The sequence below is a fragment of the Leiobunum rupestre genome, chromosome 1 (assembly GCF_980474605.1).
Source record: "Leiobunum rupestre chromosome 1, qqLeiRupe1.1.hap1, whole genome shotgun sequence".
Classification (NCBI taxonomy): Eukaryota; Metazoa; Arthropoda; class Arachnida; order Opiliones; family Sclerosomatidae; genus Leiobunum; species Leiobunum rupestre.
The window spans coordinates 66901621-67189978 of record NC_143384.1 but is presented as its reverse complement, the minus strand read 5'-3'; the positions used below and the strand labels follow the sequence as shown (position 1 = coordinate 67189978).

Below are 288358 nucleotides of genomic sequence, written 5' to 3'. Positions count from 1 at the left end.
CAATGTATCACTATTAATGTTTTGTAGTAGGTTAACTGATATTAGACGTTTTATATCGATAAAAAGTTAAAAACATTAAAAACCCTTTATTTTTCCGATTTGCTTAAAATTTTCCTCAATTCGGAAACTTTTCCGCATTTTATTTTCCCGGAAAATTAACAACACTAATATAATATTTTAATAAAATCATTTGATTTATTTTAAATTTGACTTAATCAGACATTGTTTACTTTCATTTTATGGTATTTATCATAACTTCAGAGTCGCGGGTTAAATTATCCTGTTCTGAAGTACAAGGGAAAACATTTCGTGTTTTGTACTTACAAAGATAATCTAATAGTAGTGTTCTTGGTAAGCCAAAGCGGGAATATTTCCTTAAAGAGCTTATTTACCTGACCAAAACGGAAAAGAATAATAATTAAACCGCGAGCCGCTCTTTAAAACGAGATGGTAATACACCTTGGGGAGTGTTTTATTTGGAACTACTTTAAAAGTTCCCTGGAAGAGAGTGTAGCGCCGATAGCCCACAGCAACCTCGGATGCTGCCGAATTAAAAGGAAAGAGGAACTGGTCCACGGAAATATTTTAATTAAATTCACTTTGTCCCCATGGCTGTAATCAGCCCCGGATGAACTTTCTCTCTCTATACTCCTCTTTTTAATTGGCCCGATTGTTGAGTAAGCTGAGGCTTAGACTGATGAGGTGCGTGTATAATTTAAAGAATGGGACAGTGAGAGTTTGCCTGTAAGCGCTCACATTGGCGCATCCTAATTTTAATTTATAACCAAATATGAATTTGCTTTATTCCAACTACCGAGATTATAAAAGTTGTCCGGTAGACAGCATTCCCTTATTCACGGTATTCAATTCAATTTTGTTTCTTTCATTTTACCTGTACTGAAAATTCTGCACGTTCACTCAAACCAAACGCTCAAAGGTGGATAATAGAAATGGTAAGTTTGCTATTTGGCCACGCTTTTTAACCAAACATAAGTCGTATAAATTAGACATAAATTTTAGAATCACTAGATCGATATTTGGAAACCGTTGTGATATTTATAACTAGATGAAACTAAATTACCATTTATCTTGGTTTTTCATTTGGAGATTCGTCAAACATTCAATATATGACCAACATCACTGCCTTTCATTTTAAATGTTCATGGTTATATTCAAACAATAGCATAAATATATTTATTTGTTCGATGATCAGCTCAATCCCAGACATGAGGCGGCCTTTGTTCATATGATATAGGTAAGGCGAAGCAACCATTAAACGATTTTGTTCGGCAGCTTTCTGAAATTTCGCAATTGTTATATCCAAGAATAAATGTTTGTCATAAAATATTACCGAGTATTAAATACAAAAATAAGTGAAAATATTATTAGTAAAATAGATCTAATAACTGGTCGAGGTTACCGGTAACAGTAAGTTTAGGAGCGGTCTGCTCGCGTGGCAGGAAGAGCTTGCATTAATGGCTCTAAAAGGCACTAGATGCTATGTTGTATAGCATTTCTCAGCCATATAATATTGATAGGATGCTAAGCCATGTAGCATTAGCAGTATGGTTGGTCACGTAGCATTGGCAAAATGTAACGACATATAAAATTAGTTGGATGCCATGTAATGTATATTGACCAAATGCTAAGCCATATAGCGTTGGTAGGATTATATATCATGTAGCATTAGAAAAATGCTACGCCATATAGCGTTGGTAGGATTATATATCATGTAGCATTAAAAAATGCTACGCCATATGTCAAAAGTTACAATAAAATACATTTAAGAATTGCAATTAAGTTTTTCTTTGCTATTATTGTATATTTGGTCAAGCTAGTTAATAAAGAATACTTGTTTTAAATAAGGGCGTAAACAATAATTAGAAATCATTCAGTTAATCATGAAAGATTACATTCTAGAGTGAAAACAAAGAATTAAAGTTGTACTTATTTTCTACAATCCCTTTCTAGAAAACAATCATTTCAATTGGTTTTATGCTCGTGCCTTTTGGATTTTGAACTTTCTTACTATTCGAAAATTCAAAAGTGGCGTTTTATAAACCGGTATAACGAAATACAGCAAAATGTTAGTATATACCAAATAATTTTATATTGTAACTGAAAACAATATTTGTCTTGTCAGTTACAAATCATAAACCTCATATTTCAATGAAAACCCAACGAAAATAACAATAAAGTTTAAACGAAAACGCTCGGAAACGAGTTTTGGTTTATTCTCTTTTCGAAAACTGATCAGGAAACCTATTTCGTACTTATTCAATTTCTGTTACTTTAATATCAGTGAAGCCGAAATATACTCTTTCTCTATGGCGGGTTTGCAGCTCAGCGAAATAATCTTCGATCGGCGGCTCGCAATGCTTACATGCCCGTCATCCTATAAGTCTTCCTAAGCAATTCGTGTCTCTGTAGAACATCTGCCAGATTCCCCGCTAGAAAATTAATAACCTTTCACCCTTCAAAATTTTGGCTTCTTCGAGAGAGCCGCGGTATATATATATATATATATATATATATATATATATATATATATACGAAATATTCGTTGTGCCTTATGAATCTTCTCCCTCCACCAACATAGGCGTTATATTTATAAAATAGACTCACATGAGCGAATGGTTTCTGCTCGAAGGAGAAGCGAATAGCCAAACTCCAAAACAAATCGATCGATTGCTCCAGTAAATGAACCTGCTTCCAAAATACGATATCGGAAGTAAGTGGTTGGCAAACGCTTCAGCTTTCGTCTAAATAGGCTATTGCAGAAAATGATTGAATTAACAAAGCGGCCAGAGTAAGGTCTGTGGATCGATGTGAACGCTGTGATATGGAAGTCAGAAAGTAAATTTTTATTTCCGATTTAACATCGAATGACCTGAGCAATATTTATCTAATTCTTAGTATTTAAATCTAGAGAAAGATGTTTTGGAACCCGGTCCCGATAATAATTCATAGACTTTTGAGAAAAAATTTAATTGTGCTAGATCGAAGTTTAGGAAATAAATTTTTAAGATTTCTTTCGTTCTTTAATTTAATAATGATTAATGATTAAATATGATTTTGCAAAAAAATGTTTTTGTGAACTGATTTATGCTAATTGTGAGCGAACACACAATGTAGAAATATTGAACAATAAATTGTTTAATCCGGAATGATTTTTAAAGATGCTTGATATGTCACCCAAAATAAAACGTATCACAGGTCAATGTTCAAAAATCAAGTTATAGAATTTCCACAAACTAAAATTTGAGTAGCTTATGGCCTCAAATATTTTACAACACTGCAAGTTCAAAGTACTCAATTTACGCTAAGCTAGAGCTTAGTAATCTGTTTGTCGTTAATACATTTCGAATCAATTGAGATTTTTCCTTATATTTAAAATTGCGTGACCTGTCAAAATATTTCAGATCACGGATCAAATATTGAAATTCTCGTTTAATCATGAATTATTGAATTTTATGGTTTTCTACCTAAAATATTTTATACAAATTTGTTAAAAAGTATGACTTTCTTTGAAAACATAATAGCAATTTAAATTATTTCTTATGTTCTGCAATGAAATCACCCGTCAAGATAAGATTTTAATTTTGTGATAAAGCTTAACTGCATGAAAGGAAAACGATTTGTCCAAAAATTGCTTGTCCAGCTTTTAACGCGAATACTATGAATATGTAAATGAAACGGAAACGCGAAATGAATTTATAAATACCTGACTCTTTATTTTATACGGAATATTAAACGCTAGTTTTCAATACAATATTTTATCTCATCATCATGATAGAAAATGATAGGAGAAATTCAGAATAGAATTTGGGCTAAGTAAATCTACGCTTTTCTGATGAAGATAATTGGAGGAGATTATTTGGTTATTCAAAGCATTGTGTTAAAGAAACAGATATTTTCGAAGACGTAACAGAAATGTGTTGACAAATAATTAGTCCCAGACAATTTCATATAGCCGACTGAAATACCGATTTGAACCAATTGCACCTACACAAAACCATCCAAATCGAACAATTTTACCAATTTAGATTACGGTGTAGTGTAAACACAGTATAATTTGTAATATTATAATTTCATTAATTGTAAAATGTACTCTTTTTGCCATTAATTTACATATAATCACTTAACTATGTTCGTTAGTGACATTGTAAAAGCTTATACCTTTTTCAGACGATGCGTAGAAAACAACGTTTAGATTGCATTTAGTAAAGCAAAGTTAAAGTTTCACACAGAAATTCATTTGCGAAACAAACTTGAGTTATAAATAATAAATAATAATAATAATCAGCTAGGCTAATACCCAAGGCACCACCTTAGGCCTAAGTCATCATGCGACTTTTGAAGCCATTGTTTCGGGTGGCCGGGTTACAATGCGTAGGAGGGTGGTGGCAAGCCCTGCATGCCACGCTATCAAGCCAACAGCTCCCTACACTAACTATTACCGTTAACCTCAACAAGTTTTTGTGGAAGGGGAAACTAAACCCGGTTGAATAAGCATCGTTTGGAAAAGGTATTAGAAGTGTCTACATGCTCATGCAAATGGCCTGATGGTTAACTCACACGCGAATTGTACGTTTTTCGGTACCTGAAAAGGTTCAAACCTGAACAGCGAGTACTTCAATAGGGCTACGTGATCTAAACACGATTTTTAACGAGTCCCATTTTCACGCAAAAGTAGTATTAATAAATATTGTCTAGTTATAATCGTAGGAATGCTAGGCCTAAATCATAGTAGAGAGAGAGTGAGTGTGTCTTATACACGGCAGATAAAAAATTTGGAAAGCTATATATCTCTTAAGGCTTGGATCTAAGCCAATGCTAACTTTTAGGCTTTTGCGAGTTCACGAGAGAGACAAACAAGAGTGAGTCTATCCAAACTTTAATCCTTTAGCAACAACCAAAGTCCACCATACTTTGGTCGATTCTAGCATTTAGCCCGCAGTGGAGGAGGGAAGAAGGAACCTTTCAAATTATTTGGCGAGAAGTTTTATCGTTCTTCCGAGGGCTCTCAATGATCAATTGATTTCGAATTCCAGCCAGCGGTCGAAATACCCGCTTTTCAGTAGAGCTTTAGAAGGAACAGAGCCCGAGCCGCCACCCGTAAGGCTTTTGCGGGGGCTTATCATCCGCCCAGCAGCGAAGAAGGTTTTTGGGTGGCCTGTTTACCTTGACGATTTTACAGGGCAAACTTTCTCGGGGCGCCTAGCTTTATCATTTATTTATGACTGGAAGTTTTATACTGATAAGGTTTATGGCCTCGGATTCCGTATATATATAGTACGGTATACGTACCTTTAAAAGTTACAGCTCGCGCGGGGCCTTACGCACCAAATCTAGCTCAACCTTTATATCATCCGGCCTCCTTCCTATTCAATAGATTTCGCTAAGTGAAGGTTTTCTTCATACGTTTTTTGAAAGAAAGTATACCCGCTAGTTTATTCGACAAAGAGCTTATGTATATTTTATTTCTTATTTTATTTATGCATTCTGTTTTAAAAAATATATTATCATGACATTTCGATTAACGATATTTAGGTGCTCAATGATATAACGTACCCAATATTTAAAACGATATGTTAAAAATAAAAAAGTTTTAAAATTGTAAAGCTCAACGTGATATTTGAGCATGGATTAATACTTATAATTTTCATGGTTTCATTCAACAATGAATGAATGTAGATTCTTAAATTGAGGTATTAATTTATGATTTGATTCCTGATTTATTAATTTAAAAATCGGTGTTTCAACAATTATGATATAATTATTGGAATAATCGTTGCAATCATGATATAATCATTGGAATAATCGCTGCAATCATGATATAATCATTGGAATAATCATTTCAATCATGATATAATCATTGGAATAATCATTTCAATCATGATATAATCATTGGAATAAACACCGCAATCATGATATAATTATTGGAGTAATCATTTCAATCATGATAAATCATTGGAATAATCATTTCAATCATGATAAATCATTGGAATAATCATTTCAATCATGATATAATCATTGGAATAATCATTTCAATCATGATATAATCATTGGAATAATCATTTCAATCATGATATATTCATTGGTTTAATCATTTCAATCATGATATGATTATTGGATTAATCATTTCAAACATGAAATAATCATTGGAATATTTATTTCAATTATGATATAATCATTGGAATATTTATTTCAATTATGATATAATCATTGGAATATTCATTTCAATTATGATATAATCATTGGAATACTCATTTCAATCATTGGAATATTCATTTCAATTATGATATAATAAATGGAATAATTATTCAATCGCAATATTATCATTTCAATTATGATATAATAAATGGAATAATTATTCAATCGCAATATTATCATTTTAATACTAGTTTTAATTTATGAAAATAATTCGATTTTTTAATTTGAAATTACGATAAAATGTGACTTCGAACAAGATTTTCACTTTGAATAATATTTTTTTTTGGGTTTAACCGATTTCAAACAGCATAATTGACATCCTCGGAGTAGAACTTTTAAAAACCGATGATATCATTATAATAAAAACTCTAAGTCATATTTCACATAATTTCAAATAACTATTACCAAATAGCACGGTTTGAAAAAATATAGCTAAAACATAAAACATTTTTTTTGTTCCCATGTGGTTAAATTTCAAATATGGGTTTAAACATACCAATTCTCTACAAACCAAAACTTTAACTTGACTTTATAAAATTCCAAAATACTGAGCATAGATACAGTTTTTATTTTACGTTAAAAGCAGGGTTGAATAAAGGTATGGTCTAACCTTGCCAAGTTTTTCAAATAGATTTGAAAACGCTTTCAATAAATGGTCATATATCGTCACCTCATATATATTGTTATATTTTCTGGAAACACGAGACTTACGAGTGTGAAAAATGTAGACGCTTTTCGGTGCGACCAAGGTCCCAACAACTGAGGCAACTGGGAACGAGAGCGTGGAGCTCTGGAGCCTTTGTCCGAGAGACAATGGCGAAAGCGCTAAGCAAAGTGTATGTGACGGAAAAGCTCTCGCCAAGAGATAGAATACTTATAAGAGGAGAGTTTTCGGAGGCCTTCCGAATGGGTGAACGCGCCCGATATACACAAGAGACAGCGCCAAAGCTTTCCCTTATAAGTCGAAGAAGCGCTTCTCTTTCAGATCTCAGACTAGCTTTAAAAATGGCCGGCTCCCTCGATGGTTTATTTCCGTGCGCGTTTAGGAATGCAGTAGCGAATAATCTCTCCGCGGGACTGGCCTCTTTCGCCCATCTTCGGTGGCATTGGGATGCTGAACCCGGAGAAGATATGGCCGCGTTTATACGAACACGTCGACCCAACAGGGACGGCCTAGGCTCCGTCGCTTCTTTGAAGTTCGTTCTCGGGAGACACAAGTCTTCTCTCTCTCCTCCAGATTTGTTTTGATGAGTCACGCTAGAGAAACATTGATATCTGTCACAGTTTCTTCCCTTTCATTTGCTCCGTGTCATTCTGTTTTCGAAATGGCTATTATATCCAACTTCCAGAAATGTTTTTTTTTGGTTATTTATTACATTCTGAATTAGTTTTTTTTTAATTCTACTGGACTTGTTTTTTTATACACAATTAAGTTTTTATTATTTAAATAATTTGTGATGATATGTGTCCATTTTAATTGGTTTTAAAATTAGTTTAGTTATCAGTTTCAATAACAGAAAGCCTTTTTGGGGATTTATTAAATTCTGAATTAGTTTTTTTGGGGGATTTATTACATTCTGAATTAGTTTTATTTGGGGGATTTATTACATTCTGAATTAGTTTTTTTGGGGGATTTATTACATTCTGAATTAGTTTTTTGGGGGGATTTATTACATTCTGAATACGTTTTTTTGGGGGATTTATTACATTCTGAATTAGTTTTTTGAGGGATTTATTACATTCTGAATTAGTTTTTTTGGGGGATTTATTACATTATGAATTAGTTATATTTAGGGGGATTTATTACATTCTGAATTAGTTTTATTTGGGGGATTTATTACATTCTGAATTAGTTTTATTTGGGGGATTTATTACATTCTGTATTAGTTTTTTTGGGGGATTTATTACATTATGAATTAGTTTTTTTGGGGGGATTTATTACATTCTGAATTAGTTTTTTTTTTTAAATTCTACTGGACTTGTTTTTTTTATACACAATTAAGTTTTTATTATTTAAATCATTTGTGAAGATATGTGTCCATTTTAATTTGTTTAAAAATTAGTTTAGTTATTAGTTTCAATAACAGAAAGGCTTTTTTGGGGATTTATTAAATTCTGAATTAGTTTTTTTGGGGGATTTATTACATTCTGAATTAGTTTTTTGGGGGATTTATTACATTCTGAATTATTTTTTTTAAATTCTACGGGACTTGTTTTTTTATACACAATTAAGTTTTTATTATTTAAATCATTTGTGAAGATATGTGTCCATTTTAATTTGTTTTAAAATTAGTTTAGTTATTAGTTTCAATAACAGAAAGACTTTTTGGGGATTTATTAAATTCTGAATTAGTTTTTTTGGGGGATTTATTACATTCTGAATTAGTTTTTTTGGGGGATTTATTAAATTCTGAATTAGTTTTTTTGGGGGATTTATTAAATTCTGAATTAGTTTTTTTGGGGGATTTATTACATTCTGAATTAGTGTTTTTGGGGGATTTATTAAATTCTGAATTAGTTTTTTTGGGGGATTTATTAAATTCTGAATTAGTTTTTTTGGGGGATTTATTAAATTCTGAATTAGTTTTTTTGGGGGATTTATTACATTCTGAATTAGTTTTTTTGGGGGATTTATTAAATTCTGAATAAGTTTTTTTGGGGGATTTATTAAATTCTGAATTAGTTTTTTTGGGGGATTTATTACATTCTGAATTAGTAATTTTTGAAGGATTTATTACATTCTGAATTAGTCTTTTTTAAATTCTACTGGACTTGTTTTTTATACACAATTAAGTTTTTATTATTTAAATCATTTGTGAAGATATGTGTCCATTTTAATTTGTTTTAAAATTAGTTTAGTTATTAGTTTCAATAACAGAAAGGCTTTTTTGGGGATTTATTAAATTCTGAATTAGTTTTTTTGGGATTTATTACATTCTGTATTAGTTTTTTTGGGGGATTTATTACATTCTGAATTAGTTTTTTTTTGAAGGATTTATTACATTCTGAATTAGTTTTTTTGGGGGATTTATTACATTCTGAATTAGTTTTTTTTGAAGGATTTATTACATTCTGTATTAGTTTTTTTGGGGGATTTATTACATTCTGAATTAGTTTTTTTTGAAGGATTTAATACATTCTGAATTAGTTTTTTTTGGGGGATTTATTACATTCTGAATTAGTTTTTTTGGGGAGGGACATTTTTGAACGTAGTAGCATAATAATCAGCTAGGCTAATACCCAAGGCACCACCATAGGCCTAGGTCATCAAGCGACTTTTAAAGCCATTATTTCCGGTGGCCGGGTTATAATGAGTAGGAGGGTGTTGGCAAGCCCGATATGCCACGCTCCCTACACTAAATATTACCGTTAACCTCTACAAGTTTTTATGGTTTATACTAAATGGGATAACATGTCTTTGGCCGATATTTTAAAATGAAAATACGTAAAAGTCCAAATTCAAATGCACTTTCGGAAAAACACAAAGTTTATCATTTTGGAGAATTGCTTTACTCAGTTGCAAGTTAAGAAAGGCAAAATATCTAGTAAAATTGTCGGAAAGACACTAGCATAAATTTGCGGTTAATCAGCGGCGGGAATTTCGAATTTGGCCTGTTTACGGTTGAGTTTCTAAGTATACCTGCGCCCGTTATATAATTAAAAAAAAATCAAATCAGCTTAGGCCTAAGTCATCAAAAGACTTTTAAAGCTATTAATTCAGGTGGCCGGGTAACAATGCGCGGAGGGTGGTGGCAAGCCCTTCAACAGCTGCCCCCACTAACTATTACCGTTAACATCAACAAGTTTTTATGGGAGGGGAAACTGAAGAGCTCGGGGAAAACCCCTTTAGCCAGTGGGGATAGAATTTGCAAACTCAACGCGGAAGGAGTTGTTCCAAGTTTTCACCCACTGCTACAAGCTAGGATTGAACCCGGCTCCTCTTGCTTCGAAGCGAAAGTGCTAACCACTCCGCCACCCCACAATATTGCCCAATTATGTCTCCCAACCAAGCAGCGCTACCAGTGACGGACGCTTGACTTTTCCTGGTAGGATTAAGCTCCATTTAAGCGGTGAAGATCGATTCACGAATTACTTACAGGGAAACATTTAAATGTTATTTATTTTATTTAATTATTTTAAGCGATGAAAAACTAATAACAACAGTTCAATTCGGGAACAATTTTACATAAAAAGACGGAATATTTTAAGAAAATTTGAAACTCTTGGCGCCATCTGGCGAAAATAAACCTCTAATGGCGTTACCCCTTGTGAACTGATTTTCCTTCTTGTCAAATGTGTATCCTCCTTGTTATAAAAGGGATTTGTTCTTTAACAAAGAGTAATTAAATATTAATTCATTATTTATTTATCGGTTTAGTAAATAAGTATTCTGTAGAGAAATTGCAAATTCTCATGATTATTATCACTGAAGTAAATCGTATTACGTATAATTTATTTTAAATTCAACAATACTGTATTTCGTCCTTGACCATATTACAAATAACGAAAATCAATAAGGGGGTTTTTAAAGCGTCACTAAATGTTACTTCACGGAATCTAAATTATCAATTATTTTAAGGCACACTAGCAATATCCCCGTATTTGGCTTTCCGTTGCTACGCAACGCGTTTGGAAATTTTTAATGTTTAGGCTTAGCAACTGTTTTCGGTTTAGTCGCAAGCCAGATTCCCTACGCGGTAATGATGAGCTGCAACTAGGGCGAAACCGTTCTACCGTTGTAAATTATGGCTATTTAAATTCCATTTTAATTGGTTTTAGTCTTGATCTATTTGGTCCGTGTTTCGCGTTTTAATTTTATTCCCGAAGACCTATTTTGTAAGTTATATCATTACTTTAAATTTGTTAGGGTTAATGTTTTTGGCCCCCTTTTTATTATGGACATTTCTTCCTGTTCGCATATTTTAACTTAATTATAGGTGGTTTTAATTTATCCACTTATTATCTCATTAATGATGGTAAGATTAATTATCTAGAGGTTAATAAATAGGGTTATTTTTCAAATAAATTTAATATTTTTAAAGTTCATTTGGTTATAGACCTATTTCAAAGTGACAGTAGTTTTACATTGTGAAGTATAGCAGGCTTATTTACCGGCTTTTATACCCTAAAATGGTGGCATATTTTCACACGCAAAATTAATTTTAAGATCTCCAAATTACAATTCAGGGGAGGGGGTGAGTATTTGCCACGTTATCAACGTAATCCAAATGTGACTATACCTTTCGTAAATTGTGAACAGCCTCTTCAAAAGCAACTGCATTTTTATTTGAAAACTGAAAAAAAATCGTCATTATTTATATTACAAATCGAATTTATGATACGTTTTTGGATATTTGACACTTGAGAAAAGCTGTAGATTTTTCAGTGGACGACAAAGTATTTTTTAAAAGAGTGACAAAGTTTATTTCCAGAAGCTTTCGGGAGCACAAAATATTTAAGAGACTAAGATATAAAAATAAATACTGTTGTTCAGTGCCAAATTGAAAAATTATCCTTCTTGAAACAAAGACAAGGAATTTGCAGCAGTAAAGATTTTTTCTAAGTTACAAAAATTATTCTCTTCAAATGGTTTAAAAAATAGGGCATTAAAATTCAATTTAAAACACGATTATTCTTAACACTAGTACTGATTGAAAATCTATATTATTTCTGATGTTAAGAAAGCCACGTTATTAGTGCCAGTAAAATTGAAGAGGCGAATTGTATTTAATTGTAAAGTAGGCTATAACCTGCTTAGCCTATACACCTGATTAATAACCTCACTTGATGGTATAGCGTTGAAATAATTGATATTATCCAATCTAATAAATATTTAAAGCAAGTGTCGGCTCTAGGTGAAGTAGTTTTTTTTTCAACAGATGTCGCTAGCGTCGAAATCAAAACAAGATGCTGAAGCTACATTTTGACTCCAAAGGCGGGACATAAAAGTATGCTTCGCGTTGATTGGCTCGTTCGTAAATTTGTCAATAACTTCAATTATAGTAATTGTTTACAATATATTTTATATGGGATATATAATTTAGGTTAAAGCTCACTAAGGAGAGTAAAAGTGGTCTAAATATAATGATCTATAATGGCTCTCTGACGACGTTATTGTTTCGCTATTTTGAATTTAAGCTTCCGTTCCCATTAATAGATGACTCCACGCTCTCCACGAAAGTCATTTTTTGGAGATTCAGATAGATTCATGGCCATCACTAATAACAGGGGCCTTTTCATAATACAGGTGGCAATGATAGAGCCGACAGTTGCTTTAAATTACTTATACAATTAACGTATTCCATTCATTTACAATACCGCAAATCACAAAGTACCGCATTCATTACCGTTAATAAATATAAGCTATTATGATATTTTTTCTACCATAGACCTAAGGAAAAATAAAACGCCTTTTCTCATTTCTAAGCACGTAACCCGCATCGTAATATCATTTAATTAAAGGTATATTATCCGTGACAATATATGACAGAACAGTAGCATACGGCGGGATAAAAAAAAATCCCCAGAGCTGTAGCGTAAACATGGTTAATCCAAGAAAGGAATTACCAAGAAGAAATCGGAAATCTTCTTTAGCATCGCGTGACGACGAAATGCTTTGTTTCCGTGACTACGACTGTTAAACCAAGCAAAATTTGACGAAGGAAATCTTCAAGGCAAGAAATGGTCTTTTATTTCTTGTTCCCCCTCTTGTCCTCCCCCCTCCCACGTTCCTCTTGTAGACCACAAGTACGTGGCCGTAAAAATATGCGAGTTCATTATATTTGGTGGCGAAAAGGAGCCTCGGCGAAGAATGTTGGCAGTGCGATCAGGCTTTCCACGAGCTTCTAAACAAAATACTTTTTTTCGCTCTCGCTTGGAACTCATAGACGACCTATTTTTACCTCGTAAAGGAGGGGTAGAAAAACTTTTTTTTCTCAATGAAGGCGGTATAGGCTCGAGTGGGAGTCTGCAACCAGAATTTAGCTCTATCCATTTAACAACGGCAATGTAGCGTCTCGATGTGGGTCCTGGTGCTCCAGCTTGTGTACCCTTACGGAGGAGAATCGAGTCCTTCGTTTAAAAACCCCGCAATAATGGAAGACCGATTGTTTATATACGGGAGAGCACCTTACCAGAGTCTATTGCAAAATCTATCGCGGTTATTTGAAGAGGATTCTCCGCAGAAACGGAAAGTTTCTTAAGATAACTTTGCTCCTATTTCTTTATACGTTTAGACGCTATCCAAAATCTATATATTCAGAGGAACGATACGCAACGGAGTGAACTTGAACGAGCTGACGCGTGTGCCTTTCATCGCCTAGAAATGAAGCCAAAATTTAAGTAGAGTCTACGATTTATCTACATTAAATGTAGTGGCTCTTTTAAAACCGTCTTTTCAAGGTTTGCAAGATTTCTTTTCAGTCAAGGCCTATCTTGTTTATTTATACGTAATTAGTGCGGCGTATATATAAGGATGTTTTTTTAAACGGAGCGATATTTAAAGAGGATCAGATTCTGTAAGGACGAAATGAATGGTTCTTTAAGGAGATCCGATTATTTTAGGAGGATAGTGCTTTTGGTTTTGAGCCACTTGCTCAAGTACCCTAAGTTTGACTTCTTTATAATAAGTAGTGAAAAAAACAGTTTGGCGAACCTTGATGTATTGGATATGAATTTGAGACCTTTGGCTTGTTTGAAAGAGCAATTGCTAGTTCTTACAGTAGTTTTTTCTCGTAGGTTCTCCTATTTCCCCTTGAAATCCAAACATGTTGACGTTAACGGTAATAGTAGATCACGTACTTTAGTATACCTAAATGGACGGGTTATCCAGCTATAAATTCGGAGCGAGAAGAGTTTGTTAGTGGGGCGAAAACAAGTTGGCAGTCTCTTAAATCTAGGCGGTTCAAGGTCATCGCCTATGCTATTTGATTTTGACTGTGATCCCCCACGGGAATATCGTCATTGAACTAAGAGAATAGCATTGGTGAAGCTACAGGCATAACCCGTCCCTTTAGATATAATAAAGTCCGTGAGTAGATTTAGGGGGTTGTTGGCTCACGTGACATGAAGGGTTTTCCACTTACCTCATACGCATTATAACCTGGCTACCTTATTTAAAAGCGTTAAAAGTCGCTAGATAAGAAATAAGCTGGGTTCGCTTATTATTGGGGCTGTGCGAGTATTCGAACATCGAGTACACGGCCTTTTTTGAGGTCGGGTACTCGAACTCGACCTCGAATAAGTATTTGGAGAATACTCATCGATTACCGAGTACCAAGAAATTGCATATTCCGCTACCCGATTACTCGAATAAGATGCTCTCTAAACTCGTCGAGTATTTGGTTTTTCTATCCTCGTTGCTTCAAAGTTCAAAGAGGGGTTTTTACAACTTTTTGAGGGGCAATAAACGGTACCTACAATGTTGTGGAAACTGTGGTTCATTTAAATTAAAGAAATATTTTTCAGTTTTGAAAGTTAATATACTCCTTATAAATTTAATTTAATAGTTACTTGAATAAAACCAGCTCCTAATCAAGTACTCGATAACCCGACTCGTTAAAAATATTACTGGAGGGTTTTTTAGTTACTAGCCTCGAATAAGATAAAGTTTCCCCTTAATCAAGTACTCGATTACCGACTCGATTGCCCAAAAACACTAATCGCACAGCCCTACTTACTATATAATCAAATTATAAAAAGTAACTTTGAAAATATTTAAATTTGGATCCAACTGAAATCCAGACACATCCATTCTTCGTCCAATAATATTGATCAATTGAAATAGATTTGAAATTTATGTATTGTAATTCTAATCAGATATAACATTTTTTATTGGTTATTTTCGATTAAAATTGAATTTGTATCTGCCCAATTTTGAAAATAATTTTGGAACCAAATTTGACCCACTATTTTAGCAATGAAAAAATGTGTTTAAACACTTGGTACAAACGACATTCTAAAGTCCTGGCATAAGAGTTACGCAACCTTTAAAGCAAGTGTCGGCTCTAGGTGAAGTAGTTCTTTTTTCCACAGATGTCGCTAGCGTCGAAATCAAAACAAGATGCTGAAGCTACATTTTGACTCAAAAGGCGGGACATAAAAGTATGCTTCGCGTTGATTGGCTCGTTTGTAAATTTGTCAATAACTTCGATTATAGCAAAAGTGATATAAGACCCAAAAGTGTGTCAACTCTACCTTTGCGCCCGTTAAAATATTTACTGAGAGCTAGTCTCACAATAGACCACATAACCTACTAGTTGGAATAGTACTAGCAATTTTATATTTAGTCTATGGTCTGGCGCGATTTTATCTCTTCGATTTATGCTCCCGTAGACATACGTTCTAAAACGCCTCACTTGGCGGCGCTGAAGTGGAGGAAATTTCAAATTTTGATTACGTACTTTCAACCCCCTCTCCCACTCCCTCTTTTTACTTAGCGACAAGCTCTCATTAAACATTATACCGTATTGACACACTTTTGGGTCTTATGTCGCTTTTGATTATAGTAATTGTTTACAATATATTTTATATGGGATATATAATTTACGTTAAAGCTCACTAAGCAGAGTAAAAGTGGTGTAAATAAAATACGGTATAATGGCTCTCTGACGACGTTATTGTTTCGCTATTTTGAATTTTAGCTTCCGTTCCCATTAATAGATGGCTCCACGCTCTCCACGAAAGTCATTTTTTTCGAAGATTCGGATAGATTCATGGCCATCTCTAATAACAGGGGCCTTTTCATAATTCCGGTGCCAATGATAGAGCCGACAGTTGCTTTAATCCTTCGATTAAAGTTGTCAGCCGCTTTGAGATTTGGCTCTCGTATAGCTTTTTAAATAAATTGCTTCGAAAGTGAAAACTTTATGCTGATCCCTTTGAGGCAACGAACTATAATGAATTTGGGCCAAATTTCCGCCTTGGTGAAAATTTTTAAAAAGGTGAAATGAAGTTATAAAATAGAGAAGGAAAGATAACTAGCGAATGCGCTTTTCCACATTTTTGCTTTGTACAATATCCGTTCTGAAAAAAAACAAACTTTAAACGAAAAGCTGCTTAAAGAAACTTTTGGACACGCTACGAAGTCGATAAGGGAAAATACCTAAAAAATAACATATTTGCGACAAAAGAGAAGCCTCGCTGGAAATTGAGTATCTTATGGTAGACCTTCTTTTGGAAATTGAGTATCTTATCCACTAGAAAACCTATTTTACTTTCCAATACTCTTAAGAAGCTTACATATACTATCTCTTGAATTACGCAGACAATTGGAAATCTATCCAAAACTTGTCAGTCTCAGACGTTAGTAAAAAAAATGCTGTCATGATGATAGAAAATTATTATTTAAAAATTTCAAATCGTGGTATCATGAGTTCTTGAACGAAATTTGGTATAATGAGATCTTAAAAGAAAATTGTAAAACAAATGATTATTCAAAATTTGAAAATCGTGATATAATGAGTTCTCGAAAGAAATTTGCAAAAAAATATATTCCAAATTTTAAAATTTTCTTATAATGAGTTCTTTAAAAAATCAATATTTTAAAGTAATTTAAAAAGTAATTGAATTTACAAAATGTTAAATTGGGTAAAATTCGACCAAATTGACTTTTTACATTTCATAGTTTTTTGTAAATTATGCATGACTGTAAAGTGTTCAGTAATTTAATAGACGAAAAAGGTTTAAAATTAAACTTAATTATATTAGAAGCATATAATGTCTTACGAAAAAAAAATTAATTTACTAAAGTAATGCGCTTGAAATTTATTCATGAATAGTCTCGAAAAAATAATAGTGTGGATTTTCTACTATTCTACGACGGCTTAATAATATATAAATACCCTACCCAATCTGATTATATGTATTATTTAAAAAGATATAAATTAGTCTCTTGAATGTTATTAGTAAGTTCTAAAAAGATATTAGATAAAATGGGTCTTAACCCTTTTATTACAACATAATTTTTCATAGGAAAATATATTTTTTTTAATTTTCTCTAATGAGAAAATTTTTATTTCATTCTAATTTTAGCAAATCAAGATCTTTTTTTTTATAAAAAGGGAAATTTAATACAATGTAGACGAATTAATGAAGTAATTTTCCACTACGATTATCAGGATAAATTTCCCTTTTTTAACTTCAAACGTATTATATAGAAAGCGGAAAAGTTTCCTTTTCTCGTCGCTAGGTGGCGCGTAGGACGAAGATAAGAAAACGCCGCTAGGGTTGCAATTAGAGAAATCTCGCGAAAAGTAAGACACGAGATCGGAGATGCATTTGTTACGAGCGAAAGCCCAGAGCCCTTTCAGAACTTAGTTTTTCTTAAATCCTTTTTTCACTCTTTCGGGAGCCCGTCTTTGAAATTGGGTGATAAAAATAATGTGTCGTGAAGAAGAAAAAACACTAGCCCGCCTTACACAACTACCCATTGTTGCGTCTATGAAGTTTCTGACGTGAACCGTTTGTCATAAACACTGTTGGTTGCTTTCGCTTTTGCCTCCCGTCGTGTTCATTCTGCGCGGGAGCCCGTCCTAAGTCGCCCTCATTGACACTTGCCAACATTCGCTTAAATGTTTTACAATTTTCGCCGGGAAATACCACGAGATCTTTTTATCTTTCGAATAAAACGACCTTTATTCTTGGCAAGTTTTTGATAATAAAGATTTCGCTTAAGTTGGAATTTTATTTTAAAATTAGACGTACTAAAACAAGCGAATATATTTTTTAATATGCACTTGTAGGCTGCTCGACATATAAGGGAGCGTCCATAAATTACGCGAGGCGTTTAGTGGAGGGAGGGGGTCGAGCTGAATCTCAGCCAATCTCATGTGGAGGAGAGGGCGGTTTCGGCAAATATCACGTAATTTTTTCCCCCAAGAAACAGTGTGAAATTGCGATAAAACGGGGTTAACTTAAGTAAAACATGTTTCTCCACTAAAATATGGCTAAATCCTACACAATAACACCTTTGCGAATCGTTTTCTGCGCCGGGAGGATGATATTGAAACTACTACGATATGCGCTCATGCGCCAATTATATTCGCGTCGGTTCCGCGTTTAACCTTGAAGGGAATCCCCTTTAATCATTAGTCTAAAATAGTAGTCTTAACTTATCTTAAATATAAATAATTAAGCAAATTGTGTTTTTTTTTAATAAATCCAACGCAATCAAACACAGATTAACGTATTTACACTAAAAATACGCATTTTGAAAAATCTCACGTGATATTAGGAGGGAGGGAGGGGGTCGAGCCAAATCTCACGACATCTCACCAAGGGTGGAGGGGGTCGAAATATCGACAAAATTGTCTCACGTAATTAATGGACGCTCCCTAAGTGAGTATACTTAGGTAAGGTGTAAAGGGCTGAATCTCTGCGAACAAGTAGTTTTAAGGGGGAAGAATATAGTAAAATCCTCTTTTTCGTTCAAGCTGAACGTTTCTGTTTTAACAATTACATAATTGAATTATATTTTGCTTATTAGGCTGAACCTTCCTCTAGTGCTGAAAATAATTTTTATAATTCTAATATTAATAGTTAACGAGATATAAGGTCCTAACTAAAGGGTAGTTTAGGCGCTTGCCCAACTTGTATAGCCCCGGGGGTCCGAATTAAAACGTCATAGCTTAACTACTTTTAAATTTAAAATTGTAAAAATTATTTTAGTCATTAAACAAGAGGCTGTTTTACACATAAACATTAATTTTATAAGTTAAAATACAAAATTAAAAGAGTTCAGCTTGAAATAGCGTGAAAGTAGACAATGGCCACTGCAGTCTCCCCCCTTAAGGTCTCAAAAAGGTGCGCAAAGTGGGAACCCTATCTGAAATAAAATCCTTAATACGCGATTGGCTTGGAAAACCATTAATTTCTAGATGTTGATTTGGTTTCGTGTGTTTTAAATGAGTAATATGATACCTGGTCCTTGTTGTTGAACGCCACATGTTCTACGACTAGTATTAGAAGGTTAAGCTTAGCTAGAAAAGGCGTAAGGCTAAGCAGTCTGTGTGAAATAAAGCTAATTCTAAATTCCTTAACGTTAGTCCTACGCGTTTTTCAGAACGGGCTTAAGCCATCTATTGTTTCTCTAAATAAATTTGGCATCGCTTCACAGTGGTTTGGTTTTTAACAGCTGTTTCTAACACGCACTTTAAAACCTCACCACACAAACAGTGTTAAATAGTTTCTAGACGCGCTTTAATCGCGAGCTCTTGGCGATTCTATTTTTATCAATTTAATTTTATTGACGTCATAAGAGAAAGGAACTAAATGATCCTGCTTTCCAGAAAGAAAAGAGTTTAAAGCGATCCATAAATCCGAAAAACCATTTAAGGATTATGCTCAGTGTGAACGGTAGTTAGTGCCAGAGAGCGGCTTATCGCAGGTTCTGCTTCAGGGTTTATTTTCACTAACTTTTGCATTAGCAGGAGAACGAACCGAGCCCGAGTTTATCGTTACTAATTGGACCTCATTAGGGGCCAACGTTAAAGAAGAAAGTCGATAACATTTGGCGCTCTATTATACAGCGGAGGTACAACCGGCAACTCGTTCAACAAAATACTAAAAATTTTAAACTAGCCACTGTTTTAGAGAATTTGGTAGTCACTAGCGGACTTCCATGCTGTATCAAGAATTGCTTATTATTTTTTAGTGTTGTTAATTTTCCGAAAAAAAAATGCGGAAAATTTTCGAGATAAGTTTCCGGAAAATTTTTCGAATTGCGGAAAATTTTCCGCAAATCGGAAAAATAAAAATTGGAAACATAAATTACCTTTTAAGGGTTTTAATGTTTTAACTTTGTATCGATATAAAATGTCTAATATCAGTAAACATACTACAAAACATTAATATCGTTACATTGTTAATCAGTTTAAACTAGTCTAGAGGTTTAGTTTTACTTTCAGATTTGAAAAAATGAGGCGAAAATACCGCTTTTTTTCAATTTGCAATATTAGACTAATCATGGAATGAAAACTTTTTTTTTGGAAAAATACGGAAAAAAAGGCCTCGGTCATTTTCCGGAAATTTTTCCGACTTACAACACTATTATTTTTTACGGAAAATCTGTGGCGATCTTACTGGTCATATTTCTAAAAATGCTTTTTTTTAAACATAAGTACATTTTACAATTGCAAACTTGACGCCTGAAGAGGGGTTTCGACCCGAAAGCTAGCGTTTATATAAAATTTTAACATAATAATAAAAATGTTTTGAACCATGAAGTATACGTCGTGTTTCACTTTATAATTGTAGTATAGAATTTATACCATGGTTAAGAAATTAATTACTTATGAAAAGTACATTTTTATTAACTTGAGAAAAATTTAAATCATTCAATGGACCATCAAAATTGCTAAATTTTCTACTTAAATTGATCTTTTCTGTGGGCTTTATTTGACCCGATATTTAGATAATCTTTCATATTTCGTGTAATATTTCTTTTTAGTTTTGATTGGATTTAATTTAAAATAATACTTACCAAACCTCATTCTCATGTGCATAATACAATGCTACTAGGAAGGCTATGAACTGCGTATCCAAACTTAATTTTTGGTCAATAACTTTTCATACCGAAACCAAAATTTTCATACTGAAATCCCAGTTTTCAAACCGGGACCCCAATTTTCATACCTAAACAACATTTTTCATACCGGAACCCTAATTTACTTACCTGAACCTCGAATTTACCTTACATAATTTGCGAACATCCCCTTACAAAGATAAAATTGGATGGTTTTTATATTTTAGTTGCGCTTGTACTTTGAAAAATCTCTAAATGGTAGAACGGACTAAATTATATTAAAGCCTTGCTTTTCCGTGAATTCCAACAGAAATTAATATTCGGCTACGGTAATCTTTTATTTTAGTTTTTAGTTCTTGACCAAATAATATTGGCTGGTACTCTTTATATATGAGGGGTACCAACTTTTTATCTCTGAAATTAGCTAGTTCCCTAAATTTTTCTAAAAATAAATCTGGCTATTTGAAAAAGCAATTTTTATTTTTAATACGTAGATTTTCTTAATATCCTCTTTTATTCTCAGCAAATTAAACCTTCTCTTTGGGATGGCTCTCTTTCTAAAGGAACGTCGTGTTTGCCATTAGCGCTTTATTTGCCAGGCTCGTCTACTCGTAAAATCGATGATGTCAAAAATGGAAGAAATTAAGATGGCCTTCGAGGGCTAAAAGAAAAAGTATATATGATCGCGAGTGTCAAATTTTTGTCGATGGATCATTTCTGGAAGGGTTTGGAAGAGGACCGGGTCACCATCGATCCGCGGATGGCCCTCGCCTCCCAACCAGGAGATAGAAGGGACAGGTGTTACCATCTCGGCCATTCTCGCAGTTCGAAAAGTTTACCCCAATGACGAACGACCTTCTTACTAAAATTTCAGATCTTAAGAGGACCGATGTACGCGTAAAAAGGGAGGCATGTAGATTCGCGCCGAGCTCTAGCCACTTCTTAATAACTCAATTTTCGATTTTCCATCGCAACCCGAGGCGTGCTCGGAGACTCTGACGCGTTTACTTTACCCTTAAACCCTTTTCGAGTTTGCTCGAGCACTCACGCGCAGCCAGCTACTTTCACCCTGTCCAAAGACTTCTCTTTTTTCTGTCAGAAACCCGATTTTCGAATCTTGCATAATTTGACACCTTACAATCCCCCGTGCCATATAATGGTGTCTCTTAAACGGCTTAAAAGAGAGTGGCCTCATTTCACGGTAATATTATTTTCTTCTGCAAAACAAAGAGATTCTTCATTTCAAATAGCGCGTGACCGTAAAAGATTTAAAGTAGGATTTCAGGTAAACCATGTTCCCGTTATATTCTTTGTTTCTGTGCAATATTCCATTACCAAAAGGTAGGGTGACAGAGTGGTTAGCACTTGCGCCTCGCAGCAAGAGGAGCCGGGTTCGATCTAAGCTTGTGGCACTGGGTGAAAACTCGGAACATCTCCTTCCGCGTTGAGCTTGTAAGTTCTCTCCCCACTGGATTAAGGGGTTTGCCCCGAGTTCTTTGGTTTCCCCTTCCATAAAAGCTTGTTGAGGTTACCGGTAATAGTTAGTGTAGGAAGCTGTTGGCTCGCGTGGCACCCTCCTACGCATTATAACCGGCCACCTGAATTAATGTCTTTAAAAGTCGTTTGATGAATTGGGCCTAAGGTGGTGCCTTGGGTATTAGCCTAGCTGATTATTATTATATGTAGAAGAGCTCGTTCAATTGCGCCTCCAAAAATAAATTAATGCGTGCACAATCAATTTTAGCCTTATACAAATAAAACCAACATAAACCCGTGACTATTTTATTCAGCGCCTCGCGCATGCGTGAAGGGGATGAAAAGAATGAGAGACATTTATTGAAGCGCCTATTAGAACAAAAAAAAACAATTCTTAAAATATCTTTATTCTTATGGACCATACTATACTCCGTTTCTGAATACGAGGATTAATAAGCAACTAAATCAGTTTTCTAACAATTTAGCAAATTGTCATGTTCACATGGAAAGCGCATCCCTATGTTGTCCACCAAATTGATCAAATTATATTTATTATCAAACACATATTTATAGCTAGACATTCCATTAGTTTATCGATTTCAGCGTATTGGAGCTCAAACAGAGACCAAAAGTCTCGCCAACCAATATTCTAGAGTTGGTTTCGGTGGCTTGTGAATTTGGTGGACAATGGCTGGTTTACTAAAGTCATATTTGATTGGCAATGTATTGCTAATTATTGATCTACGAATACCCAAATGGGATAACCTATTTATTCAATTATCCGTGAATTACGAAATACTATGTCTTCTTTTAAATCCTTATTTCCTACTATTCTCAGATTATAATCGTAATACCCCTATCCATCCTTTCAAAATATATGCTCCACAATAGTATTTATGCTTCATTGTTAACCTTAACCAAGGCTTTGTAAAACCGATTGATTGAATTGAAGCACTGTGGCTCTAAAACTGGCATGAAATGGTTATGGCAAATTGCGAACGACTTGAAATGTAGATTGTCATAAAGCATTCCAAGCCAAAGAGTTCGGTCCGCCTAGAGGCGTTTTAATATGATCTGTTGTTTCGGATGATTATGATAAACTTAATGGAGCTCATAGATCCGGACACGTAGGCGCCATGATAGCTTCTCTGCAAAACATATTTGAAGGCACACTATCTCCTCTAAAGCGTTCGATTTGCATTAATCAATAGCCCTAAATGACCTTCTATACAATCAATAATGCGCTATGAATAGTCCCCTATTTACCGATTTACAAATAAAGTTTATTTTAGTTCTCTCGCCTAATCGAAATATTGTAAATACGATTTAAGTAACGCATTGATAATCGCGAAATGACGGCCTTTCCAATGTTCAACATAAAGAACGTGGATAATAGTCTAAAATATCTAAATGTACCGTTTTTATTGCCATTTTCTAGCACCATTCTGGTGAAGTTGAATTTTCACGCAGATACATTAGAATTTATTTTCTGAGCTTCAACTGCAATCATGTTTCAATCAAATTTGACAAACTGTGTAATTTTATGTAGTTAACCCCTCTCTAAATGCTAAGCTACTGCCTGATTGAAATAACGATCTACAGATTTTTAAATATTCTGTACTTAAAATTACATGTTTCTAATATTAATTTGATTTTTGCTCAACCTATGAATCATAATTGGTAATGTCCAATATTTTGCAATTTATAAAACACCTATTCATACCACATTATCAAGGGCTGATCACTCTAATTATAGGTGCACAAGCTTGTAGTTTTGATTGTACTAAAGGAATTCGTTACAGATTACAGATATGGCTTTAATAATAAGGCTGTAAATACGTTTCATATGCCTGAAAGCGGTGTACAGATTTGAAGGAAGTGGTTAGATACTTACACTTTATACTCCTTATTTAAAAGAGTCAGTGGAATAAATTATGCCCAATGAAAGGTTTTGTATGGTATTGTTTTAGATTTGTGTAATCTGAGCAAACACTTTAGTAAATTTAAATAGACGATATTGTTTCTTCTGATCGAGAGCTGATCACTTCCCGAAATCGGGTATTGTTTTAGATTTGTGTAATCTGAGCAAACACTTTAGTAAATTTAAATAGACGATATTGTTTCTTCTGATCGAGAGCTGATCACTTCCCGAAATCGGGTATTGTTTTAGATTTGTGTAATCTGAGCAAACACTTTAGTAAATTTAAATAGACGATATTGTTTCTTCTGATCGAGAGCTGATCACTTCCCGAAATCGGGTATTGTTTTAGATTTGTGTAATCTGAGCAAACACTTTAGTAAATTTAAATAGACGATATTGTTTCTTCTGATCGAGAGCTGATCACTTCCCGAATTCGGATATTGTTTTAGATTTGTGTAATCTGAGCAAACACTTTAGTAAATTTAACTAGACGATATTGTTTCTTCTGATCGAGAGCTGATCACTTCCCGAAATCGGGTATTGTTTTAGATTTGTGTAATCTGAGCAAACACTTTAGTAAATTTAACTAGACGATATTGTTTCTTCTGATCGAGAGCTGATCACTTCCCGAAATCGGGTATTGTTTTAGATTTGTGTAATCTGAGCAAACACTTTAGTAAATTTAACTAGACGATATTGTTTCTTCTGATCGAGAGCTGATCACTTCCCGAAATCGGGTATTGTTTTAGATTTGTGTAATCTGAGCAAACACTTTAGTAAATTTAAATAGACGATATTGTATCTTCTGATCGAGAGCTGATCACTTCCCGAAATCGGGTATTGTTTTAGATTTGTGTAATCTGAGAAAACACTTTAGTAAATTTAACTAGACGATATTGTTTCTTCTGATCGAGAGCTGATCACTTCCCGAAATCGGGTATTGTTTTAGATTTGTGTAATCTGAGCAAACACTTTAGTAAATTTAAATAGACGATATTGTTTCTTCTGATCGAGAGCTGATCACTTCCCGAAATCGGGTATTGTTTTAGATTTGTGTAATCTGAGCAAACACTTTAGTAAATTTAAATAGACGATATTGTTTCTTCTGATCGAGAGCTGATCACTTCCCGAAATCGGGTATTGTTTTAGATTTGTGTAATCTGAGCATACACTTTAGTAAATTTAAATAGACGATATTGTTTCTTCTGATCGAGAGCTGATCACTTCCCGAAATCGGGTATTGTTTTAGATTTGTGTAATCTGAGCAAACACTTTAGTAAATTTAACTAGACGATATTGTTTCTTCTGATCGAGAGCTGATCACTTCCCGAAATCGGGTATTGTTTTAGATTTGTGTAATCTGAGCAAACACTTTAGTAAATTTAACTAGACGATATTGTTTCTTCTGATCGAGAGCTGATCACTTCCCGAAATCGGGTATTGTTTTAGATTTGTGTAATCTGAGCAAACACTTTAGTAAATTTAAATAGACGATATTGTTTCTTCTGATCGAGAGCTGATCACTTCCCGAAATCGGGTATTGTTTTAGATTTGTGTAATCTGAGCAAACACTTTAGTAAATTTAACTAGACGATATTGTTTCTTCTGATCGAGAGCTGATCACTTCCCGAAATCGGGTATTGTTTTAGATTTGTGTAATCTGAGCAAACACTTTAGTAAATTTAAATAGACGATATTGTTTCTTCTGATCGAGAGCTGATCACTTCCCGAAATCGGGTATTGTTTTAGATTTGTGTAATCTGAGCAAACACTTTAGTAAATTTAAATAGACGATATTGTTTCTTCTGATCGAGAGCTGATCACTTCCCGAAATCGGGTATTGTTTTAGATTTGTGTAATCTGAGCATACACTTTAGTAAATTTAAATAGACGATATTGTTTCTTCTGATCGAGAGCTGATCACTTCCCGAAATCGGGTATTGTTTTAGATTTGTGTAATCTGAGCAAACACTTTAGTAAATTTAAATAGACGATATTGTTTCTTCTGATCGAGAGCTGATCACTTCCCGAAATCGGGTATGGTTTTAGATTTGTGTAATCTGAGCAAACACTTTAGTAAATTTAAATAGACGATATTGTTTCTTCTGATCGAGAGCTGATCACTTCCCGAAATCGGGTATTGTTTTAGATTTGTGTAATCTGAGCAAACACTTTAGTAAATTTAAATAGACGATATTGTTTCTTCTGATCGAGAGCTGATCACTTCCCGAAATCAGGTATTGTTTTAGATTTGTGTAATCTGAGCAAACACTTTAGTAAATTTAAATAGACGATATTGTTTCTTCTGATCGAGAGCTGATCACTTCCCGAAATCGGGTATTGTTTTAGATTTGTGTAATCTGAGCAAACACTTTAGTAAATTTAAATAGACGATATTGTTTCTTCTGATCGAGAGCTGATCACTTCCCGAATTCGGGTATTGTTTTAGATTTGTGTAATCTGAGCAAACACTTTAGTAAATTTAACTAGACGATATTGTTTCTTCTGATCGAGAGCTGATCACTTCCCGAAATCGGGTATTGTTTTAGATTTGTGTAATCTGAGCAAACACTTTAGTAAATTTAACTAGACGATATTGTTTCTTCTGATCGAGAGCTGATCACTTCCCGAAATCGGGTATTGTTTTAGATTTGTGTAATCTGAGCAAACACTTTAGTAAATTTAAATAGACGATATTGTTTCTTCTGATCGAGAGCTGATCACTTCCCGAAATCGGGTATTGTTTTAGATTTGTGTAATCTGAGCAAACACTTTAGTAAATTTAACTAGACGATATTGTTTCTTCTGATCGAGAGCTGATCACTTCCCGAAATCGGGTATTGTTTTAGATTTGTGTAATCTGAGCAAACACTTTAGTAAATTTAAATAGACGATATTGTTTCTTCTGATCGAGAGCTGATCACTTCCCGAAATAGGGTATTGTTTTAGATTTGTGTAATCTGAGCAAAACACTTTAGTAAATTTAACTAGACGATATTGTTTCTTCTGATCGAGAGCTGATCACTTCCCGAAATCGGGTATTGTTTTAGATTTGTGTAATCTGAGCAAACACTTTAGTAAATTTAACTAGACGATATTGTTTCTTCTGATCGAGAGCTGATCACTTCCCGAAATCGGGTATTGTTTTAGATTTGTGTAATCTGAGCAAACACTTTAGTAAATTTAAATAGACGATATTGTTTCTTCTGATCGAGAGCTGATCACTTCCCGAAATCGGGTATTGTTTTAGATTTGTGTAATCTGAGCAAACACTTTAGTAAATTTAAATAGACGATATTGTTTCTTCTGATCGAGAGCTGATCACTTCCCGAAATCGGGTATTGTTTTAGATTTGTGTAATCTGAGCAAACACTTTAGTAAATTTAAATAGACGATATTGTTTCTTCTGATCGAGAGCTGATCACTTCCCGAAATCGGGTATTGTTTTAGATTTGTGTAATCTGAGCAGACACTTTAGTAAATTTAACTAGACGATATTATTTCTTCTGATCGAGAGCTGATCACTTCCCGAAATCGGGTATTGTTTTAGATTTGTGTAATCTGAGCAAACACTTTAGTAAATTTAACTAGACGATATTGTTTCTTCTGATCGAGAGCTGATCACTTCCCGAAATCGGGTATTGTTTTAGATTTGTGTAATCTGAGCAAACACTTTATTAAATTTAAATAGACGATATTGTTTCTTCTGATCGTGAGCTGATCACTTCCCGAAATCGGGTATTGTTTTAGATTTGTGTAATCTGAGCAAACACTTTAGTAAATTTAACTAGACGATATTGTTTCTTCTGATCGAGAGCTGATAACTTCCCGAAATCGGGTATTGTTTTAGATTTGTGTAATCTGAGCAAACACTTTAGTAAATTTAAATAGACGATATTGTTTCTTCTGATCGAGAGCTGATCACTTCCCGAAATCGGGTATTGTTTTAGATTTGTGTAATCTGAGCAAACACTTTAGTAAATTTAACTAGACGATATTGTTTCTTCTGATCGAGAGCTGATCACTTCCCGAAATCGGGTATTGTTTTAGATTTGTGTAATCTGAGCAAACACTTTAGTAAATTTAAATAGACGATATTGTTTCTTCTGATCGAGAGCTGATCACTTCCCGAAATCGGGTATTGTTTTAGATTTGTGTAATCTGAGCAAACACTTTAGTAAATTTAAATAGACGATATTGTTTCTTCTGATCGAGAGCTGATCACTTCCCGAAATCGGGTATTGTTTTAGATTTGTGTAATCTGAGCATACACTTTAGTAAATTTAAATAGACGATATTGTTTCTTCTGATCGAGAGCTGATCACTTCCCGAAATCGGGTATTGTTTTAGATTTGTGTAATCTGAGCAAACACTTTAGTAAATTTAAATAGACGATATTGTTTCTTCTGATCGAGAGCTGATCACTTCCCGAAATCGGGTATTGTTTTAGATTTGTGTAATCTGAGCAAACACTTTAGTAAATTTATCTAGACGATATTGTTTCTTCTGATCGAGAGCTGATCACTTCCCGAAATCGGGTATTGTTTTAGATTTGTGTAATCTGAGCGAACACTTTAGTAAATTTAAATAGACGATATTGTTTCTTCTGATCGAGAGCTGATCACTTCCCGAAATCGGGTATTGTTTTAGATTTGTGTAATCTGAGCAAACACTTTAGTAAATTTAACTAGACGATATTGTTTCTTCTGATCGAGAGCTGATCACTTCCCGAAATCGGGTATTGTTTTAGATTTGTGTAATCTGAGCAAACACTTTAGTAAATTTAAATAGACGATATTGTTTCTTCTGATCGAGAGCTGATCACTTCCCGAAATCGGGTATTGTTTTAGATTTGTGTAATCTGAGCAAACACTTTAGTAAATTTAAATAGACGATATTGTTTCTTCTGATCGAGAGCTGATCACTTCCCGAAATCGGGTATTGTTTTAGATTTGTGTAATCTGAGCATACACTTTAGTAAATTTAAATAGACGATATTGTTTCTTCTGATCGAGAGCTGATCACTTCCCGAAATCGGGTATTGTTTTAGATTTGTGTAATCTGAGCAAACACTTTAGTAAATTTAAATAGACGATATTGTTTCTTCTGATCGAGAGCTGATCACTTCCCGAAATCGGGTATTGTTTTAGATTTGTGTAATCTGAGCAAACACTTTAGTAAATTTAAATAGACGATATTGTTTCTTCTGATCGAGAGCTGATCACTTCCCGAAATCGGGTATTGTTTTAGATTTGTGTAATCTGAGCAAACACTTTAGTAAATTTAAATAGACGATATTGTTTCTTCTGATCGAGAGCTGATCACTTCCCGAAATCGGGTATTGTTTTAGATTTGTGTAATCTGAGCATACACTTTAGTAAATTTAAATAGACGATATTGTTTCTTCTGATCGAGAGCTGATCACTTCCCGAAATCGGGTATTGTTTTAGATTTGTGTAATCTGAGCAAACACTTTAGTAAATTTAAATAGACGATATTGTTTCTTCTGATCGAGAGCTGATCACTTCCCGAAATCGGGTATTGTTTTAGATTTGTGTAATCTGAGCAAACACTTTAGTAAATTTAACTAGACGATATTGTTTCTTCTGATCGAGAGCTGATCACTTCCCGAAATCGGTGTACAAGAGCTTTGATTGTACTTAATTGGTTACGTATGGGATTAAATAGTGAGAGCTACCAAAGGCCTGTTACAGCGTTGCCAGATTTTTCTGACCAAATTATTGTACAAAGGATAAAAAACTATAGTACAACAATGGAAATTATGGTACCAATATGAAATAGTATTAATTAGTTTAAATATAAAGCGTTTGTTGCAAAACATGCTAATAACTGTTCTCGTTGTTCGTTTCTTTGTGGAGAGTGGATGTAGTCAGCTAGACCATAGAAATCGGAATAACTAAATAGAACGATTTTTGAAATTTTTCCGCGCGCGACGATTAGAAAATCCGATTTCTATGGTATTGACTATCAAGTGATCTGGCAACACTTGAACGTGGGCATAATATTTCGTCGCCCGAAAACAAAAATTACGTAACTTTAACTATACCAAGTTTGGTTTTTGTTTTCAGGCGACGACTTTATGTATATAGTTATTAGTTAATAAGAAATTCTTATTATTCTAGTAGTATAAATAATGTAAATATAAAAATAGTACCATTATAGTACAAAAGGTTGGAAATATGGTACATTTTGGTACTGTATAGTACGCTCTCAAAATAATAGTACCATTTATAATATAATGCAAAATTATGATATTTGTACCATAATTATAGTACGTATGGCAACGCTGGCCTGTTATCGGTGCACAGGTTTTTAGGAGGGAAGCCACTCGTTTCAGATTCGTCTTAAGTTCTGAACCTGTATTGAAATAATTGTTGAGTCTGTGAATAATATCAAAAATGATCTTTTTCCACTCTTGGGAAGGTTGGTGACAGGCACTCACGCTACTTCTAATCTCTAGAATTCCTACACATTAGCAAAAAAGATGAGAACCACAGCTGGTCTAAGGAATGAAAAGATATGAAACGCAAATTAATAAGCAACAAAAAATGCTTTATTTAAATAAGAAATGCCTTACTTTCGCAGATAGGCCTTTAAGGAACAAACCTTTGAGAACTTTTGTGTGGTTGGGAACTATGCAAAAAATAACAAAGATTGATGCTGTTTATTCTTATCCACAACTACAAGCAGAGATCGTCAATATATGTAGCCTTCATTTTGAATGATATCAGTTAAATAAAAATAATTTGGTTATTTTATATTCGAGTTCTTACGCGAAAGTTTTAAACTATAGCTCTAATATGTTGAAAAAAAAAATAAATGTAAATCCAATCTTTAGAAACTTTTTGGATGCGATCCTCTCCAAAATGTAATTTACCTCTCAGCAATGAGAGCTTTTCCTTAATCGTGATCCGCTGCTTTTCAGTAAATTTATTTTAAAACGAAACTAATTAAAATCTAAGTATAAATCATAAAGTAACCTGAAGCTTGCTTCGGCGATACGAAATTTCAGATTTTTTCCATTACAGTTAAGGTTTCATATTCTTGAGTTTTCTTTTAAGTAGGGTTGTTTTTATGATTTTATTGCTCCATATCAAGAATTTGTGTAAACGCTTTCGTATTATTAGTGCCAAAATAGTTGTTTAAAAACCGCAAATGGATTAAATCATGAGAGAAAAAAGATATTTTTTGAAATTTAAACACTGGAAACTGATTAGATTTTTAAACCAAAATGCTAAATATACTATCGCTGTACGTGAATCCATAGGCTTATACTATTGTTACATAAGTATGACACTTCCTATTCTTTATATGCAAACGTTTTACTGAGAGCTATTCACAATACAGACTGCAATACGGGCTTTGTTGCCGTTCTGCTTCCGCTTGCTAACGCGTCACACGCAGGGCCCCCAGAGGTCCTATAATTCCTATAGAATCCTAAATATTCAAAAATATCCTATAATATCCTATATTTTTTTGCAAAATCCCCAAAAAGTCCCATAAAATCCTATAATTTTGAAATTTTGCCCATTTCAATTCGCGTCACTCACAATGTCAGTGAAATTGCTAGATTTAGCTATAGGATAAATTCCTATACCAAGTCATTTTAGTCTATACTTTTGTTATTGTTAACATGGTTAGCTACTAGTATATTTTTTTGATAAAATGGTTAAAAAGTTTCAATTTTTTAAGTGAAAAAAAAAAGAAATATTTCACTAAGTATAGATTTTGTTTTTAAATGCATAAAGTTAGTAAATAAAATAGCATATATAGTCCTATAAAATCCTATAATTTTGATAAATAGAGCTATAAAGTCCTATATTTTTAGAAATATAATCCTATTTTTCCTATAAAAAATTGAAGATTTGAGGGGGGGGGGTACCTGCACACGTAGCCTTTGGCAGTGCCTCGCTAGGAGGAGATTTTCTTCTTGTGATGACGTCACTCCGTTACTAGCTCTCAGGAAAATATTCCCAAAACTTATGGTGATACCAATGCTTAATTTATATAAAGGGGGATTAAAAAACTACACGGAAATTCGATCGTGTGTTTATAAAATTAAGAAGCATCTTAACTACAGTTTTAAGGAATTGATGGGTTAAACGGCTTAAGCTTTAAATACATTTTAAAGAATTTCCTTCCAAAATCGCCTTTCGGATTGCTTTTAAATAGACGGTGTAAGACAAATATATCGGTGCGTGTGCCGCGTATTACACATTCTGTACACATACATATATGAACTACTCCGTGAGACGGTAATGGAGGTCGAGGGAAAGGCGCTTTCAGGCGTAATCTAATCCTATTCAAACCTCTTATAAAGAGGCGCGGTGGCATTAGCTTAATGTAAACGGCGAGCGAGCAGCTGCTCACGTCCCTGTTTGGTTCCGGGGTAGCTTTCAGCCACCGAGAGCCGCTTTCAGCCTTCTTTTGTATGGACACGCGGTAGGCGCCTGTCGCGCGGCTTTTCCGCTACGGCACCCTAATATAAAAACCAATTTTTGTAAAGTTTAATTTATCAAAGAAGAAAACTAGTTTTAAGTCGAACCTCGTACCATCACTTCTTCTTCGGCGATATTAAAGGTATTATCCGGTTATGGTGGCTTCTGGGGAAATGACTCGGAAGATGATGCTAGCGGATAATGAGAACGCGCCACCGATGCTCGTGTCTTGAAATTCAAGTCAATTATCGGTTGCCTTGGCCCCAGAAAAATTAAATTTCAAATTTATTTTCTCTTTCTCTCTCTTTCTGTGTTTCTGGCTTTGATATCCATCTGAAGAAACCTTTAATGCAGTTTTTGTTACCAGAAATAAATGGCAAAACGTTATCTGTTGGCCTATTCCCACACAATAATTTCTAAATATAACACAACGCAGACTCTCAGGAAATAGAAGAAGAAAACTTGTAGCTGAGTATAAAAGTAGATTTATTAGTACCTAATACCTAATTTAATGGAAGTGTAATACGTTCACAATTCAGCACAACGGCATGCTAGTTCATCAGTTAATAAACAGTGGTTCTATTACTGTGGATGAAATAAGAAAAATTCTACTTCGAATTGCTTAGCTTTCTGTACATTTAATTTTCATTTTAACCCGTTAATAAATTTTCGTTAATTTGTTATAAAAATTTCCAAATTACTAATATAACCACCAAATTGAAAAAAAAATGCTGAAATAAAGTTAACGATGTTTATTTTAGATGTTTTTTTACACAAGGGGCAATTTGCCTACCAAGTTCTTAGTTCACAGGGCCTACGAAGTTCTTAAAACGGTACTGGTTATTGCAGTGACATTTTTCCCTTCCTCATATCTGATTTTTTCATTTCTGATTAGTAGCCCAGTCATTCTTAATACGATGCTCTCAGTGTGTTATCTTAAGCATCCTTCTCTTTCCGTTCCCGGTTTAGTTACGGGCGTTTTACACGTTTACACATTGCTAAGGGCCACCCACGTCCACTTAACTCGAGGCTGAAAGAAATCAACACTTACAAGTCTATGAAATGAACACATACTATATCAGCTCATCTTTTTTCAATAACCAATTTTTTTTAATACAAAATGCCAAACTACAGCCCGGAATTGAGCAACACATAATGTCTTTGTCCGTAAATAATTGGTTCGAATTGAAGGTCATTTTAATAAACAGTCCTGTGATTAGCTAGACATTTACAGTTTTCAAAGCTTGCGAAGTAATTATTTACACAACTCACAGGGACTCACGGAGAAGGAATGATAATTACCCTGAAGTGAATAATTATTCCTTTCAGGTTCATTATTTTTTCCAGACAATCCACAATGCTTCACACAAAATTATAATTTACTAAGAAAATTCGTTAAGTGAAATAAATTGTTTAACTACCAAAATGAGAATGTCGAAAGCGCCGCGTTATGACATTAAAATATTTAAAAGCGTAAACCTACTCACACTCGGGATTTTCACTAGAGGAATCATGTTATGGAATCAATAAATGAATTACGTTCCTAGGGAAATGTTCTTGATTAAATTATTCAATGGATTATTCCATCCCGTAAATTTACGTTATAACAATAAATGAACTATATATATTTCATATTATAAATGAAAATTATTAAATGAATTAGGTATATTTCATACTATAAATGAATATTATATATTAAATTAACAAGGTATATTTTCTACTGTAAATTAATATTAAAAATTAAATTAACAAGGTATATTTGCTACTGTAAATTAATATTAAAAATTAAATTAACAAGGTATATTTCCTACTGTAAATTAATATTAAAAATTAAATTAACAAGGTATATTTCCTACGGTAAATTAATATTAAAAATTAAATTAACAAGGTATATTTCATACGGTAAATTAATATTAAAAATTAAATTAACAAGGTATATTTCCTACTGTAAATTAATATTATAAATTAAATTAACTAGGTATATTTCATACTGTAAATAAATATAAATAAAATTAACAAGGTAAATTTCATTTTGTAAATTAATATTATATAATTAATTAACAGGGTATATTTCATACTAAAAATGAATTTAATAAATTAAATTAACTAGGTATAGTTCATACTGTAAATGAATATTTTAAATTAAATGAACAAGGCGTATTTCATATTGTAAATGAATATTTTAAATTAAACTAACTAGGTATATTTCATACTGTAAATTAATATTATATATTAAATTAACTAGGTATATTTGATATTGTAAATTAATAATATAAATTAAATTAACAAGGTATATTTCATATTGTAAATGATAATTTTAAATTAAATTAACAAGATTTAATTTATACTATAAATTAATATTATAAATTAATTTAACTAGGTATATTACATACTATATATTAATATTAAAAATTAAATTAACAAGGTATATTTCCTACTGTAAATTAATATTATAAATTAAATTAACTAGGTATATTTCATACTGTAAATGAGTATTTTAAATTCAATTAACTAGGTAGGCATATATTTCATACTGTAAATAAATATAAATAAAATTAACAAGGTAAATTTCATTTTGTAAATGAATATTATATAATTAATTAACCAGGTATATTTCATACTAAAAATGAATTAAATAAATTAAATTAACTAGGTATAGTTCATACTGCAAATGAATATTTTAAATTAAATGAACAAGGAATATTTCATATTGTAAATGAATATTATAAATTAAATGAACAAGGCATATTTCATATTGTAAATGAATATTATAAATTAAATGAACAAGGCATATTTCATATTGTAAATTAATATTTTAAAATAAATGAACAAGGCATATTTCAGATTGTAAATGAATATTTTAAATTAAACTATCTAGGTATATTTCATACTGTAAATTAATATTATATATTAAATTAACTAGGTATATTTGATATTGTCAATTAATAATATAAATTAAATTAACTAGGTATGTTTCATATTGTAAGTGATTATTTTAAATTAAATTAACAAGATTTAATTTATACTATAAATTTATATTATAAATTAATTTAACTAGTTATATTTCATACTATATATTAATATTATAAATTAAATTAACAAGGTATATTTAACACTGTAAATTAATATTATAAATTAAATTAACAAGGTATAATTCAAACTGTAAATTAATATTATTATTTAAATTAACAAGGTTTATTTCATATTTAAATAACTTTTATAAAATAAAACTACGTAGGTATATTTCACATTTAAATAACTATTGTAAAATAAAACTAAGTAGTTATATTTAAATATTAAAATTATTGTTATATTATCAGTTATAATTTTTATTCAAGTTAGGTTGTTTTGCAACCAGCAAATCGCGTGAAAGGTCAACCATCAAAACACTTTAAGCGAATACAATATTCAACGCACGTTTCTATACGACCAGCGCTAGAGATAAAGTCCGAAATAGAAGTGAAAAGGCACAAATAGCACGCAACAGGCGTTATTGTCCCGCGAATAATCTCAAAGGGAATTTGACGCTTCCGAATTACGACTAATTCGTAAAGACGAACAAGACTGTGAAGACAGCGTTTATTAATTATCAGAATGCGACTTACAACTCCGTAAGTCGCTCGTTAGGTCTGCCCTTGTTAGACAATAACTGACATCATTAGTTTAATTCAATTTCAAAGCATAGGAATTCTATGTAATTACGAGAAGTATTCAAAGCTATAGGCTCCAAACGAAACGACAAAACCCATTTGTGATAAACTCAATGAAGAAGACACCTCCAAGACGTTGGATTACGTTTTAAGACGTGTTAACGCACTGAGGTGTTTTGTCACCAGAGTAAGAGTAGTAGCAAGATCCGGCTCGTGCACTTCAATCACGTCGAAAGACGTCATTTTTAGGGAACCAATGGGAGACCAGGCTGGTTTTTTTTTAAAAAGAAAAAATCATTTTTGAAGATATTTAAGTTTCTAATTAGCAGAATTTTGATAACAATCTTCAAATTTAATTTTTCTGTCATGGTTTTTGTCATTGAAATTTCTTTGGCCAGTTGTTTATATAAAATTATATATTTCAGAATGCTCCAAGCAAATCTTAAAAGCATTCTTAAAAGTTCTTAAAATTTATCGACTAAAGATTTGAAAACTATTTTAGATATATCGAAGGTTTTAAATAAATAGGCTTATTTTTTGGTTTTTTTATTATACTAATATTGATTTTATAGGTTAATTTGAAATCGATTTAAAAACATATTTTCGAAAAAAAAAAATAATAACTCGCCTACTCGTATCAAAAACATTTTATAGAAATTTTGTATTTCTACTTTCTGATAACTTGTAAAGATTAATATACATATATATTGTATCAAAGTTTTTATAAAATTGAGCAATTCTCCCATTTTAATTCCATTATTAACAATATAAAATCACATTATCCTCAGAACTTGGTAGATGCGTAAGAAATTCTAGAGATATATCTTAGAAACCTTTAGAAATATCTTTTTCAATGGGTTTTGTAGTACCCAATTTATTCCAAAAAAACATTTTTCCCTAAAGCTTTCCTAAACAAATCCTTGAGAAAGCCTGAAGACTTTTTCTGTACGAGGAAGATATTGCGAATACATTAAAATATCTATTGACGCATGAACACGAGATTGAAATAACATGTTCCACCATACAGATCGATATATATAATAAATTGACAATTGCGCAATGAAAGATGTCTTACATACTTCATAAATTATTTTTTATACGATTTTACATAATTCATATCATAGTTTTATTTACTTTCTGACGTAAGTGATGTTTTATTAAACGGTAACGATAATATTTTAAAGAAACCGGCTATACGAGTGGGGTGGCGGAGTGGTTAGCACTCTCGCCTCGCAGCAATGGGAGTCGGGTTCGATCCCAACTTAAGGCACTGGGTGGAAACTCGGAACCACTTCTTCCGCGTTGAGTTTGCAAGTTCTCTCCCCATTGGTTTAAGGGGTTTCCCCCCGAGTTTTTCAGTAATCCTTCCATAAAAATTTGTGCAGGTTAACTTTAATAGTTAGTGTAGGGAGCTGTTGGCTCACGGGGCATGAAGGGCTTGCCACCACCCTCCTACGCATCGTAACACGGCCACCTGAATTAATGGCTTTAAAAGTCGCTTGATGACTTAGGCCTAAGGTGGTTCCTCGGGTATTAGCCAAGCTGCTTATTATTATTATTTATTATAGCTGTCTTTCGATAAAGTGAATAGAAGTCGAATTAGCTTGAATGATGAAAAGGCTCGTTCTTTCCTGTAATCCTTGAAAGTGGTACTTTCATTTCTGGTTAAAAATAGACATCGTCGGTCGGTAAATGTAAAACACCCGTAAAAGAGAGAAAGAGAAAGTGCATTGCTGACGTGTGCTTTGTGTGTACCTATTTGATTCTGTAGCATTAGTTTCCATGACTACCGCCTTTCTCTAGACAAGAGTCATCGATTTTCTGTTTAGTAGCTTCTTAAACTGCTTATGTCCATATTTCTTTCTAAATTTTAAACACGCGCGGGTCTTCGTAAAAGGGCGAATCTCTTCGCTTCGGCAAACCATCCTTTTGCATACACCGTCTCGCTATAAAGTACAAGTGGGACTGCTTAGATTTTAAGGCCGGACTAGTGAAGGGCCCAAAGGCGGAGAGCTCGGGAAAGAGCTTGATATGTTTTCCTCTCAAAAGAGATCGATACCGAATACGGGGCAATATTCCAGAGTCTACGAACTAAATGTTTCATTAGACAATGGCCAGCGGGTTATTGCAAATCTATCAGAAAGTGCGTTAGAATGGGCCAAGCCATCGAAAGCATTGAGGGTTTGACTTATTATTTAATAGCGTTTCTAAGGCTTGGAAATGGCCAATTTCTTTGATTACTTTACGTTATTTAGTCAAATTGTCTGTATTTCATATTATTTATAAGTGAGGATTCATTTGAAATCAAAACTGTTATCGTGGCACATTTCTGTACTTTTGTCGCCATTTTGGCCACCATTTATTTTAGTACTGTATGAAGTTAAATTGTATCTATCTACTAATATTTATTTAAGACAAGCAAATCATTGTTTTAAGGGCCCCGAAAATGATCTTAACAATCATAACCCATGCATGTATTAAAATTATATTATATTGATTACAGAAATTTTATATTAAAAATGATCTTTTCTTGATAAATTATTAAGAAAAGGTAATTAAGATTTCTAGATTAAAATGAAAGGTATTTTCTTTAGAAATAATTAAAGCCAGTAAGTAGCATTTAAATTCTTGAAGTTTTTATTGAATTGTTAAAGGATTTAGTACAACATACAAATTAATGGGCCTTTTTCGAACACATTACACATCAGCTTTAATCAGAGATCCATCTAATTTTCAACACATTAACAATCAGCTTTAATCAAAAATCCAACTAATTTTGAACATATTAGCCATTAGCTTTAATCCGAAATCCAACTAATTTTGAACATATTACCCATCAGCTCTAATCCGAAATATAACTTATTTCAACATATTACCCATCAGCTTTAATCAAAAATCCAACTAATTTTGAACATATTAGCCATTAGCTTTAATCCAAAATCCAACTAATTTTGAACATATTACCCATCAGCTCTAATCCGAAATATAACTTATTTCAACATATTACCCATCAGCTTTAATCAAAAATCCAACTAATTTTGAACATATTAGCCATTAGCTTTAATCCGAAATCCAACTAATTTTGAACATATTACCCATCAGCTCTAATCCGAAATATAACTTATTTCAACATATTACCCATCAGCTTTAATCAAAAATCCAACTAGTTTTCAACATATTACCCATCAGCTTTAAACCGAAATCCAACTTATTTCGAACATTACCCATCAGCTCTAATCCGAAATACAACTAACATAATGATGGAACTTTACTCTTGGAATCTTTTGTAAGTTATAAATTTGAAAATTAGTACGAAAAACGATATAGACGGAAAAGAAGAACAATTTTAAGTAGCTTAATATAAGCGGATTATTTATAAGTGGTTCAATGTAACCTGTGACGTAAAAAAAGATTGGACCTATATTTCTACAGTGGCCGGCTTGTCACGAGATTGCAATTTCAGGTCATCCTCAGCCGAAGATAGAAGGCTCCAAAGTGCCGATCCCTTTTGTTTCGCGCTGCCGAAGAAGAAACGCTGCTTTCTAAGGAGCGGGTAGTTAGAGGAGGAACTGGTACTTGTTGTGATCGTGGCGAAATGTCGTTCCATCAAAAGTTTGCAGAAGGGTCAATAAAGCCGTCCATTGGTCATAAATCACGTTGGCTTAATTCAAAGAAGTACTTCGAGCCCAAGTGCGCCGTCTTCATCGACGACGTGGTCGCGAGTCACGTCATCTATTTTATTCGACCTCACTCGCCCTAAATTCGGTAGCAAAGCCTTGGAACTCCACCGTATGTGTGGGCGAATATTAAATTAGGTCATCTTCATTGCTACTGATAGAATGGCCAGTGACGAAGAAAAGAGACTAATGGTCTTTCGGGTCAATTTCGGCTTTTATTTGCTCCGCGTTCCGCATCAAATTGACACTTTTTGTAAAGGATACCCATCAGATACGCGTAGAAGGACAGGACATAAATTATTTCATGTTTAGATTCTAAAATTCTCAGTTAGTCCTTTCGAACTAAAATTAAAACTTGCGAAAAACGGTAAACAGATTAAATTATAATATTAAAGCAACTTTCAGCTCTATCAGTGCCACCTGTATTATGATAAGGCCGTTATTATTAGAGACGGCAAAGATTCAATCCGATTCTTCGAAGAAAAGACCTTACTGGAGAGTGTGGTGCCATCTATTAATGGTCAAGGAAGCTAAAATTCAAAATAGCGAAACAATAACGTCGTCAGAGAATCATTTAAATTTGTTATTAATAGACAATTTATACTTCAGATAATGGACTTTAACCTAAATTATATATCTCATATAAAATTTATTGTAAAATACTACTATTATTTACGTTATTGTCAAATTAACAAAGGAGCCAATCAACGCGAGGGATACCTTTATTACCCTCCTTATGGGTTAAAATGTAACTTAAGTATCTTGTTTAAATTTCGACGCCGGGCGACACTTGCTTTAAACTGTTCAACATAACGATATTCTTCAGCATGGCCAAAAATGTATATAATTATATTAAGGAGGACGAGAAGAGGCCCGCAGTGTTGCCAATTTTTGAAAGTCGAAATTTCCATTGCTGGATAGTAAATTTCCCACGAATTCCCACAAACCTTTTTATCTCCGCCCCCAACGAAAACCCAACGGAAAACATGCCATAATTTTCAAACGTTTTGGAAAATGAACTTTTTTAAATTTAATTTTATTGAAATTACAATTTTTAAACATTTTGGTTACTAGGCCTTTGCATTATTTGATTGTAGTATTAGGAGGTGCTTACGTTACATAATTTATAAAATCCCTAGATTCACGAATATACACTGCTCTAGATAATTTTGAGCTTTCTATTGATAGTAAAATTTAAAAAAACATCGGATAAAAAAATTACTTTTTCCAACTGAGTCCAAATTGACCCCTAAATTCCCCACAATCTGGCAACACTGGAAGTGGGGAAATAAAACGTCACCTTCGTATGCTTCAATCCATGATTTCAGATATCAAAATTTATGTGATTTAGGGTAAATAGTGTACCCTAATTTGTTAACGAAAAACAAACAACTTTTTTCGGAATTTCCAAAAAATTAAGATCTATCATTATTGAAAAAATATAATAAGCCTTTCTTTAAAGTCATTACACTTGCTGAACTTGTTTTAATGAATCGCTTTCGTCACGAGATACGTAGGAGTTCAGTTCAGTTTTAAAGGTTAGATCTATATAAAAAGGGCAACTCGTTGAATTTTAAAATATCCAGACGAGCGTGGAACTTTTTAAAAAGTTGAATAAGACATAAATAGAGTTTAAGCTAGCGTCTATTGGCTATCATAGTGAAACGTCACTTCTACGGCACTAGTGACGCGCCCGATACATCTAAACAAGAAGGCCAATGTTACTTCATAGAAAGGCCTATTGAAAGTTTGATCGATAGTGCCACTTTTGATTATGGTATATATATTTTTTTCCGTAAATGTTATATAAATAGTTCCCTAAATGTTTTATAAATAAGTAATGATATGAACATGTCAAAAACCGTTATCGACTAAAGTAACAGTCGGTTGTGAACATAAAATGCATAACTTTTTAATCTATTGTTGACAGAATTACTGCCAGGTTAGTTCGATTGCTATAAATAAATAGTCAAAGACTAGGATTGTTTTACTTTTGAAAGCGTTTCAATTGTTAGACTGGCTTCGAATGCTTTGCTATCAATAATTGCATTACAATATCAGAAAGTACATAAAACAAAGAAAGTGTAAAATCAAGTTTATTTCAAAATGGATGAGGATACATATGAAATCAAAAGGTATAATACTTTCGAAACTCAAACAATACAATTCGAGATTAAAGGAACTTATTTTTCTCTATTCAAAATTTGTTTCGCCTTTTAACCAATTATTTTGATTTCGGAAGGGGAAACGGCCGAAATTTTGGAGGAGAAAACCTCGAGGCTACAATGAAATATTTGGAATGAAATACCTTTTTGTTCCCGGTTCCTAAGCCTTTGTCTGGCCCAGGCAGTAACAATTCTGGGATAATTTCTACCCTTGGTCACGTTTTGATTTATGTAGTTCATGATGAAACAGACTTCGAAGTTATCTATTTAGGCTCAAGGAATAAGGAAATTTATGTGAATAGATAGGTGACGTCACGCCTCGAAAACGGAACGGGGGAATTAGTGGGAGTGTAAACGTAGCTTTATCGTGTTCAATCTTCACTTCTATAAGTTCCTCGTAGACGTTTTTTTAGGAGTGCCTTAACCTATATATTAGAATTTTATTAAAGGAGACTCTAAGTTCAACCATAAGCCTATAACCTCAAATTTTGAAACGCGCATAGCGCCCTTTGTACCACCACTGGACGGGTGAAAAAGAAGAAATCAGGCGATAGTATCGGCACCTGGTAGAGATACATTGAAGCTTCTTCCTTCCCCCTTTCTCTCTCTACTCACCTCACTCTTACCAAAGCAGCTGGCATCATGCATTGCGGGACGCGTTACGTTTCTCTTTTCCGCCACCGGGTGGATTTAGCGCTGTACTTTCGCCAGTCGTTTGCTTGAACCAACACTGCCTTTCGATTCATACTAAGGGTTGATAGGCTTATGGTTCAACTTGATTGTAAAAAACCTTCAACAATCTCAAGATGGAATCGCTTAACCTCAATTGTAACAGCCTCGATGAGGAATCGCTTAACCTCAATTGTAACAACCTCGAGATGGAATTCCTTTACCTCAATTGTAACAACCTCGAGATGGAATTCCTTTACCTCAATTGTAACAACCTCGAGATGGAATCGCTTTACCTCAATTGTAACAACCTCGAGATGGAATCGCTTAACTTTTATTGTAACAAGCTCAAGATGGAATCGCTTACCCTCAATTGTAACAACCTCGAGATGGAATCGCTTAACTTTTATTGTAACAAGCTCAAGATGGAATCGCTTAACCTCAATTGTCACAACCTCGAGATGGAATCGCTTAACCTCAATTGTCACAACCTCGAGATGGAATCGCTTAACTTTTATTGTAACAAGCTCAAGATGGAATCGCTTAACCTCAATTGTAACAGCCTCGATGAGGAATCGCTTAACCTCAATTGTAACAACCTCGAGATGGAATTCCTTTAACTCAATTGTAACAACCTCGAGATGGAATTCCTTTACCTCAATTGTAACAACCTCGAGATGGAATCGCTTTACCTCAATTGTAACAACCTCGAGATGGAATCGCTTAACTTTTATTGTAACAAGCTCAAGATGGAATCGCTTACCCTCAATTGTAACAACCTCGAGATGGAATCGCTTAACTTTTATTGTAACAAGCTCAAGATGGAATCGCTTAACCTCAATTGTCACAACCTCGAGATGGAATCGCTTAACTTTTATTGTAACAAGCTCAAGATGGAATCGCTTACCCTCAATTGTAACAACCTCGAGATGGAATCGCTTTACCTCAATTGTAACAACCTCGATATGGAATCGCTTAACTTTTATTGTAACAAGCTCAAGATGGAATCGCTTACCCTCAATTGTAACAACCTCGAGATGGAATTCCTTTACCTCAATTGTAACAACCTCGAGATGGAATCGCTTTACCTCAATTGTAACAACCTCGAGATGGAATCGCTTAACTTTTATTGTAACAAGCTCAAGATGGAATCGCTTACCCTCAATTGTAACAACCTCGAGATGGAATCGCTTAACTTTTATTGTAACAAGCTCAAGATGGAATCGCTTAACCTCAATTGTCACAACCTCGAGATGGAATCGCTTAACTTTTATTGTAACAAGCTCAAGATGGAATCGCTTACCCTCAATTGTAACAACCTCGAGATGGAATCGCTTTACCTCAATTGTCACAACCTCGACATGGAATCGCTTTACTTTTATTGTAACAAGCTCAAGATGGAATCGCTTACCCTCAATTGTAACAACCTCGAGATGGAATCGCTTTACCTCAATTGTAACAACCTCGATATGGAATCGCTTAACTTTTATTGTAACAAGCTCAAGATGGAATCGCTTACCCTCAATTGTAACAACCTCGAGATGGAATCGCTTAACTTTTATTGTAACAACCTCAAGATGGAATCGCTTAACCTCAATTGTCACAACCTCGAGATGGAATCGCTTAACTTTTATTGTAACAAGCTCAAGATGGAATCGCTTACCCTCAATTGTAACAACCTCAAGATGGAATCGCTTTACCCCAATTGTAACAACCTCAAGATGGAATCGCTTAACCCCAATTGTAACAACCTCGAGATGGAATCGCTTTACCCCAATTGTAACAACCTCAAGATGGAATCGCTTTACCCCAATTGTAACAACCTCAAGATGGAATCGCTTTACCCCAATTGTAACAACCTCAAGATGGAATCGCTTAACCCCAATTGTAACAACCTCGAGATGGAATCGCTTTACCCCAATTGTAACAATCTCGAGATGGAATAGAGCCAATAAAAATTGGGTTGTCATACTTATATCAATTCTAATTACTTTATTTACGATAACAGTAATTTATTTTTTAAGAATATTTTTATTGGAATTTGTCAATCCAGTATATTTGGTTGAAATGGAACCACTGATTGAAATGCCTCAGCTGAATAATCGTTTTGCTAGATCGTTTCGAGTCAAGCTAGCGCGTACCAGACGGAATATCCAGCTCATTCGCGAAGAAGCCTTAGAAATTATTGAGCGCTGGGGGGAACTAGATGATTGAACAGTTGAAAGGAAGTCGTCTTCTCCTTTATACAATATTAGATCCCGTCGGTATGAGGCACGAAATGAAATTTCAGTCGATTTCAGGTGCAGGTGCGTTGGAAGCCACTGAAATAAAATCGAAATTCGGCTCTCTAGATGGCTCTACGAGGTATATGAAAGAAATGATTGCTTTTACAAGTTTTAGGTCTGTCTCAATTGAAGTCAAACACTGAAGAGCGACGCTTCGCTCGTCGTTTGGCGACCGACAAACCATTTCGGCGGGGGTGCTAGTAATGGGAACTACGTCTATGGGTCTACTTGAGCCGAGGTCACCATATATTTTCCACTTCGGGATTCTTAGGCTGCTTTTTTCTCGATCTTCCGTTTCATTCGAGAGAGCAATCTAGAGCCGCTCGCCTCGAAAGATGAGAAAGAGAGAAAACTAAAAGATCATATTTTTTGACGAGTGCTGTTGATCGGAGGGTTCCCTCAGATTGTGTCACTCAAAACCCTCTTAACAACCTTGAAAAGCATTCCAGACAACACCCCGACATATCCTTAACGTCGAGTCTTTTTCTAATTTCTGCTTAAACCACATAATGAATTTCTTTTTGGCCTACTTAAGATGTCGTACGGATTTCGAAGAAGGAAACGCCATCTAGCTATCAAAAATTAACCGAGTTATACTGAATTGTCATAAATATAAATGTAAGATTGGCTTTTGTGAATTTAAAACTTTCATAATTGCTTAGATTTTGTTGAAAGTAATCTACTAAAATTTCAAGCAATTTTTGACTGATCCTTCAATATCAAATTAGATAGAAGGGTAGTTTTGATTAAATATTTTGATTCAAATCCTCACGTTAATGTACTTTTTCTAAAAAAAAATTGTATTTCAGAGTCTTAAAGGCATTATAAGTCGCTAGATGACTTGGGCCTAAGGTGGTGCCTTGGGTATTAGCCTAGCTGATTATTATTATTATTAATATAAATTTTATAATTTTAAATCCATAACTTTTTAATTTTAAATAATAAGTCAGCGATCTACAGAATTGTTTAAAAACTTAAAGGTTTATTTTCTTGTAGATTAACCTTTTCGATTATGTGACTCGAATATACCTTCGTGCTCCCCAAACCCGGTTATTCTAGAGCTCCACCTTCAAAATTCTAACGATTACTTTCAATAACTTTATCTGAGGGGTATATTTCGGAGGATAGTGGTTGAATATTGTGTAGGGGGGCTATGGCAAGTCCTTCGTGCTACAGGAGCCAACAGATCCCTACACTAACTCTAACGCTTAACCTATTTAAACATATTTCAAATTAATGTATTCTGTATTTCCTTTTGACAGTTACTGAAAACGTATTGCATTAGAATTCGAACGAATTTCCACTTAATGTTTAGTCTAGTGTTGTTAATTTTCCGGTAAATGAAATGCAGAAAAATTTCCAGAAATTCCGGAAAATTTAAACATCAATTACTTTTTAAGGGTTTTTAATGTTTTTATCTTTTTATCGATATACAATGTCTAATAACAGTAAACATACTACAAAACATTAATAGTGCTACATTGTTTATCAGTTTAAAGCTGGTCTAAAGGTTTAGTTTTACTTTTAGAATCAAAAAAAGAGAGGAAAATTCCGCTTTATTTAAATTTGCAAACGATATTAGACTAATCATGGAATGAAAACTTTTTATTCTTTTCGGAAAAATACGGAAAGTTTTCCGGAAATAGGCCTTGGTAATTTTTTTGAAAACTTTCCGGCTTACAACACTAGTTTATTTGATCTCCACTTGAATTAGAACAACAAACGAGGCCTTAAAGTAATTTCATAGCATAGTAAATCTTATATGTTTCAGTAGCCTCCTTTTATAAATTAGATAATTACTTTGATTTTTGGATACTAATCCAATATTAATTTAATAAATTTCTAGCTGCGCTACTGATGGGAAAACTGCATATTGTATATTGAAGTGGCAATCCATTTGAGTTCATTTCAAAGCGAATGAGCTGGAGTGCAATGAACCTGCGCATTAAATGATTCATAGGAGGAACTCCCTTTTACTTAACACGAAAATGATCGGCAGTCACGACACACTAAACTAGATTCATGTCGAATTTGTACTGCTCGTATTTTTACACGCGTGTTCTTCGAGATTTGTTCTATAGATAGATTTACAATTTTTAAGGGGCAGAGACAACTTTAAAGGGGTAAAATTCATCCGAGGTAACGTGGTGATGGCATTATTTGTTAGTAGATGGCGCTCTGGAAGCAACATTACGTCATTATTTTGATTTTCAACGATTGGTTGAAAGTTTTCAGTTTTTAGTGGAGAACGGTTTTGTGGAGATTTAAAATACAAAATTATCTTCCCTGATTGGATAGTTTAAAATTGTATTTTAGTGCCATCTATTTTAACTATTGTTAAAATTAATTGTTAATTTAAATTACAAAATTATATATTTTTAATAAGAATTTAAAGTAATAATTTAGTAATTAATAAATAACTTTTTAAAAAAAGTTTATTTTTCATAAACTTTATAGTGTCGCCATCTACCTCAAACATTATTAAATAGGAAGGTACCTCGGGTGGATTTCACCCCTTTTTGCATATTTCCCTGTAGGCAATATGTGAATGCGTCTATATGGCTCTAGTCTTATGGAGCCCGCATTGATTTATAATAATCGTTCCATGAAATCATGGCTTAGCGCCATCGGTATTTCAAAACATAATTCCGACTAAAAATTATGGATTTTCGATCCTCAGCTAACCAAATTGAAACTTAACTGAAGACAGAAAACCAAATTTCAATCGTAAAGAAGAAATTAAAATTCAGATAATAATTAATGATAAATTTTAATCCTAAAAATAATAAATTATAAATTTTAATCCTACAAATAATAAATTCATAAATTTTAATCCTAAAAATAATAAATGATAAATTTTAATCCTAAAAATAATAAATGATAAATTTTCATCCTAAAAATAATAAATGATAAATTATAATCCTAAAAATAATAAATGATACATTTCATCCTAAAAATAATAAATGATAAATTTTAATCCTAAAATAATAAATGATAAATTTTAATCCTAAAAATAATAAATGATAAATTTTAATCCTAAAAATAATAAATGATAAACTTTAATCCTAAAAATAATAAATGATAAATTTTAATCCTAAAAATAACAAATGATAAATTTTAATCCTAAAAATAAAATACGAAATTTTAACCGCAATAATAATATACGAAATTTAAACCCAAAAAATTAATATACGAAATTTAAATCCGAAAAATTAATATACAAAATTTATATCCCAAAAATTAATATACGATGTTTAAATCCCAAAAAATAATATACGATATTTAAATCCAAAAAATTAATATAAGAAATTTAAATCCAAAAAAATAATATACGAAATTTTAATCCAAAAATATACGAAACTTTAATCCAAAAATAGTATCCGAAATTTTAACCCAAAAATATACGAACCTTTAATCCAAACAATAAAATATGAAATTTTTACTTAAAAAGTAATATACGAAATTTAAATACAAAATTATAATACAAAATTTTAATCGCCAAGAACAAATCCAAAAAAATATCAATGAAAAAAATATTATCATGAAGAAATATCCTGAAAATTTAAATCATTATGAAAATATGAATATTTTAATAATGAAGAATATATTAGGAAATGCTTATCGGAAATATACATAATAGTTTAAATCAAAAAGAATGTTTAAAAAATTAAATTATAAATATTATTTTGTGAAAAGTTTTATCATGAAGAATATAACTGAAACTTTTGTGAATTTTTTTTCCGCAAGAATACTTGTGAACATTTTTATCCGAAATAAAATAGTAAACATTTTTATCCGAAATAAAATAGTGAACATATTTAACGGCAAGAATTGTTGTGAAAATATATATCCGAGAGAATAAATCAGAAAATATTTATTCGCAAAACGTTGTGAACATAATTATCCGCAAGAATAGTTGTGAACATATTTATCCGCAATAATGTATATGATATTTGAAATCATAAAGAATTTATCTTGAAGATTTTTTTCAATTCAGAAGAATATACAGTATATAAAAAATATTATCCAAGAATAAACTATTTATTCTCGATAACCTCACATAAATTGTCTAAATATAAATTTGGCAGTACGGCTTAGTTTATTCATAAAGAACAAGAATAGATTCATTTGGCTTTCGATTGGACCTCACACAAGCGTGATAGAAATCGTAGCCGTGACCATTTTGGAACTCACGAGACGGCATTGATGTTATCAGGGTCGACGCGGTAATATCGACTACTTCCTTACGTCGACCAAATATTGACCATCAATAAGTCAGCCGAAAATGTCATTCCTCGGATCGATTAAGCCTCGCCCAGAGGTAAAACATTCGCTCCCTATTAAACGCAAATTTTTTATTAACCGTTTCATTCGGGGAATGGATTCGAACATATCGACAGCATCAAATGGCGAAGACTTTTTAATGACGCCCGATAAAAGCGTAAATGAATATACAGGTCATCGATCTTTGGTGCAGAGCCAGAAATCTTTACTGGGTTTCGAGAGATAATGGTTTTCAATTATTTTTTACGGCAGTTTTATATTCTGCCAGTAGCGAGTGAGTTCTTTATTGTACCATCGAATCGTTTTCCTATCTAACGAGGCGACTTTGAAAACCATCAACTGTTATTTTTGAGCACCCCCAGGATCCCGAAATCCCAACGATTTGTCTGCTCGTGACTGTCTTCCCTGTCTCTCAGAGTCAAGTTCGGCCATCCGCGCAACTTCCTAACTTAGTCGTTGTCTTCCACGGACGCGTTTCCTTCACGCGTAAAAAACACGGCACGGAATTTCGAAAGGATTCCAGTACCATCAGTCTTTCTCTGTTCTCTTTCTAACCATTCTTCCAACGTATATATATATATATATATATATACCTTGGTTTTAATCAATTTCTTTCTCTCTTTGAAATCGACTGAGTGAAGAGACAAAAATGTTTAGCCTCTGCTTTTTCCCATTCATCTTTCCATAAGGCGTCAAAGCGATCGTCCGATCCCTTTGTTTCGCAGTCGCGCAGACAAAAAAACTATACTTTTGTTTTCTCGATGGAAAAACCTGGGTTCCTTTTAGCATTAGCGGGTGCCTCGAATCCCGGCCGGTCGATACCTCGTTCGCCAGCAAAGACAAACGCCGACTGATTAAGCGTCATTGTTCTCTCTTTCTTCATTCTCGTTTAGAAAAACTATTTTAAACGTTGGAAAATGCGAAAAGAAACAGATGTTATCCCAGAGGAAGAAAATATGCTATACGACCCTCTATAAAACCCTTTGTCTCCTACTAAAATATTTTTAAACTTAGGTTTTATTAAATAATATAAAACGTTTTTAATTAAAAAATATTCTTTATCATACAGGGTGTTTAAAATTGTTATGCAAAAAATGTGAAGGAGTTGTAGGGGGTGAGTTGAGAAGTATGCCTGTTTTTTCCCATTTTCCTACGATGAGTTTAAGGAGCGCCAGAGAGCTTCGAAGTGTAACCTACTAGCCCCCGGAAGTAAGCTGCAACAAGCACAGGGATGCGCCGGTTTGGGTACTTTTCCTGGTAGAGACGTTGGTCAGCCAAAGCATTGCCATCCGCTAGTCCATACATGAAATGAATATTCGCCAGTTCTTCGGAAGTGAACTCCATTGTTGCAGTTTTAAAGAGATGAGAAATTGCGGTCCATGACGACTTTATATACTGTTTAAATTTACTTTTTTTGTTTTAACTGGTCAAAAACATTTTCGGTTGCCATGGCAAATCAAATGGGTAGTGCAACGGCTCCTTTGGTGAAATTTCAGATCTCATATAGGTCTACATTACGACCGACTTTGAACAAAATCGGCAATAAACACCTCGGGTACTCTCCTTGTCAGTGCAATCTTGTAGCTAAAAGAGTTACTATATTGAGTTGGGAAAAATCATCCTTAGTCGATTTAAAAATAAAAACTTTAAAGAAAGGCAATCAAACGCTAGCCGTAAGGTTTTTAGAGTCAAGACTTATAACTGCTAAGTAAACTTTCCATAAAGATATATAGAATTAAAAACTTTCTTTAATCTCATTAGTTATCTCTAATTCTCTCTCAATATAACTTCCTTATTCCATTCTTTCCGACAAGATTAAGAGAAACGACTGTTCTTACACGACGTGGGCACACGACACTAAAATTGTCGTAAAGAACCATATCTCTCCTTCCACCTCACTAACAAAGCTCCGCCTACTAAAATAAGCCCCTCCCAATGTAGTTTCATTCTCGACCACACAGCAGCGCTGGCTCCGAGATTATTTTTTATTTTTAAATGTTTGACATAACTTTTTCTAGCCAAAGATTCCACCTTGAAAGGGCTTATTTGACTACATAGAGGTATCATAAACTTATGCTATTGACGATAACACTGTTTAAGTGGTCGTATTACATTTACAGGTAATTTTTTAATAAAAAAGTCAACAATAGATTAACACTAAACTGGACTTTCGATCAGGTGAAAAATGGGGTCAACATTATATTTCCCAGACGTGCGTTATTAGAGTTATAGGTTCAAGAGGAGAATAATATAATTTAGCAGTCTATGACAATGGCGACCACGCCTTATTGCATTGCTTGGAACAGGCGATAATTACCGAAATGGGCAATCCCAGGAAAATATAAAAAAATCAATAACAGTAGAAGTAAATAATATTTATGTTAAAACAAAAGTATCCATTAACATACAATGCTGGCAATGTTTTATCCTCAAAACACGTTTAAAAATTAAAAATAGTGCAGCGCAAAATACATATATATTAATACTAAATACCACTACAAAGTTCAATTTTTACGTTTTACACGCGTTTAAAACTAAATACCACTACAAAGTTCAATTTTCACGTTTGACACGCGTTTAAAACTAAATACCACAACAAATTTCAATTTTCACTTTTAACACGCGTTTAAAACTAAATACCACTACAAAGTTCAATTTTCACGTTTTACACGCGTTTAAAACTAAATACCACAACAAATTTCAATTTTCACTTTTAACACGCGTTTAAAACTAAATACCACTACAAAGTTCAATTTCCACGTTTAACACGCGTTTAAAACTAAATACCACTTCAAAGTTCAATTTTCACGTTTGACACGCGTTTACAACTAAATACCACTACAAAGTTCAATTTTCACGTTTGACACGCGTTTAAAACTAAATACCACTACAAAGTTCAATTTTCATGTTTTACACGCGTTTAAAACTAAATACCACTATAAAGTTCAATTTTCATGTTTTACGCGCGTTTAAAACTAAATACCACTATAAAGTTCAATTTTCATGTTTTACGCGCGTTTAAAACTAAATACCACTACAAAGTTCAATTTTCACGTTTTACACGCGTTTAGAACTAAATACCACTAAATTTTAACATTTTACACGCGTTAAAGATTCAGCTGTGATTAGGTATCTTGAGCCTCAGAAGATACTATAAGTATACTTATCTTGTAAGATATACACTATTAACTTCTGGTAATACCATAACGAGAAGAGCATTAAATTGGTTCTGGCATAAAGCTAAGCGCAATTCGTTTGGGTGAAATATAACAATTTTGAAAATTATATTGATGCTTGTCATAAATACTACTTGGCTCCGAGGTCTTCAATATCTTAGGACGAAAATTTCGTAACATCCAACATGAATTGATAAATAAGTGATTCAAACGGCAAACTTCATTTTATAGATTGAAAAAATTACAAAAAGGTAGAAAATTTCATCATAAAAAGGGGACAAAAAAGCATAACCTTAGAAGAATTTAAGCAAATTACAAAACTTATGTTTTAACAATTTAGGTCGGTATTGTATGGTTAATAATTAAAAATTTGTCACCTCTAGTACATGAGTTATAATGTTTTCAGGAATCACAGGGTGATGCTCTTAAATTCTCTGTTAACACTAAAGCATTGTTGTTCCACTAAACATCAATTGCTTTGACACCTAATCGGCCACTTTAAATTATAAATAACTATAGAAAAATTACTTTAAAATTTCAGATTAACTATAGAAAAATTACATTTAAATTTCAGAATAACTATAGAAAAATAACATTGACATTTCAGAATAACTAAAGAAAAATTTATAATAATAAAATAATTACATTAAAATTTATGAATATTTACATTATAATTTCAGAATAATTACATTAAAATTTATGAATATTTACATTATAATTTCAGAATAATTACATTAAAATTTTTGGAATACGTTTATCAACATTTTAGATTAACTAACATAAAATAACATTAAAGTTTCAGAAAAGCTATATAAAATTTTAAGAATAAAATTTTCAGAAAAGCTATATAAATTTTTCAGAATAAAATTTTCAGAAAAGCTATATAAAATTTTCAGAATAAAATTTTCCGAATAATTAAATTTAAATTTCAGAATAATTTTTCAGAATATTTACATTAAAATTTCAGAATAAATTTTTCCGAATAATTACATTTAAATTTCAGAATAAATTTTTCAGAATATTTACATTTAAATTTCAGAATAAATTTTTCAGAATATTTACATTTAAATTTCAGAATAAATTTTTCTGAATATTTACATTTAAATTTCAGAATACACTTTTCAGAATATTTACATTTAAATTTCAACATGACAATAACTTGATTTGCCTTTCACAAACTACTGAGTTCACCAATTCTTATATTTGTCCAGACGCGTTTTAAAGCTACCGACTCCGACCTACCGTCACTTCATTCCACGTTTGACAATACGATTTCCACCAAGTGGACAACCTTTGACAGCTCCTCCAACATTTCAAGACGTGCTTAGAATAATTGCTTACATCAGAATATTAATATTAAGATGAATTTCCTTTACTCTAATTGAAGTGGAGGGAGTTAAACGTGCAGTAAAAGTGAGTCCCTACTAATGCATTTTATATTCCGGTGTTATTTTTACATCTCCGGACAAGTCATTTGTCAACTGCATACAAGATCTGAAAGAACGGAACCCTAAAATACAGTGGTGATAAAGTTGGTTTTGACTAAATTACCAGACCTCGCTATAATGGATATTTGATGTCCTTCATAAACAGAGCTAGTTTCTCCCGTCGACCGCATTTTTTCCCGGAGGTTGAAAAATTAGGGCCCAAAAGGACGTCTAGCTTTATTAAAATTTTAATGGATGACTTTATTCCTCTTTTTGGCGCTTAGTGGCTGGACCCTGAAAATAATAATGCCTAGAAAACCGTATCGGATAAAAAGTCTTTTACAAGCTTCTAATAAAGTTTATGGAGATAGAACCATATGTGCTTGTGGCATTGGGTGAAAACATGGAACCACTCCTGCGTGGAGTTAAAAACTTGTTGAGGTTATCAGTAATAGTTAGGGTAGGGAGCGGTTGGTTCGCGTGACATGAAGAGCTTTCCACCATCCTCCAGGCCTTTGTAACCAGCTAACTATATTAAAGGCTTTAAATGACCTAGCCTATTAGCCTAGCTTATGTTTATTATTTCCATAGAAAATCTTTACCATGTGAGGTTCTTCACATGGAACATACAATAAGTGAACTCATTTTTTGTTATAATCATTGCGCTGTTGAAAAGGTTACCATGAAAACGAAATCACGCGATCACAAGGCACGAGCTAAACTACATAAATATGCCAAAAACAGTTACGCTCGAGGAATTCTAGCCTTTTTCATAAACCACGTCACTAATTTCCGTTTCAGATTAGCAAAGTTGATGACGCGTTCTTCGTCACAAAGTTGGAAGTGACGTAACTTAGGTCATATCTTGTGAATTAGGTTTCAATGAAGAAAAAGCATATGGCATACTTACATTATGTTACGTTAGATAGAACTAATGAATTCGGGATTTTTCTCCACGAGTTCGTTGATGCCGACCTTAAAATAGTTTATTTTTATAATTTTATGTTAATACACGTAGTTATTTTTAATTTAACCGTTTTTAAAGAATTAACTCGATAGTTACCAAATAATCATTAAATAATATTATATTAATATTTTATTATTAACGGTAATAGTTAGTGTAGGGAGCTGTTGGCTCGATAGCGTGGCATGCAGGGCTTTCCACCACCCTCCTACGCATTGTAACCCGGCCACCTGAATTAAAAGCTTCAAAAAGTCGCTTGATGACTTAGGTCTAAGTTGGTGCCTTGGGTATTAGCCTAGCTCATTATTTTTTATTTTAGAGGTAACCTTGATACACGACTTGAAGGATTGGTTGATTTTTTAACCAATCATCGCGTTTATTGATAGCGAAGACGAATGTTTATAATCAAGTTAATTGTAAACATTCTACTAACGTGATCAATCAACTACTGTTCATTGGATTGTATAACGGTAATAGTAAGTTTAGGAAGTGGTTTATCTCACCAGACTAAGGTTATGGAACTCTCAATGAAAAGCATATTTAATAGCTAGACATTATCTGAATTCAAATAACCTGAAGATAATAGTGAGTTTGGGGAGCTGTTGGGGAGCGTGGCATGAAGGGCTTGAACCCACACAGAAAAAACAACGCTTAGCTTTTAAACACATTTCTCACATTTAAACATGTTTTTTTCCTAAACGGGAAAAAATGATGTTCAAATCCTAAACTTCTTTGTGTTGTTAAAAGAAACGCCAAAATTTTAAACACTTCTTACGCGTTGCGGCGCCTTAGGAAGTGTTTATTTCGCAAACGTTATCGGGAAGTAAACGTTTTTCTAAACACACTGTATAGGTTTTAAACTAAACGTTTAGGCGGAACCGTTTCGTATTTACGTGCCAGCTAAGTCTCGTCAGGCGCCATTTTACTTCAACCGAGATTGGCAGAAGAGACTGTTGGTGAACTTTGAAGCTCTACTTTATGGTTAGTATAAATCTTGTTATTTAATCATATTATAAGATGGTTAATTAACAATTCCCACGAACGTCATAAGTTAAATGTGTAATGAGAATAAATTCTTAAGCCTTGTCCTTCTGTCATTACACCTCTCTAACGCCATGTGAGTTAAATTAGAGCTTCCAATTAAATTTTTTTAACTGGCTTTTTAAAATTTACACCATAATATAATATTCAGGAATTGTTTCCTTAGGCCATTTTTTAAAAGATCTCAGTAAGGTTTCTCTATGACAGTGGAATATAATCAAGATTGAATATTACAAATTTTTAATAGTCAATATACAAATGTATGTCTTCATGAAACAAGTTACTATATTCAGCTGAAATGTAAATGGATGAGAAGTTACCAATAAATTTAATTAAAAAGTAACTCAATCAGTCTGTGTACACCTCTCAAACATTATCATGTGAGTGAAATTAGTACAAATAAAAAAAAAATCAAAATTTGAGCTTTCAATTTCACTTTCTGACACATTTACAATATTTATTATAAAAAATTAAACTTGCTGTTCTACATTGCCTTAGCCTTGACCGTCAAATTAATTTATTTAAATTTAGAGATAAAATAGGGTCAACGGAAATTTATAAACACCTTCAAAGTGTGATATTATTTTGTTAAATTGAAATATTTTAAATCAAACAAGTTATAAAAGTGTGATATTATTTTGTTGAATTGAAATATTTTTAATCAAACTAAGTGTCTAAGAAATTGCAAGTGGTAATGAAAGCTAAACGCATTAAAAGTAGTGCTCCGCAACATCCTGAGCTGCATACATCAACGGAGCACTAATACCTTAAAATAAAACAAAAATAATTAAATTTATTTTGTAATCTAAACACATAAAACTTAACATATTTAAATCTTCAACATCTTTTAAAAAGGTAATCATTTATACAATTTCAACACCACGATTTTAAACATGTTTTTAGCCTAAACGTAAGGGGTTCTTAACACGTTTAAAACTACAACATATTGACTTTAAACAAGTTGATAACCTATACACTTAAGTTACTAAACATGTTTATTTATTTAACAGTGTTGGCTTAAACATGTTTAGGTTTCAGATGTGTTTAAAAAAGCGTTGCATTTTGGCGTTTAGGAAAACGTTTAGATTCGAAACGTCGTTTTTTCTGTGCACCCTCCTACGCATTGTAACCCGACCACCTGGCTTAATGGCTTTAAAAGTCGCTGGATGACTTAGGGTGGTGTCTAATAATAATTATTATTATTATGGAAAATAACTCGTATAGATAGTGTGTCAAGAAACCTGAGAACCTATTTTACCGTATTCTTTTTATTAAATTTTTGTTTTCCCAATCTTGTGAAGACACACTTCCCCTACGTCATAACGTCGTCTTTTGCGTCATTTTATTTCTCACCCTTCCAAGCTTAAAGGGAGTAGAACCCTCCTTGTTGGGTAGGGTGCGCCATAGCTTCTCTCTTTTCTCGCTCATGGCGCTAGTCTAGAACGATAGCAGAAACACCCAATTCTTCTATTAGAGGTAGCGTGCCAGCTCTGAAGAGGTTTTCTCACTTGAAACCTTTATTGTTTCATATTTAGTGTTTATTTTTGAAATTCACCCTTAATTAACATATAAACAACAATATCCGAGCTATAAATTAATTATTTTCATTATAGTTTGGATATTTATTCAAATATAATGTCTTAATAATGAGGTACGTGGTTTTAGATTCGCGAAAGGCGTTCTAGAAGATATGAGAAATTAAAGCACTACCAAAGCGGGGATACTTTTAGTGGAATAATTCCTCAAAAACCACTGTATTTCACACTACGTATAACTCGTGGTTAGAAAAATAAGGGGAGGGAATTATGTATTGCCCCAAATTCCTGAAAAGGTTATACTCCCTTTAAGGGAATACGACGTTATGACGTAGATGAAGTGAGTCTTAAGATCATAAGGGAAACGACAATTTCCCCTCATGACTCTCGGAATTGACGTATTGGAATGATAGTCTCATTTTTCTGAAATATTCTCACTAATACCGCTGTTTCTAATAATACTACTAGCCTAAGTGCGGATTATTGATTTGGGTCGTTAACATACGCCTCTGCACTCGATTTAACGGGAGGGGAACCTTTATAGCTCTATTTCGTAGTTTGGGGTGATTAGAAGCTATACACCTGATCTACCAAAGCCTCCAATCCGTTTAAGAATTCTGCTTTGATTTTGAGGGAAAATAATGTACTTGATTTTCACTTCAAAATTTTCATTATTCTGACTTTCACACGGCGTGAAGAAAATGGTGGATATAAATTAAATCCCAATTTTATACAAAATTGGGTAGATTCCAGTTAAATTTGGATCGATATTTGTATCTGATATATTTTATTCAAGTAAAATTCTACTTTATTCCGATTAGATAAAAAGCATTTGATCCAAACAGAATTGGATTGAAACTGGATGGTTCTTGATTCCACTAAAACAAAAACTTAGATATAGACGAACAGAATATCAACTAAAATATAAAGGCATGTTCAATGATTAAATTTCCAAGAAATCTTCCAGATGTTTCCGAATGTGTTAAACAATAGACCATCTTAGATTGCGTTCGGATTGTATGACGCCAAATGATGATGTGTATAAAAGTGTTGAGCCAAATCTGTAAAAAAGCACGAGTGTGGTATTGCCCTCAAATTTCCTTCTCTATTTTTAGACCCGAGATTCGAAATGAACCTTTAAGCGTTTCGGACATTAGGAAAAATAATAACCCAAACACGACGACGTTAACGACGAACAAGAAAGCTTTTGAAGGAATATTTGTTCCTCTCAATTGATTATTAGAAAACAATACGCGATTGCCAAGTTGGCGTTTTTAAATTTTCCAAGCCCATTTAGCTCTGATTCAACAGAAATTCTGTTTTTGTTTATCTTCTGGATAATTTGCAAAATGAGCGTCGCATTTTTAGTAGTGGATATTTTTTAATTATATCAATACGGTAGAGCTTAAAATAGCTGGAGTTTGAAGGGGATTAAATCCATTTTTAGTTTCCATTTCATTAAAAAAATAACTTTAAAAATGTTGTAATGAATTTTTATCTGCCTCAAAAGATATATTTTGCCTCAAATTAAATTACTTTATGCAACTAGTTATATCTACACGGAGAAATTATTAGTTCTTCTACACTAGTATTCAGTTTAGAGAAACAATAGTCCTTTAAGAGTCGTTTTATTTATAAAAATACACTTTGCTTTATGTCACAAGCTTAAGATAACCACCCTGTGATTATGTCAAGCTAAAATATTTTTCTATTAGCTGTTATTCGTTCTCAATCACTGCAGCTCACTAACTACTTAATCGTTTTACATAAATCATATAAAAAGGTTATCCTCTGGTTTATTTTTCAGTTGACTAACCAACTCAGATCGTGTATTTTCAATTTGCTCCGTGAAAAAGTAAAAAGGGGACTTTAGATTTAAATCAATACTTTTTACGTTCGATGCCGTCAATTTCTGTCACCATGTCAAAAATTTTGAAACGTGTCATTTTTTTTATTTTATATCAAACATTTTCAAGATTAAGGAAACTTTATTTTCAATTTGGAAATTGATCTTTGTTAGACGCAAATATCACACTTCAATCTACATAAATTGATAGATTAACAACAGCGATGTTAAGTTGTTAGATTTACCTTACTTCATTTTATAAATATATTTTAAAATCATGGAAGTTTCGTTTTATTAAAATATTTTTATATGCAAATTTCAAATTAAATTTATTGTTCAAACTATGTGAATCAATAATGTTAGTAGGACTGTTATTTTTTCAAGAGCTTTGTTAAATGAAATTATTCTGAGACTTTTTCTTTGGCTAATTTCCAAAAACCTTGATGACGCGCAAAACAGTGGGACCGAAGACGCAATATAAAATGCTTTATATTAAACACAACCTCGAAAAGAAATGAGATTTACCGAGTAATTTGGTGCCTACTTTTATATGGTGCCTCACATTTTCAGCCATCTTACAAAATGGCCGAAATCACGTTTCGAGCAGCTTTTAGCTTTCCTAAAAACCACTTATTAATTTTTAATTACAATTAATTTAGGAATATTTTAATCACACATTACAGAAAACTTAAATAAATATTCCAGAATTTATCCCGCAAAATCACTTTGGACATTCATTTAGGGAAAACATTTTTACCAACCTAAATCTATATTTCTATTACAAGGAAATAAGTTTGGATAACTTCAATTGTTTTTATTGTATAATACATTTTTCTAACGTTTTACCTTAAAGTTACTTTACTATTAAGTTCAGATATTTCAAGTTCATTTTCAGCGCCAAGATTAGATGGTTGCAAAGCATGTTTTTTTGTCTAAGACATAAGTCTACAGAAATGTCAAAATATGAAGCCATTTCTTTTCAGTAATTCTCAATTATTACTCCTATTGCCTTTCCGTCACGCCTATTTTGCGAGTGCAGGAAGTTCTATTAATGATAAATGGCCACGAAGCTTACTTTATGACTAATAAATAACTACCTAAAAGCCACTCTCTAAACTCGAACCAAATTTCAAAATGGCATTAGCTATTCTGTTTATTCCGCTTCAAAAAAATACCTGGCGAGAAAGTTTTAAAAGCTCAAGTCTTCGAAAAATTAAACGAATGAAGCTTCAAGTTCTGTTTATTAAAATCGAGCTTGAAAGGAATTTATCAATATTAAATGAATGCAATTAAATCAATTTTTTAAATTTATAAAACTTTTATGCCATTTTAATTAAAACCCCGATTGGGAAACCGAATTGGAATTCCTAATAAAAAATAACTTTTCTTTCTTCCACGGAATTTAAATTAGCCACTAGCACGATTTCACAGAAAATTTGTAACTTAAATGTATTTAATACAATCGCGCTTTTGAAATGGAAACAAATATTTAATTAAATCCACTCTCGGGAAAGTTTTTTCAATAAACAAATAACTTTAAAAATGTTGTAATTATTTTTTTCTCTACCTCAAATAAATTGCCATATGCAACTAGTTATATTTACCAGGAGAGTTTCCCGATCCTCGTTTCTTTTAAATTCAATGCTTTTTCCAGATTTTCATTCTCTGGAAAAAAAAGAGGTTAAAACAGAGAAGAAAACGGCTTAGGCATCATTCTTCGAAATACTCTGGCAAACTGTTGTCACTAGCTAAATCGGCCGATTGACGACTTAAAAGTTAGTCTTTACTTGGGTTCTCCATTCCCAACGGAAGTTGAGCTGACAATCTCTTTGTAACAAATCGGAAAAAATAAATCCCGTTTTCCGTTCAAGAAATATTTTCTGTTACGAAGCCTACCATTTCTTTTTTATTATATGTACATTAACTAAAATAACTCACCACGACATATAATATGTTAGATCAATCTTATCAGCTTCATTTGGCCAACCAAAAAGCTTAGGAATAATATTTCGTTTAAAGTTTATTTTAGGTCCTTGCTTTAAATTTGTAATGACAATGGAGACGGAGACCTGTTACTAAATTAGTAATAGTAAATTAATTACCAGATAATTTAGCTGCTAAAAATGTGGATAAAAGATAAAATTCACAGTATTTTTAATACTAAGGTAAAGTTGATTAAGCTATCTCTACGTTCTGCTCGAATTTTCCCAAATTCATCCGTTAATATTGTTCATATGTATATTGGGAAAATATAAGAGGAAAATGCTTTTATATTATAATAAGGAACCCACCCTACCCGAGTGGACATTTTATTAAAAATCTAATACTGTTATTTGCTTTAGATTACTCAATTGAAGTTATGTATGATTCATTTTAATTACGGATACATGATACATTTCTGATGGTCTACTCAAATTATTATATAATAATTTCGAACGAAAAAAAAAATATTATATTTGTGACATATTCTAAAATCGATTGATTACATTATCACTATATGGAGGGGTGGCGGAGTGGTTAGCGCTTTCGCCTCGCAGCAAGAGGAGCCGAGTTAGATCCCAGCTTGTGGTACAGTGTGCAAAACTCGGAACTACTCCTTCTGCGTAAAGTTTGCAAGTTCTCTGGCCACGGGTTAAAGGGGTTTCCACCGAGTTCTTCAGTTTACCCTTTCCATAACAATTTGTAGAGGTTAACAGTAATAGCTAGTGTAGGGAGATGTTGGCTCGCGTGGCATGAAGGGCTTGCCACCACCCTCCTACGCATTGTAACCCTTCCACCTGATTAATGCATTATAAGTCGTTTGATGACTCGGGCCTAAGGTGGTGCCTCGGGTATTAGCCTAGCAATTCCCCAAAAGACTATTTTCTTTAAGAATTTATTTATGTCACGAAGGCTTGTCTTTTTCCATTTAAGTGAACGTTTTTTCCTTGGTAAATATTATTTCGGACCATCTTTTTTTTGGTCATCGTCGAGGTACTTCGCGACCGTTCCTTCGAAGAAACAATTCAATTAGTCAGCCGAGAAGTTAGCGGGGTCCTAGTGGGGCGCATCTTGGGCAGCGACCCTAATAATTCCTGTCGGAATGAAATAATAACTTTCCTTTATTAGGCGAGGTGGCAAACAGAAGAAGCGGAAACCTTCGTAAGCCAGTGGCGCCGCAACTGCAGAAGGACTTAGTTTGTGGTGGTCGTTTTTATTTCGATTCGTGGAGAGGCCGGCGCGAATAAGACGCGAGGCCGTGAAAACGGCGGCCGTTATATTTTATCAAATCAGAGACACCTGGATGACCCGGGCTGGGCCCAAGTGAGCATCGCAGTCAATACGATGGACGGGGAAATGGGGAAAACATATACTATCTATCAGCCGTCCGCTCATACCACGATTCGCTTCATAAGCTGGCTATATAGAGCAGCCGAATATAGACTGTTCCGTTAATGGCATGATGGGACAAAGTGCCCCTTTCTCTTTAAAGACGGGAAGTTCTTCGCTTGGCCCCGAAAATTCTCAGAATAAATGGTTTAGCGGAGGACGTTTTCCCCAAAGAGTTATGTTTCGCGTGAAATCAACTGTAGTTATAAATAGGGAAACCAAAAATATGTATATCGAAAAATACTTTTATTTTATTTTTTTCAAAATACGTGGCCCTAAAAACAATCGATCTTATCTCGAAGCAAAAGTGGAAAATGCGTGACTTAGCCACTAACAAGTTGACTACCCGAGGTGGTTACCACCGATTTTGCTGAAACTCGGGGGTTAGGTAGACGTTATGGCTGTATGAAAATTGCCAAAGGGAAAAGTTGCAATGGCCTTTAGTTTTCCTATGGCAACCGAAAATGTTCTTGACCTCTCCATTTAAAAAAGCATGGGGATATCTCGGTTACCCAAATTTTATTAAAATGTAACCAAAATTGATCAATTTTAGCCAAAATCCTTGATCAATTTTACCCAAAATAAGTCATGTTCATCTTTTTGAGTAAGTTTTGAAAATTTAATTTTTTAATTTTTTTTTAAGTGAAACAGAGAAAATCCCATACTTATTTAAATGGAGATTTTTTTGTTTTGAGAGACCAAAAACATTTTCGTTTGCTATGGGAAAACTAACACCCATTGCCACTTTTCCCTTTGGAAATTTTCATACTAACATAAGGTCTACCTAACCCACAAATTTCAACAAAATCTGTTGTAAGTCAAAGATTTTGTTGGTAACGTTTTTAATTTAATTTAATCAAGATTTTTAAATAATTTTTAATTTCCATTAATTTTCATTATCATAATGATAAAAGTTGCCATTCGTAAATGCCATTATACCGTGATTTCAGTATCACGTGGCACGACGCCACCTGTGCTTTTTCCCATATAGAAAAAATCCCGCACAAAATGGCGGCCATAACCAAAGCTACGAACTGAAACTACTCTATACAAATACAGATTTAGTGGGTGATATACACTAATGTGTAACGGAGGATTACTTAAGAGACAAATATGACAAGATTTGGTACTTTCAAGTCAAACCTTAGTGAATTTCTAAAAGGTATTTTTAGAGCCGATAGATGTCGGTACGATTATTGAAACTCTCATATATTATTAATTACATCCATGATTCCGTAATCAAAGTTAAAATATTTGTTGATTACTGTTATTCGTTCCAAATCACTCGCTTCGTAATTGTCGTACAAAAATAATATTAAATGTTTATCCAATGGTTGATTTTTCTGTTGTCCAACCAGCCCAGATCGTGTGTCTATCATTTGCCATGTACAAAAAAATTAACTTAATATATTAATCAATGCTTTTTCAATACCGTCAATTTCTGTCAACATACCAAAATGCTTTATACTTGTATTTCTTTTACAATTTCATGCGCTTAATTTAATACATTCGGCTTCATTTTATTACTGAATGACGGAATTTGTGACCTGATTTTTCAAAGTGGTTTCAGAAATTATGACACAAGAGGAACGTTAAAGTCACTACATAATTGATGGACAGTTCGAAATCCACAAGACAGTTTTTAAAATTCGGAATAAATTAAAAGTTTAAACCTCAGATTTCAGCGTCAATTGGCAGTTTAAGGGTAAAGGTCATTTGCCGAAATTATAATTTTAATAAGAAAATCATTAAAAGAGTCACTCAAATAATATTTGAACTTTAATGTGACAGTAGTTCGTTGATGTACCTAAAATAGCGATTCAATATCTATGGCTTAAAATTGAAAACTGTTCTCGAAAATAATTTAGTTTTTATAAGCTCTCACTTAGTTCGAAATAGTTTGTGGCATGTTTTCGTGCTTCGACCGATTAAAGGAAAGCAGTTGTTTCGCAAACTTTAAAACAGCTGTTTTAGACTGCCGTTTTTTTTTAAGAAACTAAATTTTGTTCCAAAAAGAGCTTATTGCTTTAGTTGCTACAAAGATCGCGAGCGCGTTATGTCTCCGCGAATCGATTTCCTGTTCTAAACACGCCTTCCCTTCCCTCCCTGGTCCCGTTCGGAGCCGGGGCCCACAGCCATGTGTGTCTACCTCGCCAACCTTTCCCATACCATGCCACTCTTTTTCCTTCGCACACTCTTCCGGCGATTTTCGGTTGAAGTTCACTCGCTCGACGCAACTCCGTGACGGAATCGACGAACTTTCGTGGATGCTTCGACTCCGCGCAGTGACGAAGAGCTCGAAACGGGTTAGTGGGGAATCTTCGCGGATTGGCAACGAGCGCCTACCTTTACTCTACCTGCAATTCTATCCCCTCTCTCTCTCTCTCTCTCTCTCTCCCTGGTTCTCTTTGCAGCATCTATCCAGTTTCCATAGTAACCCGCAGAAAGGTGGTGTTCGGAGAAAGAGAAAAGTTTGGCGTCCCGAGTCCCTCATTCTCCTTATTCTTCCAGTATACCGGTAAAAACCCATTTCATCACCTATATATATATAAACATATATATATATATATATATATATATATATATATATATATATATATATATATATATATATATATATATATATATATATATATATATATACCTGAGCTGTAGGGAAATACAAACCATTAGATTTGAACTTTCATTCTCTCTCATTTTGTATGTCGAATAATGCAAAACTAGAAAAAATGAAATGAGGCCATTTGGCTACCTTCATCTCATCGTTCCAGAATTGTCCTTCAACACCGAAGAATTTCTCTCTTAATCCATTTAAGTCCGAACCAACTTTTTCTGCTGTTTTAAAATTCCCTTTTCGTTTCGTCGTTAAAATTTCAAAGATCAGTCCTTTCGGCCATCTACTTGGTACTCCTTTTCTTATTAATGCAACGTACATTGAGGTGACCGAATGACCTAGATTTTTCCAACGTTGCGCGCTGTTGGTTCTTTTTTAAATTAAAATTATACTACTGTTAATTTAAGCTTCAGTGGAAAAAGATCAAAGATGCAACTAAGGGAACATTTTTCAACTGGAAATATTAATTTTATATAGAAATCTTTAAACCCTTATATTGGTAACATAGTCCAAATATTTGGAATAATTAATATTTAAATTGCTTGTTCTTAGTTTCAATAATTCAAATAGTATTTGCCCTTGTTCGAACTATTTTAAGCCTTTTCGGATATTTAAAATGTATGGGGGAATATTACTAAATTAGTAAGAATTATATGTGGTAGCTTTTCCCTTGTATGAGGTATCTGGCTCGCTCGTTTGCGTTGATGAGGCAGCCGCTCATTGCCTCAACTGCATAAGTGTCTGCTTGTACCCATAGACAGTTCACTTCTCACTTCCGTGAGAGATATGTAAAGGGTTAGGGTCAGAACACCCGTAGCGGAAATAGGACGACCCCTTTTCCGGCGACCAAACGTCGTTATCTGTTATTTAGTAAAGTTCTTTTACTAAGGCTTAGGACACAACTTGTTTAAAGGGGGAAAGGCGTTAAGATAACAACGTGGCATAAACTACAGCTTGCAAAAAAGTGGAAAAATTTCGCATGATTTAGTTTAATGAAAGCCCGACTGAGCTATCGTATAGCGCCAAAGGTACTAGCTTCAGTGCCATAGTGCAGTTCGACCAGGTTTTCCCCATAACTGTTCCCTTTAAATAGTAGAATTTTAACACAAATGCATTTACATATGCAACGGAACCAAATCTAGTGTTATACGGTTTTACCGTTTCTATAAATCAATATCATTGTCTCCTAGTATGCTCGTTACACGGTGTCTCAATGGTTTCTTAAATCTTACATATCTAGAGGCGATTGAAACACACATGAATTATGTTTTTGCTTTGCCTTCTCACGAAGTTGGAAATCTAGAACATGGTGCCCACGGATGACCTCAACATAATAATTATCCCTCTTGACTTTATTTTGTATACATTTGACATTATGATTTAGTACTAAGCTTTGATTAAAAACATTTCTTCGGCAGCAAAAGAGGGGTACTTGTATGGCACATTCCTTAGACATTTCATTTTGGTTAGCTTTATTGTACTATTTATGAATTTAACCGGCCATAAAAGCAACCAAGTAATGCTATTCAACCAAACAAAAACCAGTATTTAGTGATTAGTCCACAAGCAGACCTTAAACGCATCTGCCGTCAATTAACGATGGTGAAAAACCACAACATTTAAATAGTTCAAACATTAAACAACAAAGAAGCTATTCAACAAAACCAGAACCAGTATGTAATGAATATTCCACAAGCAGACCTTAAACGTTAAACGCATTCTTGATCTGCCGTAAATTAACGAAAAACCGCAACATTTAAATGGTTCAAACATTAAACAACAAAGAAGCGTCAGTTAAACCCGTCCGTTGTCGACCGACCGTCAAGTTGGCAACAATTAATGGGCTTAATAGGAGGTCCACGAAAGATTGATTTCCAAAAACGCGGATGAGAGATCAGCGGCGTCAAAGAGTAGGCAACAAGTTAAAAATTTGCATAGAACAAGAAGAAAAAAAAACTTTTAAAAAATTGCATAATTTGGGAAAGTGTAAGCCGTAACGATAATGAATACTTTACGGCCCAGCTATGGCGAAATTTTTTAAAATTCCGCGCTGAAAGCTTTAAATACTCGATGAAAATTGCAAGCCGATTCCTGATCTGATGAGCGAGACAAACTTTGTCGGATGAGAGAACGCGTTGTTTGCGCGAGGCGGTCCTGTTCTGACGGTCCATTTATAACGGGTTGGCCAAGGCGTTAATTTATCGCGGAAAGAGATTGTTCGCTGCGAACGCTACACGATAATCGCTGTCTTCCAGTATTTGAAAATTCCCTTTATTATGTCGGCGTTTGCCGGGCCGCCACAAATGATGAATGGCCGATCGATGGTCGCCACTAGCCAGGAACTAGCTGCTGACGACTACCTCCCAGAAGTATAGATTAAACTAGCTTCGTTGAAGAAAGCGGCAATCCGCTATTAGCCGCGCTGCGAGATATCGCTGACCTGTTGCCCATCTCACCCTCAACACGAGCAATAGCCTAAATGTTTCTATACTTTGAATTTTTTTTCATCTTTAATCCTTTTATTCAATAGAAAATTGTTACGCGAATCTTCGTTTTAGGTGGGGGAAAATGTAATTAGATTTTACAATCCAATGGAATTATCTGTATTCTTTTACATTTAGTCTATGTACGGATCGGTATATATCATAACATAAACCTATCATAAGGTCCCCCGCAACCAAAGGTCTTGGCCAAATTTTTGATGGTCTCATACCAGTTATTAAGAGGTAGGTATTCCAAATCTGCACCTCCTAGTGCCTACGTCGTCAACTATGCATTTCTGAAATAAATTTCCGCGAAATGCATTATGAATGCGCACAAGCCGTTCGCGACCTTATTTAAACATAGAACCCTAGTGATACCAATGTATTTCAAAATCGACATCCACAAGTCGGAATTTTTGCTATATCAAACATTTCCCCGAGCATTTCCCTTTTTAAGTTAAAAATATTTTTTAATTTTGTTTATCAGCTTTCAGATACAGTTAATAATTAGATTTCAGACACAGTTGATAATCAGATTTCAGGTAGAGATGATAATCAGATTTCAGATACCGTTGATTATCAGCTTTCAGATACCGTTGATAAGGAGATTTCAGATATAGTTAATAATTAGATTTCAGACACAGATGATGATCAGATTTCAGATACCGTTGATTATCAGCTTTCAGATACCCTGGATAATAAGCTTTCAGATACCGTTCATAAGGAAATTTCAGATACAGTTAATAATTATATTTAGGACACAGTTGGTAATCAGATTTCAGCCACAGTTGATAAGCAGATTTCAGATACAGATGATAATCAGATTTCAGATACAGTTAATAATAAGCTTTCAGATACAGTTGATAGTCAAATTTCAGATTCCGTTTATTTTCAGCTTTTAGATACAGTTGATAATCTGATTTCAGGTACAGTTGGTAATATGATTGCAGGTACAGTTCATATAAAATTTCACTGAAAATAAGGTAATTAAATTGATCTGGAAAAACCCACGATAGTTTAATACAACTATTTCTTGGGGAGGGGGGCTAGGTGGTGCTAATATAGCTTCTGCTTTAGGATTTTAAGATAACTGCTCACTGGTTAATGCTGTCTGCTTAAAGCCATGCTTTCTTTCCGGGAGCAGACGACATTCAAGACGAAAATAATTACGTTGAGGAAGCTAATATATCTAATGGTTAACTATCCGTTCATATTTTAGTTTGTCCGAATGATCGAGCCTTAAAAGTATTTAAGCAAAATTATACTTATTTGTCTGTACTCGAAAGATATACAAATTTGACCAATCGAGGGTTAATAGAATCATGTCTGGGACATCTTGTCTGTTGGAGCTCTCACCCGATCAATACTAAAGGCATAATATTTTATGTCGGTTATATAACCGAAACGGTTTCCAAACAGAGTTGTAAATGTGGTAATTAGAAAGTTGACGTAGGTTGCGGTATAAAATCAATCAATCACATCACAGTATTACAAAAATTAACTAGTCTGGCGTGAAATGATAATTGCCTTTTTTGATTTAACCGATGGGTAATTGAATTATGAGCTAAGGCCATGATTAGCTTAAGGAACTGAAAGGTGTTGGTCCATTTGATCGAAAAATATGTGATCGACAGTCGATCATTATACGTTGCAACTGATCGAAATTCCATTTGATCGAATCCCATTTGTCATTTGTTTCATAAGATCGAACCTTCAAATGATCGAATACTATTTGATCGAATTCAAAAGTATTTATAGTACCCGTTGGTATGTTTTTATGTTACCGAATGTCAATATGAAGTGCAGAAGGAATAATGATGGAATAATTCATTGCTTAAGTGCAGAAGGAATAATTCATTGCTTTAACTGTATTAAGCCACAAAGATGAAGAGATTTTTACTTTATACACTATATGATGGAATTTCTTATGACATCGATGATAACGGCCCCACGTTTTTGATATATATAAATAGGGTCAGGTTAGGTTAGGTTATGTTAATGTACGCGCGCCGTAGGCGCGTATGCACCGTTGCCTTTTCGATTTATTTAAAAAACTGGTAGTTTTACCCTACAGTAGCTTTCGATCAAATTTCGTTCGATCAAATGCCATTCAATCGAATGCCATTCGATCAAATGCCATTCGATCAAATGCAATTCGATCAAATGGAAATTCGATCAAATGGGACCCGTTCGATCATTTGGGAATCGATCAAATAGACTCAAACCAACTGAAAATATGTAGAACGTGTTTTAAAGTTAGTTCTACCACGGGCATAAAAAGCTGTTAAGCCGGCTTTTTCGTTCAAAAATAAGAATTAAAGCAAGCAGCAACTCCTAAATACCCATTGAATGGTTTTCCGTTTAAAATCAAAAACCCACCCGTAAAGAATAGCCTTGTTTCGTAGCCACAGCGCTAATAAGTTTAATTTAACACCCGGCCAAGCAGCTCCAGCGATTTATAATTTAGAAAAAAATTACTGTAACTCTTTTAAAAAAATATTTTATTTAATAAAATATCTGTAGATAAGCATAATGCAGGTGTGAACCTTTTCATAATTTAATTTATTCGTGTCCAATCGAGGATATGTTTATCATAATTTACGATTAAACTTCTACGCTAAGCCTTAGTCTTAACGCGGTGAACGTGTTGGAAAGACTAGGACGCTGAACTGCAAATATACGGCAGTAATATAGTCCCCGTTGGTAAGCTTAGCAAATTTCAACCAATCGAACCAAATACACCGAGTTGCAAGAGCTGCTGAAAATGGAATTTATAGTAGCTTCGCGGTACTATACTAGAGCCGTTACTGTCTTTAAATAACGGGTTGATTTTTTATTTTATTTACTTTTATTATCTATATTATATTTTAAACAATAATTGGATAATACCACTTTGCCTTATCACTTAGTTCGAGCAGAAAGTCTAACAAGTAATATTATAAAGTTTTTCTTTTAGAATTTTCTAAGTTTGAAGAAAACAGGTCGGGGGCGATTCTTCATTTCAGTCGGGTTCAATGTCTACTCGAATAAATTAGATAGAGAGGAGAGCCCTCGTAAAAGAGGCAAAGATAAGAAATGAAAGAACAGCGCCAGCCTGAGCGATAAGTAGAAAAAAAATCAATAATCGTTTATCAAGGAAAAGACGCGAAAGCAATTTTTCGACCTCTTACGTTCGGAGGACTATTTCTTATCTTAATACGCGCTGCAGCGGCGGCGGCGACGAATTTGGTTAGATGGCGGAAATGGACTTCTTTCGGAGACAAACTGGCGGCGGGGGCTGCCCACGCTCCGATAGGGCACCTGCCCACCCTCCGATAGGGCACCCGCCCACCCTCCAGCACACGCCGAAAGAGGCGGTTCTCGATCGTACTCCATTTTCGCTCTTTACCAATATGAAGAAATGTTTAAAGAGTAGAAAACGAAAGAAAAAGCAACGGCAGACCATAACTCAGATTCCCATTTCTGGAACCATCTTTCTCCGTCTCCCCATTTCTGACTCTCTCTTAAGCAAATTGCCGAACGAAGTGGAATTGAAATTCGCGTAGTCAGCGACGTCTAGTGACGTAAATTGCAACGTCGTGTCGTCCCGCATGGGTCTTGTTTTCTAATACGTATTGCCGTGGTTTCAAATCGACAAGTGCTATAAGGTTAAAGCGTTCTTGCTCGTATAAAATCCCCTTCCTAGGGAAAGTATGACGCCAATTTCTTATCGGAAATGTCGCGCCGGAAGAAATGAATCGGAGCTATAGCCGCCGAAAATGGAGACCGTTTTTTTATGCCAGTCCGCTTTGATGTAATCTGAAAGCCATCCATTGTACGTTAATATGCCATAAGCACCGAGCAATTACTCATTCGCGAAGATAGCGATCATGACGGGCTCTCTTCTTCCGATGGAAGGTCGCTCTTCAGCGATAAAGAATTTCGGGACAAATGACTCTGCACCTTCTGATGGAATTCGAATAAATGGAACTTGCTTTGAGGGACATTTTATCAGTGCATTTTCAGTTTTTATTAATGTTCTTTTTGGCTAAAAATAATTAATTAAAAATAGTGAGTAAGGTGTAAAAAGATCTAGGTTGAAATTCCTAATAGAAATTTAATTTAAAATATATTTGTTATTACGTTTAAAATGGTCAGTGAAAACTTAAGATTTTTGTTAGAAGTGCCAACGGCTTACTAAATGAAATGAGAATAAATAAATGATATCGTAAAACAGTTGTACGCAAAAATGTATCTACTTATGGAGAATGGAAATGTTGACTATTTCTAGAAAGGTTCGCAACGTAATCTCCTTCACAAAAAAATTAAAACGACCCTCATTGGTTCCCTAAAACTGTCATCTTCCGATAGTACACTCTGGTGACAATTTTCTCAACCCCCCCCCCCCTTGCCCACTCATGCTGAGCTGGAAATCAGACCAGGATAGTGGTTTTCTAAAAGTATAAAGAAATATATTTTTGTTGTGGGTTGAAGCCTGAAACACGAAAATCGAACTGTCATTTGATATTTGCTCGGCATTTAGTTCACTGATAAAGAGAGCGGTAATGCTGTTTCTACGCACGAAGACTATTGACTAAACTCTACTCGTGAAAACTTACAACATTTTTTCATATAGTTTACCAATTTTTGAAGCTTTAAAATGATTATTTCAAATTAACTCTACATTGGTGGTAGAGCAATGACAGTGACACTTCCTAAATGTGAATCGACCACCCTGAATCCGAGTGTAATAAACATTCAGAGTGCTCTATATGTGAGCAGACCGTTTGCGCAAAATGAGCGAGTTCAGATACAGTAGAAGGGTTAAATTACCCTTCGAAAACGTGTTCAGATAAATTGTATGACGTCTACACTTCGCTACAAGTTCCTCTACACGATTTCTAGCGCTGGCTTAAATTGTCTAATACACTTTGCGCCGATCGTTAGTGAAGTTAATAGTTTACCGTTAAATGTAAATAGGTTTTTAGAAGATATCGTTAAATGACTTTAAATTATTTTTATCTAAGAAGGGAAATCGTTTTTAAATCCGATTATTCTTTCGGAGAACTAGCGCCCTTTCATTTCAAGGTATCGTTTTGCTATTTACAATCGAATCTCTATTAGGCACTTTGAAAAAAAAAGCAAATTTAAAATACTATTTAGGTAACTTCCGAATGAACTCTAACTGAAATATATTGAGACGGGGAATCGACGGCGCCCCAATTTCCATCCGCTGGTTAATTACGTTTCACAGAGCGAGAGATACGGATAGAGCGGGGTACATTGGGCCATTTCGGAGTCAAGCATTTACTCTCGAACTAATCTCATTTACAGAACTGCGTGCGCTTAAAGCCCACCTCTAGTTTCTTGCACTTAAAGAGGCGATTCCTGGCTCGTTTCGGCCGATCGGTAATGATATTATCCCGGAGTTGTTTCATCGATGGCTCTTCTAGATAAACAAGCGAATGTAAGCCATCTCTGCGAGAGGATGGATGCGCTACGGAGAACATGGGCGCGAAGAGACCTCGGCGCTTCTTAGAAGGAACATCATAGCGTCGATTGGTGTCGCCTCATTCGGTATTTGCCTATCAGATGCCTATTAGCGTAACCCTAACGAAAATTTACTCGAAGACTCGTAAAGCAGGGTCTATCTCCGTATTAGTTTTGGCCACTATCGAGCCGGTTGTCTTTTTTTTTTTTGGTCTCTTTCTCCTCCCCGTTGGTTTTATTGAGAAACTGAGGTAAACTGAGATTCGAACAAGAGCAACAAATAAAAGTGGCCGATGGCTGCGCCCCCTCCCGGGCTTTTAGCCGACAAGCTCCCCCATTAAGACCACTTCTTCCCTATTTGCGGATATACGCACTAACTTACCTCCTCCTCTTTTTATCCAATAAAGCGGAGTACACTCTCGAAACGAAGACGACCCGAAAAAATCTACGTTCCAGGGAGCGTTTTGCTTCCAGAAGAGAAAACTTTCTCCTGCCTGCCAGATCACGCTAGTTTTCCGAGTGTTAGACGGAGGCTCGTCGTTTAGCGAAGGCTACAAAAATAAATTTCGCGACTTGGCTTTGTCTCGTTTAGATTACAAATGGCTTAATTTAACGGTCGTATTTTACGGTTAAGACTAGAGTGAGGGTTATAATATAGATTGTAAATCTTAAGCGTTGTTTTCATTTTGGCGGAGATAACGGGTCGTTTTAGAAGCGAATGGAATCAATTCGTCGAAAGGGCCGACCGATAAGACAAAGAGGTATTCTTTTATGGCGAAAATCCTTTTAAGAATTTCTCAGTACTTAAAAATCTACATCTTAAAAATTTTACTACTTCATTTTAAAGTACCGTAATTGTTGGTTTTTAGTTTATTATGGAAGGTTATTTTGAGATGTTCTGTTATACTTAACATCGTATAAGATGTTCCTTAATAGATCTCATATTATTAGCCAAATTTCAATATGAAGTCCTCGTTATTTATGTCGTACTTGGTCAGTTCTAGCAGTGTTCTAGATTTAACAATGATTTACGAGATTGCAAACCAAACATTTCAAAATTATCTCGTGGTTGTGAAATATTGTTTGGTCAGCTCTTACAATCTGGGAAATTTCAACCCATAAATTTGGAAAGGCTTGTGTTGTGACCTAGAATATATCCGGTTCAATCTGAAATCAGTATTCTCCGGCTTCGTTCAGCCTGTGGAAGAAAATGAATGTAAATCGGTCAAGAAGTTGTTGAATAAATCGTTGACAAGCAAAATGTATTCGAAATTTGGCCAAGTAAGCACCAACGACGTTTGCTTTAAGTCGGTGACATTTTGAGGTCAGATTCGTCTCTTTGAAAGAAAATTGGTTGTTTAATTTCAATAGTTAATTTTATAAAATAAAAAGTGCTCTTACCCAATGTGTTAAAATGTTGCTCCTACGTCACAAGACACGGCTTCATTAGTATATTGTTGTTCGCACGAGCAATTTGCACGCGCGCTAGAAAACCTATATTTCTCACGAGTGTATAGCGCGTGCTCGTAGACTTTTAAAATTAAGAGACTGTGACGTATAAGAGCTACATTGTAACAAGAAGGCCAATTTTCTTTATAAAAGCTAGGAGCAACAAACACGAGGAAAACTCAGCTATAGCCATTAAACACGCTAACGCAAGGTTGTGTACAAATTTCATTGGACGAGCCTTTACGCTGATCGTATTAAGGAAAGCGGGAAGACAATTTCCGAATTTCCCCCTTCCGACGGCAGCAGGCGCTAAAGCGTATAACCAATGGAAACTGTACACAAGAAAATGCACGACTTTTGACGGGTTGCGTTCTCCTTGTGTGGGTTGCTGTGTTTGTTGCTCCTGGATAAAAGTAACTATTTCAACGACTTTTGAATTATTTTTTTTAAATTACTTAATACGTTCTTTGACATTTTGTCGAGTACGTTACCAAGGTAACCCACGCGAAGAAATATAGAAAAGAAACGCGCTATTTTCCAGCTCCTAGTAACTGATATCAGCTCGATTAAAGCTGACATCGCAAAGAAGTTCCGTATTTTTCTACATACCAAGTACTCGCAACCAAACAAGGTGTACTCGATACGGGGATCGCGAGCGGCCAATCAGAATACTTGGGCGCTCTTTCTTTTTGTTGACCCAGATGGATGCTCCATTCTCTACCCGCCAACCATGGATATGTCCATCGAGGAGGGATATTGGCGTAATAGTTCGCCGATATCTTCGTCCTTTGGGTTGTTGGCTCGGCCCTCTTCGCTGTCGCGGCCGTAAAAACTTCTTCGAGCGAAATAAGCGGGAATTGGACCAAGGGTCAATATCTTATTTTGATTTGATTCTACCAGACTGCAGCTTGATTGATTTCGGCGACCGGCAAGCTCTCTATTGATGAAATGGACTGGTTTTTCTCAGGCTTCTCCACGGGACTCCCGCGCAAAGAGACCTTTTCGCTAATGGAATTGTGATAGACATTAGACGTTTGTTAAGCGTATATACATGACCCAAGCGCAATTTTATCGAAATTCCGTTATATCGTACCAGTTGACTTAAAACGAAAATACTAACTGGGTTTTGAAGATCCATAAACTTCATTGTTTAAATCCATGTTTTAAGAATCCAGAAAATTGACTGTTAATTTTAAAATTGTTTATCTTTAAAAGTGACGAATTTCCGTAATATCATACAACTTGACTTTAAACGTAAATACTAACTGTATTTTAAGATTCATCGAAACTTTATGGTTTAAAGCTGAGGTTTTTAGAATCCAGATATTGACTGTGAATTTTTTTTAAATGAGCCTTAAACTGTGATGAAACCTTGCTGGCGGTCAATTTTTAAACTAATCAAATTACTTAATTCTTCAAAAACAGACATTTGCGCTCAACGTTATTGATTATGTTAATTTTATATAATTTCATTATTTAGTTTTGTTTAAACCCTTAAAATAAACTTCGATTAAATGGAATGGGACACATCGTAAATACAAGAACTCAACACTGACTTATCCACTGATATTAGTTAAACAAGAATTGTAAGTCAGAAAATTTTCCGTGGAAAAATTTAAGAAAAATTACCAAGGCCTTTTATCCGGAAAATTTTCCGCAATATAAAAAAAAGAATAAAATTATTTCTGTTCCATGATTAGCCGGATATGGTTCGCAAATTAAAATTTCCCGGTATTTTCACCTCATTGGTTCGAATCAAAAAGTAAAACTAAACCCTCTAAACTAGGCTAGAATAAAAACCCTTAAAACGTATGGTATTTTTCAATTTTCATTTTTCCGAATTTAATTTAAATTAACAACAACAACTCTAACCAAAACCAAGATAATCTTAATATATTAAGGAAATTGAATTTCATACCTTAATATGAAAAAAATGTGCTAAAGCTTGTAGCCCTTTGAATCTCCGTAACGTAGAAGTCCCGCTTTCCACAAAGCATACTATCCGTTACGAAGCGAAGGTTGGTGGTAGGAATAATGGGGACGCTTGCGGAAATTCTGTGATCGTCTCACTTAAGTTAATATGCCAGTTTGGAATATCTCAAAATATCGCAGAATAAAATTTGAAATCTCCAAACAAATAAATTCGTGAATACATATCAATATGGATCTAAATATTTGAAAGATTCCACGAAAACCTATGTACGTTCATCTAACTGTATAGTGATACGCTTTTAATGTAGAAACTTCCCAAAATAAATAACTAGATTTTAGGAATAATTTTGGCTAAATAGTGGCCAAATATGCCTGTACAGATTCTATTGATCTAAAGAGTGAATTTTTCTTCAGTCTATTTCCGATCGTTGGTTCTAGAGGCCTTATATCAAGGCATCGTTAATTGAATCTGTCCGGTCGGAGATGAGAGCGCATGCAGCACCGCCCCGAGTCTGTACACACACAGACACACACTCGCGACGGGCTGGAGACTCAGTCAATAAGAATTCTCCAGGGAGTCCTATAGAAGTCATCAGCGCGATTCAGCGCCTCCCAGTGGATCGCTTTTCAAAAGATGTTGGCCGGTCTGCAAAATTTAATTGTGCGTTCTCCTCCCATAATCAACTACCAACCGCAATCATATTAATTTCCATTCATTCTAAGGTTATTTAAATAAACGATTTCACGAAAACGAATAAACGCTTTTCTGAAGCGTTTCTGATAAAAGCAAATTTCACAAATTTTATAAAAATATTTAACGCGGTTTTTGGTCGTTGAGACGATAGAACCAGACTTCGCAATGACACAATTCTGACTTTATTTTGCCGATTGAAAAGACATACTTATGGATTTTGTTCCTTCTTTAAAGCAAGTGTCGGCTCGACGTCAAGTGGCTCTAATTTTCAACAGATTTTGTTATCGTCGTAATCAAAACAAGTTAGTTAAGCTACATTTTTACACAAAAGGCGGGTACTTTTAGGTACCTCTCGCGTTGATTGGATCGTATGTAAATTGGTCAATGACAGTAATTTTAAACAATATTTTATACATATGATATATAGTTTAGGTTTAGGCCCACTAAATAAAGTATAAGTTGTCTAAATATAATATTCTTCAATTTATATTTTATTTATCATTTGGCTATATTGAATTTTAGCTTCCGTTCCCATTAATAGATGGCTCCACGCTCTCCACAAAAGTCTTTTTTTTTTTAAGATTCGGATAGATTCATGGCCATCTCTAATAACAGGGGCCTTTTCATAAAACAGGTGGCAATGATAGAGCCGACAGTTGCTTTAATGTTCTTAAAGGGAATATAAAAGTCAAACTTCCTTCAAAACTCAATCTTGCACGTAGTAGAAAATCCCGCTGCGGGCGTATAACTCCCTACGATATTTCAATAAAACTCGCAGCAGGATGGCCAATTGAAATTTTCCCCTAGGTTAGAGACTGTCGCTCCAAGAGTTAGTATTGACGGAAGGACGACCTTCTATGCTAAGGGTATACTCATTTTGAAGAATCCTCAGATGAAAGTATATTAAGATATTCATGATTTTGGTCACATTTCAAAATTTTAGCATTTCGTCCAAGTAGATTTAGGAAAATTTTCAAAATAAGTTAATTTTTCAAATAATGGAATATTATTATATTAAGTAAGTGAGTCAGTTTGATTTTACACTTTTATTGACAAAATAGGCTTGTCATTTTCAGAACGATGAGAGCCAACCAGTGGGATAACATTTGGATATTAGAAGGCCTGAGGTGGTGCCTTGAGTATTAGCTTAGCTGATTATTACTATTATTACAAAAGTAGAAAGACTAACTACTAATATAAGCGGCACTTCGGTCGATAGTTCTTCCAGTCAATAGACAACTAAAAATTTAAATTCAAAAATATTCTGAAAGGAATGACATAATGGCCTTTTCTGTACTATATGAAGCAGGCTAACCTTTCTTTTACAAAATAGCCGAGAATTGCCCTTCATAATCTCATTCTGCTACTGGCTATCCTAGTGTTAGGGATAAGGTAATTTTATTGTTTCTTTTACAATCGTATTTATGGGAGCCCGCCATAGTTGAAATCAGGAATCCATACTTCTTCTTGGAATGCTTATCCTGTCGTTACTCTGATGGCTTAAGCCCCGCCTACGAGGGAAAAAAATCTCCTTTGCGCGCTCCCCTCTCACGTTGTGGTTTGTTAAGTTAACATAGTGACGTCAAAAAACCGTCAGCCACATCGAGACGAAAATCTGCGGCCATAATCATTCCAAGTAGAGGTATGGATTCCGGTCGAAATATATGCGGAGGTGATTTGGGGAAAAGTACAGTTATGCTTCATGCAACATGGCTTTGATTACCTTTTCTATACAAAATAATGCTATATGGTATAAGTTAAGAAAATTGGCGAGTAAAAGAGTGTATACTTTAACTAATTTCAAGTCGGTTTATTATTTTCAAAAATCAAGGAACCTAATTCTACCTCATGCAACTCAACTACTAAATGTTTATTATCCATTTTAAGTACTATAGGGAACTACTATGAAAGTTATGACCTTTACGCAAAAATTTATATTCAATTACTATACTGAAGATGGTGGTACGAGCCACTGAGCATGTGTCGTGCGCCGTTATTAAATCTAAGCGGAGAAGCACCTTAGTGTTGTGTAGCGCCATCTGCTGCATTGTCAGAGTAAAATCTTTCCTAATTGCCGTGATTTTAAAACTTTATTAGCCACCATAGAAAGTTCTTATACCCAAGGCACCAACTTGGGCCTAAGTCATCAAGCTATTTTTTAAGCCATTAGTTCAGGTAGCCGGGTTACAATGTGTAGGAGGGTAGTGTCAAGCCTTTTATACCATGCAAGCCAACAGCTCCGTACACTTACTATTACCGTTAACCTCAACAAGTTCTTATCATTGAGTTGTGAATAAATAGAGGTACAACTAAATATGGCTGGCGCGGGACCAATTTCGTTCAATAACGAGACTTTATCAACTTTATCGTTCTACCGTGGTGGCATCTGTCTCTAGTGGTGGCAACTATATTGCAATTGAATTTTTTCGCGAATCTGATGCGAAATTGAAATGTACGATTACTCGTAACAAACAAACCTTTGAAGTTGTTTAAAAATAATTTTATTCTGTCAACACGATCCTTTTTAACTCAAGTTACCGTGAGTTAGCTAATAATTATTTATTTTTAGCCATATAACTTTACAAAATATAGATGGCGCTACCGCCTAATTATAAAGATGAATTTCATACAGTCTTATCAGAACACGTCCCGCGTAACCATAGCAACCGAAATCGTAATTTTAGCAGTATTATTCTTATGGAAGGGGAATCTTCGGGAGAAAACTCCTTAAACCAGCGGGAAGCAAACCAGCAAACTCAACCACAATTTGGGATCGAACCTCACCCCTCTTACTGCGAGATGAACGTGCTAACCACTACCCCACCGCACAGTATAGTTTCCTAATACTATTAACCAAACAGTAAAGTCGATTAAGCATGAAAAATAGCAATTTCTAAAGTTCTGCCAAACCGCAAAAATGAACTTATACGTCTGTGTTCGTTCTCCTTATTTAATGTCAGCCGTGAAGTACCCGGTACCTTTAATAACCCAACTGTAAATATAGTTCGAAGGGTAATCTCAATTTATCTTTATTCTGCTTGGCTTTTATCTCGGCCATCTATGAAGATAACTAGCTCTGACTGGAGTTCTATCTCTCTTGCTCCACCTCATTCTGTTCCGCGTTGGAGCGAACAATGTCTTTGCCGCTTATGCAAATGATCGATCCTGCCCGATAAGCGGCAAGCTCTTCTCGAAGGGCGCAACCATCGTGGGTTGAATTCCGGTTTACCCGAAGACAGTAGCGGCCCAGTTCAGACCGGTACCCGCGCTCGACTCAACGCGAGAGCGATATAACGGTGAACGAGCGAGTCCTGGCGCTTCTTCAAGTCATTAATTTTCAATCCCGGTCTTAAGACTCTTATGCTAGGTTGACAATCTTTTCCCTATTATATCACTCTATATACTGGTTAATTCTTAACAGGATTAACGTCCAAAAATCCTCGCTGAGAATTTGCGTTAAGCCTTTGTCCGAGATCCAGTACTCGCAAAATAAAGTGGTATACGAGGAATCTAGTAACGCTAAGTTGAACTTTGCCTGGCGAGTCAGTCCTCGCGTTGATAATGAGTTTAACTCCCTATAAGTTGCTTATTCGAGTGACGCGATAGACTAGAGCCGAGTTGATTTTGATATAAGCATACAGATTAATTTTCGGGTAATGTGATACGTCTAAACGGGTTAACTGAGAATAGGCCACGATCTACGTATAATATATGGGCTTTAGATACTCTAGAATATTTGGAGATAATTTTTAGAAATATCGAGAGCGCGTTTTGTTCTTGTTATTAGTCCGTGCCTCGAGAGGGGGAAAGAGAAGGGGAGTAATCTAATCAAGGCTTTTGGCCAAGCGACGACTAATTGATATATCGCGCTGGAAGAAACAATATTGAAACAAGATAAGATCCTCGGTATTAGCGCGAAAGCCAGTCTCGGCGCAGTGGTCGGAAAAAAAGAAGAGACCAGAGGATGGTTCTTTACGGGTTATCGCAAGATTGATTACGCGGGAGAAAGAATGCATTTCTCAGGAAGTCGAAAAAGACAGTAAATAAGTTGGCTTACTCGCTAATTAGCTACTTGTAGAAAGGACATTTTTCTTTCTAACTCTGATAAAGGTTGAGGCTTAAGTGCTGTTAAAAAGGCTTATTTTTAAAGAAAGTCCTGCAAAATACCTTTAACTAAAATAAAACTACGGTAAATATATTTAAATTTGAAAACAGAGTTGATTTGCATAACACCCTCCAAAACAAGAGAGATGTATAAAATATATATATGTGTACGAAACTATGCCATAAACATCTAGATAATATGATTTTAAGATATATTTATGGGTGCTTTTATGGCACAATCACACGCGAACTTAGGACATTTTTGACGTTCAGTAAATTACAATTTTACTGTCAAAACTAATATTTAAATAATAAAAAAATAATCAGCTAGGCTAATACCCAAGCACGGATCGAACCAAGCCTTGGCCTTAGCTAAGGCTCTGCCAATTAGAAGTCCCTCTAACACATGCATATCTACTTAATTTAAATAGTAAAATTTTATTTACTTTGTGTTTTATGCTTTCTTCAACCAAATGCGTTTTTATTCGATAAATAAAATAACCCTAGTCGAGCTCTAAATAAAATTATATGTTGTTTTGTATTCTTTTAATGTATTTTAAGAATTATTTCTTTCTTACACGTGATTTTGCGACCCTATCTTCAGACTCGTTGTCAAGCCGAACATTTTAATACCCAGAGCCTCGGCCTCGGTCAGAGGGAGTTTTCGGACCTTTGTTCGATCTTTGTACCCAAGGCAAGTTCAAACGATAAAATTGGCCTTAAAATATAATTTATACAACCGCTATTTAGCTGATTTTTTACCTTTTTTAAAATCTTAACATTTAGTTTAAAAGATTCATAAACATCATTGAGATTGGCAAATAATCCACAATTTTCAAGTTATTTGTGAATTTCTAATTGAACACCGTTTGCCCAATATAAAGATTTATTGTTGCTGGAGAAAATTCACACATTTTCTTGAAATTCTTCCGTTATTAAAGTTTCCATGGCAAACACGAAATTAGTGCGCCTAATTACGCATAAATGGCGGTATTCACTATCACGAGCTGAATTCCAGGAATATCACGTTACTGGAAATTGTGTTAGATTAGTGCATGGCACCGCTACCGAGTGGCGCTACTTTAAAATTGTTTAGCGTCACTGTGCAGAAAGGATACAGTAGGAAAATTTCCGAATGTCCTACTTAAAGGTATTATTCTACTTATGTTATAATTTATTAGTTCTTAAGTAATAAATAATAGGTCAGTACACAGTTTAAATCGGTTCTATATAGTTTAAATGTCAGTTTTGAGCATAATTAAGATCGATTAGCTCTAGTGTGAACTGGGCTTTAGTTTAGCTAGGTCACGTTGGTTCCGTTAAAAAGTAACACTAACAAAGCCAGCCCCTCATTTCCGTTGACACATGTTCGTTAAAATCGTTTGTTCAACCATTCCTCTCTGAGTTCTTGAAGTGCAAACAACTTCGTTTGAATAAAAGGGTTAATTAATTGTAATATATTTCTCATTAACTATTAAACTTAATTTTATGTAATTAAGTATTTAATTAGTTTATAAAAAATGACAAATTTATTTTAAGTATTGATTGAATATTTGTTGTTTAAATTTTAGATTCTTATTTATAATAATCAAATATTTACTAATAGTATAATAATAATCTAATATTTGAACAATAATATGCTATTGGTGTGGCGGAGTGGTTAGCACTTTCACCTCGCAGCAAGAGAAACTGGGTTTGATCACCAGCTTGTGGCACTGAGTGAAAACTCGGAACAACTCCTACTGCGTTGAGTTTGCAAGTTCTTTCATTCAAATGTTTGAGGTTAACGGTAAATGTAAGTGTAAGGAGCTGTGGGCTCGCGTGGCATGCAGGGCTTGCCACCACCCTCCTACGCATTGTAACCCGGGCACTTGTATTAATGGCTTTAACAGTCGCTGGATGGCTTAGGCCTAAGGTGGTGCCTTGGGTATTAGTATAGCTGATTATTTTTTAATATTATATTAATCTTATATTTTAGTAGTATTATAACAATCTAATATTTTAGTAATATTATAATAATCTAAAATTTAAATAGTATTATAATTATCTAATATTTAAATAGTATTATACTAATAATCTTATATTTAAATAATACTAGAATAATAATCTAATATTTTAATAATTTACTAATATTTTGATAGTATTTTAATAGAAAGAAAAATTAAGAAAGAAGGACTATCCTATGGTTAGAAAGAAAAATTAAGAAAGAAGGACTATCCTATGGTTAGAAAGAAAAATTAAGAAAGAAGGACTATCCTATGGTTAGAAAAAAAAATTAAGAAAGAAGGACTATCCTATGGTTAGAAAAAAAATTAAGAAAGAAGGACTATGCTATGGTTAGAAAAAAAATTAAGAAAGAAGGACTATCCTATGGTTAGAAAGTAAAATTAAGAAAGAAGGACTATCCTATGGTTAGAAAAACATTTAAGAAAGAAGGAATATCCTATGGTTAGAATGAAAATTAAGAAAGAAGGACTATCCAATGGTTAGAAAGAAAAATTAAGAAAGAAAGACTATACTATGGTTAAAAAGAAAAATTAAGAAAGAAATACTATACTATGGTTAGAAAGAAAATTTAAGAAAGAAAGACTATCCTATGGTTAGAAAGAAAAATTAAGAAAGAAAGACTATCCTATGGTTAGAATTACTCGCTCTGGGAAATGAAAAGAAATAAATTAAAATCTCGAAACGCACTTCTGGTCATATTGGGACTGTCTAACAAGAAGTCTCTGGCAAATAAGGGCGTCTTTCCATTATTTTTGCGGCAGAGAGTATAGCTTTTATAGTCGGGTTTTGCCGACCGACCTGGCGTATGAATAAAGGATGTTTGGGATTGGAGCGACAACTCGACGCCCCATTATCGATCATTCCTTGGAATGGAAATCCCCACGCTCAGTCTCAGCTTCAGCCTCAGCCTCAGCCTCGAGCGAGTCTGGACGGATGCTGTACATTTATGAGAAATATCCCGAGGGTTCCTCCGGAGATAAAAGACAGACGACAATTTGAGGAAGACAGCGTGGAAAGGAAAAATTATAGCCAGATTCATCCATTTTCTTTTTCTTAGATCTCACTCAGAAAATTTCACAGACAAATAGAAAGATATATTTTATATTTTCTGTAGTCCTTTTGTTTGGAAAATCTCCTACAAGAGCGATTTGGGGTGTTATACGTTTATATAATTCGGGGATAAAGTGAAGTTTCATAATTTCCAGAATGTATTACTATTTCTAAAATGGGAAAATTACAATGTTCAGACCATTTTTTAGCGCTGCTGACAATCCTTATCAGGATCGAAGACTAAGCGCCTTTTGCCTAAAAAAATTAAATCATTGGTTTACTAAAAATGACGCCCGCGACGTTCGTCCATTCATGCGAGGTTTAAATAATTCATAATGTCTGTGGATAGTCAAAGCATTGTCATTTAGAAATAAAACAATTTGGATGATCTTAATTATTTTTATGTGTCATTAAATTTTATGTTTTTTAACATAATTTTGAAAATTAACCACCCTTTTTTAAAGTTTAAAAATTAAGAAAATTCTCTAAGCAATGTTTTTTAAATTTCTTCGTAAATTGTTTTGCTAGAATATTTATTTCCTTTTTATGGTGAAAATATTGAATTTCTAGCTTCTGAAATAATTCTGAAATACGTGTCAGATTTATAAAAAAAATAATTTCCAATAATAAATTTCAAACAATTATAGCCTTTTTACATATGATTACCGGGAAATAATATAAATTAAAATTTGTTACCATAGCTTAAAGCAAGTGTCGGCTATAGGTGAAGTAGTTCTTTTTTCCACAGATGTCGCTAGCGTCGAAATCAAAACAAGATGCTGAAGCTACATTTTGACTCAAAAGGCGGGACATAAAAGTATGCTTCGCGTTGATTGGCTCGTTCGTAAATTTGTCAATAACTTCAATTATATTAATTGTTTACAATATACTTTATATGGGATATATAATTTAGGTTAAAGCTCACTAAGCAGAGTAAAAGTGGTCTAAATATAATACTCTATAATGGCTCTCTGACGACGTTATTGTTTCGCTATTTTGAATTTTAGCTTCCGTTCCCATTAATAGATGGCTCCACGCTCTCCACGAAAGTCATTTTTTTTTAAGATTCGGATAGATTCATGGCCATCTCTAATAACAGGGGCCTTTTCATAATACAGGTGGCAATGATAGAGCCGACAGTTGCTTTAAATCTAATCATTAAATGAAGTTTTGGAATCACGCATGATATTTTAAAAACATTTATTTTTATTCTTTAAAGTTTTCGCTAGCTCTCGGGTACGAGATCCTTGTACGCTTGACAAGTACAAAATACATGTTTTTAAAATATCACGAAGTACCAGTCGTGATTCCAAGACTTTATTTAATTATTATCGAAAAAGTTTGTAAAAGTGACACGCTTTTATGGCCATTAAACAAACTAATTAATAACTATTCTAGCGCTCAAAACCACTTAACCAAATTTTGGAATACCCGAGGTTATATGCACTTTAATCAAATATGGTGGCACAAATGTATCTTTTATTTCAATTTTTTTTTCCTGAGAAGCAAAACTGTTGAATTCGTATATACTGACAACCTATGTACGTATGGCGATAGATTTAAAGATAAAGGATGACTGATCACCCGCGAAACTCTGCGGTGGAATCTGACCATTGAGCTCCATTCAGTCTACTCGGCGCTTCATCTCGTCGAAGAAATTGCGTTTGAGTCTGTAATGGGGCACCGGCAGCCAACAGAGCCACGCAGCTGTTGTTGGAAAGGGCTTCTTTCCCCAATGATGTTGCAGATTCAATTACACCGTGGCGAGGACAGGAACGTGCTCATAATGCAGTGTGGATCCAATTGACGAGTTATTATAAGGAACCGCGCTTTTGCCATCTTATCGGCCGTAGCCTGGACGCCAAGTCTACCCTTTTATCCCGATCAAAAGACCCCATTGCCTTTTGAGACCTTTTCCGATCATCGATTCAACCTTTGCCATCTCTATTTCGCAATTTACTTCACTATATTTTTATACCGACACCATGGAAACCATGGAAATATTACAACGCTATTAGTAGTAACACACTATTGATAAGTACGACAGGTTTCATTCTCCCAAGAGGTTTTTAATTTAATCTTTTTGAGCAATAACAACGTTAATCATAAAATAGTAACGTTAAGCCTAGTAAAAGGATTTTTTTTCGTGACCAAACTTGAAACCATGGCGACGTCTGTGGTAAATATAAGAAATATAATTTAAAAATTAATTGAATACTATTTATAGTCGCGTATCTTGTTACCGATTTGATTTATAATTCAAATTCCCACAATTATGTTTCGATATGAGAGTTATGTTCTAGAATATCTTTTATTGGCCTTTGGAAAAATACCAAATTCAAGTCATCATTAAAAATATTTTTATTCTAATGTAATTTGCGTGACATGTTAATGTCATTTAGAAACAGCTGACATAACAATTTTAGATGCGATAAAAGGAAAACTCAAAGATATATATACCCTTTTCAGCAGCCTTTAAAATCATTGTTTTTTTGTAAAATTGATTAGTTGTGTACTATTTAAATAACAAATTCTAAAAAGTCAAAAACCAACGTTTCAATGATATATCCGACAAAGTTACGAGTTTTTCCGATTACGCAATAGAGCTGCGACAGATTTTCAATGACCGAAATCGATCAGTGTTTTACTTAAATATTAGTATGTTGCTTATGACGTTATTGGTTAATAATTTGGCATACGAAAATTTCGTCAGTTAATTACTTAACATTTATTGTTTAATAAATTAGTTTATCGAATATGTAGTCGTGTACTGAACTAATATACGGTGCAAGTTAAGAGCACAATTAGGTTTCAATTTGGCTTTCGAATATTAGCTCCAACAGAAGATTATCAATATACGGAAAAACGTATCATTATTTGAAATAATGTGCAGTTGCACCAAGGGCGCAAAATTTGGAGAGCTATTTTTTAATATCAACTTAGCATGGGACTCAGACAAACCGGTAGAGGGCGACTGTTTTTGTTTTTGCCTCTCGGTATCTGGGAAAGTTCAAAGGTCAATAAAGAAATATAAAAGCAAATTATTTTGCTTCTTGAATTGATGGTTGAGTTACTAGTATTTTTGGCTCATACCATTTTTAAGACACTTGAAATAAATTTAGTTTGGTTTCTAATTCTTAGTATTTTCAATGCCTGTCAGGAATTTAAGCAGACCACATTTACTTTCGACTATCGACATAGGTAGTTTTATTTAGTTGTAGCTTAAGAACTGTCAATAGCTGGGTATTCGTTCTCAACATATCATCAAGTAAGATTTGATCAAATTAAGATTAAAAAATTGATAATAAATATTATCAAATATTATATATATATTTCAATAAAATACTACTATTTAAATCAAATACTACTATTTAAATCAAATACTACTATTTAAATCAAATACTACTATTTAAATCAAATACTACTATTTAAATCAAATACTATTATTTAACTAAAATACTACTATTTAAATCAAATACTACTATTTAAATCAAATAATACTATTTAAATCAAATACTACTATTTAAATCAAATACTATTATTTAAATCAAATACTATTATTTAATTCAAATACTACTATTTAAATCAAATACTACTATTTATATCAAATACTACTATTTAAATCAAATACTACTATTTATATCAAATACTACTATTTAAATCAAATACTACTATTTATATCAAATACTACTATTTAAATCAAATACTACTATTTATATCAAATACTACTATTTAAATCAAATACTACTATTTATATCAAATACTACTATTTAAATCAAATACCATTTCTTTTAATTAAATGTTGATCAAATTTCCAAAATTTGATCAACTATTTTCGTTAGCAGAGATGATTTTGATGTGTTTCCCCCTGATCACTTCGTTATCACCTTTCCATAAAAACTTGATGAGATTAACGGTAACAGTAGAGTGTAGGGAGCTGTTGGCTCGCCTGGAATGAAGTGTTTGTTACCACCTTTGTACGATAATTAACCCATCAATCGATAATTGGCTTTTTAAGTCCCTAGTTGACTTAATCCTGTCAGGGTCTTTGGGTATTAGCTTAAATGATTACTATTATTGATAAGGTTTATTCTTATGGTTAGAGTAATTCGGGATTTTGTTGATTTTATCTCCAATAAAAACCAATTCAGCTCAAAACGATTCCAAGAATTGTTTGGTATATTTACAATTATTGTTTTCTTTCAGGAAGCGTTTTTACTTTAGTGAAATACAAATCCCCACGTACACAATCCAAAACAACGATCTCAGATTTCTTTCGTAGCAATTTCTTGACATTCGTTGAACTATATAGAGAAACTAAAATTTTACTTTTGGGGCAAATAGCGCCACTTCCGTGTACTCACTCCATCGTTCGGCGCCGCATGAAGCCTGGGAAAAATGAAAGTGCAATGACACGAGGTCGTTCAAACGACCGAAAAAAAATGCAAAATTTGTCAGAATCGGAAGAGAGAGGGCAGTGTCGGGCGAGCCAACTATTCTGTCACTCTCACAATGCAACAAGAGTCGCGGGCGGCTCGTATTCCTGTTTTGCTTTCGCCGCGCGCGAATATATAAATAAAAAGAGACTGCGCTCCAACCCTTTCTAAGCCTTTTATCCTTAGTAGGCACTCTCCGCCTAAGAATAAAATCTCCCTACTTTTCCTTACCACCACCCACCGCTTGGTGGCGCCGTCTTCGCTTTTCCATTGGGTAAGTTTTCCCTCAAACACGCCATTCGATATATTTGCTGGTCGAACCCGGAAGGGGGTGCACTATGCCATCGTAATGCCGTATAGGATCGACCCCGAGAAAAGAAATGAACGCGAATAAAAAAGAAAGAAATGGAGAAAGATTCAACGTCTTCTTTTGGCCGAGCGAAAGACAAAATTTCCGGCTAGATTTAGATGTCGACCCCTTCTCCCGTTTCTCATTTTTTTATCACTATTTTTGGTCTTCGCGAGTCCCGCTGAAATCCTGTAAATCCTTTCTCTCGGTGGCGTTGATTTGAGTGTTTTCGAATGGGACACGCGCTTTTTAAAATACGGCTCGTCTAAAAATACGTGATCGCATTTTTCATTTCGGGTTTCTTTATCGCGATACTCTCCGATCTAATGCCCTTCACTGATCTCTATAGAATAGGATTGGCGTGGTATGCTCTATAGTGGTCTTACACCGACGACTATAAAAAAGTCGGACGTCGTGATTCCAATATGAAATTCAACATTCCCGTCAGTATCGATTTCCACAGAAACTTTAATTCTACCAAATCCGTTTTCACGGTTCACGATTTTTTAAACCACATTCTGAATATAATTGTAACGACAGTCTTACACGTGCGTGCAAATTTTTTAAATTGACTGTTTGTATTTGAACAATGCTCCACTGAAATCGTGTTGACTTGGGAAGGAATCAGCTGCGATACAGTCTAGAAATACCTTATTTTATTGAATAAAATTACTTGAATGTAATTAAATTGGAAGGTCACTTCAGTATTTGCTTTGGAATTGGAAAACGTAAACAAACATAAAATAAAGAAGTACTTCACCATTTTATTTAGTCAAAGGTAGCCTAGAAGGCTTAGTGCTGATATTTACTTTATCAATTTATTTTTATTTTCAAAATTTTACTGTATCTACCGCCCTCCACAACCATGCTGCGAAAGCAACATTATAATTGCATAACATTAAGTTTGGAAATTATTGTTTTAACTTAAAAAACCCTTACGGATATTGTATCGAGGTAGTCCCATTTTGTGATATATGCCACTTTGGTCAGTAGAGTACAAAATTGGAAAGAGTGATAAAATACGCTAATAGGTAGAATAGTCTAAGCCGAAAAATGACAAAAAAGCTAAACCCTGAACAAATTTGAAGAAATTAAAAAACTTCGAGCGAACATTAAGACGCGAATCTCCGACAAAATATATCATCGAGTAACAAACTCAATAAAACTTTTAAGCTTTACTAAATTGGCATGTTATTTTGTGACTAGTGCCAAATTGGTTGGTAGATCGTGAACTTAGCAGGGCTTTTTAAAACATATTGATTAACAAATAATAATCATATTGAGACTTTTAATTCCTCAGGTGGCGGGGTTCTATTTCGTAAGAGGTTGGTTGGCCACTCAAGCCAACAGCTGCTCCCAACACTCACACTTGTCAATAGTAACGTTTACCTCAACATCTTACGATTTTGCTTAGAAGATTGCAAAGCTGGCAGCTAGGAGCAACAAACACAAGGAGAACGCAGCTAGCCTTTAAACACGCTAACGCGGTGTTTTGTGTACGAATTTCATTGGACGAGCGTTTACGCTGAACGTTTTACGGGCGGGGGGGGGGGGGCAATTTCCGAGTCTCCCCCTTCCGACGGCAGCAGGTGCTAAAGCGTTTAGCCAATGAAAACTGTACACAAGAAAATCCACGACTTTGTACGGGTAGGGTGCTGCGTTTGTTGCTCCTAGCTGGCAGTCATTTCACGAACGGCGTAGAATTGGTTCAAAAGCAAAGTAGGATAACTTACGGATTGCTAACAGTGTAGGTATATGCGAACATGTATTAGGCGTTTCAATAAATGTCGCTCTCATTTTCTTTCCTCCCCTAGGCGCATGCGCGAATCACTAAATAAAAGACTCGCGCCTTCTATGTTAGTTTTATTTGTACGGTTTAAATTGATAGTGAGCGCATTTTTTCTTTCAGTAGGCGCGTGCGAAATTGAACGAGCCCTTCTATATCGAAACATTAAGCAGCGCGTGCTTTAATATATAACGCTTTTAGAAGCTTGACCTGCCTCTCTGGATTACTACTTCTAGGCAAATCGCTGAACCGGTTTTATTTAACCGTCTATTAGGTGTTGAGGGATCAAAAACAAAATGCAAGTTTTGTTACGGAAGCCTTGCTCACAACGCTTCGCAAAATTCATCGCGCAAATACGGAAGAAAAATGAAAAGTACTTATACAGCAGAAAATAACTTTAAAAAAATAATACAATGAAAACTACTGTTTCAAACTTCCGACTATCGTTAAATTTAGGCGGCGCGGCGTATTTTTCCGTTAGCTTAATTTGGCCACATTGGCAGCGTAAAAATGGATCTTTTTCGCGAGTTGTTTCCAGCGCTTCCTTCCGCTTCTTTAAGCGAGGTCAATAAATGGTTTGCGATGGACGTGAGCTTTTATTTTGAACCATCCTTAATCTCGTAAAGATAAAATGGCAGACACTGACACGCTGGTGTTTCCTTTCTTTTTGCGCCCTTCCGTTCAGCGAGAAGCAACGCGTAATTGCTCTTTCATGCAAATGCGCTGGAACATCAGTAGGATTTGCTTTTTTTGGGGAAGTGCCGCGGAGAACGTTTTTCCGAAACATTTTTGAACCTTCGACTAATAGACCTGTCAAAAGCGGACCGAAATGGGCTTATGCCAAACTAGCTTTCGTGACAAAAACGATCTCTTAGACGATGTGAGGTCAACTGGAACCACGAATTGATGTGCCGTGAAAACACTTAAAACGATTCACATTATGGGTGCTATTTCTACGGTTTTGCTTAAAACGTAATCTCACAGTTTATAAACAGCCTGGATGATGATGAAAGTTGAAACAATGGTATCCCTGTCGTCGTTAAACTGGGGAGAATGGATTTGAAGATTTCCAAGATGACGTTTTTAAACTTAATCTCTATAGGCATTATCTATAAAAACAATAATAATAATTTTTTTTTTTTTTGAGATACACAAACATCGGTGTCGACCCGAGGCCTTAGACACCAGCACACACACAATAACTGATTAATCAGGGTGAGATACGTGTAACGGCCACGCCAACGGGGGGATACATGGGTACAGGGGTGGGGACACCCGTGGCGGAAGTATCCCGACCACCCGTTGGGGGATTGGTAGTCGTCCTCACACGGCCTTCCACAAACTCTGCCTCCCGGACGCCTGGGATTACAGGAGTGAGCCACTACTCCCGGCACAATAATAATAATAAATTGGCTTTTTATTGGATATCTAGACTCAGTTCAACAACTGCTTTATATATACACAGAACACTTGTAACATATTTTTAGTTCCAAAGTTCAAAAATAAATTTATACATTAGTTTGAGCTACAAATTCACGAAGTTGCTTAAAGTTGAAATGTTTTCAAGAAATTTTGGGGAACGACCATTCCATAGAGTTATTCCTCGACATTTAACACTGGCATTACGAAAATGATTTTGGCTAAGAATTGGTACTTGAAAACACATTTCACTATGCCGAGTACTGAATCGATGAAAATTTTTAACTGGATGGAATAGCCGCTGAAGATAGCTCGGTGCAAGATGTCCAAACTTGTGGTCTCATTATCCTTTCGCACTTTTGATTCTGAAAAATTTACTTCTCTACTATCTACATAACTTTCCCGTTCTCCATCTTAACTACTTGTACTTATTAATAGTCGAGTTTTCAAATTTTCCACCTTCTTATAGCATAAGTGCCATTTTATCTTTCTTCAAAAATCCTTGTCTAGTCTTTAAACTTTTCTCGTCCGGTGGGGGCCACAAGGTACGCTATTCTCTGATACTTCCCGTCAAATAAAGCGTTTCCAGATATTTTCATAATGGACTGACCTCGTGGGCAGATGAGCAAAATCCCACAGGGCAGCGATCAGATTTTGCTTTTGGGACATAGGGCGATTATACCGTGGTAGGGTTGAGTGGGTGCAATGGAAATGTGATCGACCTTCTGGGAGTTCAGCAATGATACGCTAGCAGCTCCTAGGCTCAACTTGACGAAATGTGGTCTTAAATGGGTACAATTCCCTCTTGACTAAAACACTGCCAACTATGATTATAATTTTGATTGATCTAGATAATTTTCAAGATAATAAGAAATAACTCTTATTGTTTTAACATTTAATAAGAATAAAATATAAAAGAAACCAAAGATTTATTTTATGAGAAAGATTAAACGTACGTGAGAAAATTAAATAATTTTTTCCCGGAATAGAAACTGGTGCCACCTCCGATGATATTTGAAGGCATTCTCCCACAAGCGTTCGCGCAGGAAATGTACGGCTCCAACGCCTTACTATTAATAATACCGCGTTCCCCTTTATATTTGACAGGGTTCTCCATTTTTCTTGAATATTTATATTAGCGCGATTTAAGAACACACTATTAGTGGAATTTCGCAGCGTTCCAAATTATATTCGTTAGCTTTATTCTTCAGTTGATGATTTTTATGCACTCACAAAGAGAGGACCCGAGATTATGTGTAAATTCGTGGGATAAGTAGAACCTTTATGTGACTTGAAATTAACCAAAATTAAAAGTTCCAACGGACTTAAGTTTAACTATGGCAACCCAAAATGTCTTTGATTACTTAAAACTTCTTTTCCCTATGGAAATTAACATGCAGAAATCGCTGATTTTTAATGTGCCACTTTTGAAATTTTTTTAAATACTAAAAAAGTAAATTATGTTAAAAAAATGTACATTTGGTAAATTCAAGCTATTTTGGGTAAATATGTGTAAATTTGATGAAAAATATCTAAATTGGGTAAATTTAGGTTATTTTGGGTAAATATGTGTAAATTTGATGAAAAATATGTAAATTGGGTAAATTTAGGTTATTTTGGGTAAATATGTGTAAATTTGATGAAAAATATGTAAATTGGGTAAATTCAAGTAAATTTGGCTTATATTATTTAAAAGGGGTAAATGCATGTACATTTCGGTCAATCTTAGTAAAATGTTTAAATTAGGTAAATGCAAGTAAAATTGACTAAAATATGGTTATGAAAGTAAAATTGACTAAAATATGGTTATGAAAGTTAAATTGACTAAAATATGGTTATGAAAGTAAAATTGGTAAATGCTATTAAATTCAATAAATTTTGTAAACTCAAGTAAAGAAGCTTAATTCAGGTAACCGCCATTAAATTGGCAAAATTTTAAATAATATAACCCAAATGTATTTACGCAGTTTGCTTATTTTTCCCCAAATGTACACGCATTTACCCAAATTAAACTGAAATTATTTAATATTATTTTTTTAATTTAATTTATTTCTTTATATTTTAAAAATTTTCAAAGGGGGGACCATTAAAATCGGCGATTTCTGCATGTTAATTTCCATAAAGAAAAGTAGGTTTTAAGTAATCAAAAACATTTTGGGTTGTCATGGCAAAACTAAAGCCAGTCGACACTTTTCTTTTTGGGAAATTTCAAGTTACATAAAGGTCCCCCGAATTTAAACCAAATCAGTGAAATTACCTCCTTGTCAATTAACTCTCTGAACGATATTTTTCACATTTAATTCCATTTTCTGTAACTCATTAATAGTCTTTTATATAAATGAACCCAATAATTACTTATCACAGCACTGAAATTATTTGTCGGATTTCACTCCAAATCAAAGTGAAAGGGTATTTGATAAATAGCAAAATGTAAAGATACAGTTAAGATGAAACTAAAACAATGCAATAGATCCCTTCCCATTTGAGAACTGAGAAGATTCTATTGCATGACTAATGCCGTTTGAGGTCGATATTAAAATACCCACAGTCCTACCAGATGGCGCACAGTACTTCAGAGACCCCGAATTTTTGAATAAATTCCAAGAAAGATAATGGGAAAATGTTTTTATATATTACTTTGTACGATTCACTGTAATATAAGAACGGAATCACTTTGAACCCTGCCGGTGAAATTAGCTTCCGTTTAGGTACATCAAAAAACCGCTGACTAACAGATTACTCAATTTGGACTGTTTCAGTTTCTTAGCTATATTCAAACTCTCTACACAGACGAACAAAAGAGTGAAAAAAATGGTTTTCGGCCCTGTTCAGAAGGGTATTTCTCAAAAACGTGCAAGAGTAATCTGGAACTTGAATCCAAAATTTCAAGAACATTGCCCCTTATTTTAATTCCATTTTCTTAAAATTAATTGTGTGGCGAACATAGTCTGTAACGTTGAAATTTTAGAAAAATCTAAAAATTTCGAATTCTTAAAAATTCTTCTTTTTTAATTTTTTTTCTCGAATTTTCTTAAGTTTAACTTTTGTTTATTGATTTAACATACAACTTCGTTTAATATAGTGCTAAATATAGATTTTATGGGTAATAAATCAATGTTTAATCCCATCGCCAAAACGCTTAAAGTTAAGCCATCTAGTATAAATAAAAGCATTAAAATTGAACCTCTCAGAGCATCGGTCTTAATGTTTGTTTGCTTACATGCAATTTTGCCAACTTAATCCTAACTTTTACAAAATCGTCTGCGCCATGAACAAACCTAGTAAATTCCAATTATTTTTAAATTTGATGAAATAAAGTTTTTATTTTGATTTACTTCTTTTGGTAATGTAAGTACTAACTGTTATATCGTATCGCGCAATTTAATTGTCATTCTACTGGAATTTACTACTAACTCGAAAATTTCAAATTTGGCGTTTACAAAGTTTTGCTACGAGAGGGCCGAAATCTTTCTATAAATTTTTCTTAAAACATTTTTCTCTGAAAAAATCGTCAAAACAGTTCACACACTAGACCATATTTTTCCCAACTGACCACAATTAATGGACGCCGTTGTTTACGTCACAAACAGTACGTTTTAAATTTAAAATAAGCGGATTAATAATAATAATTAGCTAGGCTAATTCCCAATGCACCGTCTTAGGCCTAAGTCATCTAACGACTTTTGGTGCCTCGAAACAGGTGGCTGGGTTACAATGCGCACCACGAGCCAACTGCTGCCCACACTAACTATTACCGTTAATCTCTAGTGCCAAAATATTTACAGTTAAGACTACCATCAGTCAATTTTTGATAAAAAATATCTGAAATGAGAATATAATAAGAGACGGTTCTCAATTTGGTTTTGGGAAAGCTTGTGCAGACATCGTGGAAGGAAATTATCGCGCGAACAGTATCGGAAGGGATTCTTTACATTTACTGCCCGGCTCTAGTATATTTTTACGTCTGTTCCTTTGAATAAAACAAAAAGCGGATATTTCCCGACGCGCAGTGCCTGCGCTCGTAGACCCGAAATGTAAACGAAAATACTAAAGCTGGAGCTAAGCCTTTCTCAATCTACCTCTTCTCCTGGTCGGATCCGAGTTCCCCTATCTGCCGCCTCATCTTTGTCATCCCCTCTCTCCGCTACCCAATTTCTAGGCATGGCCTTGTAGAGTCGTGATCTCGAGGTGCGGCGCAACAGGCGCTCCCAGCTACAGAAGCTTCGTCGCGCCGACACCCCTGCTTGCAGCTGCAGTTACATATCGATTGCGCTCCGTCCAAATAAAGAGTCCGCGGTCAGGGAACGTTCGCAAAGGATCTCCATCCTAGAGCGTCTCCATCCTAGAGCGTCTCGATCTAAGGAGATAAAGAATTAGCTCTTGATCAAAATGTTATTGTAAATTAAAAAAATTGTTTCGTTTGGTTTATGAAATTATTTTGAAAAAAATTATTGAAAACTTTTTTATTAAAAAATAATCCTTTAAAGTAAGGGGATTTAATTGAAATTTTATTTTTGTCTAAATAAAATATAATATTAAATTTATTTTATTTTAAATATTTTATTTTAAATACATATTTAATTTTATTTTAAATATTTTATTTTAAAAATTTCATTTAAATAATAATTAATTTCATTTCATTTTAAATATTTTATTTTAAAAATTTCATTTAAATAATAATTAATTTCATTTCATTTTAAATATTTTATTTTAAAAATTTCATTTAAATAATAATTAATTTCATTTCATTTTAAATAAATAACTAATTTCATTTCATTTGAAATTAATAATTAATTTAATTTCATTTTGTTTTAATATAATATATTATTTAATTTTATTTTATTTTAATATAATATATTAGTTTATTTTATTTTAATATAATATAATATATTAGTTTATTTTATTTTAATATAATATATTAGTTTATTTTATTTTAATATAATATATTAGTTTATTTTATTTTAATATAATATATTATTTGATTTTATTTTATAATTTTATTTAATTTTAATTGAATATTTCATTTTATTTAAATTTATTTTTCTTTGTTTTAATATTACATTACATTACATATAACATTACATGACATTACATTATATTATACTAATTTTATATTTTATTAAATACGTGTGAAAATTCTCAATAAATAAATACAAAATTTAAACTTTCTAATTGTATAACGGCGATCTGCGCTTTGTTTTACAATACCAAAATAATCGTTTAAAATTTAGAAATGAAATTTACCAAAAGAGTCGATTAGAGTACGTTAGGATTGACTTTTTCACCGACTATTAATTGCTATGTTCATATTTAAATTTGTGATCTTTGAAACATAATATTTGTTATATTTAAAACATAAAATTTGTTATATTTAAAACATAAAATTTGTTATATTTAAAACATAAAATTTGTTATATTTAAAACATAATATTTGTTATAATTAAAAATTAATATTTGTTATATTTAAAAATTAATATTTGTTATATTTAAAAATTAATATTTGTTATATTTAAAAATTAATATTTGTTATATTTAAAACGTAATTTTCTAATATTTTAAAACGTAATTTTCTAATATTTTAAACCTCATCTTTGTGATATTTTAAACCTCATCTTTGTGATATTTTAAACCTCATCTTTGTGATATTTTAAACATTATTTTTCTGATCTTTGAAACAATCATTGTGATGTTTAAAACAATTTTTCTAATCTTGAAAACCATAATTTTGATAATCTTTCAAACATAATCTTTACGATCTTCAAATTATTAACTTTGTTATCTTTAAAACCATCTCTTTGATCTTTAAAACATTTATAAGCAATAGATAACACAATGCGTACAATATTTTATGGAAACATATAAAACCAAAACGATAAACATAATTTACACATCATATCGGTATTACATTTAAATAACAATTCCGAAAGTTTTTCTCGAATAAAGAACAGCGGCAAATACTTCAGGGATATATTTGGGTCGGGATGAAAGTCAAGCAACAATAAAGGGTGGGAAAAAAGGAGAAGTGGCCGAGATTGCGATTGGAAAAAGGCAAAACTTTGTTTTCGGTCGGTTGATGCTATCCTGCTAAATATTTACCAGCGAGGGATTCCATAAAATGAGCCATCTGCGTTAGATGCCTCTCGGCAGGGGTTTCCATTTCGAAGACGTCGTGAATGAAGTTCCGTATGGAAAGAGAGTGGAATGCCTGAGCAGTCGATGCCCCTGAGCGACCATCTTCCCCGTAAAACCAACAGAAACCGCGAATGTTTCTTTTATCGCGTTGCAACTCATTTTTAGTGAAACTTCAAGGACGGTGAAATGAGTTCAAATAAAATTAACTTTCCAAGGGTACTCCCTGACTTCCGTAAACAAACATTGATAGCATCAGTGAGAGTGGAGCTGGAGCCAAAGATGATAATATATTTATCATTTAACCATTCGAAGGTCACCATATCAGTCGTAAGTGGAAGTATTATTTATTATGTCTCCGTACGAGGTGCTTGTCTTTCAACGGCGAGATGAGGACTGCGCTACGGAGTTTTTTTCGTTAAATCATACTTTTAAGAAACAAGTATAATTGATTTGTCTGTTTACGTTGCTCTATTTATGTAAATTATTACGCGCAAACGTATGAAATTTTACTTCAATGGTAAGCTAACGATGTCGTAAAGGGCTGACGTCACAACTCAAGATTGCTGACGATAGACAATTTTATTTTCTCAAATTCGGTTCTAGAAGCGCCAATTCAGTGGTTTGTTCGCGCACTGTCAATTCATATCACCTAAGCCTTTGCGAGCTTCGTATTTCGTCTTATAAGTTTGGTAGTCATTTCAATACACACTTCAATAACACTTATTCAGCGATTTACTTGGAAGTATTATTATATTGAGTCTGTACGCGTTAAGCTTAATCGATTCTTTTTTGCGCGTACAAGAAAAAATATGTTAGACCTAACCGAAATGTGTTGCGTCTACGCGAAAAATATGTTAGACCTAACCGAAATGTTTTGCGTCTACGCGAAAAAATATATTAGGCCTAACCGAGACTTTATTGCGTCTACGCGAAAAAATATGTTAGACCTAACCGAAATGTTTTGCGTCTACGCGAAAAAATATATTAGGTCTAACCGAGACTTTATTGCGTCTACGCAAAAAAAGATTTTAGGCCTAGCCGAATTTTTTTGCGTCTACGCGAACAAAAAGTAAGGCCTAACCGAAAGGTTTTTTGAGTCTACGCGAAAAATATGTTAAGTCTAACCGAAAGGTTTTTTGAGTCTACGCGAAAAATATGTTAAGTCTAACCGATAATTTATTACGTCTACTCGAAAAAATATGTTAGACCTAACGGAGAATTTTTTGCGTCTACATTAAAAAATATTTTAGACCAAAGGATATTTGGTGTTGACGTGAAAAAAAATATGTTAGGCCTAACAGAGACTCTGGCGTCTACGCGAAAAAATTTATATATAACCAAAACATTTTTGAATTTTGAAAAATTAAAACAACCAATTAGGAAAAAATTACTTCAATATAAAATGAATGTCCAATCTAGTTGACATGGTTTGAGTATGGAAGTATCGATTGTAGTGGGCTTCTGGTAAAATAAATATTTCATTAAGTGGTGCCCCTTTCACTACGTAGGGGCAAATTATACGAGATGGTCTTTTATTGAAAGGCCTATTAATTTTGTACAGATTACTATTTTCTAGATAATTTCGCAATTAAAGCATCTTCTCTTAAAAAATTCGAGACTTTTTAGTAAGTCTTCAACTCTCGACGTCACAAATTATATAGCGCCTTTGATCTGTCGTTTATCTATTAAAAACAAACTTGTCTCTTTGAAAGTTCCATTAGCTAATTAGATAATTAGTTTTATATTCTCAAACTTCTATCAATAAAATCAAGTAGAGCTTAAATGGTTTATCTTGTTTGTTTCGATGTTTTAAGTGATCCTGACAGATCTTGAGTGACAATATTAATTAGTAGCGTACAAAAGAACCAATCAACGCAAGGAAAAAGGAATTTAAAATTTTGGGCAAATAAATGCTTTAAATTGGCGACCATTTAATTGATTGGAATCAAGATTGCTATTTCATGCATTATTTATAAACGATAATGTATGTGTTCCTACTTTCATAGAATGGTTATTTAATATTTATAGAATAAAATGATTTGAATATTTATAGAATAAAATGATTTGAATATTTATAGAATAAAATGATCTTAATATTTATAGAATAAAATTATTTTAATATTTCAGGAATAAAATTATTTTAATATTTCTAGAATAAAATGATCTGAATATTTATAGAATAAAATGATCTTAATATTTATAGAATAAAATGATCTGAATATTTATAGAATAAAATGATCTTAATATTTATAGAATAAAATGATCTGAATATTTATAGAATAAAATGATCTGAATATTTATAGAATAAAATGATCTTAATATTTCTAGAATAAAATGATCTTAATATTTCTAGAATAAAATGATCTTAATATTTATAGAATAAAATGATCTTAATATTTCTAGAATAAAATGATCTTAATATTTATAGAATAAAATGATCTTAATATTTATAGAATAAAATGATCTTAATATTTATAGAATAAAATTATTTTAATATTTCAGGAATAAAATTATTTTAATATTTCTAGAATAAAATGATCTGAATATTTCTAGAATAAAATGATCTTAATATTTATAGAATAAAATGATCTTAATATTTATAGAATAAAATGATCTGAATATTTATAGAATAAAATGATCTTAATATTTATAGAATAAAATGATCTGAATATTTATAGAATAAAATGACCTTAATATTTATAGAATAAAATGATCTTAATATTTCTAGAATAAAATGATCTTAATATTTCTAGAATAAAATGATCTTAATATTTCTAGAATAAAATGATCTTAATATTTCTAGAATAAAATGATCTAAATATTTATAGAATAAAATTATTTTAATATTTATAGAATAAAATGATCTTAATATTTATAGAATAAAATTATTTTAATATTTATAGAATAAAATGATCTTAATATTTATAGAATAAAATGATCTTAATATTTATAGAATAAAATGATCTTAATATTTCTAGAATAAAATGTCCTTAATATTTATAGAATAAAATGATCTTAATATTTATAGAATAAAATGATCTTAATATTTATAGAATAAAATGATTTGAATATTTATAGAATAAAATGATCTTAATATTTATAGAATAAAATTATTTTAATACTTCAGGAATAAAATTATTTTAATACTTCAGGAATAAAATTATTTTAATATTTCTAGAATAAAATGATCTGAATATTTATAGAATAAAATGATCTTAATATTTATAGAATAAAATGATCTGAATATTTATAGAATAAAATGATCTGAATATTTATAGAATAAAATGATCTTAATATTTCTAGAATAAAATGATCTTAATATTTCTAGAATAAAATGATCTTAATATTTCTAGAATAAAATTATTTTAATATTTATAGAATAAAATGATCTTAATATTTATAGAATAAAATGATCTTAATATTTCTAGAATAAAATGATCTTAATATTTATAGAATAAAATTATTTTAATATTTCAGGAATAAAATTATTTTAATATTTCTAGAATAAAATGATCTGAATATTTATAGAATAAAATGATCTTAATATTTATAGAATAAAATGATCTTAATATTTATAGAATAAAATGATCTGAATATTTATAGAATAAAATGATCTTAATATTTATAGAATAAAATGATCTGAATATTTATGGAATAAAATGACCTTAATATTTATAGAATAAAATGATCTTAATATTTCTAGAATAAAATGATCTTAATATTTCTAGAATAAAATGATCTTAATATTTCTAGAATAAAATGATCTTAATATTTCTAGAATAAAATGATCTTAATATTTATAGAATAAAATTATTTTAATATTTATAGAATAAAATGATCTTAATATTTATAGAATAAAATTATTTTAATATTTATAGAATAAAATGATCTTAATATTTATAGAATAAAATGATCTTAATATTTATAGAATAAAATGATCTTAATATTTCTAGAATAAAATGTTCTTAATATTTATAGAATAAAATGATCTTAATATTTATAGAATAAAATGATCTTAATATTTATAGAATAAAATGATTTGAATATTTATAGAATAAAATGATCTTAATATTTATAGAATAAAATTATTTTAATACTTCAGGAATAAAATTATTTTAATATTTCTAGAATAAAATGATCTGAATATTTATAGAATAAAATGATCTTAATATTTATAGAATAAAATGATCTGAATATTTATAGAATAAAATGATCTTAATATTTATAGAATAAAATGATCTTAATATTTATAGAATAAAATGATCTTAATATTTCTAGAATAAAATGATCTGAATATTTATAGAATAAAATGATCTTAATATTTATAGAATAAAATGATCTGAATATTTATAGAATAAAATGATCTTAATATTTATAGAATAAAATGATCTTAATATTTATAGAATAAAATGATCTTAATATTTCTAGAATAAAATGATTTTAATATTTCTAGAATAAAATGATCTTAAAATTTAAAGAATAAAATGATCTTAATAATTATAGAATAAAATGATCCTAATACTTATAGAATAAAATGATTTTAATATTTATAGAATAAAATGATCTTAAAATTTATAGAATAAAATGATCTTAATAATTATAGAATAAAATGATCTTAATACTTATAGAATAAAATGATTTTAATATTTATAAAATAAAATTAGCTTATTATTTACAGAATAAAATTAGATTAATATTGATAATTCGTATTCTGTAACCAATTTAGTCAATCGATTTAATTTAAATTAAATTATAGCAAATTAATTTTACCTAATCCTTTGACAAATGATGGTTTCAAGCAATCTGTAACTTTTAGGCGTACAAGTATTATCTGTACCTTATCTGCCCAGCCTTCCACAAACCATAGCTTCGTAACAATAATGCAATATCTTGTAAAAGGCCGGTAAAAATCCTCATAAAGAGCGAATGGGCGTTTAGCTTAAATGTTTTTTTAATTAGCCCGTTTATTTAAAAATATTGAAAGAAAACTAATTGTAGTGTAAGAGCTACAATGTATAACTCAGTTTTAATTTATCAAATTGCAAAGAAACAGAAAGAATTTTTTTCTAATTAATCTTTTTGCGTTCGAGAGTTTCCTGTTCAGTAAATTTGCTCTTTTTAAGAATTTCAAGAATCTCGAGAAATAAATCTTCATTTCAAAATGGCAAATAAAGTCGTAAAAGGGAGATGAAGATGTTTATCCGAGAGTCTGTCAGTGCGTGTCGTCGCCATAGAAACGCCTAATTGGGCGACTTCCAAAATTGAACGAGACAGGACTGGTTCCATTTCGAAAGATTCGCCATTGAGAATTTTTTATAACTAATCTTTCACCTATCGTTAAGTTGTCGATAATTAGGGCTAAAGAAAACCAGGAATTCCGCCAGTAAATTTTGTATTTTAACAAACTAAATAGAACTAAGAGAATATAAATCAGACCAATAAAACTTTAAATTTTAAATCGAAATACTATATACATTTAGAGTTCCACGTTATTTACTTCAAATTCAATGATACTTTATTGGCATAAAAGATAAAGTTCCTTTTAATATAAATAAATCGTGGTACTACTTCAAAAGGGGCTTTCGTGCCCTTGCGAAAATGGTTGATAAAATTTAGATTAAATAATTTTATCAAAAATAGAACCGATCAAATAGAAACCTCTATTGATAGTGAGCAAACATAGAGCGCTTCGCGATGGGCCGAGACTTCTTTTAACAAATAGACGACACTATAACCGTGTTCACACTAGACACTTTGGAACCGTTTTTAAACGGTTTCGAAAGATAATATTGAATATTTTCATTGTTATCTGTATTAATAGCCATACGATAAATACTTTAGAAAGCAAAATTTTACAAATTAATCGTTCGAAACCGTTTTAAAACGGTTCCAAAGTGCCGAGTGTGAACGTAGCTTAAGTTCCGTCCACTTTTGACCGCTGCTACTGGCCAAACTATAGGAGCTAGGAAAAAATGGCAATAGACAATTTTGCTCCTTTGATCAAGCCCAACAACATGTTTCAATTTGAAAAAAAAATCGGTCGAAAGCCAAATCCCATAGAAGAAGTGCGATGTCCTTTTATTAATTTCTAAAAAAAAATTTTCAAATAAAAATTGAAAGAAATCAATACCCGAAATTCAAGATTTCATCTATTTAGGATCCATCTTGGATCAGATTATGATCAAAGCTTGATCTACTGAAATATTTGTGAAAATCAATAATGTATCTTTGATCAACTGAAATATTTGTCAAAATTAATAATGTAACTTTGATCAGTCTTTTAGCCGTCTTTGATCTTCCGTTGATCAAACTTTAATCGTTTTGGAATATAATTAAAAACAGGTGAAATTATATTACTTGTTTAAAAATTTTATTCTTCTATACATCCGAAGTTTACATTTCTATTTAAGTTTATATTAACAACAATTAAAAGTGGAAAAATAACTCAATAATGTTTTTAATTTTTCAATAAAAGTTTCCGAACCATTTAAAGCTTATACTTACAGCTCTTTCGACAATAATTAAAGAATTTAAATAATGATAAAATATAAAACTAATCTACTTAATTATTACTGTGTCATTTAATTTGGATGCATACATTGACTTTTTCCTTAAAAAAAACAGCTAGTACATATATTTCTAATGAAATTTTGATATCAGTTGCAGTAAAATGTATCAAATCTTGATCAAGTAGAATTTTATCAAGTACAATTTTATCAAACATTCATCAACTGGTATTTGATCGCATTAAATTATATCATATTATGATTAAATGACATTTGATCAAGTAAGATTTGGTAAAATTAGGATCAAAGATTGTTCAAAACTTTTTCATAAAATTATAATTTGACCAAATTTACCACACTTTACATGTGATTACACAAGTCACTTTGACTGATAGGTCTCGTAAGTGTAAAATATCATAAAACTAACGTATAATTTCGAAGGAATGAAATAAAAGTGTCCAACGCGAGACCTTTAAAACCGACATCATAAACGTGACAACAAAGACTAAACCTTTTTAAAAATAGCTTAGTTAAAATGACGACGTTAGTAAGTTTAAGACTTTGTTCGTTAGTCTTAAGTTGAGTTTTCAACTAGAATTCTACTGGGTTTAAATTGACTTAAATTTGAGTTTACTCTTTAAGGTGTTTGACCTTTTAACTGTTATCCAAAGTTAGAGGTTAATAGTATTAGTTAGTGTAGGGAGCTGTTTGCGTCCGTGGCATGAATTGCTCTCCTACGCGGCATTTAAAATAGCTTGCGGACTTGGACATATGATATTGCCTTGGGTATTAATCTAAACATTTTAAACTCAAAAATAAGTGGAGAAAACCAAAATACCTGTTCCATGAAAATGTTGGTCTAAGAAGCGTGATTTCCATGTTTTTATAAAATGCTACTTCACTGAGAAAGATTTTAAAAACGAAGATAAAAACCTTTCTGACTTATTTCCGTGATAAGAAGAGATGGACAATTTATTCGGTAGATTTATTTATAATAACAGGTTAACGTAAAAATATATAATATTTATTGCCAGTACTATATAACCAGGACAGTATTCAGTTCAACAAAGAATATGAAGCACCCAGTATTGCCGGATTAAGGATTAGGCCTGTGGGCCCCACCAACATAATGAAATCAATGGATTTTTCACTGATTCGGTTTAAGAGAAAAACATCAATATTTTCGTGACAAACTCCGCTTCGGGACACGTGAATTTTGCGTTTTTATGCTTCCCTTATATAGGCCCCCACCAAAATCTGCCTAGGGCCCCACCTTCAGTAAATACGGTACTGTCACCCGGTTTGTCCCGTGATTCCCCAATGAAGAGGAGGATATCATGAAAACAAAAGCCATTTCTTTTTTGACTTACTAAATAAATTTTTAATTTCACTAATATAAATTATCACACTTCTGTCTCCGAACGGTCCCTTTCGACAAACGATCAAATTAAATATAGAGGATAAACTGACGTCGAGTAAAGCCACGTTCACACGTACCCCCGGAAACGATTCACCTCGTTTCAATCTCGCTGCGGTTCGTAACGTTAAGAAATCGATACGTTCAGACGTTCGATTTCCAGTGATCTCTGAAGAAAATTGGGCATGCCAAGTATAGCCATACAATTAGGAGTACGTCTGCTTACGCATTTGAGTAACGTTTTAAAACATTCTAAATAAAAATGAATGCATCCAGAAGAAATTTGATGTATTTGTTTCACAAATAGCCAAAATGTTTAAAGAATATTTCTTCTAAAAAAATCTTAAACAATTTTATCAGGCACAAAAAATCAACGATTGTCGATTTTATTAAAAAAGCTCATGCTTTACAAAAACCAGCTAGTAGACGTCAAGAATCGCTACCAAACTTTTCGACAATAGTAACTGTTCACACGACGACATCCTTCCGTTCCGGGACTACTTGCAACGTGTCAGAGGGTAGGTGTGAATGCGGCTCTAGTGATTTAATAAAACCGCTGCTAAAGACGTACGCTTTCGTGCTGTAATAATTTGAAATTACGCAACCGGGTTCGTGCGAGTGAATATTACATATCGTTCTTAACCATCTGCGGATATGGATCGGCATTTAAGTTAAGAACACTTGTGAGGAATTATGTCAGCTTAAATGGATGTATTGGACTCGTTCTTCAGTTCAAAGCGAAGCCGGAAACTGACCGCGACATTTTTTGTCCTTTCGAGGTGAACTCTTTATTTATATGGCGCCCCCTAGCTTTCATCTTATCGATCTCTACCGAATGCTTCTCCGCAACAGCTCGGCTGTTTTATTTTTTGAGTCTCCCTTCAACAAGTACTAAAAAAGAGAGAAGGCCGTAAAATCGATTTAACAGCGCCCTCTGTGTTTCCTCCCGAAAGTCAAACCTCGGACGCAAGCCCGCTGAAAACTCCCAGAATTACTTTCTTTCCTTCTTTACTAAGTTTTCTTTCAAAGTGCCGCTGATGCGCAACTAGTGTTGCCACAGCGTCCACGGACCATTTCTATGAAACCTTCCGTTACACTTCTTGATTTAGCGGTTGCGGAGTACTTCAGCTATTAGACCAGCAATTTCGGCTTTTCTTTTTGCAATAATACTCCACCTTGAGTATTTTTCTTTGTAACTCGACAATATATGCCGGTAGAAACTAACTTTGACGTTTAATACTTTAAAATATTATTCACTAGCTGGGAAGCCCGTCCTTCGGCCGGGCCCCAGCTAGAACTAAAATCCCGTGGAGACTGAGTCATGGCACAAACAAAACTCTATCCCACCCCCAGCGCAGCAACTAAATCGACTGAGGCAGAAAAATATTGGTTGTATAGGTGTATGTAGGTTGCAGGATTCACGGCACCTTTCCAGCGGCAAAAATACATAGATTTCGACTCGCTTTTTAACATTATTTAATTAATTAACTTAACCCAAATTGGAAATCGATGAAAATAGCGCGACTCGCTGCCTTTGAGCCATAAGAATAACTGTGAGAAATTTGGAGGCCCTATGTTGAACGGTTCGGACGTCTATAGCGAAACAGACGCAAGACAGACAGACAGACAGACAGACATACAGAAGACACTCAGGAATATAGTATAGAGACAGACAGACAGACAGACAGACAGACAGACACTCAGGAATATAGTATAGAGACAGACAGACAGACAGAAGACTCTCAGGAATATAGTATAGACTAGCTGGGTAGCCCGTCCTTCGGCCGGGCCCCAGCTAGAACTAAAATCCCGTGAAGACTCTTTTGGCCGGGCCCCAGCTAGAACTAAAATCTCGTGAAGACCGAGTCATAAACAAAACCCTATTTCCTCCCCCCCCCCCCCCCCCCCAGTCTCCATTCTCCAAGTGTGACGATGAAGCAGCCGCGAAATTGACTGAGGTAGAAAAATATTGGTTGTATAGGTGTATGTAGGCTGCAGGATTCACGGCACCTTTCCAGGGGCAAAAATACACTATTTTCGACTCGCTTTTTAACATTATTTCATTAATTAACTTAACCCAAATTGGAAATCTATGAAAATAGCACGACTCGCTGCCTTTGAGCCATAAGAATAGCTGTGAGAACTTTCGATGTCCTAGGTTGAACGGCTCGGACGCCTATAGAGAAACAGACGCAAGACAGACAGACAGACAGACAGAAGACACTTAGGAATATATTATAGATATCGCGAATTTTATTTTTGAAATACGTTATCTCAGCCATTTTGGAAAATGGCCTTCAGAACCTTTTTTTTTAATTATTTTTACGGGCTAGTGTCATTTAAAGGGTCTGCAGAATTTAATAAGAATATTTTTTAAATAAAATGAAATGCATTTTTCGTAAACATCCTAAGTAAGTTAAATTTATTTTACTTAATTTTTAATTTTATTCGTAAACGTCAATATATCTTTCTATAAATTCCTAGCTAAACAGGGCAAACACTTTCTCAAAGACAACATAGCGCTACTTCGATAGGACTTGCAAACTTATTTATTCTTTGCTCTTAAAAATTCTGCTTATGTTCATTCCTATTTGTTTGGTATTTTCTAAAGCGTCACCCATAAATTCGATTTCCAATAAATAGCCAAGGTAACCTACGTGAAGATAGTATATTTTGAAATATATCCATGAGATATAGTGGATTAACTATTTTTAATGGTTTGTATAAGACTATAACCATTAAATATGTAGGATTTTGATCAAATATCAACTACTCATCTAGACAACAAGAGATAATCCTTTTTTGAGCCACCCTGGTTCATTAAATATCGGGTCAAACTTTCTACCTTTCTATACCCAAAAGTAAATAACGAAAGAAGTAGTATTTTATAGAATGGTCTTACAATCCTTCACTAAATCCGAAACTCTCCTAAAATTGTATGTCCTTATCTTGCCAACCGATACAAAATACAAGGAACCTCTGACAATGATTTTGAGGTGTTGTGAGAAGACTTTCCAAGTATTCGGAAACAATTTCTTGACGATGTAGTGGTAAGACCAAGCCTAACCAACGTAACGAAGGCTCGTGTTACCGGTAAACAGAAGGACGGTGAATGCAGTGCCAGTAGAAACTGGAGTATACTTGAGTTCGTTGGCTGTCGTTGACACTTCTCGTTAATAAAATATACTGTCGTCGTCGGATGGCACTCGAATTGTTTTACGAGAAAAGGCAATTTATCGTAGCCGAAGTAATAACAACACCTGCCACTTAATTTCAACCAAATTGCTTTTCCGGTATCAAACATTAATTCAGAGTGTTACCTATTTTGCTTAGAAGCAGCTAGATTTTTGGAAATGTCATTAAATTTAACACACATTTTCTGTTTTTCCAATTGCCTTAGCGTGTTTCTCAAATTGATAACCAAACTTTCGAGTTAAATAGATTTTGATCTCTCAGAACTTTACTAGTAATATTTTTAAAAATGGAATACAGAATACGCTAAAATGGAATTCGATTTGAAGCAAATTTTATTTGAATCGATTATTCAATAAATTGTAAAAACTATTTTAGGTAAAAGTCCCATTTCAAACAACAAATTGAAAGATAGTGTAATTTAAAATTTTAAAGTTATCAGTTGTGATAAATTACTGAATTAAGAAAAGTATCAGTATTTTCAGAAATGGAAATAATAAAAACAATTTCTAAGGTATTTCTATAATATGTTCTAACTATAAAAAGGGAGTTTACAATTCAGTACATTACGTAACTATACATAAAATGACCACATCCTCTAAGTTTACAATTCAGTAGGCATGTTGCAGCCTACTTCCAGGGGCTAGTAGGCCACACTTTGAAGCTCTCTGGCGCTCTTTTAACTCATCGTAGGAAAATGGGGAAAAAACAGGCATATACTTCTCAACTCACCCCTACTCCTTCTTTAAATGTTTGCATAACCTTTTGAAACAGCCTATGTACATAAAATGACCAATTAAATACTTTATTGGGAAAATTAGATATAAAGTCATTGATGGTTAGGAACAGGACCACATTGTTTGAGACCAACATTTTTGTAATTTTTAAACATGATAATTTGATTTAAAGGTTAAATTACAAAAAATGATGTTAAATACATTCATTTAACCTTACCTTCCATCTAATTGAATGAATTTGCGATACTATTTGCACCGTTATCCGATAACACCTTTCTTTGTCAAAATTAATGTAAATAATTTCTGTAAGCTTTGGTTTCCCTAAAGGCGGGCCGTTCTTCGAAGTATAATAGCACGTCTCTTTTTCATCATTTAATCTCATCTTTTTGAGTCTCTTTTTTTAATTCAAATATTTGAGCGGGATTTAACAAAAAGGCCTTAATTTTCGTTTAAGGTTCTTCGTTCCTAATAGCGGGCAAAGTCTTTGCTTTACCCAAGCGTGTAATTACCAAGTAGCTTGGGAGAGAAGTCCGCCCTCTAGTGATGGTTTTTGAGCTCGTTCGCGCTCTCTAGGGAATTGGAAAAATGGGCGCTCGCTAGATGGCGATATAAAAGTGGTTCGTCACGAGCGTGTACGGGCGGCTTAATTAGCATCGGCAGACGCTGAACGGTAATTAGACGGTAGGCTGACTGCCGCTTATTGAAGCTTTGGGTGCCGCGTGCTCCGTCGCTCGAACAGAGAGGGCGCTGCTGGCTTACGGAGAACTTGTAGGCGGCGGCGAAGCCTCTATTCGTATATTAAAAATCTCTTTCTACCGTGTTATAAGATAACCTACACGTTAGTTAATTACCTTTTATTAAATACAGGGGCTCTGTTTACGTGAACTTTTACACGTCGATCACACGCTCTGAATAATAATGGCCAAGCTACCTCCGCCTTCCCCTTTGACTTCATGATGTCACTTCTACAGCTCCGATGGCCAATAAAGCTTCGTTGTTGACCTAGCTTAGACTTCATTACATACATTTATATAAGATTACCTATAGAAATAAGATTTAATTTTAATTAGGAATTTGGACTTAGGATGATATGAATTCTTTCAGAAAATCTTCGTTGGTCGGTAACTACGTAACTTGTTTCTTATTTAAGAACACCTTTTTCTAAGAAGTGTGTTTTGGTGATGAAGTTAAGTGATAATAGTCTAAAATAATTTGGAAAATTTTACACATGTGATCAAATACTAGTTAAACTATAATGAATTTTTAGTTCATGACTTTTCGTTCGGGTGGGTAATTTTTGGGACACTTCAATCATTTTAAGTTAATACCATAAGTTAATAATATTGTTACCAAAGTGTGACACTTCCTACTCTTCACATGCAAAAGGTTTACTGGGAGTTATGCAAAAGTTTTACTGGGAGCTATGCAAAGGTTTTACTGTGAGTTATGCAAAAGTTTTACTGGGAGCTATGCAAAGGTTTTACTGGGAGCTACGCAAAAGACGACTGCATTACGGGCTTCGTCGCCATTTTGCGTCCACTTGCCTTTGACAGCGCCTCGCTAGGGGGATCTTTTCTTCTTGTGATGACGTCACTCCATTACTAGCTTTCAGTAAAATATTCCCCAAACTGACAAAATTATGGAACTATATTTTAGACTTATGGCTATACCAAATGCCATTTTATATCTTATATTAATTCCGGTGATAAAGAAAGGGTACACCTGTTATTATTTGACATTATATTTGAGTGATATCATTTAAATAAGTTGCATATTTTTCATTATTCGCCAGTAAACCATTATACATTAAATATTTGTCTAATTATTAATATACCGGTATCCCAAATTTAGGCTATTTTTCGGTGGACAGATGATGGCTTAAGCTGTTCAACTATTAATTTTACTAGCACTTAGGAGGGCTAAAATTTGATAAATCTTTAAAATAAATATACGATTAACCAAGGCTTATTTCTTTAAAAAATAAACAAAATGGTCACGGCCATCAAGTCACCAGCTACATTGTGAAACCGACCATTTCTCCAAAAAGCGCAGTAAATACTTTAGTATTATTAATATTAATTTAATAAAAAATTATACTTTTAACTTACACATCCGGCCTAACTAGATAGATGGCGCCATATCCATAGAACAGACAGCAACGAAGCCCTCTATATACCATCCCTCTTTATTCTGTGGTTAATTTTGGGGTAACTCTACTTATGACAATAGTGTTAGACAAAATATTTTTTATAAATGTTCCTCTTTAATAAAGTATAACCATAAGTAACAAAATAAGAATAAGTATGACACATCCTATTGCTTTAATGCTAATTTTCTAACCGAGTCTTTTTTCTCGTGACTCACCGTTTTGGATGACTACGTTTTGATAACAATTTAAGCCTTATATCGGAGAGCACGTTCTGGAGTCGCGAGGGGCTTTGGCTTTGTTTAAGCCCGCGTGCGAATCATGCGTAATAAAAAACATGAGCCTAATATTCCGCCTATCTATCGGAAACCAGATATTTCGGCTTAGCGGAAGTCTCTCATATTTTAGACGCTAGAGGGCTCTGTGCTAAGAAAACATCTCGATTACGTAATAACTATGAACATCAGTTTGGTTGTAAATCTCGTTAATTGTCATCCTTATTGTTATTATGTTACTTATGGTATAACTCATTCGCAATCTAAGAAATGCTCTTTTTACTCAGTATATAGCTCTAAATTAAAGATAGTATTTTAAATCAAACACATCTACCGATCTGGTTTCCTTAACTATAAACTGTATACATGGTTCGAGAGGATCTGCATGATGGCCATTCTGCTGAACTGCGTGACACTGGGCATGTACCATCCTTGCGCCGACGAAGTTTGCGAGTCGTATCGCTGCAAGACCCTGGAAGTGTTCGACGACATGATCTTCTCCTTCTTCGCCGTCGAAATGGTCATCAAAATGGTCGCGATGGGACTGACGGGGAAAGGAGGTTACTTGGTTGAGAAGTGGAACCGCATTGATTGCGTTATCGTTTTGGCCGGGTAAGTTGGCTTTTTTCAAATATCAGAGTGTTCCATCTTTTTAGACTATGTTTATTAAGGAGAATAAAAAACATTTAGGCTAGTCCCCATGCACCCCCTTAGGCCCAAATCAGCTAGATACTTATAATGTTTTAAATTGAGGTGGCCGGTTTATACTGCGTTAAACAGTGCTGTGGTGCCACGCGAGTCACAAGCTCGCTACTCTAAATATGTCACAAGCTCCCTACATTTAAAATATCACAAGCTCCCTACACTTAATATGTCACAAGCTCCCTTCACTAAATATGTCAGAAGCTCCCTACATTAAATATATCACAATATACTAACACTAAATACGTCACAAACTCCCTTCACTAAATATGTCACAAGCTCCCTACATTAAATATATCACAAGCTCCCTACACTTAATATGTCACAAGCTCCCTTCACTAAATATGTCACAAGCTCCCTACATTAAATATATCACAAGCTCCCTACACTTAATATGTCACAAGCTCCCTACACTTAATATGTCACAAGCTCCCTACATTAAATATGTAACTACCTCCCGATACTAAATGTGTCACAATCTCTCTACACTCAATATGTCACAATCTCCCTACACTAAATATGGCACACGCTCCATACACTAAATATATCACTTGCTCCCTACGCTAAATATTTAACATGCTCTCTTCACTTAATATGTCACAATCTCCATTCACTAAATATGTCACAATCTCCATTCACTAAATATGTCACAATCTCCCTTCACTAAATATGTCACTAAATATTTCCGTACGGTTAATCTTTACAAGTTTTTTGGGAAGGGAAACTGAAGAACTCGGAGAAAGTCCCATTAATCAATATGGAGTTAACTAGCAATTTTAACGCCGCTGGAATTGAGCTTAGGTCGCATCAAAAAGGTCGCCTGATATCTAAAACTACATAACTTAGGTCTGTGGTTTTAGCTGTTAATAGTTATTTAAATTCTTGGAAATTTTTTTATACCAGTGGCGAAAACCGCAGTCTTTTGCCATCCATAAATGTAATTTTTTTTTAAAAAAAAGCTCGTGCTTTAAGCATTCCCTATTTGCTCTTTGATTATACCCGCCCATAATTTACCTGGTATTTGTTCTCAGGCGGCGAAATAGGTCATACAGAGATAAATTCTTAACCCTGTAAACCAAATATTATAGTTCTTCAAAAAGCTATTTTCTTGGAAAGAATGTGACTAAGACTATTACAGACTAAAATATAATTTAAAAATACCTAAAAATACCTAATGATAAAATATATTAAATTTATTTTGGGAGATGTTGTAGCTCTTAACAGTTAAATTTTAAAACATTTTGCATAATTTAAAAATGTATTTCCTACTATTAACCTTAAAGTTTTAAGTCTTTATTCCGAAGGTAATTTTTCCATGGAACCGTTCCATTATAAAGTTTTATACAAAAACATAAATACATCTGTTGTTTGGTAAAGTCTAATATTTATCATCTTCTCTTAGGTTGGCAGAGTATATATTAGATGTAGGAAGCATGAATTTGACAGCAGTTCGAACTATTAGGGTTCTGAGACCTCTCAGAGCAATCAATAGGATACCTAGTAAGTATTTTTAATCTGTTTAAAATTCAATCTCGTAGAAAAAGAGTTGCAAAATTCAAATTTAAAACGTGCGTTTTTGCCGTACTGAAAAACTGCGTTTCAGGGCAAGCAAAAGTTGGTTACAGGCTTAATAAAATCCAATTTATAAAGCCATTCTGTTTAAATTTAAACAAAATCTTAAAATTGTTATTTCTTCACTGACAAGGAGACTACCCGAGGTGGTTATCACCGATTTCGTTGAAACTCGGGGGTTAGGTAGACCTTATGGTAGTTTGAAATTTACCAAAGGGAAAAGATGCAATGGGCTTTAGTTTTTCCATGGCAACTGAAAATGTTTTTGATATCTCAAAACCAAAAAATCTCCATTTAAAAAATCATGGGATTTTCTCGGTTTTACAGAGTACTTACTTACTTAAAAATTTAAAAAAAAATAAATTTTCAAAACTTACCTAAAAATATGAATTTCACCTATTTTGAGTAAAATTGATCAAGGATTTTGGGTAAAATTTATCAATTTTGGTTAAATTTTAACAAAATTTGGGTAACCAAGAAAATCCCATGTCTTTTTTAAATGGAGATGTCAAAAACATTTTCGGTTGCCATAGGAAAACTAAAGCCCATTTCAACTTTTCCCTTTGGCAATATTCATACTATCATAAGATCTAAATAACCCCCGAGTTTCAAAAAAGTCGGTGATAACCACCTCGGGTAGTCACCTTGTAAGTTGAAATGGTTAAACAGTGGTAGCCATTAAGTAATTGTTTTTATACATAACATAGCTAACAAAACACGTTAACACTATTTAGCTCATCTGATGAGATAAAAAATGTGAGTCTTATTGGTAGAGCTGCGCGAGAAATGATTTAAGCTAATCGAGTTGAATATCAAGAATAAAATTGGATTTTTTCATTCGTATATTTTTTGTCGAGTCGAGTTGTCAAGTTCTCGATTACGTATTTGAGTATTTAAGAAAAACTTTTAAAAGCGTATTCTTTCATGCAGTAATTATATTTTAAATCAAATTGTTATTTTAACCCTGAAAGTAAAATTAATAAATGTGAAAATAATTTATATTTACTCCATACTAACAAATGTAAATTCTTTCGTCCGGCTGAAGCCAGATTATGTGACCATGTCAATAGTTTTCCCTTACTAAAATAGGAATCTTACTTCAGGATGGAGCTAGTATTATTAAGGATGAAATCTTGAACTAGACTGAAAAAAGCGATATTTCCGAGACTTTAAAATAGGCCACATTTAAGACTGAACCATATCTCCGGCGTGTATAATAATTTCAGACTAAATATATAATTCACAGAAGTTGTTTTTTTTTTGGTAACCGAAGTACGTCTTTATTCCTCCGCTACATTTCCATTTATAATAAATTCTAAATAAGCTTTAAAATTGACTGCAATAAAGGAAAAGAATGGCTGCAAATTTCGATCTTATCGAAGATTTGAAAAAGTCTTGAACAAAGTTCAAAATAGAATACCAAAGTGTTTATCGCTAAAAACACACGAAATTTAAAAAATATATATATATTATTTTTACTTTATTAGAAATAAGAAAATATAAATTTAACGTATATTCGAGCGTATATTTTAAATACCAATAAATTTTAAAATGTAAACTTTCTCTGTATTGAGAAAACATAACCCAGACTCTAATATGTCTAGAATATATTTTATAAATTTGCGACCGCAACAAATCTAGGTGGCGTAACGGCGCTAGCTTCTCCGAGGTAGCACCTATGATCTAGCGTCTGCTACAAACAAATTAGAAAGCCATAAAAACGTTTCTTCTTAAATAAACTTATCAAGATAAAGCAAACGATTGAAAAAATATTGGTTATTATTTATAAAGTCAAAATGACTTATATTGAAGAGGTAAAACTAATAGCGTCTACATAAGTCGCTACTTATCTATGTTTCAATGGCGAACCAAAGGGGGCGAAGGGATAGTTTTCGGTCGTGAATGCACTCCAAGCAGCTTAATATGAGATCCGATTTAGCCGCCATTACGAAAACATGAGACTTATTTTAATATATAAAAAGAATCAAATAGGATTAAGTTGGATTTTCGACAGAAATAAGTCTGAAAGGAAAAGTTCAAGCTAATGTTTTGGTCATATTGAAATATAACTTGAATTAGTTATATTTGTCTTAAATTTGTCATATTTTGAGGACTTATTTTGATACTCGCACAAAATAAGATTAGTATAAGCATTTAATAGGAATACTTTAGGATAAAATATATCGTCAAAGTTAATATCATAAAACGACTTGAACTCGATTAATAATAAATATTGCAAAGTAAAATCTAAAAGTAAATTTGTCAATAAAGACAAAATTCGACCGTTAAATAGACTTAATATTTTCAACTACAATTCGTTTTAGATCAAGTGTAAAAAAATAAGACTAATAATAATAAGGCAAAAATATCTTTAAAAGTAATATTAAAATGAGTATTGAATTTGGTTTAAAATGCAGCTTAACCTTTACCGAAAAAGGACTAATTTTAGGATAGAACGATGATTATGAGGGATTAAGTATTAGACTAAACTGAAATAAAAAAAATATTTTCGAAATATAAAAATTTATCACATATTTAAGACTAATCCTAACCTTACGGGTGTATAATATTCATTATCTAAATATATATTAATTAAGATCTGAAATAAATCACCAAAAAATAGCCGAAAATATTTTCACTATAATTTGTAAATGTACAGCTCACGTATGGAGCATGCTGGTTTTATTAGTTTAGTGATATCAGCAGCTCGAGTCCTAGAATATCTTAATTCACACAGAGTACTTATAAGCCCTGAAGAGAAAAAAAATGTGAAATATGGGAATTTCGAACTGAAAATTTTAATTTGGTGCTCAAAAACTAATTTTAGTGTAAAACCAATCTAGTATTATCATTTTAGTTTGAGACAAGAATAAGTATATTCTAATTAAATGTACGCTAAAAGAAGTGTTTACTATGCAGCTTTAATTAAGTCTTATACTCAAGCTGATTATTCTAGTTAAAATAAAGACTCAACCAAGTCTCTGGATAATTAAAAATATTTCAGACTTTTTGGTTGTTTAATCCATTTCTTCATTAATCTGCTAAATTGTGAGTCTTAAATCAGGCTATTGCCTTGATTAGATGTGTTATATGCATGATTGTGGGACTGAGACAGTTTAAAAAATACTTCTTTGAGTTTATTTTGCTGCCACGTGTTTAAAACCTGTTGTTATCTCGATTGTAGAAAAGCTTCTTTAAGCTAGAAATTAAGCATGAAATAAGGTCAAAATAAGGCTGAATAGGGAATTGTGGTTGATTAAAACGTACCTTTTTTAAGTTCAGCTTCGATTTTGGTAAGGGTTAGACTCAGAAATGTATCTGTTATATAATATCAATCATTAACTAAAAACTATTAAATATTATAAACGAAAATTATAAATGCTTTTCAATACGCTATTAAAATTTCATAAATACGGTTAAATGCTATTAAATACTCTATTAAAATCTCTTAAATACTGTTAAATAAAATTAAATACTATATTAAAATATCTTAAATTCTGTTAAATACTATTAAAATCTCTTAAATTCAGATAACTACTATTAAATACCACTAATACCTTTGAGTATTATTCGTTTGTATTTGTTTCACATTGATTGTGCTTTAGTATTAGCTCAGGTTCATCGGTCACCGATACTTAGGGATACTTCCCATTCTCCGGAAAATTAATACTACTAATAAAATATTTTAAATAATGTTAAATACTTTTCATAAAAACTTTTAAATACTGCTAAATACTAGTCCTGAAAACCTTTAAATTCTGTTAAATACTCTTCATAAATGTTTTAAAATTCTGTTAAATACTCTTCATAAATGTTTTAAAATTCGGTTAAATACTCTTCATAAATGTTTTAAAATTCTGTTAAATACTCTCCATAAAGAATTTAAATACTGTTAAATATTCTACAAGATAACATTTAAATACCGTTAAATACTACTAACAAAAGTCTTGAAATACTATGAATAAAACGTATTAATCGCTGTTAATTAAAATTATTAAATACTATTCAAAACTCTTCATAAATGCTCTTAAATACTGTTATACTTATAAAAATTCATCAATACTTTTAATAAAAACTATTAAAAAACTATTAAATGATATTAAATACTATTCATTAAAATTATGAAATACTATTTAACACTCTTCATTAAAACTCCAGTTAATACTTTTAATAAAAACCTTTAATATAAGTTTCCCATCGATTGTGTATCAATATTAGCTCAACATCATCGGTAAAGAGCTAAGCCCGATTCCCAGGCCACGGCCAAACAATAAGACCGGGCCCCCTGAGAGACGTTACAACTCTGGATAGCTTGCCGGATTTTACCGACCTTGATAGATAGCTATATTCGTTTTCGGTGAGAAACTTGAGAAGAGGCCAAGGGTTCAAAGCTGGGCTCTACAGGCTGTTGGGGCCCGGTAATCAGCACCCCCCCCCCCCTCCTTCGTGCTAGGGTGCGTTTGTACTGATTCAAATACCGCTGAACTTAGGAGGTTGTTTTCCAAAAATTCTACTTTTAATAATGGTAAATATAAGTAAGCTGTAATAAACAATGGTAAATAGTAATGAATATCTGAAAATAATGATTAATAGCTTTAAATAATGGTAAATAGTCGTAAATAGTGGTAGATATGGGTAAAAAGTGGTAAATAGTGTTAAATTATGGTATGTAATGGTAAATAGTGGTAAATAATGGTAAATAGTGGTAATTAATGTTAAATAGTGGTAATTAATGGTAAATAGTGGTAAATATGTTAGAATAATGGTTAATATCGGTAAATAATGGTAAAAAGTGGTAAATTATGGTAAATAGTGACAAAAAATGGCAAATAGTGGTAAATTTTGAAAATTTTGGTAAAAATAGGGAAATATTGGTAAATAGTGGTAAATTATGGTAAATTGTGGCAAATAATGGCAAATAGTGGTAAATAGTGATAAATATTGGTAAAAAGTGAGAAATATTGGTAATTTATGATAAATAGTGACAAAAAATGGCAAATAGTGGTAAATTTTGATAAATATTGGTAAAAATAGGGAAATATTGGTAAATAGTGGTAAATTATGGTAAATAGTGGCAAATAATGGCAAATAGTGGTAAATAGTGATAAATATTGGTAAAAAGTGAGAAATATTGGTAATTTATGATAAATAGTGGTAAAAAATTATAAATAGTGGTAAATGATGGTAATTTATGGTAAATTGTTGAAAATAGTGGTAAATTGTAGTAAATAGTGATAATATATGGTAAATAAGGGTAAATTATGGTACATAGGGGTACTATATGGTAAAAAGTGGATTATTATAATATAGTTAATCAAGAAATCATTAAGTAAAACTTAAAATCTTAATTTTCATTACACTTAAAATCTGTTCTGAGATATAATTTTTAATACTGTAAATAATTCATTGAAATATATTATTTACCATTATCTACCATTTTTTACAACTTATTTTATTTTATATCGTTACGTGATTTATCATTATTTACCTACCGTTAAATACCAATTCGTAACCCTGTTAGGATGTATCATTTCGAACATATCCAAGTGTATTATTGCATTATATCTTATAGCAACCGATATAAATTTCTGAAGTAATTCACATATAGCTGACATGTGAACCAAAAATTAAGTCCTAGCCCTAGCAATACATTATGAATCAGGTTTGATTAATTTATACTTGCTGACCTATTAGGTAAGTGATGAGTAACTACTAACTAAATCGACTAAATTTGAAAAAGGATATATTTACTCCGACTATGCTGCAGATGGCGGGATTTCGCTCATCTATTTAAGCAACTGTCGGCTCTATAACTTCCACCTGTATTATTAAAGATGGCAATGAATCTGACTCCTTATTCGAAAAAAGACTTCACTGATCGAGAGCGTGCCATCTATTAATTGAAACGGAAACCTTAATTAAAAGTAGCAAATTAATATCTTCGTCAGAGAACCATTTACAATTATTATAATTAGTTAGCTTATACTTTACTTACAAGGAGAGTACCCGAGTTGTTTATTGCTGATTTTGTTCAAGGTCAGGCGTGATTTAGACCTATAAGAGATATGAAATTTCCCAAAAGGAGACGTTGTACTACCTATTCGATTTGCCATGGCAACCGAAAATGTTTTTGACCACGTAAAACCAAAAAATATCCATTTAAAAAAGAATGGGATTTTTTCGGTTTCACAGGGTACTTAAGTAACTACGAAATTTTTTTTAAAAATTTGAAAAACACGAAATGGGTAATTAATAATAATAATAATAATAATCAGCTAGGCTAATACCCAAGGCACCACCTTAGGCCTAAGTCATCAAGCGACTTTTAAAGCCTTTAATTCAGGTGGCCGGGTTACAATGCGTAGGAGGGTGGTGGAAAGCCCTGCATGCCACGCGATCGAGCCAACAGCTCCCTACACCACATTTAAGTAAAATTCATCAAGTTTAGATAAATTGGAACCTTTTTTTGAGCTAACATTGGTACATTTTTGGGTAAAATAAGGAAAAAATCTAATGTTTGTTTTAAGTGGTCAAAAACATTTTCGGTTGCCATGGCAAATCAAATGGGTAATGCAACGTCTCCTTTTTTTGGGAAATTTCATATCTCATATAGGTCTACATTACGCCCGACTTTGAACAAAATCGGCAATAAACACCTCGGGTACTCTCCTTGTTTGTATTTATATTGTTAAAAATGACTATAATTAAAGTTATTGTCCAATTTACAAACGAGCCAATCAACGCGAGGGATACTTTTATGAACCGTCTTTTGGATCAAAATGTATAGCTTAAGTATCTTGTTTTGATTGAGATGCTAGCGACATCTGTTGAAAATAGAGCTACTTAACGTTTAGTTGACACGTGCCTTAAATCACGCTCGATGTCTCGTGTAAATTGTAACCTACCATCGAGCGTGCGTCGCGACCGTTATTAAATAAAAGCGGAAAAGTCCCCTATTTTTGTGCGGTATAACATCCCCAATTAATTAACCCTTTTGAACTTCATATAAATAACGTAATATGTTCAGCAATACTGTCATCCAAACTATACGACGAAGAAGAACCGCCAAAGTTAGGCTCGAAATCAAAACTTAACACCCTTCTTGCTTACGTTGCCAGCCATTCTAAAATATCGCTGATATTTTTAAAGTCATTTATCAGTTTGTGTCAACTGTTTTTGCACTTGTCCTCTTAATGTACTTAAAAAGCCGTGACCACCAGCTCATTGCAAAAATAACTTATCAGCTCGTGTAAAAACGAAAGAAAATTCAGTTTTCCATATACACATTTAAGACATGAAACTACAATAACTGGATGATATCAATGGTTAGTTTATTCCTCAGTACCCCAAAAGACAATAATTTGCTACTAGATAATTGACCAATATTTAGTTTAGGTACTCGATCTAGAAAAATAAAGTTATCGATGATGATACTTATTCGGTTAGATGGTTTAAAATTTATTTGTATGAGATGAGCACAGTTAAAAACAGAAGTAGATAAGGATTATTTTTAGATGTGGAAAATGGTGGTTATTTGGGTTTACTGGTTTTGATTAGACCATCTATCGCGGTTTTGGCCCTAAGTTAACAGTATGGCACCTGTACAGAATCAGATATCGCTGTTACAAATATATTGCAGAAGTAGATAATGATTATTTTTAGATTTGTAAAATAGTGGTTATTGGGATTTACTGGTTTTGATCAGACAATCTATCATGGTTTTAGGCATAAGTTAACAGTATGGCGCCTGTACAGGGTCAGTTATTAATATTTCAAATTTGTGGAAGTAACCGAAAACAAACCACCTTTATTAATAATGGTCCATTACAAACAGAACAACAAAGAATTTGTTAAAACAAGAGGCGGAGTGATGTCGCTTATTTCCCAGACATACTATTTAAAGTGTGCATGCCGTGAACCATTCCTTTCTAATTACTTAGCAAATGCATTCTCTATAGGCTCTCATTATTACATATTTATTCTCCAGCAATCATTTTCATCTGTTACGGACAATGATTAGATATATTTACGGCAGGAAACGACGCCAGTCGCCTTTCAACGATATAAAAGATATGATCGTCTAAAAGGCCAAATCGAAAACCTTCCTCCTCGCTTTGCTGGATGAAATTAATTGTTTAAAAAGATAATGGAAAACCCTTGTTCAAAACAATCAATATTTCGTATGGGGGCCTTTTACAGCCCAGACGATAAATCTAAGTCGGGGGCCTCGTTAATTGCCGTTGCTCCATTAATCCTTATTTTATATCTCGACCAAAGAGGAAAATAACCCAACTTCGTTGGCAGCTCAAAAAGCTTAAGGCGAGTGGACGGAGACCGCCGTGACCGGTCATGTTTATGATCGCACTTGGCGATCCACAGTCAAGTTTCATATACGTGTGTATATCCGTCGTACAAGTAATTAACGTTGTGAATGCTAATCTCAGTAGCTTTCGCTGTTTTTGATAAAATATGGTATTTGCAAAATTATTCTCGGCATATTTTTTGGGCAAAAAGTGTACTTTGTATAGTTTCCAGGAAACAGAAAAACAATCCCTTGATAAACTTCCGGTTTATATTTCAATAGAAGAAACATACGTCATAAAAATACCGGAAGTGGGGAGCCCTGAGACATCCAGAGATTAAATTTATATTCCTTTTCTGTTTTTGGTATAGGTTGTTAATTTCGGATAAAAACCAATTTTTCTTAAATAATAAATTTAATGATATGGTAGAACCTAGTAGCAACAGGCACAAGAAGAACGCAGCTAGCCTTTAAACACGCTAAGGCAGTGCTGTGTACAAATTTTATTGGACGAACCATTTCGCTGAATGTTTTACGGGTGGGAGGGGGGGAAACTATTACTGAATTTCCTCCTTCCGACGGTAGCAGGCGCTAAAGCGAATAACCAATGAAAAATATACACAAGAAAATGCACGACTTTTGATGGGTTGCGTTCTCCTTGTGTGGGGGTCTGTGTTTGTTGCTCCAAGGTAGAATAAATATAGTAAATCTGTTAGAAAAATTCTCAAAAATTGATCTTATCAATTTACCTTGCATAGCTAAAGACTGATATTGATTTGTAAGCCTATTCACTAATCAATATTCATTTCAAACAACGTAATACAACGAAATTAGCCGTTAGGGGCCGACATTCGTTTGCCATCTCCTGTAAAATTTTATATTACAAACGTAAAGGCACTAATAGAAATTAATGGGTTTGCAAAATCATTTGGGACAGGTCTATTAAAGATTCAAAATGCGTCATTATCCTACTTGAAAAGAGTCACACTCGATACAAGTGGGGTAGCGATGATTTTGGTTCTTAGGTGAAGGCGCAATTGACAAACCATATTTTTACAATTTCACTCTTGATAAATTATTTAATATTAAAGTTTAAAACCATTTAAATGGATAGAGGAAGTCCGAAAATGGTTATACAAGAAATTGCACGTTAAAATTTCTAGTATAACCAAATTTCGTGTTTTATCCCCCCCCCCCCCCGACTCGAGAATCTCAGAACCTCTTAAAACTTGTCGAGGTTAACGGTAATAGTTAGTGTAGGGAGCTGTCGGCTCGCGTGGCTTGCAGGGCTTGCCACCACCCTCCTACGCATTGTAACCCGGCCACCTGAATTAAAGGCTTTAAAAGTCGCTCGATGACTTAGGACTAGGGTGGTGCCCTGGGTATCAGCTGAGCTTATTATTATTATTATTATTACCTACCTGCAGCGCCATCTCGTGAACGAAATATCTTTTCCCTGGTTTTATCGTTTTTCGGTTGGAACTGTCGTCTGCTACAACATTCTCCTTGGCTTTTTCACCTAGTTATATTGGTAGATTGTAATTAATCGTGTTTTTAATACGCCTTACACGCCGCCCTTTGTAAAATTTTTGCCGCTTCATTCTTTGGGCGCTGCACGTTGGTTCAACCGCGATTTCTAAAATTTTTGGAGCCGTTTGATGTAGGTTGCGGAAAAAGAAGCGTAGCTTTTTAAATACTTTTCCGATAACTATAAAATTTCAGGGACATAATTATAAATATATTTTCTATCTTTCTGTAAAAAAACCTCGTAAATTTTGGTTTTGGTGACAGCTCTCCTTTAAATAAGAAAATCTAATCGCCTAGGTACATATCCTATTTATTTCTATAAGGTGAATTAGGTGATAATTTGTTGAGGTGCTGAAAGGCATTTTGAAAAAATTTATTATTATAATATATTATTCACCTCATTTTTAAATTTTGAAAAGGTTGAGCCTTCATTTTAATAAAGGGCCACACCGGCGTTTGGATTGGACCGGTTTTACGTGCTATTTTCCAGATTAGGATTAGTCGTATTTGCTGACACGGACACGTGCTTAATTCAGGCTGCATTTTCAAACGCCGGTGTGGCCCTTTAAATGGCACAGTTTCAGGTTAAAGAGCTTTCGTATCTTTTGAATTTTTATGGTGGAGCTAAATGATCACGTGTTTTGCGAAGTGGGGTGGCATGCCTAAAATCTTTCAGATACTAAGAACAAGAACCTGACTCACATTAAAAATCAACTTATTCGAACATTTAAATTGAGACGGAGATTGCAATAGACGCTTAAATATAACCAGTTCAGTGATTGGACAAGATTTCGTACTACAGAGAGGCAGGACAAACTTGTAAAAGCGTTATATTTTGAAGTGCGCTTCTTAATATTTCGATTTAAAAGGCTCGTTCAAATGAGCACGTGCCTGGCGAGAGAAACAAATTAATGAGCACGTGCCACAAACACAGCACCCCACACAAGGAGAACGTTGCCCGTCAAAAATCGTGCATTTTCTTGTGTATAATATTCATTGGCTAGACGCTAGGGGAAATTAGAAATTGTCTTCCCCTTTCCGTAAAACGCTCAGCGTAAAGGCTTGTGTTTGTTGCTCCTAGGTGCCATTAACTTTAGCCTTTAAAATAAACGATTAACATAAACAAGTAAATATTTTATTCAGTGACTCGGGCATGCGTAGGGAAGGAAAGAAAAAGAGAATGGTCTTTATGAAGCACCTATTAGTAGAATGATAACTTAATATGACCAATGTATTTTTCTTTCAGGTATGCGAATATTAGTGATGTTGTTGTTGGACACTTTGCCGATGCTGGGCAATGTGCTTCTTTTGTGTTTTTTCGTCTTTTTCATTTTTGGAATCGTTGGAGTTCAGCTTTGGTCGGGCATACTCAGGCAAAGATGTCACTTCCAATTACCACCAAATGTTTCTTCGGCGTAAGTTGCATTCATTCTGTTTTCAATTTGGATACATTACGCACAGATTCAAACCAAAAATCCGGCACTGCCTTTCGTCCTCATTTAGTTGTACTTTTTTTTAAGGTTGGCCTAAACCAATGAACAAGTTTTTCCATATTGAAACGTATTTTTTTTTAAATATTTTAGTTTTTAATTATTAATTTAACGATTTTTTGATCTTTAATAAGTTTTGCGATACATCTTTTTTCTTCAATTTGGAATTGCATTTTTAGTTTTTTTTTCACCGTTTGTAAAATAGAATTTTAATTGATTTTTTTGCAAAATGATTTAACTTTTTCGCGAGATTTTTGAATAATGCATCTTGTTTTGTGTTATTGTCTGTAGAATATTATCTACATAACACTAAACTTCAAACTTTTCTAGTAATTTAGGAGATAACCCACTTTTTGTTCACCTTTAAGTTTTCGAATCAATCATTAGGACTAATTATAACTAGACTCTTTAAAAAATAGGAAAAGTCAATTTTAAAATTAAACAGAAAAACATGCACAGATTAAAAATCTAAAAACTTTCAAAGCAAAGCTTAATTACAGAAAGTGGATGAATACCAGCAAAATTAGTTAATAATATTTTCAAAGTTGTGCATTTAAAAATTTCATCGTGTAAGCTAATGTTTAAAAGTAGTTTATAAATTTTGGAAACATTTAACTTATTTTTAACGACAAAATATTTCATTTTAACGAAACGTATTATTTAAGTTTATCGACCATTTTTCCGTAAACTTTGATAGTTCCTAGAAAGATTTGAAAAGTGTTATGTATGGAATTAAATTGTTCTCCACTTTTTACAATAAATTATATAAAAATTATAATATTTCCCCTGCTAATTATTCCATATGGTAGAGCAATTTAATTAAACAGTATACGAAATTTTAATCTTCGTTATTCAAACAGAATTTAGGTTTTTATACCGTATATGGTCCATTTACATATATGAGGATCTCACCAGACTATAGGTTATGGAACTCTCAATGAAAAGCATATTTAATAGCTACATTATCTGAATTCAAAGAACCTGATGATAATAGTGAGTTTGGGGAGCTGTTAGCTCGCGTAGCATGAAGGGCGTGCCACTACCCTGCTACGCATAGTAACCCAGCCACCGGATTTAAAGGCATTAGAAGTCGCTAGATGACTTGAGCCTAAGGTGGTGCCAAGGGTATTAGCCTAGTTGATTATTACGAAGCTGCACGTTATTTGTCTTGCCTTCTATCCATTTCTTAGCCAGAAAAAACTTTCTTTAAGGTGACAAAAGAGCGAGTCTTCGAACTCAATCTAAAACCATAATTAATCTAGAACAATTAAGTAGCCGATAGTATATATTTCAAACGGAATTTATTTAAAGCAACTGTCGGCTCTATCATTGCCACCTGTATTATGAAAAGGCCCCTGTTATTAGAGATGGCCAAGAAACTCTCCGAATCTTCGAAAAAAATGACTTTCGTGGAGAGCGTGGAGCCATCTATTAATGGGAACGGAAGCTAAAATTTGAAATAGCGAAACAATAACGTCGTCAGAGAGCCATTATAGAGTATTATATTTAGACCACTTTTACTCTGCTTAGTGAGCTTTAACGTAAATTATATATCCCATATAAAATATATTGTAAACAATTAATATAATTGAAGTTATTGACAAATTTACGAACGAGCCAATCAACGCGAAGCATACTTTTATGTCCCGCCTTTTGAGTCAAAATGTAGCTTCAGCATCTTGTTTTTATTTCGACGCTAGCGACATCTGTCGAAAAAAGAACTACTTCACCTAGAGCCGACACTTGCTTTAAATATTTAAATTTAAATTTTAAACACTGTCCCTTTATTTTGTCTTTGTATGATCCAACCATTTATGTTTTAAAATCCCAAAATCAAGACACTTAAAGATCGGTGCCATATGACTTTACTCATCCCACGAGTGCCATGACTTCACTCCTGAGAATTTCTGTTCCATAGCACCAGTCTAATGAGCTTCAGAGTTCTGCATGTGTATTTTCAAACCTTTAAGGGTTTTTTCTTGTCCCATATTTAACACCTTAACAGGTTTATAAAGGATGTTATTCTACACCTTACAAAGCAGTTTTCCTGCTAGGGTGTTTATTTACACTGTTTGGGGTATTTATGTCCACCGTTTTGGTTACTTTGTTAACAGTTTGTGGTATAAAACTATTCCCTTGAGTGTTCTAAACTACTTCCGTAAGGGTGCTACAATACTCCCTTTAAAGTGTTAAAATACTCCTTTTAGGGTACTAAACTACTGCCTTAAGGGAGCTACACCCTTACCAGGTGTTAAATCACTCAATTTACGGAGTAATATAACACCCTTTATACACATTTCAAGTGTTTAATTTGGGACAATAATAATCCCTTTATTTCGTTAAAGAGTGGTTTTTTTTAAGATATTACACCTTTAATATACCATTAAAACACCCCTTTTTTAATAGTGTACCACATTTCGTATTCAGTTTACTTTTTATTGAATCCATTCATTTAATCACAAAGAAAATTGTGTTGTCCGTTTTTTGGTGTCCGTGTAATTTTGATGATCAAGTTGTAGTTGTCGTTAAAAAGAATGTCGTTCAATTTCCCTCAAAATCATTTTCGACTTTTTCCGCAGGAAAGTTCCCCCACGTTATGTTGAGAGGGTCAAAGTATATAAGTAAGACATCGTTCAGTTGATAGATATAGAATATCGTAGTAACAATATTTGGCCAGCGCGAAGGCTTTTCCTTCAGTGTAGTTGGCTAGTGTGAACTATGGCTTATGTGGAAAAAACTTTGCGTTATGTTGATTAAAATAAAGTGGTCGTTTGCTTTTTTTGAATGGTTAATCTCGTTTATGTTACATTTAACCAACAAACGCCCGGCCTTGCGTATGAAAAACTCATTATGTTAAAAGGTTTTGTTTCAGTCATAATGAACCTTCGTTGAAATAATGAAAAAAAAAACGTTAAAGATGAATCAAGTAATATTACATAGTCCATAATTGCGAATGAAAAACCATATCTATAAATTTATTAAAATTTGGCCGTTGTCTACGTTATTTCATTATTTAATATAAGGTTTAATAACAGTCACGTAAGAGCAGTGCATGACTCACTAACATAACGAGTGCAGAAATTTGTCAAAATATGTTTACGTAGTGTCAAAACATTGACTGCAAATTGTAGCGGTTGTGCTGTTTTCAAAAACAATAAATTTAAGCATATAACATTATCTACTTATAGGTTGTCTACTTATTGGCTTACGATGACAATATTATCGATTTAATCATAATAATTCTAAGACTGTACGATCTTAGAAACGCAACGATAGAATAAAATTTCTAATGTTACCTTTTCATGATAAGGCTAGGAAACGTTTTGTGCATTGAAACATTCGGGATTCGTATCTAAAGTATTAGCCCTTAATACACTGCTCAAAGTTAGAAATTTACTAAAATTGGTCATTGAATAACTTTATATCCTGACAAAGTTATGACTTTTTGTGTTTATCAAAACTTAATTTAAAATACACAAAAGTCAGGATTCTATTTTTCTAATAACAATTTAATAACTATTCGATATCATTTTTATCAATCTAAAGAATTTTGCAGCTAAAAAGAAAGATATTTCTTAAACTTTACAGGTCGAAACGCAGTTAAAGATATTAATCCAAGTAACTTTCCTAGATTTTAAAAGTATTGTATTTCATTCATCTTGTAAAACTGTACTTATTAGCAGATAATACCACTTCATATGTTTTTACTATATCCATCTGAACCGCTCTGATATCTTAATGCGTAGATTAGGATAATTAATTCCAGCTAAAGTAGATGCGGCTAGCTGAAATAAGCGTCTAACGTCGATGTCGTAAATAACAAACCAGCATCTATAAAGAAAATATCCTTTGCTAACAGACTGTTCTTGGTGTTAGTTAAGGGTCATATATATTTCGCAACGGTTAATCTTTGAATGAATTAACTTCTGATGTGTTTTTTATGATTTCAGCCCGGTGACTCCTTACTACTTGAGCACCGATGCCGAACGCGATTACATCTGTAGTTTGGACAAGGACAACGGTCTGCACCGATGTCATAACTTGCCGCCGTTAGTCGTGAAAGGTGTCACGTGTACGTTGCCGGCGAGGCCAAATTCTTCCAACGAACCAAGTACCAATTCTTGCGTCAATTGGAATCAGTATTATGTTACTTGCAAAGCGGGAGACCGCAACCCTTTCCAAGGGGCCATTTCTTTCGACAATATAGGCTTAGCCTGGGTAGCCATCTTTTTGGTGAGTTGAAAGATCAAAATAGTCTTTGTAACGAAAACGCTTTGCAGTATTATGTTAATAGGTGCTATTAGTGCCATTCTAAACTAAACAGTGGTAAGAATTGTGCATGGTGTTTTATTCGAACAAGTTATTTTTATAATAAATTGTTACAGGTTAAGTAGGTTAGGTATGTTTCACAATATTTCGTAAAATTATATTTTTGTAATTTGTTTTTCAAACAGGTTATAAGTTTGGAGGGATGGACCGACATTATGTATTATATTCAAGATTCTCACTCCTTCTGGGATTGGATATATTTTGTTCTACTCATTGTGGTAATAATTTTATTTCCTCATAGTGTAATATTTAAGCGAATGTTTTCTTAAAAAATTAAAATATTTAGATAAATATATATTTACCAGAAATAAGCCCAAAAGATATCCGGCTTTGATGTAAGATCTTGGGATATTTTTATTGAGTTTCATTATTTTATAAAATGATGTGCTAAGGCGGGTTGGTTTTAGTTTCAATTTAATTTCTACATGATTTGGATTTGTTTTTATTCACTTGGTTTGCGATTTCGATAATATAGAACATGACTCTACCGTCAAAAAGTATTTTTTAACATTTGGCTATGCCTATCAGTAGGTGCGCTTTCCACCAAAACACTCTGTAACCTATTTATACGAGGATTTAGGCCCATATGTGTGGGCCGTTGAGCGCTTCCAATTTCACACATGGGCGCCACCAACCAACCCTAAAATATTTATTACAGAGGTTAAGCTAAAGCGCTCTTTGAAGTGTGAACGACAACGTCGGGTGTGCCTAGATGTTCGAAAAAGAAAAATTCGTTAAAATCGGTTAAGCGTGCTCAGTTTGACGGCAAACGAAATGGAGTATGCTTCCAATAGACCTTCAACATTTTTGATAAGCCAGGGTACACGAAACATTCTTGTTTGAACAATACTAAAACGTGCTGTGGTATTGCTGTTAGTATGGTCTAAAGACACAATCGCGTTATCGTGTACCCTGGTATACCAAAAATATATTTTTCTGTACTTTAATCAAATTAAACCAGTTTGTAAGGTTTTAATCTTGCGACGAGCTAGAACAAACCGCTTAAAATAGTTTAAGCGTGATCAGTTTGACGTCAAACGAAAAGGTGTTTTTAACATATTTCTAATTTTTTTAAAACAAGATACAAAACAATAACATGTTTGAGCAATACTTAAACCCGTTTTCGTATTTGTTTTACTTTGTCTAAAGACACAACTGCTTTATATTGCGTTATCGTGTACCCGAGTTTACCGAAAATTCATTATTACTCTACTTTTTCCGATCTCTCTTCAATTATATAAATTCAATTTAAACCAGTATATATATGGTTGAATATGCAATATTTGAATTTAAACTATATAAGTTCACCTTTACCACAAATAATACATATAACAATTCCTTGAATGATATTCTAAATGTTTGGTTTCATAAAGAAGGGAAGTACGATTAGTCTTTGGAAAGGCTTATTAACGACAACTGAAAAATCTTTAAAACAAATATAATATAACCTAAATGCGTTTTGGCTTGTTATTATTGTCGTAAATATATCTTGGTAATAATCTGGTCAACGACCTAAGTAGGAAATGTTGAGTTGTTGGTCCGATAACGCTATTGCCTTAGGACAGACAGTAGTTAACCGATATCGATCAATATCATACTTTGGTCCAAATGTGATATGCGTCGTCAACAAATCCTTAAATATTATAAGCGCGATAAGAAAACAGATGGTCAGGAAATGTGGTCTTTCTAACTTCAAGATCGTGTTATTTAACTGCCTGATAAGGGGTTTTTACGTCAATTTTCTGCATGGTTTCTCGAAAATTGGACGAAAGGTATCATTGAGAACAGTACCACGTGAAATTTTTCACCATTCAGTACGATCATTAATAAACTTGATAGAATCGGAATACAGTGGAATTTCATATATTGTAATTTGATCATATAAAACACAATTTGGACGGTAATTTTATCAAATATAACATAATTTGGATAGTAATTTGCTCAAGTGTAACGCAATTTGGATTTTATTTTGGTGAAGGATAACACTATTTAGATTGTTATTTTATAAAGTATAAAACAATTGGGATTGTAATTTGATCAAATATAACACAATTTGGGTGTTTATATGATCAAGTATAACACAATTTGGATTGTTATATGATCAAGTATAATACAATTTGGATTGCGATTTTCGACCAAATAATTTGTAAATCAAATTTGATCAAACATTTTCATTTGATTGACTTGACTTAAATGACTTGTTACATGTGTTTGGGAATATTGCATAACACGTACCATTCGGTTTTTAAAAATTATCATCCAAAACCATTTCCTTTCTTAACTCTGATTTCGTTCTGTCAAATTTCCCTACCAACAGATCGGATCGTTTTTTATGATCAACTTGTGCTTGGTTGTGATTGCCACTCAATTCTCAGAGACCAAAAAAAGAGAACTGGAGCGAATGCGGATCGAGAGGGCGCATAGCTCCAACAGTACTCTTGGAAGCAACACGGGTTCTGAGCCGACGGGTTGCTACAGTCAAACTGTGAAATACATCGCGCATTTGTGTCGCCACGCGAAGCGAAGTACGATAATATGGTGCCGTCAACATTGGCGGAAAAAGAAAAAGGAAGACAAACCGAAATCCATCACCCTGAGGCGCAAAAGGCACAAGCCGCCTTGGCAACCGGGGCAAAGTTCTTTGAAAAGGACGCAACCAGAGCCGCAAGATTCGTTAAGTCAAGAGTGCGTGGCGACGAACAACAGAAATATGGAGAATGCAGCGGCGGTGGCGGGCGAAAACCAGACGCGAGGTGGTGGTGATTCGACCTGTCACGTGGACGCGGGTCCGACCAACGAGGATATGTCCGCGGGTGAGTGTCCGAATTCGGCGGACGCTGAGGATAATTCCGCGAGGACGACGGAGCTCTCCGACGACAAGACGGGTGTTTGTGGTGCGGAATATTATAGTGATAATTCGTGCGAGAACGTTTACGCGCCTTGCGCTAGCCCCGAGGTGTCGGACATTGACCCTCTCGCTTCCCCAAGAAGGCCAAATGTGCTCAAGTTTTCTCATAACAGGAATTCGCTTACTCAGCCAAATAAAGACAATCCACAGAATCGTGGGAAAGACTGTGCCATTGCGATAGAAGCTCAAGGTAAGCACTCTCCCATTCTTTATATCCTTGCCGCTTTTAATTATTGATAAGGGTCACGGACAAAAGTAAAAGCTTTTGTAAGAACTTTATCTTTAATCAGGTAGATAATATTAGGTGTTAATTATACAGGAAATAGAAAGTGTAAACACTTATTTGACCCTTGATCTTGTGCAACAATATAATTAAAACAATCAAATAAAATGATATTAAAAACAATCAAATAAAATGATATTAAAAACAATCAAATAAAATGAAATTAAAAACAATCAAATAAAATGAACAACATTCAAATAAAATGAACGACATTCAAATAAAATGAACAACTTTCAAATAAAATGAAATTAAAAACAATCAAATGAAATGAAATTAAAACAATCAAATAAAATGAAATTAAAAACAATCAAATAAAATGAAATTAAAACAATCAAATAAAATGAAATTAAAAACAATCAAATAAATTGAAATTAAAAACAATCAAATAAATTGAAATTAAAACAATCAAATAAAATGAAATTAAAAACAAACAAATAAAATGAAATTAAAAACAATCAAATAAAATGAAATTAAAAACAAGCAATTAAAATGAAATTAAAAACAATCAAATAAAATGAAATTAAAAACAATCAAATAAATTGAAATTAAAAACAATCAAATAAATTGAAATTAAAACAATCAAATAAAATGAAATTAAAAACAAACAAATAAAATGAAATTAAAAACAATCAAATAAAATGAAATTAAAAACAAGCAATTAAAATGAAATTAAAAACAATCAAATAAAATGAAATTAAAAACAATCAAATAAAATGAAATTAAAACAATCAAATAAAATTAACAACATTTAAATAAAATGAACAACATTCAAATAAAATGAACAACATTCAAATAAAATGAACAACATTCAAATAAAATGAAATTAAAAACAATCAAATAAAATGAAATTAAAAACAATCAAATAAAATGAAATAAAAATAATCAAATAAAATGAAATTAAAAACAATCAAATAAAATGAAATTAAAAACAATCAAATAAAATGAAATTAAAATAATCAAATAAAATGAAATTAAAAACAATCAAATAAAATGAAATTAAAAACAAGCAAATAAAATGAAATTAAAAACAAGCAAATAAAATGAAATTAAAAACAAGCAAATAAAATGAAATTAAAAACAATCAAATAAAATGAAATTAAAAACAATCAAATAAAATGAAATTAAAAACAATCAAATAAAATGAAATTAAAAACAATCAAATAAAATGAAATTAAAAACAATCAAATAAAATGAAATTAAAAACAATCAAATAAAATGAAATTAAAAACAATCAAATAAAATGAAATTAAAAACAATAAAATGAATAAATGAAATGAAATAAAATGAACAATATTCAAATAAAATGAAATTGAACACAATCATAGGAAATTAAAAACAATCAAATAAAATGAAATTAAAAACAATAAAATGAATAAATGAAATGAAATAAAATGAACAACATTCAAATAAAATGAAATTGAACAGAATCATAGGAAATTAAAAACAATCAAATAAAACGAAAAATAATTAAATAAAATTAACAACAATCAAATAAAATGAAAAAAAAAATGAAATACCATCAAATTGAATGAAAAAATAAAGTAAAATAAAAAAATCAAACCAAATGAAAAGTGGGAATTGTATCGAAATATGAAAAAGATCTGTATATAATGTTTAAGAGAAAAATCAAATTTAATCAAAGAAATGACGTATTAAACATTGCTCTTCCTACTGGGAAGATTGATTTTCACAGAGCTCTTCGGTTTCCCCTTTCCATTATAATTTGCTGAGGTTAACGGTTATTGTAAGTAAGTGGCGTGCATGGGAAAAAGGGCTTGCAACCACTTGCCTACCCAATTTAACCAGGCCACCAGTTATTGGCTTCAAAAGTCTCTAGTTAGGTCTGTGTGGTTGCTTAGCTTAGCTGGTTAAAGTTATTATGATTATAAAAACATAATAGTTAAGATTTTTAAAGTTCAAATACCACGCGCAAATTAATTTTCAACGAAACGAATAAGAAAATTACACTTTTAAACTCGGATATTATATAAATAAAAAAATATTATATCCCTAATATTAAAGTCCTCAAATGCCATAAGCGTAATCAATAAATAGTGGGATATAGTTATTAAATTCATCAACTCTATTTTATTAATTAAAAACCAAACTTAATCTGGATCCAGGTCAGCCAAACGAAATAACACTTCCGCATAAATTTTAATAATTCTCAATAATCAAAGACGCAAGGCCTGAACTTGAACGTGCACTAAAAATTAATTAAAATGGGATTGCCAATTTTTGAAATTAATCTTGAAAAAATAAATCCGGATGGACACAGAAAGCTCGCAAGCGAATTTGGAGCGCACTCATGCGTCGTTTCGTAAACCAAGTTCGCAAGCGAAGCGTGTGCTAAATTAGGATTTTTTGCTAATTTCGCGTCTCATAAGTGCAGCCGGCTTAAATAAAAATACCGTTTAGAATGATCTCGAACAAGTCAACGAATAAAAATTTAAAACAATGTTAATGAAAAAAACTAATTACCAAAAAACCATTTTACGATGATTAAGGAGAGTTTCCAGCTATTAAAAACTTGTTGTGGTTAATGGTAATAGTGACTGTTGAGAATTGTTGGCTCACTTGGCATGAATGGCTTGCCACATCCTCCTTCGCATTTTAACCAGACCACTTGATTTAAGGGCGTAAAAAGTCGCTAGATTAATTCGGACTAGGTTGGGGCCTTTGATATTAGTCTAGCTGATTATTATTATTGTTGTAATTATTGTTAACGGTAATGGAGCTGTTGACTCGCGCGGAATGAAGGTTTTGTTACCCGGGCACTTGACCTTTGATGGTGCCTTAGGTATTATCCTACCGAACTATTATTATTATTATATTTACTAATTTCTTCCAATTCCCAATGAACATCCAGTAGTGTTTTGGATTTTAAACCAAAAACGAGACTAAATATAGCGTTTTTCTAAAGGTTCTAGGCGTACTCTAAAATCATTAATTTGTAAAATTTTCTTCTGATTGAAGAATGGAACCCATTGAAATTCGGAAAATGTTTGGAGACCTATATTGGATGAGCTTTACTATGTGCCTAAGGTGGTGCCTTGGGTATTAGCCTAGCTGATTATTTTTTTTATTATTATGTGGGTTCCCTTTTTTATTTTATAGCTATTGTTTAAATCAAACTAAAAGAATCGATATAAGCCCTATCCTTGCCAAATTGTTAGATGTGGTCTTTCCTACCTCCCTTCGAAAAATGGCCATGGATGCCCTTGGCTATACGAAGACTTTAATAATAATCAGCTAGGCTATTACCCAAGGCCTAAGTCATCAAGCGACTTTAAAAGCCATTATTTCAGGTGGCCGGGTTACAACGAGTAGGAGGGTAGTGGAAAGCCCTGCAAGCCACGCGAGCCAACAGCTCCCTACACTAACTTTTACCGTTAACCTCAACTAGTTTTTATGGAATGTGAAACCGAAGAGCTCGAGGGAAAACCCCTTAAACCAGTGGGGAGAGAACTGGCAAACTCAACGCATAAGGAGATGCTTCGAGTTCTAATCTAGTGCCACAAGCTGGAATCGAACCCGGCTCCTCTTTCTGCGAGGCGAAAGTGGTAACCACTCCGCCACCCCACTTAGACTTGACCCTCTAATCTCTATATAACCTCGATATTAATAAAAACAATTGAATTGAATTGAAAAGTTCGTTTAATTTGTTATGTATTTTTTAATTTCCTATATTGCAAAGTGTACGTAATTAATGGTTGTCAAAATATTTTTGGGAAATTATTTATCAATACGTATTTGGGTGGCTGATTGGTCCCCACGATTATTCAATATTTGGAGGGGGCTTACAATTAACTTGAAAATTCAGTTCCCTTCCTCGGTTTACGGTACACTAATCAAATTTCCGTCTAAACGCCCTAATCGCCGATTGGTATACGTTAGCTTTGCCTGAAATGAAAGCCTAGATAATTAATCAAATTTTTATACGCTCTTTTTTACGATCTAAACTCGAGATAAATTTTCTGTCAAACATTTCTATTGCTCCAACAAATGAAATGAGGAAACGAATGCTTTGTTCGTAAATCCAATTGACAAGACAATCCTAAAGACAACTAATTCGTAGTGTTTCTGTCAACCTTCTGCATTTCGAACAATGTAATTTCAACGAGAAGAGGACAGAGTTTTGAATTGTTTAAAAATCTAGGTTCATTTGACAAAGTAAATAGGTTGTAGATCTCTAGGTATTATTTAAAGGATCGTTAATTTGAAAAACAAGGAAAAGAACCAGTATTTATAAAAACGTATTATTCAGCTCTATTATTATATACTTATCTTGCTGCCTAACCGCATAATTCCAACCACTTCTTATTTATGCTTGAGTACGATTTATTTGCTATTCTAGTTTACCATTTGCAGTTAAGTAACTCTAATGTAGAAGTGCTCATAAAAATCTATTTCAGGTTTTTCTTGAGGCTGGCAATGAAACAAACTACATAAACCGCAGAAATTTATCATTGAAGGATTTAATCATTAAATTTTTCGACTTGGTTTTAAATCTACTTATTTATCAATAAAATAAGTAATTATTTGAAACAATTGTATTTGAGTAACGTTTGACTTTCGTCATGATTAACTACGTAATTAATTTTAATACTTTAGAGATTAACATTGGGAGTAAATTACTTAGTAATAACAAAATAGTAAATTTTATGCAATTCAATAAATTTTCTGTAACTATATCTAATTCACTTTGCAACCGTCATAGAGAAAATTCTAAGCACAGCGTAAAATTTCCAACAAGTTATCAACAAAAATTAACAAGACAATTTAAAAAAATAACTATTTTCCATCCTTCCATGGCACGATCATAAAGTTTTTTAAAAACATTAAACAACTGAAACTAATTTATTGTAAATGCAGTTCAAAGACATATATTGTTACTTCATCGCTGTATTTGTATCGTTAAACATCTCCGAAAGTAATGAACTTTCTGTAATTACAATAAATAAAATCTAGGAAAACCTAAGTTCCTAAACGATAAAATAAGTTTATGGATGGTAAATAATATTATTCAAATTATTATTAAATGTAAAAGAAACAACATTATATCTAAGAATTGGCATTTTGACTTAGAGATCGGCGTAACAGATAAATTAACTGGCAAAATTTCAATTAATCATAAAAATTGCGGTTAACCGTTTATCCATGGATATTATCGATGGATAGAAACGATTTAATATGGGAAAAAGCCAAAAATAACTGATTATTTGTTGGATAATTTTTGATTATGGATATTATCCAAATAAACGGTTAATTTTTATCCAAACGCCGACCTCTATATTTGACTTCAGGATATGAGCAAACATTTTTAGTAAATTTTCTAACTGGTAATTCTATAAAACGTCTGTTTATATAATTACCCAGTAAAAAAAAACTTACAAAGGGTTTACAAAAATATGGGATAAATGCACATTTCTAACTATGATTAAAATATATTTTTTGCATAAGCCAAAACCTCTAAGTACTAAAGGGTTTTAATAGTATGACTTTTTTCCGCGAACAGATGAAATAGAACGGCCAATTCCCACAGCCTTAGAATTGCGTGTGTCTTCAACGACGAAGCGAGCGACAAACCCGCCTGTAGTTGTCAACCCAACCGTGTCTTCCCCGAAACTTTTGAAGCCCAAACAGCCTTCGAGCGGGAGTAGCAGAAGAACGTCGAACCTGACCTGCGCGGAGCTACTGGCCCTGAGTGGAGCTCAAGGTGCTGCGCTGGCCGCAAGCTTGGCCAGCAGCTTCGCCATGCAAAGGTTCTACTCGTCCCTCGCTAAAAGTAAGTTCTAGATTCGCAGCTTCACTTCCTTCTTCGTGAAAAGCTTTCGATCCTAATTGGGGAGAGGATGGTCACATATGTATGTTTTACCGGTTTCATCGTTACCCTTGAAAACCTGGAAATATCGAGGAATTAGATTTTCGACATAAACGTCAGTGGAATATCATGGAAATTTCCATAATTAGTAAAATTTATGGAAATATCATTTAAATGTCCATATTTAGCAAATTCACGGAAAGATCATGAAAATTTCCATATTAAAATTCACGGAAAAATCATACAAATTTAGATTCTTAATTTTCATTATATTTCCATGAATTTTACATCCATGTTTAGTAAATTTCATTATAATATCATAGAAATTTCCATATTTAGCAGATTCGTGGTATATCATGGAAATTTCCACATTTAGTCAAATTCATGGAAATATCATTGAAATTTCCATATTTAGTCAAATTCATGGAAATATCATTGAAATTTCCATAGTTAGTAAAATTCATAGAAATATAATTAAAATTTATTAATTTACTAAATATGGAAATATCATGAGAATTTCAATGATATTATTATATTTAGTAAATTCATGGAAATATCATGAGAATTTCAATGATATTTTTATATATAGTAATATTTGCGAAAATATCATGAAAATGTCCATATTTAGTAAAATTTATAGAAAAATCAATAAAAATTTTCATGTTTATTACAATTCATGGAAATGAAGGAAAATTATAAAGTCTCAAAAAGTTTTCCACCAAAAGAGTACTACTTTACAATAAATATTTATAATAAAGATTTGACTTAATTACTTCTCTAATATACAATTATATGGAACAAATTTACTTCATTATGAAATGAGTAGCCCTATACCCCTCTCAAGAAAAGATTTCTTAAGTTATCGAAATAATAAGATAAAACTTTGGTTTTAAATTATGTTATTTTTAATCATGGCATCTGGAGAAATTCGAGAAAGATCGGTGGATAAACCTAGGAATATCAAGTAAATCGGTTTGCCGATAGTTTTTTGAACCCTGTAATCGATACTACAAACGTGATAAAATTAAATCTTTGTGGCATATTGTTGAACATAACGAACATTAAATGTCGTAGAGACTAATTAAAATCCCTAATTGAAATAGTTCTAAATATAAAAATATTGGATTTATTTTTTTAGCCTATCCAAATACTTTAGACTTTTTTAGAAACGTATTCAAAAGAATCTGTTTATGTTCTATTTAGTCTAAATTGGAGCAAAGAGTAAAGTTAAATTTAAAATTATATGAAACAGACATAAGATGGTTCTATTATAAAAATTACGGTTTAAAACGTCACACGGCTTAAGAAGATTGAATTGTCCACCTAAAAGTTGTCTGACTATTTTCAGGTGAGAAGCACTGCTCAGCACCCCAGTTACTTTTCTACTACCCTGAGAATGAGAAGGACTTTCAAACAAGTCATTCGGACGAGTATTGGTCGGAATCCGACTATGGTTCTGACTCAGAAGACGAACGCAAGCGGAAGAAACCCCGGGGTCGTTGCTATATTTTCTGGAAAAGTAGTCAAACGAAACTTAAATTATTCGTTGATCACCCGTATTTTCAACGAGGAATCCTCATGGCCATTCTTGTCAATACACTTAGTATGGGCATTGAATATCATAATCAGGTAATCCTTCTCCCTATCCTTATTTCCATGAGCTTGTTGGAGTCGAGCAATGTTTGAAACCAAATGGTTGAGAAGATCGTACTATCTTAGGATACAAGATTATATTAAATATAAAATTTATGCTTGTTCGCCATGAAGGTAAATCTAGTAGACCCCGACGCCGCGAAATTGTGACCGGCGGAGGCGTAGAACCAAATTTTTCGGCGGTGTCGGCGTGGCGCGGCATTTATATAAAATTGCGTAGAAACTATTGCACTAGCAAAGTAATAATTAAAATGTGATAAAGAAAGAACTACATTTTTGTTAAAGCTGCAAAGAGACTGATATCAAGGGCTATCTAAATATGCTGATATGAACGGAAAACCTGGTAATCCTGTTAAAAAATATTATAAACCGTCGGCGGCGCGCCGTTCGGGGTCGGCAATGCTCCGGCGCCTACATCCTCTAATATCTAGTCGAAATATTTAGATTTTAGATCGATTAAAAATAAGGTAATTTCATTCATTTGTTCTTATACTATTTTAAAGATAGCCCAAACTTTATTGAGAAATTTAACTTAATAATAATCAGCTAGGCTAATACCCAAGGCACCACCCTAGGCCTAAGTCATCGAGCGACTTTTAAAGCCTATAATTCAGGTGGCTGCATGGGTTACAATGCGTAGGAGGGTGGTGGCCAGCCCTGCTAGCCACGCTAGCCAACAGTTCCCTACACTAACTATTACCGTTAACCTCAACAAGTTTTTATGGGAAGGGGAAACCGAAGATCTTGGGGGAAAACCCCTTAAACCAGTGGGGAGAGAACTTGCAAACTCAACGCAGTCGGCGTTCTGCCACTATTTGGGATCGAACCCCGCTCCTTTTATTGCGAGGTTAAAGAGCTTACCACTACCCCACCGCACAGTATAGTTTCCTAATACTATTAACCAAACAGTAAAGTCGATTAAGCATGAAAAATAGCAATTTCTAAAGTTCTGCCAAATCGCAAAAATGAACTTATACGTCTGTGTTCGTTCTCCATATTTAATGTCAGCCGTGAAGAACCCGGTACCTTTAATAACCCAACTGTAAATATAGAAGGAGTTGTTCCGAGTTTCACCTAGTGCCACAAGTTGGGATCGAACCCGGCTCCTCTTGCTGCGAGGCGAAAGTGCTAACCACTCCGCCATCCCACCTCACTTCCGTCACTATAGGATAATTATAATCAGGAATAAATATCTAAACTAATGGTTACTACAGTCGAAAAACTTGTTGAGGTTAACGGTAATAGTTAGTGTAGGGAGCGGTTGGCTCGCGTGGCATGAAGGGCTTGCCACCACCCTCCTAAGCATTGTAACCCGGCCACTTGAATTAAAGGCTTCAAAAGTGGCTAGATGACTTGGGTATTAGCCCAGCTGATTATTAAGTGTTTGATATTACTAAGCCCGGTTTTGATAGTAAAAATATTTTAAAAAAGTCACCGGAAATAGTATTAGCATATAATACACCCCAAATTGTTTAGCCCGGGGAAATGCTCTTATATGTACAAATTTCTACTCTTTTGGAAATATGGCCTTAATAGTCAAATGATAAAAAATTGCCTCGAAATATATAAATACAAAATTTGGTTCACTACTCAAACTTCACCTCTGCTGTTATTAATGCAGTGAAAATTGCATCAAAAATAACTTTACGAGTGTTGCCTGTCGAGGCTCTCCGTACGATATATCATGTAGTTGAAATGGTTACATTGAAAATTATTTTGGTTTAAAGGACTAGGATATCTTCTGCCAGTTTTCCTTTAAGTTTACTTCCCGCCGCGCAAATATCCTGGTGGTAGGCCAACGTGTTCCGCGGTTGGCCTACCACCAGGATATTTGCGTGGCGGGAAGAAAACTTAAAGGAAAACCGGCAGAAGATATCCTAGGCCTTTAAACTTTTCAATTTAATATAGAGTTGTCTCTTTAAGAACGTTTTCACCATTTCTAGCATTATTATACAGAGATGACAGGTCTTACAAAATGATAAATACCTTTTCACGACTTTACCCGTTCAATTTTGGTTGTTTTCCGTAGCCCGAGGAGCTTACCTTAGCTGTGGAGATCAGTAACCTAATTTTCACTGCGATTTTCGCCTTAGAGATGGCCCTGAAGATCCTAGCCGAAGGGTTCTATGCTTACATAAGCAGCGGTTTTAATGTATTTGATGGAGTAATTGTCATTCTCAGGTAAATATCAATGTTATGTTTTGAGAACAAAGAACAATGGGTTTTAAAGCCGGAGTTTCATCCTATTCAACTTAACTCAGGCTTTGAGGCCTGTCGCTCTATTAAGTAGGGCACAGTAGCTTAAATTAAAATTTCAAAGGTATTATGCTTATTTACCGTACAAAGTAGTAGCAACTCGTGTTATCCTTACATGAACACTAAAAAGGTGCAAAACAAGGAGCAGGTATTAGTCTAAATAATGGGACGATAAAAGGTGGTACATAGATTTATCTAATGTACTATACAGAGAAATACCACATTGTGTTATCACCTCATGTACCAAAAGCTGGTATTAGCTTGGAGTAGAGAAGTTGACTGGAGGGTAAATTCCCATATCTGTAGCGTTGAGTCTCTTCCCCCATCAATTCGGCCTAAGCCCTCCCAGCATGCACTGCGTTTTTGGTAAAATCCAACGTTTTACCTTACTCTAGCGACGAAAAAGAGAGTTATTTCCAAGGGTGTTGTGAATATTTGATCTTGATTTTATAGAACCAAGGCCGAAAAAACTGTTAAAGGTTTGAACTTAGAGGCTTGAATGGCAAATTTGTAACAATCAAAATCATGTTTTAAAGACGGTATTATATAGTTTAGCCATTGACATAGTTAGAATTGTTCATAATGAAAAAGTACTGCTGTTATAAAAATTGCAAAAGTGATTCAATTAATAATTTTAATTTATAAAAGAGAAAAAAAAACTTTTTAAGCCTTGGTTGATAGTACAATATTAGATAATAGAACAAAATTTACCTTCATTTTTTTTAATAATTTTTCGAAATTTGATATATGTGTGATCAAGTTGGTATAAAAAAAATTAACCTAAAACAATCCATTATAAAAATAACTAATACAATCTGAAATAAAAAATTCATTCTAAACTACTCCAAGCTTCAAAACTAAAGCATGGCGAATATTTTCAATTTTATTTCAATAAAAACCCGAATGAGGGCGACTCTAAGGCGCCCCTACCGCGGAGCAAAGGATTCTGGGTAACTTTGAGCTTACAGACTCCCCACCCTCTTTTTCCCTCCAGTCAACTTCTCTACTCCAAGGTATTAGTCTTAAGTATTCTTAGTACCATCTTTTACATATATTTAAACATAAATATTTTAGCCTACGTCAAAATAAAGAATATGAAGTATTTCTACGTGGCTGGAAAATTAAATTATGTGAAATTGTTATCGCGTTATAAGGTATATTGTGGGCGTCAAGGTAAGGGGCACCGTGCCGGCTCCACAGTCGTCGCCAAAGTAAACGGACAGATCGTTCGGCGACGGAACTGCTCGTGAAATACTTCATCGCTGGCAACATTTTGTTAGGGAAGGTTGAGGACAGCAACGGAAGATGGCCACCAATCAAACGGGACTGTTCCTCGTACGCGCATCCGATCGCCATCCATCACGCGCTGATGCGCATTCAAAATTCGGTCCGTCTCGTTTCCGCCGCGGACCAACTAGCCATTTACAAAAGGCGGCCTCTATCGGCAGGGCATTTATCTAAAGCCCCGCGCATTCACTTCCCCGTTTATGGCTCGCGCGGATATCGATTTTAGCTGGATTATTCCTTAAAACTTAAGTTATTGGGCGAGTTTGTTTAACCTCAACTTTTACTATCAATAAATACTTAAATTTCTTTGACAACATAATTTTACTATCAATAAATACTTAAATTTCTTTGACAACATAATTTTACTATCAATAAATACTTAAATTTCTTTGACAACATAATTTTACGATCAATAAATACTTAAATTTCTTTGACAACATAATTTTACTATCAATAAATACTTAAATTTCTTTGACAACATAATTTTACTATCAATAAATACTTAAATTTCTTTGACAACATAATTTTACGATCAATAAATACTTAAATTTCTTTAACAACATAATTTTACTATCAATAAATACTTAAATTTCTTTGACAACATAATTTTACTATCAATAAATACTTAAATTTCTTTGACAACATAATTTTACGATCAATAAATACTTAAATTTCTTTGACAACATAATTTTACTATCAATAAATACTTAAATTTCTTTGACAACATAATTTTACGATCAATAAATACTTAAATTTCTTTGACAACATAATTTTACTATCAATAAATACTTAAATTTCTTTGACAACATAATTTTACTATCAATAAATACTTAAATTTCTTTGACAACATAATTTTACTATCAATAAATACTTAAATTTCTTTGACAACATAATTTTACTATCAATAAATACTTAAATTTCTTTGACAACATAATTTTACGATCAATAAATACTTAAATTTCTTTGACAACATAATTTTACTATCAATAAATACTTAAATTTCTTTGACAACATAATTTTACTATCAATAAATACTTAAATTTCTTTGACAACATAATTTTACTATCAATAAATACTTAAATTTATTTGACAACATAATTTTACTATCAATAAATACTTAAATTTCTTTGACAACATAATTTTACTATCAATAAATACTTAAATTTCTTTGACAACATAATTTTACGATCAATAAATACTTAAATTTCTTTAACAACATAATTTTACTATCAATAAATACTTAAAGGAAAAGTCCAGGTTGGGTAAAACTTGGGTCTATTTGAAAGATCATGTTTAAATATACTCAAAAATATCAGTCGTAAAATTGTATCTTTTTTTAATGACGAGAAATTTATTTTTAAACGAGCGAAATTTACCGCCAAGCGAGCTGCTATTTTCTTTCGCCTTCCCTCCGCAGACAGCACGCGGAGCAAGCGCGCGCGGGGAACATAGCGCTGTTAAAGCCTGTTATAGCGTGAGCAGCGCGTGATTAAAGTCCTAAAACGTCACCCCGAAACAAAAAATGGCAGATCGTTTGGCGGTAAATTTGGCTCGTTTAAAAATTAATTTCTCGTCATTAAAAAAGATACAATTTTACGACTGATATTTTTGAGTATATTTAAACATGATCTTTCAAATAGACCCAAGTTTTACCCAACCTGGACTTTTCCTTTAAATTTCTTTGACAACATAGTTTTACTATCAATAAATACTTAAATTTCTTTGACAAAATAATTAGAGTTTAAGAAGTCTGAAAAGGACTTGGATTATCTAATATCTAGTAATTACTTTTTGTTGGGGCTAACGGTAATAGTTACTGTAGGGAGCTGATGGCTCGCGTGGCATGAAGGGTTTGCCACCACCCTCCTGCGAATTGTAACCCGCGCGCGCGGCCACCTGAATTAATGGCTTTAAAAGTCGCTTGATGACTTAAGCCTAAGGTGGTGCCTTGGGTATTAGAATTGCTGATTATTATTATTATTTAGATAGCTTTGATTCAAGATAAACTTTCATTTCAATGCAATATCTTCTTTAGTAAAGTTTTTAACTACGCGAAGTCATTTTAGCCAAGATTCTGTATGACATTCGCTTAACATAGCAGAATCTACCAAGATAAATTTAAATTATTATCTAATTTACAGATTAATTGTTTAGAAGAATTAAATACATCTTTCTACACATTTCAATCTTTCCTTCATTATACTTTATGTAATGAAAGATAATATGAAACTGTCATCACCATAGTTGTTAAATGCAACAAAAATAGCTAAATAAAGAAAAAAACATTTCGATGTAAATTAAAAACAATTTCGTTGAAATTTTCATAAGACAAAGTATAATAGCAGAAAGGAGAGATTTGAATAATCTACAATATTTTTTCAATCCTTTTTGCAGTGTTGTAGAGCTATTCCAAAGTAGTGGTAGTGGTCTTTCCGTTCTTCGCACATTTCGCCTTCTCCGAATTCTGAAGCTGGTTCGTTTTATGCCAGCTCTCAGACGCCAACTAGTTATCATGCTACGAACGCTAGACAACGTAGCGGTGTTCTTTGCCCTTCTCATTTTATTTATATTTATATTCAGGTAAGTTTTCTCACGATCTCTACAGCGGTTCTTTAACCAAAACGTTTGATCACTTAATAAATTATATCCAAAACAACCTGAAGTATTAAAACATTCTCCAAACAAAACCGTCTATCGCGAGTTAATCACATTTAAATTGAAAGCATAGTATTAACAATTCGTTTGATTTTAATATATTGATGAATATTCAGGTGGTTTATGGTAATGATTTAACAAAATGTTGGTCTTTTTGCAATTGCAACCACCATTTTGCTTAAACGTATTTTAGGATAAATGAAATAAATCGTAATATATCCCACATAGTAGATAGTTTCATTAACGAATAACTGTAACTAGCGATTGGGTTTCTACTGCCGCATTAACAACGTCAAAATCGGAGAAGCAATTTTCCTTTTGATCGAGAGCTTTATTTTGCTATTCTGCCTTAAAATCGACCTCTTAACTAATTTTAACATAAAGGATATCCCAGCACTATCTTCTTTAATGCACTAGTGTTCAACCCTATTGTCTTTTTCTGTTTATTTGTGCTTTTATATTTGGCTGTGGCAAATCTTTGAAAAATTCTCCCGGGCCCTCGAGATATATTACTTAACATTATTTGAGCGAGCGAAAGAAATAACGTCAGATTTCAGTACATTTAAGCACAAATCTACTCTTTCTCCAAAAAATACGAATTATGACAATGCCACTTACCAAAATTCCGTGATCTACACTGCATTTCTTCGAGTAAATTTATCAACCGTCTAAAATTCCACAAATATGACTTTAATATGCAGCAACTTAAATTTAGTATAAATCCTTCTACTTCAGCGAGTTAAGTTCTTGGTAGTTTTACATTTCATGATTTGGATAAATTGTTAAAATAATTACTTTGTCTGACTTTTCAAAAAACAATACCACCAAAAAATTGAACCCGATTTGGAACATTCCCTGTCTTACATACCAGGGCCCCCACTCAAATCTTCAGTTTATTTATAGGAAAAATAGGATCATATTTCTAAAAATATAGGACTTTATAGGTCCATTTAATTTACTAACTTTCTGCATTTAAAAACAAAATATGTACTTACAGGAGACTACCCGAGGTGTAACTCACTGATTTTCTTTAAATTCAGGGATTAAGTAGACCTTCATGTAACTTAAAAAAACCCCAAAGGGAAAAAATGCGATGGGCTTTAGTTTTACCATGGCAACCGAAAACGTTTTTGACAACTAAAATATTCTATGTAAATTAACATAGGAAAATTGAAGATTCCTAAATTATTCAAATTTTTTTAAACAAAGGTGGTTAATTGTGGGTGAATATCAAATTGTGGGTAAATATCAAATTTGATATTTACCCAAAATTAACCAAATTGGTTTAAAAAAAATTTGAATAATTTCATAACGGGGGACCCTTAGAATCTTCAATTTTCCTATGTTAATTTACATAGAGAAATATGATATTTTAGTTGTCCATCGCATTTTTTCCCTTTGGGCTTTTTTAAGTTACGTGAAGGTCTACTTTATCCCTGAATTTAAACAAAATCGGTGAGTTACACCTCGGGTAGTCTCCTTGTTAGTGAAATAAATCTTTGAGTTTCATTTAAGAAATAGAAACTATTGAACCATTTTATCACATAAATATAATAGTAGCTTACCATGTTAACAATAACAAAAGTATAGACTAGAATGACTTTGTATAGGAATTTATCCTACAGTTAAATCTAGCGGGATTTGAAATGGGCAAACTATCAAAATTATGAGATTTTATAGGACTTTTTTGAAAATATAGGATTTTATAGGAATTATAGGACCTCTGGGGGCCCTGGTGTACCCAAATACTTAAATTTGGAATATAATTATTTGAATTGTATAAGTTCCTTTTAAAACACTGATAGTGGTAATAACCGAATCGAATCAACTGCAAGAAAGCGCGTTTGCATGAGAGAATTGAAACGAAGGGCGAAACTAACATGGAAACAAAACCCGCAAACGGTTTTGCTGTCTCTATCCACAGTATCCTGGGAATGAACCTCTTTGGGTGCAAATTTTGCCAGAAGTCCGACGAGGACACAGAAACACAGTGCGATCGCAAGAACTTTGATTCCCTTCTCTGGGCATTGGTCACCGTCTTTCAGGTCAGGATCCAAAGTCGCATCCAAAAGATCCCTATCTCTCTAAAGAGCACACTTCGCGATAATTATTTTAGAATGAGCGCGCCGTGATTCAAAATTACCAACTCTTGAGATAAATCATTCAACCACACGGTTACGATCTTGTCCGCTCTAACAATATAATGATAAATAACGTTTCCAATTAGGAAGGTTAACACGTTATATAGTACTACAAAACGAATGGTATTAATTATAAGACCCAAATAATTTAGATTTATAATATAGTTCTTCCAAATTTTATAATTGAGAGCCCCGTATATTGTACATTTCTACGTTTTAACCTGGTAATTCGGGACAAAAACAAAGAATTCCATGTTTCAGTAGATTTCAAAGCTTTTATTAATACACGTATTTCGGTAACGTGCGAACAATTATGCCAAAAACCATTTACAACTGAAACCTTAGAGTATGCCAAATATCTTGACCCAAAATTGAGATAAAAATTTAAGATAATGATATATTTTCCAAGTTAAGGTAATGTTTATTACTTAATTATTTTAAATTTTATATTAAATTTATAGTTTGGTTTTGGCGGGTCCGGTTCGCACGTTTTAAAAGTTTGCTTTCAATCAATCGTTACTAATATCTACTGCTACATAAAAAAGTAGATATTTTGCTAAAGCATATATAATAACAAGCTATTTTACTAGATAAATAATACCTAATATTTGGTATATAAGATCAGAGTAGTCAAGTGAAATAAAGGGAAATAACGGCCTCGGCAATAATTAATATGTTGATTAACGTAGCAAATAACGGCCAGTAGATTATTGGCAGAAATGTTATGTCAGCATATAAATATTACATTTTGAGAAACGTTTTTGTGTTGTTCATTCACTTCTGAAGTTTAGTTTATTATAATATTTTAAAATGAATGGTTATAAAATTAAATTGTTATTCTTTGTTTACGGGTATAATCTAAATTATTTAAATTTTCAATTTTGGCTATTTATTTGCCATATTTTCCAGTATTTGCCATTGGCTGGATTTGGAAAAAATAAGAAATTTTGGTAACACTGAATGAGATAAATATATGCCCATACCCGCTTTAAGTTAACGAATATTGATAAGACCCAGAATCAAATCTGTCCAACTGTCTGAGTTCTACAACATTTAGGCGTCTGTTGACTGTCCAATATCGTCCAACTTCTGGTTTTGTTGTTTGCAACCAGTTATTTCCTCGTTATATGTTTGTAACTTTGATGTCTCCAACTTCAAAAACCAAACTTATTCTGGGTGGGAATCAATTAAAATGCATCGTTGTAGCAAAGATAGGTACACATAGTTGGTTAATCTGGACTTGGAAATAATTGATTTAGCTGAACGGAATGTGGAGATGCGTCTTATATACACAAAACGGAACGGAAATGTCGAAAATGATCGGTTGCTATCCGATCGTGGATATTTTAAACACATTCTGATCAAACTCAGTAATTAATTTGATAATCTAGTATTATGATAAACTTTAATTATCAATCATATTTCTATCACAAACTGCTGCTATTGGTTTTCCTTTTGATCGGATAGTTTGCGATTTCTGTTTCTGGTATTTAACTACATATTACTTGAATGAAATTGAGTTGAACCCTAAATTTGATTTTCCGGTCCGTTTTAAAGTACAGCACCCATGGCTTAAGATTATCACCTGCGTTTAAATTAGTATAATTGTCGATCAAATGACTTTTCAAAAGGAGCTTGTTGCTGATTAGCATTTGTTGTAACTTAAAAGAAATACACTTTTTATTGAGGTTAGCATCAGGTATTCAATGCCTCTTATGCATTACGTGGCATGATAAGTCAACAAATAGAGTTGAAATTTAAGTATAGAATTGCTTAGTTGAGAAATAAAATTTTTATTATTACATTAGCAAACAAAATTTAAAAACGTGCACTTAAGTTACTGTAGTATAAAAATAATTTTAATGTTAACGAACAATTAATTAATGTGTGGTAGAGCTTTGGTTCCCATTAAACAAAATGAATTTCACCTATCAATACTGGTACAAAAGAAGCCCAACAAACACATTAAGGTTAAATCTTTGAAGACAAACTGGTCTTAAAAAATAGGTTACATGCAGATCCTGGCTCTCGGAAATACTTTTTCTTGGCAAATTCCTTGAAGGTGTTTTATTGAAGCGTCTATTACACCAAAGTCCTGTTAGTGTGTTTGAGTTTCTAGTCTTCGACATCGACATCGACCAATTGGTTTTAGCAGATACTCTCTTCAAAGATTTAAAAAAACGTGGAATTGCACGAGAAGAAAAATGTTATGTTATAACTATTATTGTTATCATGGAAAACAAATCAAACTAGTAAAATCATTGTCGCTGCCAGGATTAATCTATGCATGGATGATAAATTGAATTGTGTCTAAACACGCGCTTACAATAACAGGGTCATTCGATGCGATCTCAGTCAGTGATATGAAAAGCGTTTGCTTTGAAATTTACACTTTTTCATCTCGATTCAAAACTAACATTTCTGAATTTTAAGCGGAAAATAATAAGTAGTTTTTAAATACAATTATTTTAATAATTATTAATCTTCATTTAGTCCACCTTTGATATAAAAAAGCATAAATTTTAGATATCCATTACTGTTATATTCCAATGGCGTGGCGTAGTGTTGGCAATTTCTCTTCGCAGTAAGAGGAGCCTTGTTCACATCGTGTGGCACTGGGTAAAAACTCGGAGCCACTTCTTTTGCGTTGAGTTGGCAAATTATCTCCCCGCTGGTTAAAAAGGTTTCCTCTTCCAAAAAAACTTGTTGAGGTAATTTGAAGTGAAGGGAGCTGTTGGCATAAAGAACTTGTCTTCACCCACCTCCACCAGATGCCTAGATGACTTGGGCTGGTGGTGGTGTTGCGGGTATTAGCCTAGCTGGTTATTTTATTATTAGAACGTCTAATGTATATTTCTAATGTGTCATATAAATTACAAAAAAGTAAAATTCGGAGCATTATTTAGAGAGATCACAAAGTTGACGATAGAAATATAATAACATTACTAAATGTAAAGGACTTGGGCTTTATTTATAACAAAAAAGATTAAGAATATTGATTTTATTTGATTTTTTTAAAACTGAGTACACGTTTTTTGAAATTTTATGTTACTCCGTTAAAGATAATGTTTTTAAACAACACCAATTGCTTTGGTCAAAAGCTAGTTTAGCTTCATTTCTTACCTTGTAAAAATCACCACTTCTAATTGCCATTTATATGTTTGTCTTTATTGAGTTTGATAACAAGGAAGACCAATTTGATTAATGCGTAAACGAAAATAAAAATGGTAGATGTTATAAGATATTTCTAAGACTACTCATAATTCAGAAATGTTAGTTTTGTATAGAGAGCAGTTCCAATGTTAACCTAACTAGCTAAGTTCGCTCATGGAATGACCAATTAATGGGAAGTAATCGCACATATACTTCGAACACAGAGAAAGTTACACCGTGAAAGTTCGCGTCCGTGAACTAGTACAAGGGCACCAGAAACCCTCTTTATACCGTTGATACATGTCGTGATATTATACTCAACCGCTGCTTCTTGGCTTCCATTTCAATTTCATTTTTTTCCGTAGATTTGCATGCTTATTAAGCATCAACGGCTTCATGCTTTTGTTGTCTAGTTTATATATTTTTTTTTGATTCCGTAGCCGCTTTTCATGCACATTTATTTTCACCCAAAAAGGAAAGACCGGCTTCGTAGAAGGCTTTCTTTAGAAATAGTGTGTCGAGAAAAACCGCTTTAGTGAAAAAGTCGCATTTATACACGGCGCTTTTGGAAACTGTAGTTTTAGAATATATGTGTCTTCAATTTCTAGTGCGTTATATGGCTACATATATACTTGCTCTAATAACATATGGCATATATACATTGTAGAATCGAAATAGAACATAGTATAAAGAAAATATTTTCTCAAAAAAAAAGAGAGAAAATGGTACTCGACTTTCCAAATGGCTCTTCTTCGAACAGAAATTGAGCTTGAACGGTTTAACACCTGGCTTCGCAATTAAATTTAAGCAATACTAACAATTATAATAATAACAATTCAATTTAAATGTCGTAATTAATTAATCGTACACCGAACTGGATAGGTCACGGTAAGTGTTTTGTTATTTTATTAATGTATTAAGGTATGTTGTTTTGGAAATCGTCATAACTTCAACTTTTATAATAACTCTGTATTTGTTAATCAATTGCTATTGTCGATGATATGTATTTATTTAATTGAAATTTAAAAAAAGGAAAGAAAAAAAAACAAAAAAAAACTAGAGGTGGATCGAATAGTCTTCCAGGGAAGCACCCGGCGGGAAGTTGTGCAACACCGAAGCGGCATTAGCGCGTTGAGCGGCGACCGCGATGCGCTGGATCAAGTATAAAACGGAGCGCGGTTCACCAGTGACGGAACGAATCCGTTTACTTACTACCAAAAAGATAAAAACATGAATATCATAAAGACCGTATTCTGAAAAATCCCATTTTCATTTGAGAACGCAAAAATAGTTAAAAGATCTTAACTTATACATGTTCAATATAATCTAAATTCCAATAATAATTTGACCTTACGCACAGGTAACATTATTTGAAATTGATAATAATTTGTGAAGACGAATGCAAATAAGAAATATATTTTATTCGAACTAAGGTTAGTACTACAACAAAGTATTTTTTACAGCTATTACTGTTAAGGAAAAATTAAAGTAATACCTAAGAAAGAATTCGCTTTATAAAGTCAACGCTTTAAATTTTATGCAAAAATCTTAAAATTTTATAAAAGAATTTCGTAATTTAAATTTATATTTCAAGTAAAATCAGGCCGTTATCATTTCTAATATCATCGACTTCAACATCGAAAACAGCACGGCAACAGAATACAGGAAACCGAATATCGAAAGTAGATGGGCTAATAATTCATCAAATCGAAATAAAATTAATTAAACTCTAATTTGAAAATAGTACCTATAATACAGGGCAAATGGTTAATAACATCTAATTAAAAGAAAATAGAGATTTGCGTATGTTTCCAAAATTGGGCAATATAAATTGGATTATTCCGATTTGATCACAATTGTTTGTTCCAAGCTGAGTAGAAGCAGCCCAGCTGATCGCGTCTTGATTTTAGTTGGATCCAAATTTGAACACTGGATTACGTCATTTTCGTAGGGGAACTAATAAATTATAGACACAATTACCGAAAACTGGCGATTCTGTGGAGGTTAAAGTTGACAAATGAAAGCTTTTGGAGGAAAATTACCCGATAAAATTGACCCTAAATCAGGGATACGTCAATTTTTACAATTTTTATATAGTTGTGCGGGGTTTGCTTTATTGCTAAGCACAGGTGATGTACAATAAAAAAAATAGACGTCAATCGTCTATACAATTTTTGTTAAATTCCGCTTATCTCCGAGATTTTTTTTAAACTGGTTTTATCATTAGATATTTCATTTTTAGATAGGGGATCTTAGGCAAATTTACTAGTTCGATAATGAACGTTTTAAGTGCGACAAACAAGCAAGCCCGTTTTAATATAATAAAAACTTCTTTGCATTGGCATAGATATGTTTTTTTTCCTAACGCGATAAATGAGCCACAGCTTTATTTTTTTGAAATGCTGTTTTAAGTCACAAAATGCAGATTTAATAACACATAATTTGAGGTTAAACCGATTTAAGTTAAGACTATGTATCGAAGGGAAAAATATTTCTTCTATGCCGATAAAATTTAGTTGGCAGTAAAATCTTTGAAGGATACGGCTTTTGTATTGGATTACTGGAGTGGGATTTGTTCTCAATAATTCCAAAAGAATTGGTTTCTTTGTATAATGATATTTTCGGTCAGGGCTGGGCTGGATACTGAGCTTCTACTCAGGCTAACGGAGAGGGTCCGTGCAAACTGGCCGCCTCGGCGGATTGGGTAGCCTGCTGTGGGGTGGCGGGCCTCCGTACGAGGGCACGGCCGTCCTGTTTCCCGGCCTTTTGGAGCCACACCGGAATCTCCGGTGCCAGCTGTGCCGGGTTACTTGGGCTGCTGTGTACTCGTCGTTCCCCTTTAGGAGCTCTTTCCAAAGGGTTTGACTCTTTACCTACGTAGGTAGGGTGTCGGCTGGAGTTGCTGCAGCATCCACTCTTAATCCCACTGCTGTGTGCGAAGTGGGAATTGGTCCACCCATGGCTGCACCTTCTGCTGGGTTGAGTGGCTCGCGTCAAAGGTGCGACCATCAGTAGTAGGGTGCTACTACCCATGCTGGATTTGTCAAATGTCCGGGCTAGGTGGACGCTGGCGTAGGGCACTATGATGATCGGCCTCCGGTGGTATGGTCTATGTTATAGGTACACCGGGCTATAAATTCTGACACACTGTATAATGATATTTACATAATTTATGATAGATATTTGTAGAGTTACTAACTTTTTCGAAGCATTAATTTAAGGGTGACCTAATCCAGTTATAATTATCCAGTGAAATAGTAACAATAATTTTAATTCTTGCTATTAATATATCGATTAACAACGGAGAGGAGCCAAGTGGAAAACACGAAACGAAGTACCAGTTAATGTTATTTTTCCGAAATGTTCGTTTTAAAGTTCGTGATTGGTTGCTTTAGTCGTGTAGGCTTAGAATAAAAAAAAGTTAAAGTAAAAGGAGATTTGACAGTACTTGAGTATAAATGAGTGATTAGAAAATCGGAGTGGCAAATAATGTCTATCAGCCCAATTGTTCCAAATTCCCTGTTTCGGCAGCTGTTTAGGCATGCATTTGTTCGGTGGTAAATTCTGCACCAAAGTCGATGAAATGACGCCCTGCTCATGCGAGGACTACCGAAATCCTGAGGTCAATTGTATCTGTGATAGAAAACATTTCGACAGTTTCCTATGGGCAACTGTCACAGTCTTCCAGGTAAGGCTAAAGTGTGTGTGACAAACTATATTGAAAAAAGACGTTTTAATATGACGATTTTAAACGAGTGATTTTTCAATAGAATTGATTCGAAAAAAAAGTTTTGATTGAGTTGAGATTTACGAAAGCGTGGTTTTTGGATTAGCGGATCAAGATCGTAGCCGTTTAAATGCTAGGAAAGAAGCTTGTAGTGTTACAATGCATGCTCTTCGGACGGATTTCCAAGACTAGGAATACACGGTTTTCCTTTTACAGCATGGTTTGGAGAGAAAAAATATTAATAATAAGAAGGAAAACAATTTTAGAAGCGTGCGGAATTAATTAAACTTGTTATCGAACAGAATGTAAGGACCCTTTTTAAAGTTAGTTAGTTTTTAAAAATTATTAAGTTCTTCTGACGATGACTAAAAGTTTAATTATTAGATGTTAGTCTAATTTGGAGTTGTTGAAAGCGTTCTTCTTACGCATGCTATTAAATAAAACATTATTCTTCAAAGACGACACACGCCATTGTACTAATTAGGTTTAGTTTTTACACTAACATTTCGCAATTAGATTTTAACACAAGAGGATTGGAACGTGGTGCTGTTCAACGGAATGGAAAAAACTTCGCACTGGGCCGCTCTGTACTTTGTAGCTTTAATGACATTCGGAAATTACGTTCTATTCAATTTGCTGGTGGCCATTTTGGTCGAAGGCTTCTCTCAGGACAGCGAGAAAAAGAAGAGCGATGAGAATATGGAAGAACTCGATCAAATGAAAACCAACGAACAATGCGAAATCAGCCGGGACGACCTTCTCTATTACAAAGATATCGAAGATTACGATCCCAAGGACAACATCGAAAAAGGTTACATTTCTATTTTTATACGTTATTTCTTTTGTCGCTGTAAGTTCACGTCAGGGCTTATTAACATAACTTAATTGAAAGGATTGGAAGACGGAAGACAATGGGTATCCCTTTCAGAGCTCTTAATAAGGATAACGAAATATTCCAGGTTCCTGCTGCCTAGGAGCAAAAAACACAGCACCCCACACAAGGAGAACGCAAACCGTCAAAAGTCGTGCATTTTCTTGCGTACATTTCTCATTAGTTAGAGGCTTTAGTGCCTGCTGCCGTCGGAAGGGGAAAATTCAGAGGGGAAAATTCAGAGGGGAAAATTCAGAGATTGTCTTCCCCTTTCCGTAAAACGTTCAGCGTAAAGTCTCTTCCTTTGAAATTTGTACACAAAACTGCGTTAGCGTGTTTAAAGGCTAGCTGCGTTCTCCTTGTGTTTGTTGTTTCAAGCTGCTGCTGACTAACTTTCTTATTGTTGTATTTGAACTTACTACTTATGAATAAGCCACCTTGATCTCCCCTTTCTTCTTCACTATGGCCTGATTCCAAGTTTTTGAATCGCAAAAAAATTTCTTTCCTCAATTTTTTTCAATTTCAATTTTAATGATTTCAAATAAATATGGTTTGTACAGAGTAGTGTTTATATTGAAATTGAAAAAAATCTTTACTCTACATTGTTCCCTAAAGGAAGGTCGAACATTTATAAATATTTAGTACCATATTTCAATATATGAAGGTGATTTGGGACCCTGGAAGATAATATTAAGATTTTAGTGTGTGATTATCATGCTGATTTGGAGATTGTCGAAATCATAGTATTAAGTGGATATCAAAATCTATTTATTTATTTTTTGACATATATTGTAAGGAATTTAACTTATGTCCGATCGATCGTTACTGTGTATACTATAGCATTAAACCAGTTTAAAAAGTGACACACACTTAGAAGTGTTATTATCACACCTCAACTACAGACTTGTACCTCAAAGAAACTGTTGGCTCCATCATTGCCACCGGTATTATGATATGTTATTAGAGATGGCAGTGAATCTATCCGGTTCACCGAAAAATCGTGTTTACTGGATGGTTGGTGCCATCTAGGAGCAACAAACACAAGGAGAACGCAGCTAGCCTTTAAACACGCTAACGAAGGATTGTGTACGAATTTCATTGGACGAGCGTCACGAGCCTTTACTGCTGGACGTTTTACGGGCGGGGGGGGGGACAATTTCCGAATTTTCCCCTTCCGACGGCAGCAGGCGCTAAAGCGTCTAGCCAATGAAAAATGTATACAAGAAAATCCACGACTTTTGACGGGTTGCGTTCTCCTTGTGTGGGGTTTTGTGTTTGTTGCTCCTAGGTGCCATTTATGGCAAAGGAAGCTAAAATTCCAAACAACGAAACGTCGTCAGAGAACCATTTATATTTATTATAATTAGACAACTTATACTCAGTGAATTTTAACCTAAATAATATATCCCATATTGTTAAGTATTATTATAATTAAACTTCTTTTGAAATTTACAAACGATCTTATCAACTGTAGGGATACTTTTGTGTCCCGGCTATTGGGTAAAAATGTAGCTCAAGTATCTAGTTTTGATTGCGACATTTGCTGATTAAAGACCTACTTATCGTCGAGTCGACACTTGCTTTAACCCATCTGCTCCTTTATAGGTAAAATCATTTTGCGCATGCTTAATTGTAATTATCTGACGTCACGAACCAATTTAATTTAAATGATTTAAAATCGATTTTGGAAACCAGCTAAATTAAATTTTAAACGGTAACGAACTACCGATATTCAGTTTGTTAATGTATGGAAAAATATGAACTTCGTTATGAAGGAAGTCCTTAATAAAGCCCCAGAAAAGGATAAACTTAATTATTTAAATTTAAAAACCGAAAGCCTCAAAAAAGGAAAAATTAAATATTTAAACCTAAAAACCAAAAAGCCCCAAAAAATAATAAAATTTAATATTTAAACCTAATTACCAAGAAGCCTGAAAAAAGGAAAAAATTAAATATTTAAACCTAAAAACCAAATAGCCTCATAAGAGGATAAAATTAAATATTTAAACCATAATTTTTTTGATAAAATATGAGGTATAATTATACAGCTAAATTTGAAACTTAATATCAATGACTACATCCTAATGTTTATTGTTTTATGTTACAAAAGACGAAAACGGCTTTTCAAGAAGTAGTTTTGAGATGTATTTTAGACCACGGGGGGATGCCAAAGCAGGCGATATACAAAAATATAACGCTCTTTTGTATCTCGTATCGGCGTAATCTATCGTCTATTGCCGGCGTCATGAACCGAGTGTGGAAGCAAAATCGTGAAAGGTGATACCATAAAGAAAGGTAAATCAAAGCCCTTGGATCTCTAAAACTGACTTCCAGGCTATCCAGAAAGAAGGAAGAATGCAAGTTAAGATGATCATTTTCCTGGAATGGGTCTCTGGAATTCGAGGAATTTCTTCTTAAATGGAACTGCAGGGCGTCGGTGAAAGGGATGTTTCGTCGGCGGATTTCCTTCTTTTCTTCGACTAGATTAGATTTAGCGTCGGCAAGGGCGGCGTTAGGGGTAGGCGAGACAGGCTAAAGCCTACGTTTGTTTTCACTTCGGGGCCCAGGGCCCACAAATCGATTTGAGGGGGTCCTCCTCAATTCGATTTATACAGAAAACTTTGTATAACTTAATTTTTAAGTCAATATATATGGGACCCATAATTGAGGAACAGGGGCCACACATTTGAGAATCAGGGTGCCCAAAATTAAGAAAAATCTCCTGGCGACGGGTCGGACATTTGCGAAATTTGCTTACGGGATTTTATATCTCAATGTTATTTCCGAAATCGTAAATTGAGTTGGAGATTTCAGAGTACGATTTTCGTGTTGATTTCGAACTGATTTCGTTCGGATTTCTTAATTTTCATATTGCTATCAAGATGTCTTAAATTATTTATCTCTAAAGCGTACAGAATTTTTTCGAATGTTTGAAAGGATTTAGTGTCCTGGAATACGAATGGATTCTAACTTGTCAAGTTTTTTAAACAACCCTCCCCATTAATTTCCTCATTTTTTTCTAACTTCTTTTATGAGATATCCTTGTAAGGCAATTCATATGAATTCGACAAATAAATTATTTTAATTAAAAAAAGGATTCACAAAAATATTAGCAAATCGATTTTACTGATATTGCCTGGATTTCCGAGAGGCTAACCACTTCCTCGAATTCTGTACACGGATAACAGCGAGTACAGGCTTTGGTAGTGATAAATCTGTAATTGATTACGTAATCACTTTAGTACAATCAAAGCAAACTCTTTGAACCCTCATTAATTTCTTTTACTTAAAAATTGGAAATTCCCTAACTTTACGGTCAACAACCTAATTCCCTGATATTTCAGGTTTTTCGGGTCTGTATGAACCCTGTAAACGTTTTCTAAATATTGTCACAAAATTATCTTCACTTTAAGCACCGGACTGTTTTCTGCTTTGAATAACTTATTTTCATTTTTTCAGAGACTCGCATGCTTTCTCGGCCCACACCGCTGCTCGCCGTTTCGAAAACCGATAAAAACGGAGGTGGAAGATTGGTAGGGCAGGCGGGGGAGTACTGCAGGACGGGTGCCAAGGAGACGTTGTGTTTTCCTCCGATCATCACGCACACGGCGGCCACCCCGCAAGGCTCACCCAACGCCACGCTGGAGCCGATCATTCGCGACCTCAACAACAAGTTGTCCCCTCTCATGGCCTTCAATATCAGCGCCTCCTCTATTGATTCCATCGACAAGTCCTCGGTAAGTGCGTTAATGCATTGATCCGTGGCACGCTTCCTCGGCGGACCGCAGCCTCACTCAATCTCACAGGAAATGTTCCTCACGTACTCACTCAAACAACATCTTAGTCCGAGGAAATTGATCTATTATATCTATCATTTCGTTTTTTCATCAACTAAACGTAGGCTGTTGTAAATTATCAAAACAATTATATTATTGCAAATTGCTGTTGGGTGCTTTACTTAAAGACAGGGGTCCCCCAATAGGGACTTGGCAGTGCTACGCCACAATTTCTTTTTAATAGTTTTATCGTGGGGAGAAAAATATGACCACAATGGTGGCTATGGCCAAAGCTACGGAGTGCCAAGTCTCTATAGGCGAGCTTTACTATAAGGCGATATCAACCTTGAAAATGGAAATCTCGATCTATAAATGATGATACTAACAAGGAGACTACCCGAGGTGGTTATCACCGATTTTGTTGAAACTCGGGGGTTATCTAGACCTTATGGTAGTATGAAAATTCGCGAACGGAAAAGTTGCTTTAGTTTTCCCATGGCAACCGAAAATGTTTTTGACCTCTCCATTTAAAAAAGCATGGGATTTTCTCGGTTACCCAATTTTTGTTAAAATTTAACGAAAATTGATCAATTTTACCCAAAACTCTTGATCAATATTACCCAAAATAGGTCAAATTCTTCTTTTTGGGTAAGTTTTTCAAATTTAATTTTTTCCAATTTTTTAAGTAAGTAAGTACCCTGTGAAACCGAGAAAATCCCATGCTTTTTTAAATGGAGTTTTTGGGTTTTGAGAGATCAAAAACATTTTTGGTTGGCATGGGAAAACTTAAGCCCATTGCAACTTTTCCCTTGGCGAATCTTCATACTACCATAAGGTCTACCTAACACCCGAGTTTCAACAAAATCGGTAATAACCACCACGGGTAGTCTCCTTGTAAGTATAGAAGGAAAAAATTGTCAAACAAACGTAGGAGGCAGTATAAATCATTATAGTAACTGGAGGTCATGGCTCAAGTAGGGGATCACGCGAACTGGAGTGGGATATGTTCTCAATAATACAAACATGATTGGGTTAACTGTTAAAATGTATGCTTTAAATAAGGGAACTTTCCCTTCAAAAGGGTTATCTCTAAAATATTTTAAAATCTTATAATAAATAAGTTATCTGGACCTTCGAAATGGCGTTCTTTTAAATATTATTTTGGGCACCCCTGTTTTAAGACGGTATAGAAATCGTATTGCGTGATAACTGTTTCTTTTCTAAGGGAATCCTATGATGAACTTTTCTTAAATTGGCAAATAGCATTTCATTATTACGTGGGAAGCCCTTTTAGGAGTACCACATCATTAAGAGTATTCAATCATTAGAAATATTTTAGATTTTTTCGAATAGTGCCTATTGTTGAATAAGTTTTAAAATTCAAGCACCACTCCTGTTTCCCTAAGCACATGGTATACCATAGCCCATTTCAAACGAGTCTTGGACTTTTAATCTTAGGTACTGGAAAAAATACATAAAATGAAATCATTTTTCTTATTGGGTCGTACAGTAAATATGTTACTACGTTTTCTGCATCTATTTATATAATCTTACGGAAAACTTAATACATCAACCACTTTAAATAATCAGTGGAAGGAAGCATTGAAAACTTGGTTTCAGAAGTTAGATTTGTATAGTTTTTTTAATTAATTTATTTTTTAAAAGCATATCTTATTTTAGAAATGCAAAACGTCTAAGCAGGGCGTTATACAGAGTTGTACACCTAAAAACCATTTCAATAACTGGATAAAAACGGGATTTAATTTTAAACATCGAGGAAATTGCTAGCTCGTCAGAAATTTATGTCCGCAGAAGTTGAAAACATTTCGGGGTCGGAATAACGAACTTGTTATAATTATTTTTGAAATGAAATACCCTACTTTTGCAAAACGCACCCAAATTTCTTTACATTTTAACGGAAATTCAGAATTTTTTGACAAACATGATTTAGTTAGTTATATCCTGTAGATGATTATTTATTGAATTAAAAAATACCCGTCGAAACGTTATCATATACGAAGTGCAGTTGTGGAAAGAAAAATATTTGCTCGTTATGTTTTGCTGTAGTGAACTTATTTGTTTCTTGAATTCTGTCAAAAGTAGTTAAAAAAAAGGTTGGTGTTTTGTTATCAATGCGCATGCTAGAACTGTCTCTTTATTACGCCAAGTAAAAATGGCGGATGCAATAAAATGTTATTTAATCGTTTTAATACATAATTGATATGCTTATGGAAAAGATCACCTTTATAATGAAAATGTGTAATTTTCTTCGGTTTCCCTTCCATAAAAACTTACAGAGGATAGTGTAGGGAGCTGTTGGCTCGCGTGGCATGAAGGGTTTTCCACCACCCTCCTACGCATTGCAACCCGGCCACCTGTTTAAGGCATTAAAAAGTCGCTAGATGACTTGGGCCTAAGGTGGTGCCTTGGGTATTAGCCTATTTGTTTATTATTATTTTTATTATTAATAATTATAATAAATATAAATGATTCTCTCACGAGGTTATTGTTTCACTATTTTAAATTTTAGCTTCCTTCGCAATTAATAGATTTCACCATGCTCTACAGTTTAGTCCTTTTCCCGATGAATCCCATAGATTCATTGCCATCTCTAATAACAAAGGCCATATCATCGATGATAGAGCCGACGGTTGCTTTAAAATATTCAAACAGTGGTTTTTAATAAAGGATTAGTGAAAATGAGAATTAAGGAAATCTTTTTGGAGAGGGGGTGAGGGAAATCTCCCAAAATAATTTTGGTGAGTTGGGGAAATGAGTGCCAGTTGGCAAATAAAGTTTAAAAGAAACATCTTGCCAATTGACTCGAAAAAAAATACATTGTTATAAAAGTAAAAGATAAAGAGAAAAAAAGCTATGCGTACCCAAGAAATGTAAATACTACTAAATTACTAAACTATTGTGTGATTCAAACAAATTTATTTTTAGTCCGCACAAATAAAATTTTCCAGTGAAGCTAAATCATTGATAACAAAATCGAACTTTATTTAAAATAATCTATTTTTTTCGTTAATTTCGCGTCCAATTTTCTTTTGATTCTTTTTGGTCCTTTCCCCGTAGAATCCCAGTTCCATTCAAGTCTCCCCGCATTTGTCCCGCACTTCCAGTCATCGTAGTTCCTTCGGTGGTGTCCCTCCCTTGGGCTTTTCTCGGTCCGGATTGGTCTCATGTGCCGCTCGCCTCTCTGTTCCGCGTCCCAACCTCCTTTCCAGCGCCCCATCTTCCGCCGACTCTTCCAGGATAGGATCCACCAACCTTAATTACTCGTTATCTTCCAACAAGTCACCTGGTCCCTCGATTACCAAACAGGTAGGATAGATGGATAACACGTTAAAAAACAAGGAAATCTTAGTTTCAAAAATTAAAGCGTATTTATTTGCTTATAATCAAAAATAGAAATAATCTCCGTCAACAAACGAAACTAGTTTGTAAGATTGATAAAACTCTGAACAAAAACCATGCCTAGTTATAGCATAAGTGATAATATTGTTACAGAAGTGTGACACTTCCTTTTCTTAACATGCAAATGTTTTACTGAGAGCTATTCACAAGACAGACTGCATTACGGGCTTCGTCGTAGTTTTGCGTCCGCTAGCTTGCTAACGCGTCTCACGTAGCCTTTGACAGCACCTCCCTTCTTGTGATGACGTCAGTCCGTTACTACCTTTCAGTAAAATATCCCCCAAAGTGACAAACTTATAGAATAATATTATAGACTTATGGTTAATTGTAAGCAATTGTAAATATTTGGTGTAATTTTAACTCAATGTTTAATGTGTGCTACTCTGAGCTTAGAAAATTCATCTCTTGTTGATAGCTCTTTTAAAAGGTACAAGATTCTTAACAGATATTAAGATAAGTACATGTTAATACCTTTGTAAATTTTGGAAAGAGATTAATAATAATTTCCAGAGAAGATAACATTGGGTTTTTCTAAAAACAAACGGTTGCCATTTTCCATCCAAATTGATTGAATACAGGACATACTAAATCTCTATTACATGTATCATGTGAAGAGAGTTTCTTATTATACCAGGAAATATAACTTATTCACCGCACTACTGAAAAGAGAACCTCTTCTGCGGTTCTCGATTTTATGACGAGGGACGGTTAGGACAACTTGAGTAACCGCTCGGACAAAATTTTCTATCCTATTTCACCTCTTTCGTCGATGTTTGATTTGTACGCTGCACTCAAGAACAATATGAGCCGTCGGTCAAGTTGCTGAAGCTGTCACTTCTCAATAGAGTGGGGGGTAAAAATATGAGCACGAAAAATTCGAATCTGTGGTAACAGCTTTTAAAGGGTAACGCAAATCGTGAAGCGGGTGGTGGTACGTAGAAACAGCCACTGCTATATGAGATAACAATCCTTTTTTGTAAAAAAACATTTGACCCTTTTGTTTTTATACTAACGCTCCGCCTGTTGCTACAATTTATGCAGTAGCACATTTTACATTGAACTCAGAGACAAGTCCGATCCTTTATACTTCACCTTCTTTTTACGGTTGATGTTGGGTTACATTATTCGAAGTAAAGGTTGTCAAGTATAAAGTGGAGAAATAACACAACATCAAGTCGCAAAATGGCTTATGGGGAGTACTTTTTGGTGAATGATTTCTTTAAATAAAATTAAAAAAATTAAATGGCGTAGTCGATTTTTTCCAAAAGAATTAAGTTCTTCAAAAACCCATCTCTCCCACAAGTACCTCAAAATGATATAGCACGTACACGTTCATTAACTTATAAACATCAACCAGAGTGATAAATCTGAAGATAATTTTTAATTATAATTGATGGTAATATCCAAATCGCACGCAATCTTCCAATAAAATTAAACACTCTAAGAAATCAAATGTTGTATTACCATATACTAACTGATGGATCCATAACATACGTGAAACGGCAATTGTAAGAAGAGCTTGAAATTTGAACCGTAAACGTACGTTTAAATGTGGAAATCATAATAAATCTGCAGGCTTTGACTCAACGCAATAGAAAATGCGTCTCAAATTATTCGCATTTTAGCAACGGGATCATTTTTATACACACTAAAGATAAGAATTATTTCCCGTGAGTTCATGTAAATATTAGTCCTACAAGACGTTATGTAGAAAATAATACTTAATTCTTTTTTCTTTAGATTATTTTGTCAAAACATTTTGATAAAATAGCTCGATAACCAGGCTCTTTGAACCTAAGTAAAACTAAATATTGAAATATTTTGGTTTCTTGTAACTCGTGCATTTTTCCGTTTATAGTAATTTCTAGGAGAACGAGATATATTGCGAGTTGACCCGAAGAAATAAGCTTTACTCTACGTTGGATTGAAGAATGCTTAATTGAAGATAAATAAGATTTTTATATTTGAAGTTGAGCTCACTATAACTTAAATTTGCAGAAGTAGACAGTGTTTTATATCCTGGTGTGAGAACAGTATTGGATGTGTCCAATCAAAATGCTTAATTTGAACACATTTGTTAATTTTCGTGTAATTCAGTTTACAGCTTCAAAATCTCTTCAGTTTGCTACAGCTTAATTGTGTGAGTCAGACAAATCTTTAAAAGTATGAAGTGAATGACTGCCACCTAGGAGGAACAAACACAGCACCCCACACAAAGAGAACGCAACCCGTCAAAAGTCCTGGATTTTCTTGCGTACAATTTTCATTGGTTAGATGCTTTAGCGCCTGCTGCCGTTGGAAGGGGAAAATTCGGAAATTGTCTTCCTCCTTTCCGTAAAACGTTCAGCGCAAACGTTCGCCCAATGGAATTAGTACACAACACTGCGTTAACGTGTTTAAAGACTAGCTGCGTTCTCCTTAAGTGTTTGTTACTCCTAGATGCCACACAGTTATTATTGAAAATGTGGTATTCTACACAAGTAAGAATTCTTCGGTTGACCAAATTCCGAAAATTAATACAAAATATATTTAGTTTTTCAAGATTGATACACCATCTGTACAGTAACTCGACGTAAGATGCTATTCTCCGGGATATACTGTCGCAAGAAATTAAAAGTAGCAAAAGATAAGTTAATTTTCCGTATATGAAATATGTTATACTTCCGATTTTTATTTTTAATCGAAATATAACAAATAACTACTTGTTTATATGTAAGAGTATGTTCCATCACACAAGCAATAACTATAAATTGTTATCTAGATGTCTTTTTCACGAGCCACTGGATGATGACAATCGTCACGCTGATTGGCACATCAAGATTACGAGATTTTACTACAAAGATGCTCCTCGAAGAATATACTTATGTTTTAAATTGCTGGTTTATAAGGGTAAAATATCTAGTTCATTTGGCGGAAAGATACTAGCACAAATTTCCGGTAAATCGTCGGCGGAATTTAGAATTTCGACTGTTTTATAATGAATTCCAAATTAAAATGTAATGTAGCTTCATTATAGCTTATTTTATACAACCACCGTGTCTGTCTGTCTGTCTGTGGGTCCGTCTGTCAGGCCTGCGAACGCGTTCGCATTTTCGGGGCAAAGGGTAATCGCTGCGTACGCAGGTTCTTAGAATTAGGGAAAAGGTTTTTCGAAAAGGGCCCGTTTTGGTTGTCATTGGGTGTAGTAAAAATATTTTTCAATTTGCGTTAGTACCGGGCGGGATTCGAACCCGAGCCCTCCTGCACGTCAGGTGAGCATTCTACCACAGAACCACGGATACATTGCACACTTCACTGAAAATTAGAAACTCTTCCGAGGAGAGGTATATTTTGGCTTGCCAACTTGTTGTATTATGCTCCTAACAAACATCAAATCGCACGTTTGTGTACGCCAAAGTGGCAATCTCTGCATTACCCGTTCTAAACTTACCCTGGACTCACCAAACGAATTTTTTAAGGTACTTATCTTTTTAAATCTTATTTTTGTTAATTAATTTGTTATCACGCAACAGACGGCGGAGTGGTTAGCACTTTCGCCTCGCAACAAGAGGAGCCGGGTTCGATACCAGCCAGTGGCCCCGGATGAAAACTCTGAACAATTCCTTCTGCATTGATTTTGCGAGTTCTCTCCCCACTGTTTAAAGGGTTTTCCCCCTAGCTCTTCGATTCCTCCTTCAATAAAAACTTGTCGATGTTAACGGTAATAGTTAGTGGAGGGAGCTGTTGGTTCGCGTGGCTTGAATGGCTTTCCACCCCCTCCTACGCATTGTTACCCAGCCACCTGAATTAATGGCTTTAAAAGTCTTTTGATGACTTAGGCCTAAGGTAGTGTGTTGGGTATTAGCCTAGCTGATTTGATTTCATTTGATTATTTTCCAAAATTATATAACGGGCTCAGGTATACTTAGAAACTCAACCGTAAACAGGCCGAATTTGAAATTCCCGCCGCTGATTTACCGCAAATTTATGCTAGTGCCTTTCCGACAAATGTACTAGATATTTTGCCTTTCTTAACTTGCAACTGAGTAAAGCAATTCTCCAAAATGATAAATTTTGGGTTTTTCCGGAAGTGCATTTGAATTTGGACTTTTACATAATTTCATTTTAAAATATCGACCAAAGACATGTTTTCCCATTTAGTATAAACCAGAATGTATTTATTTTTACTTAGGGAGAATGACTATCAGTGTTCTGATGTAAAATTCCATGAGAACAATAATGTGTCAAATTCCAGGTTCCAGGTGGACAATTATGTGAAAATAACACAAAATTCCAGGTGGACAATAATGTGGAAAATAGTGGAAAATTCCGGCCTGGACAAGAGTGAAATTAGTGGTCAATCTGGCCAAAAGTGGCCTATAAATAGTTTTACCACAAAAAATTATAAAATAATAATAAAAAAATATTTGAACACATAAATTTCAGATTTGGGCTATTTAAGATATGTAGACGAATGGTGGGATTCTGATTAACATTAGAAGAATCTGTTAATTTTCTTGGACCAACGGTTGAATTGAGAGAAAGGCTAAAAACCGTCTCGACATAGACATTCTCCCTAGGTATAAATAAATACATTCTTGGTTCAGTGTAATCTCAGAAATTTTTACAAAAAAACTTCTTAAATATTTAATTCCAATTACTTTTCAAGCTTTAAAATGCACATTTTCTTTATTAGCCACTATTTGCCACTTTTTGGCAATTTTCTACTATTTGCCATTGTCCTGGATTTTTCTCCATAAAGGAGACTTTTATAGGAACACTGTTGACTATGTTTAGACTATCCACCATTGCCTCAGTGTGCTCGGCACAAGAGGGGGATGAAAAAAGTGGCAGACGTTCTCTTCAATCATATTTTAGGGAACCAATGAGATTTCGGGCTCCTTTGATTTTTTTTAGGGGGAGGAGTTTACTGCTAGAGTGTGAGGGGGTTCGGAGTAACGGTAAATTTAGTTTTAACCTAGTCATAAGTATAAATATAGAATTTATTAATATTCTTTTTCAAGAAGAACTATTCTGAATATTCTTAATCATCGCAAATAACAAATACAAAGTATTCAGACTCCGAGCTGAAAAATACCAACCGAACAAAATGTAATTTCAGCTTTTGAAACAAATCGTGATAACAATAAACTCTCGTATTGAAGAGCAGACATTGTCACTACGCGATTGTGTACTGATAGAATACAACAGAATAATGTGTACGTAGACTATTTTTTTTTTACAAAGATTGCTTAATCATACGTGATTTGAATTTCCTCTTTACAGAAAAAGGTATCAAATTGGCACTTACATTATTTTCATTGATTATAAAAGGCAATTAGTGTACTAACGAATAATAATATTGTTTACTTTTAGGATCGGATAAAAATACGCAAAGTGCATTTGGTAAAGCAAATTTAGGACTAAAGTCTTACAAATCTTCTGATGAATTAATTCCAAATAACCTTGTACCGCATTAAGCCCGAAATACTAGAGCTGCGATCACCAAAAGTCCAGAACCTTTTTGCCAGAACCATAGCGAAAACCAAATGTATTGAAATTGAATTCTTAAGGTTGAAACAGTTAAATTAAATAGATTTTGTCAAACAGCTTGTGCCGATAACTCAGTACAATTGTTATTGAGTCATATTTTTTACCTATATTCATCGAAAACCTAAAAAGGATATTGCTTACTTTAGTCAATATTTGGATTTATTTTTTGTAAAATTATTGGCGGAGGTAGATGATAAATGTTATAGCGGCCTTTTAAGTTATGGTTTCCAATTTCCAAAGACAGCTGAATGGAACGACTATATTTTCCATGAAGGACCAAGACATAAATACTACCGATATGCTGCATATCTGTAGAATTTGTTGCTCACCACGTACATATTGCCACCTGCAACAAAACGAAGACCCAACTGAATGAGCTCCTTCTGTTATGCATTTAGTATTTCTATTTAAATCTGAAGTTTTTGTGTGACACCTAGGAGCAACAAGGAGAACGCAACCCGTCAAAAGTCGTGGAATTTTTTTGTGTACATTTTTCATTGGCTAGACGCTTTAGCGGCTGCTGCCGTCGGAAGGGGAAATTTCGGAAATTGTCTCCCCCCCTACCCGTAAAATATTCAGCGTAAAGGCTCGTGACGCTCGTCCAATGAAATTCGTACACAACCCTTCGTTAGCGTGTTTAAAGGCTAGCTGCGTTCTCCTTGTGTTTGTTGCTCCTAGGTGACACTAACACCCCCTTTCAGCTGGAGTAGGCATACGCACGTATTCAAACATCAGCTTTATAATCAGCTTTTCCTTCAGATTAAGGAGGATTTTGACATTTGAAGTCACTACTGAGGGGTCTTTATCAGTCACACATGGTACTAATTATTAAAATTACCATGCATTAAGTCATATTAATCATTTGATTCGTCAGAAAAGGTATCCATAACGGGATCTTATGTTTTTATTTCCAATTCTTCACCAGTCAACAAATAGAGCCACAGTAATTACAAACTCGAAATATGAGCTTCAAAGTTCTCTTCAAGAGTTACGTTTATTGTACTACTTCTTTCTTCATTATATTATCATATCTTTGTTGAAAACTAATTCACTGTGTTATATTGTCTTCAGTACAAAGGCCAAAGGTAAAAGTCTGCGAAAGTATTATTCGTACTCACATTATCGCACTGCTTTATCATTTGTAAAATTTCCAAGTATATGTTTGTTGAAGGTGTGGGAAAATAAGTGCTTACAATGTATTTAATGTGCTATTTCACAGAGAGAGAAGAATCATGCTCGACTAAAATATTATTTGTACCACCATCAAAGATAACATTGCCAATTAGATTTTATATTATACAAATTTTCAATATATGTTTGTTGTGAAGTAATTTCTTTGGTGTTCAATATTATTCAATAAACCTTTTTCTGCAAATAGAGCTGTAGGTTGTTGCATCCAATGAATGATAATTGGTTACATCTTGTATGATTGATTTGTGGTGGAATCCATCCACTTGTTCATTACTTGACATTGTAATTTTATCTACACGTGGCTCGGTACTCGAGCCTCTTTTGTGACAAGTTTCCAAAGGCTATTAGTTCCCAGTTTCAATTTTCATCGTTGTCCTTCTCTGATTAAACTAATTAATCCGTTAGCTGTTATTTATCTTTCAAAATAGGGTAATTCGTCATATTGGGGTTCCTCATCTGCATAGTCACCAAAATCACTTTCCATAGTAAAATTCATTATCCTTTTGAGGTTTTTACCAATTTTTTTACACAATTTTGCAGCTTAAACGTGGTTTGCGTCCATGGATTGATGAACTGTTCCCTTTAAATAAACATAAAATCTCTATAAGGTGAAACCTATTCGATTGTAATACTGTTGCACTAAGCTCTGCTACGTCATTTCAAAATACAAAATGGTTACCAGCACATGGTTTAAAAGGCTCATTGCAAAACCACTTGACAACTTGTAACTTTAGGGGTATGAACAAGAAGTTCCTTAACATGCTCATCCGTGAATCACAACTTGCGTTACCCTTTAAACGAATGTTGGAATTTTTAACACTTTTTTAGAAAGGGCCTTAAGTCTTCACTGTTAGATAGATTACCTTGATTTGGTTGGATATAAGTATAATACTTAACGTTTCAATAGAAACAGATATTTTAGAGAACGTAAGAAGGAGTATAGTTAGATCTAATGGCCCATCTTTACGAAATGGCGATTTCAACCTTGAAAAATAGTGATAAAAATAGCGAATAAGTAGATTAGTCCAATATGAAAAGGGATGAAAAAGCAAAAACCTAAACAAATTTGAATAAATAAAATAGGACGAAACCGATCTACCATTAGGAATTCTGGCTATTTTATTTAATTTAATTTAATTTAATTTAGTTTTTCACTCGAAGATCTATTTGGTCCGAGTTTCGCGTCTTTATGTTTGCTCGCCGACCTATCGGTACGAGCTATTTGTAAGTTTTAAATTTCTTCAAATTTGATTAGGGTTTAGCTTTATTATCCCTTTTCATAATGGACTTATCTACTTATTCACTAATTTTATCATCCTTTGCATTGCAGTCCATAGGTGGTTCCTTTTAACGTTACATTGAAAATAGTGATCTTGACCTTGTAACTGGTCATCCCGACCTTGAAAACGGCGAGGAATTAATTCGGAATTGTGGGCACCCTTGAGTTACGTGAAAAGGTGACAGGTAACCATTTTAGTGTGAGATGAACTACGATGCGGAGATAGGGAATATTTTGGAGGAAACAAGTTTCTCAAAAATAATTTAAAACTGAGCTTCGCAAATTAAGGTCCACACAAAACGCTATATTTTATTTATTTATATATCCCAGCGGAGAAAGCTAGTTAATAACATAAGCCCATCTGTTCAGAAATTCGCGGTATTTATAAAGATGATCCGAAACTGAAATTTAGGAGAAGTAAAGCTACTAGCCACAGATAAAGATTTGAACCCCCTTTACGAGTTTTTCCCCCGAACGTAATCTAGACCAGGGTTGCCACACGTCAGGGAAAACAGGGAAATCAGGGAAAAGTCAGAGAATTTAAAAATGGGCCTAAAAAGTCAGGGAAATGTCAGGGAACTTTAAGAATTGGTAAAAATTCAGGGAAAAGTCAGGGAATTCAATTTGATCTTGGCACTTTTTGAAGGTAATTTAAATCTAGATCTATAACAAATTCTGTGATTATCAATGATTTCCTTGAATGTTTGGCTAATTTTTTCAACATTACAATAACTTTTTAACTGAAATATAAGTCCATCTAAATTTATTAACTTCTGATAAAAGTGAAATAAAAAAAAAATTGGCCTTAATAAGTCAGGGAAAATCTCTTAAAATGGTCAAGGAAAACAGGGAATAGTCAGGGAATTTGAATCTGAAAATTTTGTGGCAACCCTGTAGACCCAGTTGATCCGGATCTATTTGTATTTGACTTTTAACCCAAATAAAATATTGACCGCGGCAAGGTTGAATGCGAGTTATTCCGAAAAATTATTTTTATAAAAAGAATTCTTTAGAATTTGGCTCCTCACCTCGGTGAAAGACATGGAAGGAAACACCTCCTTTTGCACTCTATCCCTCAGTATAAAAGATAGCCTAATACCCAATTTATCCACGTAGAGAAAGGTATAAAAACCCGCAGTCGGGGATAAAGAGCCAAAGAAACGGGAGGGTCTAAAAGTTGGAAAAAGTACTTTTACATCTCATCTGAACCAGAGCAATTCTTCCGCTTCGATTTAAGGGACAGGATTCCCTCTTCTTATTCTTTGTAAATAAGAAATGGATAAAAATAGGCTGTTAGGCGGAGCTGAGACGAGATGGCTCGCTACGGAATTAGGTTTGTTGGAGCCCGCAGCCCGAGACCGAAGCGGCTGCAGCGAGGCTCCGTTGTTTAGAGCGGACGAGCCAATCTATCATTTATAACACGACAGTGCATTATTGATGACATCGTTTATCAGGATCCAAGGTTCGGCCGCACGCTGGGATTGGGTCGCCAAAAGCCGATTGTGATAAAAAAAATGCCCTCCCTTTTTTTTGGTCAAAATAAAATCCACCCTAGTAATATAGAGTGCTGGAAAGTCTATCGAACGGAAGCTCGAGGAAATTCGATCTAGGAAACACCTGGGTCTTGGGTGTTATTAGATTTCGCGAACTAGCACTGGAATTTTATGAGCAAGAATTTTACATTTTACGTACAATTCTAATCGACTGAAAATAGAAATTTAAGGGATCTAATCTGGATTTTTCTTTCTCAAAAGCGATGAAGTAATTAAAAAGTGTTTTAATCATAGTAGAAGTCAAGTCATGATAATATGTACTGAACAAAATTGATATTAGTGGTGAAGGTTTACTGAATATCAGAATGGTTTGATTTAATAGCTCTATTTTGGCTTCAATTCGCTCTACTTAAAAAATATCTACTGTAAGTCACTAAACCGCTTTAAGGGGTGAACGTATTGAAATAATTAAAAAGTGTTTTAATCATAGTAGAAGTCAAGTCATGATAATATGTACTGAACAAAATTGATATTAGTGGTGAAGGTTTACTGAATATCAGAACGGTTTGATTTAATAGCTCTATTTTTGCTTAAATTCGCTCTACTTAAAAAATATCTACTGTAAGTCACTAAACCGCATTAAGGGGTGAACGTATTTTTAATTTGTTCATTTAAAATAATAAGTTTGTCTACTCAAATAAAGCCTAAAGGTTTGTTGCTACCATAATTAAATAGGTCCAGAAGTTCATCCTGGTTTCAGTTTCTTAATATTACAGGCATTTAAGGCACCACTGAAACCTCGAAAACCACATACAAATTCAACAAACATTGACCCTATTATTTAATAAAAAGTCGAATTAAGTTTACAAAGATAACTTATATTCTTTATCTTTATATTCTAAAAACTAGATTTATATATTTCCTTACTTTGTCTATTATTTTTATTTTATTTCCCTTTATTTTCCTACTCTTTTTCTCTATTGTCCTCTTTTAATCTATTTTGGTTTCTATTTTTTCCTTTACTTGGATTATTTGGTTTTCTATATGTTATTTTATTTTGCGCATTCTATTTTCTAGATATTTCTATTTGGTCTATTTTCTTTTTTATATGCTTTACTTTTTCTAGTTTGTTATCTATATTTTTCTTTATTTTGCTTATTTTTTTATATATCCCTTTTATCCTTATTGGTTTTCTATATTTTAGTTAGTATTTCACTATATATTTCCAAAATAATTTATTTCTAAATTTCCTATTTTCCCTTCAAAATTTCCGATGCATTTCCTTGGTCACCGTGAAAGATCCTATAATGAATTAATCCCGTTACATTATGCAAGGAATTGGTTATCTTAGATCTTTTCGAAACTCCCTTAAAGGAGAAGGAAGTTTTGCCCGAGGAATAAGAATGATTCCTTATTTCGTTAGTTTTCCTTTCGAAGAGGAAACGAGCGAAAAGGCAGCACCGGAAGTTCCGGTGGGACGCCCAGGCTGGATCGACAGGGAAGCATCTGCAGCGCTTGGGGCTCGAAGCGCCGGGCTGCCAGAAAGCCAGACAAACAAAACCTCGTCGACTCGGACAGCGGATCCGTCTCTGATCTGGAACAGGAAGAAGAAATTGTTCTCAACAATATGACTCCCACGCAGACCGGAAGGTGAGCGCCACCCTCTTTTATAATCCTCGAGACCTAACTGTCCTTTAATCACAACTTCTCATAGCACCAAGGCAGCGGACACATTTTAGTTTCGCTATCTTTAGTCAAATAAAGCTGTTTCTTAACTGCGTTTAATAAATTAACTTTTTCTGGAAATTTAGAATTTTGTGGTTGACCGTTCATTGCTTAATTCTTTCAGTTTTTAAGATTAATAGACAGGTTAAGACAACCCTTAAAAACGTGCGTGGAAAGCTTGTAGAAGTGTAACAAAGCTTTATTTTGTATACTTTACACTTCAACAAGTTCCCCGTTTGCGTTTAAGAGGCTTAGAAATTTAGATCCAAATACCATTTGATGGAATTAGATTACACCCACACCATTTTTTAACGCAACCTTCTATTGGAGTAAATTAAGGCACTTACAACTCCGTGAAGAAAAGCGTCATCAACTTTGTAGTCGGTTAAGTGGATTTTGTAAACGCGCTAAATTTTACGAGTGTTTGTGGCTTCGATAGCCCATAGTTAAGCAAGCACCTCGCGATCACACCATTCTGTTTCCCTGGTAATTGTTTCAAAAGCACACGGAAAATAAGAATTTTTCATTTATGGTGCCTTACACTCTTAAAAAAAAGGGTTTTTTAATGGTATATTAAGGTTGTGATATCTGTAAAAAACACTATTTAAAGATAATTTAAACGCCCTAAAGGGAATTTTATTGTCCCAAATTAAAAACTTGAAAAGGTGTATAAAGGGCGTTATATTACCCCGTAAATAGTGTGTTTTAACACCTGGTAGGGTGTAGCTCCATTAAGGCAGAAGTTTAGAACTTTAAAGGGAGTATTGTAGAACCCTTAAGTGGGTAGTGTAACACCCTGAAGGGAGTCGTTTGCTACCCTAAAAGGAATAGTCTTGTACCCTAAAGGGGGTAGATAATAACCCTGGAGGGAATAGGTTTATACCACAAACTGTATAACAAAGGAACCAAAACGGAGGACATAAGCATCCCAAACACCCTAGCAGAAAAACTGCTTTTTAAGTCGTAGAATAACATCCTTTATAAACCTGTTAAGGTGTTAAATATGGGACAAGAAAATACCCTTAAAGGTTTGAAAATACACCTTTTTTAAGAGTGTATTCTTTTTATTCTTGGGAAATATGGTTTCATTGAAATATATAGAAATATTATGCAAAGGCATACTTATGAGTGATTATTCTACCTATTACCAAAGTTGTTCAATATATTTAGCAGTATTTACAACAAGAACCAACTGGATTGGATTAGATAAGTGTTCTTAACGTTTAACTAAACGTCAAACAAAATATCATCGAACCAATCGCAACACTGTTTTTACTAGAATCGAATAACGTTTATTTTTATTCAGCCAATGCAATGGAGGCCTTCCAACCATCAGAAACACGCCAAACAACAAGAGGCAAATTGGTAGCATGCAAATAAATCCTCTGGGAAGTCCCATGACTCTCAGCCCGCAAAACTCTGTCAAAGGGCTCTCGTCACCCGTCCATACTTCGAGCATCAATGGTAACGCATCCATCAGTAGAAAAGCCTCGGTCAATAGTTCCGGACCCAGCCACGCGGCTCTCACTCCTCAGAACTCGCTTGGAACCAACAGCTACCTGCCCAGCCGGCAGAACTCCATCGCTGGAAGCTCCATAAAAGACGACTTCAAGCCCAACAACTTGTCCGCCGAAATTCCGCATTACAAAGTAGACAATAAACCCAATGTGGAGAAGGTCGAACCAACTGGAAAGGTATGAAGCAACCCATTTTAATAAGTAGCTCGGTACCTGTTGAATTTCCGACGCAGTTGTCATAAAATTATCACATTTTATATCTCGTTAATACACAAGTTAAACTACTCCTCGAAAACGTGTATAGGGGATACTTATAGTTGTTAAGATTATTCAAAATTAAGCTACGTCTACACACCTTTCTAATAACAGCTTTTCTAGATTTTTAACCTATCTATCTTTCTTAAAGTAATCTAGCCAACAATGTTTGATTTAGGTTACTAACGGGTCATCAGTATCTCATAATATTTGCAAAGAGTGTATTTGAGTCATAACTTCAAAAGTTAAGTGTTGTGATTATTGGTCAAGTTTTTAAATTTTTGACTTTTAAAAACTTAATATATAATATACAGATATCGCTAGAGGTTTTAGTATTCTAAGCAATGACTATTGAAAATTGTAAACGTGTTTTCTAAAATCAAGATAATATTTTGGAAAATAAATTACCTAACTGGAGGGGGTAGTTAAAGTGTTTGTGAATGAATATTCAATCTCGTGAGGCGGAAATTTTTATTTTATATTTTTTTCTTAATGTGTTTATTAAAAACCCTCTATAAAGGGTGTTGGTCCATTTGATCGAAAAATATGTGACAGTCGATCATATTACGTTGCAATTGATCGAAATTCCATTTGATCGAATCCCATTTGTCATTTGTTTCATAAGATCGAACCTTCAAATGATCGAATACTATTTGATCGAATTCAAAAGTATTTATAGTACCAGTTGGTATGTTTTAATTTTACCGAATGTCAATATGAAGTGCAGAAGGAATAATGATGGAATAATTCATTGCTTTAACTGTATTAAGCCACAAAGTGAAGATATTTTTACTTTATAAACTATATGATGGAATTTTTTATGACATCGACGATAACGGCCCGTTGTTTTTAAAATATATAAATAGGGTCAGTTTAGGTTAGGTTAGGTTAGGTTAGGTTAGGTTGATGTACGCGCGCCGTAGTATACGAGGGGTCTGACCACGTTCACGGCCCTTCTATTGCTAAAAATTAGGTACAGAGTTCGTTTTTTTAATAGGTCTTTCTATTAATTATGTCCGAGATAATATTTGGTTTTCTACGTCACTGCGCTCAGGTTTTTTTCTGTACATTATTTTTCTTTAGTACAGTTTAAAGAAATAATTATTATTCATAGAGTCTACTGTATCTCCTTCTGACTAGATGTTGCCTTTTCGATTTACTCCCAAAAACTAGTAGTTTTACCCTACAGTAGCTTTCGATCAAATTTCGTTCGATCAAATGCCATTCGATCAAATGCCATTCGATCAAATGCAATTCGATCAAATGGGACCCGTTCGATCATTTGGGAATCGATCAAATAGACTCAAACCATATAAAGTACTACTATCTGTCGCGAATGATTTCATTTTATTTGGTTTTTTTAATGACCTGAGCGTTATCTAGGTTAAGTAAAGCGCAGTAATTAAATTATCTTCATTTTTTTATTTCAAATTAAATACCACGATTAGAAATCATGTAAAAATTTAAACTTATCTCACTCACACTGACGTTAGTGATGCCCCGTTACTTCTATTTGTTTATATCAACGTAATATTTATATCATGGTTGTAATTATTGGGTCATCATTTTCACAACGTACTCAATTCTCCTTCATCTAGCATTGATTGTAGATGCTAAAGGTTTTTTTTATAATTTTGTATCTATTTGTGGGAAACCTCATTACTTAGTTAAAAATGTCCACAATTTTAAAATTTGTTAACTTAATGTATGTACAAGATGTCCTTATACAATTTGTGATATTTTTAGAATAATACTGAAAAACCACCACGAGAGCCTCGCTGTATGTCCAATTGTTCTTTATCTCTACCTTAAAAGTGTATCATTTGTTAAAACATCCACGGTTTTTGCTATTTTTCAGCCCATCATAATCTAGGCTTAATTTATTATTTAAAATGTTCCAACTAGCTTGATAATTAAAAGGAAAAACAAATTTCGGTACTTAAATCGTGCTTTGATCTCAAAGTCTAATTAGCCTAGAGGCAAATTGTTTTTATTTTATTCTAATTAAGCGTGCACGTTTCAGTTGAAAACAACTCTAGTTGAAAATTTTCGGATTTCAAACGAGTTTATTCTTTAACATTTAAAAAAACATTTTTGAAGGAACAGCTCATTTCAATTGCATAGCGCTAAACTAAATACTATTTATAATACAGGGTGTTTAAAAATATGGTAATAGTAACGTAAACGGTGATATGAAAATATTGAATATGTACAAAACCTTTTGCATTAAAAACTGAATATATAAGATAATGATTACATTTAAGTAACGAATATATGCGAAAGTTTTTACAATCTACCAGCTGAAGAACACGAAGTAAAAGTGTTTACAAATGGTACTAACACCGAACGTCTACGGGTTCTAGAGGTCATTTGGAATTGAAAATGTTCTATAACATTTCGTACTTCAGGCCGCCGTTTCGGAGTTACGAATTAATTGATGTTCGAATGTCCCCTTATTATTTTAACGTTAAACCAATAAGTTCATCAATGGAGAAAAAATTTCAATCATAGAAAACACCACGCGGGAATGAATTTCTTTAAAAAAATTAATAACGTGCCTCCTTTTCCAATAGTTGATTTTATAAAATCAAAAGTGGTCTTGATTAACTTGTTAAAATATATACCTCTTTCGTCAAAAGACACAGCTTTATAAGTATATTATTCGCACGAGCGATTTGCGCGCACGCTAGAAAATCCTATATTCCTCTGGCGACTCTAGCGCGCGCTCGTACACTTGTAAAAGTAAGATACTGTGACGTAAAAGCAACATTTAAACAAGAAGGCCCCGTTACTTTATAAAAAGAACTATTGACCTGTATGGAATAACGCTGGTATTTTGACAAGTTCTTTTTGGTCAATGATTATCAATTAGCAATTGGTGGATCTTAAAATTAATTTGCGCGTGAAAATACACCGCCATGTTAGAGTATAAAAGCAGGTAAATAATCCTCATCATGTAAAGAAAGTGTTGCGCCCAAAAACGTCATTTTGAAATTGGTCAATGACATTTTATCCGCCAATGAGTATATGCTCTTCGTTTTAAGCTATTTCGAATCAAATTTTTAAGCTGCATAGCGTCGTTACGCAAATTTATTCCCAAAAAACCGCCACCCGTCTAGACAATCGAGTAATTTCAAGAATTCAGGCCAGATTACGGGACACGGGAAGCTTCACAATTATGAGTTTGGACCGTGGACGCCCCCAAAGACGACCAGCAGAAATGGAGGAACATAAATTAGACACTCTCAGCACGCGACGTGTTGGTAGACGGTTGAACATTCAACATACGGGCGATTGGCATACCCTTAACGAAGACTTACAGCACCCATTCGATTTCTAACGAGTTCAGAAATTGCTACCCCAGAACTTCCATCGGTTGCGTATCGTTTGTCAAAGGCCTCAAGAGCAACACGAGGCAAAAGATTCATTCCATCGACGCATTCTTTGATAGGGCGTACTCAACTTACATGTCCTGCACCATTGGGCTCCTGAAAGAACCGAACGTTATTTGAAACAGAAGTTTTGAAAATAAATGGAGAAATAATGTTTGGGTCGGTATTTTGGGCAACACTCTTCTTGGTCCTTACGTTCTTCCTCCTAGTTTGAACTCTGAGCACTACCTGAACCGTTTGCGCCATGAAGTCCAAAATATGTTGGACGATTTCGCTCTGTACAATTGAATGCGGCTCTGGTTTCCACATGAGGCGGCGCTGCCACATTTTGTCCGTCAAGTGCGGGCATATCAGACAAGATCTTTGGAGAAAGATGGACTGATAGAGTGGGACCGACACCATTACCAACCACATCTCCTGACAGCGCCGTAACCAGCCTTAAAAATTGAGTAGAGCACTAGTAGGGCACTGTCTTTATTGGCGTAGTATGAGCGAGCCAGGCGCTCCGCAATGTATATTTTGAAAATGATGAAAAGTATAATAATTTTATCTGTCGTTCATGCTCAATGGGCAGTTGATCAGAGCCTGTAACGATTGACGGGCGCGCCGTTTGTGATAGATTTACTGCAAGTTTGCACGCGAAACGAGCGCATGGAGGCGGCCATGAACAGGTGGAACTATACGAAGATAGATTTATAGACTATGGTTGCGATGGTTCGACAAATATTTATCATTTATAGTTATTCATATTTTTATGAATTTATTTGTTTATATTGCTAATCGATAATTTTTTGAACGAAAAAATTAAATTTTATAATATTAAAATAAAAATGCGTTCAACTGAAAAACTTTAATGATCACCAAAATATCTGGGTAGGGCACTTTCCTCAGATTTCAATTTCATCTCAAAATTCTAGGTAGGGCACTTCAAATTCCAGGTAGGGCACGGCCCTGTCTCCTGACCTTACCAGTGTTCCAAAAATACTCCATTTTCGAATACTATTAAATTATAGAGGTAAATAATGGCAAAATGGTAGATAATGATAAATATTGGTTTATATTTGATAATAATATATGCAATCAAGATAATCATTGAAAAAAATAAATTAACTTTATTTTCATTACAAGTGTGTTCTAAATATTATAGAATTTCAGATTTAAATACTGTAAATAATTCATCAAAATATATCATTTATCATTATCTACCCTTATTTACAATTTTCCCCATTTTAAACTATAACGTTATTTACCATAATTTTCTATATTATTTACCACCTGATAAATACTACATCGGAACCCTGGACCTTACACCGCGACTATTTCCTGCGGGGCCGCAATAAAGATTTAGCTTACGCCACAGAAGTTCCTGATGCAGTCACTCTACGGGATATGATTTGGATACTTTTAACGTTGGAGGAACAATTGTTTCTTGCCTTGGAACCGGTGGGGGATATTTTCCACAATTTCTTTAAGCCCTTCGCATTCGTATTAATCATTAACTTTGCTGAGATCATGATCATTGGGTTATTGTAATAATTATTTTAATGAAGTAAAATTTGTTATTTATTGTTATTACTTTTGGCAGTAAAAGCCAATTAAATGTTAATTCGTTCTAGATTTTATTTAATCTTAAGCTTGAACTTCATAATTTTCACCTTAAATGTTGGTTACGAAGGTCATTATTTATTTCACGATAAAACCACTCATTACAACTAAAATATCAGAAGCCACACACTGATCTCAAAATAAGTTGTGGGCTGGTCTATATTCCAAGAAATTGAATTGCTTTAATTAAAAATGACTTAAACCTAGAAAACTACTTTGATATCACATACGGCGGAAAACCATTCGCAACCTAAAAGCAAGTCGATATAACTGACTTTTGAAAGAAATTCGAAATGACAATGCTCGAGTCTTTAACGGTACCTTTAAATTGTGATGTATAGCCGGCTTATTAACCTGTTTAAAACCCCAAAAAGGCGGTGTATTTTCATAAATAGTCGATATTTTATAAAAAATATTCAGGATTTTTGTTAACGTGTTTGTAAATTTTCAATATTTACTTGCAAACGTTTCCGTAAATATTAAATGTTTTCTTGCAAACTTTATGATAAGTATTCAGTCATTACTTACAAACTTTTTCATAAATATTCAGTTTTTTGATTGCAAACGTTGTCGTAAACATTCAGTAGTTTTTTGATTGCAAACGTTGTCGTAAACATTCAGTAGTTTTTTGATTGCAAACGTTGTCGTAAACATTCAGTAGTTTTTTGATTGCAATCGTTTTCGTAAACATTCAGTAGTTTTTTGATTGCAAACGTTTTCGTAAACATTCAGTAGTTTTTTGATTGCAAACGTTTTCGTAAACATTCAGTAGTTTTTGATTGCAAACGTTTTCGTTAACATTCAGTAGTTTTTTGATTGCAAACGTTTTCGTAAACATCCAGTAGTTTTTTTGATTGCAAACGTTTTCGTAAACATTCAGTAGTTTTTTAAAGCTTTGAGTACTACCCATAGTTTTAGACGTTAAAATATATCAATGAATAAATGTGAAAACAAAACTCTTTAAAATGATCCCGAGATTTTCAAATTTTTGGAGCGGTTATGTAACCTTTCTAAGTTATAAAGTAACTTTCAAAAAATTTCGGATTTAAAGAAGCACTATCCACTCAAGTGTGGGTCGTATTTGTACTTTAAAAATTAATAAAATTTATGGTTCGAATATTAGATTTTAGAGTCTCTGAACCTTTATTAAGATAACTCTCTTAGATGTCAGTATAAAATGGTGCTCTCGAGACATTTTTTGGCAATTCTTCAGAATTTCTTGAGTTTTTTAATGTTGAATTGAAGAGGAGTCCCATAGAAATTGAAGGAAAAAATGTCATATGAACATTCAAGAGAACCGAATGAAGAGAGAGAATAAATTAAGCAAATATCCGAAAGCGGAAGAGGTATTCAGCTGCAGCAGATAACGGAAAACATCCCCGGAATGAAAAGAATTCGCAAATATTTCTTGAGCTTTCGGTGCGACGGAACTTTTCCTCGAAGCATCGACGAAGCAAATGAAAGATCGATTTCGAGTAGTTCTAGTTTTCTTGAATTATTTTTCGACTTGTGCGCGTTTCTTTTGGTCCCCGTAAGAGCAAATATTGTCAAAGAGCGAAATGACGGAGAAAAATACTTTATTCCCAGGGTATTAAATTTTGGGGTAAAGTGGTTAATTAATCATTTTTACTTTTATTTCGGTACGATGCTCAGTTGAATGTCTTCTCTTTCAAAAGAGAAGACAGAGTATTAACCGAGTGGTAGAAACTTGGAAATTTGAATAAGCTCGAAGTGCCATAATTTTTCGTAACTTATTACGATAAAAATTAATAGTTTTTTCCAATGTTATGTCTACGATTTTAAAGCAAGTGTCGGCTTGACGTGAAGTAGCTCTTTTTTCAACAGATGTCGCAAGCATCGAAATCAAAAGGCGGGATATAAAGGTACCCCTCGCGTTAATTGGCTCGTTTTTAAATTTTGAGAATAACTTAAATTCTAGTAATTTTTGACCAAATATTTTGTGGGATATACGGGGAGTTTTTTTTTGGGACAAGTGATTTTTTTACGAAAACTACTTAAAGTAGAAATTTGAATTTTTTTATGGTTAGGTATATACACCGTGGGACATTGATTGGTGAAATTTGATCGTCTTTTGAAATAATTTTCACACTTTAAAAAAAATTCAGACCTTTTTTCACTGAAAAACGCGAATTGAAAAATTGACATGTTGGTCAAGCCAAAATAAACTTGTTTGATCCGGCAAAGAGATTGTAAAGGTATGCGCTCATTCCAGGGTTGGATAAAAGCCGTTTTTTTTTGTAAAAATCCAGACCCTTTTTTTATTCGGTTATAACTGGCTAAAATATAAACAGTACCTTTTACTTATGTAAGTAGAAATTGTCTGCAGTTATTTTCGTAAATAAGAAACTAAACAAAGAAAGCGAAATAAATATATAAAATAACTGAATTATTTTGATTTCCTCGGGAAATTCCCCCTAGCTATTGTGTATGGCAGAAGCGAGGCAGCGAACTTTGGAACTTTAAACCTACCGAAAAACTGGTAAAAGTAAACCGGTTTCTAAATATGAAACAAAAAATAAAGTCAATTTCTAAATAAAAACTATTCATTTGCTAAAATATTCATATTGTAATTTTGTTTTAAAAAAAGCCACAAAAATCTGGATTTTTTCAAGTGGCTATAGCCGTATTTAACCTGGTGGTTATATCAGGTATGGCTGGTTCTATGCCAACCCTGGCTCATTCACGGATCATGGGAATCGACGAAAACCTCGAAATAAGGAAAACCTATACTAGTTTTAATAAAATGTAAATGCCTCACACGCAGAATAGTTTGCACGTTCAAAAACAGTAATCTGGTTTTATTAAATACAGTCATTTATTTCAAACACGCTAAATAATTGTTTACATTGTGGTTTTAATTATACCCCCCTCGGCTGCAACGCAATCTTGAGCTCCAACAATCATATCATCAAATGTACGCTGTAAAATTTCTGGTGTAACCTCTTGACAAGCTATTTCGGCTCAATTTCAGTGAGAGTTGCGTAAACCCTTTCTTTGATAAATCCCCACGGAAAAAAGTCTATCGGTGTTAGATCGGGAGACCTTGCAGGCCAAAGAACTAAACCATTTATTCCGATCAATCGGTTAGGAAACTCTATGCTCAGGAAATCAATCACCGCTCTGTGATAATGTGGTGGGGCGCCATGTTGCTTAAACCAAATTCGGTCAATTGCATCTGCAAGCTCTTCTGTCCGTTGAGATTTTTAGGCAAGAACACTGGATCAAAAAAACGATTTCTTAAAAGTTCAGTCCAAATATTTAAAGCGCTATAAGTGAACTTACAAGGAGACTACCCGAGGTGTAACACACCAATTTTGATCAAACTCGGGGGTTTGTTAGACCTTCATGTAACTTGAAAAACCCTGAAGGGAAATGGCTGGATAGGCAACCGTTTTGCCATGGCAACCAAAAATGTTTTTGACAACACAAAATGGAAATATTCCCTTTGAAAATAACATGGGAATCTGATCAATTTTAAGGGTACCCCCTGTAAAAAAAAAATAATTTTTTTGAAAATGCTAAAAATTTAAAATATAAATATAAAAATAATGAAAAAGTTCGAAATTGATTAAAATTTTTACAGGGGCACCCTTAAAATTGGTCAGATTCCCATGTTATATTCAGTAGGAAAATTTCCATTTTGTGTTGTTAAAAACATTTTTGGTTTAAAAGGCAAAACGTGTGAAAATATTTCGAGAAAACGATGAACTTTCACCAATCAATGTTCCCCGTGTATTTACTTAACCATGAAATTTTCTTATTTCTAATTTCGTAAAAACAATAACTTGTCCGAACAAAAAAACACTCTTTATAACTTAGGTAAAAGTTATAATACTCAACAATGGTTCTCTGACGACCTAATTGTTTCTCTACTTTGAATTTTAGCTTCCTTGGCCATTAATAGATGGCATGACGTTCCCCGGTAGTCGTTTTTTCGAAGAATCGGATACAATATTTGTCATCTCTAATAACAAGGGCCTTATCATAATACAGGTGGCCATGATAGAGCCGACAGTTGTTTTAAAATAACAGGAACGTCAGCCTTTTAAAAATAACACTATCTACTCTATTGCTACGACCATATTTCATTAAAACCATTAGTTTCGTTAAACCTAATACACCCGATTTTTAGGTCAGGTCGACCAAATAATTAAGGGCCCTATTTATATCTTTTGGACCCCCTTGAAATAGATTTTAGTGCCCATTTTTATTCCTATAGCTAACGAAATATGGATGCTTATCATAAAAATTTCCATTTCTATGTGAACTGTAATATTTTCAGTAAAATATTAAGGGATTTAAAAATTAACTCTCAACGTTTTCCTAAATTTTAATTATTTTTGCCCCACCTTGGTTGAATTTAAAATTTCAATTCGGAAATTCAACACTGAAATTGTCGTAAAAATATTTGCTAATAATTCTTAAAAAATAATAAATATTTTCTTTCATGTTTCCAGATTTGTTTTGTGTTAGAGCCGATGGGATGTTTTCAAGATAGAGAAGGCTATTCACTTTATGTGTTCGGCCCTGAAAACAGGTATGAAACATTACTGATTGTTTTTGAACTTTCCTTTAAGTCAAAACTTTATTTAAATATAAAAAATGGTTACTGTCAGACGTATATATAGATCTCATAGTGAGAAGTATGCCCCAGGCTATAATTCATGTAGCTTGTATATTATCTTCCACTGATTTTGAAAAATACGTTTCGATAGAAATTTCGTCAACTATTTCCTAGAAAAAATATGGTCAATGCATATTTTAAGTTTTTTATTTTTATAACTATGATTGCTTTGTTTAGCGGTAAAATCGCTGCTACATCCTAAAGGTGGATACTTTCGTAGTTGAGATTTTATTTACTACCGATTTGGTTCATTTTTAAAGAAACTTTCTTATTTCATAAATATTACGTTCCTTCAAGGCTAGCTCACACCGGCATTTCCAAGTTTTTTCTATTTTCAAGTTCTACCGCCTTTTTCCGTTGTTCTGCCGGTAACCGAGAATTTGAGGTGCTTTGGACTCGATCAATTAGCGAGCGTTATGCCATCACGTGATAGACGCAAAAATTCGTAAGCCTTCTTTTAAAAACTTTCAGAATCGCTCCTTATATCACGTGACAGCGTATCGCTCGCTGATTGGTCGAACTCGAAGTACTTCCAAAATCGGGCAAATAAGGTAGATAAATTTTTGAGGTGGTAAACAAGAAAATAGTGAAAATCAGGAAAACACTGTCGGTGTGAACCAGCCTTTAAAAATTGTATGACCAGAAGACTATAATGCAATTTTTTCCATAAGACTAGTATAAAATATCGAAACATAAGTAGCTTTATGCAATGTGTAACTCCAAACTAGTGTAAAAGTTATGCGAAGGAATGAAAAAACTCAACGATTAAAAGTACACTATACGGCAAATTTATTTTTAAAATATTTTAACTATTAAAATAATTCAACTAAAAAAGCGCTTTTTTAGTTGAATTATTTTAATGGCTAAAATATTTTAACAATAAATTTGCCTTATAGTGTACTTTTAATCGTGGAGTTTTTCCATTCCTTCGCATAAGTAGCTTTAATGAATTAATAGTGACGAACTAATACTTTTTCTCTGTAGAATTCGAGACATATGTGCAAAGATAGCTGCTCTGAAAGGCTTCGACTACGTCATCTTAATTTTTATCGCGTTAAATTGCATAACTTTGGCGATGGAAAGACCTAATATCCCTCCTGACAGCCTCGAAAAGGAATTTCTTAACGCTGCTAACTACATTTTCACAGCAGTTTTTGGGTTGGAGATGTTAGTAAAGGTAAGCAATTGACTCGTTTCGCGTCACCATACGTGCCTTTCCACTAACAAGGAGACTACCCGAGGTGTAACTCACCGATTTTGTTTAAACTCGTTTGTTGAGTAGATCTTCATCTAGCTTAAGAAACCCCAAAGAGAAAAGTTGTTCCGGGCTTTAGTTTTGCCGTGGTAACCAACAACGTTTTTGATAACTAAAATAGAATATTTCTCTTAATAAAAGATTATTGTTTTATAAAAAACCGAAAGGTGGTTAAATTTGGGTTAGTGTAATTAAATTGGGTAAGTTTATGTAAAATGGGTAAATTTGGGTATAATTGCAAGTTTATTTGAAAAAATTTGGGAAAATTTTAAGAAATTGACCAAATATATGTTAATTGCCTACATTCCCGATAAATAACGGCCAGTATACTTGATATATCAAAATTTGGGTAAAATTGAAGAGAAGACGGAACAACCACTCCTTTTTCGGAGATGTTGGCTTTGCCGCCACCCTTCTACGCAATTTAACCCGGCCACACAAATTAAAAGGCAATAAAAGCAGCTAGATGACTTGGGCCTAGGGTGGTGCCTTGGGTATTAGCTTAGATGATGATGATTATTATTATTATAAAGGCTAAATAATTCAACTAATGAAAGTTGAATAAATTCATGATATTTTTTAAAAAATTGATAAAGATTAGTTCCAAATTTGTAATGTAAATATGGACGAAATTCGATAAATTGTAGAAATTTGGTAAAAATTAAATAAATTCGTGTAATTTTAGGTAAACTTTAGTAAATATGTGTAAATTGGATACAATCGTCTAACTGGGATAAAATTAGATTAATTATTCTATATTGGATAAATATTGTTTAAAGTCGAGTAAATTATTAAAAATTAGATTGATTCGTTTAAGGTTTGTAAATGTTTCAAATATTCGTGTAAATTTTAATAAAATTGTGTAAATTCAGGCCAAATTTTAGTGAAATTCAGGAAATTCGTGTAAAGTTGGTAAAATTTGTTAAATAAAAATAAATTTGTGAAATAGAGTAAATTTTGATGAAGTGAATTTGGTAAATTTATATGAAATAACTGATTTTGGGATATATGGTTTGGTGTTTGATGTAAATAGTACTGGCGATGAATTACGTTCAATATAATAAGCGCTATCGTGAGTTCTACGTCGCATTATTTTTGCCAACAATTATATCTCATTCGGAGTACGGTTTCTGCTTATTTCGGAAATTCGAGAAGTTTGAAAGATATAGTAGAATTATAATTTCGCTCATTCTTTGGAGAAGTTCTATTATTACAACGAAATGTTTTTGAAAAAGAGATATTCAAGAGCCTGTGTTGTGTATAATTTGAACATAATATGTTTTGCAAGATGATAAAGAACACACGATTTAAATTTTATAATATTCTAATGAAAAGCAAATTTTAATGGATAAGGAAAAATAGAAGTTAATGCTTTTCTTGGGCCTAGTATGTTAGATAGGCAAAGTAGAACTCCTGATTAACCAAAAATATGCCTTGAAATAGATCACTCAAAAAATAAATTAATTTATAATCCTACTATTTCTTTCAAATATTGAGTCACGTTAACTGGATAAATTTCCAAATCAACAGAAAGAGGCTCTGATTGAGATATAACAGTTGGTCAAAATAATAAGACGCGGAACTCACGAAAATGCTAATTATATTAAACGTAATTTATCTATATCGAAAACCAAACCATATATCCCAAAATTATATATTTCATATAGTTACCCAATTATCTTCATCAACATTTTCTCTATTTAATTAAATTATTTTTGTTTATCCAATTTTACTCTAATTTACTTAATTTCACCTAAAATTTTCCAGAATTCACACAATTTTACTAAAATTTGATGAATTTAAAAGAATTTTGGTAAATATACAAAACTAAAACGTTTTTATCCAATTTCCCATGTTAATATACATAGATAAATATTATATTTTAATTATCAAAACGTTTTCGGTTGCCATGGCTAAACTAAAGCCCGTAGTATCTTATCCCTTAGGGGTTTTTTAAGTTACATTAAGGTCTACTTAACTCTCGAGTTTAAACACCTTGTGAAGTCTCTTTGTAAGTAAGGTTCGAAATACGCTAATCGGTATATATTAAACCAGGAAATTGTATGTTTACCGTTTGAATGGCAACATTGTGCTAATGCGACTGGAGGAACCGGCGTAGATTAAACTACGTCTAATGTAAGACGTAGTAGGTGTTTTCGAAATAATGCGCTGGCCGCCGTCACTAATGGCAGACACTCACTCGGAAAAAAATATTAATCTGGAAATGGATTTAAGAAAACCCGATTGGTTCTCATTCTGATGTTTTTTGATAATTTACAATGTTTCTAGTGAATCTAGTTTAGCTCCGCGCTTATTAAGCAAATTAAATAGGTTATTGTTATCTCTTATTCGAGACAAGGCATAATATCGAATATAGTATCGAATACGCATTTTAATATTAAACCCAGTGAATTTCTCAGCTGTAAACAACGCCCATTTCAAGTGCTTAACGGATATAATGTGCCGATGAAATATATATTATCTGTGTCTGTGGGATGGTTGAAGAATATTTGGTAGGGAAGTGAATAGAAATATTTGCTTCTAAACTTTAATAATATTACTAAAGATTTCGATTTTAAGAATTGGTAAGAATAATCAGTACAAAGTAATACGAGATCTATAACACGATGTAAATTTTCCTTATCTTGTACAATACCTTTGATCCAAATTGAAAAGCGAGGAAACGACTCCAGACTGTCAGGCTAGGTATCACAGCAGGACGAAAAACACGGGGAGAGGCGTTGAAGGCTTACAATGGCCGAGTATAGAAATATTTCGGTTTTTGTTCGTGTGAAAGGGAACATTTGTAATAGTCGTTCGCTGAAAAAGGACGAAAGCCATGAAGTAGCAGCTTTTTTTAAAAAAAATAATAATTCATAATTAACCACGGCTTAAAGTTTTAACATTTATAGATGCTTTAGTTGTTTGACTCCATGAAAATCATACTGTATTCAAGTAGTTTAGTTTGTTCATCTTGGGCAATACCAGTTAAAGATAATTGGGGTAGAATAATTAGTTATTTGAGACTTTAATCGAAATCACCAAACCAATTCTAAAATTTCCTGTGCCATCCAAGCTGTACGGTTCATATATAATTTTTTGTATCAAACTCGCTCTCAGGTAATTGCAAAAGGACTATGGTACGGAAATCACGCCTACTTCAAGAGCGGATGGAATGTGATGGACGGCACATTAGTGATTATATCTCTTGTAGACTTGTTCCTATCTTTCGTCGCGTTTGGAAGCACGCGCATCTTTGGGATACTTCGAGTCTTCCGATTGCTCAGGTCGCTTCGACCACTCAGGTAAATCACTTGCCAAATATCTCTCTTACCCATACGAAAATGTTAGATCAAATTTGGATACAAAAATGTGTTATATTTAATCAAATTGCAATGTTTAAAATTAAATTTTATTACAATTGCATGGATAAAAATTATTTGATTGATAGAGAATTGGATGGGTCCTAATTCCAGTTGGATCCAAATTTGGACTTTGGACAAAGTCATTTTTGTAAAAGAAAACCCGGATATTTTACGGATAAACATGACGATTAAACTTAAAATAAAAAGTTTAAAAAAACTTTCATGATCGATACGGTATAAAAGAAATATATTATGTATTAAAGGTAGAGCTCTGCGTAACAGATAAATTAACTGACAAAATTTCGATTAATCGTAAATATTTTGGTTAACTGTTTATTTATGGATATTACATGAAAAAAATAATTTATATTTTCGGATAATTGTAGGTTATGAAAAAAATAAGTGGTTAATTTTTATCCAAACGCCGAACTCTAATTAAAGGGTATATAACCTTATGTATTTCGTGTGAAACAGCTACGTTTTCAGCTCTTGCCTTTGGATTTATAAATTTTTGGTGCAACTGTATATTGTAATTTGTAGGGTGCTGTAGGCTCGCGTGGCATGAAGGGCTTGCCACCACCCTCCTACGCTTTGTAACCCGGCCACCTGGATTAATGGCTTTAAAAGTCGCTTGATGACTTAGGCCTAAGGTGGTACCTTGGGTATTAGCCAAGCTGATTATTATTATTATTATTAAATTGAAGGGGTCTTCCATAAAGATGGCTTTACCGGTTATATTCTTCGTTGTCTTTTACTATTAATTAGTTTCCCTTTAAAGTTAATAAAATAAAACTGGGATTCATTTCTTACGTGATATATATGGTAAAGAAAAATACATTAGGTATTAAAATTAATTAAATAAAACTTTAATACATTGTTCATTTCTTTCGTGATATAAACGGTATGAAATAAATATATTATCTATTAAAGTGAATAAAACTTTAATACAGAGTTCATTTCTTTCGTTATATATACGGCATAAAATAAATATATTATGAATTAAAGTGAATAAAACTTTAATATATAGCTCTTTTTTTCGTGATATATACGGTATTAAATAAATATATTATCTATTAAAGTGAATAAAACTTTACTACATAATGTATGTGATATAGATTTTTGTATAGAATGAGACGTAGATATTTATCATATTTCAACACAATATATTTATTCCAGAGTCATTAATCGAGCTCCAGGGTTGAAGCTGGTAGTTCAAACTCTTCTGTCTTCCCTACGGCCTATAGGAAATATAGTTCTCATATGTTGCACGTTTTTCATAATTTTTGGAATATTAGGTGTACAGGTACGTCCTTTTTACCTTACCGTTTTCTCTCCTACGAAGAACAGGCTTTATATTCTTTCGTTGAATAATAACATTACCAATTTTGAAGTTGATTTCCTGATTTGATCCCTACTAGCTCTTCAAAGGAAGCCTCTTTTACTGCGACGGACCCGACGTACGAAACGTAAAAAACAAAACGGACTGCATGAAAGATCTCAGGAATCAATGGATCAACAGAAAGTACAATTTCGATAATCTTGGGCAGGTACTTGAAAATCATCTTATTGAACTAGACGTACTAATTAATTCGTAACAGGAATGCTTTATTCTGTGTCTTCACAAAAACCTGTTGATAGTATAGTCATCAGTAACATAGAAGAACCGTGATGAACACAGTGGCGGTAGCAGAGGTAGGCTAGGCAGGCTATAACCTAGATATATTTTAATTGGGGGTTAACCAATCGATTTTATGGGACCTCGAAAATCCCACCGATAATAAAATAGTGGGCCCCCAAAACCAGGCCAATTACCTACATTAAAATTTGAAAAAGTGTAAAACCGCTCCCAATTTTGAGAAGCAATAGAAGCCTACACTTCTGAAACTCGTGAGGCCGCCACTGGATGCAAAATTTGAACGAAACCACAACAACTGTTCGATATTTAATGAAACCCGTCACCCCTACTGCCTTCAGAAAAAAAAATGGGATTTTTATAATAGTGAAATCAACTATTTTTAAAATGTTTGATTCAATTATTTATAATTTTATAGCATTAATAAACGTTGAAAGAGTTTCAAATAGGCTTTAGCCGAAGATTTTTCGGACCCCGTAACCCTAAACTTCTAAAGAGTTTAATAGTTATCAGATGGTTATTGGCAAAATAAACAATCATTCAAATAATTAGCGAAGGTAAAATATAATATAATAACCTTTTTAACTTTCGTAAAAAATTATGATCTCTCTTTTGAACTTATATTTTAAGAAAGTGTTTTGAATAAACGGACAAATCCTAGAAAATGGTTTTATAATATTTGTAATATAATTATTTTGCAGGCTTTAATGGCGTTATTCGTTCTATCTTCCAAAGACGGATGGGTGAACATCATGTACTCTGGTTTAGATGCTGTAGGAGTAGATCAACAAGTAAGATTTTCGTATAAGAAAATATATGCGCATTGGAAATTTTTTTTTATTCTTTCGAAATTATTGGATGGCGTGAATCCATAAATATATTACTATTCTATGTAATCGTTCATAAGTTTGTAAGTCCAATCAATTGACAGAGCTTGGTTGCTATCCACTTGAGTTAAGGAATAGCCAAAAATCTTAAAAGTTAGAGGCCCCATAAGTTATAATAGGAGAAACTATAAAGGTAATTGGCTCTTAACCAACTTGTTAAAATTGGAAAACAAAATCACGTGACTACTATTTCACAGCCAACTTCGATTCGGTCACTCGTGTTTATAGTTGGCCGTGCGACGGTAAAGAAAAAATATTCCTTAAAGATACTGCAGACAGATAATTAACTTCCACTTTTCTATTACAAGATATTTTAAATAATAATAATAACCAGAAACTTTAGACTAATCGATCAAAATTTAAACCGCTATTAGCAAAATAAAATGAATAATAGTAGAAATTATGTTTAATTCAGAGAAAACGGCATGGTATTAGAAGATAAAACTTATTTTATACAAGACGTTTCGAGCCGAGGCTCTTCTTCAGTCGTTCGTTAGTTTTAAACGAACGACTGAAGAAGAGCCTCGGCTCGAAACGTCTTGTATAAAATAAGTTTTATCTTCTAATACCATGCCGTTTTCTCTGAATTAAACATAATTTCTACTAATATTCACCATGGTAAATAATAAGTTTAAAATGAATAATAGTTCGTATTTCTTAAGATAGATGGCGCTGCAGTTCTCCACAAAGTCACGTGACTACCATCTTTTCAGCCCCCCTGGACTTGATAGTTTCGCCTATTCAAAATTTTAAATACACATGTGCAAACCGAACTCCGAAATTATAAAAGGAGATTCTATTATTTTTTCTTCTATCTGCTTGAAGCAGGGCTCTCGGTAGTATTTTAGCTGGCTGGATTTATTTTTGAGTGCAGAAGAGAACACGACGGAGGCAAAACGCTTTTTATAGAAATATAGAGCTAGACGAAATTTTGTTTTGTATTCAAAGTTTTGGCGCTCTGCTACCGGTGTCTAAAATCGTTAAATAATTAGGTTGCTAGTTCCATTCAGTGATGGGCACTTCCTAGCACACCGCTCACTTAATGTCCGCTCGCGCTCACGGAATTTTGAACGGTGTTACTTTCGCTCTTATTTAAGCAGTTAATTTTTCGTTCCTCTCTTTTTGATCATTTTTGAGCGACAAAATTTTTACTCCTCTCATTTGCGTTTAGCGCTCTTTAAAAAAGATATATAACCGCTTAATTTGGCTCAAAATGACAAAAACCGCTCGAAATGAGAGGAACGCGCCCATCAACGCTTCTATCACGAATTTAATGGAACGTGTTTTAAATATTTGGAGAACCTTTTACTTAATTATTTTCTTGGGAGCCAGATTATAAAATGTTTAGAATTTTGGAGTCAAGGATGTCATTGTTGTTTAGAGGCTCACAGAATCGTTTCAAATACAAGAATGTCAAAATTTTATTGGTCGTAACTACTACCACTAGTTACCGAAAGGACGGAGTTACCTGGAATTCAATCTGAATATTTTAAATGATTTTGTGACCCTTTTAAAATATTCTTCTTTGGACGAAACAATTTCCACTAAGTCAAGACGAACGTCGGCTGGAAAGGCAGTCCAACGGGATTTACTTTAAATCTTGGTTTGTTTTTCATATAAAGTTAAAATTTAAATTTAAATTATATTCGGACAAAAATTTCGAAAGTTCCTGTGAGTTCCGAATCCCTTTGACTACGTGGGGAAAGAGCTAAAACTTTGTCTCTATCTAAAATTCTAATTTGGTTGCTTTTCGCAAATCCCAAAAAGAATAATTTCTAGAGCTTATATGTCAAAATAAAATAAAAATAAAAGGTGAAACAAGTTGGGCTACTGTTAAATTTGAAATGACATTACGTGAATCTTAGAGAGTTTAGCGTTGAAACACCACACATAAAAACAAACATGTATTATAGGTGTATTCTAGGAGGTGTGGCTTGGAAACACCACATATTTATATATAAAGTGATTACGTGAATCTTTAAGGGTTTGGCTTGAAAATACCACACCTTAACAAGGAATAGGTGAAACTTAGAGGGTTTGGCCTGGAAATATCACACATTTAAATAAACAAGGATTAGGTGAAACTTAGAGGGTTTGGCCTGGAAATATCACACATTTAAATAAACAAGGATTAGGTGAAACTTAGAGGGTTTGGCCTGGAAATATCACACATTTAAATAAACAAGGATTAGGTGAAACTTAGAGGGTTTGGCCTGGAAATATCACACATTTAAATAAACAAGGATTAGGTGAATCATTTAGGGTTTGGCCTGGAAATATCAGACATTTAAATAAACAAGGATTAGGCGAATCCTCTAGGGTTTGGCCTGGAAATATCACACATTTATATAAACAAGGATAAGGTGAATCCTCTAGGGTTTGGCATGGGCATATCACACATTTTAATAAAAAGAAGTATGTGAATCCTAGATGGTTAATCCTTTAGTGTTTGTTGTTGAAATACCACCTGAAGTTAGGTAATCCTTAGTAATGTCCATTGAAATGGGAATAGTACCGCTAGAATGACATAGGCGCGTTCGGGAGTCATGGTTTCGCGAAACAAATTCTAAAATTTCGAGTCGGCGCACTCAGTCGTCAACTCTATCATTATACGGTGGTGCCATCTATCACTTTCAAAGTACCTTATTTCAATTGTATGGGATATAGTTTCCACCGCTAACAGCGAATGGCGTCACCGACAAATGATAGAGTTCTCAATTTTGAAAATATTGTTTCGCGGAAGGCAGATTGAAACTGTAATTCTAGCGGTACTATCCCCTTTCCAACGGTTTGAAAAGTGTACACGCTTTAGTAAGGTAAATAGAAATCCAAATTCAGTCCACCCTTGTATTGATTTGATCTTTTTCCTCTATTTCAGCCGATTGAAAATTTCAACCAATGGCGCCTTCTATACTTCATATCTTTCCTTTTACTGGTGGCTTTCTTCGTGCTCAACATGTTCGTGGGTGTCGTGGTGGAGAACTTCCACCGGTGTCGAGAGGAGCAGGAGAAGGAGGAGAGAGCCATGCGGGCCGCAAAAAGAGCCAGCAAAATGGAAAAGAAGCGTAGAAGTACGAAGGGACAGTCCCCCGGGAAGGGTCGGTATGGCGCTGCCTCCGAAACGCATCAGAGGCAGCCTCGAGATTCTGCAGCCTGGCTTCTCCTTTATTCCTGGTGGGCACAGCGCGCCAAATTCACTGCCTTTCACCTAGGACCAACAAACGCAAACAGAACGCAGCCAGCCTTTAAACACGCTAAGGCAGTGTTGCGTACAAATTTCATTGGACGAACCTTTACGCTGAACGTTTTACGGAAAGGGGGAAGACAATTTCCGAATTTTCCTCTTCCGACGGCAGCAGGCGTTAAAGCGTCTAACCAATGAAAAATGTACGCGAGAAATTCCACGACTTTAGACGGGTCGCGTTCTGCTTGTGTTGAGTGCTGTGTTTGTTGCTCCTAGCTTTCACATACGAAGGATAAAGACGCGAATTATTAAAGACGCGATTCGATTAGGAGTGTAGCTTATGTATTATGTACGCTACGTGACTTCCTTGGAATTTCGAAAAATGAGCGATCTAACGTTGCTGTAATTCAATGGCTTAAGGTGGTGCCGGTGGTATTAACCTAGCTGATTATTATTAAAATTATTATTATTATTAAATATTTGGTGGGGTATCAAAGTAAAAATCGTGCGCAGCCCACAGCACTTCGAGATTATTAAGCCTAAAACGCCGATGATTTCGGTTTTTGTTTGTTATTCTAAATTTGTATGGTATATTTGTTAGTGATTTTCACTACAGTATAGTAGTGTTGTCTATTTCAATATTTAATTCAATAACTTTCTTTATTTATATCATTATATTACATATATTATAATTATTATTTCTCGGGGTTTTCGCAAAATTATAGAAATTTATGGAAGGGCAATTTGGGGGTACAAATAATGTACTTGTACCCCTGCCTTATATATAGGAGGGTACATTGTACCCCTCAATCCCTCTATTCCGCCACCACTGCTGTCATTTCAATTACAACGACGTTTATAAAACGTAAATTAACTAAACAAGAATTGTATGATATACCTTTGTTGGTTTACCAAGGAATTAATGGTGTCCATTTTTAATTAAATTGGGGTTCCGTTAGCAAATTACGTAACGTAGTACGGGGGATGAGTTTTTGTTAAAGCTTTATTAAAGGTTACAAGGATAGGGGTCGTTCAAATGATACGTCACATATCATAATTTTATACTGAGAACTAAATTATCATAATTTTTAAGTTACAATAACTGTTTAGTACTTGATTTTCAGTTACAAAAACTATTTAGTACTTGATTTAAAGTTACAATATCTATTAAGTACTAGTTTTAAAGTTACATTAACTATTTAGTACTCGATTTTAAGTTACAATAACTATTTAGTACTTGATTTTAAGCTACAGTAACTATTTAGTACTTGATTTTAAATTACAATAACTATTTAGTACTTGATTTTTTAAGTTACAATAACTATTTAGTACTTGATTTTTTAAGTTACAATAACTATTTAGTACTTGATTTTTTAAGTTACAATAACTATTTAGTACTTGATTTTAAGTTACTATAACTATTTAGTACTTGATTTTAAGTTACAATAACTATTTGGTACTTGTTTTTATCATTCAAAAAGTTAGATTAGTTTTCTAGAAGTAAAACCATCATTTTTTTCCAAAAAAATTAAATGATTTTAAGGTTACGCACTATTATATTCAAGAGGGGTTGAGTATTTGTAAGATAATTTTGATGAGTAGGCTAATTCTTACTCCCCGTTTTGATGAAGAGGTCAGTGTTGAAAATGTATTTTTTATGTTACGTAATTTGTGAACAGCCCCTAATAAAAATCTGAATATATAAGCTTAAAGAATTAAAGGTAATCGCGATAATTTCTAAAACCATCATTTATTTCGTTTGGAAACCGCTGTGCCAACCAGATGCAAATCACCCGCTCACTAAACACTTCTTGCTTTTCTCTTGATGACTTTTCTCTCTCTGTCGTAGAAACCTTTATTAGAAAATAATTATTTCTAAATAGTTCTTTCTTTTTATAGATGAGTTCGTACTTTCGTTTTCTATTTCTTGGCTTTGCTTCTTTTTTCTGCTTTCATTTTTCTTCAAGAAATATCTCATTTTGGATTCAATTTAAATTAGAGCTTAGCTATTTTCCATTTCAATTATACAAACGTTCACGAAACTTTCTTATTCAGAATCATTACGTTATTTAGATTTAAAGAAATAAATATCGCTGGATAGAAAAATTAACTCGTTATAATGATATAATTTTTTTATTTTATAGTAATATTTAAATATATTTTTAATCTAATATCGATTTTGGGCATTTTCGATAAAGGAATTTTACATATTTGAGAATATTCGTTATACATAAAAAAATTTTAATATGCAATACTGCAATAGCTTAGACTTTTATTCATAATTAAATTTTTCATTTTCCAAGATTTAAAAATTAAGCGATTAGAATATTCTTTAAAAATTTAATCACCTTAAAAGTTGAAATATCTAAACGTTAGATTCTTTGATGGATCCATCCAATTATATTTCAAATTCTTGAACGGCTAATTTGCTTCCAAAATGATATTTCACGTCTCTTTATATTTGGCAATCTGAATTTCGTTTTCTTCTACTTCTTGGTTTTCGTTTCTTTTCCTTCAGCATCGAGTTTTCTTTTACTCTTTTCTTATTTGTTGGTTACTTTCAAAAAAGCTTGGAGTGTTGTCAAGTCGTTCCAAAAGCCAGGTTCGGAATCACCATTCATTTGGGTTGGGATCTTTTGTTCTAATTATATAGTTTATCATATAATAAGTGTGTTTAATTACCCGTTTGGTTTTTATACTCACCATGCGATGCACAGCTATTAGTAGCAGAGTTAGATAACTATATTCAGTTGCAACCTTTAACAGGGAAATACGTATAGTACAATTTATGGCTAAAAAACAATGTTTGTTGGCAAAATTTCGGCGCCTGGTATGTGATATCTCAAATCGTGTGACTAAAGTAAACCATTGTCAATGATCGATTACCAAGGTTGGAACTGAATAATAGTTTAATCATGTGGCTTGCTAGATTTCGTACTTAGAATAGATTTAGAAAACTTTACATTTATCCATAATTTTTTTATTTTACTAAACAAGTAGCTTACTGGAAAATAGCAAAAAACTTTTTATATAAATTTAGGAAGAAAAAAAGATTTAAGTTTATTCTCGTGGAAATCCCGCTGAAAGTTTAATAAAATAAAAAATATTATGGATAACGTTTTTCTCTTTTTCCAGATATAGATAAATATTTCATATTTTAGTTTTAAACCCTTTATTCACCAAAATATTGAAACCCTTTTAAAAGCGCGGTAAATCAAAACATATCAATATCTAATCCAAAACTTCTGAAATTTCTTATAGACCTGGATTAAATCCTTCTATTGTTTGGAATCGTCATATTGCTCTTAAAATTGATAGACACTTTCGTCGAATATTACAATTTTATACCATTTGGGAGCAGATTCCCTGCCAATTGGTTTTTGATACAATAATATTTTTTTGGCGATAAAACTCTTTTATTTTCGAATTTGATTTTGAGTAATTTTTTGATTAACCCATAGGATTTTTTCAATAAAAACTTCCAACGTGAGACATTTTAAATCAATTTTTATAAGAATGAGCGTAAAATAAATGGATGAGGTTTGGTTTATGTTGTTGAAATCTGTTCCGAACACGTTTCTACCTTAAACTCCTAAATATTTTATAACAATTATTTAAAATCGGTTTTTAAAGTCACAATTTAGCCATCGTTATCGATACTTATAGCGCCCATTGGATGATGTTTTTGTATTATTTATTACAGTTTCAACACTTTAAAATATCTTATTTTTGAATTTAGTTATTTCGCGGCTGAGATGTGAATAAAATAAAAGGCTATTATTCAAAAAGTGCTTCTACTCGCCTTTGGTTAGAAACTATTTAGTTGAGCGTTACTTTAACAATACCATCTGGTGGTAAAAAAATAGTAACTAAGCCTTCACAGTCAATTACGATTTAGTAACTGATTACAATGGTTTAAATTTAAATATATGTGTTGAAATTTTTATTTGAAGCTATCCATATAAGACCACTTTTCAAAAAATCTTTTTCGCAAATTTCGTTTCTGTTGCATGTAAATGAGATTTGAAATTCTTAAATTTATTAGCGTCATTATTTTGGAAAATGTTAAAAGTTTTTCTTCTGGAGTAAACCGTTATTAAATTTATCGGAATTGTCAAAAAATCGTGCACATTATAATTGTGTTTAAAATACCAAAATATTATTTTTCCCACGTGATCTCGAATCTTAGAAATTAGTTTTTGGGAACGTGTTTATCTTCATAGCTGTATGACAATGCCAAACATATTTTTGTTAAGCCCAGGCCTCCCACTAACGATATTACTTCAGTTTTTGCTACGAAAACTGTTTTAACCATTTAAATAATTTAAGATATAAATTATCATTTTACATAGCTATTTAGCTAACAATAATTTTAATTACACATTGAAAAGAAAAAATTGTAAGAATTATTGTGATTTTTTAAAGTGATATTTTCCCTTTTTATGAAATTGGTGAACAGGTTTTTATTATTGAGTAATAGCTAACTAAGAGCCAGAGTCAAGCAAGTAACTTATTCTAGATTAAAAAAAAGGTTTTTAACTTCCTTGACTTTTAGTCCAGTAATAATAGGATATCATCTTGAAAAATACATACAGTTTTGATATTTGGTGACCTTATAAATTTCGGTGGTTAGTTGTACCGGGTGTCATATTTTGAAACTTTCGCCTTTGATATGCAAATTATTAATATCCTTGAATCTTAAATACTTCTTTACTCAAATATCAGTAAAGTGTTTGTCAATGTCAAATATTCGTAGAAATCAAATGAAACAAGTTCAGAAATCGCATCATTTATACGAAAAACGTTTGTAAGAATTTGAGCCGCCATTTTCCAATATGGCAGTGATAGCCCAGGCCCGACATCGCCAAGTTAGAGAGCATCCCAAAATTTATAAGATAACCAAAAATCAAAACTCCAGGAGTTGATTCTAGCCTATTCCCATTTTTTGCCTAAAATGACTCTGCTAAAAATACTTTCAATAATCAATGGTGAGCCAAAAGTGCTAGCAAATCTTTTAAATACAATTTTGGTTTTTAAATTTTTGATGCGTAAAGGATTTTAATCACAATCTATACAATGTAATTACATATAACTAATCCTTTGGTTTTGAAATCTTGAATGATTTAGAAATGCGTGCACCACCCTACTACATCAACTACTCAAAGCCTAGGCTTTTTACGCACAGCATTGTAACTAGCAAGTATTTTGACTTGGCCATAGCTGCTGTCATTGGTCTCAACGTAGTTACCATGGCGATGGAGTTCTACATGATGCCCGCGGTAAGCTCGTTTTCGTTGACTAACCTTGGTAAATCATCAGAACTGAAAGCTGCAAACGTTACGCCATTTCAAAGCTATACAATTTTAATAACGTACTCAGACAAATCATCCCTTAAGCGCAAGATACAAGGACGAACACTGCTTTGATTAATTAATCAAATAGGCTAGACATTTGGTCGCTCCATTCCATATTTCCATAAAGACGTGATTGGTTTTTATTACGAGTGTCCAAAACCCGCGAGTTAAATCTTTAGAAAATCTTACATTCGGATGAAGTTGAAACGTCGAAATTGTTTTTTACTTCACATTCATGGCAATGTTGTTAAAAAAAATTAAAAAAGTCAAAATTTTTCAAGAACAAATAACATCGATCCTAGAGGGAAAATACTTCCTAAAACTGTGTACAGCGATTACAGGCACATCAAACTGACAAGGAGACTACCCGAGGTGGTTATCTTCATTTTGTTCAAACTCGGGTGGTAACTTGAAAATCCCTTAAAGGGTGGACAATAATGGGCTTTCGTTTTGTCATGGCAACCAAAAATGTTTTTGACAACTTAACACTGATTTTCTCTATGGAAATTAACATGGTAAAATCGAAGATTTTAAGTGTCCCCCTTACAATTTTTTTTTTCAAAATATAAAAAATTTCATCAACTAGAAACATAATTCACATCATGAATCAATCTGGTACATTACCCAATATATGTATATTTACTCATATTTACCCAAATTGACGTATATTGGTCCAAATGTACCAGATTGACTCATGATGTGAATTATGTTTAGGGATTTTCAAGTTACACAAAGGTCTACTTACCACCCGAGTTTGAACAAAATCGGAGATAACCACCTCGGGTAGTCTCCTTGTGAGTACAGCCTTTCTTAATGCTAAATCTGTAATCAGTTAAGTAATTACTTAAGTACTGTCAAAGCTACATGGCTGTATACCGATTTCGCTGTCATCCCCTCGCATCGATTCAAATGTGTTTGAATTATTGCAAATCTGTTTGAAATATTGCAAATGTCGGAAAATATAGAATATTAATATTAGTAATATTAAATATCAGCAATTTTTTCGAGTGTTTTTTACACTAATATTTAATTTTCCCTTGTGCTTCTGATCATTTATATTTGTTGAATAAATTCAAAGTATTTCAACCAATGTGACGCTAAACAAATCAGTTCTCATTTAACCTTTGAACCAGAGGACATAAATTTGGTTGAGTAAGGGGCAAAGGAGAGTTTGTACAGCGTAACTTAATTTTACAGAGGGGGGGGGGCTAAATTATCAATTGTTTTAACTTACCCTCGTAGTTTAGTAGATTAATTTATCATTTTTTATATTTTAATATTTTACCACAAGAAAATAATACAAAATTTGCTTTGTTTTGAAAGAAATTTAATGAAACGTTTTAAGGTTTGTTTTGGTATAATTGAGGGGATTTGACAATTTGTCGAATAACAATTGAGTCACATAATTTTTGGTTCATAGTACTGAAAGTTATTAATGGAAATTATTTCTCTATGAACTAGCTCAGAAATATAGCGGCTAAGATCCTATTTGAATCTGTTGAAATTACATCGACGCTAAAGAAGCAAATGATATTAAATCCTCAGTCTCATATATTCTGATGGCTTTATTTTCGATAACATAAACAATTTAAAGATGGATTCAATATTTATAGGAACTGGAATATGCACTGAAAATATTCAACTACTTCTTCACAGCTGTTTTCATATTGGAGGCAGCAATGAAGGTTATGGCTCTGGGAATCCCCAGGTACTTAAAAGACAAGTAAGTGAACTACATTATTAATAATATTCATTAAACCTTTAATTAAAACACTGTTTTAATTTCAAATATTTTAACGAACAATATAAAAGTAATGATAACATCTTTAATGATAAATTTGGTATTCGTAGGTCAATTTAAATCATTTTTAGCTAAGGCATGCATAATGTTCGGATTGAGTGAGGTCGACCTGAATTAAGGGTTCAGTTAAATAAATCACGTTTTCAATCAAATATTTTTTTTAAATTATTGATTTAAATCACTTTTTATACTCTAATGTATTTATAAAAATGCACAAAAATTGGCTGTTCAGCAATGTCAATTCAAAGCGAACTAAGTAAAATTTAATTTTTAGTAAATAACTAAATTTAATAAAGATTTAGTTCTCATAATAACTAAACTCACATTCAGATAGTCGTTGAAAAAATCATTATAATCAAATAAATCAATAAAAATAAAATACATCGATTTTTCTTATTCAAATAAAATAAAAACCCTGCCTGAAATGTATCAGAGGGGAAAAAAATTCGAAGAAATTTTGTCGTCAAAAAAGGTAAAGTGATCGCAAAAATCGATTAATAAGAATATAGGTGGTACAAATACTCTGGTTGCCTGACGTGACTTAAGAGACTGATAACTAATAACTGAAGTGGGGTGGTGGGGTTGTTAGCACTTTGGCCTCGTAGCAAGAGGAGATGGATTTGAATCTAGCTTGTGGCAACACGTGAAAACTCCAAACTATTCCCTCTGCGTTGAGTTTGCAAGTTATCTCCCCACTGGTTTCGGTTCTTCGGTTTCCATTTCCCATAAAAACAGTAATAGTTAATAAAGGGAGCCGTTGGCTCGCGTGGCATGAAGGGTTTGCCACCACCCTCCTACTAACTGTAACCCAGCTACCTGTTTAATGGCATTAAAAGTCGCTCGATGACTTGGGCCTAGGGTGGGGCCTGGGGTATTAGGCTAGATGATTATTATAACATACATGTATTTTCCACCATCACACCGTACAATCACAAAATGACCATTGGAAGTGAAATAAATAACTAACTATAACTTGGAGAAAACTGAGGCTTTGCAATATTTATGAGAAGAATACTGAAAAAGCAATTGTCGTGACTGAAAGTAAAGTTCGTCATTTTCAACAAAAGAATTTCAGAGGAACGTTCAAACTTCAAACGATCTCCATTATTCCTCAGTTTCACTCCTTACAGCCAATATCTATCCTTTGGACAATGCGTGTCATAGCAATTTATTATCGAAGGTCAGCCAGAGAGGGTACGCCGGAATGGAAAAGTATTTTCCTTTGAGCCATCATTCTTGCGAGGGAGCCTTTATCCCTCTATTAGATCCTGGGAGATTTACATTCCATTTTATCGCTTTGAGGCCTGATAGCGCGCGACAGGTGGTTGCTGTTGCCATGGATACCGCGCGCAGCCTCGGCTTTTAAAAACTTTCCAAAGACTGGCTGCGTCAAGACTCAGATAGTGAAGGCGTGAACCTTTTCACGGTTCCTTCTCGTTCAGCGAAGTGAGAAGCTGAGCAGACAAGGGAGAATTCAAGTATTTTACAACCCTTAAAGAGATATTTGGAATAGCGTGAAGTTTCATTCCGTTATAAAGAAACCATATAAATTTAAATGACCATAGTTCTTTCTATAAAGTAACATGGTCTCGATGTTTTAATGTAGCTCTTACGACACCTTTTCCAACACTACGAGCGCGCGCTCGAATCACGAGGAGCTTCCTATTTTCTACCGCTAATGCAAATAGCGGGTGCTAAAGATAATTCTACCAAAGCTCAGTCTTCTGACGTAAGAGCAACATGATATACTTCTACTTTTAACAAGTTGGATAAGCGTTAAAATTTTATAAAAAGAACTATTGAGATTTATTCAAATCTAGGATTTTAAATGATAGCCATGTGGTACCTTAATAAAAATTATTGGAAATTCTCACCAAAACAAAATCCACTAATACTAAGTGTCATAACAAACACCCCACAAGAACCCAAAATATGAATTATCTGTCGTCGTGAAATATATTGAAGATAAACCACCATTCTTCTAAGAGGTCAATAACTTTATTTAGCTACTTTTAGCAAAATTTTGGAATTACAAACTTTCATTGATAACATATTCACAGTTTTTCAAAGTGGTCACATATGCTAGAAACTATTCACGTTGGTACAAAACTGCCGAACACCTTCTATAAACTGTTCCAAGAAGCTTACACTTTAACACGAAAATCCAAAGAGACCGGCAATATTAATTCCTTTAATAGACGCATTCACATATTGCCTACAGGGAAATATGCAAAATGAGGCGAAATCCACCCAGGTACCTTCCTATTTAATCATGTTTGAGGTAGATGGCGACACTATAAATTTATGAAAAATATACTTTTTTAAAAAGTTATTAATTAATGACTAAATTATAGTGCTTTAAATTCTTATTAAAAATATATAATTTTTGTAATTTAAATTAACAATTAATTTTAACAGTAGTTAACACTCTCCGCCATAGATGGCACTATAAGACAATTTTTAACTATCCAATCAGGGTAGAGAATTTGGTATTTTAAATCTCGACTAAAAACCGAAAACTTTCAACCAATCGTTGAAAATCAATATTATGACGACATGTTGCTATCAGAGAGCCATCTACTAACAAATAACGCCATCACCACGTTACCTCGGATGGGATTTTACCCCTTTAAAGTCGCCTTTGCCCGTTAAAAATTGTGAATCGGTCTATACAGATAGGTCCGTCACCGTAGATTTCCACTTCCATAGGAGGAAGAGGTGGTTTCTTCTCTCGATGCCGAAGGAGTTGTCTCTTCGGATTTACGAATCTAGCTTTTTTCACAAGAAAGGTCTTTCTAAAAGGCAGTGAGAAATACTTTGTCCTTCCGGCGTATCTTTTCGAGATTTGTGTAGCGTGGTTCGTGGACAGTTAAATCCCTTGGTGTGTAGATTGTTGAATGGTCTTTTGGGTTGGTGAAGAATTGCTATTGTTTCGGCTATGGAAAACTTCACTAACTTCGAGTCATTTATCCACAACAAAATATGGGCAGATAGTAATTCCAAGAGTTTTTTTGAAATTCTGATAATATTTAACCACATAAAACTAAAACGATATGTTATACATGTATAAATAATTTTATAAAGGGAGTGCATTCTTTGGACAATTTTCACGTTACGGATAAAACTAACTCTAATTTAATTTTATTTAAGGATAGTCCTGTAAATTAGAGTTTTCAATCCCATTATTTTCGGTTTTTCATCAGGTATTTTTAGTTACTATTGGCTGGTAGCACTGTTAAGTAATCAATACATTCCTGCTGAGATAACTGCTGTAAAGTTAAGATGTCTTTCTGAAGATTTTGGCGTTAATATTCTATTTTTATAAGTCCCGTAAAACATTTTCAAGCGATGATTTCTGTAAATAAAATATATATTTTTTATGTCAGACCTAGTGAATTTATGCGCTTGTTTAAAATCTGACGACCAAAGCTTTTTTGACCAAAATTACAGAATTATTCGCAACAAAAACGACTCTAGGTGATGTAACGGTACTAGCTTATCCAACATTTGCAAATCTTGCGTACACAGGATTTTGAATTTTAAAGAAATCAGAAAATGATTTTGAGATTTCAGAGGTGCGATTTCTCTTTTTTAATGCTGATTTTAAGATGTTAGAACTAGCTTTCGCAAAAATTTCAAGATTATGAAGCTGATTTCAATTTTATTAAAATCATGTTTCTCTTGAGTGTCGGACCCCTCGTCAAATTAAGAAGTCATAAGATCGTTTTCCCTAAATAAATTTATTAAAATGTAAGCAAACGATGTAAAATTTACATTAAAATGCAAGTATCATAATTCATAAAGTGAAATTTAGGAATAACGATGAGGAAAATCTATTGGCTCCTGCTTTAGCCGCTACCTATCTAGGTTTCGATGGTGAACCAAAGGGGGCGTAGCGATAGTTTTCGGTCGCGAATAGAAATTACTTATACAAGTTTTTTAAAGGCCTGGTCACACTGGCACATAGGGCTGATTTAATTTTGGCTGTCTTTTTTGAAAGAAAAAATATAAAGTTACGTATTTCTAAATATCGGCGGCGGCGTCGGCGGTGCCCCGAAAATTGAATTACTCGTCTGCGGCGATTCAGCGCCAGAGAAAATATCGGCGGCGCTAGGCTCTAGGTCCCACTATAGTTTGAAACCAGTTTGTATAGCGCGTTTCGTTTATAGCGGCCATGCCTACCTAGAAAAAATATATTTTTTAAATACGGTTGGTGCGTAATCTTTTTAGATTGATTGCCACTAATATGGACATTGACTACAATGATTAATTTATTTTCACATTCACAGATGGAATCAGTTGGATGTTTTCATCGTTTGCCTTTCAGTGTGCGGAATTGTCCTTGAAGAAATGAAGTCGGAATTTATTCCGATTAATCCAACCATCATTAGAGTTATGAGAGTACTCCGAATAGCTAGAGGTGAGACACGTCGTCGCAAATCCTTTCAGTTTGCGCTTATCAGCTTGTTCCGTTTTTAAACGAAAACGGACTTTGGAAACGTTGACTACGTTATCATCAAAGCCCCTACAAGCGTGGTCTTGTTTCTTTGCTTCGGTTTTACAAAAGATGGTTATCTAGTCTAGTCTTCATAAGAAGTTTTGAAAAAGTTAGGCTTAAACTTTTTCCATTGAGACAAAAAACATTTATTTTAAGACCATTTAAATTAATTAAAAACGTAAAATTTCTTATATTCTGGAATTTAAACTCCTTTGAAGGAGAAACAGTTTGCAATTTGCAACGCCATATTCTTTTGTGGGTTTTAACTATTGAAAATTCAAACCTTGGGCCCTTGGCAACGGAGTTCAGATACGAGATAACCTAGTGGCCCGAATTGTCGAGATATAAATTATTGAAGAAGTTTACCGTGCACGGGCCTTTATAATAACGTAGTCAACAACTGAAATGTTTATTTGTATAGGTGATCATACTACGCAAATAATACTAAAAATAAAAAACAGTTAAGAGCCCAAAATCAAAATTAATTGACATTTTATTACCGATGCCATTAAGAGTAATTTCCTAAAGAAATCGGCTGATAAGCGAAATTTAACCCTCTCGCTTTTATCCATTACAGCGACTGCGAGTTCTATTATTGATTGGTCAGTGTGGTTGCGCGCACTCATTTTAAAGCACCTGCTTCCATCTATAGTCAAATATTTCGAAGAGAAGTCGAAAATATTTATTTTTTCTTACTAGGAATATTTTTATCGTTCAATGATTGGTTTTAGAAAATATATTTAAAAAAAAGAAAAGACGTAAGAAACCACAACCATGAAATGAAATACCGACATTCGAAGTCGGTTTTCTGGGTTCATTTTGGAAAAAGGTTTCCGATTCATTTTTTAGGATTTCGAAGAGGATTTTACCATTAAATCCACCCCATTACAGATAATTTTCTGAGATAAAGAATACGGCATAGTGCAACGTGAAATGTTTTTCTTTAAGTCATAAAAATGAGAGACTAAACCACAGAATAGGAAAAAAATCCGAACCCGTAAGAAATCCCCAGGCTTATACATTATGGATTCGCAATGCACAGGGGGTCTTACCCGTATATTTTATTAAATAAGACCCGATATTTCAAAAAGAAATGTTTTATCTTAAAACTTCTATAAATAACGAATTACTTGCTTTCTGAAAAACATTTAAAATATAAATACCAAATACGATTAGAAAAATTTCTATTCGGTGTAAAACCCTATCGATAGCGCCAAGCGGCCGAAAACATGCTCTTTATTGGCACGTGCTAAAATACGGACTGATGGAACCTCCTTAGTTATAGGATTCGGAGAAAGTTAGTCCGTGGGTCCACTTAGTTACAGAAGATGGTGTTGCTATCGCTAAGAAGTGAAGATAATCAAACTTCAAAAATTATTAACAAAAACTTTTAATGGGTTTTCACCTGGATTTATTAAGTAAAATTGTAATTAAAAGATAAATAAAAAGTAAACGTTATCCGTATTGCTTAAAATTTTAACCCTTGAATCAAATTCTTCCAAGTGAATTTCTATTCGTCGGTTGCTTGTGGGAGGGGTCAATTTTCATTGTAATGGTAACGAGATTATGTCAGTCATTACTTTAAGGTACCCATGGACGTCACGTGACTATTTCCCAAACATAATTTGTGGTGTTTTGCGTAGTGATCTTTGACGTTATGTATTAAGGCTGAATTTTGACTACGACGTATGCCTACGACACTACGATCAAAGCAACGGATTTGATGGGTTTTATTTTGTACCGTTTCAGTTCTGAAGCTGCTGAAAATGGCCAAAGGTATCCGAGCTTTACTTGACACAGTAATGCAAGCACTGCCCCAAGTTGGCAACCTCGGCCTTCTATTCTTCCTCCTCTTTTTCATTTTTGCTGCACTCGGTGTTGAACTCTTTGGAAGATTAGGTAATTATCACTCATCCAGAATCTTTTCTCTTGGACCAATTAATTTAGGGATGTTTTGATGCCACTGAATATCTTTAGCAAGGGCGAAAATTCTTCTCCCTATCCTTCTATCTAGTCGTAACTGGCTCAGAGTATGTTGCGAAGGTATCACGAGAAGCAGCCATGTTTAAAATCCTGTTTCCCGGCCTTTTGGGGTCCACCGGGATCTCCGGTGCCAGCTGTGCCGGGTTCCTTGGGCCGCTGTGTGCCCGTAGTTCCCCTTTAGGAGCTCTTTCTGAAGGGTATGGTTCTCTACCTACGTAGGTAGGGCGTCGGCTGGAGTTGCTATAGCATCCACTCTCTATCCCACTGCTGTGTGCGAAGTTAGGGGTTGGTCGTCCCATCGTTGCACTATCTGCTGGTTTGAGCGGCTCGCGTCGAAGGTGCGACCGTCAGCGGTAGGGTTCACTCGCTGCCTTGGCTGTTCTGTCACCTGTTCGGGCTGTGGACGCTGGCGTAGGGCATTATGATGAGGACCTCCGGTGGCGTGCACTCTGTTTGCGGTACACCGGGCTACAAATCTGATACGCAAGTTTAAAATCCTGTTTACGCTAATTCTAATCTTTAAACATGACTGCTCCTTGTAAAATCTTTGCACATGCGCAGAGTGAGGTAACAGTTTTTAAGTCGCGAGAGAGATCGGAAGAAGTATGATTTACGTTTTTTGGAAAGTTGAAACGTCACCTGTATTAATACGTCCAAACTTTCCGAGATCATAATTTGGGCAAGTTTATAATCTGAATATTGATTCGCCAACTAAATGTAGAATGCAACGACGACTATCCGTGTCAAGGTCTCGGAGAGCACGCTCACTTCCGAAATTTTGGAATGGCCTTTCTCACTCTCTTCAGAGTTGCAACTGGCGACAACTGGAACGGCATCATGAAGGTACTGGACACGTTTATTCTGTTATTTTCAAAATAATTTATTTAAAATAGAAACTTGGCATGAATTTTCTTTACACAATATCACTACCTTTTTGAGTAAAATGCTAACATCTTCACTCTTTTGAGTATAGAGAACCATCTTCCTAATAGGATTTTTTAATATTGTACAACCATCTTCCCTATAGGATTTTTGAATATAGTACAACCATCTTCCCAATGGGATTTTTAAGGATAGTAGAACTATCTTCCTAATAGCGTTTTTGAGAACATAAGAACCACTGTGGGGTGGCGGAGTGGCTAGCACTTTCGCCTCGCAGCAAGAGGAGCCGGGTTCGATCCCAGCTTGTGGCACTGGATGGAAACTCGGAACAACTCCTTCTGCGTAGAGTTTGCAAGTTTTCTCCCCACTGGTTTAAGGGGTTTTCCCCCGAGATCTTCGGTTTCCCCTTCCATAAAAACTTATTGAGGTTTACGGTAATAGTTAGTGTATGGAGCTGTTGGCTCGAACGCGTGGCATGCAGGGCTTGTCACCACCCTCCTACGCATTATAACCCGGCCACCTGAATTAAAAGGCTTCAAAAGTCGCTGGATGACTTAGGCCTAAGTTGGTGCCTTGTGTATTAGCCTAGCTGATTATTATTATTTTCCGAATATTATTTTTTAATATAAAAAAGCCATTTTCCACTATCATTTTGAAGTACAATAGAACCATCTTTCCCAATAGCATTTTTGAGAACACGAGAACCATCTTCCCAATAGTATTTTTGAATATAGAAGAGCCCTTTTTATAATAGCATTTTGAAGTACAATATGACCATCTCTCGAATAGCCGTTTTGTGTACAGGAGAACCATCTTCCCAATAGCCTTTTTTTGGATTAAAGCGAACCATCTTCCCAATGGCCTTTTTGTGAAAAAGCGAATCTTCTTCCAATAGCCTTTTTGTATGCAGGATAACTATATTCCCAATAGCCTTTTTAAATACAGGAGAATCATCTTCCCAATAGCCTTTTTAAGTACACTAAAATCATCTTCCCAATAGCATTTTTAAGTACTCTAGAATCATCTTCCCAATACCATTTTGATAAAAGTAGAACCTACAATGTATTCAGGTAAACAGACAAAATTAAGCCGCAAGCAAAGTCTCTATTTTCATGATTCCTGGAAGATATCATTGATGTCATTCTTCTTTACCGAGAACAGGATGATTGCGCGAGGAAAGAAGCAGACTCTTGAGGAATCTCAATTCGTCGCCGTTAAAACAAAACCACGTAACTTGAGATACGTGGTTTTGTCAAAATTTACATATTTAGATTCTACACCCCAATTTACGTATATAATATTAAAAACATTAATATGTTGCAATTTGATTTATTTTTTTAAATCGAGAAAACATTTAAAAATATATTTAATATTCACAACTTATTTCGCGCAAAAGCACGTATCTTGCTTATTTTCAGCACCTATCTCACTTCATTACGCAAAACCACGTATCTCTAAAAATTCCACTTTAGCAAAATATTTTTAAATTAAAATCCTCATAGAGTCAATATTGAAACGATATTATTTAACTATAAAATTAACTCATATGTAAAAACCTAACACGCTATTTCACAAGTCCCTGCAAAATTAAAAAATCCATTTTTCTCAAAAAGGCCACCGAAAAGATACGTGGTTTTGTTTTAACGGCGACGAATTGTTCTTTGGAAAACGTATAACACTTCGATTGTTATTTATAATAATAATAAGCTAGACTAATACGCCAGGCACCACCTGGGACCGATATCCTCTAGCTACTTTTAATGCCTATAATTCAGTTGGCTAGGTTAAATTTCGTAAATTTTCCAAGCCCTTCATGCAAGATCTGCTTCTGCTGCAAAAATATTTATTTTTCAAATCAGGCTATTTTAAAGATAATTTTTCCGCTTTCGCTTGTTTTATGTAAAATGCTTAATTTTGTCACTGCTTCCCTTTTTTGGGTAAAGGCATTGATGGCTTTCTGGATGTCCACATAAAATCTCTTTTTCGGAATTAATTCAATAACGTGTCATAAGAAAAATAATTATAAAGATAATAAGTTGAGCTTATACCAAATGCACCACCATAGGAACATTCAATTTCTTAATTAATTAAAATTAATATTCATTATCAGCTATAGGCTAACACCCAAGTCAGCCAGCGACTTTTATTGCCTATAATTAGGTGGCCAAGTGCTTCCTATAGAGCTGCACTGAGTATTACATTTATCCTAAGTTTGTAATGTGTGGACTTTGTTTTTGGTCAGGACACTCTTCGTGACGACTGCGACTCCTCCAGCGAATGCGTGAAAAACTGTTGCGTGTCTCCCATTATCGCTCCTATCTATTTCGTCGTTTTCGTCTTAATGGCTCAGTTCGTCCTGGTGAACGTGGTCGTGGCAGTTCTCATGAAACATCTCGAAGAGTCTCATAAGAACATGGACGAAGATATCGAAATGGAAATCGAGCGGGAAATGGTCGCCGAGGCCCACCAAGCGCAACTGGCGCTGGAAGAAGAGGCTCGCGCCAATCGCAGACATCGACATCACCATCACCACCACCACCACCATCATCATCACAGGGTCAGCGCCCATTTCTCCCCAGTTCCGTCTTCTCACATTTCAACTCGTTTCTTTCATTGCCTTACAATGAAAAGTCTTTTAAGCCAGCGGTTCCCAAAAGGCGTTCCGTGGAACCCTGGGGTTCCGCGGAAGGGTCGCAGTGGTTCCGAGAATTGTGACAAGAGTCTTTTATTATAAGTAAAACAAGTTGGTTGGGGTTCCGCCAGAATTAGGTGGATAATTCAATTAGGGTTCCATAACAAAAACAAATTGGGAACCGCTGTTCTAAACAATCCTATATCTCTTACGGGGTTCATACAGACCTGAAAAAATTGAAATATCCGAAAATTAGATTGTTAACAGAAAAGTTAGGAAAATATCAGGGAAATTCCCACAATTCAGATAAAATATTAGTTTTTATTGAGATTATCTTAACACATTATGCACCTGGAAAAATCAGCGAAAATCTACGGGAAAACCTAGAAATCTCTATTTTTTTCATTGCATTTTTTAAAGAACCGCTATCTACATTCTACAGTCATGGCGTTTCCAAAACTATGCTCGAAGAAGTAAACACAATCAAACGGATGTAACTAATCGAACGAAACTATCTGATTATTTGTTATCCTTAGAACAATTTCGCTACAAACTGCCCAACCCAAATGATTTCGGTATATTAGATATATATCCCAAGAATAATTAATACTCTCAAAGAATGAACATATTTTTTATCGCATAGTCAAACTATTGGTCATCAATATATTTGACAAGACCGATGGTATCGTTACTACCGAAGAATTGATTGACATGATAAATATTTTATTTTATCTAAAGTAATTATTTCGACAGAGAAAATATCTCGAATATTTTATATATTTTTTATTGAGTCATCTTATAAATATTAAATAGAGCCGTCTTTGCTACTTATCTGTTAAAATGCCAGTGTTGCGCGTCACAGATGTCAATTTGATGTCATTTTATAGCGCTTTTCTTTCGTAAGATATAACTCACATGCCACGTTTCTAATAATTTCACGTGATCAAATCGTTTTTGAGCACAGCTTTCGACTCTAGGATATTTATATAAGCAATACTATTTATTTTGGTTCAGTCAAAAGGACGTATACGAAAATAATTTGATTTAAAATTTGGAGCTTAGAATCGTTCACAAAAACCGGTCTCTTTTTAATACTTGGTCAACAATCGAGTTTGCGTGCGAAGACGTTGTGGAAATGTTTTCCCACGTATCAACTCGATTGGTTCGTTTGTAAATTTATGTTCTTCAGTATAAAAAACTATTAAATAATTTGATTATTTTTTCAAATAATTTGGTTTATTTCTTTCAGTCAATAGTAAAACTGAATTTCATGTAATGTCGAATAAAATAAGTAATTTTTGAAAATATTCTAGAATTAAAATTTGATCTGACTGAAAATCTGTCAGAATGAGACCAATCATCTTACAAAATAATTCAATTTTTAATTACTTTTTTACTTTGAAGAAGGTATTTACTAACGAACCACCTTTAAAAGTAAAACGAGAAATGAAACACGTGAAGTTGTTATTATGAAACCAATATTTTATAATTGTTTTACTAATTATACCTTATGTAACATAATACCTCATAAGAATGCTAGAAAAGCATTTTCTTTAATAACACTTTGTTCACGGGATATGACGTATATTATACGTCACTTAAAACTCTGTTACGAAATACTCGTTATAAAGATTATTGAAGGGAAACAGAAATTAGTTAAGGGGATTTTGCAAAAGCGCAGAATTCCTCACGCATTTCTAATAAGCCCGTTGCACAAATGAGACGCGAAGCTTAACTTTAATAACTTATAGTTTAGCTCTCACATTCGCGATCACCTGATTTAGCTTCCATTGTCACCTTCTCAACAGCACATAGAGCTTAAGACTTTTCCGTTTTTGGGTACACTTCTTGTATGTTCCATGTGAAACAAGGTCTCATTGAAATTTTATCCATGTAAATGTTACACAGAGGCTAAAACAAATTTTACTAAACAAGTTAAATATGGCCGAAATGTTAAGTTAAGAGGAACCACCTATGGACTGCATTGCAAAGAGTGAAAAAAAACGTGAATAATTAGAATTGTCCGTTATATAATATAATATATAATATAAAGCCATTTTCTCGCACGGTACTGATGAGTTCCAAATAGGACGAAACCGGTCTACCGTTTAAATTTCTTGCTATTTCATTTGGTTTTGCACTTGAAGGTCTATTTGATCCGAGTGTCGCATCTTTTTGTTTACTCGAAGACCTATTGGTACTAGCTATTGCAAGTTTTTAAATGTCTTCAAATTTATATACTGTTTACCGTTTTTATCCTTTTTCATTATGGACTATTCTACTTATTCGCGTATTTTATCACTAATTAAAATATGGAGAGTGGGAAATATTTGACATGTATCAGTTCATTTTAAGAGTAATACACGCTTTATTCTGGTACCTTTCAGTCGTCTAAAGGACACATGGATGAAGAGAGGCAAGAGGTAAAGGTGGAAACTCGACGAAGACCTCTTTTAAAGATGTCGTCTTTGCCCGCAAATTTCATCTTTACATTCAGGGGAGAATTTGATCACGATAAAAATATGAGTATGTTCTTTCACTTTCGTCGTCGAATACTAGTTTCTCGTATCTCAGGGGTGCAAAAATTAGTGATTTTAACCTTCAACAAAGTGATTTCATCTTTCATTATATTTATAAGCTAGGCTAATAGACCAAGAACTATCTCCCTACTTTATATACGCGTTAAAAACGTTTAAATTTTAAAATATCTTAAAATATAAAATAATTGATATACAATCTATGACACACCTATATTATTATGGTAAATGAAGGGTTGTCGCCCGTAAAATCTTTGTACATTTGAACACTGATTTTCGAAAAACATTCGGATGGTTAAGCTGATTTATTAAAATATATCAATGATTTAATTGTTTTACTCGATTTCCAGTGATAACCATTGATTTGTACACCTGGTTACTAAAGTTACTACCCCGTCGATGGACATACATATGGTTTTTCAATTGAAGTAATGATGTTTCCGTTTCTTCCAGAAATTGAGGCAACGCCTTCTTCGGTGTCTATTCGTGTAACTGACGTGAGCTCCCAGTATCTGTCCTCCATTTACTCCCCGTCTTCCATCACGATCTGTCACGGTGGCCTCACCCCTCCGCTGCATTCCTTTCCCGTTAATAACGTCAATATTCGACAAGCTTCGCCGGATGAGCCCACCAATAAAGTCGCTGTGGCTGATTTAAGTCACATTCCTCTCCGCGTCAGGGGCAGCGTACCAAACCTGCGTACGCCCCAGCGCGAGTCCACGACTGTCTCTCTCGGGACAGACGCCTACAGAAGCTTACCAGGAAGCGTTCTAAGCCTTCGCGACACGGCCAAAGACTGGCGGGGCCAAAACGACGTCTTGAAACCTCCCGGAATGAAACTGGATAATTTGGTTCTCAGATGCAGTCCAGGGTCATCTTCCCCAACCAAATCTCCGGTAGAAGCCAAGACTTCTTGGCAAAGCCATTCCGAGTATTCGAGCTACCTTGAAAATCCGGAAAACCAGCCGAGTTTGCAGGATATTTCTTCCACTTCCTACGAGTGCTCTTCGAAATCGGAAGGGCCTTCGGGACTCAGTGTGGCCGCCGGAAACAGTATTAGTTCGAACGGCGCGAAACACTCGAGCCAAGACGCGACGCAAGATGACGAATCGTTGACGTCGGCGAGCTTTTCCGTGGTCGGAATCGTGGGCTGCGTGTCTTCGGTTCCGGTTGATCGCGTTCCGTGCTACGACGAGCTGAACGACTCTCAAGCCTCGTCTAGAACCAACTCGTTGGTCTCGGATTGGGGTTCCGATTCTTCCAGAACTATGGACAACGCGCTCGACGATCATTCGCGGTTTTCTCATGGCAGGACGCTGCTGTTGCGCAGTTCCACGGAGGGAGAGGACGGCTCTTCTTCCGGCGTCATGGACTGCGGCGTTTCCGGCGAAAATATCGAGGACCAAATCATCAAGGACAAAGCTTCCAACGGAATTACTCCGACGGACACAGTTTCTCCGGAAAATGTCGAGATCATACTTCGACCAAAACCGGATTTACACGCGTTTAACGAAAAGCCGCGCACGGATTGTTAACGAATGTTTAGAGTAACGGCTATTTCGTTTTTGTTAAAAATTTCGACGGGAACTCGATATACAAAATGCTATAGCTACGTAAAGGAAAAAATATATACATATATAAAACAAATTATAATTGTTGTTTGTTGAAAGTTGTTTCATTGTTCCGTTAATGTACATAATTGTATGTATCCTATATTCGACGTAAAATAGGTTTGCAATTGAAAAACTTAGAGGCTCTCCTAAATATATAACAAATTATCGCGGGGAGAAGATACAATTAAAAAAAGAGATTGATTCTGGAATGTCAAGAAGAGAGTTTTATGGCAAATATGATATTTTGAAAATGGAATCTTAGTAACTAGGTAGAATAACTAATTAAAAAATGAGTGGCTTCAAGGAAGAGATGGACCAACTTAAGCTGAATAATTTCCTAATTATTAAAAAAATTATGAGCACTTTAAAAATCCCGAAAACGTTTGTAATAGAATAAACTAAATTAAATCCCAAATTATTTAAAACAAAAAAAACCTATTAATACTCCCATATTCTGAAACTGTGATAGGCCCCTCTGTATCTTTGTACAGAAATGTGGTTTAAATTAATTAGGTTTAACAACTCTGCCTAGAATATAATATATTACGTTTAAATATACGGATATTATTGTTTTTAAAAAATCGAACAAAACTGATTAATTCCGAACAAATTTTTAATAAGAGTTTATATGAAATTGGCGATACCTGAAAAAAAATCCTATCTTATAGAAAAGGTTGGAAAATTGACGTAAGATTTTAAAAACCTTATAAAAATATTATTGAAGTTCTGAGAGTAAAAAAGTAATTGAAGCCGTATTTTTGTGTTCATGCTAAGTAAAGTGTTTCGCACTTGTGGTTTTTTATACAATTTTGTCTTCCTTTATTAATACTATTTCTCACAAGCAATATAAGATATTTTAATACTAACACAAAAAGCACTCCCATATATTTTCGTAATCGCACTCTCGAAGTAAATACATTTTAAAAGAATTACTACCTTAGGCTACAAACATTTTCTTCATTATTGTTAATCAAATACATTTAAATATCCCTTCCATTATATGACTTCGTTAAATAAAGTTACTAATGCTAGTTTGTGTTTTGATCATGTCGTTCGTTGATTCAACGTACAAGCTCATCAATGCAAACGAAAGATTTTTACCATCATTTAAGAAATTTCTTGTTGGTTTAAACTAATGAACTGAACTGAATTGCACTGACAAGGAGAGTACTCGAGGTGTTTATTGCCGATTTGGTTCAAAGTCCAATGAAATTTCCCAAAAGGAGACGTTGCACTACCCCGTTCATTTGCCATGCCAACCGAAAATGTTTTTCACCACTTAAAACACAAAAATCTCCATTTAAAAAAGCATGGGATTTTCTCGGCTTCACAGGGTACTTACATACGAAAATTCTTAAAAAAATTGAAAATCACGATATGGGTAATTTGGTCCACATTTAGGTAAATTTCATCAAGTTTGGGTAAATTGGAACATTTTTGGGGTAAAATTGTAACAATTTTTGGGTCAAATAAGTAACAAATCTTATTTTTGTTTTAAGTGCCAAAAACAATTTCGGTTGCCATGGCAAATCGAATGGGTAGTGCAACGTCTCCTTTTGGGAAATTTCATATCTCATATAGGTCTACATTATTCCCGATTTAGAACAAAATCGAAAAAAAAACACCTCGGGTACTCTCCTTGTGAGTTTATTCTACCTTAAAACAGAAAACATATTCCAGCAAGATATAACACAATTTACATAATAAAAAAAGCAATTTTTTTAAACAAGCAAAGTCTAGAGAACATAGACTGTAAACGCCTTGTTTTAAATTGCAGCCCACGAATGTAATCGATAGTTAGTTGTATTGCGGCCCTCCTTTAACTTTTACACATTTTGAATTCCTCTTTTCAAAATGGATGTCAATTTGTAATGTTATTATTCCCTTCGAGGTAACAGCAGCATCGTAGCCTTTAATTTTCCCTCTTGATAATTTAAAACATAATCCTGATTTCTCAACCTGTTGACGCGAAAAAACAAGTTTCCCCAACTTGGGGAAAAGTGTTTTTTCGCGTCATCTGCTTTTCTGTACGCTACTATGTTACCTTCGCGGCACTACCTTCTCTAATATAAGATAAGTATTAGAGGCGGCGGTATAGGGAGTCAATCTTTAGCAGATAACGCAAACTTGCTGACGTTTTTACTTGGTAAATCTACAGTGCCATCTAGTAGTCAACTATACATATTATCATTTACGTGGGAAAGATATTTGGTCCGCTATATTGGTTAGAACAGTCACCAGCATAGATAAATAACTTCGTATATAGATAGGAAACTTCATGTTGTAGAAGTGACGCCAGAATTTTGGCCGACATCTGGTGGCGGCACCCGAATAATATTATTTGGTGAAGTTCGCACTACTCGAAGTCCGTACTAGAACCTTGGTGTAACGCAATCCCAATTGCAAAGGCTTAAGCGAGCTATATGTATTAAAAGTACTTTTTCTTGAACTGATAGCAAATTTAAAAAAATAGCACTAAAGAATAGCATTCAGTAAAGATTTCCAGTTTGTATTAAACGCTACTTCTGGTATATTTGAAGACATTTACCTTGCAAAATACCTTTATTCCTAAAACTCTGACCTCAAATTCCTCAATACGTTCTACGCTCTTGAGAAAACAGCCAACTGGCGCGGTCACTAGATGTCAGGGCAATCTCGTGAGAGTCAGTTTGCCCCATTGAAATATACGAAGTTATTTTATCTATGGTCACCAGTGTTTACTGTTTAGGCATGGTTTAGGCGCGTTATTGAAAACTTAAAATGGCCAAAGAATTTGAATCGTATTTTTAAAGTTTGATCCCGCACGTTAAAGAAAGGTATTTAGAAAAACTTGAAACAAAAAAAAATGTTAATCCCTATTTAATCGAGATAAAGGAATATATTAATGTTCAACCAAGTTCCAATGACAACTGGGTTTTCGCCTTTACCCACAATAACTTATGGCGATTTAATATCTATAAAGTATCCCTACACTCATGAAGAGTGGAAAAATCATAATAGCTTGTTATCGAGCAACCAATTTGTTTGCGGTTTTGTGAGTGACGCATGCGTAAAAATAATTGAAAATTGTCCCAATACCCTAGTTAAAAGCTTCGTGGTCGTTTATTATCGTAATGTGTTTTTATAAATATTAAATTTCTTAAGACATTTTTAAGTAATATTGTTTTGAGCACACTCTCATATAATAATGGAATGATTCAAGTTTAAAACTTCAGCGTATTAGCCAATTTTGGTGCCTTACTCTTGAAATATCTTCGGCCTTTTGATCTTGATACAGTAGGATTTTTGGAATTCGTTTAAAGCTAAAACTTGATACTTTATCTTTTGAAGATTCCTTACTATCACATCTTTTTACGCAACAATTTCTAACCATTTTAATGTAACGAAAATTATGTCTAAACACAGTGGCGTAGCTAGGAAAATTTGACCTATGGCAAACCATAGAAATTGCGCCCCTTCCCAGGTATTCAGAATTATAGGAAATGTAATATTAGTGAAACCATAAGTGGATCATTCTCTTTAAGTATACAAATTCCGGGTCTCGGTCGGGTATCTTAGTCTGGGTTTCGTGACGTCAGAGCTTGTATAGAGAGCGAACTCCAGAGATAAATTTTTTGAAAATATTTATAAATATATAAACTGAAGGGGCGTTTATTGAATAAAACTCTACACTTGGAACTGAAACTGACCTTGAACAAATATGGTACCATAGATATAAGAAATGTATATAAAGGTCTAGATAAATTTCGGGGCGTCTAAGCCTAACATAAAATACGGAATTGACACCTAGCAGACACCGAGGAAGGCACGTGACCAAGAGCGCGAGCTCTCTTAGCATTTTAGTACTAAGTGCTTGACCTTTCCGCAGGCCGCAGTCTTTAGACACCATCTGTTGGTGACTTTTAGTATCAATTTTAAGCAGGAGACAATGCTCTCGCGACGATAGCACGAGCTTTCTTACCGATAGATAGCGCCTTTTAGGGATAGCCTGCAGAAATTACGCGTTTCTGCTAGCTGTCACCTCCGTATTTACTCCCTTTGAAATATTTTATCTAGACCTTTATATACGTTTCCTATATCTATGTATGGTACAGGTTTTTGGGGGGGATAAATTCGAAGAGCCAACCCCCGAGCATTCGAGACACGTTTCAGACGTGAGACGTACCATAAGAGATGTATGAAACGTTAGATTCGGCAGTATAAATTCAGAATGAAGCTGAGGTGATACACAGTATAGGGGGGTTGTAAAGGGCTGCCAGACCGACCCCGACAAAGACTCTAGTCATAGGTAGTATAGCGTTTTGTCTACTTAGAGAGAATGATCCACTTATGGTGAAACTTTAGTTATTTTTTATTAACTATAATCTTTTATTGTACAAGAAATATTGTGTAATTCGAAACCAACTTAATAGTGTTACCTCCCTTGCTTTGATTCACGAAAATTTGTCAATAATATCGTTTAAGTCTTTTTTTTGCGTTTGTTATCTCTCGATAACTTAGCAAAGCAGGTTCACAAAACCTTCCTTGGCCCCAGGCATTTTTCCAAGAAGTAACTTGAATCCAATCTCAACTTAGAGAGATATATAACGGAAATATAAACATTAAAAAAAAACCTAAAACACAAGACCAAAGCAGACCGCCAAAAAATTTTAAAACATAATTTGGCGCCCCCCGTCGAGTTGCGCCCATGGCACGCGCCATGGCTGCCATACCCTAGATACGCCTCTGCTAAACAGCTTCTTCAAGCTTGAGTAACCTCTAAAACTGAGCCTAGTATACAGGGTCTTTTTTTTTGCTCGGAAAAGTGTTTTTTTTTTCAAAAACTATTTATAGTACCGATTTCAAATTTGGAAGGTCAATTCTCTATACCGGGGGACATCAGTTTGAGAAATTTGAGCGTTTTCGGTAATGTTTTTCACCAATTTTGAAAAATTATTTTTCGACCACTAGGTGCGAGATAAAAAATTTATATTATAAAGTTGTAGGCCGTCATCGAAAACCCTTATAAATTGTTCACTCGACGAAAAACAACTTATTTATCAGTGAAAATTCGAGCTTGAAAAATTTACAAGTTGCTGAAGCCAAATTACGATTGTTTGAAACGATAATTGAAAAGGGAACAAGTCTAATACAAACGTAGTAGAGTTTTCACACTTGAAAAAATGTACACGTTTGGTTTTTAAATGCAGATATTTTATTCACATAAATTTTTACAAAACATTTTCAATAATATCACCATTGGCTGCAACACAGGTTTGTGCGCGGACAATTAAGTTCTCAAACGCTTTCTCTACCATTTCTGGTGTGACGTCTCGGCAAGCACTGATTATTCGTCTAATGAGTTCCTCCCTAGTTTCAATGGGCGTGGCGTATACCTTTGCTTTAACGAATCCCCAGAGAAAATAATCCAGCGGTGTTAGGTCAGGTGACCTTGCTGGCCAATGCACTGGACCATTTCTCCCTATCCACCTTTCGGGAAACTCGTTGTTGAGGTGCTCAGTTACTTGCCGGGAAAAATGCGGAGGGGCGCCATCTTGCTGAAACCACAACTGACGTCTTTCAGCCAATGGAAGGTCGTCGATTGCGTCACTCAGTTCGTTCTGTAGAAAATGTAAATACCTTTGGCCGTTGAGGTTCGTCGGCAGGAAAAAGGGACCAATCAAACGGTTTCCAACAAGTCCAACCCAAACATTGACCCGTTCAAATTGAACCTGGTGATGATATTCAAAACCCCAATGTGGGTTGATGTCAGACCAAAGATGGCTGTTTTGATGATTAAAGGGCCCATCTCTAGAAAATGACGCTTCGTCGGAGAACAAAACATGGCGCAAAAATTGTCTATCTTCTTGGACAGCATTTAGTAACCAGTTGCTAAATTCATAACGTCTTTGATGGTCTCCGTCAATTAGTCCTTGGTGGAGCGTAGCTCTGTATGGGTGATAGCGATTCTTACGAAGAATTTTCCACACACGATTTGCAGAACAACCCAAATCAGCAGCGGCGTTAGCGCAACTGTGACGAGGATATGCCACAAAGTACGCGAGTACATTGTTCTCGAAGTCTAAATCCGGTTGACCCAATCCGCGAAACCTAGGTTGCAAGTGACCAAATTGATTGAAATCGTGAATTGCTCGTCTTACTGTATTTACAGATGGTGCTCCATTTGGATGTCTTTCTGCGAAGATTTCAGTCACTCTTCTAAGGTTTTGCGCTGCTTCTCCATAGTAAATGGCAACTATCTCGGTACGCTCAGCTACTGAATAACGAGGCATTGTTCGAAATATTATCAAACACTGATAATAATCTCCCAAAGTTTTCCTTTAAATACCCAATGCATGTTTAGGATTGACCTATAGCCTCGTGTTTTTTAAATCCGGTCGTTTTTTTAACCAAAGTTTCAACTGGATTAGGTAATTCGGTTTCAATTATCGTTTCAAACAATCGTAATTTGGCTTCACCAACTTGTAAATTTTTCAAGCTCGAATTTTCACTGATAAATAAATTGTTTTTCGTCGAGTGAACAATTTTTAAGGGTTTTCGATGACGGCCTACAATTTTATAATAGAAATTTTTTATCTCGCACCTAGTGATCGAAAAATAATTTTTCAAAATTGGTGAAAAACATTACCGAAAACGCTCAAATTTCTCAAACTGATGTCCCCCGGTATAGAGAATTGACCTTCCAAATTTGAAATCGGTACTATAAATAGTTTTTGAAAAAAAAACCACTTTTCCGAGCAAAAAAAAAGACCCTGTATAGTAGCCTAGCAATATGGCGGCGAAATAATGTGCAGACGATTTATCAATATACTGAATAGCTGCTCTGGGCTGCTGAACTGAGTTGACTCCCTATTGTACAGTATGCCAAAGAATTATTATTCGCTGAAGGAACGCGGGATTTTCAGAAATAGGAAGATTATATATGAATATCGTACTTTAAATGACTGATTTTTTTAATTTGGTTTGGTAACAGACAAACTTTCATTTTAAACTTGCGGCCCGAGACATATATCAATTTTTCGAATTAGACCCTTGAGCTGAAAAGCTTTCCACCACTGGTGTAACCCCTAGCTGAGAAGGTCAATTTTATGTTAATACTCACTAGTGGCGCGACTGTGTAAACGTAAAAGATCGCCATTTTGAAAGTCGATATCACAATATTCCTGCTCGTTATCGCCCAGTTTATACTAATTACTTTTTATAAGATATCAGTATGTTTTCGATGTAGAAATTTTTAAGATAGAGATCGCCCTTCAGTAAAGATCGTCCGTTTGGGCACCCTTACTGTACATGTAAAACGGTAAGAGATGCCTTACTAATGTCCTTTATCCATTTTCTTCAACCACATTTTAAGTTATTAAAATATGAGATCATTAGACTAAAATACCTTTTTAATGGCTACTAATCATTTATGTTTCTTAGAATGTTTTATTGGGAATTTTAAGAGGAACTTCCGAATCGTGACATGTCTTAGCAAGGGCGGCGTTAGGGGTTAGGAAAAAGGCTACAGCCTACCTTTGTTTTTACGTAGGGGCCCACAAATCGACTCCTCAGGTCGATTTATACATAAAACTTTGCAAAATTTAAGTCAATCTATAGGGGGCCCCCCAATTTAAGAACACGAGGAAGAGATCGGCGGAACAAACACTTAAACCACAAAAATTTCAATTATTCATAAACATATCGGTTAACTGTTTATTTATGGATATTATTCGCGGTTATAAAACAAATTAATATCCATAAAATAAGTTTTTATTCGGATAATTTTCGGCTATGGATAAAAACAAATAAATCGGATATTTCTTATCCAAACGTCGAGCTCTAACAGGAGGCCTACAAATGAAAAAAATCTCCTTGCACCGCCCCTGTGCCTTAGGTAACTTAAGGGCCCCCAAAAGCCTCTTTGCTTTTAAATTCTCCTAATGTGTATAATAGTAATCAGCTAGGCTAATACCCAAGGCACCACCTTAGGCCCAAGTCATCTAGCGACTTTTAATGCCTTAAACAGGTGGCCGGGTTACAATGCGTAGGAGGGTGGTGGAAAGCAATTCATGCGTGATTGCTTTGCTTCAAATTATTTATAGTATAGTTTATTTATGTGAAGAACAATCCCAACTACTGAACTGAATGAAACAGCTAAAAGATATTTAAGTGTGCGCGATAATGTAACTTAACGACACAAGAACAATCATTTTTTTCGATCTGTTCAGTTTGGTGTAGGTTTCATACGCAAGGACTACTTTATTGTACTTCGTCTTTGGTCTCCACTGTAAGATCTTCTCTTCTTTATTGTACTTCGTCTCTGGTCTCCACTGTAAGATCTTCTCTTCTTTATTGTACTTCGTCTCTGGTCTCCACTGTAAGATCTTCTCTTCTTTATTGTACTTCGTCTCTGGTCTCCATTGTAAGATCTTCTCTTCTTTATTGTACTTCGTCTCTGGTCTCCATTGTAAGATCTTCTCTTCTTTATTGTACTTCGTCTCTGGTCTCCACTGTAAGATCTTCTCTTCTTTATTGTACTTCGTCTCTGGTCTCCATTGTAAGATCTTCTCTTCTTTATTGTACTTCGTCTCTGGTCTCCACTGTAAGATCTTCTCTTCTTTATTGTACTTCGTCTCTGGTCTCCACTGTAAGATCTTCTCTTCTTTATAGTACTTCGTCTCTGGTCTCCACTGTAAGATCTTCTCTTCTTTATAGTACTTCGTCTCTGGTCTCCACTGTCAGATCTTCTCTTCTTTATTGTACTTCGTCTCTGGTCCCCACTGTAAGATCTTCTCTTCTTTATTGTACTTCGTCTCTGGTTTCCACTGTAAGATCTTCTCTTCTTTATTGTACTTCGTCTCTGGTCTCCACTGTAAGATCTTATCTTCTTTATTGTACTTCGTCTCTGGTCTCTACTGTAAGATCTTCTCTTCTTTATTGTACTATGTCTCTGGTCTCCATTGTAAGATCTTCTCTTTATTGTACTTCGTCTCTGGTCTCCACTGTAAGATCTTCTCTTCTTTATTGTACTTCGTCTCTGGTCTCCACTGTAAGATCTTCTCTTCTTTATAGTACTTCGTCTCTGGTCTCCACTGTAAGATCTTCTCTTCTTTATAGTACTTCGTCTCTGGTCTCCACTGTCAGATCTTCTCTTCTTTATTGTACTTCGTCTCTGGTCTCTACTGTAAGATCTTCTCTTCTTTATTGTACTATGTCTCTGGTCTCCATTGTAAGATCTTCTCTTTATTGTACTTCGTCTCTGGTCTCCACTGTAAGATCTTCTCTTCTTTATTGTACTTCGTCTCTGGTCTCCACTGTAAGATCTTCTCTTCTTTATAGTACTTCGTCTCTGGTCTCCACTGTAAGATCTTCTCTTCTTTATAGTACTTCGTCTCTGGTCTCCACTGTCAGATCTTCTCTTCTTTATTGTACTTCGTCTCTGGCCCCAATGTAAGATCTTCTCTTCTTTATTGTACTTCGTCTCTGGTTTCCACTGTAAGATCTTCTCTTCTTTATTGTACTTCGTCTCTGGTCTCCACTGTAAGATCTTCTCTTCTTTATTGTACTTCGTCTCTGGTCTCCATTGTAAGATCTTATCTTCTTTATTGTACTTCGTCTCTGGTCTCCACTGTAAGATCTTCTCTTCTTTATTGTACTTCGTCTCTGGTCCCCACTGTAAGATCTTCTCTTCTTTATTGTACTTCGTCTCTGGACTCCACTGTAAGATCTTCTCTTCTTTATTGTACTTCGTCTCTGGACTCCACTGTAAGATCTTCTCTTCTTTATTGTACTTCGTCTCTGGTTTCCACTGTAAGATCTTCTCTTCTTTATTGTACTTCGTCTCTGGTCTCCACTGTAAGATCTTCTCTTCTTTATTGTACTTCGTCTCTGGTCTCCATTGTAAGATCTTATCTTCTTTATTGTACTTCGTCTCTGGTCTCCACTGTAAGATCTTCTCTTCTTTATTGTACTTCGTCTCTGGTCCCCACTGTAAGATCTTCACTTCTTTATTGTACTTCATCTCTGGTCTGCTTTGTATGATCTTCTCTTCTTTATTGTACTTCGTCTCTGGTCTCCACTGTAAGATCTTATCTTCTTTATTGTACTTCGTCTCTGGTCTCCACTGTAAGATATTCTCTTCTTTATTGTACTTCGTCTCTGGCCTCCACTGTAAGATCTTCTCTTCTTTATTGTACTTCGTCTCTGGTCCCCACTGTAAGATCTTCTCTTCTTTATTGTACTTCGTCTCTGGACTCCACTGTAAGATCTTCTCTTCTTTATTGTACTTCGTCTCTGGACTCCACTGTAAGATCTTCTCTTCTTTATTGTACTTCGTCTCTGGTCTCCACTGTAAGATCTTCTCTTCTTTATTGTACTTCGTCTCTGGTCTCCACTGTAAGATCTTCTCTTCTTTATTGAACTTCGTCTCTGGTCTCCACTGTAAGATCTTCTCTTCTTTATTGTACTTCGTCTCTGGTCTCCACTGTAAGATCTTATCTTCTTTATTGTACTTCGTCTCTGGTCTCCATTGTAAGATCTTATCTTCTTTATTGTACTTCGTCTCTGGTCTCCACTGTAAGATCTTATCTTCTTTATTGTACTTCGTCTCTGGTCTCCACTGTAAGATCTTCTCTTCTTTATTGTACTTCGTCTCTGGTCCCCACTGTAAGATCTTCTCTTCTTTATTGTACTTCGTCTCTGGACTCCACTGTAAGATCTTCTCTTCTTTATTGTACTTCGTCTCTGGACTCCACTGTAAGATCTTCTCTTCTTTATTGTACTTCGTCTCTGGTCCCCACTGTAAGATCTTCACTTCTTTATTGTACTTCATCTCTGGTCTGCTTTGTATGATCTTCTCTTCTTTATTGTACTTCGTCTCTGGTCTCCACTGTAAGATCTTCTCTTCTTTATTGTACTTCGTCTCTGGTCTCCATTGTAAGATCTTATCTTCTTTATTGTACTTCGTCTCTGGTCTCCACTGTAAGATCTTCTCTTCTTTATTGTACTTCGTCTCTGGTCCCCACTGTAAGATCTTATCTTCTTTATTGTACTTCGTCTCTGGACTCCACTGTAAGATCTTCTCTTCTTTATTGTACTTCGTCTCTGGACTCCACTGTAAGATCTTCTCTTCTTTATTGTACTTCGTCTCTGGTCCCCACTGTAAGATCTTCACTTCTTTATTGTACTTCATCTCTGGTCTGCTTTGTATGATCTTCTCTTCTTTATTGTACTTCGTCTCTGGTCTCCACTGTAAGATCTTCTCTTCTTTATTGTACTTCGTCTCTGGTCTCCATTGTAAGATCTTATCTTCTTTATTGTACTTCGTCTCTGGTCTCCACTGTAAGATCTTCTCTTCTTTATTGTACTTCGTCTCTGGTCCCCACTGTAAGATCTTCTCTTCTTTATTGTACTTCGTCTCTGGACTCCACTGTAAGATCTTCTCTTCTTTATTGTACTTCGTCTCTGGACTCCACTGTAAGATCTTCTCTTCTTTATTGTACTTCGTCTCTGGTCCCCACTGTAAGATCTTCACTTCTTTATTGTACTTCATCTCTGGTCTGCTTTGTATGATCTTCTCTTCTTTATTGTACTTCGTCTCTGGTCCCCACTGTAAGATCTTCTCTTCTTTATTGTACTTCGTCTCTGGTCTCCATTGTAAGATCTTATCTTCTTTATTGTACTTCGTCTCTGGTCTCCACTGTAAGATCTTCTCTTCTTTATTGTACTTCGTCTCTGGTCCCCACTGTAAGATCTTCTCTTCTTTATTGTACTTCGTCTCTGGTTTCCACTGTAAGATCTTCTCTTCTTTATTGTACTTCGTCTCTGGTCTCCACTGTAAGATCTTCTCTTCTTTATTGTACTTCGTCTCTGGTCTCCATTGTAAGATCTTATCTTCTTTATTGTACTTCGTCTCTGGTCTCCACTGTAAGATCTTCTCTTCTTTATTGTACTTCGTCTCTGGTCCCCACTGTAAGATCTTCTCTTCTTTATTGTACTTCGTCTCTGGACTCCACTGTAAGATCTTCTCTTCTTTATTGTACTTCGTCTCTGGACTCCACTGTAAGATCTTCTCTTCTTTATTGTACTTCGTCTCTGGTTTCCACTGTAAGATCTTCTCTTCTTTATTGTACTTCGTCTCTGGTCTCCACTGTAAGATCTTCTCTTCTTTATTGTACTTCGTCTCTGGTCTCCATTGTAAGATCTTATCTTCTTTATTGTACTTCGTCTCTGGTCTCCACTGTAAGATCTTCTCTTCTTTATTGTACTTCGTCTCTGGTCCCCACTGTAAGATCTTCACTTCTTTATTGTACTTCATCTCTGGTCTGCTTTGTATGATCTTCTCTTCTTTATTGTACTTCGTCTCTGGTCTCCACTGTAAGATCTTATCTTCTTTATTGTACTTCGTCTCTGGTCTCCACTGTAAGATATTCTCTTCTTTATTGTACTTCGTCTCTGGCCTCCACTGTAAGATCTTCTCTTCTTTATTGTACTTCGTCTCTGGTCCCCACTGTAAGATCTTCTCTTCTTTATTGTACTTCGTCTCTGGACTCCACTGTAAGATCTTCTCTTCTTTATTGTACTTCGTCTCTGGACTCCACTGTAAGATCTTCTCTTCTTTATTGTACTTCGTCTCTGGTCTCCACTGTAAGATCTTCTCTTCTTTATTGTACTTCGTCTCTGGTCTCCACTGTAAGATCTTCTCTTCTTTATTGAACTTCGTCTCTGGTCTCCACTGTAAGATCTTCTCTTCTTTATTGTACTTCGTCTCTGGTCTCCACTGTAAGATCTTATCTTCTTTATTGTACTTCGTCTCTGGTCTCCATTGTAAGATCTTATCTTCTTTATTGTACTTCGTCTCTGGTCTCCACTGTAAGATCTTATCTTCTTTATTGTACTTCGTCTCTGGTCTCCACTGTAAGATCTTCTCTTCTTTATTGTACTTCGTCTCTGGTCCCCACTGTAAGATCTTCTCTTCTTTATTGTACTTCGTCTCTGGACTCCACTGTAAGATCTTCTCTTCTTTATTGTACTTCGTCTCTGGACTCCACTGTAAGATCTTCTCTTCTTTATTGTACTTCGTCTCTGGTCCCCACTGTAAGATCTTCACTTCTTTATTGTACTTCATCTCTGGTCTGCTTTGTATGATCTTCTCTTCTTTATTGTACTTCGTCTCTGGTCTCCACTGTAAGATCTTCTCTTCTTTATTGTACTTCGTCTCTGGTCTCCATTGTAAGATCTTATCTTCTTTATTGTACTTCGTCTCTGGTCTCCACTGTAAGATCTTCTCTTCTTTATTGTACTTCGTCTCTGGTCCCCACTGTAAGATCTTATCTTCTTTATTGTACTTCGTCTCTGGACTCCACTGTAAGATCTTCTCTTCTTTATTGTACTTCGTCTCTGGACTCCACTGTAAGATCTTCTCTTCTTTATTGTACTTCGTCTCTGGTCCCCACTGTAAGATCTTCACTTCTTTATTGTACTTCATTACTGGTCTGCTTTGTATGATCTTCTCTTCTTTATTGTACTTCGTCTCTGGTCTCCACTGTAAGATCTTCTCTTCTTTATTGTACTTCGTCTCTGGTCTCCATTGTAAGATCTTATCTTCTTTATTGTACTTCGTCTCTGGTCTCCACTGTAAGATCTTCTCTTCTTTATTGTACTTCGTCTCTGGTCCCCACTGTAAGATCTTCTCTTCTTTATTGTACTTCGTCTCTGGACTCCACTGTAAGATCTTCTCTTCTTTATTGTACTTCGTCTCTGGACTCCACTGTAAGATCTTCTCTTCTTTATTGTACTTCGTCTCTGGTCCCCACTGTAAGATCTTCACTTCTTTATTGTACTTCATCTCTGGTCTGCTTTGTATGATCTTCTCTTCTTTATTGTACTTCGTCTCTGGTCCCCACTGTAAGATCTTCTCTTCTTTATTGTACTTCGTCTCTGGTCTCCATTGTAAGATCTTATCTTCTTTATTGTACTTCGTCTCTGGTCTCCACTGTAAGATCTTCTCTTCTTTATTGTACTTCGTCTCTGGTCCCCACTGTAAGATCTTCTCTTCTTTATTGTACTTCGTCTCTGGACTCCACTGTAAGATCTTCTCTTCTTTATTGTACTTCGTCTCTGGACTCCACTGTAAGATCTTCTCTTCTTTATTGTACTTCGTCTCTGGTCCCCACTGTAAGATCTTCACTTCTTTATTGTACTTCATCTCTGGTCTGCTTTGTATGATCTTCTCTTCTTTATTGTACTTCGTCTCTGGTCTCCACTGTAAGATCTTATCTTCTTTATTGTACTTCGTCTCTGGTCTCCACTGTAAGATATTCTCTTCTTTATTGTACTTCGTCTCTGGCCTCCACTGTAAGATCTTCTCTTCTTTATTGTACTTCGTCTCTGGTCCCCACTGTAAGATCTTCTCTTCTTTATTGTACTTCGTCTCTGGACTCCACTGTAAGATCTTCTCTTCTTTATTGTACTTCGTCTCTGGACTCCACTGTAAGATCTTCTCTTCTTTATTGTACTTCGTCTCTGGTCTCCACTGTAAGATCTTCTCTTCTTTATTGTACTTCGTCTCTGGTCTCCACTGTAAGATCTTCTCTTCTTTATTGAACTTCGTCTCTGGTCTCCACTGTAAGATCTTCTCTTCTTTATTGTACTTCGTCTCTGGTCTCCACTGTAAGATCTTCTCTTCTTTATTGTACTTCGTCTCTGGACTCCACTGTAAGATCTTCTCTTCTTTATTGTACTTCGTCTCTGGACTCCACTGTAAGATCTTCTCTTCTTTATTGTACTTCGTCTCTGGTCTCCACTGTAAGATCTTCTCTTCTTTATTGTACTTCGTCTCTGGTCTCCACTGTAAGATCTTCTCTTCTTTATTGTACTTCGTCTCTGGTCTCCACTGTAAAATCTTCTCTTCTTATTGTACTTCGTCTCTGGTCTCCATTGTAAGATCTTCTCTTTATTGTACTTCGTCTCTAGTCTCCACTGTAAGATCTTATCTTCATTATTCTACTTCATCTCTGGTCTCCACTGTAAGATCTTCTCTTCTTTATTGTACTTCGTCTCTGGTCTCCACTATAAGATCTTCTCTTCTTTTTTGTACTTCGTCTCTGGTCTCCATTGTAAGATCTTCTCCTCTTTATTGTACTTCGTCTCTGGTCTCCACTGTAAGATCTTCTCTTCTGTATTGTACTTCGTCTCTGGTCTCCACTGTAAGATCTTCTCTTCTTTATTGTACTTCGTCTCTGGTCTCTACTGTAAGATCTTCTCTTCTTTATTGTAGTTCGTCTCTGGTCTCCATTGTAAGATCTTCTCTTTATTGTACTTCGTCTCTGGTTTCCACTGTAAGATCTTATCTTCTTTATTCTACTTCGTCTCTGGTCTCCACTGTAAGATCTTCTCTTCTTTATTGTACTTCGTCTCTGGTCTCCACTGTAAGATCTTCTCTTCTTTATTGTACTTCGTCTCTGGTCTCCATTGTAAGATCTTCTCCTCTTTATTGTACTTCGTCTCTGGTCTCCACTGTAAGATCTTCTCTTCTTTATTGTACTTCGTCTCTGGTCTCCACTGTAAGATCTTCTCTTCTTTATGGTACTTCGTCTCTGGTCTCCATTGTAAGATCTTCTCCTCTTTATTGTACTTCGTCTCTGGTCCCCACTGTAAGATCTTCTCTTCTTTATTGTACTTCGTCTCTGGTCTCCACTGTAAGATCTTCTCTTCTTTATTGTACTTCGTCTCTGGTCCCCACTGTAAGATCTTCTCTTCTTTATTGTACTTCGTCTCTGGACTCCACTGTAAGATCTTCTCTTCTTTATTGTACTTCGTCTCTGGACTCCACTGTAAGATCTTCTCTTCTTTATTGTACTTCGTCTCTGGTCCCCACTGTAAGATCTTCACTTCTTTATTGTACTTCATCTCTGGTCTGCTTTGTATGATCTTCTCTTCTTTATTGTACTTCGTCTCTGGTCTCCACTGTAAGATCTTATCTTCTTTATTGTACTTCGTCTCTGGTCTCCACTGTAAGATATTCTCTTCTTTATTGTACTTCGTCTCTGGCCTCCACTGTAAGATCTTCTCTTCTTTATTGTACTTCGTCTCTGGTCCCCACTGTAAGATCTTCTCTTCTTTATTGTACTTCGTCTCTGGACTCCACTGTAAGATCTTCTCTTCTTTATTGTACTTCGTCTCTGGACTCCACTGTAAGATCTTCTCTTCTTTATTGTACTTCGTCTCTGGTCTCCACTGTAAGATCTTCTCTTCTTTATTGTACTTCGTCTCTGGTCTCCACTGTAAGATCTTCTCTTCTTTATTGAACTTCGTCTCTGGTCTCCACTGTAAGATCTTCTCTTCTTTATTGTACTTCGTCTCTGGTCTCCACTGTAAGATCTTCTCTTCTTTATTGTACTTCGTCTCTGGACTCCACTGTAAGATCTTCTCTTCTTTATTGTACTTCGTCTCTGGACTCCACTGTAAGATCTTCTCTTCTTTATTGTACTTCGTCTCTGGTCTCCACTGTAAGATCTTCTCTTCTTTATTGTACTTCGTCTCTGGTCTCCACTGTAAGATCTTCTCTTCTTTATTGTACTTCGTCTCTGGTCTCCACTGTAAAATCTTCTCTTCTTATTGTACTTCGTCTCTGGTCTCCATTGTAAGATCTTCTCTTTATTGTACTTCGTCTCTAGTCTCCACTGTAAGATCTTATCTTCATTATTCTACTTCATCTCTGGTCTCCACTGTAAGATCTTCTCTTCTTTATTGTACTTCGTCTCTGGTCTCCACTATAAGATCTTCTCTTCTTTTTTGTACTTCGTCTCTGGTCTCCATTGTAAGATCTTCTCCTCTTTATTGTACTTCGTCTCTGGTCTCCACTGTAAGATCTTCTCTTCTGTATTGTACTTCGTCTCTGGTCTCCACTGTAAGATCTTCTCTTCTTTATTGTACTTCGTCTCTGGTCTCTACTGTAAGATCTTCTCTTCTTTATTGTAGTTCGTCTCTGGTCTCCATTGTAAGATCTTCTCTTTATTGTACTTCGTCTCTGGTTTCCACTGTAAGATCTTATCTTCTTTATTCTACTTCGTCTCTGGTCTCCACTGTAAGATCTTCTCTTCTTTATTGTACTTCGTCTCTGGTCTCCACTGTAAGATCTTCTCTTCTTTATTGTACTTCGTCTCTGGTCTCCATTGTAAGATCTTCTCCTCTTTATTGTACTTCGTCTCTGGTCTCCACTGTAAGATCTTCTCTTCTTTATTGTACTTCGTCTCTGGTCTCCACTGTAAGATCTTCTCTTCTTTATGGTACTTCGTCTCTGGTCTCCATTGTAAGATCTTCTCCTCTTTATTGTACTTCGTCTCTGGTCTCCACTGTAAGATCTTCTCTTCTGTATTGTACTTCGTCTCTGGTCTCCACTGTAAGATCTTCTCTTTTTTATTGTACTTCGTCTCTGGTCTCTACTGTAAGATCTTCTCTTCTTTATTGTAGTTCGTCTCTGGTTCCCACTTTAAGATCTTCTCTTCTTTATTGTACTTCGTCTCTGGTCTCCATTGTAAGATCTTCTCCTCTTTATTGTACTTCGTCTCTGGTCTCCACTGTAAGATCTTCTCTTCTTTATTGTACTTCGTCTCTGGTCTCCATTGTAAGATCCTCTCTTTATTGTACTTCGTCTCTGGTCTCCACTGTAAGATCTTATCTTCTTTATTGTACTTCGTCTCTGGTCTCCGCTGTAAGATCTTCTCTTCTTTATAGTACTTCGTCTCTGGTCTCCACTGTAAGATCTTCTCTTCTTTATAGTACTTCGTCTCTGGTCTCCACTGTCAGATCTTCTCTTCTTTATTGTACTTCGTCTCTGGTCCCCACTGTAAGATCTTCTCTTCTTTATTGTACTTCGTCTCTGGTTTCCACTGTAAGATCTTCTCTTCTTTATTGTACTTCGTCTCTGGTCTCCACTGTAAGATCTTATCTTCTTTATTCTACTTCGTCTCTGGTCTCCACTGTAAGATCTTCTCTTCTTTATTGTACTTCGTCTCTGGTCTCCACTGTAAGATCTTCTCTTCTTTATTGTACTTCGTCTCTGGTCTCCATTGTAAGATCTTCTCCTCTTTATTGTACTTCGTCTCTGGTCTCCACTGTAAGATCTTCTCTTCTGTATTGTACTTCGTCTCTGGTCTCCACTGTAAGATCTTCTCTTTTTTATTGTACTTCGTCTCTGGTCTCTACTGTAAGATCTTCTCTTCTTTATTGTAGTTCGTCTCTGGTCTCCACTTTAAGATCTTCTCTTCTTTATTGTACTTCGTCTCTGGTCTCCACTGTAAGATCTTATCTTCTTTATTCTACTTCGTCTCTGGTCTCCACTGTAAAATCTTATCTTCTTTATTCTACTTCGTCTCTGGTCTCCACTGTAAGATCTTCTCTTCTTTATTGTACTTCGTCTCTGGTCTCCACTGTAGGATCTTCTCTTCTTTATTGTACTTCGTCTCTGGTCTCCATTGTAAGATCTTCTCCTCTTTATTGTACTTCGTCTCTGGTCTCCACTGTAAGATCTTCTCTTCTGTATTGTACTTCGTCTCTGGTCTCCACTGTAAGATCTTCTCTTCTTTATTGTACTTCGTCTCTGGTCTCTACTGTAAGATCTTCTCTTCTTTATTGTAGTTCGTCTCTGGTCTCCACTTTAAGATCTTCTCTTCTTTCGCTGATATGGGTTTCTTAGCGTCAAATCAACACCAGAAAATAAGGTCTCCGATCGCAACTCTTCTCTAAAAAATTAATGTCTCCAGTCTGCGCTACAGGGATCTCAAAGCTTACAGGTTTGATACCAGTATATATGCTTTATGAAGTTATTAACGTCAATTTCACTGCTCACTGTCAGTCTCCCTTTTCGGTCATTCCGTGACAAATGGTCAAGAGGTGTCAACCATACCTCCTTATATTTAATCACTTGGGGTTTTCTCAGTGTTGATATACCCCCGATGAAGAACTGGTTGATGTTTCGTTGTTTAGTGGGCTGAATGTCTAAGGAATAATGGCGACCTTACGAAACATAAACGTAGGATAAATATATATAGAAAATATAAATTAAGAATTGTCTTCATATGCGCGTAAAGTAAGACTAAAGATTTATTTTTTTTTAACTTGTTACACTTACAAATTATTAGAGTAAGTTAATCACCATAAAGACGAATGTGTTAAGGGGAAATTAAGATTTATTACGGAAAAAAGCAGTACTTCTCATGATAGACATACCATGCGAAAACATCAGATGACAGTTACCAATTGACGTAGAAATAATAATATACCATTAGACATCACGTAAATGACATGCCCAATTCACTATGTGTAGAATGCAGTCGTTGTAAAATTTTACATCAAGAGCTGAGACGTCTCAGTAATCATTATTTACACTGTTAATCTCGCCGGAACGTCTACTAGACATTAACCAGAACTAAGCGGCTCGAGGAATTTAGGGAATTCATTTCCGTCTCCAAGCCAAGCTGGAATTATTGAACACCTAAGTCGCATTTAGCGCAAATTTTCGAAAACACGTGCTCTAGAGTAGGTGTTTCCTGCAGGCTAGTTAAATAGGAGGTTAAACAAAGGTGTCAATGAGAAAACGAATCATGTTATTGTTTTCTATGAACAACAATTGCAAGCCTAATACCCAAGGCACCACTTTAGGCCTCAGTCAGTTAGCGACTTAAGCTAGTGGTTCAGCAGAGGTTACGTAACCGCATCGCAAGCGTTAAGTCTCTTCCACGTCACATGGCGTTTTATCTGAGTTTTATTTACGTTTCTAAAAGCGCACGTCCATTATCTCTTATGCTAATACGTAGATGCTGATATACAACAAAAGTAATGGAGACCATCTTTCGGTTATTTTACGTTCTACATACGGTTACGTAACCTCAGGTGGACCACTAGCTTTATATTACCTTTTATACCTGGTGGCCGGGTTTTAAAGCGTAGGAATATGGTGGCAAGCCCATCATGCCACTCAACCTCGCTACACTTATTATTATCGTTAACCTTAAGAAGTAATTAGTTTATAATCTACACGCTTCGGGCGAAAGTTTCCTTGTTAGAAATCGCTAAAAACAAATTTTTACCGTAAACTTCAAGATAAGAACTCTTCAGCTAAGGTAAGCAACAAACTCAATTGGACTAAGCTTTCATACTTCCCACCGAAAAGAGTTTATCAGATGCTTCTGCTAATGATATTTTAATTGCATTAGGGGCTTAAGAATGGAGGAAATAAGGAAATCCTTCGAGGTAAATCTGATTTTTAAAAGCAAAGCGATTGCCTTCTTTGCGTTGCTTTTAACGAGAGACTCCCGTCACTTCCCACTTTTAATGATGGAACCTAGCGGCGAATTTGTTATTTAGAATAATACTTTAGTCAATTTCAAATCTAGTTTTCTTTCGTAAGGTATTCAATTTTACAACACAAAATGTAGTTTTTCGAAGTCTACATGCAGAAAGTAGGGTCGTACGGCTTTCCAAAACCTACAATCGTCCGAAAAATATGAACCAACGCCTGAGTGATAAAAAAATGCTAGTGGTCCACATCAAATACATGAGGTTGTATAGCCTTAAGTTGCATATCACAATTCCACTTCAAAGCTCGAGCATGAAATATCGTCCCATTATGGGTCTACAAGAATTATTTTTCCGGGGAGTTTAAAAAACATTCACAAAGCCTAGTTGAAACTAGGGTCATTGAATTGGGCACGCGAAGAGTTGTGGCGAAGCAGAATTATAAATTTTCCCATTTGCTGTATGCCATGGTGTAACGAAAATTTACACCTATGTAAGTTTTTAAAATTGTTTTACGAAATTGTATTTATCATTTTAACTACATTAGTATATCGTCTACACTGTTACAAACAAGAGTACAAGGAATGTTATAATCTGAACATTATGTTCAAGACCCGAAATTTTCAAAATTTATGATATTTTTGATTTTGTTTGTAATAATCTTAACTGGAAATGACTAAAAAAAAGTGACAATACATATCAAGTAAAAATCTTGCATGGATTGGAATCTTATTAGAAAAAAAATATTTGTTAGTTCTGGCCTTTTTGCTTAATTAGTCCGAAAATTCACAGTGAAATAGACTTCTTCCATAGTTCTTCGTCGTGATACAATTCTGAGTCATTCACGCAAATCTTTATTGTCTTATTCTTCGCGTGTGAGATGTTCGAAAATCTAGCTCGCTGGATGAAGCCTATTTAGACCAGAGCGGGAAATCGCAATGAACACGGGACACAAGTTGTAAGTCATAACCAAACGATTGCTTGCTGCTGAATTATTTGGATACCAGTTTAAAGGGAATATAACCTCAGGTGTTAGGTGTGGAACACCAAATTTCGACCATTTCCTGCTCCCTCATATAACTTTAGATATTTTTGGTGCTGTTTAGTGACTTCCCGCCAAAATTGCTTACATAAAAAAGCATAAAAAACATAAAAAACGACCTGAGGTTATATTCCCTTTAAGGTATAAACAACTGTACTAGATAGACATTGAATATTTAAAGCTGTTTAGCAGACATTAATTGAAATTTCCACAAAATTATGTATGAATAATACTTAAAATAGTTTTAAAGGAAATCACTCTCGGAACTTTTCATAATTTAACAACAAATTATTTGATTAATATTGCTTAAAGGGAATAAAACCTCAGATTTTAGGTGTGGAACACCAAACTTCGACCATTTCCCGCTCCCTCCTACGACTTTAGATATTTTTGGCGCTGTTTAGTGACTTCCCGCCAAAATTGCTTACATAAAAAAGCATAAAAAACATAAAAAAACGACTTGAGGTTATATTCCCTTTAACAAATATAATGGACTACCTCAGTGAGACAGTTCTAGTTATTTTTATCTTTATAAATTGAGCAATTACCGATACCAATTAAAATATTTTTAAAATTAATATTTACAAACCTGGTATTATCATTAAGAATATTAACAGAAGTTGCGGTAAGCGTTCCTGTCTAAATAAATAGACTCAAATGAAATATTTCCACTAACTATTGAAATTTTTGATATTGTCCGGTTTCCACACCGTGCACTTCAGATACTTTTATTTATAATGATATTTTTTTGTTTAAAAGAGGCTATCAGCGCCTTGGTTGATTACCTTATAGGTGCACTTGCACGGGCCTCTAAAGGCATACAGCAAATAAATTAACTAATTAACTTATAAAAAAATGGCGCCGAAGGGGTTGTGGTCTCGAGAGTTATCAAAATTATTTGGCCAAAAAATTAACGAAGAGGGCCCTAAAAGAAAATTGCACCTAGGGCCCATGTCCCTCAAATATTACAAAGTAAAACAATTTTGTGAACAGGGTCTTATAAGATAACTGCACCCATGAAATTGTATGCACAAGTTTCTGGTGTTATTTAGTATTAAGTTAAACGATAAACGAAATTAGACATATTAAAATGGGCTGTTATAAAAAGACGTTTATAATAATAAGAAAGAATTTAAAATGCTTTGAGTGATAGAAGTTAATTAGAGTTAATTGATAACTTTGTTGAAAAATTAAGTTATTTTTCTAATAATACATTAAATCTGTTCACTATTAAACAGCGCAAGAAAGGTAATAACAGGAAGTTCTTAGTGGGATAGGAGATACTTGACAATATATCACAGCACAGTGGACGAAACTCATAATACACCCTAAGTGGCGAAATAAACAACAGAAAACTTCCTGTTTAAAGAGAAGTCGTGAGGCCGGTAGAAATCACACGTAATAGATAAAAATATATCAGCGCATGCGTCTATAACCCGTTCATTCCCCCTCTACCTCAAATACTGACGATCGTTTCACCTCTACCTCAAATCCAGGTGTTCTCTTTCTCGATCTCAGCCTATACCTAGAGGATAGCGCCGCCGATCAAACGCCGCCGCCGCCGATTATTTAGATAACGCCGAAACGCCGCCGCCGAAACATTTTCATTTCGCCGCCGAATTAATTTCCATTATTAAAGTATAATAATAACGTTTTGAGATCTAAACTACATAGATTTTTCTTTTGGTAGTGCTACGATTCCTAGGCTGTTGGGTGCACCGTACTAGCGTTATAAAATAAAAATAATTAATAATTTCCAAAAGATCTGGCACCACGGCACCGCGCGCACCAAGATTTTCTGCCGCAGATAGCTGGGATAGGAGAGAGAGAAACGAAAACGGCTTTGGAGTTGCCTCGCCTCGTATTTTGAAATAAGTACAGAAACGTATCAGCTGCATTGGCTGCATTCAGCAATAACTATTCTATTGCATTTTAAAAATTCCTTTGATACAAAGAAAAATAAATTGTGATAATAGACTTAAATGCGCGGGGAAAAACCGGATTTGGAGGGATGAAATTTCTGCGGTAGAGGGCTGGCTCGTTGGTTGTCTGTACGATAATGGCGGCGCCCAGCAAAAGTTTCTAAAAAGAGTGTATAGATAATAATACTAGTGAAATGGCAGTAAATTAGTACAGTATTGTTATTACTAGCGTAAATGTTTTAGTTTAATAGTATCATAATTGACATAGTTACTCATAAGTGTGCCTCTGTTTAACATATCTGTATTAAAAATTTAAATGAGACCTTGTTTCACAGCCACCGAAGACTATATAAAGCTACGCGTAACTTTATATAGTCTTTGACAGCCACCAAAGAAAATACAGCACTAACGTCGCGTAAAACTGCTTTTAACTCCCCCCCCCCTACGCGAGAACTAGTTTTGATGACGATAAAACCGTCATCGACTGGGAAGTGACGTCAATAACGTCATATCCTTGCAACAAGGTATCATTATGAAAAAATTCTTTCAGGCACACTTATGATAAAATAAGTTACATCTGATAGTATGTAACCAAAGTTACCTCTTCTTTGTTTTGGAAACAAGTGGTTCCTATTTTAATAAAATACATTCTATTAAAAATGTATTTTTTAAATGTGTTTAACAATTTAAGTTCTAGCGGTCTATTAAAAGGCTGGCGCTATTTCTGAGGGGGGGGGGCAGTTTTTCCCCTTAGGCGCCGCCGCCGCCGAACTAATTATCGTTCCCGCCGCCGCCGTTGAAAATTGGTTCGGCGCTATGCTCTACTTATACCGTTCCCGGTATAGACGCATGCGCAGTGACCATTTTTATCTATAATATTTGGTAGCTCACCACCCCTGCATTTCCCCTGTGTGGCCCTTCAAAATGGAAGCCGCTGTAGGAGCACCCGTAACGTTAATTTAATTATAAAGTCTTTTAACGATTGTGTTAAGTGAGTCCTATTTTCAGAAACCCCATCGTTCGATTAATAAGAAACATTTCAAGTACAGTCACGGAACAAAGTTTCCGAACATTTTTGTTGCAAAATATATTTTAACCCACGTGCAGGAACAGAACACGTACTCGTCATTTGAAAGACCATCAATGTAAAAATATTGATTTGGGTACATTTGTTCGAATTTCATTCGTCCGAACGGTGGTACCAAGAATGTATTTATTTATACCTAGGGAGAATGTCTATGTCGAGACGGTTTTTAGCCTTTCTCTCAATCCACCCGTTGGTCCCCCCAGTACGCTCCTCCACTTAAAATAAAACGAATAGTCCCGGTATTTCAATGGCTGCTTAAAATTTACGTCACCTAACGCGATGGAATTAAACGCCGGTGACGTTTTGTCTTTCCCACCGCGCGAGACGGGGGAAAGGCGTTCAACGTGCCCGGCCATTGTCGCAACATAATCATTCTTCCTAAATATAAATAAATACATTCTTGGTGGTACAAATGTCCGAATGATCATTTTTCCGAATGCCAGAAAACAGGATCGTATGTCCGAAAACGTTTTTCATTTCCACGAAAAATTTATCACAACTTTTTTGGTGATTTAGTCGTTCAATTTATGTTAACTTAACTGGCGAATTTCATTTGTTCGAATAATCGTTTTTGCGTTTTTTCGAACATTAGGAATTGTTTTTTTTTAATATTGTTAATATAAGAAAATAGCAACATTAACGTGAACCTAACCTAAAATATACACAAAATTCAACGCAATTCCCACTTACTAATTTAGCGACATAATTCGGATAAGTGATGCTACCGATTCGGACGAATGAAACAAACAAGTTGTCCAATTCGAACAATTGAAACATTTGTTATTTCGGCGGTTCAGACGAATGAAATTCGAACATTTGTTCCACCGTTCGGACGATTGAAATTCGATCAAATGTACCTACCCCAAAATATTGTACTGCTTTCCGATTTTAAGTATTTCGAACAAAACTTCGATAAATCCTAAAAAAATTAAATAATCAACTTATCGACCAATCAAATTTCGAGAAATACGAGAATGACGTCACTGAATGAGCGGCACTATCACTTTTCTACAGCCATTTTCAAATTGATATTCAGACCAGTGGTTCTAGAACTATTGGTGAAATATCGAAACTCAAATGACTGTTTTTAAGCCTTAGGTAGCCTACCATCAATTTCTGCCAGTTTACATTAGTCTTTTCAGTACATATAACTTAATTTCAAAGTGCTTCTTATTGAATGTCGTAAATTCATATTTTAGTAAATAAGGCGATAATTTTATTTTTTCCGCGTTGACCTAGTTTTCCTCGAAATTCTTAAAATTGAAAGATAGTAGAAAAAAATCATTTTGTAGTCTTTCAAATGATGCTGCTTTACGCTGCTAAAAGAATATTTCTGAACGAAATTTCTCAGAGTTTTTGCCGGTGACTGTTCCCCAGTTTCTAATCCCGAAAGTCAATTTGGAGCTACCTCTTTAAGATATTTAGAAGCAACGTTAATGAACGGTGAAAGCAAAGAGTAAAAAATTTTAAATTGACGTGAGATTAACTTAATTTTAGGACAAAAAGGAAAACGCACGTAAGATAAACCTTTTTCCTGAGTCGAACAAATTAGCACTTACGGGAGCCCCCTGGAAATAGTTGATGCTAGGAGATTCCATTAAATGTTACAGGTTATTTTGTGATTTGATAATACACATGAGTGTATATATTCTTTGAAATTTATTTGTAGAGTTATCACGAAAATAAATTAAATTTTGGATAAATATCCTGTTAATATAACAAATTAATTCCTATTAACTATTCATGTTTCTTGCCAAATGTACGAAATAGCAATTTATAAAATACACACTTTACCTTAAGTTTATATAACAAACAAACAATGAGCATTATATATATATATATATATATATATATATATATATATATATATATATATATATATATATTTGTTTTATTGGGCAGGAATTAGTAAAGTTATAGACCTTATAACTAACTATATATTGTACGCTTTCTCGTGCAAGATTAAAATGTAAAATGAACATGGTTGAATTGTTTTACATATCACCTTTTAAATCGCTTCGGTAATTATTAGTGTAGGGAGCCGTTGGCTCGCGTGGCATGATGGGATGGCCACCACCCTTTCAACGCATTGTAACCCGGCAACTTCATTCGTGTGAGATTAACAGAAAACAAGTTGGCAAGCCAAAATATACCTCTCCTCGGAAGAGTTTTTAATTTTCAGTTAAGCGTAACTGTATCCGTGGTTCTGCAGTAGAACGCTCACCTGTCGTGCAAGAGGGCTCGTGTTCGATTACAAAATTGTACTACACCCAATGACAAAAAGAGGGCGCTTTTGGAAAAACCTTTCCCCGATTCTAAGAAACTGGGTACGCAGTGATTACCCTTTGCCCCGAAAATGCGAACGCGTTCGCCGGCCAGACAGACAGACAGACAGACAGACAGACACGGTGGTTGTATAACCCCTCCTAGGGTACAAAGTCCCCTCGGAGAGGTAAAAAGGCAGGACGCGATACACGCGGGAGTTAAACACGAGCGAAGAAGTAGAATACATCGCGTATCACCAGACAGGAGTACGTCAAACTTTGACCCGGAACATTATCCCCAGAGAAATATACTAAAAAAACATATCGCAGAATTTCAGAAACCTAGCAGTGGATGGGTGTTAGACCGCATATTATTTATGCGAATAAATATTATCGCGTACCGTTCACTTGTGGGTGGGACTATCCTCGAAATTTCTAAAAGTGCTCGCGCCTAAAAATGCCGTTGTAAATGTAAAAAAACGCAGAAAAAAAGTGTTTTTATAGTATAGCCTAGCGCATCTACACCCAGTTAGAGATAACCCTCATCGACTTCAAAAATATACACAATTCCAGGACAAATTGGACGTTACGTGCATTTTCTTTCCTTTTGAGTTAAACGTTGACAGGTTAGAAAAAAAATAAAAGGAAAATGCACTTTCGATCAATATTTTTGCTACGCGAAAGGTGTTTTTCCATGATTCTAAAAACGTCGCCGAGGAGCGTTAAGTGGATTTAATGATGGTAGCGCAGGGAGAGAATTAAGACACATTTTTGTATCATTCGTAGTTTATGTCGTATTTTAAATAACTTTTAAAAGCGGAATCATTTCGCGTATTATTTTCATTATTGTCTCCATCATTTATCCGGCCTCAACTCTGAAACAAGTAATGATGGCGGTGAAACAGCCCGCGTTGGAATTTAAAAAGGTCGAATGGTATCAAAAAGTAAGTTTTTATTTTAAATGTAGTTTATTTTGTTATTTTTTTATCCAAAATTTAAATTTTTTCTAGATCCAGTATATATCATATACGCCGATTTCGAAACCGTTCTGCCTGGGCCGGGAGTAGTGGCGTACTCCTGTAATACCAGGCGTCTGGGAGGCAGAGTTAGTGGATGGCCGTGTGAGGACGACTACCTATCAACCAACGGGTGGTCGGAATACTTCCGCCACGGGTGTCCCCACCCTTGTCCCCACGTAAATCTGAGGTTCGTCAACACCGTCAGATTCGTACCTAGCTCTCTCGAAGCTCTTGCCGGAATCCTGGCCTAGGGTGGACCGGGAATGTTTCCGTGAATCAACAGGATGAAGTACAACTTCTCAGGAAGCAGGTGTACCCGTACGACTATACACTCTTTTTCGTGGTATTTTCCTGGGCGCGTCTATGTTTGATTTTCCCCTTTCAGCGCATCCTCCATTACGGGAACCCAAAGAGTGGATGCTAGACTCCCCACTGGGGGCCGAGGCAATGGCCGACGAGGGGGAGGCAAGTAAGATTGGTAAAATAAAGATGCGAAAAAGATTGTATATGGACGACGAATCCAAGTTCGACGAGACTGAATTGACCGACGAACACATTAGCGATGGCTACTATTCCCATATGAAATATGTAAAGGGAAATTGTGGAATTAATAATTATAATAATAATCAGCTAGGCTAATACCTAAGGCACCACCTTAGGCCTTGGTATCAATGATTTATCACCGTTTCGCTCAAGAAAATAATCAGTATTTAGCCGAGACGTTCAACTCATCAAAACGAAGCAGTTACATTATGTATTTGGGTTATTTTTTATTTTTTTTGGGATAATTGTTTTTCTCGAAATTTTGTGATTTTAATTGACTTAATTAAAGACTTAACATTTTATACGGGACGGTTATGTGTGATAACCTACCAATGGTTGACTTCAAATGGATCCTCCCAGGGCCAGACTTCGCCAACGCAATCATCTTCTACCATCCTGACGACGATCCCGTGGGTTATATCCTAGAAGTAAAGTTGGCTTACCCCAAAAACCTTCACGATGAACGTAACTGCTACCCGAGAAACGCATTATTTCAAAATCTGAATTGTCTACGTATTCCAAGGACCAGTTACAGTTTTCCGAAACTAGTCCCTTTTCTCTACAAGATATAAAAATACGTAGTACACTAGAGGAACGTGATATATTACGTTTCCAAGGGGTTCACAATAATCAGAGTTCATCTTATCATGTCATTTAATCAAGGACCGAGGCTTAAGCCATTTATCGAAGTTAACACGGAGACACGCAAAAATGCCATTCAGTCCCTATGAAAGAGACTATTTTAAGTTACATAATAATAGCGTGTTTGGTAAGTAAAGAGGGGGATTCTTGTCATGGTGGTATAATGATGATAATTTTAAAAAAATACAAAAAACTCATGACGATTTAAAAAGTAATTTTAATATAATTGTATTAGCATCAAGCCTTTGGTATTTATGTTAATACTATTATACTAATATTACTTTTTAAATCGTGATACGTTTTCTGTAACATTAATGAATTTAGCATCATTGTTCGGTAAGTAACTTAAAATTACTAAATTCAATTCATCTGTTACTATAAATCAGATACTTATCACTGTTTTCTATATAGGCAAGACTATGGAGAATCTGCGCAAACGAATCGATTTTCATCTGGTCCAGACTCCCGAACGTGCCGTTAAAAAAGCCAGCTTTGGTTGGCATTCAACGCTTGAAGAAGACGCTCACCCTAAATAGACCTATATACACCGGTTTCACCATCTTGGAATTGAAGAAACTGTTGATGCATCGTTTCCATTACGAAACCATAAGACCACAATACGGTGATGTTGCAAAGTTACTTTTCATGGACACCGATTCTTTGACGAATCACATCGAGACGGAGGACCTGTATGAGGACTTGTCAACCAAAAGCGATTTGTATAACCTTCAAAACCATCCGCTATACCGTGAAGTCAACAAGAAAGTCGTCGGTAAGTTCAAGGACGAACTCAGCGGTACCTCCGTTCAAGAATCTTGCAATCTTCGACCCAAATGTATTCCCTGCTTTCCTCTAAAGGAGAGAAAAAGATGGCCAAGGGGATATGTCGCTTTGTTATTAAGAAAAAAATTCACCATGTACAGTATCGAGATTTCCTACTAAAACGCAATCTGACTGTCAAATCGATGAATAGAATCGGAGCCCGAACTTGTCTCTGTGGGACTGGTCATTCAGTCAAAGCTTTACCTTAACCTGTATTACGATCAAAGATACATTATGGCCATCACAATATTTTTAACATTTAAATTATATTTTTATAAAAACGATTAGCCGACCAAAGAGATCATTTGAATAGGTTAGAATGGGAAAAATCAGCCGTAGCTTCCCATAGTAAAAACACTTAACACAGGATTGACTTTGAACATTTCAAAATTATCGCACTAACCTAATAATTACGCGCCAAGAAATATACGTGAAAGTAAAGAAATCACTTATTCGATTGTAACGTGTGGGACAATTTAGTCCTCTCGTCCATTTGATTAATCAGGGCGAGATATGTGTAACGGCCACGCCAACGGGGGGATACGTGGGGACAGGGGTGGGGACACCCGTGGCGGAAGTATTCCGACCACCCGATCGCTATTGGTGGTTGTCCTAATACCGCCATCCACAAACTCTGCTTGGGATAACAGGAGTGAGCCACTACTCCCGGCCGTAAAGATGTTATAATGAACTTAAAATAATTCCTGGAAAAACCGGGTTTAAAAAAATAATGTAGAAAACTCACTGGTATTTTGGGAGTTCTCTTTATTTTTGGTTTTATTTTGTTTTGGGAGAGCTAATACTGCTTCAGTTACCGACTGAAAAAATAACTGGGCAGTTGTGTATAATTAAAAATTAATCGCACACAGTTTAAAGAGTTTAAAAGTTTTTATTTTTTGGTTGAAGTTTTAAAGTTTAGTTTGAGAGACTGGTGGAATCATTGTACAAATAGAATCTTATGTTTTCTGTTTACATTCCTACCGAGGAAACCTCGGTAGGGCGGGAAAGGAAGAGAGCAGGATATTAGCGATGAACGAGTGATGACCACCTGCATTTACAATAGGCTCTCAATAAGTGGAAATACCAGGGCTCACTGGAAATTTTGGCGGTGTCATACCAATATCTGGTGCTCTCCTCCCTTTTATATGTAAGATTTTGGCCCTTTGGGTCTATATTTATTTTCCAAGAAATATGGTTTATAATTTTAAATTGAGCTTACAATGTATATTTTGGGTAATTAGGTTTTAGATTTATTATTGGTTAGGATTAATTTAATTTAATAATTTAAATTAGGGGGTACAAAAATAGGAGTGGGGTGGTTCCGTAAAAAGATTCAACTAATAACGTATAATCTTTGCGGTTTCCCTTACTACTTTTTGTATAAATCTCTTCCTCCCCATTCTCGAAAAAGGCTTTAAATACAATAGGTGGTTTCTTTTCACCTGTTCTCGGACTAAAAGTGTACTCTTTTTACTCTTAAACGTTTATTCGCCTGTTCCGGGGATAATAATTACTCCAGCCCACAAAATATTCGCTTGTTCCGGAGAATTAGGGCTACTCTTTTTACTCCTTCTGAAAAGAAGGTGTAAAGGAGTAAATGATCTTTTCCATATACTTGGGCAGATTCCGCGTAATACGTTTTTCTATTATTTTATTTAACTGTTCAGAGTCGATATTTTTCAATTACTTTAATCGTAAGATTTCGTTCTTTATCAACTGGAACTGCAAATTCGAGGAACTGAGATCAGGACTCAAGTCAAATTCAGTTTCCATCGGGGAATTCCTCGCGAGAGATAAAGTTCCTCTCGCCTTAGAGCCATCGCGAAGTCTGGCTGAAAAGACTCATGTAAGATCTCATGTATGTACTTTCTTTAAATTGGGGTTCAACTCTTTGTGCGGAATACTGGAAATTGAAAGGGGAATGGCCGTCATCTCCCGGATAAGCATTTTGTTCCACGAGCGTGAAAAAACCCATGGGTAATTAACCCATGAACAAATTATCTCTTACGCAAATTTTTGTCCTACTGTTTATAAAGAAAGAGTTGCATTCGGTTTGGATTATTGCAAATTTCGTGGTAGAACGCTCCAGACATTTCCCATGGGAAATTACAATTTCAGAAGTCAGCTTTCCTTTCGTGATATACAGGGATACCAGCTCGTATTCGACTTTCCCTTTTACGCCACCTGTCACGTGGATACAAAATTCGTTGGGCCTTTAATAATTTTAAACATTAAGTCAATCATGTTTTGGGTGAAACGCAACTGTTGTCACAAGTCCGTGTGAACCGTTCCAATCAAATCGATTGTTTCTTGCCCGGAAAATTTAATTTTTTTTTCAGGAAACCTACGTTTTTGTAGGGGCGTTGAATTTCCCGGCAGTTTTTTTTATAGAACTGCGCCACCGTTAGACAACTTGTTTTATCGGTTTTCCAAATGTCACGACGGTTTGAAAGATGGCCTGGTAAGGATAATTCTGCGGTGAGGGCGTAACTGACCTATACCCCAATGACACGTGCCCCTCGCTGAATAAACTAGAGTGAATTAGATTTATCAGTGCAACCACGTCTGCTAGCTTGACGACCGCCGCCGGGTCGACTAGTCGAACTTGTAGATGAAGTAGCGTTCAATATTTCCAGCCACGTTGAACGCAATTGTTAAGTTTTCGTTAATGTTAGAGAAGGGACTGTACTAATCCCATTCTCCACTCACGATTCTGATGTTAGTTAGTGTGAAGTTGAAAACCTCCACTTCAGAACTAACCGATCCTTGTGAATCGGGATGAATGTGTGCCGTTATATTAAGATAAATTAAATTAACTAGTTGAATCAAATTGGTGTAAGAACCTGTTCTTCAATGTCTTCTGGTACGTTTTGCACACTCTCACGAGTTTGTCCTTTCCTTGTTCTCTCAAGCGTCTGTCAACAGTGGCAAATGTGTGTCGATTTGATAACGGTCTGTGAGGGTACTGTACTCGGTACAATCTTTGGGCTTCTACACTTTTTCCCTGAGCCTGCCCGTACATAAGGTATATATCCACACTCTCATAATTAGTAAAATGTGCCATACTTATTTTAAATTTGGATACCAAATAATGAGTTGTTGCTACAGCGCTTTATTTTGTTCTTTAAAAATCACCCTACCTTTAATAGTAAAGAACAAAGTCTTAAGGGCCTCGCTGACTATAAAAAAGTCAAATATCGAAATTAAAATTTATCATCCTGACCTAACGCGTTATGAGGACGATACCTACATGTACGACACGGGGAATAAAATAACGACCTTTCCCTCGAATTTAATGCCTGGGCCCTTTAACGTTAACCTTGGTTATTCTCTTGGGTAAATCCTAGTCTCTTTCAGATTTCGTCGGCCACGAACCCCCCCTGGAAGTGTTAGTGTCATAATAGGTCTCATTAAGTACAGATTAAGCAAAAACGTTCGAAGTGGTATTGTAAATGTACTTATTACTTCCGCCTAGATTAAATGGTCAGGCTTTACGTAAACCAAACTGTATAAGTACCATTCCGTGTCTTCAACAGTTTCCTTAACCCTCGTATTTCACTCTTCTGCGCTTTCAAAATAAGAAGCATGCATCGTGACAAACACTTTGAATTAGCATTCGCCTCGTACAAGTTGCTTTTTCTCAAAATTTCTGATCACGTTTAACAGTGTCGATTAAACTCGATTCTTTGAAATAATAGAACTTCGCATTAGTAAAATCATTGTAGTATTTAGCACTCTTTTGCTAGTTCAATAATGAACCTTTGGAATTTGTTATTGTGTTTATTGACTCACCGTTAAAAACAAATGAATGATGAAAGGAAACTATTGGAGTCAAGACAGAACAATGAACTATTCGTTGTTTTGGGGCCCGGTTTTTGTGGGCCTAAAACTCTGAAACAAAGCTTTTAAGGAACGATGGTCATAGGACCGTTTGGACTCATTAGGACTCAAAGAACACGCCCTAAAATTAATAACATAATTATTCGTAGCACCCTGTATACTTCATGATGCTTTTTGTTTAACGTTCTCAATAAGAATGCCGCTTTATTTATAAAGGTGTCCATGTTCGTCAAGGTTAAAAGTGTAGTGTTACGTGTACTTTACCCCTTTCGAACTTGACGGAAACTCCCATCTCACTCAAAACGTTATTATCGATGGATTGAAACGTATTGACGGAAACGGGCAGGCAATGGGGTCGGGGAAATTCCTTGTCCACCACTATTCGGAGTATGATATGAACTACGGCGTCTAAATCGACGGGGAACATTACGCCTGCCTCTCAGATCAGAGTGGCCGTTTTGGTAAAACCTTTGCGAAATCCCTGCACGGCCGCCAGGTGACTGCCAGGTGACCGCCAGGTGACCGGGCATAGTTAACGATTAATTTGTTTTCCCAGACCCCTCCACGCGGCGAAATTTATCCATATATGTGAACCAGTATAAAGCTTCCATTGGCGTGTCCAGATCCAAAATATCCTTTTCGGTTCTTACAACTTTTTTCAAGTTTGTCACGTTAGCGATATCGTCTTCGTCATAATTGAGTTGTTCCAGAACGTCCTCGATATTTTCGTAGTAGCAAACATTTAGTTCTATCATTCTTAAGTAACCAGTACTTTCACTAGAAAACAAGTATTTTAGTTTCAATGGGAAATACAGTAACTTGGTGTTTGACACACGATAGTTTCTAGTTTGGGACAACCAAAGTCTTCGATAAAAAACATTTATAAAATTATAGATTTTTCTTTTTTATCATCGTACGATTAGTCCGAAATCAGCAGATGCTTTAAAATGCAGACATAATACTCTACTTCAAGAATTACATATTTCCTTCAGAATCCATTTTCCCTCGAACTATTGTAACAATTTCTGGTCAATTCTATCTTTTAACATGTACGAACGTCCCCCATGGCAATTTCTATACTTTTATCATGTATGCACGTCCCCCATGGAAAATTGTCTTTTGCCCCCGCTCTGGTATTGCCCAAACGTCGCCAATCGTTCTGCTGTGTGTAAGGTGATAGAAAGTTTCCCAGACCGATGAACCCACCTTTTTAGCGCGATCATCATACGCCACGCTGGACTGCTAGGACTCATGTAAAAACTTCGAATATCCCGTTACAACTTTTGTTCCTCGGATATAAAACTCGGGCACTCGTGTCAAGCACCCCCCTTTTTCACGCAATCATTATAAGCCACGCTGGACTGCTAGAGGTCCTGAGTTCAAACGCCGGACGGACCCCCAAAATGTGACCCTTTTTAACATACGTAATTAATATTAGAATTATAAGTTCGTTTGTCTAGGGGATTAATCTTTAAGATTTAAAATAAGTGGCAACATTAGAGAATTATAGAAGATTTAAATTTATTGAACAACATCAACGTAATCGGAAATGACTTGTTAAAAGGGGAATGTATTATCTCAACTTATGCGAATAAAGTTTACGCATTTCTTACGGCCGGTGATGACGAAGAGGCGAAGTTACTGGTGATGGGCGATCCTACACTGATTCACGGTAAGGTACGGCGCGGGTCATCTTGACCACCGATGATCCGCCTAGGCGAGGTCCCGCGAAACCTTTACGAAGAGCGGCACCAGCTGAGTAAAACTGAGCTCAGCCGGCATCATGGTCAGGAACGAGATTTAGTTAGGTCAGCATCACAATCAGGAACGAGTTAGAGAGAGGGTGCTTGACACGAGTGCCTCAGATTTATATCCGAAGAACAAAAGTTCTGACGGGGGTCTTCGAAGTTTTTCTTGCAACAAATACATTCCTAAACTACACGGAAATGTTAAAAAAAGTTTGCGTCGTCTCCTTCCCTGGCTGGAAGACTACCGTTCCCAGTAGAAGTAACCACAGTTTTATTTGCTAGTTTTATTCCTAATTTAATGCTTTTACTTTTATTATGAATACTATTTAAAACTATTTCTCTAAATTTCTCGTCTATAAGAGTATAAGTTGAGCCTGGATATCCCTATTTAGGGTCATCTCGGTATTTTCAAAACTCTCCGCAGAGTTCAATCGTGTTATTTTTGGGAAAGATAACCAATATGGTCACCCGTTATGCGCGCTCCTGTACCACGTGTCAAGCGAACAAAAATCCCCAACTAGCACCCGCGGGTCACATGAAATCCTCTTTAACGTCCGACCCTTGGCAGGTAGATTCGGTTGATTTAAAGGGCCCTTTTCTAAGCGCGGTTTCACTCAGTTGCTCGTGGGAGTCGACACCATGACTAAATGGGTGGAGTTGTTTCCTCTACGCCGAGCTACGACTAAGGCAATAGTTACAACGCTTGTTGACGAAGTATTTTCTCGTTTTGGCGTTCCTTCTACTGTCATTTCGGACAACGGTCGCCAACTTGTTGGTAAAATTATGGTAGCCTCTTATAAACAAATGGGTGTTAATCACGGTTTCACTTCGTATTATTCCCCTAGAGGTAACCCCGTTGAGCGCTACAACCGCACAATCGGTACGTTAATATCGTCCTACATTTCCGACAATCATCGCGATTGGGATCCACGCTTACCCGAATAGGCCATGGCCCTAAGGACCGCACCCAATGAGACCACTCGTTTCTCCCCAGCATATTTGAATTTTGGCCGCAAACTGCGTGCCCCCTACGACCTTAGCCCTGCCGTTTGTCCCGATCACAATTTTTCCGAGGCCAACGTTCGTTCCCACGCTAATAGCATTTCGGACCGTGTAACGTCAGCTATTGATCAGGCGAAGGAAAACATTTTAGTAGCCCAAGATCGACAAGCAAAATATTTTAACGCTCATCGTAGAGATTTTGAAGTTGACTGATAAATGGGATGGCCCCTTCCTGATAGGAAAGAAATTAGGCTCCCACACATACCAATTAGCTGACATAAAAACCCAACGTCTTCTGAAAGGCACGTATCTCGTGGATCAACTAAAATTGTACATTGCTCGAGACACTGAGAGTGTCCCAGAACAACCCCCTGTTTCTATTGAAGCTCCTGTTACTCCAATGGAGCGAGATCAATCTCCCTCTAGAGCTAATTCCCCTGAATCAATGGATGGTGACCAACCTCCGATTCGAAGGTGGCTTAGACCTAGAGATCTTTTCACTAAACGCGCTATTACGTCTCACATTGTTTAAATCGAACCTCTTATTTTAGTGTCTTACTTTGTATGTTTTTGTTTATAATTTTGATCTCATTACTTTTATTGTTTATCAATTTTCATTTTGATCTCTAGTGCCTCGCATTACCTTTATTTAGTTGTTTTGGCCATTGCATTGTATAACTGTACCCCTTATTAATATCCTGATATTGTAAATTTTCTATATAGACCCATTCTTTACATGATTCACTTTAATTATATTATGACGTCGCTATGATGTGTTATTTTTCAATTTTGTTTCCGACTTAATAACCTTTTGGTTGATTGGTCGACCGAGGTCGTTCGACATTAGGTTGTGGGGGATTTGTAACAATTTCTGGTCAATTCTATCTTTTAACATGTACGAACGTCCCCCATGGCAATTTCTATACTTTTATCGTGTATTCACGTCCCCCATTGAAAATTTTCTTTTGCCCCCGCTCTGGTATTGCCCAAACGTCTTCAATCGTTGTGCTGTGTGTAAGGTGATGGAACGTTCCCAAGACCGATGAACCCACCTTTTTAGCGCGATCATCATACGCCACGCTGGACTGCTAGGACTCATGTAAAAACTTCGAATATCCCGTTACAACTTTTGTTCCTCGGATATAAAACTCGGGCACTCGTGTCAAGCACCCTCTCTCTTACTCGTTCCTGATTGTGATGCCGACCGAGCTCAGTTTTACTCAGCTGGTGCCGCTCTTCGTAAAAGTTTCGCGGGACCTCGCCTAGGCAGATCATCGGTGGTCCAGATGACCCGCGCCGTACCTTACCGTGAATCAGTGTAGGATCGCCCATCACCAGTAACTTCGCCTCTTCGTCATCACCGGCCGTAAGAAACGCATAAAATTTATTCGCATAAGTTGAGTTAATATCAAAGCAAAACATTCCTCCTTTAACAAGTCATTTCCGATTACGTTGATGTTGTTCAATAAATTTAATTCTTCTCTAATTCTCTAATGTTGGCTATTAATTTAAATTTTAAAGATTAATCCCCAAAACAAAAGAACTTATAATCTTATTATTAATTACATATGTTAAAAAGTGTCACACTATGAAAAGTTGGCCTCGACAATCATGGTCATTTTGGTATAAACACGGTGGCTTGTTCTCCTGGCAATATACCGGTCCGTAGTCTTCTATGTTCCGGGTTGGAGTCCTTGAGATCCACGAATAAGTATCTAAACCTGATAGCATTAGCTTGTCTGAAAGCGTCAACAACATACATGTATTTACTGTTGACTGGTGAAATCTGCTTCATCAAATGAAGAATTGTATTTTTAATCGGGTCGGACTTTCAAACTAGCCGACCCGACTCCTCTCTAATCAGCACCGACGTATTCCGGTGATGGGACCCTCTAATGAACAGGTTCGTAACGTCTTTATTACAAGCGATTCTGCAAAACAAGTCTTCTAATAATTCAAAGTTTCTGATATTCGCATTTAAATTGTCTACATCTAATAAACCCTCGTGAAATTCTACGCTTGGTGTATGGCCTTAAACAGTTTATTCTCGTATTCCGTGTAACACCAAATTATATGATCTGGGGATGGTGTGATGTGTGTTTTTCTGTGCTCAATAAATTTGGCCACAAAGACACTCTTACCACATACCGTTACTCCCGCCACTAAACCACTGAAACGTTTTTGTTAACTTAAATCTTTACTGAGAAATTAGACTAGAGAAGGACCTCCAGCAACTATATACTGATCGTTTTAACTTAGTGTCTGCCGAGAAAATTCCCTTTTCTATTGGTTTACATATTGACCTTTGATACTTCTAGTTGAACCCCCTGACGTAATGTATTTTCCAGTATTTACTTACCCGAAAGGAAATGGGTTTCCGCAGTTCAGTTCCATATCCTCTAAGAACCGATAAAGCTTAACCCTCGCTTCGGTAGACTAAAAATATCTCAGGGCACCGCCTACAGCTACCTCTAGTATCTGATCGTACCGTCTATTCCAGAACCAGCATTTTATTCCTACTAGTAGACACTAATATAGTTTATATATTTTTTTAATGATTGTTCCTTCTTCACCTCAGATCTTCGTCAAAATTTGTTTTTTCTCAATGGTATTTTTTTCTTTGTACATTATCAACAGTGCTCTACACATTTCGCATTGGAATTGTTTGTCTAGCACCTTCTTTCCAAAAAAAATGATTTTTTCAAAAATTTTCAAAATATTCAACATTTTCTGTAAATTTGGATTTTAAGCGTTCCCAAACAAGACATACCCTAAAAATCTAGTAACTAAAACTCTTGTAGTGTTTTTAGAAAAATTCCCAGTCAGAGCATTGGTTTAAATAATGCAAGTTGCATATCACAGAGAAAAGTAATTTTCCTTTATTTTAAATCAAACTGCTTCAGCTGTCCCTCAAAAACATTTTAGTTAAAGGGAATATAACCCGCGAAGCAATCTTTACGGAAGACACCTTAAATTTTTCAAATTTCCCTGTACAGTGACGCCAAACGTTTTGAAAGCCAAAGGCAAAAAGCTGCAAACATTGGTGTTCTACACCAAATACCTGAGATTATATTCCCTTTAATCAATTTTATTGCTCTTCGGTGACATGTTTGTATATATTTCGTATTCACGCGCTTTTATTTCTTTTCGAATAGCTTAATGACGTCTTTGGTAATGAAAGTAAACATCAATAATGCGTTTCGCTTACATTGCAACAATTGAAAATCAATTTTTGAAATTAAAATCTCTTTAATAGCGTGTATTTACAAATTACATAAAACCATTTGAACAAATTCTTAGTTCATTCGAATTAAACGAATAAACATTCTTAGATTCTAAGGATGGCGGCGGCGGCAGCTGGGATGTTGGCTCCAGAGGCGGATGGGGTGATCTTGAGTCCAGAAGCGGCGAGGTTAGAGCCACCTTGGGCGTGTCCCTTAACGGCGCCGGTGGAGGCCACGAGGGTGGCGGAGGATCCGTGAAGGACGGCGGTCGGGCCGACCAAAAGGGACCCGGTGGCTGGGCCTTGACCATCAGCGCCAACACTGACACCTGGAACGGCAGCGGCGGAGAGTCCACCTGGGTTGGACAACACAGCTTGAGCTGGAGCGGCAGCGAGGATGGTTGGAGCGGCTAGGGCTGGAGCAGCGAGAAGGCCTGGAACAGCGATGCTTTGAGACACGATTCCAGCTGGGATTCCAGCGGCGTAACCGAGACCAGTTGGGATTCCAGCGGCGTAACCGAGACCAGTTGGGATTCCAGCGGCGTAACTGAGACCAGTTGGGATTCCAGCGGCGTAACCGAGACCAGCTGGGATTCCAGCGGCGTAACCGAGTCCGGTTGGGATTCCGGCATAACCGTATGGCGCTCCCAAAAGAGTTGGTACTCCGACCACGCCGGCGTGGGCGACGGCGACGGCGGCTACCAAAGCAACGAATACCGAAAGCTGAAAGAAAATAAAAATTGAAATGAAATCTTAGCACGATATTATGAATTCTTATTATTTTATTGTGGCTGTTATTTCGGTGTCTTTTATTTATTTTATTATTCTCTAGCTCGTGTCCGAAAGCTGTTTTTAATTTCTACTTACCATTAATTAAATTTTAAAAAAGCTAGTATTTTTCAAGTATTTCTTTAAAATAGTTTCAATTTAAGATAATTTAAAATACGGTTTACAACTACCATAATTATATTACACTAGATTTTAAGATTAAAACAAAATATAATTACGATATCTATTTTTAAATTATTTAATTATTTAGAGTAAATTGTTTTATTTTTACAGTTAATATTTTTTAAATTGTTTACAGTTAATATTTTTAAATTGTTTACAATTAACTCTTTTTAATTGTTTACAATTAATAATTTAAAATATTTCCAGTTAATATTTTAAATTATTTCCAGTTAATATTTTAAATTATTTCCAGTTAATATTTTAAATTATTTACATTTAATAATTTAAATAAGTTACAGTTAATAATTTAAATAAGTTACAGTTAATAGTATCAATTTTGTTTTACTAAATATTTGAACATTATCATTTAAATGATAGAGTTAAAGCTGGTTTTTAAGCTAAGTTCTGATATCTCGACTACAATAACCGTTTTATTTTAAATTAACCAAATTTTAAATGAACCAAACTAAAGGTAACTTACGTGGGCCATTGCTGCTTAAGAGAGGTCTTGGATGTTATATTCCAAAGAAACGAAGAAAGAATATTGTTATAAAAAGCCAGGAACTCTCCCTTTTTATAGCGCAGAGAGGGAGCGCCAACGCCTGCAAAAAAACCTTCGAAAATGACTGCGAGGGAAATAATTTGCATTTGTTTTTATGAAGTCCTTCGAAAACTGTCTACCGCCACGTATTTAACGATAGAAAAAGGTAACGGTCCTTCTCATAAAAGCTTTGAGATATTAATCAAATACAACCAAGAAAGATATGTTTGGTACTTTTATAAGTCATACCGCAAATACGCATTCCATTTCAAGTTGAAATTTCTTTAAGGTTAAAAAAATATATAATTACCTTAACTATTCTAAAGCGATTATTTGATTTTGACGGTGATGAAAAGTAAATGCTCTCGTATTGCTTGATATTGAATTTGGTGCTTTTAAATCGACAATTTGGAAAATTTAAACAACATGTAGAATCAGTTTAATCTATTATAGATTTCCTGAATCGTACATTATATTGTCATTCTAATATTTTTTCTTAAAAATTGTAACGATCTTAAAAATCGTTTTTTATTATTTGCTGTGGCGAATGAAATCAATGATATGTTGTCAAAAAAAATTTAAATGTAATATTAAATATAAAATTTAGAAGTTCTAATTTTTAATTTTGGGGTTCTTATTTTAAATTAATTTTAATGTAAATTGTGAAAATATATGTTAGTAGAAAAATATGATGTGAAAACCATATTATTATTATCATTGTGCATAAATAAAAATGAAAGGTAATGTATGTACAAATGTGCAAGAAGGACAATGTCTGTAAGAAATAACAATATATGCAAAAAGGGTTAGTATAAAAGTTAAAATGTTATTACTTAAAGAAACCTGTAGACCTATTAAAAGTTTTATGAGTAGTAAAGTTCTTTGAATTCAATTGAATTGAATAATAAAAATATGTATCATTATTAACTTAATTAAAAAATTTGAACATGGTCGAATATTATATTATTTATTTTATTATAGTTCAAATAGAGGTGATTACGAATTGCACGTGTTAACCAAATTTGTTACGAAATATGCTGAAATAGGAAATGTTCAATCTTATATCCAAATTATAAGAAATTTGCCTAATTTTCCGTTAAATCCAAACTCTTCCCAAAAATAATTTCAATTAAACCCTTAAATTGCTTACTAATCGATCAAAAATTAATATTTGGTTTGAAATATAATTTTTTTTCCAAATTCAAAAAAATTAATAGACAATTGTAATGGTTGCTTACAAAATTGCTAAATCATGAAAATTACACGAACCATTATTTAAATAGGTGATTTTTAAATATAATATCGACAAATACCATCCTGTGCAAAAGAGTTAATTTTTTGGGCGCACGCTCTTGATATATTAGTAGATTGGGGCTCGCGCGATTTTGCACGCGTGTTGAAAATTTAAAAAAAAATCGCGTGCTGAGATACTTGAACCATCCGACAGAAAGTAACAAAATCATGTGACCACCGATCTTTTTCGGAATCACCTATTGTTGATATACAAAGTAAAAAATTTCACAAAATTTTACACTTATTACACAAAGTAAATTATAATTTTTTAATTTTAGTAGAAGTATGCCATTGAAATTGTGTTATATTATTGTATTTAAATTATGTGTACGTAAATTGTATCGCAGATAGATTCGGATAATGACTGATACGGAACCTAATAGTTGGTTTGTGCATGAAGAGACATGGCGTTTCGAACAGACAACGAACCAGGTCATAACAACCCTCTTTTTATAAAAGATACTTCATACCAAGTACGTATTACCATAAGTGGTATTACTCTAAGTACCCAACTTCGAACGGGTTCTATGGGGGCCATGCTTGTCCGTGTGCCAAACTATCTCTCTCTAAAATAGTACTATCTATACCTGCTACTAAAATGAATGCTAACCATTGCCGCGGTAGGCTTACGCTTTAGTGCTTGGTTACTAGGAAACCGAAGGGGAAGAAAAAAACGAATGTCTCTCGAGTTTCCTCTCGATTCCCGAGGCTCGGCTCGATTCACGGAGAGGGGGTTAGTTTTGAATATTCTTTCCCCCAAAATCTTCTATACAAGAGAAACGGCCTAACCCTGCCTAACCCTCCGCCCCGTTAATTCCCGTTTGACACACTAGTGGGCGCCACTACCAGAAATAAAATTCAAATCTTTCTCTCTTCGATTCTCTCGAGGATTTTTCGCGCTCGCAACAGCCCCCTGAACCACCTCACGTGCTGACGTCACGAAAAGGGGGAGAACATGTCCCAGAGAACAGCGCGTCTTGGGTACTTAGAGTAATACCACTTATGGTATTACATTTCAGTTTTGTGGTTTAGTGATTGGATACTTTCAAATATGGCCCAATTATTAGTTTTAATTAAAATTTTAGTTTCGAAATAAAAGGATAGTGCTTAAATTTTGTAATTTGTTTAAATAAATACAAAGATAATGGAAAAATACATTATTCCCTATTAATTATTTCATGTATTTCAACTTCGTGTTACTGTGATGATTCGTTATTAATGATTCAGCCATTGAAGCGTATAAAAGTTGGCGAATGTGAATGACAATAGATCTACTGTAAAATCTCAAAGGAACTGCAAGAATCCAACAAATTGGACGGAAAATAACTCTAATTAAGAGATACTATTTGGGGGTTTTATTATACTTCTACCATAATTACATTTAATTTTATTGCAAGAATAAAATTTAAATTTAGAGGGTTTAGGAAAATAAAATGGCCCCACCAACTTTTTCTTCGGGTTCAAGAGGTCATTTGGAATCCATAACTTTCTATCACATTTTCTGCTACAGGCCACCATATCGGAGTTACGAAACAATTGTTGTTCGAATGCCCCCCTATTCATTTAACGTTAAACGAAAAAGTTCATGAATTGAGATAATGAATGAATGAATGGACGAATGAATTTCTAAAAAAAACATTAACGTGCCTCCTTTTACAATTGAATTTTAATGAAGCGTACTCGTGCGTTTTGGTTACCATGACAACAGATGCGATTTTATATTATTAGGATTAATAACTCTGCAATTTTCAGGAACATGAATGTATTCATTTCAACCATGAATATCGAACTATATCATTACCCTTTCTACCAACTGGGGCCTTTCTGCGTTTACGTAATCACGCCAATCAGGAGCAGTGGCGTAACTAAGGACCGACAGACCCCACGAGCGCGGGGGGGGGGGGCATGACATTTTCACAAAATAGGGGGCCCTTTCGTTTTAATCCGGGATTTTGCGATTTAAACGGCGAAGAAAATGACTCGTGATTTTTGGAAAAATGTCTGTAATTTTAGAAAATTACTTGATAATCGTAAATAACGGAATTTATTATAAATATTCTTAAAAAAATTTCGTTAAAACCAAAAAATTTGTACTCAAATTTTAGAAGCTAGGTGTGGTGCTAAGCCTTGGCACCGAAAGCTATAAAAACGTTTCAAAACGTTGCCCGTCAATACAATTTTTGAGTGGCAGCCCGTGACCAACGTCATAATAACTAAGCCCCTCCCATCCAATGCATTTCGATATTCCTAGTTGAAATGACAAAAAAATTTGTACTCAAATTTTAGAAACTAGATGTCGTGCTAAGCCTTGGCACCGAAAGCTATAAAAACTTTCAAAACGTTGCCCTTCAATACAATTTTTGTATGGTGGCCCGTGACCATCGTGATAATAACTAAGCCCCTCCCATCCCAATGCATTTCGATATTCCAAGTTGAAATGAATACCTTTATGGTATAATTAATTCGTCAATTTTCAACTATCACCAGTACAGCCAAGATGGTATTTTTGCGCGAGACAAAATTTAAAAACACTCTGCCTTATCCAGTGCCGAATTTCTTAAACCGATAGATGGCGGCAATGTTATTGAAACTGGCAAATTGATATAAAGATCTTAGACGTAAATAATAGTAGAAATTTTCACACAGCGTAATTGAAATATGAAAGCGGCAGAAACTGAGTCATGGAGTCCATGTAAGAATAATGTCGAAAATATTATTAAAATTATTATTATTTGATCATTGACCAAATTGACAACTAAAAATAAATCATTTTTAAATGTAGTTCTGTGAGTTGACGTAATAAAACCACTAGTCCATGAGACATCCACAAAAAGGCTCTTCGGCCTAATTTTCTTTTAGTTCAGTATATTTCATATATTATGTCTTTAGTAACGGTTTTGAAGATAGGACCATTTAAATGTTATATTTTCAGTTATAATTCAAACCACAATTAGACAATAAAACCGTAGTATTTTTCTTAGTCTTGCTACGGAGAACCGTCTGTAGCCATTGTTCTTTCGCCACCATCTTGGAATATGTCTGCCGGCCGTTAAACTATTAAGACTCGATAAGTATCTAAGCTATAATAATGACACTCTGTGGTGGAAATGTTCAACTATTAATACAATATCCACTTACAGCAAAAACCGAGTAACTCGCATTTCGTGGTTTTTGTTTTCGGGCGTCGTTATAAACTTTTGAAAAAGGTCCACGGGTCGAAAATTCACTATTCAGTGATTTCAGTCTCACGTGACACAACGTAATCCAATGCGTTTTGACATAGAGAAAAAAAAAACCGCACTCTATATTTTTAAAACAAATTTCATATTTTTTAAACGTCTATATATTTCTTCCATAAAAAAATTATTCTTATGGTTTAAAAGTAATAAAATTTTAACAACGACGGATACTTCATGGTACTATTTTTATTTAAAAACTACGCAAGCTTAGCCCGTTTTCAAGCGTCTTGTCGAAAGCTTGCGTAGTTTTAAATATTTTAATAAAAATAGTACCATGAAGTATCCGTCGTTGTGAAAATTTTATTACTTTTAAATTATATATTAACTATGGTAAAAACATTTAACCTATATGATTATTCTTATGGTTTTTTCATGTATCCAATGATAAGTTTTAATAATTATGTCGTTATATAAATTTTCGATGTACACGTACTCATTATTAAAGGTTAATTGATAACAAAAATTCGAATTTTCGTTGAAATATGTGTTTTCAAGCAATATATGTTCAATTGTAAAATAAATAATTTCTATTAACTCTCAACGTCATTTACATTTATTTCCTCACGGTCATATTTGAATAATCGCCCCGCCCACTATGCGGTTGGCTTACTCGCTTTGCCCTAGGGCATGCCTTGAGTGTAGTGGGAACATGGTTTCAACTAACAGCAGTGAACAGGTATAAAGCAGGAGTGTAGAATAATATTCGTATTATTTCTTTAATTAAGGTATGTTTTACTTTAGTATGGGTTAACAAAATTATATTTCAATCAATTTGGTTTTGTGATTTTGTATTTTTTCGTTTCACTTAGGATATGCTTTGTATTCATTTTCGGTATCTAACGGTCAAGGTTATCCCCGGCTTTTGCGATTGCCAGGGGCGCGTCAAAATTCTAAGAAGGATTTCTTCACTTCGCGAGAATTTTCTCCCCGTCAAAAGTTATAAGATTCTCCTAAAGATGGCGGCTTACGAAAATGACTTTGAAAATAATATTATTTTTACACGATTTCACGGCAATATATGAAGGAAGAAAACATTTTATTTATAATTTAAAAGGAAATACTTCATCGGAAATTAACTTAACATTCGCTTTTCTCTTAAATTAATTTCGTCCACAAAAATTTCATAATGTTTATTTTCTTCAGCATCAAGTAAACTGATTAGAATATTAGCTGCCATTTTTATTTGTAATTTGACCAAGTGAGAATTTTCGCAAGAATTCTCACTCTTCTCAAGAGAACTCGTGAGAAGAGATGACGTCACTTCCTGTGAGAAGGACCGTCAACATTTTGAGAAGTGATAATTCTCACTATGGAGGGAAGAATTCTTAGAATTTTGACGCGCCCCAGAGTTCCGGTTTCCGCAAGACGTTGGTAGTCCAATTTCGTACCTTCGTGAATCTGCGATAGGTGGAGTTTCCAGCGACGGTCAAACTCTGATTCGTCACGGGGGTAGGCGGGGCCTCAACCGGATATTGGTCTAAAGAATGTTCTCGAACTATGATCGCGAGTTTACTTAAAGCAAGTGTCGGCTCTAGGTGAAGTAGTTCTTTTTTCAACAGATGTCGCTAGCGTCGAAATCAAAACAAGATGCTGAAGCTACATTTTGACTCAAAAGGCGGGACATAAAAGTATGCTTCGCTTTGATTGGCTCGTTCGTAAATTTGTCAATAACTTCAATTATATTAATTGTTTACAATATATTTTATATGGGATATATAATTTACGTTAAAGCTCACTAAGGAGAGTAAAAGTGGTCTAAATATAATACTCTATAATGGCTCTCTGGCGACGTTATTGTTTCGCTATTTTGAATTTTAACTTCCCATTAATAGATGGCTCCACGCTCTCCACGAAAGTCATTTTTTTTTAAAGATTCGAATAGATTCATGGCCATCTCTAATAACAGGGGCCTTTTCATAATACTGGTGGCAATGATAGAGCCGACAGTTGCTTCAAGGCCGGTTTTGTCGCCTTTTTAGCTGGTTACGGTCCAGCGTTGCCAAACGTGATTATCGTCCACGTCGATAATTTCGAGATAATTTTTGGGACGTACGATATTTTCAATGGCGTACTATATAGTACGCATTGGTTGATAATTCAGCTCACGCGTACGATAATGTACGATAATTTTTAAAACTGTGATTTCTAAACAAGTTTTCAATCGGTCGAACTTTGAGTGTTATTAAAAATTGTGATTCTCACAAGTTTAACGTTACCGCCAGTTTTCAGGCATACGATAATTTTTTCTGAGATCGATAATTATTTGACTGTGGTACGATAATTTGAGTTTGAGGAACTGGTAACGCTGCAGTTAACTACAACCTGAATAAAGCCTGTACCCCTTAAAGTTTGCGGGCCATTTGTTGAACTGATTTGTTTCGCGGTATTTACCTCTTGTTCAATCGCATGTAATAGTAACTCTTTTTTAACTATTGGTAAATAAAAGCCATTTATATTTTGATCTTAACCCCTCGTATCCACCCTTCGTCTACACGTTATTCGAACATCACCAAACCAAGTACGTTCCGACCCCAGTTTAGTATAGTTAAAACGATCGTTTTCTACAGTTGAAGAGTTTAAAGATGTCGGGCGATTCACCAGAAAGGTTCAGTCCCTGATGATGTTATGCTAAGCGTAACGAAACTATATTAGGACGTAAATATTCATCATCTTTTATTAAAGGGGCTCCAAAGTTCGATGGCAAAAAAAAAGAAAATTGAGCATGCTTTTCATCCCCCACAGCCAGAGGCGGGCAGAGTCAACCGTAAATTTCGCACTTTACTAACTTTACACAAATTTTGCCACCGAACTTTGGAGCCCCTTTAAATATGCAAATATAACGAAGTTTTTAATCTCATAATTACTAACGCATATTGTACTTACAAACTAACTAAGATCTGAGTAAATTAAAGTGATGTTGGAAATTAACTTTGGTAAAATAGTTAATAGCGCCACTACGCATGTGCGTGATAGTAATTTTTGAAAAGGTGTATTCTCCTTTTTATCCAAATTTGTTAAGACAAATTTCTTGAATTATTTGTTTTTAAGCAAAATTTTTATTTCGTCAGTTGTATACTGCCTAAAAATAATACTAAACCGATAAGAATAATAAACAGAACTTTACTGGTGCTACATTATTCAGTGATTAATCGTTTAGTCTAAATAATACAATAAGATTAATTTTCCTTTATGGTTTCGGAGTGAGTATAACCCAGGAGGTGTCACCGTGAATAAAAACACCTGGTATCACCGGACACAATGACGCCTCTGAACACAGCTGTTTTATGACACTATTGTATTTTAATATTCCCTTAAATATTGTCGTTAGAAAATATTTCAATTTGAATAAATATAATCCATTTTCTATAAATGTGGGCATTAACAAAATAAAAAATATATGAAACTCTAAATATGTAAGAAAATTTGTCATAACACGTGCTTCAGAAAACTTAGTAACAAAAAGGACATTGGAATTTCGAGGGAAACCTACTCTTGCCATTTTCAAACATTTCAGTTTATTAAAACTTTATTTATTATGCTGCTGATAGGACTGTTCACGAGCCGAGCTGATAGAGCTTTTTGATAGCTCGGCTCGACTCGACTAGCAAAAGCAGCGGCTCGACTCGAGCTCGATAACGAAGGATAGTCACTTGCATGTCCCTTGATATAGAGTAATAATTAGAATGAATCCTAATAAACAGCGAAAAATTGTATCATTATTTTGAATAATTTACAATACCCTCCATTCTAAAGCCGGGTTTTCATGGACGCTTGTAGCTTGAAAAAGAAAAGATTGAGATTTTTCCATTTTGTGGGAAGCGTATACTTTATTTTATATTTCGCGCTCAAGCTGCAAGGAAAGCGCTTCGCGTTTTCACGATGCAAGATATTTCTAGCGTGCCGTTTGAGTTGGCGGCTGCCGCGTTAAATAAATATGGCGGCTCCGAATCGCGGACGTCTTTTGATTAAGAAAAAAATGTTATTACTTAAACTTTTAGTAATTATTAAGGCCAAAAACAATAAAAGAAGGTGTAAAACAAAACGATGGTAGGTACACCCTATTTACATAATTTTGCTCAACTCTATAAATGCAACATTCACTGCATCTCTGTCTCGGTGTATTTTAATTTTCGGTTCCAAATTATTGGGTTATCCTTTACATGGCTTATAAAATTGTTCTTCACTTCTATTTCCCTTTGTTGTTTTCTCTTCTTTTTCTATTTATTTTTGTTGCTTTTTGGTTAATTTGGTTGTGGTTGAACTTATTGTTATTTGTTTCGAACAGCGTACAATAGTGTGATAAGCCTCGGTACCAACACTAGCACATACTACATAACCATTGGCTGGCTGAAGTCACATGGACCGACGTCACGCGCGAAATTTTCGCTTGGGCGTAAAAATATCTAGTTGGTTTTGATCGGCGCTAGAAGCGTGTTCCAATCTATTTTCACACGCGCACGCTCCAAGTGCAAAACACAAGCGTTCTTGAAAACAGAAGCGATTGCAGCGTGAGCGCGAACTTTAAACTATTTCTTGCTCAAGCCAAACTTTTTCAAGCTAAAAGCGTCCATGAAAACCCGGCTTAACGCACCATCTTTGAACGTTAAAGGGTTCAGCGTCGGTTCTTCCAAGTATCTTTCAAGGTCATCCTTTTTACTAATATTTGTGAGTTTTTTAAGTCATAGAAATAAATTGGGCGAATCTGTGTTTGTTTCTTCTTCTTCGAAGCTAGCACCATTTGGTTTATAAACGTTTTGAAAATGCGACGTAACCTGACTGTTATAAAAAATAAAACGACGTATTCTAATATCTTAATCTTTAATACATTCCTCTGGTATTAGTTGACAACCTGTTTTTGAAATCCGGCTACTTTAAACCATACCATTTTGCACCTTTGGTCGAGAACTTAATAAAAATAAGGCAGGTCTAAGTACAACCGTTTTTCGAAATTTTTAGACTCACTAGTTCCAACAACATAGACCAGGCCGTCTGAAGACGGGTAGTACTTATCGAGTTACCCATAAGCCTTACAATCTACATTTCTCAGCCACTGTGGATAAATCATACCAGTTTTAGGGTCCTTTTCCTTTAAGCCTCGCTTTGCATCTAATTTATAGTTCTCAAGGTGCTCGAAAAATCGAGCATATATTAGAGAACAAAATGATATTGTGGGTAATTGTTGAGAGGAAAGTAACACGGCCATATCCAAGAATGGCTAAAAATAAAATAAACATTAAACAAACAAGTCTCTTGAATTTAAAAAAAAATTCCAACATAAAATCCAATATAAGTTTTTACCTTCAGCAGATTCATCATCTTCTGTATTACGTTCCACTCTTTGACGCTTAGAATCCAAGTAATTATATTCAGCCTCTGTACGTAGTCTACATTAAATAGAAAATAATGCTATTCTTTACAAACGAAATCATGTAATATACAATTAATTACGAATACATCTCATAAATGCATGGCTCTTTCGATCATACAATAACTTGAATTCCATCTAGTGGAGACGTCCGTAATACGTTCCTTGCGTTCTATGTTAAGTGCGTCACACTGGCGATAAAATTGATCCCTATGGTGAGGCTAGTCTCAAATAAATTTTATTACGTTTTTAAGCTGTAATTAGAATAAAGCAAAGTTAGTAAACTAAACTGTAGTTCAAAGTGTAATCGTGTCACCTACTTTTGTTTAGACTGGATTACTTGTACCATCGTCCTCTCTTCATAACGAGAGTATTCATCATCATCAACCTCAGCTTTATTCTTTAAGGTGTCTAAAGCATCTTGGCAGCATGAATTCATTATATGTTCCAAGCATTGAATCCGAAAGTTTTCAGCCTCAAATTCCAGACTCTTTATTGATTGTGGGGAAAGAGAACCAAGAATTTACACAGTTGTATCTTTTCTTTCAATCGGTTCTGGGAAGGTTCGAAACAAGTTTCCATATTTGATACATTATCTGACGTAACCGAGCGGTGCCTACGTTATTATAAAGGCCTGTGCCAGCTGCTCAGCTAGGGGGTGACAGGAGCTTGCGACTTACGCGTGAAAGACCAATAGGTGGCGTACTTCGTTGTCTTTTACTTTTCAAATATTTCGAGATTCGCGCCGAAAGTTTGAATCGTTCGGCGGGCTAATTTTGCTAATATCCTGTCTAATAACATTTTATTAATGGAATTTTCATTGTAAATCCTTAAATTAAATAATAAAGTATGTTAAAATAGGCCTTGGCAAAAATTTTATCAGTTAAAATAACCTAGTTTTATAAATAACAGTATTTTCGAATAAATTGATTATAATTAATCAATTTATTGGAAAATAAAATATTCTCAAATTTATTTTAGTAATGAAAGATTTTGAAAATATCTTACTTAAAACTCTCGACAAACATTTCACCGCCGCGGAAAAACCGTCTTTCTCCTTATAAGACACCGACTCGACAATGAGTATACGCGGGAACTTCGGAAATTCAAAACTCTAATGTAAAGGAAGAGCGCCTCTATCGGGAAATACCGGCGAACTAAAACTTCCAAAAACAAAAATGAAATCAGACGCTTGCACAGGCCTTTATAATAACGTAGGCACCGAACCGAGAGAACCTTTTGTAGTATACCAAAGTCTTCGAGAACGATCGTTAAGGCTTGTGCAAGATTTGCTCCAAAGTGTAGGCCTTCCAAAATCTAGAGATGCCTCTGTAACTCCTTATACTATTACACCTTGAAAAGCCCATTGATTAGATGACGTACAGCAATCCAAAATAAATGAAAGTTTTCCAGGAAAACTCTAATTAAAAATATCCTTCTATCTAATATAGTTTAAAAAAATCAAAGTCAACCTAAACATTGTAGGAGGAGCAACAAACACAAGAAGAACGCAGCTAGCCTTTAAACACGCAAATTTCATTGGACGAGCCTTTACGCTGAACGTTTTACGGGCGGGGGAAAGACAATTTCCGAATTTTTCCCTTCCGACGGCAGCAGTAGCTAAAGCGTCTAACCAATGAAAAATGTACACAAGAAAATGCACGACTTCTCCTTGTACGGGGCGCTGTGTTTGATGCTCCTAGGTAGCACCTTGAGTGAGGTAAGATCATGTTGAATTGTGAGGCTGGAAGGAATAGCAACATCTGGTTGTAGCAACGACAACAGCTTCCGGAAAGAGTTTTCTACAACCACACTAAATGGCTGATCAGTAAGAAGAACAAATTCAAGAATACATTTTCTCCAAGAAAAAAATCTAAAGAAAAACCCATTAGTTTATTAGTTAACAACAGAGTATGACATTGGCGCACCCAAGGAGAGGGGGGCTCGCCCATCCCCCTTCAAAACGAAATGAACGTTAAGGCTTTATGTTTAATTAAAAATCTTAAAATTTTCTCGACTTAGTGCATTAGATCAATCCGGGACTCCTCCATAAAAAAATCCTGGGGGCGCCACTGTAGTATGACTTGTAGAGATAAGAATTGACAAGCTCACCGGGATTGGCTCATTACTAATATCAGTTCTCGTGAACCTCATAATTGAGTGCTGGACAAGTTGCCTTGATTCGACTCTTTCAAGGTCTATTTCTAGTCGATGCTTACTTTCTAGATGACGATTCAATGTGGGTAAATCCATGTCAAATCACCCGATGGCTCCTACGGCACCATTTTCGATTTCGTTTAAACTTGAACCACTTATATTATAGACCTTTTGAGCGGGAAAGCCAAATTTTTAGCTCTGAAATCGAAGTACTTTTCAAGATACGATTTTTTTAAATAACCTTGCAAGTAGTCGAGTGTTTGACAAGTACAATTTTGTCATTTTTGAGCATTGATATCTAAAGATCGGTTAATATCACGTAGGTGTAATTTTTTATAACGATTTTACTGGTGATAAAGATAACTAAGTAAACATTTCGAGGTTCGAAAATAGGGTCGTTAATTTTATAAAAATCAGCGAATGTGCCATAAAAAATCGCAATACAGGTAAACAGACCTACTTCGTCGGTCTTTAAGACATCGAAATAAATTTTTTTAAATTCATTAATCGACCTATATAGGATGAAATTAAACCGGGGAATACCAAAAAGGAACCAGAATTACTCGCGGAACTATACTTTTGGAGTTATAGGGGTTCAAATTTAACGTTTTTCTCAAAATCGGAAAATCATGGTAGTGAATAGTCGCGTTTTTGGCAATGTCGGATACTGAAACACAAAATAATTTTGATACCATCTGAAAGTACAGAATTAATTATATAACATATGAAATTTTCATCTTGTGTTTCCAAGTCTTTCAAGGTCAAACGTTAAGAGCAAAACGAACCCGATTTTTAAAACTTAAAACTGAGCACTCCACGTCAAATCAACCAGGCCCATATCACTCAAGTCACCGAATTTGATTAAATTTTTTCCGCAGGTGTAGTTATGGGTAAAACTAACCCCTGTACAGCAAAAGTGCCGAAATAAGTTTATTTGGAAGATATATGATAAAATAAGTGTTTTGCGATTTTCCGAAAATCCGTTGCACCCAAAGAATTAATAGCTATAACTTCGGCAGTGCCGTAGCGAGGGTTTGCGTTGCCCTGGGAAAATCTCTAAAATGGCGCCCTTTTTGCTTTAAAAATACCTAAAATGTAACTTTGTTCCTTGACCAAAAGGTTGCCAATCAATTTATGGTGCCCCTTAATGAGTGTCGCCCGGAATAGATGCCCCCCACCCTGCCCTTCCCCGAACTTCGGTTCTTAAAGAGATAAAAACGTGATCAATGACTTATTTTAAAGGTAATGAATCCCTTTACACATTATATTATTTAATATTATAATGAATAATATTAATATAATTAAAATTTAAAACCTTTGAAAAAATTTCAATTTGATCTACAAAATAGCTATATTTAGACAAAAAAAAATATTTTTTTGGCCTCTATCGACTTACTTCATCATAATACATTCTCTGTTAAATCATTTTCATGGAGGGAGTAACTTTTGATAAAGTTACAACAACATTACGGCAGGGGCGGATCCATAGGGGGGGGCGATGGGGGCGATCGCCCCCCCCTTAGAATAAAACAACAATTTTTGAAGTTATTGCCATATATTTATAGATACTAGAGTATACTAGACTTTCTAGTTGTAGAAAGTACTTCGTTTAAAGAAACGAAAATGAGAGCTCCGCGTTACATTTTCACGCTCCATATAGGCTTCGAGCTTAGAAACGATAGCGCCATCTACTTTAATACCTGCCAACTAAATTTGTGAAGAAATAGGAGACGACTTTTGAATGCCCATGATCGCCCCTCCTTACTTGATGGCCTGGATCCGCTCCTGCATTACGGTACGCAGGAAGAGTACATTTTGGAGGTTTAAATGCCAATTTTACGAAATATTTCGTTATAACTCGGAAACGATTCATCCTAAGGACTTGCGGCTGGTCCCATTCGATTCGGCACTAAACAATACGTTGACCCTGGCCAAAATCTTGATATAACCTTCCAATTGTTATTGAAATTTCCAAAAAAAAACCACACATTTTTTATGTACCTTTTGTCCGAAACTATTAGTCCTATAGCGACCCGCGGTTAAAACAAACTACTGAAACGATATCAAACTTTTTTATAAAAAAAAAACAAGTAGTTCAGTGCAAATTCGTTATTAACTCAGAAACGGTTGGTAGCACTCGACTCAACGTGAAAACTACCATCCTGTACGACACCAAACACGGTCCAATTCGTTGGTCGCAAATTTTGGGGATACTGCCCCACTTAACACCTTTGTCCCCTTTCAAATTATGTTGTCTATACCGGACTTATCAGATCCTCAAAAAGGCGCTTATAAATAAACCCCTCTCTGACTGTCTTGCCCCCCTGTTGAAAAATGCCGCCAGATTTATGAATAGAAAATTATCAGCTTTGGCAGTATGAAGGGAAACCATAGACCAGTTATAGGTCCAGTCGCAGCAGCACAAACTCTATAATCAGCTTTAATGACCTGTTATTTAAAGGACTATTAGACACCAAAAATGGAATTTTTAGGCCATATTGCAAGTTGGTACCAATTTTGATGTTGAGCTATACCCTCTTTTACCATTTTATCATATGTAACATAATTACCATTAAGTGTCCCAAAAAGAACATCTTCTCAATGAGACCTTGTTCACAGGATATGACGTAATTGACGTCACTTTCCAATTGATGACGGCTTTTACGTCATCAAAACCAGGTCTGGCGGGGAGGGAAGGAAGTTAAACCGGTTTGGCGCGTAGCTCGTTCGTGATTTCTTTGGTGGCTGTGAACCAAGGTCTCATTGAAATTTTTAATACAGAGATGTTATATAGAGGCATACTTCTGAGTAATTATGCTACATAGACCCGTACTAACAGTGCAGTAACATTTTGATAGTAATTCCAAAAGTAATAAAATAATAACATTTCAATTTTTATATATCATGAAGTAAATAAAAATAAAACCCGAAGGAAAAATAAATTAAAGTATGAAAACTTCTAAAATCTAAAATTGCTTGGAGGGGGGGGGGGGTACGGTAATTTGGTTGTAGCTTCCTTAAACGTTAATTCACCAAGAAAATGTTTTAACAGATAATGTATTATGTCGAAATAAGTCGATGAGGGCAAAAATTAATTTTCCTAAATTTAGCTATTTTGAGGATCCGCGAATAACTTACCTCCAAGTTTCAAATTCCCAAATTTTTAAACCTTTTATTTAAAAAAATATATAATATGGTGTGTTAAGGATTTCATTACCTATAAAATAAGTCATTGATCACGTTTTTATCTCTTTAAGAACCGAAGTTCGGGGAAGGGCAGGGTGGGGGGCATCTATCCCGGGCGACACTCATTAAGGGGCGCCATAAATTGATTGGCAACCTTTTGGTCAAGGAACAAAGTTACATTTTAGGTATTTTTAAAGCAAAAAGGGCGCCATTTTAGAGATTTTCCCAGGGCAACGCAAACCGTCGCTACGGCACTGCCGAAGTTATAGCTATTAATTCTTTGGGTGCAACGGATTTTCGGAAAATCGCAAAACACTTATTTTATCATATATCTTCCAAATAAACTTATTTCGGCACTTTTGCTGTACAGGGGTTAGTTTTACCCATAACTACACCTGCCCAAAAAAATTAATCAAATTCGGTGACTTGAGTGGTATGGGCCTGGTTGATTTGACGTGGAGTGCTCAGTTTTAAGTTTTAAAAATCGGGTTCGTTTTGCCCTTAACGTTTGACCTTGAACGACTTGGAAACACAAGATGAAAATTTCATATGTTATATAATGAAATCTTTACTTTCAGATGGTATCGAAATTATTTTGTGTTTCAGTATCCGACATTGCCAAAAACGCGACTATTCACTACCATGATTTCCCGATTTTGAGAAAAACGTTAAATTTGAACCCCTATAACTCCAAAAGTATAGTTCCGCGAGTAATTCTGGTTCCTTTTTTGTATTCCCCGGCTTAATTGCATCCTATATAGGTCGATTAATGAATTTAAAAAAAATTATTTTAATGTCTTAAAGACCGACGAAGTTAGTCTGTTTACCTGTATTGCGATTTTTTATGGCACATTCGCTGATTTTTATAAAATTAACGACCCTATTTTCGAACATCGAAATGATTACTTAGTTATCTTTACCACCAGTAAAATCGTTATAAAAAATTACACCTACGTGATATTAACCGATCTTTAGATATCAATGCTCAAAAATGACAAAATTGTACTTGTCAAAACACTCGACTACTTGCAAGGTTATTTAAAAAAATCGTATCTTGAAAAGTACTTCGATTTCAGAGCTAAAAATTTGGTTTTCCTGCTCAAAACGTCTATAATATAAGTGGTTCAAGTTTAAACGAAATCGAAAATGGTGCCGTAGGAGCCATCGGGTGATTTGACATGGATTTACCCACATTGAAACGTCATCTAGAAAGTAAGCATCGACTAGAAATAGACCTTGAAAGAGTCGAATCAAGGCAACTTGTCCAGCACTCAATTATGAGGTTCACGAGAGCTGATATTAGTAATGAGCCAATCCCGGTGAGCTTGTCAATTCTTATCTCTACAAGTCATACTCCAGTGGCGCCCCCAGGATTTTTTTATGGAGCTCAAAATTTGGTTTTCCTGCTCAAAACGTCTATAAAATAAGTGGTTAAAGTTTAAACGAAATCGAAACTGGTGCCGTAGGATCTTTTCTTGAAATCGGGTGATTTGACATGGATTTACCCATGTAGCCGCTGCTCTTAATACTTGTTTCTTATACTCTTTCATACGCGGACAATGAATTTTAGCCGAATATGTTTTGTATTAAAATAGGTTAAAATAGTAATACGTAAAGATTAAATATTATTTCTCCATTTTTCAACTAAGTGTCAGTTACGGTTGAGTCACCCCTTTTAACCGAAACCTACACTTATTTTAAAAATGGTCAAATACTTTTACATATTTTCGTATTTTAACCTAGGGTTATGCAAAGCATACACTCTCCAAAGATTCAGTTACGTGCAGTAGTTCCAGACATAATGGTCACCTTCCTTGGTTAAACTTAAATGTTTGTGCACGTCTGAAATAAAATTTCTTTTCATGTTGAATTTGCAGGATTCAGTTTGTGTTTCATTGATTACATCTTCCCTACCTCCCAACGGAATATCAATTAAGTCGTCTAACTCCATTCGCGTGAATCGAGTGTAACCAAAAGTGACATAATTACCAAAAGTGTGTCAATCGGACCTATTTCATAATGAATGTTACGAGCGAAATACAAGTTGGGAGGGGAAAAGGGAAAGTACGCCTTGGGGAGGGTAGGAAGTTAAATCCAAAAAATAACGCCTCGTAGTGAGGAACGGAGGAACTAAGTAGCACCGTTCAAAGTTAGTGTATTTTTTGTCGTTCTCGGAGATGCTATCGCCATCTACCTACGATATAATGCCATAGACTAAAAAAAGATTCAGAAAGGCACCAATAAATAGTCTTTTATGTGGTCGTAGAGGTCGGTAACGGTTAATCATTATCCATGATTAAATTGATTTTTTTGAGAGAAAAATGTAAACAAAGAAATTTACCGGTTAATATTTCGGAATATGATTAAAAAATATGTATTATACATGTACGTAAAATTTGAGCTTTTTATCGAAAAAAACGTCGTTTTTCCGATTAATTTTACAAATTTATAAAAAAATTAATCGGATAATACAGAAATATAAATTACTTGATAAAAAAGTCTTACGAATATCTTTGAGAGCTTTATCTATTGAATAAAAGTTAACCATCCCCGACCTCTATGTGGTCGATCTCGAGTCGAGCATTCATTAAGCCTTTAGCATATGAAAGTACAGGGATTGTCACACTTTTGGTAATTATGTCACTTTTGGTGTAACCGAGTCTTTTTATAATGCCTTAAATGCCGGAAGATGCGAGTATGTCTGTGCTTCAAATATATTAAACCAAATACGTGGGACTTCACTCGAAAACAATTATCCCCCCCCCCATTCTGAATGTATTGGTATAGTAAAAACCGAGGGGTCGGACATTTGGCCAAATCCCGTACAAATTTTGGGGAAAAATCCACAAATCCTAAATTCAAGAATTTTGCTCCCATAGACTTTGTATGACAAATCCACAATAAAAAATCCAGGATTTTTAGAAAATCCGAAATCCCGTACTCAAAACAGGCAAATGTGTGACCCCTCGGTAAAAACCGAACGAAAAGTATTGTACAGGTAATATTCCCACAGTTAGGAGAGTGGGGAAAACGTTTTTCTCGCGCTTTGAGAGGAGGAAGGCTAAAATAAACAGAGATTTAAAGTGGGGGAAAACTCTCGCGGGATTTGGGGTAGGATAAGCTTCCTCCAGTGTTTCCACTCTGCGTAATTTTGGGGCAATTTTACCAGTTTTCGTCGATTTTCGCCACAATTTCCCCCATAGATTTACCTTTATTTCCTTTATTGTTACTGAATATGTTTCTTATCTTTATTTTCAATCTTAGATTTAAGCAATATATTTATTTTGTACAAAAGGTAACTATTTATTTTTTAAATAAAAAAACCATTTTCGATATAGTTTATCTCTGCCAAAAAATTGAATGGGTTGCCATTGGGGGCACAGTAGGTGGACTACAGATACGATGATTTTTTAGTTTTTCGGACTAAAATTATTTCGAGGGGCTGATCACTCCGCGTAATCGGTGTACAGAGCCGTACCTTTGACTGTACTAATGGGATTACGCGTAATCTTTGAAGTCCCTGCCTTTGGCAGTGCTAATCTAAGCGTAATCCGGTGTACAGACTTTCTAAGAGTGGTTAGCCCCTCGAAATATTTACGCCGCAAATTTCGCCGTTTTCAATGGTTTTCGCCGCTTTTTCACCAAGACAGATTTCGCCGAAAACGCCCTTTGTCGCCGCAAAGTGGAAACACTGCATAAGGCTTCCTCCCACACTCAACAGAGGCGCTGGTTTACAGACGGACCTATTTATTCGCTCGTGAGCCAATTCACTCTTTTTTTGGGAATTTTGCTGGGCGCGTTCATGTTGAATTTATCGCCCTTCACCCCCATTCTCCATATCCTGGGACCAAAGACCCGAGCCTAGACCCCCCACCGGTAGTTCCAGGTCATAGCCGACTAGCGGACGGCCAAAAAGAGGGGTCGAAAAGCCCGCGAAAACGAGTGTATATGACTTGATACCTATTGACTCGAACCCAGGCTAGCTCGAGCTCGTGAACAATACTAATTATGCATTAAGCGCCAATATTTAGACCTAAAAACAGACGAAGAAACTAGGTAGACCCATTTCTTTAATTCCGCATATATATATATAATTGCTGTGAACGTAATGTAGTAGTATTAGTAGTAGTCTAATACCGTGACAGCATAAGAGATGGCGCTAGTGAATATAATTTTTTCAATCTGTTTTCGATCCACGGCCTCTCCGTGCGAAACGGAAAGCCAACGTTCACGGTCAAAGAGAGATAATTACTAATATTTTGGAACTCCCTTCTGGTCTCTCATCTCCGCTGGTTGATCCATGCGCTTGCGCGAAATCGCTTTATAGGGCAGCGTTGCCAGACATACTAAAACCATCGTCCTAGTCGAAAATATTGAACCAATTTTTCCGCCGACCAATATTTTGGAAATTAATTTTCCATATATTCTGCGACTCTATTATCGCCGTAATTTTGAGCCCTGGATTTCTCAGCGACCACTGAGGCTTGCGTTGCCAACCTTTGAAGAAGTGTTTATCGTACCAGGGGCTCTAACTTATCATATTGTCGTTAATATTATCGTACGCTTTAAAAGGCTTGACCGAGGCGAACTATTTACAGATTTCTAATTGTTTTCTGAGCCTGCATCCACCCGAGCGGCGAGTGGGGATTTTAAAAGATCAAAATATATAGTTAAAAATCTCGCCCACGTTTGGGTTTGACCTTGACTGCAGATTTAGGCCATTTATGGGTGATTTACAAACCCGTAGCCAGCGAGGGGGCCTGAGGGGGCCTGACCCCTTCAAAAATATCTGTGAGTGCCCCATCATGCCCGCTCAAAATGTTTCTGTGCCCCCTTACAATATCAGAGTGCCCCGATTAATATCGGAAAAGATTGGGAGAAGCCGATGTAAATGTTTCTAAATCCACTAAATTTATCATGTTCAAATAATTTCTATTTCAATATTTAGGAATATTTGTTCCTAATTTACTTTAGTTATGACATATTAGGGCGATATATACACATTTTGAACCGGACGCCACAAAAAATATCTGTAAAGCACTGAACGTGCCCCCTTAGGAATTTTCAGGGCCCCCTCGACTGAAAAATCCCGGCTCAGGGCCTGGTGATTTAATTTTATAAGAGGGTGCCCTTAAATTTGGAAAATTGATTTCATGGAAATCACTGAGACCACATATGTAAATGATACGTAAATTCATGGGGTATATAATTTTCTTGATAGCGATGCCCAATTGCCCATTTGGCCGATGTGGAACTAATATTACGGCTGGGGCAACTTGTTTCATCGATGGCTTAGTGGAAGATTATTCGAGCTGAGTGCCAATTTGGCCGAGTGCGATTTAATAGGTTTGTTTCGTAAGTAGCATTACAACCGTCAATTTGAGAGACACTTAGTTCTCCTGTTTAAAAACTTTAGTTCCATAATATAAACCAAAGTTTAAACGAATTTATTATGCAGTTACGATTTACATATAAACATGGATGCAACTTTACCATACAATATTTTTTATTAAAAACCATTTATTTAAAATAATATTATTTAATTTAAAAATCTGTTATTAATATGTTTTTTATACATTTAATTTGTTTTTAGTAACTTGGTTGTAAAGTCAATTCGCAGCATATTTCTTGATTTTGGTGGTCGATATCAGTTACTCTTATTCTAGTTTTACAAGCAACTGCTAAATTTATTATCTTTGTAGGTTGAATACCAGAATATTTCATTCGCTTTAGCAAGATCATAAGTAACATAATAATAGTAAGTATGACGCTTCCTATTGATTCAACGCAAATTTTATTAACGAACTGTTTTTCGACACACACACTCTCGACCAGCTCCAACTTAGCTTCTCAATCGAACTGAGTAATATGCGATAATCCTAAGGTGGTGCCTTGGGTATTAGTCTAGCTGATTATTATTAATTATTATTATTATTATTATTATTGAAGTGAAAAGTCGCTTTTTTTTGGCTCCGCGTTTATCGAGTATTGTCGCGATTTGTTTGCGGTTTTTTGCATCTTATTATTGAGTCGTGAATCATTTCTAATAGATTAAGTGTCGGTCTTTCCATTGGTGTGCTCGGTATCACCGTGTGTGTCATCGCTCAAGAGTTATTCTCATTTCGCTACGGTACGTCAAGAGCTTTCGCCTTCAAATACGGCTTTTAGCCGTCCTGTTCCGTCGTGCGGGGTCGGCGTCTAACCACGATATCTTTTCACAGTGATCTGTGACCCCAACGTATTTTGTGTGTTCATTACTGCCCGCTTCATGTCCTTTAAGAAGGTGCTCTCGGATTTCTTGTGCGTGTTTTTCCTACGGTGCTATTAACTTTTTTGTGCCTTTTATGGTACATATTGCACTTCTTCGGTGATATTTTTAAATTTTCATCGGTAATTTTCGCGTTTCGGTTTTTGTGATAATGTGTATTTAATCATCGTGTGCGCGTACTCAAGACCAACATTTGAACACCTCGTTTGGCCATATCGGTTAAGTACTTGTATTATAATCTTTAAATTTCTAAGTCAATATTTAGTTATTTTTGGGCCTATTTTTCTAAATTAAATATCGGTTAATTTTTATGTTTAAACTACTCTTTTCGCTCGCGTTCGCTCGCGTTCTCCACGCGCGCGAGGAACGTTTCAACTTCTACGCTTTTTTCTCATCGGCGCAAGTTTAAATTTGACGAACCGACTATTGAAATTGACTTTTTAAGTATTAAGTTGCAACAAACCCGTATCGCCGCTTCAATTTTTTTTTTAACTCTATTTTATCTAATTTGTATTGGCTTTTCTAAAGTTTTATACCGGTTCTCTTACTTACCATAATTACCCATTGCGTGTATATTTTATGTTAGTATCCATGCTCAGACTGTTTATTGATAATATTACATCTATTAATAATATTTCTAATGGCGGGCTCTACAATTAAATGCTTCAAATGCCAGAAATCGTTTGTGGGCAAGCAAAAAAGTCTAAAGGCCCGTTTTCATGACAGCGATTTTTCGCGCGAATATTGAAAGCGAGAGCGAAATAAAATTCGAGCGATTTCGCGAGCTATTTTTTTGTGATCGCAATTCGCCAAACCCAAAAAATCGCGCGAGTTTTAAGTTTTCATTATAGCGTTATTTTGAAGCGATTTTACCTTCGGTTAGCGAATTCGTCTTTTAAAATGGCGGTCTTTAACCGAAAGAAGAATTTGTTGAAACTGTTGTTGTTAAAAAAAAAGCTTTTATTTATGCAAATTATAATCTTCATGAACGCGAAAAATAAGAGGAAATATACTCCAAAACGCTGGTGGAAAAACCCTATCTGGGAAAATAGAGCCACGGAAGGAGATTATGAAACACTGGTAACTTTAATTTTTCTACAAATGAACATAGGCTTATAATAACCTATTTTAAATTTATATGTTTGCTTCATTTTAAGCTTCAAAATATGAGACAACATGATCCCTGTATGTTCAAAACATACACAAGAATGTCCCCAGAAGAGTTTGACCATTTGTTATCCATTGTTGGTCCCAAAATAAGAAAACAAAAGGTTATTCGTGAACCTATTCCACCTGGCTTGAGACTGGCTCTCACATTGCGGTAAATATAAAGTTTGTTAGTTACGAGAAAATTAATTTAGCAATAATGAAATATTTTTGTTAGATATCTGGTGACTGGAAATTGTTTATGGTCTCTGGCATTTTCATTTAGAGTGGGAAAACCAACAGCTCACAACATAATAAAAGAAACAACAAAGGCTCTTTGGGAATGTTTGCAACCTAAATATATCCCTGTATTATCCAAATTTCTTTTCATATAATGCAAGGAAAAGTTAAGTTTTAAATTAATTTAGATGCCAAACGAATATACTTGGAAGAGTGTTTCCTCGGAGTTCGAAAAAGTCTGGAATTATCCATTATGTTGCGGTGCAGTAGATGGTAAGCACGTGATGATCCAGCAACCAGCAAAAAGTGGAACTCAGTTCCACAACTACAAGGTACTTGCTGTTTTCATTGTCATAGCAAAATCCAATATAATCTGCTTTTAAATGTTCACCCCTTATATTTTTATTTAGGGATTTAATTCTATTGTTTTGATGGCAACTGTCGATGCAAAATATCGATTTATAGTTGTTGACGTTGGGGGTTATGGTTCTCATTCTGATGGGGGAATATTCAAGTTCTCACCATTTGGACAAGAAGTACAGAATGGCACAATTAATTTTCCACAACCATCGTATTTACCTGAATCTATGATTAAATTACCATATGTTCTACTTGGTGATGAGGCATTCCAGTTGTTACCCAATTTTATGCGGCCTTTCCCTGGAAATAACCTTGATTCAGAAAGAAGAGTTTTCAATTATAGACTGAGTCGAGCCAGGTACGAATGATACCAGTTTTAAAGTAATTAGGAGATTTCAAGGTTGACTGTAACTTATAAGGAATGGGTCACCAAGCGGTTCTCAAAATCTGTTTTAATAATGTGAATAATAATAATAATGAACAATTTGGGGCAGGGTTGTATAAAAAACTTTTATTTTAAACTAGTGTTGGGTCCAAACCGATATGATATCGGTATCAGTTATCGATATGGTGATTTTACTAATTAACCCTTTCGCATCGTAAATACTGATTATACCAGATTAATCGAAAAAACCAACCATACTGATTTTTAGCATTTTTTTATTATTACATAAAACCGGTTTTATAAAAAAACTTATTTAAACTATTTTTTAACGTAAACCAGGGTTTAAACCAGTGATTTGGGGCCACCCCCAAAATTATAGTTAGGCTAGAGCCTACCAGATAGACCAATCACTGGGATATTTTACCTTGAAATAGTACATGAAAGTTGAATTTACTAAAATCATATTAATACACATTTTTTAGACGTTGCAGTGAAAATGCCTTTGGAATTATGGCAGCTAGGTGGAGAGTTTTTCGTAAACCGATTCTGATGAAACCAAAAAATGTGGACAGTGTGATTAAAGCGTGTGTTGTTCTACACAATTACCTGATGACCGAAGAATCTAAAACTACAAATAAAGTATACTGTCCCCCTGGCTTTTCCGATTCTGTAGACCCTAATGGAAATTTAGTTCCTGGTGAGTTTGAAACCGTGCTGCGGGAAGATCCAAATACGGGTTTGTTGAATCAAGGTGCTTGTGGTTATGGACGAAATTTTACGATTGAAGCTGCTAATGTAAGAAATGCATTTACAAAATACTTCTCATCTAAAGAAGGTGAAGTTTGGTGGCAGTGGAGTTTACCAGGCGTCAAAAAATCCCCAGAAATTATTGATGACATGTAATTTTTATTCTAATAATACATTTAAATTGATTTTTTACTGAGTTTTAATAAAATTGGTCTTAAAAACATTGGACAGAATCGTTTTAGATTTGTTTTAAACATTTTAGGTCTTTTAAAAAAATATTTTTAATTTTTTTAGAAAAATACGTTTATACCGTATTCCTAAAAAAATTATAAACGATCTTTTTAAATAGTAAGAAACATACTTTTCAAAACATTGAGGAACTTTTTAAACAAAATTTAGGAACTGGTTTTTAAATTTAAGGACGTTCTTTTTAAAAAAAAATATGGTCATTCTTTTAAATTTATCAATTTTTCAATCTTCCATATAATTATTAATTATCTGAATAATGTCATTTTGACATTTCATTTTCTTTGCTCGTGGGACACTTTCCAATAGTTCTGTCACATACATCAGAAAACCAGATGGTTGTGGAGGGGGCTCATTTCTTAGTGAAATTATTTCTCTGAAAATATAATAAATCAAGATTTATAACACAGTTAGTTCTTTAGCAACTTCTTACGTGTCCAGTTTTGACATTTGATTTAATAAAAGGTCCTGAAAATCAGCTTTCTTGTTTTTCTTATTTTTTGCTGGCTTTGATGCCGGATTGTTTACTTTTGATGTAGAAGCAACTTCCTTTAATTTTTCATTAGGTTCACTCTTTAACAAATCAGGTTCATTAAGCGTGAATTCCTCATCTCCAATTGCAAAAATCTTAAATAGATAAATTAGAAACATCTCTATAGATAAATTAGAAACATCTCTATAGATAAATTAGAAACATCTCTATAGATAAATTAGAAACATCTCTATAGATAAATTAGAAACATCTCTATAGATAAATTAGAAACATCTCTATAGATAAATTAGAAACATCTCTATAGATAAATTAGAAACATCTCTATAGATAAATTAGAAACATCTCTATAGATAAATTAGAAACATCTCTATAGATAAATTAGAAACATCTCTATACAAAGATTAAAATAATATAACTAATAGATTTAATATCAAATAATAAATCAAAGGGCTAACCACTTTAATAAAAAAACAAGTATAATTTCATTTTATAATTTGACGTTAAATTTATGAGAGTTATATTGTTTTAAATTTTTCTATAAGAATATGGTTTTTGAAATAAAAATTAAAACATATCCCTATAGAAAAAATAAAACAATATAGTATATCTCTAAATTTAAAATTTTAATTACTTGGGAACAGTTCAATTTGGATTCATCATTATCAGCTTCACACATATTTATAACCTCATTATCATCAAATGTTTCAGAAATATAGTTTGAAGAAGTTCTATAAACAATAACAAAATGTTATTTAAAATCCAAAGTTTTGGGTTTAATGGTTACTCACTCTCGACGAGAAACAACATCTTTTAAAAACAACATTATTTTAAAAAAATGCCATTTTACTGAAGAAAATGCCTCTTCGTCAAACTCTTGTCCACTTTTTGTGATTGTAACATTGTCGTAGTGAGTTCTGAATTGATCCACTAGATTCTTCCATATCTTTTTAACTTCATCAACTATAATGAATAATTTTTTGAATTATCACTACAATTTACCGCAAATTAATATAGAAATTTCATTTTAATTACCTGTTTCATCCATTTTTTTTTTAAATATCCTCCCAAGCTAATTGTTTCATGTCTCTATTTCTATAATTTTCACTCCTTTTGTCCCATATCTCCGTGAAGTTTTTAACCATTTCAATTAATTTTTCCTTTTTTTCAATTTCTACGCGTTTTACTCCAGCTTTTATCTCTTTTAATAGTTTCTTCTTTGATAATGGTTTTGTTTGTTTAATATAAGCTGTACTTTCCATATTGAAGAAAACACGATATAAAAAAACCGAGACAAAAACTGCGGAATCTAATTAAATACAACGCAAATAATATATCGTTTGTACAACGCGGTTACGCGACGCAAAACCTTTCGATTCATATTGGTGAGCTTTCATTGGCTGAAGCCTATCACGTTATAAATCACGTGAACAACGTTTCGCCAAAATCGCCTAGCGAGACGCGAAAAAGTCTACTCTGTTTAGAAGAGAGCGATTTTCCGAAAATCGCCCTCGCTCGGAGGTTTCTCTCTACTCGCTTCAAAATATCGCGATCATGAAAACACCAAGGCATTTTCTCGCGCGACTTTTAAACATATCTCTCGCAAATCGCTGGACTTTTTCTCGCAAATCGCTCTCATGAAAACGGGCCTTAAAATGTAAATCTTGTAATCGCAAGATTCATTTAACATGTACGACTTCAACGAAAGATCAATATATTTCGTACGTAAAACATGATAACTACTTCTGCCAGAAATGTAAACAGGGTAATTCGGACCCTGCCTCTGCAGATTGCTCTTCGCTTAACGACTCTGTGGAACAATCTATTCCCTCTCAAGTAGAGCATCACGACTACATTGACTCTACAAAATTAATCGATATTCTAAATGAATTTATGAAGACCGACAGTCTCACCAGGGATGAAGATTCGGCCATTAATTTTTTATGCACTTCCATGGCTGACATATCATTTCAGCTCACATCTATGCAGTCTGCAATCGAAGCCCTGCAAAAGGAAAACGTTATTCTAAAGCGTACGATCACTAAACTTAACGGAACCCCGCACCCAGAACCAAACCGAGCTAGGGCGACCTCACCTACACGAGCGACCACGTATAATGACACATCCTATGCCAACGTAGCCTCTCAGAGGGCATCTTCTAATCGAAGCAATACTAGCGAAACGACAACTAAACCAATAACCCGGAACTTGACAGCAACGGATTCTTCTAAACGCCCACATTCATCTTCTGCACAAATGCGTGGTGCTAAAGGGCAACAGAAACTAATTGATCACCCGCCGAACAATAAATTTAAACTAAAGTTGAAAGGCTCGAAATCGGTCACTTCCCTTAAGGCCGTTCCAAAGATGGTGAAACCCAGACGAAAGGCGGTATTTGTTACCAGGCTTGATCCGACGCTTACGTCATCGCAACTAACGGATTGCCTTATATCTGAGAACGAACTAAAGACCCTTCACTGTGTTCGTCTTAAAACTCGCTATCCGAGTTACTCATCTTTTTACGTCTCGGTTGACGAATCTGAGTTTCCGGTACTTAAGGACGAGAACACCTGGCCAGTGGACTGCCTCATAAACGATTATTTTGGCCCCTTGCATAGTGAAAGGAAGCACGAGTCAGAGTCCGTTGCTTCTAATTCCGGCGATAAAGTGCCATTGACATTACCTCAAGAACAAGAGGACTCCGAGTCACAGGAATCTATCGCATTGATAGCTATTCCTCCAGCTCCGCTAGCCGACTCTTCATTACCTAATGACCAGCCAACGCAATAATTTCTCCAAGAGCCCGGTGATTTTTTATCAAAACACCAGGGGCTTACGGACTAAAGCGCAAGAAATTTATACAAATATTCTACTAAATAATTATAATATAATATGATTAACGGAGACGTGGCTCACAGAGAACCATTTTTCAATAGACTGGATACCAAGCTCTTATCATGTCTTGCGGTCGGATAAACGTTCGACAAACAACACACTAGCATTAGGTGGAGGAGCTTTGATAGCATTGCATAATACTTTGACTTTTATTCGACGCACTGACCTCGAGGTTATTGATGAATGTGTGTTTGCGCAGATTCGTACCATCGATAACGCCAGCTTAATTATTGGTACTCTATATATTACACCCCGGCTAACTCCTGACGTTGTTGTTAAGACACTTTCTACTCTTTCCTCGAAACTCTCCACTCTTAGTGAAGATATAATCTTGATTGGTGATTTCAATGTTCCTGGTATAGACTGGGACATACTTTCTCATCTTGATTGTAGTCCTAACGTT

The 288358-nt window shown here is 34.5% G+C and overlaps 2 protein-coding genes and 1 long non-coding RNA gene across 7 annotated transcripts; 1 reads left to right on the top strand and 2 right to left on the bottom strand.

The window, feature by feature from the left end:
• Positions 1–53640: 53640 nt before the first annotated feature.
• Positions 53641–61199, bottom strand: LOC149966190 (uncharacterized). Its single transcript, XR_016480257.1, has 3 exons — positions 60917–61199; positions 54056–54901; positions 53641–53993 (listed from the first exon to the last, which is right to left on the bottom strand). It is a non-coding gene; the product is annotated as an uncharacterized LOC149966190 (long non-coding RNA).
• Positions 61200–113246: 52047 nt separating this feature from the next.
• Ca-alpha1T (Ca[2+]-channel protein alpha[[1]] subunit T) lies at positions 113247–219937 on the top strand. 5 transcript variants are annotated; one of them, XM_090180981.1, is made up of 32 exons: positions 113247–113490; positions 114983–115080; positions 126228–126396; positions 130422–130704; positions 130926–131018; positions 133118–133898; positions 139510–139779; positions 141164–141444; positions 143498–143649; positions 147406–147591; positions 156492–156648; positions 157204–157498; positions 161018–161295; positions 164413–164661; positions 175673–175899; positions 177281–177668; positions 187222–187301; positions 188373–188565; positions 191764–191948; positions 193185–193311; positions 193427–193555; positions 194343–194432; positions 197407–197599; positions 200231–200314; positions 202840–202991; positions 204680–204789; positions 209157–209287; positions 211115–211264; positions 212070–212191; positions 214473–214787; positions 217250–217388; positions 217853–219937. In XM_090180981.1, the coding sequence occupies exons 1-32, from the start codon at positions 113264–113266 to the stop codon at positions 218932–218934; spliced, it is 7416 nt and encodes a 2471-aa protein (XP_090037107.1). In that variant the 5' UTR covers positions 113247–113263; the 3' UTR covers positions 218935–219937. The 5 variants fall into 5 exon arrangements, with proteins under 5 accessions (XP_090037107.1, XP_090037099.1, XP_090037116.1 ...); XM_090180973.1 differs by having other exon boundaries at positions 197407–197626; XM_090180990.1 differs by lacking the exon at positions 156492–156648 and adding an exon at positions 149591–149711 and having other exon boundaries at positions 197407–197626.
• A 38495-nt stretch (positions 219938–258432) lies between these two features.
• LOC149966188 (uncharacterized) lies at positions 258433–259929 on the bottom strand. Its single transcript, XM_090171049.1, has 2 exons — positions 259879–259929; positions 258433–259169 (listed from the first exon to the last, which is right to left on the bottom strand). The coding sequence occupies exons 1-2, from the start codon at positions 259885–259887 to the stop codon at positions 258552–258554; spliced, it is 627 nt and encodes a 208-aa protein (XP_090027175.1). The 5' UTR covers positions 259888–259929; the 3' UTR covers positions 258433–258551.
• Positions 259930–288358: the final 28429 nt, after the last annotated feature.

Excerpts from the sequence above, each read along its gene's own strand:
- Ca-alpha1T (XM_090180973.1), top strand. The coding sequence starts at position 113,264 with ATGATGGCCATTCTGCTGAACTGCGTGACACTGGGCATGTACCATCCT. Across the intron at positions 131,019-133,117 it reads ATTTTGTTCTACTCATTGTG|ATCGGATCGTTTTTTATGAT; the intron begins GTAATAATTTTA and ends CCCTACCAACAG. Across the intron at positions 191,949-193,184 it reads AGGTCGCTTCGACCACTCAG|AGTCATTAATCGAGCTCCAG; the intron begins GTAAATCACTTG and ends TATTTATTCCAG.